The following is a 286,802-nucleotide window of genomic DNA, read 5'->3' as shown; positions in this document are numbered from 1 at the left end:
AGCGGAGCTATAAATAAATACCACCCAGCAGTTGCATACAGCAAGCCCTATTTTATTATTTTCCATTCATAATACAAAACATGAGAAATGACTGCCTTTTAGAGGAGAGAGCCTGAGTAACAGCAGCAGTTTGGTGGGCACACTGCTCTGTCATCCTCCAGCATCTGGGGGCAAAGAAATCCTGCACCTGATTTTCTGTCAGTTATACAGACCTCTAGTTCTGATGCTTATTTGCCCATCCAGTTGGCTGGGACATATGTTTCAGTTTGTAATATACTTCCTACTGCCCAAGGCAGAACGTCCTTTCCTCTTCCAAATGTGGTGAAAACCCTCCACGAAGACTTGCTTTGTTCAGTGGGAAATGGATTGTGTAGCCAAAATGCAAACTGTTATGGTTGCCATGGTATCTTCATATCTTATGAAACAGAGGTCCCTTCCAATGTTGGGTAAGCAGTTTTGGTTAAAAATAATAATAATAAAAAAAAAAAAAGAAAAAAAAAAAAAGAAAAAAGAAAAAAATAAAAGAGGGGGTGGGGGGAGAAACAATTTAAGAAATATTCCAGTTTTAGATATTAAAGATGTCAAGGGAGAACTGGAGCCCTTCGCAGAAATAGTTTACACTGTCATTTTATTTACTTATTTAGAATTTGGAGGTTTCATCAAAGAAAAAAATCATGAGAACTATTAAACCCCAAGCTATAGAGATTCCAACACAAAAGTAATTTTCAGCTGGCTTTATGAGTGACCCTGAGCTCTGCAGCAGTGAGTCACTGGGGAAACAAGTGCATTAGAGGAGGGATGTGGGAGAGGGAAGGGACTGGTAGTGCCCAGCCCAGGTGGGACTGGTGTCTGGGAGCCAAGGGTGGTGGTGCTGAGGGAGGGTGAGCAGACTCAGATCCTCGGGGAACAGTGGGGACACCAGCACTGCCTGCCAGAGTGTGGCCCTAGGGGAAGAAAGGGCAGCTGTGTGCTGTGCATCCCTGTAGGTGCTGGCTGCTCCATGGGACTGCAGAGCCCTGCAAGGAAAAAGCATGTTTTCTTCTCTGACTGTCAGCTTGTGGCTCAGGGACTTGGGAAATGTTCTCACTGCTGTTACATGAACACTTCCAATTAAGAGGGTTTTGTTTTCACCCAGCTGCTAGCTTTGCAAAGCATTTTAGGAAAAAATATCTGCTATTCCTGTATAATTCACCAAAGCCTAGTTTTCATCAAATACAGTATACAATAAACTTGCAGGAACAGTCCATGCTCTTGGTTTCTCATGATTTGTTGGAAAAAAATTCAAGGCATTTAATAAGACTTTTCTTTCTTTGTTTAGTTTACAAAAGCCTATGCATCCCTAAAGATGATTCCCAGCAATTCCCTTGCATACAAATTTGTGTATATTCCTTTTGTGTGACACCTCCTCCAGCTCACTAACACGCTTGCTTCATTGTTTCCTCTAAGCACTAAAAAGGTGCCAGTAAAGACATGCTTTCCTAGCATCCAGCTCATGGTAAGTCCTTACAGGACTGCTGACTTCACCTTCTCATCTTGTAATGCAAACACAGAACTAATTAAAAAATTGCTGAGGAAATAAATTAGAGTAAAGGTAAAGATTTACAAAAAGAAAATCAGAGAGCATTAACTTTAACTTGTGAAGTTTTGGATGGTGGTCACACAGTTATTTCATAGAGTCATGGAATCATTAAGGTTGGAAAAGACCGCTAGCCCAACCATCAGCCCACCTCACCATGTCTGCTAACCACATCCCTCAGTGCCACATCTTGAACACCACCAGGGAACACTGACCCCATCACCTCCCTGGGCAGCTCCAGTGCATCACCACTCTCTCCGAGAAGACATTTTTCCTAATGTCCAATCTCAACCTACCCTGATCTGTTAAATATTTGCATGGAGCTCTCTTGCTAGCTTTTTGTGGGAAAGGATTATTATTATTATTTTTACAGACAGCCAGGTAAACTGTAAAGTGGGTATGAACAAAACCAGGAGACTTTAGAAAACCCAAGAAAATAGGGTTATAGTAAAACACCTTGAAGACTCAGTGACAGCAATTTAACCATCTCAATGACCCCCTATTCACAGACTAGATGTGGGCTGAAGGTTCTCAGTTTCATTTTCCATTTTTTATTTTTTCTGTTTTTCAGAATTCATGGGTATCTCTCCCCTGACTCATTGCTCTGGGTTAAAAGTCATGAACTTAGGTTTAGGCAGGAAGAGAATTTCTCTCCTAAGTACTGACTCTCCTCTTTTAAGCTCTCTTCACCACAGCAGTGCCATGCATCCCATATTTCAGGCACTGGTGGAGGCCCAGACATTATTTTTTTCTCCAGACTGCATTTAAACTTAAAAACAGTAAGTGAAGCAGTAGCAAATTTGGGGCCTTCCGTATTTTCGAAGGCAGACAGGGAGGACATGTTTGGAAAGCTCTTCTCAGCTATGGGCCCAAGGACCCAACAGTGCTCCGGGCAGCACTTATATGTTCTTGGATCTCTTTGATATACCCAAGACACATTAAGCTAAGTTCTGCCCTAGAGCAAGATGCTTGTGGGTGTCACCTCTGGAAATACTTGTCAGGTGGGTGTCTCTCACTCTTGCTGCTGAAAGCGATGTGTCCTTCCTCCTTTGAAAGCTGGGGCAAGGATAGGTGTAATCTTCTGTCTGTGGATGCCAATTTAATTCAGACAGGAAAAAAATCTGGAGCAGGACTAAGCTGAGCGCTTTTACCAGTAGCAGCTTTATGTGTAACAAGAGTATGACTGACAAGTGCACAGGTATTAAGAGCAAAACTGCAAGACATTTTTCTCTTCTACTACAGTCTGGTGACATGCAGCGGCACTCATATTTTATTGCTGATGATATTCAGAAGACTAGACATAGGCCAGGGTGTTCAGCAATCTGGATGTGTTGCCTGATTTTGCTACTGGTCACCGTGTATCCCTGAATTCATCTTTTTGTTGTTGTTGTTTTCTTCTTCACCTTCCATCCAGTCCATGTATTTGTTACAGAAATAGGTAAGTGCATACTGAGTGGTAGATCTTATTCCCTATTCAGCCTACCATATGCTATTACAATTCCAGTGTTGGCTTCCACTTTTCAACTACAGAGTACTGCAATATTTATCCTCAGCTGTAGGAGGTAAGGTATTTCATTTTCTTTTCCCTCGCAAACCTGCATATTGCAGGTGCAGCATGTTTTCTTAATCATTAAAAATCACCGGACATTTGGTGCATATTGCTTAAGAATAAGTACTGCACCTGGCCAGTTCATTTTTTTTTAAATGAAGATTTGGATTAAATAACATATTAGGAACAAAAGACCTTCTCATTCTGTATCTCTTTTAAAAAACTGATTATCTCCCTTGATATTACATTTTAAGAATTTAAAAGCAAAACTGCTCAGTCTGGAGGACCATGGCTTTGTGTTTGATCTCAGACCATGCATTATTGATTTCTGGTATGTGAAAAATATCTAAAATGTCTGTGATAAAAATGCAAAGAATAAAAATGCTTTCACTGCTTTTGAAATTAAAATCAATTTTATGTGTGCTATGTTGCAGGGAGTTGAAATTTGTTAAGTAGGTTAAGTAGTGGGAGGAATATTACAGAAAAATGATTGCTTTTCATTGTAAAATAAATTAGTAAAAATACAGTATCATTAGTATAGAAACAAAATAAGTTTTGCAATTAAATACCAACATACACTAATTCAGTTTTACTCTAAGGGCTGAGAAAAAGCAAAGTATGACCCTCAACAACAATGTCCTGTAATCTCCTTGTAATAACTCTTGCTTTAGTTGAAGGAACATGGGTTGCATCTCAGATAATAGTGACAATAATCTCAGGCTTTAATTCCCAATCAGAGTGTCATTTTACAGCCTTACTCCCACCTCAATGATGGCAGTATCAGGCCAGGTATTGGGCCAAGACCAAGCTGCTGTTCAGTGGCTGGAAAGGAACCTGTCCCATCAGCATAACAGGCAGCTGCTCCATGAACAGTATCTGCCTACACGTGGGATGCATAACCACTGCCAATACTGCTCTGTGAGCAATATCTGTGTCATGGTTTTCTGCTTATAAAGGCCCAGGTTCTTGGGAGGGCAGTGCTTCTCCCCAGTGTGTATGTGGATATATGGGGCCTGCAGAGATTCGTACTGTCTGTTCTTACTCTGGTAAGGTTTGCATTTCTAAAAGGAGCTGGGATCCTGTTTTCTGGCTTGTTTGTTTCCTTGGGAGCAACCCTGTTCTTCTTTTTCCCATTAGCAGTTTTGGTTGTTTTTCCTATTGCACAATGTAGGATACTGCCCCTCCATTCCAGACCTTTCTAAATGGAGTTGTCAATTCCTAGGGGAACCAATCTTCTCACTATCTGAACAATGCTACAGGCAACTTCATACCACACAGAAGTTCCTATTTCCCTCCTCCTCTTCATCTTTCTCCTCCTCCTCCTCCTCCCCACTTTCAAAGTGCCATTTCATGCACATTCGTGTTCAAATTTCTCCTTATTTTCATTACGTAATGGAGACAAAACAACTCTCACCCTCTTCAGTTTGCAGTTTCATACACCAGTAAGACTGGTAGTGACTGGGTAGCTTTGATTTACCTTCAGTTACAGGCAGTCTGCTCCCAAGGCCAAACTGAAGCAGACACTGACCTGGAACTTCTTTAATTTGCTGCCTTGTTCCCAGGTTCTGCTGCCAGATCTGCTGCAGCTGACCTTCCTCTGAAGAGCATCCTTACCCTTGGCACTAAAAAAGCCATTATTATACTGCTTGTAGGGATTTTTTATATTAGTCTGCTGGAAAATACCTAATAGAAAAGATTCAATTAGCAGTGGGTAAACACTTACTCCCTTGCCTCTGTGATGATCACCTCTTCCTCCCATCTCAGTACAATTACTGTAAGATAAATACAGAACTGGATGTGATCTGGTTATTTTTTCCCCATTGTTTTCCTTCTATAAAGAGAGTAAAACATGTACCTTTTGTGCAGAGATGCTGCTCCAACTTCTGAGCTTTCTTGGTCATATTCAAGAGTCCTTGCAATATACAAGCAGATCTGAGGATAGCCCTATTCTTCCTAGGGATGCTGAATGATTTGATCAGATTTCTACTACACCTGGTTCCTGAAATGAAACATTATTACTCTTCCTTTGGTATTTTTCTTACTTGAAAATTACTTTCTTTTCTTTTTTTTTTTTTTTTTCTTTTTTTTTTTTTCTTTTTTTTTTTTCCCCAGAAATAAATTCAACCCTTCTCCTTCTTGCCTGATCCCACCAGTACAAGGTAGTCTTACCAGATCCGTAGTAATAGTAGGTACAGAAGTTTTGTTGCATTTGGCCAATGAACAAGGGGGCTGTTTTGCACAGCATGATTTTGTGGTGGTTACTCTTCCCACAGGGAGGGTGAGAGCTGTATCTGTATTTATTTTATGAGATGCTTTGAGAAGGATGCTTCAACTGCTGCCTGCCAGCACATGCTCAGGAAACATCAGCATTGAAGATCCTAGCTGTTGGGAGTAGAGTGGCTTCTCCTTGCTCCCTTGGGAGATCAGAGAATTTTCCCATAGTTCCTGACTTGGTTCTTTAGACTTGCTGTTCCATAAACTGATCTTTTTCCCTCTGCCTCAGTCTGTACCCAGTCCTCTTTTGTGTGCATCCCTTGCATCAGTTTTGCATCATTTCCTTTGACAGAAGGTTTAGGTCTTCAATTCAGACTACTTCAATTTCAAGATGTATTTGAGAGGCACTCCTTCCTGTCCTCCCTGAATCCTTCAGCAAGGCAAGGAACCTGAGAGCCAACAGTCACATTATGCTAGTGTGGTCTGAAGATTAGCCAAACCAGTCACTGCAGCTGGTAGGAACTCACACAGGTTTTTTCCCACTTGACAGCATCTGTGATCATGCAAGCTTTGCTATGGCTTCAAGGTGAGAGTGATTTTCCTCTGACAAAGCAAGTTACTAGAGAACATTTTCAATGATCAGCTTCAATATTCAGCTGTTTCCACTGTACAGCTGTCCAGAAAAAAACAAACACAAAACAAAACAAAAAAAAAAACCCAAAAACCACACAACCTCCTTACCCCCCCACAAAAATAAACAGAAGAGCAATAAAAAATCATTATGCCTGCAGTTTTGCACTCCTGTGTGTATAATTAACTATGCAGCATCCTGTCAGTTTTTTGGGTTTTTGGTGGTTTTTTTTTTTTTTTTTTTTTTTTGTTGCCAGAAGCAGCTAAGAGAAAGAAGCCATTGGACTGCAAAAGTAAGATAAAGAAAATCAAAGGATTTATACTAACAGGTAACAAGTTTTTCATGAAACTCTATTTTCCTTTGGCTTAAAGCAAGTTATCTTTACTCAGCTTTGGGAGTTTGTGACTGTGTAAAATAACAAGATCATACATAGATTAGCATAATAGCAATCGCAACAATAGTGTTTTTTAATAGATCATTTAGTAGTGCTTTGATGTTTTTAACAATCTCTAATGGTGCAGCATTAGAAATGATTCCCTAAGTGCTCAGAACCAAGGCCTAAAAAAGAAAAGAAAAGTGGCTGTCATTATAGAAAAGGCACCTATTGATCCCTGTCACAGAACTGGGATGCTATCTCACCCTCTGATTCTGAATAAATAATGGACTTTGACATAATGCAGCTCTGGACAGGTTAGAAATAGCAGCTGGCCCATAAGAAAATCTGAGATACAGCCGAGCCACTCAGCTAAAATAAAGTGGAGAACTGCAATGGTGGGGTCACCTTATAATTCTCTTTCCACCACAGCATCTGACTAGAATGATGCTTGTTTTAAAACTGACCTGAGAGATTCCTGCTGAAGAGGTTCTTGTAACAGCAAAAAAAGGGATGTGAGATGGCGTGTAAGTTCCCAAAGAAGCTGGGCACTGCAGGTTACACCCAAGGCCCTGGGTCTGTCTTTACCATAGTGTGACGCCAGTGGCAGGACATGGCCTCACTCTTGGTTCTGTTCTCCACTCAGTGTCCCAACCTGAGGTGGCTGTTGGTCCAGGCCTCAAAGCCTTGCATGGAGTTGTCCACAGGAGCCATCTGCAGGCAGCATGCTGCTCCTGTCTGTGGGTGGTGTGAGGTCCCATGGCTTCTGGTGAGCACGGGTCACATCAGCACAGCATGCAGTCAAGGTAATTAGACTTCACTAAAAAGATCTCTTTAGGGCCAAGGGATTACTGACAATGCAAGATCTGTGCCTGCTTCTGCAGCTGACTAGGTCTAAGCAGGCCAGCTGTCATGGTGTGGTACCCCCTTGCGGGGCACACTGCGAGGGCTGAGTAACCCCTGGAAAGGTGGTTTGTGTGGTGATGAGTGTCACCTACTAGGCAGGCTTTAACACAGCTTCAGAGGGTTAAATACCACAGCCTGCTTTTTCAAGTCACCACCAGTATTTTCATTTTATTCTCACCCATGTTCAAGATCTGGGTGCTCTCATGGTCTCACCTAAAAGCCTTTTGGCCCTTCACTATGAGCTGTGCTGACTGGTGTTTTTTCCCTGACATGGGCTGATTGGTCCAGTTTGTCAGTAATTGAATCTGATGGGGCCTGGCAATTCATGCTCTTCTCTTTGGAAGCCAAATTATTAATTTTTCTTATTAGAATTAGATCATGGAGAGAAGAGACTCTGAAACTATCATACAAGGCAACAAGCCCTTTCCTGAAGGCACTCAGACATGATCCAGGTTCTGGTCTGAACCACCTCTCACTACTTTAGTCTGGCTTCACCAATTGCATTTCCATCCCAGGATGCAGCCACTGCCAATGCAGAGTCTGCAGGAGCTATGCTGAGGAATTAATCACAGTTGGCTTGTTCCAGAACCAGGAATACTGTACATGCAGAGATGGTAAGGTACAGAAATGAGGAATTAGTAGAACCCAGCTGCTAGAAATGGGATCTTGGGAGCGTGAGGTTTAGAAATGAGTCAGTCTGGCAATCTGCAAGAAAAGCAGAAATACATGGTTATGATTTTTAATTACTTACTGCTTTTTAATTACTTAATGCTCTCTCAAAGATGTGGCAGTGTCCTTTCATTATGTACTTGGGCACTAACTTTCATGGATGGTTTCCGCAGTCCTTACAGAACTGAGAGGGAGCTCAGAATCAACTGAGAATTCAGATGAGTTACATCAAACCAGTCATAAGGCTCAATGCGGTATCCTCTGAGAACACGAATTTTCTATACTAGGAAGTTTAAAATCTAGATTTAAAAATTATGCATACATATTTCATACCAGTTTCATCACCAAAATGTGTCTCCACAGGAGCAATCAAAGCCTTGGGAGATATATCTGTAAGTCAATGTTGGGAATCATTTAAAGAAAAAAACTCCAAATGCGGTATTTATATCTTCACAGACTATCTTTAGGTGCCATTTGTCATGTTCTTGCACAGTGTCTCCCAAACCTCCTCTTTCTGAAACATCAATATTCCACACCTCGTTTTCAAACTTTGGGAAAACACTTAAAGCTCCTAAAATCATTTTCATTCATTTCATGGAGCAATAATATCAATGCCAGTAAAACTGAGCCATCTTGTGCTTCCTCAAAAACGCTTTTAGTACAGCTCTTTCGTATCAGCAGCAAAGAGCTTGCAAACAGTAGGTTACCAGTCTTACTGTTTTATATGAGATGAGCAGAGGGTTGCACCACACTCAGGTTTTGCTACATGAATAATGTCACAGTATCTCTGTGGGGCGGCTGAGTGAGGACTAAGCAAGAAAGGGTAACAGAGAGTCTGAAAAAAATTATAGGGCTGATTCTGAATCTGGGGATGGAGACACAGAGGGGAAATCTAAAGAAGGTGCTACAGCTATGTATGTAGCTTCTTCTGAAAGAAATACTTCCTGTTTATTTCCATGGAAACTGCAACAGATACAAAGAGCACAGTATCTGTATTTGGTAAATTCTCAGCTGAAAAACACTATTTTTCAATGTAGTTATGATCAATAGTTCTGTATTTTTATTAGTGACAAAAAAAAAAAGAGCCTGCGTGCCACACTCCCAAAAATCTGCACCAGAAACCAGAAGTCAGATTCCTACTGTGAGTGCAGTAGGACAGTCCAGCCAAGACTGGCACATACTCCATGGTCTTCAAACTGGTATGGGGTCTGGTGTTATCAAGCTGCAAGAGAAAGGTTGTCTTCTCTGACCTGACGTTGGATGTTGAACAGCTTATCCAGCATTTGTTGTAGTGGTCAGATGTAATGGTTTGCCCAGGTTCTGGAATGATCATCCTTTTTCTAATGCAAAAGACAGTGCACAGCATGGTACCCACTGAGGGCTGTGTCTTGAACGTTTTCTTTGATGAAGAACTCATGTCACCACTCCATGAACTGCTGTTTTGACTCTGTCCCATAGTGGTGACACCATCTCTCTTCACTGGTAATGACGTGATCCAGGAAACTGTCACCTTCAGCTGCATATTGGTTCAATACATCCTGGCAAACTTGTGTATGGTGTTCTTTCTGTTCCTGTGTCAGGATTTGTGGGACCCACTTTGTGCAAACTCTGCAGTATTCCAATGTTGCCACCATTGTTTTCAATGCACTGAAACTGGTATTCTGCTCCACACAAACTTCCCTGGTTGCAGTCCTCTGATCTGTGCAGGTGAGCTGGCTGAAACACTCTTCATTTTGTGATGTGATAGCCATGCATGGACATCTGGAATGTAGCTTGTCTTTCACATCACTGTTGCCACTACTGAAACACACTACCCGCCACACTACGATGCTCACTTCCACTGGTTAGTCTGCATAAACATTCAGCAAATGTGAATGTCAATGGGTGCCTTTTTGTTGTTGTTGTTGTTGTTTTGCACGGACTAATTCAATGACACACCTTTGCTTCTTATGTACTTCCGTGTCAGACGCCATTCTATTAGACTGTCTCTCTGCTACCATCTCTCATACAGCAGTAACATGTAATAGGATTCTGATAGTAAGGTTCACTCTCTACTGCCATACAACAAACATCTACCTCTGTCAGTGTGTGCTGAAATAAGAAGTATTACTTTCAGAGCAGCCCTTGTAAGTGTCAAGGGAGACTGTGGCTTTTTGTGAGAAAAACAAAGAAAAGCACATGCAATAACTCTGAGAGGGAAGCTTGTTCTTTCTAGTGAGAATGAGAGGAAAGGATAAAGCAAATTCAAGAACCATCCAGCTCTGGAGATCTGCAAGAGGGAGGGAAGAGGTTGTGATTGTAAGGTGAACTAAATAAAAGGTGTTTTTGGGCACAGAAAGCTGTGAATACAGGATGGTTTATGTAAGTCTTTCTAAACATCAGCAATAGAGGGCTACAGATGAAGATAAAATAAAAGATATCAAATGGATGGGGGTGGAGGCACTGGAGGGGTAGACAGACAGCTCTGCAAGTGAGTTGTTGAAGGCCAGGGTGAGATTTCATATCTATCTGGACCGAGTCATTTTGAAGGAAATAAAGCCAATATGTTCCTACATGAGAGTGGTAAATTTGATAACACAGGAGAGATAAAAGTATTCCAGTAATTTCTATCTTTTGTGCTAGGAAAAAACAGCATGAGGTGCTTACTACCCTGTTGGAAACCAAAGATAAATCCACTGTGATTTTCAATCAGCGTTCTAAGTAATTTGCTCCTATGTTCCTTAAAGAAAGAAGGAAGGAACTCCTCCTCCCTTAATGAATAAGAAGGTCTTTTATTGATAGTATTGAAAAATTCTTTTAAAATGCTACTAACACGGAGAAAATATAAAAAAGACTGGAATGTGGCTACTTGCAAGTAAAAAAAAATGACCCCATAATTATGGACATGATGACCTAACATCAGTTCTGAGCAAAAAATAAAATGAACAAAAAAACCCCAACCCAAACCAAACCAACAACAACAACAACAAAACACACAACAGTATTCCATTCATAAAGAAACAAGGGGCAGGAATATTATTAATGTCAGTCAATGTAGCTTTAGGTAAATTAGGACTTGTCAAACAGAACTGATTTCATTAGTTGAGACTGTAAGGCTCATGAAATGATGAAGGCAGTTGCAAACACAGATTCTTTGTAATGATTTTGTTTTTGTATCACTCTGATACAGAAACACATACTATTGACAATGCCATATGTAGTCAGTAAAGACTGGCTAGCTGAGACCAGTAAAGTTATCATAAATAAGGATCTACTAGTCTAGCTATAGAATGTGTCCTGTAGCTTTCTCAAGATATGGAACTAAAAACTTGATGAAAAACCTATTTACTACATCTGCTGCTATGGCTGCTGAAGTAGGGGCAAAAACTACTATGCAAATAGAGCAATCCAGGTTATACAGTAAGACAATCAGAGACAAATGGGTTGGTACTGCTGACTGCAAGCTATGCATGCATATATGGACATAACAGTGGCCTGTCCTAAGGTGTATGGGATTACACCTGCAAATAGTTTCGGAATCAGAGTAGATAAAACAGCTGAAATAGGAGGATGCTGTTGATGCTGCAGCAGGCAGATTTAAGCCTTTTCATGGAAATATACACAGGAATGAGAGCAGAAATGTGACACTGAAAATTCAATACAGAAATACAGCATTTGTCCATGACCACAGAAAATGCATCAGAAAGGAGATACTAATGTGGGAGACAAGTGTATAGGGAAGGACAAACAAAATCTGCCTTGAAATGGAGAAAATGTACCTTTCCTTTGTGACTGTGTTTTCAAATGTTGTTTGAATTAGCTGCAGGTGAGAATTTTAGGAAGGCTGAGCTCTGCTGAGTTGCTTTTTACAGGCCCTCATTCAGAAAGTGTCCTTACTTCTTTATACAATCGTTCCTTCCCCCCAGAAAAAAAATCATCAAATCTTAATTGAAGTCCTTTTCACTCTGACGGCTGATTTCCAAAATGAACTTAGAGCTGAACTGCTTCACTTTCAGCATTAATTCAGATGATCATGCTTGATAGTCGTTGCACAGGCAAGCTTGGAAATCATTTAAGAGATCTGATCTGTTCCCACCCCGCAAGTGACAAGATTACAGCACAGGTATCAGAAGGGTGATTTGGTGTAGAACAGAAAGACACAGGGAGCTAACAGATAGAAGTCAGATCAGAATTTAAAGCTAGAAAAGATGTGTGTTTTTAACCAAGGTAGAACAAAGCTGAGGAAAAAAAGGCTCTGTCTCTGTGATGCATTTGAGCAAAGATGGGATGCCTCTCTGGAAGATGTGGCAAGAGTCTGGGGGGCTCAGTATGATGTTTAAGTGTGAAATACTAATATGTAAGAGATCCTGATACAGCATCAGACAGCGTTTGGTGTTTAATATAGTAGCTAAAGATATTATTGACCAGTCAAGCTTATGGGAAGCAGGAACGGTAGAAGATCTAATCAGAGGTGACACTGAAAGAGGTGGCATAAAGGACAAAGGCACACTCTTCCTTACATTTGGCTGTTACTTTTACTCAGCCAAACCTTGATTTATGACTTGATCATGGCTCAGAGATTCACCATATAGTTTGGTTGTATTAACCTGCTAGGAGGGCTTCACTTCTACCTCATGTGCCACTTACTTGCTCATGTCTGTACCTTATAAATAACAGCAGGACTGCAGGAAGCCTTATCTTAAATATCACAAGAAATTTCCCAGTCCTCATCCTCCCACAGTATCTTTCACACTGCACTAGTCTAAGGCCTGCTAGTTTATGCACAAGTCTGGTAAAGCATGCATGAATATTTTCTGGGTATTACACTGCCTCTCCAACACCTGCTCTGCTTTTTCAAGTGGACAGTGTACTTCCATTTGGCATTCAACTGTCTCCTGTTACAAAAGGGATATTAGGTATATGTTTCAAAATGTCCTTTTCTATTTTTTCCCTGCAGTTCTGAGTAAGGACCTTTTAGTGGGTTCACAAATAAAGAACTAGCCTTAAATTGTCAGGAGTAATTCCCTCTGCTAACTAAATGTAATGCCGAGTAACTCTCTTTATTTTATTTTTTCCTCTTGTTATTCCTTTTGCTTTTGTCCCTTAGGTACTGGTGACTCAGAACTGAAGCTTATAAAATATGAAGAAGAACATGCAAAGTCTCTCAGAGAATAAACAGTATTATTTCCTGACAAAGCTGCACACTGACAATTATTGAGCAACAGCATGAAATGCAGAGGATATAGAAACCCTAAAAATGGAACTGACGCGCTTGTGAGACTCCCACACAAACTATGAGCACAAGAGATTCACAGGTAGTACTCAGTTAAACTCTCCTCACCCTTGCTGCTCACCAATTACATTTCCAAAGGAAGGGAAATTGATGTGTTTTTTGTTGGTTTTTGGTTTTTGTTTGCTTTTTTTTGTTTGGTTGGTTTTTTTGACAGAGGTTAATGAAATCAATCGGAGCTTCTTGACACTAGCAGCCTATTGCTTGTGCAAGCAGGGTACACACGATTTAACCCTTCAGTCCCAGACTTTCCAATATGCTTATCTTCCATGTAGTGCACATAGCAGAAGAGTTTATGTACTCAAATGGGCTCACTGTCTAGCAATTGACATCTCGCAGATTTCTCTTTCCTGGTGGTGCCTGGGACTCTCTCAAGCTCTGAAAAATCTCCCTGTGTTCCCAGGCTGATCCCTTCTTCATCTTGCTCTCTTTCCCTGCCCTTCTTTCCCTGAATGTTTATGGGACTTTCCCCTTTCTTTAAATCCTTAGCTGGCATAGATTTGGGCTTTCATTTTGTTTTCTCTCTGGCTTTTTTACTTTGAATCTGTAGCTTTGTATTATGCATCTTCCTGCAGGTAAACATTTTGGTTCCAATATCTGTGTCATCAAAATGTATTGTCAAAGGAAACATGACCAAAACAGAATTCCAGGCATGTCCCTCCAAAATGCTGACCTGTCCCCTGACGCTGGGGACAACAGATGCTTGGTGTCTCTAACACAGAGGAGTCACAGGAAAGTGTTAAACAAAAGACCCCAAATTCGAGGCTTCAAATATCAAAGAAGACAAGTGTGGTATCTCAATAATTGAAGAATTATTTTAAACCAAAGAATATGGATTTGGTCATCCTTGACCATTGTGAGGCTCCCTATCTCCACATATGTATCTGCTCTTTCCTTTGTCCTCAACAGTTTTTGCCTTAACCTCTTGACACAGCAGGAAATATCTGCTCTCCTGCTCTGTTTCCACTTGAATTTTATTCATCATACCTATCTACTGCATGAACTCCCCTTGCCATATCTTCCAGTCTGCTATCACCTAGTCCCAGACCTATTTTCCATGTCTCCAAGCAGACTTCTTATACTCTTGGGAAGTGTAATCTCCTATGGCTTTTCTTTTTTTTTCCCCCCCCTGCAGCTTTCCTCTCTCGTATCAACAAAAAATACTGCCACTGAATCAATTAGCCCCTCTTGCCATCCTAATGAAGTGCACCCTCACTTTAAGCTCTCCTGCAAGGTCCCACTTCTTGAGAGATGCAAAACTTTTATCCCTACAAACAGACCCCTTCCTTGATGACAACACTCTGATTTTCGTTTTGCACCCCAGTGCAGGACTGCCTCACTGCCCTCAGTTCTGGTAGGCATGCTGCTTCTGTTTGACTAACTTCTCTGCCTCTCATTTCTAATGCTTTCACTCCCTTTTAATCACTGCACAGCTGCCCATTTTGTTGTCTGCTGCTTTCCTTCTCTGATCCCAGCTCTCTGGACTCTCCAATGAGGCTGGTGGCAAGACACAAGGCATTGATTCCCACTCCTAATGTGCATGCAGGAGTTAACTTAGCTCAGTTAACAGCAGATCAGACCTCTGTGTGCAGCAGAGAAAGTAATTATTGTCCTGTACTCAGCACTGATGAGGTCTCCCTTTAGGAAAATCAGAAACAAGCTGGAGTGTCCAGGGAAGGAAAAAAGAGCAATTAAAGGTTAGAAAGTCTGCAATCAGGAAATTTTGAAAGCGCACCATTTCCTAAGAGGGAGAAAATGAAGGAATGAGATAATGACTCCTTAACATGTCTTCTGCTGCACTAAAATGCTTCTGGAGAGCTGGGTGAGCAGTTGTCCAAGAGGGAGAGCAGCCACCTCATGTTGCCTTGTGGTCCTGCCTGTGCCTGTGGCAGTGAAGAGGGCTGACAGCTGCCCTCAGCCTATGGACACCAGCATCCACCTGGAGGTTTCTGGGGGCACAACAGGTCAAGTCTTAGTGGAGCTGTGCTTTTGTCCTCTCAACCATGAGCAACTACCAAAAGAAAAAATAATAGGTGCAGCCTCCATCCCTGGGCAATCTGTAACTGAGCCCCACAGAGCAGCAGTACCTTTCAGTCATGCTGTGGGACTGCCTATGGGCAAGGGCTGCTGTCTGACTCTGTTTGACTCTTTCTGGATCCTGTTGTGTAAAGCAGCAGAGCTTTTGGACTTACATCCACATGCAAATTAATGAGCGCACATCACCTCTCAGTTTATTTGGAGAAAACCTGCTATTTGAAACAGTGCCTGTTTCACAATTAGAGCAGAGCTCTAGTGTTTTGTTCTCTGAAAGCAGAGACTGTTCTGGCAGGGCTGACACTGTCCCTGTATAATGAAGGCGCCCTGACCCCACGCCCACTCTTCAACTCAGCCTGCTCTTTTTAATTTCCCCAAACAAATTTTGGTGCCTGTATGCCTCCTTTAAAAGATCCAGACCTGCTCACCATGCTCCCAGGCCGAGGAGAGCACAAGACCTGCCCTTCACAGGTGCAGGAAGAGCCTGCCTTGGCTTGTTAATAGGTCACTGGGATGCATGGCAAGGTTAGAACGCTGGGGACCAGCCTGACCCAGGAGACCTGCCTTTGAAGACTTTCTGGTTTTAATTGGATGCGGTTATGACCCTTCAGAAATCAAGCACTGCCTGTAGCCCAACTGTCTGTTACAGCTTTTCTGCTGAGACTGTTCCAGCTCTCTGCCACTGCTCCTTTGAGCACAAGTATGTGCAGCTCTGGAAGATGCTGTGTGTGCAATTTGCTTACCCACCAATTCCTCTGCAGCTGTGGAAAACTCAGAAACTTCCTCCAGCCTGCTGTAACATCAGCAAGACAGAGTCCTGCCTGGCTCTGCTTACGCATTTCGACAACTTCAGAGCCCTAAGCACTTTCTGCTGTGTGCAGAGTAAATGATGCTGTCATGCGTCACTTTATGCCACACACTGAAGCTAAGCTCTGCTACTAGACTCCTCCTGAGGGGAAGAAGCACTGAAGTCTGAGACAGAGACGGAGGGAAAACTCTGCCCTTCTGCTGTGCTCACACTCAGCAAGATCGGAAGGGCTGTGGGTGATCATGGTGCTGCTGGAGCACTGCCCCATGCTAGTCATATACAGTTGTTTGGTTGCACTCTGCCTCACTTAAATCACTGCTGCAAAGGAAAGTAACAGAAAGCAGATTGGCCTCTAGGCTACCAGCCTTCCTGCTAAAATTATCCTCACCTCTATTTTTCAGCAGAAGGGACGGTGAAGCCAAACTTGTGCATAAATGAAGATTTGCTGCATCTAGGCTCAGGTTGCCTGATTCCTCCCAGCCAAGGGGTCCAGACTTTTATCCTCTACCTATTCCTGTGCAGAATGTAGTATGGAGGGATTCATGAAGTTACTTTTCCTCTTCTTATGAATTCTACTGCAGCTTTGATGTTGCTTGTTTGATAAAAACCTCCTTTGTAGATAGCAAACAGAAAGCATATCTTAGAACCCAGGCAACCTCTGTGGGAAAAGGCTGGTAAATGTTTCCGTACAATTTCATATGTTCTCATGATATATAATTAAAAGGAAGGGAAAGAAAACAGCAGGCACTTTACTTTGCTCATAAGAGAGACGGGTAAAAGGATCAGCATTCAAAACTGCCTCTAAGAAGTAATGGCTGTTGCTAGTATGAATATGGTAAACTATAATTAAAGTATTTGGGGAATTGAAATAGATTTTGAGAACAATGGCTTGTATTTTTATATTAAGTAAGAATATAGCCTCTTTATAATTAAAAGTAAGCACTTAACTGCTGTTATTCTAACTACAGAAGCTATTGTTTGTTTAGAAGTGAAGAAAAGAAGAAGAAGCTGAGATCTGTGTACAATGAAAGACAAAAAGACAAATTTGAGAGAGAGTATTTGCCAATAAGCAAGATGTTGAGTGATGCACAATTATAAACAATCCCAGCTCTCCTTTTGTGTGGAAAAGGAACTGTTAATATGATGATTTTTTTTTTTTTGTGCATGTCAGTGAAAATGGGGAAAAGGATGTGTGCCTTTTTCCCTAGGAGGACATATTATGAGTTCTCAGCTGCACTGGGAGTAGGTAGTGGGATCTCCTGGGACTAATCACTCAAAAGCCGCTATGTTTGCACATATGGTTCTGCAGCTCAGAAGATATTTCTCACCATTGGTAACCATCCTCCATGTTTATTAGCAAGATACGGGAAAACTGGAGAGTGTTAGGATTCCTCTACCAAGAAGCAGAGTTCTTCTATAGCAACCACAGCTGCAGTTGCAGCCCTAAGAGTGACGCCACATTCTCTCACCTCCCCAGTGGCTGTGCTGCAGAGTGGTACTCAGAGTTAGGAATTTAGGCTGAAACATGTCCTTTACTACCTTCCAGTTGCTGGGAGAACCAAGTGCACTGGGAGAATTCTGCTTACTCATCCTCTGCTTTTGTCTGATAAGGCAGCAAAACAGGTAAGAAATGCCATCAGCTACACATGTGGGCACATTGAGGCACTGTCCTTAGTACTGCAATTAAAGTCTGAGAGGTGAAAGTGAATTTTGAGAGCAATAGTTCTGAGGAGGCAGTTGTCATTCTAACTAAATAGCTGTATGATGGCTCTGCTCTTCATGCTGAATGACTGCATAATGACATTCTGAAAGTCCTGAAAGGTGTGGGATGCAACTGGCTCCTTCTGGCACATTTTTCATGGGAGGTCCACCTGTCACTCTTGGTGTGGTGAGTGAATAGATTGTCTATTCTAGACATCTAGACAATGTCGCATACACACAGGATATAAGCATCTAGCATAAAGCCTTGTCATCAATGAAGGCTGAATGCAGGTTGGGCAGAAGGTCAGGAGGATGTATGCTGTGGTTCTAGAAAGGGTATGGATAAGTGTATGGGTAATTCCAAAGGAGGAAACCAAAGTCTGATGACTTAACAACACTGTCTTACAGTGATGGGACTACACAGATTTCTGAAGTGGGTGGAATTCCTCTTGCTGCTCTTCTTCCTCTGCCTTCTCTTTCAGTTCCTCCAGCTGTTCATCCTCCTCATCCGTGCCTTACATCCAACAATTAGTTCATTTTCAGCAGTTGGAACATTTTCACTAATGCCAAGATACTCTGAAATACAAGTCTAGTTGCAATTTGTCTTGGTCAGGAACTTTTCCATGCTTCACAAAACAGTAGACTGAGCTGTGCTGACCACTGAAGGTCACAGTCTTTGTGGCAAATCTGGCCTTTTTATAATAGATCCTTTACTATGGCAGACTGAAGAAGAGCTCACACTCTTGCTTTCCACTGAATGCGTGTGAGGGCCCCAGGAAAGGTTAGCAAAGCAAGTGAGTTAGCTTTGGCTTTCCCAGTCTGACTGTAGGACTCTTGAAAACATCCTACCCTACAAGCAGGAGATCCCAGAGTTCACACAGGTGGAAAAGAAGGCAGGTATCTGCTCTCACATTGGATAGAGGGCAGTGGCTAATGGTTGTAGCCTACCCTTGTTGAGAGTATGGCATACATTTCTTATCATGCATTTCTGATAAGTTGGTTTGGAAGGCCAGGTGGATCCAACAGAGTACGCTTTGCTTTGATGTACGATTTCAGCAGCTGGATTGTGATTGTTCATGGCTGGTGTTAAAGTTTAGAAATATTTTTAATTATCTGTTCAGTGACAATGAATGACTGCAGCAGAGGGCTCCATTATCAGACTTAAGTATTTCAGTGCTTTCTTCTGAATTATAAAGTACTGAATATTCAAATATGCTACTTTTTAACAAATAATAATTTTAATCATATTGCAAAAGACACATCACCTAGCTTCTAAATGCTGAACAAGTTGGTTCACTAGAATTCCCTTTTTTCTGCCCATTCTACCCAGTGTCCCACAGCCTATCACTCGCCTCACACCCTCATCCTCCCTTCTCTTTGCCTCTGCTATGCTTCAATGAAGCAAAACTCTCACAAATCTAAATCTAAAAACAGGTGAAAACTTCACACAGCTCACTGTCTTCATCACTTCCTTTTTCTTGGTCAAGGACTTGTGCGTAAGGATAAATAAGGAAATCAGTGGGGAAGTGGATGTGAACAAGACTCCCCAAATCTATTTACTTTGTGCAGGTGAAGAAGCTGTAGCTAAGTTCTTGATGAAGCCAGGTAGTTTGTCTGATATTTGGCTGTTGCCTTTTCTGCTTGGAGCAGAACTTATCCTGTCAAGGCGAGGATGATGTCTCTGTTTAGCTGTGGCAGTGGGGTAGCCCAAGCTGAGGCTTCCAGCCCCAAAGGCAGAGTTGGAGGTGACAGACGCTCTCTGTCACACAACACTGGGCTTCACAAAAGCAGTAGAGTCTTGGAAACAAATATTTTTTCTCTTTCTTCTGTGACTCTACCCATCTCTTAGGTTGCACACTAAAGTTTGCAAGACAGAACAATGGGAGAGAAGTGATTTCTGCAGCTTAAGGAAAAATGGGCTCTCAAGACAACAAACCTTTGGAGACTCAGTTCCAAGCTGCTGGCATGGAGAGAGATCAAAGGTCATTCATGTCATTCAGCAAATTACAGCATGACTGGGTGGTTTGGAGGATGTGCAGATAGTTGCATGATGGAAAGCTTTCTTCCCATTTTTTTCCCTGTTTGATTCCTACCACTTGCATTTTCCAGATTGTCAGAGAAAAAATGCTCATGAGGACAGCAGTGGTGCAACAAGAACAAGAAGGGCAAAGCTAAAGGAATCTGATGATATTTTTTTTCCATGCTGGCAATGGTTCTTGATATATATAGAACATTATATCTCAAAAACCTTTATTTTCCATGCAGACTGAACTACTGAAAACAGGTCCCTGTGTGCCTGGATTCTGTCAGTCTTGCTGGTTTTTTTCAGGTTTGTGTTACTTTACAAGCACTTGGAATGATCTTCTTGGGTGTAATATAGAGTGGTGTTTTGCTAGGAAAACAAACCATGGGCATGCTGTGTCTTTTGCCAAACATTCCAGCTCTAACCTTGTTGAAGCACAGTTGCATCAGCTGGCTTCAGAGCTGGACTGTATTTTAGGCTAGTGATCTCCTTCAAGACTGGGAGGAAATGTGCCTGGTGCCACTGCAGTCTCATCAGTTAATGACCTCAGCCCGCAGTGGTGATTATACTTGCATAAGTGGAATTACTACACCTTTCCCACTTTGTAGTGAAAGTTTCTGAAATCTCTGAAGATATACAAATGGCTGGGGTGTTCAGACAGCCTTCATAAGACTCTCACTGGCTGTCTCATTCCTTTTCTTCTGCTTCTCCTGGGAAGTTTTCAATTTGCACAAGCAGCAGCTTAAAGAGAAAAACTGCTGCTGGTTGCTTCTCACCTTCATCCTCAATGGAAAATTTGTGCTGTTCCACTTCATAATTTCCAGAAGATAATTTTTTTCTGTGAGTTCTATTGCCTGGAATTGGTCCAGAGGTAAAAACAGTACTCTTCCTCCTGAACCATTTTCACATTACAGTCCCTCACCTCCCCAAAGTGCCGCTAAGCTTCATGAAGGTCCATGTTTAGCAACAGACAGTACAAGCCTGTTGATGTTAGCTGCCACTGCACAGAGATCCCTTGAGGAAAGCATCATCATTTTTACTCTGTGAGTTTTGATACAACAAACACCTCCTGTGCTTAATTTATCTCTTCTGTGAACACCACAGATGTGGACACACCATGCAGGAGGAGGCCATGAGTGTTAAGAAGCTTGTGTTTACAACTTGTTTCATAAGAATTACTAATGTTCCAGCTCATTTGGATAAGATAAACATAGAACTGAATTTGCAATGGGAATTTTAACCTCTGCAGTGTGATTTTCAAGGAGTTCCGTCTTCAGTAACAGATGTTTTGTGTTTCCATCTTTATTGTGAAGTGTCCATGCTTTGCTCTGAGATAAAAAAGCTACATCTTCCACTCCCCATAACAGCTGCTGCAATGATTACTTCAAGGAGCTTCTGCTCGCTTTTAAACATTGTGTGTGTGTGTTTTTTCTTTTAATCTTCTCCTGGAAGACACGATCTTATATTATCATGCTGTATTTGCAGAATGGCTAAAATGCTTTTAGAGCTGAAGATGTGTATGTCCTTTTCTCACTTTTGTCAGAAATGCTTTCTTACTTTTTCTTTATCTTAGGACAGAGACAGTCAGTAACTCTGAAAAGGAGTGAAGAAATAATTCAGACATGGATCAGGTTCAGCATTTGTGCTGTTTCTTTTGGAAAGAATGCTGGAATTTGTCATTAGAGCACTTCTGAGTAGCAGATTTTTGCTAACTGCCAGGTAAATTTTTAATGGCGTTTGAATGAAAATTATCTTTTTGAAATAAATAGCTGTAGTGTAGAAAGAATCTGTAAGGTAACTTTCAGAGTTTTTGTCTTTCACTTTGTCTTAGTCTGCATTCTGATGAACAAGGTACTTTGGGTAAAAATAAAAAGATTAAAAAAAAAAAATTGTTTCACAAGCACAGCAGGACCCACTTCAAATCCCTCATTTCTGTCATCCATTGAGTGGTTTCTGACTTTTGCTTGAATCACTCAGACTCTTTTTGCATGGGCATATGTCAAAGCAGTGTTTCCAGGACAACGTGTACCTCAGACCTAACTTCACTTGGGCTACTGTGGCCTCTGCTGTTCCTCATGTAGTTGCATGTTTGTGATGAGACATCCAAGCATGGGTTTTTCACCATGGATCCCTGAGAAGGATGTGTGATGTCAGAGGGCTACTCTTGTAGTACTGCCAGAGGTACTTGCTGACATATTGAACTTCTGTCCAGAGATGTGATCATCCATCTCTTACCTAGCCCCAAACTCCACTGAGTGTTGAGATAGCCATCCAAGCTGAATCTGTAACCAAAGGCTCAACAGTGCAGGTTGCATACTCTGAACTGTTCTTGGTTTTCAGGTTACAGACTTTACAGTGTCTTGAGTTAGATTAAGGGGTCACATGAATGAGAAATTCTCTGTCAAGACTGTTGTTATCTGAAGCAGTTTAGTAAAAAATGCTGCCTTAGTGTTACTTCTTCCCTCTTTGAATGGCTAGGCAGGTGTATATTATCTAGCATTCCCAGCAAATCCATCACCAAAGCAAGTACTCAGGGCATCTCCTTGTCATAATCAGATTGCGGGGTAATTTGTGAGATGACAATTGTACAATTGTTTTTCCAGCATTACAGTTTTAAATGAAGCAGTCATGAAAGTCAATTGCATGGTTCCAGTGTCAGTAGCTGCTAAAGCATATGAAAGTCTTGGGAAACCCAGAACAGCTGTTTAAACAGTATCTATTTTCACCTATTTAGCTAAGATATCACAAACATGTTCCCTGAATGATGAGCACTCAAGTACTCTTTAAATGGCCACAGAATACAAGATAATGCTATTTCATGTTGACCTTACCTTAGTTTTTCAGTGTACAACAGAAACACAAACCATGCTTGTCTCACTGAAAATTAAACAACATAGTTATCCACACACAGTTCATATGAGACTGCATTTCATTCTTAGATGGTGTACAGGATTGCATGAATATGACTGCAATAAGTGTGTGTAACCTCAGGAGAGATGTCTGCTTTGTGAGCTAATGCAATGCCAAAGCCAGATCTTGGCACTAACAGCCCTTGGTTGTCTGTATGCTAGCAGCTTGTCATATTTAATGTAACTGAAATCTACCGACTCCTTTCACTGACCTGAAGTGATCTGACAACACTGTTGGTGTCTTTACATCTTCTACCTACCTGTTGTGGTGGAGAGAGATGAGAGAAAGACATGTGTACTGGGGCCCATTGGTTAATGACTTAATGGAACGATGTTCCTCTGGGGATAGAATAGAAGAGCTGAAAACATTTCTGTCAGTTATATGGATGGTGGGATAAAGTGCACTTTTTGTGTTTTATGGGTGGCCACAAATTGAAGATGACATCACTTCACTGATACGTGCACTTGAGAGCGGAATTACCATTCAGATAGACCTTCCTAATCTGGAGAAATGAGCTGGAAGGACCTGAAGAAATTCAATAAATATGAATGCAAAGGCCTACCCATGGGGTGGAATAACCACAACCTAACTGTATAGAAAGCACCTTTGTAAAAAGGTGCAAGTGGTGAGCAGCAAGCTGAGAATGAATCAGCAGTATGATGCCCTTTCAGCAATTAGGGATAACCACATATTGGGCTACATTAGGAAAAATGTAGTCACCAAATGGAAGAAAGCAATTATTTGGCTCTGCCCAGGAGGTTTGAAGTCTTATTTTGATTTTTGTGTACAATCTGTGCCTCTTTAGTGGAGTGAATATTGAGAAACTGCACTGAATCCTGCAAAATCTAGGGATATGTTGAAGGCAGTGGTGGGGAACATGAGGACTTTCAGGAAAAATTGTGTTTCTCTAGCCTGAAAGACAAAACATGTATTAGGTATCTAATTTCTGTCTTGCAGGATGACAGAAGAGAAATAGACAGGCTCTACTCAGAGGTGAGACTGAAGAAGCAGGAGGCAATGGGCATATGCTGATGAATTGTGAAAAAAACTTCTTCACCTCAGTGCTCTGTGGCCTGAGACAAGAATTAGAAGCAAGGTGGCCAGTCCATGCATGGAGCTTTACAAAACTTGTCTGGAAAAAGTACCCAGCAGTCTGACCAGGTGATGAAGAGGGCCTTGCTTTACCATGGTGTTAGACCTCCACGAGTTCCTTCCAACATAAATTATTTTGTGATTCTATGAGAATTTGAGATGTAAAATTTCTCAAATTCCAGCATGCTCATGTTACTGTACTGCAGGTATATGGTTTCTCCTGAGGGCTCAGGCATATGGTATTTTTCTTCTAACCAGCTCATGTCTCCTGTGATGGCACACCTGGTGTTAGAATTTACCTTTGTGTAGCATCAGCAAGTCTGAGGTGGAAAAAGGGAGCTGACCACAGTGGCCAACATCACTTATTGTAGATTATTATTCTATGATGGAGAACAAATCACGAGCTTATGTATGGCTCAAGGCAGCCCACAGAGACATGACAGTTAGACATTAGTTTTTAATGGGGTTGCAACTGTGCTTAATGTGTAGAACCTTGAAACCTTTTTTTCTGTTTTAAACAAAATTTTGTGGAAACATTTTGATTATTTTCTAAAAGTCTACCTAGTATTATGTAACAGATACATGTTCATTCAGTTCGTTCTCTGAGTCAAACTGAGTGTAGATGTACCACTGAACCTAGGGAAACTTCAATGTGGATAAGAGCCATTGAATAGACATAGGATGTTAACTCAGCCCCTGAACTGCCGCAGTGCTGTTTCAAGCTTCCAGTCAGCATAAAAGAAGCAAGTTGACCTCTTTCTTCATAAAAGTATGGATTCTCTCATTTCCTGAGCAGTCACTACTGACTTGTCAGTATCTGCATATGCAGTTGTCTTGTTATTACAGAAATAGTGTCTGAAATGATGTAATGCAAACCACCTTCTAAACCACTGATAATTATTTGAGCTTCTCATTATCTTTAGTTTTTACAGATATTTACTGAATGTGTCACATTGCTACAGGAAAATGTTGCAGCCCTTCTCAGAGAGGAAAGGATGAAGAAAGAAAGCTGTGCTAGTAATTTTTAGCAACACTTTTTTTTTTTTTTTTTTGCCCCTTGATTCATCATGGATATATATTTTCTTAATTAGGATTTGCTATTTGCGATTGCTTGCTATATTTCTGGGCTATTTTCTGTTATTTCAAGTATTTGATTTTAAGGATTAGGTGTATCCTGGTTAACATAGAGTGGTCACAAGCCAAACAGCACATACTTCTGTTCTACTTTATTCTCAGAATCAGAAACATAGAACAAACACTAGCCATTCACACTGAAGTGTGTACGTTTTTCAATATTCACATAGATCTGGCTCACTCCTTTTATGTTCGTGCCAATAAAATGTTTGTTTAAAATATGCAGAGAAAACAAGCCTGCAGGACATATAAATACAGTCCAAGTTAATTTGTATTGAAGCTATTTGCTTGCTCTCTATTGGAAATATTGGTGTCCCGGTAAAGTGAGATGAAGGTTTGATATTAAACATTATTTGCTGTGCTATTATATGTTGTGCAAACTTTGATTCAGCTGAAGGTCTTTCATGCTGATGAGAATCATTGGAGGAGTATATGAGAAGAGAATGAGTTTCATTCTGGAATTCTCAACAGAAGCGACAAATTATGAACTGCTTATATTTTGGAAAGAGGTTGAAAGAAAGCTTTCCACACATTATACTGTAATACCACTGTAATTTCATTGGATACAACTTGTGGTCAATTGATGACTTTAATATTATTGAGAAGGGAGCTTTAGTGAAGAGCGATTTCTGTTGCTAAGACAACCATTTCACGACACTGCAGTAGGGCAGAAAAAATGAACTATTATTAAATGATGCAACAAAATTAATGATCTAGAAGTAATATTGTGCCAGATTCTCAGCCAACACAGAATGAAGCCATTTTCCTCAGTAACCTAGCCTGATTTGTACAAGATGAAGATCTAGCATATATTTCCTAAAAGGAGAAAGCTGCTGATCTTTGAAGTGCACTGCCGTTGTGCACAGAGACCCACAGGTTTTTGCTGCTGTTGGTTGAGTCACAGCTCACCACTTGGAATCAAATTCATTCTTTTACCAGCTCATGAGAGAAGAATGGAGGAGACTTCCAGCAGGCTTCAGTTCCCTAGATACCAACTGGCAGTGGCTATCTGCGCTTTTGCTCTCCTTATCTCCCTTCATGATGCTAGAGCTCATCTGCTACATGGACTCTCTAATGTCACTGCAATGTCACAGTAGGGCTTATTATCCCAACAGTAGGGTAACAGTGGTCCTAGAGACAGTACTGACATGGTTCTATTTCACCACCACTAGCATAAATCAACCATATAAATGTGGTTATAGTCCAGATAATGAAACCCATTTGCATGGTTAAGGATTGTCTCTGAGTATCATTCCTATTTGCATCTCAGGGTCACAACAGCAAGCTTCCATATGACACTCACATGAGTTTATCTCCCTTTTCTTCTCTGGTGATTTCAAGTTCTTTTCTATCCTCCCGAAGTGGACAGATATATTCTCTTTCCATAGAAACAGTAACACATTACTATTATTGTTATTGTTATTATTGTTCTTGTTGTTGTTACTAACTGCTGATTTAGAATGGAATAGGACAGAATGAAATGGATAGGATAGGATAGGATAGGATAGGATAGGATAGGATAGGATAGGATAGGATAGGATAGGATAGGATAGGATAGGATAGGATAGGATAGGGTGGGATAGGATAGGATGGGATAGGGTAGAACAGAACAGAACAGAATAGAATAGAATAGAATAGAATAGAATAGAATAGAATAGAATAGAATAGAATAGAATAGAATAGAATAGAATAGAATAGAATAGAATAGAATAGAATAGAATCTGTTTTTATACATGAGAACTCTGCTAAATATCCACTTGGACTAAAGTTTTCCACACTGGGTTTGTCTTAGACCAATTAGTTTATTTAAAAAAAACATTATTTAGACTCAGGCTTTCATATGTGCAAGTGATACCTAAAACATGTGCCATACGTCTCTAAATCCAATAGATACCAGTTGTATTTTAATTGCTGCACTTTATTTACTTATTTGCTAATACATGTAGATCCAGGGTGTAAATTTATGGAGAGGTATGCCTCTCAATACTGTTGTGAAATCTGTTTGGTGATTTAAGTTCTCAAAGAGATTACCATGGTGTTGAAGTAAGGCTGCTCAGCATATTCCACTGTGAGCACCTGTTGTAATTGGTTTATAATGTTGTTGCTTTCCTGATGGAAGAACAATGAGAACCTAGTTGTACATTTTTCCATGCTTGTTTATCTTCTTCAGACTGGGTGTTTTTAAATGTTATTTAGTTTTGGAACAAGCACTTCAACGTGAGCCAACTTTGTGCCCTTGCCATAATGAAGGCTAATGGAATCCTGGGTTGCATTAGGCTCGGTGTTGCCAGCAGGTCAAGAGAGGTAATTCTCACCATTTGAATATCAGCAGTGTGTTTGGATCAAGGCTCTCTAGAGCAAGAAAAACATGAAGCTGCTGGAGAGGATCCAAAGGAGTACCACAAGCATAAAGAAGGGACTAGAGAACCTCTCTTATGAGGAAAGGCTAACAGAGCTTGGACAGTTCATGCTCGAGGAGGCTCGAGGGGAATGAGATCAACAGTGTCTACAAATACTCAAAGAGGACAGCCAGGTGTTTTTCAGTGGTGCCCAGTAAGAGTACAAGAGGGAATGAGCACAAACAGGAACACAGGATATTCTCTCTGAACACCAGGAAGCACTTCTTTACTGTGTGGGACCCAGAGTGCTGCTGCAGTTTGCTCAGAAAAGTGGTGCAGTTTCCTTGGAGACAGCCAAAAGGAACCAGGACATGTGCCTGGAGAGCCTGATCTGGGCGTCCTAGCTGGAGCAGGGATTGGAGCAGGTGACCTTCAATGATCCCTTCCAAGATCAGCTATTCTGTGATTCTTCAATTATTTGAGGTAAAATATGACAAGAAAGGAAACTGGAAACATTTTAATTTTTTTTCTTTCTTTGAACAAAACAAAACAAAACAAACAACTTTATCTCCATTGTTTCTTGGTTCTGCTTCTTTAACTTAGATAAGAAACTTGTCATTCAGGAACATGTTTTGATAGGAAAAAATACATTTGTTTTAATGATGAAAGTCTACCCAGAATTGTGAGTGTTTTTTGTTTTCTTATTCCTTTTGTTTTCACGTGTACGTCAAGTTGTTCTTAATGAACTGGAAAAGTGGTTTGAATCAGAAAGATGAAATTCATTAATGTGAGAGAAATCAAATGCAAAAAAATACAGCGGAAGAATAAGAATTCACATAAAAGTGCTGCAGAAAAAGATTAGGAGATATCACGGCCTCAGACTGAGTTCACTACAAAATGTTGTTCTGAAAATTCCATATTTTATTTTTGAATTTATGAACAGGAGTAAAGTCTAAGGACAAGAGACAGTTCTCTATCTCTGCTTAATACTGGTAAGGCTGTATTTAAGAAGATTCAGAGGAACTGGAGTGAGCAAGAGAATGAAAAAAGACTTAGAAAACATGAGCTCTGAAAGAAAGACCGAAGGACTTAGATTTAATACAGAAAACAGAGTGTTTGATCAGGGCTTGGTAAACGTTCCAAAGTGTGACAAGTTTGTTTTGGAGAGGATGATCATCAGTTGTCCTTTGTATCCAAACAGAGTGGGACAAAAAGCAGCTGATTTAATCTGTAGGGAGAGAAATATAGGTTAGGTGCTGAAAACTGTTTCACATATTTTGCCCTTATTAAACACTGTACTTGAAGCGGTCATTAAATGGGTCTCCTGAGAAGGTGATAGATAATAGCCCACTGTTGTTCTGTAGGAACAAAGTGGGGGAGTATCTGGAGTATCTGTTGGTGGTAATTTTGATGTTGCTGGTTCTGCCATGGGGCTGTTTTATATGAGATTACTTAAGAACACCACAACCATCTGCAGGCTGTCCTGGATGGTACTTGAAATAGAGAGATGGCCATTTGACCTTTTCCTAAGGCCTATGTCATGGCACCTTCTATGCAAACAAAAATTCCTTGCTGCAGTTACTGTTTGCATTTAAAATCTGTTTACCCAGTTCATTTTAAGCTATAACAAAAGAATAAAAGAAGTTGTGTTATAGGTAGAAAGCAGATGGGAAGAAGGTATTCATTTATGAATCAAGCAAAAGAGCAAATAAAAGAAAAGTGATTTCCAGCCTGGCTGAGACCGTACTTACACAAAAAACAATCCAATCGCTTCTTCAGAGACAAGACATATTCTGAGACACAGCTTGGCAAGTTTGGTGAGATCTATGGACAGCAAAGCATGAGTGCAGAGATCCTAGCAGTAGAAAAGCAGGAGTTTTGATTGGTTACTTGTCCTCATTCCTTTAAGTAAGATATATTTTTTTTTTCCTGAATATTTTTAAATCTTCCTCTATCATACTTCAAAACTCAGTCTTTCTTCTCAGTCTCTCCTACTAAATTCCTTGTTCACCTCTACTGTCAGCTACTCTAGGATCCGCCTACCCAAACCCACCCAATTGTTAGTCATCTCCCCACCCCACCATCTGCAGTCTATGCCATTCATGGCATCAAATCCCTGCTTATCATGCTTCAGTTACACATACCTTCCTTTCAAGGCATGGCTTATTTAAGTGCTGTGCTTCTGCACATTTCTCCTACTTAGCTCCATCTTCAAAGTTACAAGTTACAGTTAATAAAATTATGTGGGGGACTAGAGGCATATTGGAAAAAAACAACAACAAACCAAACCAAACAAAAACAAACAAGGAAAGAATAGTGAGAAAATAAGGACAGGGTGTTTCACTAACAATTTCTGGATAATGCTTGAGATGGTCTGTTGTTGCAGTGCAGTACAAATTTCATTTTCATTCTGAGATCCAGGTATACATGTAAGGTGACAGCTGCACAATCCTTCTGTTAATAACTTTTGAAATGTATTAGTTGTTATCTACTATCCTCATATGAAAGCTGATGACCTGTTCAGGACATTATCTAAATAAGACATCCCAGATTATGTTTGCATTTTGAGAGACAAATTTCAGCAGTGAACTCAGAGACCCAAAGGTTTCTGGATGCAGAGACTATGGGGCATGTTGAGCCCAATGTAATTGGAAAGTGAACTCACTGGGAAATGCAATGATGGCTACACGTGCTAGCAGTGTGAAAGCAGACAGTGGTATTTCAAGGGCAAGTGAAAGGAATAGGATAAGGAAAGCACGGCAGTAACATCTTAAAAGATGCAGCAAGTGAATAGTCCAGGCTAGGCAATGGCTTTTTGAGAACTGTAAGGACTGCAATTGTAGAATACAGAAGAGGCGACCAGGGCAGAACTATCCAGTTGTGTGATAGGGTGGGAGAACCAAAATGCAGCAGTTACCTACTTCACTGCATACCTGCAGCAAGAGGCAGGGGGGTACAGCTGCAGTCAGGCAATGGGTCAAGTGGATCTACACATGGTAGGTCCTCATCACTCCAGTAGCTGCAAGTGAGAAGCTTAAATTAAATATTTTATGTGGAGTGCATGATTGGTTTATCTGGAGAGCAGAACAAAAGACCAAGAGACTTCCATCTCGCCCATTTTCTGCAAGGGAACTTATCCTGAGCAGTATGTCCCACTCATGAGTGCTTGCTGAGCACCAGAAGCTTTCCAGGATGTCTTCCCTGACTGGCTGAGAACAAAAACACGCAGAGGCAGCTCAGGTAGGGCTCACTGGGTCCCCGATGCCAGCCGAATCATGGGGATATCGCTGACCATTTGCAAGGGTAAGGCCTTGGAGTTCAGAGAGATGTCGGTTTAAAGATGTTTGGAGTTTCTTTTCTTCTGCTGGCTGTGGGAGGGAGAGTGAGCAAGAGAGAGCTTATTTTAAACCTGAACTAAGTGATTTTTAGCGACTTCTTTGAGGAAAGAAAAGACACATTCTGCAGTCTTCCTGAGTAATTTAAAGTGACAGAATCCAGTGAGAGACAGCAATGTTTTATTAGGAATAAAGCCCTGAAAAATATCTCACAGTCATAACCCTGAGACAGAAATAGAGGTGCAAAAATTCTGTAGTGTTTTGAGTGGCTTGGTAATATCAGTACATTCAGTCCTGCCTTTTCAAAAATATGCCAGCCATCAACGAAGAAAGGAGTGTGTCGGGTGAGAAGCATGGTTCAATCAGGCGTGGAAAAGCTTTCTCTGAAATTTCTCCTACAGCAAAATCTCCTCTGCATCTCAGCTTGGAAGGGGTTAGAGAAAGCAAAGAGCTCTCCTGTGCTTTCCTGCAGTAATATCCAAATCAGAACTCATTTTCCAAACAATTTGTGCATGTATTGCAAACAACATTTGAAAGAGATGCCGCCCATAGGAAAACAGCAAGACATTTTACAAGGGCGGGTGGTGAAACAGAGCAGTCTGTAATCTGAGAAGAACTCAGATGTAGTTTAGAAACAAGTGCCAGGTAATAAGTAATGATACAGTACAAGAAAAGTCAGGCATGGGAGCCTTGATGTTGGAGAATGATTCAGCCCGACCAAGTAATGCTGCTGTATCTGCTACAGTGTGAGGGATGCCAAAAAGGCACTTCAGCTGTTGCTTCCCAGAAAAGCAACAAACTTCCCATATATGCCGTAAGGAAAGAAGACTGGTTAGACCATTTCCTACTGTTTTCTCTAGAAATGGGGGTTGAAGTGCTTTACAGTTGGGGGTCTGGGTGGTAAATAGCAATAACGCAGCTAGGCAAGATGTGAAGTATGAACTGTGCTAACTGCTGTTCATGCTAATAGCATCAGCTTTTCCTGTAAACAAGAATTTTGTCAAGAAAAAGCATCTCAGAGGTAACAGCTTGTACCCAGCACAATGGGGACCTTAGAATTACTGCCTGTCATACTGACTTGGGTTGACCATACCACCATCCAGCCTATTCACTCTTGGGTCCCTGCTGAGGTTTTGTTTCTGCTGTGTTTCTAAGTTACATGAAGCATGTCACTTGTCCTGATTCAGTGATGACCTTAATGAGTCTTTTTCTTTTTCATTGGTAGGGGCTAAAAGTAGACGTGAGCCAATAGTGTCCTCACAGTTGTGTGCAGTCAACTAAAGCTCATACGTTTGTATTGTACCTGTAGGACAGCAGTGATTACATGAAAGATATCTGATGTCAGTTTAACAAAGATTACATGTTGCATCTTTTATCCCCTCCATCCTCCCTCTACTTAACAGATCACTGCATAATTAGGAAGTGCATGCTGCTTCATGAAAATCTTTATCAAGCTAAGATTTTCTTCTATAAACTTTATTTTGGGAAAGTTTTCTCTACTTTTAGACTCTGCTGGAAGCAGTTGGGTTTGGCTTACGCTCTGCAGTGTGGAGGCATCAACTTCATCTCTGGTCCAGACATGTTTTGCAGATGTGTGAGTACACGAATCTATTTGAGGACAACCAATCTAGCCAAGAAGCAGAATGGATTGGCAAATGTGAAGCATCAAACTAAGACATGCCTGTTGTTTTCTGCCTCATGTTTCTCCATGTAGCTCTTCATTGTGCTGCAAAAACTCAGTCCTGCTACATTCCCTGAAATAGGAATAGTTTCATAGCAGCCTCTGTGATTTGGATATTTGTTTTCTAAGGCTCCTCTGGAAGAATAGGATGAAAGGATGCAACCTTACAAATCTTTCTTCATTCCAAATCTGCCATTTTCTGTAACTCTGTGTTAGACAGAGCCTAGCCATACGGCTGCTCTTCTTCCCTCTTACCCTGAAGGGGATCATCTATTTTCAGCTGTGTGGAAGAGATACCCACAGGCAAAACGGCAACAGCTGCAAGCCTGGGGAGCATAAGGTATTGTGGTGACTGTAGAAAAGTGGGGGAGTGCAAGTAATGCTGCTGGGAAGAGGCATGTTCTGAAGGACCAGAAGGAAGTGAAAAAGGTTGGATTTGGAAGTAGGACTGAGTGCATCAAGGCAAGCCATGGTCCAGCTGTGCTCAGAAAATCCTGCTCAGAGAGGTAGGACTGAGGAGTGTTATTCACATCCTAATAAGATAAGTGTGATCCGAAGAATGATGTGAAAACTCGTCCAGTTGCCCAGATTTCCAGAAAGGAGCATAGTTCTGCTGTAAAGCACTCCTGGAGGCACAGCAATAGGGCATGCCTTCCTCAGGAGCTGTACATGCCTCAGTAGTGGGAATCCAGGCAAGGTGGGATGCCTTGATGGATGCGAGAGGGCTGCTGCCTCACAGCAGTGGGAGGGGAATGGCAAGAAACAGTATAAAGTCCTTTGTTCTGTTTGGAAAATCTTAATTCCCAGATTTGAAGCAATCATTTTAATATTCAGACAAATAGAAATTTTGTACTTAGAAAGCGTAGACATAGAAGATTAAAATTACCCACAGACTATAATTATAACTCTTGCCCTCTGTTCAGATTAATATGCTTCCAATGGGTAGAAAAGTGGCACCTGTTGTAAAAACATTGTTCTAATCTTACGTGCAAAGAGCTGCACAGCTCACAGAAGTCTTGGCAGACAAAAGTGAGTAGACAGAATCTATGGACAGATATTTCTTATGCTGAGGATTGGTGTTAATTCTCTTCTTTTTCAATTGGAGGGGAACTTGAAGCTGTGGTGTAAATGGGAAGGACATGGCAAGAGGAGAAGAAGGCGGCTTCCTTTTCCTCCTGCATAGTAAGGCAGGTGGAAGGTAAGGCAAATCCATGTCCAACCAGCCATGTAGAACTGCAGCTACTTGCATGAGCATTTGCAGCTGACTTTGCAGCTAGAAGAATTATTACACACATTGGCAGAGGCATGGGTAGTTCAGAAGGTAGGCTGAGGACCTGAGAACTGTGATTTGTCTTTTCTTCTTTCCACCTTCAATTCTACAGTGAAGAGGATGATTTCACAGCATTTTTTTAACTAGTGGGTGTGGGTCTGGGGAGCTAGAAATAGCAAGGTCGTAACAAAGGTGATTTTGGTGAAGGAAGTGTTTCTGGATTCTTGTAGGTGTGGGATTTATGAATATTTTTTTCTTTGTCTTACAGGCAAACATCATCCCATGTCTGGACCACAGCACCTTGCATGCTCCCACAGGATAGCCTGTATTTCTTTCTGTATTTTGGGGAGGATTTGCTGTCCCCCACCAGGGGTGATGAAGCAGGCATGATTCTTCTTCTTGTTGAGTGGACCTCAGTAAAATCACCCTGCAGGCTCCGTGAAAGCAAATGAAGCAGCACTCATCTAGGTACTTCTGCAGCTCAGCCTCCTCACAGCATCCAAGGTCTTCTGTGATAAACAGCCAAATCAGAAAGATGAGATTTCAACATAGGCTCTCACGCAGGGAAGAACATGGGTCATATGAATCTTTCACTAGAGCAAGTTCCATTATCTTTGCTCAGTCAGGATGAAGGAGAAAGTGAAACTCTGACATTGCCAGTGTTATGCAGATTGTGTTCTCATAGATTTTTCTTTTGAGAGTGGATTGACTTGCCAAACCTCTGAAGTGACATGTGATTTGGAGATAAATTTCCATATGCTGTTTAAACCTCGCTACTATCACAGTTCACTTGTCATTTGTACAAAGAATGTACATTAACTGGAAATTTCACCAATGTGTAGAGTTACTACCCTCTAGAGATTACCTCCCTGCAGATCTTTCTTCACAGTCAACTTTAACTCTGTTGCAGTGACAGATATAACAGCTAACCTGGAGGCTACTTAATGGGATTTTTGAAGTTCTCGATATTTCTGATACATTTATGTTATAAAAACAAAATGCTTTGTCTGGGCAATAGCTCCTGGTGCCTTTGAGCCTGAGTGCTCACCTTCACATCGTTCTTGTTAACACTCTCATTTCACCTTTCTCAGCTGTTCGGTAAAAGCATTTACTATGTCTTGACCTAATTTGATCTTGATTTTACGTTAAGGTTGATTTGGATAATGCAGGATTCCTTTTGCTTAAGTTTGACTGGATGTTCTAACAATAATAATACTGAATGGCAAAATGAATATTTTCTTGGATGGGTTCTTGGTAATATTGTATGTCTCCTAGAAAAGAAGGGACAGTTGTTTTGCCTGAAGCAATAGAGATCATCACAGAAAGATTCACTTGAACAACCTGAAAGTCCTGGATGTATTTCAAGGGTCATTGTTTTTATGATCATGGGCTTGCTGGCACTTCCTGGATTTATGTCTATTAATGTATTGGACTTGGTATTTTTCTGGTTTGCTTTTATGACTGACAGAGTGAGACAGGTGTGCTGTGTGGTCTGCCAAAAGGAAAGAAAATCAATATTTCAGCATTTAATTATGATTGTTTACTTAAAGCTACTTTTGACCCCCTGTGCCCTGGCTTTCCTCTCTAGAAGTACAAGCATAGGTTTTTAACGTACAAATACAGATTTCCCCTGAAAGATTATACTTCTAACAAGCAGTTTGATTGTTGCGCTTGCTTTTATTTTTCTCCCTCAGCAAATGTTTAGCACCAATATTGTCTCATTTCTGTCCCAGTATTTCTAATTAGATTGTGATTTCTCTTGTGAAGAAGCTACTTTGTGCATACAGTGCTAAAGTCTTGGGTATTAGGAAGAGGTGGGAGTATGTGACACTATTTAGTTTTGAGGCTGTAGCTGGTATAATAATAATAACAATAATATGGACAGTTACCAGAATTTCACAACCACTGAATGACAGCTTCCCACCTTGAGTCCCTAAATGCAATTTAAAAAAAGCTAGATCTGATTCTCTTGCAGACACAGAACAATTAGAAAGTAATATTAATGCCAGGACCTTTCATTTTGCTAGTTTGAGACTCTAAAGGCATTTTGAGCTCTCCATGTAAATGGCTCAATTATTTCCTGCCGTGTATTTATGGCCAGGTGATTATTAGCAGTGAATTTTATTTATCTTGATTACATGCACGGAAGAAGCCTTGTTCACGTGATTGTTGTGGGGATAAGAAACAGACACCTGAGTACTCTCAGGTAGTCAATTTAATCACAAAAAGTCTTTGCACTGAAGAGTAAGGGCATTTCTCACCAAATGACTGTGTGGAAAGAGTTGGCAGAGGAGCTTTTCAGAAGATAGTTGATCTGAAATAGACACCAAGGCTAGTGGCAGTCCTAATACCAATGTCCTACCTGCAGTTACACCAACCGTGTCAGAACCATTCCTAATCTGCTGACTGGAAAACAAGAGGAAAGCTGGTGTAGAGGAGTGCCCTAGAAAGCAAGTTCCCTGGGAAGGACCTTCACAGGTTATGGTGAAGAGTAAAGGACATAAAGCAGGTACACAACTTTCCAGGGTTTAATCAGGCTCTGTGTACTGCTATGCCTACATGGGAGTAAGATCTCATGTCTTCCAGGCTACAGACATCCCACCAGACTGCCGGTCTTTGTTTCATTGCATCTTGTCCTGACTGTCTGTTCCCTTATGTAGTCAACAGTATTATTTCCAAGCCTTTTTACGCAAGGATGTTTTGAATAAAAGATAATGTGGTGGTAATGTACCCACAAAGATGGTAACTGGATGGGCTTTGACATCTCAAAGGACATGGTTGCATGCATCCATTTGCTCGGTGAGGTAAAGCATGGAGTAATGCTCTGTACTGTGCACTACTTGATAGGATATCTCTGTCTTTTATGCCAGAAGGAAGTGGGAGGTGAGGATGTCTGCAGAAGGCAAGCTGAGGAGAAACAATAACCAGAAATCCTCAATGGTAGTCGCTGAGAAAAGAAAGGTGTCTGTGTGGTTTAACTTGCAAAAATATACGTGGGCAGAAGTGCTGGTGATAGCGAGCAAAGAAAAGGGGATGGGCAATGGCAAATGAAGAAGGCCACAATGAAGATGCTCAGAGGAAAAGGCAGAAATAAATGAAAAGCTGAAGTCACATGTGGATTGTGGGAAAATCTGTAGCTGATTTTCATGATAGGGATCTCTATTGTCTTGCAGTGATGGTGTTGCACTGGCGGTCATGTCACAGAAAGTGGGAGGGTTGTGTGGGACTGGTTGAGTGAGAGCAATACTGTGGGACTGCTGCATTTCTCTAAGAGATGGCTAATCAGAAGAGGGCAAAAAAAGCTGGTTTGCTCGAGGGAGAAACCTTGGAAGACTGCAGAGAATGATAAAATGATATGTGTGCCTTGATGTTGCAGTGTGAGGGATGCCTCCATCTGCCAAGGCACCTGCTGCAACAGGGCTAGCTTGAAAGGCATGCAGGTAGCTGTCAGTCTCCCAGTGGAAGTTGCTTTCCATGGTCTGGCAGCCTGGGACTCTGGGATGGGTTGTGTTGAGAGGTAACAAGCCTGTCTGTACAGGATAGGTGCATATTTGACCCACCTGATACCACACAATGCAAAACCACCCTTACTGTCTCAGATTTCCCTCAGGATTCTGGTGCTGGACTGTCTAAGCTTGGGAGCTAAAGTTCATATTTCTGACCATGATCTTCATAATGAAAAGGATCTGAGAGACACTGTCATATGTGACTTGTTTTGGGGTTGGATTTGTTTTTTTCTTCACTTTTTTATTTTTTATTTTTTCTTCATAGTGATATGGACCACAAAAGTAAAATTAAGGCAGGGAGAAGCTTCCAGTAAGTCATTACTGTGCAGTCATTACCCTTTTTTTCACCCATGCAACGACTGTTTCCATGGAGACTGGAGCAAACCAGTGCTAGGAGAGTGCTATCTGCTGGTTCCTGTTTCCACAGAAACACGAACACTGGATTACCAGAAATGAAGTTACTATTGCCCAGCCAGGCTAACCAAGCAGCACTGCTCAGAAACAAGTTTTCTCCCAGTTTTGTGCTCAGGTGGTCAGTTACGACAAGTCTCAGAGTCGCAGAGATCATGACTCTTGCATGGATGCGGTGTGCTAAACCCAGAACACTGCAAGCAAATTTGAAGGCTGTGGTGTGGGATCACCAAACCCAAGACACCACATGCTGCAAGCAAGAAAACATCAGTGGTGCAATGTGACTAGTAATTAATGTTGCAAGGAACAAGTGGTGATTTCTGTGCGATCAGACCCTGCCCTATATTTGCAGTTCGGGGTCACTCCTGGTAGGCTGTGAGAGCAAGTGTAATTGCCTTCTCTGCATGCCTAACATATGTGTGCTGTTGGTAAGGCCAGCCAATCTAAATACTTCAGGGCTTTCCCCCCCTATATGCTTTCTGTAGAACCTAGAGTAGGTAGGGGGTAAGCTGTTCAGTATTGCTGCTGTAAGTGCTTTTTGAAGGCTAAGCAAATCACCTGCTTAGATGGTTGGTGTTTGCCACAGTTAAAAACCTCTCCCTGTACCTGGTATAACTTCTCAGCTTGTCTTGCTTCTTGACAGAAAAATAGCTTGAATTTAGGAAACAGTCAGTTGGCTGATGTGGACTTCAAGCTGGACAACTTTGGGAATAAAATGTCGTGCACAGTGTTTTCAGGGGCAGTCAGAGACAGTGTTCATTTAGATGCAAATAAATAAATAAAATAAATAAATAAATAAATAAATAAATTGTTTGGCTTAATTTCTTATCAATCTTTGTACAAATTGTTTTATGTCTAATGGGTAGCTAAGTAGTAACATTAGTCCCCTACGTAGCTATAAATAGAGAAGACTTCCTGTGCCTCTTTTCAGAAGGTTCTGTACGCTGACATTTGTTGATTCTATCTAGAAGACACACGTTTTTGGTTGCAATTACTCTGCTCTTCAGACAAATGCTAAGAATAATGATCCTGGCACAGCAGATTGCTGGAGGAAAACCTGAGAAACAATATCCTCTCCACCTAACACTGCCTTCCAACAAGATATTCAGCTTGATCCAATTGTATTTCTTCAGGAATATTAATAATAATAAAAGATTCATTTTGGATTTGGACATATGTTTTTAATGTGCAGGATCGTTGTTAGTGGTCTTTAAGTTCATTTTGAGATAGAACTTATCTTTCAAGACTGATCCTTACCTTCAAAACTCCACTTAATATCACAATCAGATCAGGTATTTTGCAATTCATTCCAGAGATGAAGGCCAGATGAAACATCCAGCCCAATCTGCTGCAAGTAGAGATGATATGCTTTCACCTGTTACTGCTGTATTAGAACCATAACCTTGTGGAACAAGCATCCCTCCACCCAAAGAAAAATACATTTTCTGAATTAGAAAGTATAGGAATCTATTACTTTCAGTAATGTCTTGTCCTAATGGTTAATGATCCTTGCTTTTACAAATTGATATCTGTTTCTAATTTGTCTGGCACTAACTCCCAGCCAGTGAGCCTACGTTTGTCTTCCCTACCCATATTAAAAATACCTCTAAAAACTTGTTATTTTCTGTGTCAATCTGCTTATACTCTGTAATCAAGACATTATATCTCTTAGCTTTAATTTTGTTTTTTTGTGATAAACAGCTCAAGTTCCTTGAATCTCTTATACTGTAAGGCTGCTTTCAAACCTCAGTTTCTTGTCTCATGACAGTGTTTATTTTTAGCACCCCTTTAAAAGTATAGGCCAATATATTTTTAACAACCCTTTGAAAATATAGGGATGTGAACAATTCACAGGATTCTGATATTTAACTCATCAGAGCTAGGATGACCTCGCTCTTTCATGTAGCTGGAGACTCAATTACTTGTTTAATATCACACTGCTCTGGGGGCTTATATGTAATTTTGTCTATGGTGAGTCCTAAAACTTTTTTGGCTCTTTCCACATGCAGTACCACTGATGTGGCTTATGATCTTCCAACTTGTTGGTGTTACCCGTCTACATCAGAAATTATCTTATGCTTTCTGAGGCACAGACCTAAATTTTGCTAGTCAAATCTCAGTCCTATGCCTGATTTTGTGAGGTATTTTGGATATCTGGATGTGAAAGACATCTACAGAAGTGCTGTGATACTGAGTCTGTATGACCAGGTGCTCTTACCTGGCTACAATTACTTGGTTTCCCAGGATCAGTGCAAGGCCTGGAGCAAATCCTAGTGTTCATAATACATGTGCTCTGTGCTGAACAGTAGTGCAACTGTAACACAGACCATTGGAAATGGTCTTCATACTGGAGATAAAGTATGAAGAGGCCTTCCTTGGAACCACTACTCACTTATTTGCCTTCCCATGTTTTACTCCATGCAGCCTTCATCTTCTGCTGAGAACATTTGTTTCTTTAGAAGATATTCATTTTCAGTGGGTGTATTCTATTTTTTGACACATCCATTTCATATCATTAGAATATCACCCTGTTGTGCTGGGGTGTATTTCTTTTTTTTTCTCTTTCTCTCTTTCTCTCTCTCTTTCTCTATCTCTTTCTTTCTTTCTTTCTTTCTTTCTTTCTTTCTTTCTTTCTTTCTTTCTTTCTTTCTTTCTTTCTTTCTTTCTTTCTTTCTTTCTTTCTTTCTTTCTTTCTTTTTTCTTTCTTTCTTTCTTTCTTTTTTCTTTCTTTTTTCTTTCTCTCTCTTTCCCTTCCTTCCTTCCTTCCTTCCTTCCTTCCTTCCTTCCTTCCTTCCTTCCTTCCTTCCTTCCTTCCTTCCTTCCTTCCTTCCTTCCTTCCTTCCTTCCTTCCTTCCTTCCTTCCTTCCTTCCTTCCTTCCTTCCTTCCTTCCTTCCTTCCTTCCTTCCTTCCTTCCTTCCTTCCTTCCTTCCTTCCTTCCTTCCTTCCTTCCTTCCTTCCTTCCTTCCTTCCTTCCTTCCTTCCTTCCTTCCTTCCTTCCTTCCTTCCTTCCTTCCTTCCTTCCTTCCTTCCTTCCTTCCTTCCTTCCCTCCCTCCCTCCCTCCCTCCCTCTCCCTCCTTCCCTCCCTCCTTCCCTCCCTCCCTCCCTCTCTCCCTCCTTCCCTCCCTCCTTCCCTCCCTCCCTCCTTCCCTCCCTTCTTCCCTACATAACTTCCTCCATAATTCCCTCCATAACTCCATCCCTCCCTTATTTCTTCCTTCTCTCCCTCCTATTCTTTCTTTCTCTCTCTCTTTCTTTCTCTCTTTCTCTCTCTCTTTCTCTCTCTCTCTCTCTCTCTCTCTCTCTCTCTCTCTCTTTATTCTTTCTTTCTCTCTTTCTTTCTCTCTTACCTTTCCCTCCCCCCTTTTCTTCCCTTAACAAAGAGAATCCTTCAGCTCCAGTAGTCAGGCAAATAATTACAAATAAGGCTGAATAGGTTATTGCAAATCCATGACCAGGTTGCTGACAGCATTGCAGAGTGCTTTTGATCCCTTGGCAGGGAGGTATGTGGTGCCTGGGCAGTGCCATGGGCCAGAGAACAGAGCAAGAGCCCAGAGGAAGCCAGGGCCCAAGCTCAGCAAGCTTACGCTTGATGAAGCCTTGACTAATTGGAAAGGAGCCTGTCTGGAATGGGCAAAAACAGGCATCAGGTGAAACAGCAGTGCATGACAGCCTTTAATTTAATCTCCTGCTCATGGGATGGTAGATTTCTGTTTGTCTCAGCAAGGGAGATAGACGAGACACAGTGAGCTGAGTGCAGCGTTTGTCATCCCAGGCCTTCACTTCAGCCTACATTAGACCAGGGCTTCTTTGCAGGCTGCACTGGTGGATACAGAGCTGACTTCAGGGCTGCAGGCAATCTGTCAGGAGGGCATGGTTCAGCACCATCCCACCCTCATGGCAGTTTAGTATGCAGGATGGCAAACATTGTGTGCTAAGACATGAGTAGCATCCTCAGCTACTGACCCCAAAGCATCTTCCAGCCATGAGCAAACCTGGTGCAGTGCTGGTCCTTAGGTCTTGTTTTTATATGAGACATGTTCTAGATACATTGCCAAGCAGCACAGTGTCTCTGGAGTTTGCAGCAAATTCATGGCAGTCAACCCATTAGGTTTACAGAAGAGGATTTACAGTTATTGTGAAACTTCCCGGGAGATGCTGTTATATATAGGCTTAAGTTCTTCTCAGTGTAGATGCAGGGTACAGCCCTCAAAGGAACATTTTTATTCTTAAATTTTTGATGTAGCAGCTTCTCTGAAATATATCAGCACTTTTCGTGGTTCTAATTTTCTCTGCTTTTTTTCTGTGCTTAGCATCAATTCTGGGGAATCAGGCTCCGCTGTTTTGGTTTCTGACTTTTGAGAATTATCCTTATTGTGTGAGGCATATGCTAGTATTCTGACAGGAATAAAATGAGTTATACAATATTACACAAACTCTTTATCTTTGATTTCTTTTCCTTTTCTAACTCATCTTGCCAAACTTTGACATGGGCTGCCTTGCAGCAGAAAGGCTCCCGCTGCAATTACTAAATGATATTTAATAGTAATTGCTTGAGTTACTTCATGCGCTTGCGAGCAAGTCAATACTTTCCTGTTTCCTAGCAAAAATACATATTGATTATACAGACTGGCAAACAAGAGACAAGTTCAGAGGCTAAAAGCTTTTGAGAATGGATTTTTTTCAAGATGCCAGATATTGATCAATGCCTGCTAAACATGTATCAATAGATGTATCAATAAAATGGGTTTGTTCTTCTGTAACAATGCAGAAAATAAAGATGTAATAGTTTAAGCCAAGGTCATATTAAAGAGACTATATTATCACTTTTACCTTTTTACTGAATACATGCACAGGACAGGCATATTTCCAATGCTGATGAAATCACATAATTTACTTGTGGCTACCACGAGGGACACTGTGACATAGAACAAGGGAAGAAAATTAATTTCATGACAGGTCAACTGCCAATAAAGAAGCTGGTAGGAAGTGAAGATCGTTATTTTTTTTGTGAAAGACACCTCAAGGACTGATCAACTACAAAAGCAGATGAACTTTCTTTTCACACTCACGTCGTCTACTTACAGGAACAGAATGCTGCTTCTCCACCTTGGCTTTCTGAAGGAGCCTGCTGGTCTTAAGTGAGCCAGTCTCTGGGTGCCCATCTTGGACATAATTTATGCATCCATTTCACCCAGGAACTGCTGAGTCCCAGAAGAAGCAGTGAGACTATCCAAACCTAGAGCAAGATCTGGCCATGGCTGGTTGGCAGAGCACAGACAGCACCATGCAAGCTCCTTACAGTGGAACATCCAAGGTGGTATCACCAGGCTGAGAAAGGTCCCTGTAGGGAGAATGGGGCCAAAGGGCTGCCTGAAGGCAGAGCTACAGCCTCTCAGAGGCAGCCTGTTTGCTGGTGTCTGCCTTCCTGCCTGGGGAAGCAGACCAGCAGATCTCAGGGGTTCTCCATCTTCACATGCTTTTGTGGCAGACAGATGACTTTCTCAGCTGGAGCTTTCAGCTTCCAGGAGATGCTGTGTGCTGCAGACTGAGAGTGGGGATGCTGGTTGGGAAAGCTGCTGTAGTGTCGTGTTGGGGGTTAAACTAGATGGCTGTCATCTGGCCTTGCGTACTACAAAGAATTCTTCATTGCCTGGTACCAGTTTCATTGTGAACAGCTCTTTTGAAAATATTGTGGTAGCTAAATATAAGAGTAGGGTGTTGAGGCTTCTATTTTAGATTTAATTTTGTTCCTTAATAACAATGCGCAGTAGATTTGCTAAACATAGCACTCTCCAGGCTAAATTGTACTTGCTCAGCCTGATGTACAAAATCTTAAATGCATCTAAATAACGCCCATCTGGCACAGTTCAGACTGTAGTTTTCTGTACCACTTTTGCGCATGGTACAGATGTGGCAGACAAATCCAACAAATCTGGGGGCAAGCGTCAGATGTAAATTAGGAACAATTAGCAATAAGAATGGAAAAATCCTCCCTAAAATGAAAATTCTGTTCAGGGAGCATACCTATGAAAGTCCCACTGCTCGCCTGAGGAAGGTTTACGGCTGATTAAGTTTTAAGCCTGTGAAAATCCATTCATTAGAGATGATGTAGTTTTGAAAATACACCTGATTCTCAGGCTTATGTACCTGTGCATTTGCAGATATAGGCTTGGTGCTTTGCTACCAGAGCCTGTGTTTCCACAGCTGGTTTCAGTTCCAGGCTGCTGACTGGCTGCAGGGCAAAAGGATGAGTATTAACAGAGATTCTAGGCTCTAAAGTGGGCACACTGAGAGAAATGGCAGGACATCTGGTGGGGCTTGGAGAATGGATTCAGAAGGTACCCCTTCCTGCATCACGTAGGCAAATAAACCTGAGTTGGGCACAAGACAAAGCTTGGGTCAGCCTGTTCCAGTGCACCTATCAGCAAGCAGGAGCAGGCTCTTACCTGAAGGCTGGCAGAAGCCACAGGCCATACAATTGCACTGTCCTGCTGCAGCAAGAGCCCTGCAGCCTCTGCCTCTGCAAATGGCAGAAGTTTGTAGTCAGCCACTGATGGGCTCCTACAGCTTTCCTGTAACATCCTAACTGCTCAGAGAAAACTGCTAATTCAAAGGCTATTGATTTTAGCAACACAGGAAAAGCCATACTCTGGAGTATGCATTTCCTTGGAAACTGCATTTCCTTGGGTAGATCCCAGGCATTGTGACACCTATATTTTCAGGAGCTTGATGTCACTTGGAGGTTTTCATTTTCTCCTTCCGAATTTGATCTTCTGTGCCTGTGCAGCACTGTGAAGGGTGGTCTTGTGCCTCCTGAGGGGGATTTGTTACCACCAGCCATCACAGTGGTTAGCTCTCAAAGAGGGCTAATTCCATCTATGTGAGAATGGAAGAAGTGTAAATAGGAGTCATTTTCAAAGGACTGGAAAAACAACCTTGGCACCTGGTATACCCTGTGTCCCAGCTCTATGAGCTTCTAGAGGAGTTACATGTGGATATTGGCGCAACATGTAGGATTCATAAAACAATAACGCTCCTACATGTGTGTTTCAGCTATTCTGGCCCATTACAGATATAAAAAAATTTGTTCCCCCTAATCTCATCTTGATGCCTTTTCCTTTTCCTGTGGTTGCAGTTTTGTACATGGTAAAATTCATTTTTTTATTATTATTATTTTTGTGTGCGTGATTTTGGGCAAAGACTTTCTGCAAGAATTAGTGATATGGGTGTCTCTGTTTTCTCGTCTCAGGATGAACTGGTAACAGACCTCATTGGTTATCTCGGTTCATTCTACAAAAGCAGATATCACTGTCAACCCCAGCATCAGAAAAAGCTTCTAGTTTTGAGAAGTCTGCCTAACATATCTCACCTCCACTTTTGGCACCTGTGGCCTTGACACAGACTTCGGGTCCTTGTCATTTTTGGTGTAGTTGTGGTGTCCTCACAGGGACACTTTCAGGAGCCTGCAAGATCCTCTCATCTCAGTTGCTGATTTCCGTGCCTTCTTCATGCTCTCCTGTGGCTTAGCTCTGGATTTGCTACTTTCTATGCTACTTCGTTTGACAGTTTGTACAGACTTCTCAATACTTTGCTCAGACATTATCGCTTTTAGCACTGTGTGGCTTCCAAGACCTGGCATATGTCCATTGCTTTTTTGCAAGCACGGATCCTTCTCCCTTAATAACCTCTCTCCCAGCCTTTTGTCAGTCACATGGAACACAATTTTGTCTCTAAGCATATCATTTTCAGTAATCTCAGACTCTTGCTACCGCTCATCCCATCTCAGTTTGGCTGTGCACTTGTCAATCCCATTTGTTCCAACATGATGAGGACAAAATTGGTCCTGCTCAAATACCACACTCATTCTAGGGCTACAGTGTTTCCTAAATATTTTTAAAATGTCCAGTAAAATGCATTTTGTCTTCTAACTGCTGTACTGTTCGTTTTGACAGGCTTCAAATTCTTTCTCACCCACAGTGTGGGGGAAAAAAACCAACAAAGAGCAGACTTGGAATTGTCTTCTACTTTACCTCATTCATAGGTGAAAGTAATGTTCCACTCTCTCCAGTTCTCTGCTGCCTGGTAGTAGCTGCAGATGACTGCCCAAGTCAGGCTAGGATGTATCACCTTGACTTTGGGGAAATGGCCTCAGTAGGGGAAATGGCCTCAAGTTGCACGATGGCAAGTTTAGGTTGGATATTAGGAAGAACTTCTTTACGGAAGGGGTAGTTAGGTACTGGAATAGGCTCCCCAGGGTGGTGGTTGAATCGCCATCCCTGGTTGTGTTTAAGAGCCGTTTGGATGTGGTACTCAGAGATATGATATAGTGTAGAGTTTTTAGAGTTAGGGTTCTGGTTAAGCTGCGGTTGGACTTGATGATCTTCAAGGTCTTTTCCAACCTGGGTAATTCTATGATTCTATGATTTGGGGTGGTTTTCTGCCTCGTGCACTCTCTCCCTCCATCTTCATTTTAGACTAAATGTTGGAAAACATGGTATATCATACAAATATTGTTAGCATGATAGTAATATTCTGATAAAAAGTGGGTCTGTTACTGTGCTAAGCTTTTGCTAATGGTTCTTCAGACCGGGGCTGAAATCTCATATCCTGCTTTTTGATAAGGTCATTATGCCCCCTTCCTTCTCCACCTCCCACTTACTATTTTCCTGCTAACCAGGAAGAAGCAAAGTGCCTGTGCTGTCCCTGCTGTGCATTTCCATGCAAGGGGAAGCCACGCATGAGGCTCCCACCCCAGCTCCATGGGGCAGCAGCAAGCTAGAGAAGAAGTTGTAGGTAGTGGGGTGAATCTTCTGCTATTTCTCCTGTGGAGCAGGGACAGGGTGTAAGGCTGGTCATGTACCAGTGGTGCATGAGCAGATGGGCTATGTTGGATGGGACTTTGAACAACCTCGTCTAGAGAAAGGTGTCCCTCCCTATCGCATGGGGTTGCTGCTTGATCTCAAAAGCCCCTTCCAACTCAAACCATTCCATGATTCTATGATTCTGTGAAGACACTACTCACAATCACAAAGGAAAGCAAGGGTGCTCCAGGGACCATTTCCAATCATAGGCATCATGATGTGACTAGAGGGAACATCCAGTGAGAGGGACTATTTCCTTTGCAGGCAGAAGGCAGGGACAGTGTGTAGACAAGGAGGAGCAGCAGAGCCCTGCACTTTTGTTAATTCTCCAGGCAATCCTGCAGTGAGACCTGAGAGATAGGAACACTGCATCCAGAGTTTCTGCTCAGAATACAAAAAGCAGAAGCAGCAGAACTAAAAAATGAAGACTGCAAATGCCTTCACACAGACAAGAAGGCAAATATTACCTTTAGTCACACTGAATCGCAGAGTCATAGAGTCATTATGGCTGGAAATGATCACTAAGATCATCCAGTCCAACTGTCAGTCATGTGGGCTGGGAGGAACCTCAGGAGATCACAAAGTCCTGGCAAGAGAATATGGCTGTGGCACACAGCTCAGTGTGCATGCTTGGCTGGTAGCAAACCACAGGGCCTGTTCTGCCAACTTCTGCATCATTCACATAGATTCCCTGCTGACCTCTCAGACATGAGGAAAATAGCCATGGCTTTTTAATACTAATAGAGTCCTTATTCCATGCTGACTCTGGCTGTATTTTCAGGAAATTCAGTTAAGCTAAACAGGTGAAGAATAAATCTCCTGGGTAGCAGAAATGCACATGCAGCACCCAGCAGCTTTGCAGCTACAGCATGAAGCCATAGCAGCTGTATTCACTGCCTCACTGGTTCAGTGCTTGAGCCCAGCTTGGAGCAACTGTGCTGTCCCTGCGGACCTGTTTTTAATACATGAGCTTCCCACACAAAGGGGTCTGACACTGGCTACACACTCGTGAGGAAGGAAAGCAAGGTCATGCTCTAGTGCAGTCATATCCATTCCACAGCCTGTGGGCTGCATGCTGTGGTAGCACATGTGCCTGGAGGAGTCACTATTTTGAATACATTGTGAATTTGCACTAAATCTATTACTTGACCTATGCTCTTTTTTCTGTCTCCTAGCACCTTTCTGAATGACATATCATGTGCATTGACCAGACTTTATGGAAGTTATCTGCAGAAGGAGAAGTGGTTATTAGAAGCTCAGGGTAGATGATGGGAGAACACATTTCAAGTGATTTAAAACTCAGAGAAAGGCTTGTGGGTGGGATTCCCAATAATGACATATTATTTAATAGTGATCTTAGTGATTATTTCTGAAAATGAAAAGTAATGCACGGCCTGCAAATACAGGTCTTCTCTCTTATTTTTCTGCTATGGACTCAGTAGCCTTGTGAATATCCTATACATATCTGCTTTTCATTTTCTATTGATCTTAGGCATAACTAATACCTTACCTCACTGACGAACTACTGAAGGAAAAAATAAAGAAGGAAAAGCAAATTAAATGGAGCTATCCTTAAACAGAGCATTTAAATATAACTCAGGGTGAAAACATTACAGAACTGAAGAGTCATAAGATGGCTTAGAATCTACACAGGGAGCAGATGATTGCTGTTCAGACCCCTGTGGAAGCCATAACTCATGGTAATGTAGACTGGTGGTTGTATAGTATAACAGCAAAGACTTGGGCTCAGAGGTGGCCCTTAACCGGACATTGTTGCCTAATTTTCTCTTTATGAGCTGGATTCTCAGTTCCCTTTCTACAAATCAGCATTAACCAAGATCCCAGACAAACTCTGTCACACCTGAGATCTCTATTGCCCTTTCCCCTCCCCATGCATCTTCTGTTTTTGTGAGGAGGTTAGTTCTGGGGGAGGGTCGCGTGGGGACATATTATACAACCTTGCTTTGCATATGTGTTGCTAGTGGTTACCTTCTGAAGTCTTGGATCATGATACCCGTTCCAAGTCCCCTGACACCTGTACACTTGAAGTGGAAGAAGACTTTATAGTATTATCAGATTACTCATAGAGCACATTTAGAATGCATGTAGACTAGTTATTTAAAGGGTAGCTTCAACTGTCTGGATAGGTCGGAAGAGCTTGATTCTCCAGAGCCCTTCATGCAGAAAGAATAGCAGCTGCTACCTTTAGGTGTTCCCAGGAGCAGACTACAGAATTCTCCTGTGTCTTGCTGATGCTTCTTGAAAGAACCAGCAAATGCCAGCATTTTGTCTCAGATTACGTGGGTGAAATTCTGACAAGCTTTAGCGGTGATCTAAGTGGTCCTTCAGAAGTGACTCAATAAGATAAGGCAAGCAGTCATCTCTGAGGACACTGATGATAGCTATTATCCTGGATGCAGGAAGAAGAGGCTGCTGGGAAAGATGGCAGATGTGAAAGTGAGACCTGTCAAGTCTTTAAACATACCTTTTGCATATCCTTTCATGTTTGTGAGTGATAGAAACCTGAAGAAGACCTTTGCAGTCCAGGTGGTCTCCTATTTGTTATATTTGGCTATGGGATACTTCCTAAGAAATTGTGGGAGGATCTACCAGTACTATTCTAGCATGCCTATAAGGTGACCAGAATGTCTGCTGTCCATCTCAGATAAGGTTACAGAAAATGTTCTGAGCCTTGCTGCTTACAATGGAATCCCAGAATCAATATACTTAGTGAGACTATTTCTAGAGACATATGAATCTGTCCCAAAACCTGAAGTTTTCCATGGATTCATGCTGCTAACCATAAAGTCCATCAGGGTAATTTGCATAAATTTTCCATGAAATCTTTCCATACAAATTGCAAATCAGGTTGCTGAATCATCTACCAAACTGTTGTGCCAGCTTGTGTTTTTCTGGGGGCCAAATGAAAAGTGCCTTTATATACAGAGCAAAAAATGTTGTATAAGTCTAAAACTCAAGTCTTAGAGTCTAGTGAAATCATAATTATTCCCCTATTTATTATGAATTTAACTCTTATACGTCAGATTATATACGGTTAACTTTTTTCCAGCTCATATCTGATTTTACCACTGATGTTGACTTTTATGAACTGACTGCATGTTCTTTGCTCTCTTTATTATGCCCAAAGCTGGTTTTAGCCATCTCCAAGGGTTGGATTCATTCATTGATCACTGATAGACACTGGTGATTTTTTTGTAGTACTAGTATATATACCTCTGGTATCTTTGATTATATTTTCAAATTCTTTGCTGCTTTTCCACATCTATACAACTCTGTGCTGCATGTTGATTCTATGATGGTCACACAGAATAGCTACTTTCTATTGCTCTCTCTCTTTCAAAGACAGCAATAAACTTTGGGGTCCTGCCCCCCATTCTGGCAGCTACCATTTGTGTTTAACAGCTTTTTCAGTTATCAATATAGTTCCAGAAGGCCTCATTAAAAGAAACAACATAGTTATTCCTTTCATAACAGGAATCTGTTTCCTTTACTCACTTCTAGCAGCACTGTGTGAAGCCTCTTTAATACCCCTGTTTTTTCAGTCTCCTTCAGAAATGACTTTTCATGACTTTTCATGACATTTTAAACTCTTTTGGTTCTCTCACATTTGATTTTTTTTTTTTTCCTAAATTAATAGTTCTGTTCTAGATGCTGAAAAATACACTGACATTCTAAGTTACTTCATTTTAAACAGATAAACTGTTCTAGTTGGCTTCGCTTCATTTTTCCCTTTCTTTCTCAAATAATCCTCAGGAAACAGTCTCATCTTTTCTCATGAAAGTAATGATGCTGCTATTTCACAAGTGTTTCCATTCAGGTTACCAGATTACTAGACATACACTCATACAAAGGGGTACTTGGGGTACTTTTTGTCTCCTCAATATAAATGTTACTTTTCTACTGCAATAATACTTTTTTTTTTTTTTTTTTTTTTAATGGAAAGAAAGGTTGCACATTTTATAAGGCTTGGCATTTTTATTCTGATATTTAAGTCAGCTCCAGCAGCTGGGAAAGAGCTAGGATAGAGCCAGCAGCAATGCAGAATAGTTTTCTTGAAGATGGAAGGGAACAGCAGATGGTCAATATCTGGGAGGGAAGAGAGAATAGACTAGGTTGGGACACAATGGACATTGTCAGATAAAGAAAACAGTGCAAAAAGCACACTGGTTGGTTACAGAATATAAATTATTGTAGGTTTGCTTAACTGGATGAACCAGTGCTCCTCCTCAGAGCACCATGTCAGAAACTACTGTAGCTTTCTGCGGAACCATTTTGGGATCTTGCTTCCTTAAGCTGCCATTTGCCAAAACATCCCAGTTCCAGTTTCCTCATTAGACACAGGACATTCATCTGTGTTGGTGGGAAACTATGGCTTACTAGCAAATGCATTTTAACACACTTTTGTTGTTTTTTTGTTTAAAAAGACATTATCTCCATTTTTACAGCTACCTATGTAGCTACAGCTCAGGAGGAACCTTGATTGGCATTTTGTTAGCCTCAACATTGTATTAAATGAGTATGCTGTTCAGATCTCTTTTCTTGGCTGAAAACTACAGGTACTGCAGCACCTGAGCTCAGGCTGACCACAGGAGTTGTTTGGCAAGTTGTGTTCCACATGTGTTATGTGAATTCTCTCACCCATGGGACTGGCAGATGCACTTTTCCTGCTTCAGGTTACTTGAGCTCTTTTGATACTTCTCTTGCAGTCATGGTAGGGTGAATGAAAATGTAGAAGGAGCTCATGGCTGCAAAGGAAGACACTCTGGCCACTGACTCTTTGAGGTCTGAGTGCACATCTACATTGACATATGCTGTACCTGAGCACAAGACAATATGCAGGCACATTTATTTTCCAAAGGAAGCTATTAAAATAAGTATAGACTTAGGCCAGACACTGCACTTGGTGGCACTCTATAAATAGTTTATCCCTTTTGATGTTTAAAGAGACCAAACAAGGAGCTGTTAAATGTCCTTGATTTCTCTGCTTTTAAGTAAGAGTACATATGGTCGCACATCAGCCATTCACAAAGCTTTGATTAATGTGACGTCTAAGCTGGTAAGCATCAAAGGAAAATGCTGTGTTTTATATCACTCCTTCCTCAGACAGCAGAATTCAGCAGTGCCTTGAAGGCTGTGCTGTCCCTTTGGTAAAGCGGAATTTCTTGTCTTTCATTTTCCATTGATTGAGAAATGCCATCTGTTTGACATGCAGTGAAGCAAAATGAATCATATGTAAATCCAGGAGACCGGGTCACCAAGACCCAGGCTGGACCTTGCTCTTATTAAGAGAAATCTCCACAGAAAAAAAATTGTTTTCATCCTAATGAACTTTTTGGTAAGACTCAGGAGCTGTTGTACTATGGTATAAGTCAGTACCATTTACAGTCTCTGTAAGAGCAAATTCTTCCTCTGGATAACAATTTCAAGGTCGGCAGAAGAACCGATTGCTGCTGAGAAAAGGATAATTTATCATTTTAACCTGCAATAAAGTATTAAGCAGGTGAATCTGCAGTAACTTTAACTTTGTCCCCTGATGCATATGCATTATGATTTAGTCTATAATGATGCTAACAGTATTATTCAAATGATACAAGATAATACCATACATTCTGTAGATGTATTCTGGTCACTGAGTGTAGTTATCTTTTGATTTAGCTCTGATCCTTTCTCCAAGTTATCTTTAGCCCCTGCCCTGCTTACTGTAATTACTTGGCTCTGGATCTTTTTTTCTAAGACACAGCACCACACCGAAGGGCACAATGCTCTGCCATCCCCAGGGGAGACAGGGGAGGGCTCCTACTCTTTTTCCTGGTCTGAAGCTGATAGAGACGGGGTTTGGCTGGACTACATTGCTTCTCCTTGTCATTATCCCCTGCAGTGGATATGCCCAAATGCCACCAGATGGATATTTTGTGATCACTGTATTTTCCCCTTCATTTCCCTTTGCCCTCTCCCTGGGATGGCCTTTGAGGTCAGGGTGTCCATGGGCTGCATTGGTGCCAGGGGAGTTGCATGTGGATGCAGGTTGGATTGATGGTTAATTACTGTGCAAACCCTCGGACTAGCAACAGCTCCTGGCAGAGAGGAGGCTGTAAGGCTGCAGAGCTTTCTCCACTGAGAGGCAGTGCCCCCAGGAGCCATCTCCCAATCTCTGCCCTTCATCTGCTAATTCCATGAACAGTAGGAAATAATTAGCTTCTGAGTGGCATGGGCAGCTAATTTACTGCTCTCCACATCTGGGTACGCACAAGGGCTTGCACGTGCCCCAGCTCCTTTGAGCACAGTGTTAGTCAGAATTAGCTCTCTTTCTCTGCTCTTTTTCTAATGCCAGCCTCATTTGAGACAAAATCTTTGTGTGCTGCAGTCACAGTGCTTTAGCAGCTCTGGCAATAATAGTGACGTGCTGTTACTAAACTCACTCCTGCTCAGCATGGCCAAAGGGTTAGCTTTTGAGAATATGAGAAGGTTCATGCATTCCATTTTGTTTATTCAAGTGACATCTCTGAGTGCTAGCATATCACCATAAATGCTCTTAGCAGTAACTGCATTTTCCACCATGGTCTTACGTAGTCACAAATAAGACTTGAAAAAGATCTTCAATTAGAAAAGCTGGGTGCATATGATGACCTCAGATTAAAGCCGGTATCCACTACTCTATTACAAATTTTCCCTTTTCTTAAGCCCTCCAAGTGCTGCTGGGAGTCCCATGGCACTGGGGCTGCCCCCTAGATGTAGGCTGTGTTTTTTGGCAGGTGTGTGGCTCTTGCCCTGTTGGGATTACAGTGCCTCAGTGGGGTACCTCACCCTCCTTCCCCTGAGAGCAGGCTCCTCACAAGACACCCCTGCTGTCTTGATGTCTCACTGCATGTACTCTGCAGGTCACACTTCCTTGTGACACTCCAGACATCTCTGGGAATGGAACATAAGCACCTATTCAGCTGAGAGGCTGCTATGTTTTCCTAAGACAATTATTTAAAGAAATAACATGGCCATAATTACCATTTTTCAGGAGCACTACAGAAGAGAGATTCTCTGCTTGCCTTCCCTCTCTCTTCCACTCTCCCTGAAGGTTTCAAGCTCCTTCCTGTTAGCACTCAGCAGTACAAGATACAACTACTCCAGCTGTGTCAGCCCTCTGCTGTTTTTCTAACTCTTCTGGTATCCTTGGGGAAAATGCTTTACGCAGCTTGGTGCATTTCTTTCATGGGGGTGTATAATTCTGTGTTTGCTGCAGGGACTACAAGCTGACGTCTGAGAATACCATTAGTTTCATTCAGAGTAACCCATTCAATGATCCAAGGTCAGAACAACTTCTATGCATGCCTCTTTAGGAGCAGTACAGCCAATAGTGCAATCTAGAACAGATGGTCACACTATAATCTGATACAGATATCTTCAGTTTTGGAAACCTTTACCAGTGTGTGCCACTTTGCTTTAGCCTAAATAGCATTTCTGCTGCTGAGACATGCTTTGGTAACTGCTAACACAAGTTGCTTGAACGTTGTGATAAGGTGAATGAGCTCATCTGAAAATGAGTTGTGCCACTAATAGTTTAGATGGAATAAGAGCCGGAAGGAGTCACTGTGCATTTTTTAGGGCTTTGCAGAAGCTAGGATTTCCTCTGTGTTGGTGTGAGTGCTATTTCAGACAGAGCGTATTTCACAAGTATTCAACCTTTTGGCTTGCTTGGGCCATGCTTAATGAATAGCAGTTATTTTGGGCCACATACACACAGGTAGCACTGAAAGTAATGCCTCCTGTTTATATCCATGGAAACTGCAACTGATACAAAGAGTAGAATAACATTGTTTTATAGATGAAATTCTCATCTACAGATCACTGTTTTTCAACACAGTCACCACTATTAGCTGTGCATTTTCACCAGCCATGAGCAAGAACCTGCATACTGTGCATACCTTTGATTCATCCACACTCCTGTATCAGTCGTCACTTTGTCATACTGCCCCTCTGCTGCCATCTGATGCACAGCAAAAAAAAAAAAAAGTAATGGGATATCGATGGGAGGGTCTACTCTCCGCTGTCATGCTACTACTACCTGCCTCTGACTTTGTGGGCCAATATAACAAAAAAAAAGAGGCATTACTTTTGGAGCAACCTCTGTAAAATAATCAACATCATTAATATATAAGTGACAAAACTCATTTTAATGTTTAATTTTTTTCTTACAACGTTTAAAAAAAATAAAAGAGAGGAACAAAAACATAGAAATAATGGGATATGTGGCCTTGTTTTGGTGAACCTAATGCCTCAGTCGATGGAAGTTGTTGAAATTCTATGTGGACTCTGAAAAGTGTTTGTCAAAGATTTTTGGTGAAATTTCACTCATCCTGCACTTTGATCCTTGACAGTTGTTCACAAATGTCCTGTACTGCCAGAAAGCAATGACATGAGTAAGGTGTGGTTGTGAAGTGATGGATCTCTCTCTGGTAAGAGATGAATTATGAGAGTATGCTAAAGAGACACGGCCAGATTTTTGAGTTAAATATCTGATTGCAACTCCATGCATTTGTATGAAAATTTGCAGGTAATGCATGAACTGAAAATGGTGTTGCAAACATGTATTGACAACTTTTTTCAGCAGTCCTGAAACCTGTTCTCAGATCTCTTGATCAGAATGGAACTTTTCACTGCTTGAAGGACTGTGTTTAGGCATTGTATCAAAATATACACACTTATTTGCTTTCTCTTGAGTCAGCACTGTGCAGCACTGCCTTCCCCACACCCTTTTTTCAGTCAACACAGCACACCAATGGTTTGATTGTTGCTGGCTGATGGGCATGTGATGGGTGAAGAGCCACTGCCTTTCTAACTCAGGGCTGGGGATGGCTGCATTGCCAGCTGTGCAGAGCTGTGGGTAGGACTGGATTGTTACTCTGCAAATGTTGCTTTTCTCTGCAGATGATCTCAGCAGGCAGCTTGGTTGGCTCTTCCAGTGGTGATTTCATTACTCTATGGTATGCTGTTTAAAAACCCAAGGGGGAAAAAATTAACTGCATTACATTATAACTATTATTAAATGAAAACAGAAACAAACAAACTAAACCAAAATGCTTAAAGATTTTCTTTAGCCACAGTTGTGCAAATTGGGCTTGTGCACATTGCCTTCTTGGCTGTTGTTTGACTTCTTAAGGTCCTGAGCTTTGGATTATCTTCTGCACTAGGTATGGTTTCCTTGCAGTGTCTCACAATGAGCAATTCTAAAGAAAGTCAAGACGCAAGGAAACAGTGCTATCCTTGGATTTGTCATAATTGCAGTGGCAATGTACCATCAGGCATGGGTTTTACATAGGAATGTGTAATAAGACGTATGTGGTCATATGAATCTTGCTGCGTCCAGCTGCACTTCAGGGCTTACAAAAAGTTAAGAAAATTAAGGGAAAATCACATCACAATAGTTATACTCTGAGATAGCCCACAAACTTGCAGACACAATCTATCTGTTAACCTAGGTTTCTGTGCTACCAGAAAGGGAAAACAGAACTGATATGCTGATATATCCAGTTCTGATTTATAATAAGCCAGTATAGCCTAAAAATGTGAAAGCTTATTGTTACTGAAATTATGATACTATTTGCTGTTCTCCTTAAAAAGCATGCATAGGTGGCATTATGGCAGATAATACCTATCCTGCCTACTGTCATTGGTTTGCCAACTGTCAAGACTTCATCTTAGTATCTGCCTTGAATTTTTATTCCGTATTCTTCTTACAGCGCAACATGTGGATCTTCTTGCTTAGCACATATTCTTCCTTGACCTCTCTGTAGTAGTTATTTATCACTGGATGAGTGGGTGTGTAAAATACAAAACATCTTATTGTAAGTTCTGTTGGTATTGCTACAAGTCATGGTTGTGATTTTTGCAAGCCCAGATTCTGAAAGCAGAGCTACATCTTAAGTCAAATTTTATGTTTACAAACTGTGACTGCAAATGCCTTTCACATTCCTGATTCATCTGGATCAGAATCACCGTATTTATTTATATTTCAGCTGAAGCTAAGTCACTAGTGTCCAGGAGATATATATGGTGCTGTGGTATTGCAAATCAGAAGCTTGGGCATCCCTTTGCATATGAAAGGCGGAGAACTGAAGCAAATGGTACACATAGGGCCCCATTCCTCTGTTCTTTCTCACACAGAACTTTTAATTGATGCCTAGGGAAGAGAAGCACAGCTCAAATGTATGATGATGGCATAGGTTTCCATCTTCCAGTGATTTACATTTCTAGGACTTTTCAACCATACGCTTGTGTCCACCTGTTCAAGTCATGACAGACCTCTAGGAGTCTGATCTTCAGCACAGACATGAGTAAGGGAAAGGCCAGGCAACACACTGGTAACAGAGAAAGTTCAGTGGGGGTCCAGCCCTCAATATTAGGAAAAGTCCTGGGGACGTGCTCTCTTTCAGGTGAGAGCTGTCTTCATCTCTTTATGGCCAGATCTGTAAAACACTGCTGGAATCTCTTCATAAACAGAACTTTTTTGTTTCTCCCTATCTGGACGTGCTGTTGAGAGGGCAAATGGAGAGAATTAATGGGCCTATCTTGCAGTAATGTTTAAGGAAATGTGCTTATTTTTTTAAAGAAGAATGAAAACACAGAATTGCTATATAACATGGACCAATTTGCTTTTCTTTTGTTGAGATCATTTTTTTCCACACTGAGAAAAAATCTTGCAGAAATACTGAAATATCACCATGCATTAGGATGGGGCATTGGATGACAAAAAGAACGATTCTAGCTCTGAATGTGTCCATTCTAATGTCCATGACGCATGCAGTGAGAGCATTAGTGGTTGTGATTGTTATTCCGGTCATCTAGTCCTCCAAGTCTGTGGAGCAAATGTGATGGCCGAGACTTTTATGATGAAATCCTGAAAAAATATTGTTTCCTTCTGAACCCAAGTAAAAACAAAAATTTCCCTCCTTGTGCAGTGTTCCCCCTAACGTACCTTTCCTTCATTCCTTAATAATCTTACCTTTCAACAGAGGCACTGTGAGAGTGCAGAAGGCCTGACTGGTTCTCAGTGACCTATCAGATGTCCCTGGAGGACAGCAGACCTTCTTGCATGGAATAACTCTCCCTAGAAAAGGGGTGCCTTGCAAGACTTTTCTTCAGAAAAGCTGTGGATCTCCTGGTTCTTCCACTTTCAGCACTACCTGCTGTCTTCTTCTTCTAAGTGCAAGAAATGAAATGTTTCTGGCCAGGCTGAAGACCCTTTTCAGTACATGAATGAGGCAGTATTTTGGAGGGTTGACTGGGCTTTTAGTAGCATCTCCTTTTAAATGGGGTGCAGGGTGGAGATGGGAAGGTATTGTGCAGACATTAGTGTAGACTAATAGTATTTCTGCTGACACACCACTGCCAGCTCTCCCCTTCCCCCTGTCCCAAACTATTTTCAAGGATAATGAGTGGGCTCTAACATTTCTAAAAACACAACCGTGATTGCAGCAGAGGAGTATGTTTTCTGGGTACATTGCCACCCACAGGAAATGGAAAGGTTTTTTTGTTGCTGTTTTTTTAAATTATCTTTTTATTTTTTGAAACTTGATTAGAATCATGGTGTAACTCAGTGAGGGAAACTGGAACAAGTCTCATGTTTACATGTGCTGTGTAATTCATGGAGGTATACAATACACCGAAATCCCCAGACATATATATGTGTCTAAGTTATTTCTGTAAATGCCTGTCTTGTTTTCAACACTTTCACAATCACATAATTACCTCTTCCTGAAGCCTGGCTCCCTGTTCTCTGCCATCAAGATTCAAACTCAAAAATACACTAACAGGAAATAAAGATCAGCAGTAGCTTTGAATCTATCGAGATCTGTAGAACAGCCTCAGAGAAAACAACACTCACCTCACTTCAGCCACCTGAGCCAGGAAGAAATTGCATATTCTTGAAGTTCTTCAAAGCAACAGACTCTTGCCTGCACAGACTATGGCTCAAACAGGTCACATTTCAGGGCAGAAGATGATCTGCAGTGTGCGCAATGTGACTTCCTACACCCACAGCTTTCAACAACTCTGGTACCTTGTGCAACAGGGGCACTGTAAACCAAAGAGAAAGAGCAAAAGCTTTAGTTCTGACAAAACACTCAGAGACTAATCCCACAGAGTGCTGCACACACACAGTGGCATCCAACCCTAGACATTACTTTGGAGTTGCCCTGTCTCCTATTCCATGAATGCTCCTGAGTAACCTCCTAGCTCTTAACAACTCAACTGGTGAAGAAAATTTTCCAGGCTTAGCACAGTCTATACTTAATTCTACTTAACACTGATGCCAGGACACTGTTTGTCACATGGTTTTGTGCAGGCCTTTCCACACAGCCACCTTCTTTTCTGCTTGGGGGAGAAGGCAGCAATCTCCTTGTTGCCTCACAGCTCTGACTCTACTTCTAAGCTCTACCTCCTACCTCAAGGTAGGAGGTGAATCTATGGGAAAGCATAGCTTTCTGATGTCTGTATGGGAGGAGGAGAGCATCTGCTTCTTTTGATCATGTTGTAAGAGAAAGTGCAAAAAGTCCCTTCTCTGGTTGGAGGCTGAGGAGCTATCTGAGGCACAAAATTATATGTCTGGGTTAAATATTCTTAAGAATAGCACCACCTTCGTCACTATGCACCTCTATAATAGCCCTTGGACTCTTTATTCGAGGAGTCTAGTGCAGAAAGCCTCTGTGATGCTTTTGCAGTAGACAAGGAAAAAAAAAAAAACAACAAACAGAAATCTTGAGGAAGGTCTTTTGAAAGAATATGAGGGCATGTAAAAAGAGTACATAATCCCATAAGACTAAACACATATTTGCTCTTCCTTGCAGTGCTGTTGCTTTTCCATTCCCCCAGTGTTCCATTTCCCCATCCACCAGCATATTAATATGGAAGTGAAACACTGGTACTGCCAACCTTGAGTAATGAGTATTTCAAAGATCACGAGTTTTGTGCCAAAAATACAGGAGTTCAGCTTTAAAATAATGAGATTTTTAGAAAATCAATATGTCTTGTGTTTCTTTGATTTGCTTTTTCTGGTATTTGACTCAGTAGTAACCTCACAGCTTGAAGTTTCTCTTCCTGGAAAATAGAATGTATCTTTCCTTCCATGAACCCAGTAGCTGAGACTAGAAAGAGAAAACCAGTATATGCCAAATACTAGATAAACTTGTTTGTCTTGTCAACATTGGAATACTGATAAGATCAATGCATCTATAAGGGCACTAGTAGAGTAGTAGTGAGCATAGTAGTAAATCATGCTCCTAATGTAAAGAAAATACAAATGGACCTGTTATGGCCTTGGAATTTGGTAAGATATACAAATACTTAGCAGAATTCAATTTATTTGCAAGTCTAAACAGAAGAGCTCTGGCTCCCTCTGTTATAGGTCCTTTGTAAAATACAATACACTTCACCACTATTCTTCACGTGCGAGGAGTGAGAGCAGGGTTTGGTATGTGTGAGTGTTATAGAGGTACATATATTTCTCAGCACTTCAGTTCCAGGATGCTTTTGACAGCATGGGAAGACTGGAAGAGACAGTGCTTTCATTGATGATGGAGTACAGTTTCAGACGCCTGCAATAGAAAGCACTGAAGATAAAAGTTTTCAAAATATGCACTTAACTACCTACACACACAGACTAATGACCTAATAATCACTTCCTTGACCTAGTGAATCTGTGGGAGGTCCTGGAATACATTGGCCTTTGAGTGCCTTCCCTTTTCCTGATGTTGCACTGTGGTGTATAGGCAGAGACAAGGGACCTGGCATTCCCATCTTATCCAGTCCCAGCTGCAAGACAGTCTTTCTCTGGCTGTGGCCTAAGAATGCCACTGGTGAGAGAAGGGAGAGCATTGCTTCCTGGCGTGAATGCAACCTTGGTCATGCATGCATCTGAGCCTCAGCACAATCTGTCTCTCTTCCCTAGTAAAGAACCAGTGTTCACTCTTCTCCATTTTCCTTCCTCAGGGTAAAAAAGAATAAAATTTGTTATATATAAAAAGATGCAGGATGTTTTTTGCCATGTTCCTGTCCCATCTGCACTGATGCCTCTGCTGCATCTTGTTGCATCTTGAACATGCTACTTTTATTTAGATTTGGCAGAGGACCAGTATTGTGTAGAACAGTAAATACAGAACAAATCCTGAAAATCCATGAGGGAGAGGAGACATAGTCCTGGTTAATGTGCCAAGCAAAGGAAAGATTAGTGCTTTGTGGCTGGCCTTTGCTTTGTGCTGGAGAATCTCTGCTGTAAACACTTTGGATAGGAGTGAAGATGTGCTCATTCCCTTGAGGCTAAAAACACTTGTGTTAAACAAATTATCCATATATTTTGAGGACTGTTTAAAATTCACTTTTCACATCTAGATAGGTGAGCAACTTTTGTTGTCAGTCATTAAACCAAAAATGCAAAAACTGGTGCTGTAATGAACTCCTTCCTGGGAAGAAATTTTTGAATCTATCTGGCACCAAGTTTATCTATCTCCAAAATAATTGTGCTTGGAATGGTGTAACACCTTCAAAACTAATATGCTAATAAATCCTGGGAGCTAAAGCCAGGTGAGATTGACTGGATAAAGAAGGAGAAAGTCTGATCCCATTTTTGAATTCCTGGCAACGTGTGTATTTGCAGTTCAGAAATCAGAGAAACACAGAATCACAAATAGTAGGGGTTGGAAGGGACCTCTGGACATCACCCCTGCTATAACATGTTCTCTACAGCAGGTTGCACAGAAAAAGTCCAGGTGAGTTTTGAATATCTCCAGAGAAGGAAACTCCACAACCTCTCTGGGCAGCCTGTTCCAGTGCTCCGTCATTCTCACAGTTAAATTCTTCCCAGTGTTAGTGTGTTCAGTTTCTGCCTATTGCCCCTTGTTCTATTGCTGCACGCCACTGTAAAGAGTCCACCTGCATCAACTTGACTCCTGCAATTTAGATATTTTAAATACTGATAAGATTCCCTCTCAGTTTTCTCTTTGCCAGGCTGAACAGTCTCATTTCTCCTGGGCCCTCATCATCTTTCTGGCCCCCTGCTGGACTCTTTCTAGAAGACCTCTGTTTTTTTGAACTGGAGGACCCAGAACTGAACATGGTGGTATAAACATGGACTCACCAAGGCAGAGGAGAGGAGGAGAATCACCTCCCCGACCTGCTGGCCATGCTCTTTTTAATGTACCCCAGGTTACCATTGGCTTTTTGGCCACCAGGGCACATTCCCAGCTCTCTCTCTCTCTCACACACACACACACAAAATAAAAATAAAAATAAAATAAAATAATAATAATAATAATAATAATAATAATAATAATAATAATAAAACAGCTGTGGACTTCATGATAGTATCTCATGGGAGAATAATTCAAATTTCATGCCTTGAACACATGTGGCCTAGCTTTCAGTTCTTCCTGTTGCAACTTGGATTTTAAAGATACCCCATGGAATTCCCTAACTGTCCTATTATGAATTATGGTCAAGAGCATCTAAGATAAAAGCTCAATTGCATAAAGCATTGCTGATACCTGTAATAAGAGCCAGTCCCCTTTCCTGAGGATTTACAACCTAATTAATCAGGCAGATGCTGAGAGGAGAATGCAGAGGCAAAGCTTTGAAATACCATTTTTGAGTAGCAGGAAGAAACGTAAAGAATTTCCTTTTCTCACCATTTGAGATTTTGGAGACCTTGTTTTATTGGAAAAACAGGGCACCTCACAGTCAGAAATGATTGAGGGGCATCCACTTAACAGTCTCCTATCCGTTGACATTCAGTGGGAGTTTCTCCACGAAGGAGATAACTCTCGGTGCTCTTCGCTATGGGACCTGTCCAGGGTGCTAACCTTCTGCCTCTCTCTTCTCGTGTCACCACACAACCTCGAAAGTAGCCCCCGGAGGCCATCCTTCTCAGTTAAATTTCACCTTCCTAGTGCCGTATATTTTGACTGGAAGCTTTTCAGAGAAGGTATCATTCATTTTTTATCGTGGGAAAGTGTATTTTATCATTTGTCTTGTATGTAAAATGTCTGTGCTGCTTCAGCTCAAACTTTCATTAAAAATTTACCATGTTGAGTACAGAAAATGTAAGCTACTTGGCACTTTTGCTCAGGAGCTCTTGCCAGCCAAAGCCGGATAATACCAGTGATGTGGAGGTGAGGTCTCTGTAAGCAGCACTCCCTTGCCCAGTCTGAAACAGCTTAACATTTTGAGGCAAGGTCTCTCTCCCTCATTATGAAAATCAGTCCTTTTCCACCTTATTTACATACATGAAGAATTGTACATGTCCCTCCTTCCTGACTACTAGGAAGGATGTTTTAGCATGCTTATTGAACTGTTAAACAGATAACTATTTTTCAGAGTGATTTTGTTTGCTTGTAAGCATGATTAGGAGGTGCTGCTTTCCATTCTTTAATAAAGTGTGTTAAATAAAAAATAATAAAATACAGAAACAAGATTAAGTTAGTACAGTAGTGGGTAACCTCTGGGACTGCAATCAGTAAAGAAGGTATTAATATGGAGAAAAGTTTGTTAGTATCAGCAGAAAGCCAGAGACACCCTTTTCTTTAAACAAATAGGTGGCTAGTGAAGGTATGTATTTTTTTTCAGAAGCTAGATATTTTTCCTATCACAGGCAGTTGAACTGCCTGTATGTTTCTGAGCCATCTGTCTGTATGGGATGTCTGTGAATTGCATTATGAATCCTACTTCCAGAAGCAGAAATAAGAATAAAGGATTTGTTTACTCATCAGTATTTCCATGAAGGATAGGTTAAAATATTCTAAGTAGCACAGCCGTGTTGCCAGCTGTTACTATCTTATATGAAGGTGAACACAGCTAATATATATACTGAACTGGCACATATAACAGATACTTTTAATCCTACGATATGGATTTGAGTCATGTATCTGAGGCTCTGGTGCTTGGCACTCATCAGCAATCTACTCATCTGCCTTCCATTCGTTAGCTGTTGACTGTCACTTTTGTAGCTGCCCTCAGCGTTGTGAAGGGCTCAGGTGATGGAAGCTGCTCTGTGGTGAGAGGTGACACGTTCACATTTTGTTCTGTGCTTCTTGAGTGGGAGCTGCAGAACCTGACAGACAACTCATAAAATCAACTCCACGAGATAGTCCTGAATCTTGGTCAATACTCTGCGCAAAGTACATCTCATGTCCCTTTCATTCCCATAGCTGGAATGTTTTTTTCTTCTTTTCTGTTATTTTTTCTCTTCTTCCAAATATGATACAAAAATTGTGAAGATATAATTGATCATCACCATATATACCAGGCACTCATAAGAATCACAGAATCACCAAGGTTGGAAAAGACCTAAAAGATCATCCAGTCCACCATTCACCTATTACCAATAGCTCCCACTAAACCATGTCCCTCAACACAACATCCAGTTGTTCCTTGAACACCCCCCTGGTCAGTGACTCCACCACCTCCCTGGGCAGTCCATTCCAGTGAATGACCACCCTTTCTGAGAAGTAACATTTCCTAATGTCCAGCCTGAATCTCCCCTGCTGCAGCTTGAAACCATTCCATTCCCTCTAGTCCTAGAGAGTGTGATGTGACTATGCATAAGGTTAGAAAATAAAGTGCGCCTGCAAATCTCAGATGTTGGCCCTCAGCAAGTATTTTGAAAATAGAAATTGCGGATTTCTCTGATTCAATGCTGGATAAATAAAAAATATTTTATATGGCATAATTTGTTTCATTTGGAGACATACCAACCATACCACAGAAAGTCAGAAAGTGTTTTTTGTTAGTTGTTTACATTTAAGGATGTTCCTTTTAATGCCCTAATCTGACACTGCCTTCTTGAAAGAAGGTCAACTGAACTTCTGGATTTAGGCTGTCAACTCCATAATGTATCCAGAATGTGGTTGTAGGAATATTCCTCTCTGCTATGATCAGAGTAAAGGATTCCTGTGGCTGGAGACGTTGAACAGTAGCACTTATTTATTTACAGTCTGACTATTTGTCATTTTGGTCAAACTAAAGCTCTTGAATGGTAACAAGAAAACTTTTTCTGACAATCCAGATCATTTGAGATCAGGTCTTCTACTATTTAATGAAAAGATGTCATATCCACGTGACAGTAAGGATGTAAAGTCACACTGCCAAACAAACATATTTTCAGGTTGTATTTTGTGACAGAAAGTTTCTTGTTTTACTCCTGTATCTGGAGTGAGATGATACCATGCTACCACATATATTGGCTAGCACATATAGTTTGGATTGTCTTGGAACACTACAGATCTGGTGCTGGGGTTTGGGAGGTATGTTCTGTGTGTTCCACCTGGAAACAGAAGTATTTCACCTATAATTGAGAAAAAGTTCTGTTCTTGTTTTCTCAATTGTCCATGCACATTAAGTACACAGTTAGAGCTGTCACTGTTCAAAGGAGCTTTCTGGCATGTTGATTTTGTATGCTGAACTCTTGTTTGGAGAAAGAGCATTTACCTCTCAAAGGATGGAGTCCAGTGCTCTGAGGGACATCACTGGAGATGTCAGTCTTTCAAAAGCCACATTTTGTCCATGAGTAACCTAGCTCTAGATGTAGGACCTTTCCAGTGCTTCCTCTGATATTTCTGCAGTTCTGCTATACTAGCTTATGTGTGAAACACAAGTGTTTTATGTATTATGGTGTAGTTTTATGAAATACAGAATTGCTTTGATATTGCTTCTGTTGACCATGTGTTTTTGTTGGGATGAAGGCTTTTGTATGGCCTCAAGATGTCATAAAACGTTAGCCCCTCTCTGAACTGCAAGAAAATATATTTACAGAAACAAACTTAGCACTGGCCACTCCTTTAGGTGGTGTGAACTGGCTTCTGTCTGTATCTGTAATAGTCTGTGCTTATTCAAAAAATGATTACTGGGCAAAAAAACTTATATGTTTACCCTAAGCATGTCAGGGATCACTACATAGCGCTTGAAGATCAGGTGGTCTAAATTGATCTCAATCAGATGAAGTCATCAGGAAAACATACAGACAAACTGCTAAGGATCTAGCCTCCCTTCTGCTCTGGATTTTTGTCCAAGGTAGAAAATCAGCCAGAGAGCCAACAAAGCACAACAAATGCTAATTTGTTATTAGATATTAATTAGTATTATATATGATACAACACAGATGCAGCTTTGGAGATCACATGCTTACATTTCTACCATTAAAAGCAATAGTTCTGGTAAATTACAAGGAAGGGAACAAGTTATTTTGTATTTCCACATTCACATAACAAACAAAAAAATAGTAATTGCAGTGACTATCACTTCTGTACTTAGTTGCAAATTACACTTTGAGTTAGATGGATTATTTCAGCAAACAAGTGCATTGCACTCTTTCTTTGTAAGCTTAGATTATTTATATTCACCTTATTTTACAGAAAGAACTTCTTTCTGCTAGGAAACGCAATAAAACCTATTGATTAACTGGGCTCACTTATCAGATACATATGTGGTTGACAAGAGGCACTTAGTATTTCCTGAGCAGAAAAGAGAGTTCAGCATTTTCTTGCAGCTTCTATTAGTCTCTGCATTAAACATTCATGTCATTTTCTTTTCTTTCCCTTACTTGTCTAATAAATATACCATTAGGCCCATTAACCGCCAAGAGTTAAGTTGTTTAAGTGCAATAAGATATGCCCAGCAAATCGTTGGCTCCTGAAGTATTGGTTTTCTGTCTAGATATCTTGTATTTTCACAGTCCCTTGAAACTCCAAATCCAATCATCTCTGCAGCAGAAGAAAGGTAATTGAAACATTAGGCACAGCTTCATCCCCACAGGAATGAACAATCAAAAGCCAGGCATGCTTACCCTGGCATTCTACAAAGGTGCATATATTCTGCTATAGGGGAAAAAAAAAAAAAAAAAAAAAAAAAAGCCTAAAAACAACAAGAAAACTTTACTGTTAGAATCAGAAACTTGCTTCATCTAGAGCTCTTAATGTTGCTGGGGTAGTAGGAAGGGAAAACATGCTTTTTTTATGTTAGTTGCTCAAACACTGTGTAATAAAATAACATGAATTATCTGGCAGATAGATAGAAGGCTTGTGGGAGTTTTGAAATCCACAGCTCAGAGATGGTCCTGACTTAGGGAAACGTGAAAAGGTCAGTCCTCACCTTAGTTTATCATTGCTCCTGAAAAACTTTTTTTTTTTTTTCAGTTCATGCTTAGTCTGTGCAAAGCACTTTGTGGTCTTGAAGAAGGATAGTCCCCACAGCAAGGTGCAGGTGAACATGCCAACACACATCAGAAATAGAGGACACGAGGTGATTTACAAAAATGTTACTTTGAGTCATTGTAAGAAATACAGCTGCTTTTTAGGAGGACTTTGAAGAGGAGAGCAGAGGTTTGCAGGTAAACCTAGGCAAGAGAAGTTCTGATTTGCCTTAAAAGAAGATAGGTACTCGTATGGAGAATGCCAGTGGGCTCTGGAGCTGGCACCAGTGAGAAAAGGATGAGATGCTAAGTAGGGAGGTAGCAAAATGAGTGTATGCACAGAGGTGATTGCTTTCATCATGAGCCAGAAGATAAGGGGAGTGGGCAGGACAGCTTCTTGGTATGGAACTGTTGTGAGCTCCTCACTGGAAATCAGAATTCCCTGCAGAACTAATTGCTGGATGAAAGAATATGAGTTTCAATAATAGATTTCTGTCTGGAAACCTTTCTACTTTCGTTTCTGGGTGCCTTTTCTGTCAAGTAAACTTCAAATCTGGTCTCAGAATTGTCAAAGATTACGGGCAGCTGTCAGTATCTCACAGGTCTTTAAGGAACAGCTTAGGAGATGGATTTCAGCCTCATCTCACATTTGGATTAACAGACAAATGGCAGGTGTGCTGCCTTTTCAGGCAGCTGCTTTTTGTCTAGGTCTTTCCAGGCTGTCACTCTGGGACATTGTATTTATAAACTCATCTCTAGTATGCAGCTCAGCAGTTTATAAGTAGAGACTGTGTCCTTTCTCCAGCACTGTTGTGCCTGTGCAGTGTTGTGTGTAGAGCACACCCATTTCCCTGGGCTCTGTGCATCTGTGTTTCTACATCCCACTTTCTGCTCTGAAGAGCATCTGCCTTGTAAGTAGCATGTACCTCAGCAGAGCATTACAAACCAGAGCGTGTGTTTTTTCTGTTGACCGTGAAGAAAAATTTGCCATCCTTTGGATTTGAGAAGGCCTGTTTCTCATGTATTGTGGATGCTGACAGTTTCAACTGCTCTGTTGCCCACAGAACACCTGGGACATTCTCTGGCAGACTGGTCATGTTTTTAGAATGGGGAGAAAAATCTCATTGCTTCTCCATCGATGTGCTGCTGTTTGTAGAATGAGCACTGTCCTTAGGTAAAGACTAACTGAACTGAAATCCTTCCCAAGGCCCTTTGAGTTTGAGCCATTTTACTCAAATTAGAAGGTCCCTATTTCTTTGCAGAGCAGAACCAGAAATATCCTTACTAAGGCTTTCATTCTCCAGTCTCTCTGAGAATTGCAATTGCATAGATTGGTAGTATTCCTCGGCAATGAAAGGGCTTGACTTACTCCTCCCATTCTCCATGTAGAAAGACTTTCTCCTTAAGGGGCAAATTACCCTTCAGACATGGGTCAGTTGTTGAATGAAGTCGGCAGGAGCCCATTCAGCTTCAGAGAGCTGTAGGATCCATGGTTACCTGAATATGCCAGTTGAATAGCAGTGAGTGGGAAGCCTTTGCTACCTGTGCTGGCTGGGGCCCAGCAAAGTGAGCCAGCTTCCACAACATACCTGCTTTTCTACCCTGAACCCAAGATGCTGTTGGAAAGCTGTGCTGGGCTGTCCATGTCAGAGTGTGCTAGGCATATTTTGTCTGATCTGTCCCTTCTGCAAATATGCGGTGATGCAGTTGAGCTTGAAGCCACATGTGACAGACCTGGATGGGTGTGAGTGGTGCAGTCAGGTGCATCTGGGATAAAGCCATTCCCAAAAGCCTGTGAGGAACAGTGGGCCCCAGGCATCTTTCTGCTTCCTGCAGTTTGTCAAATCCTTTGTCAGATGTGTTGTGCAGACAGCATTTCAGGGAAAATCCCTGTGTATGATTAAAGATTTATAACATCCCTAGTCTGCTGTCACTAAATGCTGCAAAGCACTTTTTTAATTAAGATTTTTCATCAGTTATAGATAATAGGCAACAAGTAAACACTTAGGAATGATTTAGTTCTTACTGCAGAATGCTGGAAAACAATCCATCTACATTTCTATGAACTAGTTAATGCATGTGGAAACTACAGGGATCTTTAGCCAGAAGATCTCAATTACCAGGTTCTGCTGACCTGCAAAGCTAAGCTGAAGATCAGCATGTACAAAAATTTGTTCCATGGGCAAAACTGGGTAGATGTGGCAAACTACTGCTCTGCACAAGTCAGGCTGACGCAGCAGAGGCAGCCTATCTGAGTGATAGGTGGATCTCCTGGAGCATGCAGTATCATTTAGGCTGCATATTCTGAACTGCTTTCCATGCAAGTGGAGCAGAGGACTGGTCAGTGTGGAGCACAGCATATCTCCTACTCACTCCCCACTGCTGTTCCTATCTCTGTTTGAGAAGGGCTGAGGGACAGGTTGCCATAGGAACTGTGAGAAGGAAGGGAGAACACACACCTGAAACCCCACTGCTTCATTTTGGTAATGCAGGACTGTAGTTGGGGTGCAAAACACAGGAAATACGTCACCATCACTCCCAGGGCACAGGAAAGCAGGGTAAGTGCTGCAAGCTGTGATGTGCCTGAGCTGAGCAGCCTCAGATGGTTGGATGCAGAGCTTTAGCAGTAATTGGCTGCTACAAGCTGTCAAATACAACCTTGATGAGGGGATAGTGACCACCCTCATCAAGTCTGCTGATGACACGAAGTTGGGAGGACTGGATGACATGCCTGAGGGCTGTGCTGCCATTCAGTGAGACCTGGACAGGCTGGAGAGCTGGGCAGTAAGAAACTGGATGAGGTTTAACAAAAGCAAGTGTAGAGTCTTGCACCTGGGTAGAAATAATTGCATGCACCAGTACAGTCTGGGGGAAGACCTGCTGGAGAGGAGCTCTGCAGAGAGGGACCTGGGCGTCCTGGTGGATGATAGATTGACCATGAGCCAGCAGTGTGCCCTTGTAGCCAAAAAGGCCAGTGGCATTCTGGGGTGCATTAAAAAGCAGGTCGAGGGAGGTGATCCTCCCCCTCTACTCTGCCCTGGTGAGGCCTCATCTGGAATACTGTGTCCAGTTCTGGGCTTCCCAGTACAAAAAAGACAGAGATCTCTTGGAAAGAGTCCAGTGGAGAGCCACTAAGATGGTGAAGGGCCTGGAGCATCTCCCCTATGAGGAGAGACTTAGGGAACCGGGTCTGTTTAGCCTTGAGAAAAGAAGGCTGAGAAGGGACATGATCCAGGTTTATAAATACCTGAGGTGTGGGAGCCATCCATAGTGGTGAGGCTGGTCTCTTTTCAGTAGTGTGTGGGGACAGGATTAGGGGTAATGCGATGAAACTACAGCATAGGAAGTTCCACACGAATGTGCGGAAGAACTTCTTTACAGTGAGGGTGACGGAGCACTGGAACAGGCTGCCCAGGGGCGTGGTGGAGTCTCCTTCTCTGGAGATATTCAAGACCCGCCTGGACGCCTACCTGTGTGACGTGGTGTAGGGAGCCTGCTTTGGCAGGGGGGTTGGACTTGACGATCACTAGAGGTCCCTTCCAACCCCTACAATTCTGTGATTCTGAGATTCTATGAAATAATCTGGAATATTTGGTTTGATCTGCCCACAGCAGCTTTTGCCTGGACAGGAGAATCTGCTTCTTTTGGGCATGCAAAATCAAGGGATGTGCAATGAAGTGCATAACCCAAGTAGGCAGGCTGTTCAATCTCCATGCACTTCTTGCCTCTGTCTTCCTAGATGGGTTGCCCATCTTTGCTTCCCTCTGCTTTCTCTTTACAGCCATGGGGAGGCTCACTCTTTCCATTCCCATTGCCACTCATCACCAACAAACAAGCTTTTGCCTCCTGTACCTCTGGGGCCCAGGCTGCCAGCACAGACCAGTGGAGCATATTAACCCAATGCAGAAAACATACCTTGAAGTGATTTACTTTTATGGAACGTGTGACATTCAGATGCTACTACCTCATGCCTTCTGACTTAGGCCCCCACTGCTGCTGATCTTGAAGTCCCAGAGTCTCAGGCTGCCCTTCAGAACACAAAATGGCAAAAGGCAATTTATTGTTGTTCATAAACTGAAGAAGATGTTTGGTATTACAGTTTCTGTTTATTAAAAACCTGCTATTAAAAGACCCCTGCTGATGTGAAGTGCTTTCAGTAAGGTTAAGATGGTCCAGCAGCTCCCAGCAGCTTTCAAGAGGGAGGAATGTACGGTATCCAAAGGCAATAGCTGTGATAAGCTGAGGGAAACCAGCAGTTTTCAGAAAGGAATGAAGACTTCTGTGAATTCCACACAATAGTCTGTACAGAAAAGTACTTGTAAAGAACAGGTGATGCTGCTCTCTTAAACAAGAATTTGCAAGAGAACTATTTAAATTGCTCTCTCTGTTGAAAAGCAATAGTATTTTTCAGGGCTGACCCTGAATTCTTAACAAATTGCCTTGGATGCCTAATAAATTGTTGACGAAGGTGGATATGTGTAATTTTTTTACTCACCACTTTCTACTGGTCTTCTATGGCTGTGAAACAAAGTTGTGAGTGTACCACAAACTTAGCATTTACTTTTCATATTCAAAGAGCAGAACAGAACTTCTCTGGCTCGCTGTCTCTGAGCAACAGAAAAATGCAGTGGTTTTAAACTCCTATCTCCACTCCACTTGTTTTCTGTAACCTGTTTCAGCGGAATGCAGCTCTCTGAAGGACACAAAGAAATCTGTAATGAGCTAGAGTTGAAAAAAACAGTAGAGTTTGGGAAGCAGATAACTGGGAGAGATATTTTACTATGAATAGAAGATGATGGGTAGTTTTGTTTTGTTTTGTTCCTGTTAAAGGCCATGTTTCTTTTGGTCCAATCAAAGACCATAAATGTACACTGGAGCATAAAACAGGCCTGGTAAAATCATGGGATCTATTCCCATGCTTTCTGCAAATGTCCACACATTGCTCTAAACTGTTGCTGAAAGGAAAAAACTTGTGCAAGTGAGAAATAAGTTACGTCCTTGGTCCCTCTTCTCTTTTCCTGGTAGGCTGCTGTGTTTAATGCTTCATTAACAGTCCTTGTCTTACTAAGGACTCTTTATGGAGAAAGGAAAGTATTTAATTGCTTGAGGTGAATTAGTTTAAAGATATAGTTCCCTGGGAACTATACTATGCTGGGAATTCCAGTCCTTGACCCTGGTAATCCTCTGGGTTTCAGGTAAGCCTTTCCTTTAGCCTGGCTGCTGGTGCCAGCCCAGGACCTTGGCCCATTTATTTCCCCAGTACTTTTTCACTCATCCTACATACTGACATGGGGATATTAGACATAGTAGAGAATTGGAGACAGATGCAGGATCTTCTGGTCAGATGACTGGCAAACACCATCATGCTGTCAAAGTGGCCGCTTCAGTACTTCTGCCCTACTCTTATGCCGTGGCAGTACAGACTGTGTATGACATAAAATAAATAAAATAAAATTGGCATCCTTTACTTCACTCCAGGCATGAAGGTTAGGAGCTGTGCAGCTTGTCCTGGATGCATGCCTAGATTTGGAGCTCATCATTATGTGATGAGACATTTCTGCTCAGCATGTAGCCTGATGTAGAAGGATTTCTGTTTGGGAGCCTATGTAGTCAAGATGTCTCAAGGGGAAAGGTATTCAAGAGCACTTGTCTGTACTGGGTGATTAATGTTTCAGAAAATTAAGCGAATCTTCAGTTTCCTCCCAAATATGCAATGCAACACCTTTTCTAAGAGTATTCTGGAATAGTTTTTGAGATTGCAGAAAATGGATTTTGCATGTAGCATATTTTTGAAAATCATATTCCACCTGCACGGATATATATACTTGAGGCCACAGCACACATCTGTAACAGTAAGAGCCTTCAGTTAACAGAACCCCACAAAAAGGATGCATTGCTCAGAAGGGAAGAAACAGAAAGCACTCCAGTTAAGTGGCAAAGAGTAGGAATATATTCGCACAAAAAAAAAAAAAATTGTTTAAGAAATGGAAATATAACTCTTGTAATGCTAATGGTGTGGAAACTAATCTTCTCCTTATATCTTACCTGCCAGAGAGGAAGCAGGATAAAAGGAAATTTGAAGAGCAAGTAGCCAAGGATACCGAGGGCAATAATAAATTATTTGAAGTACATAAAAAATATGAAGCTTGCAAGACAATCAGTGATTTTACTAGACCATTAGAGTGTGAAATGGTCAGTCACATTGCAGGGAGGCTAAATGGTATTTTTGCCTCAGTCTTACAGGCAAAAGTAATTGGAGAATACATATTCTGAGTTTATTTTTTTCTCCAGCTACTATCTACTGAAGATGAGCTGTCGTGGCAAAGGTCTCAAAAACCCAAGACATTCATTAGAAACAAATTACTAAATTGAGATAATTGAGGCAGGAATTGAAGTGTTGGAAGGAAGGAAGGAAGGAAGGAAGGAAGGAAGGAAGGAAGGAAGGAAGGAAGGAAGGAAGGAAGGAAGGAAGGAAGGAAGGAAGGAAGGAAGGAAGGAAGGAAGGAAGGAAGGAAGGAAGGAAGGAAGGAAGGAAGGAAGGAAGGAAGGAAGGAAGGAAGGAAGGAAGGAAGGAAGGAAGGAAGGAAGGAAGGAAGGAAGGAAGGAAGGAAGGAAGGAAGGAAGGAAGGAAGGAAGGAAGGAAGGAAGGAAGGAAGGAAGGAAGGAAAGAAAGAAAGAAAGAAAGAAAGAAAGAAAGAAAGAAAGAAAGAAAGAAAGAAAGAAAGAAAGAAAGAAAGAAAGAAAGAAAGAAAGAAAGAAAGAAAGAAAGAAAGAAAGAAAGAAAGAAAGAAAGAAAGAAAGAAAGAAAGAAAGAAAGAAAGAAAGAAAGAAAGAAAGAAAGAAGAAAAAAGAAAATAGGCTGTAGTCCACCTATTGTTGCAGCAGAACCAGAAGATGCTGGAAAAGAAAGGAGGTGTAAAATCAGAGCAGGCAAAGAAGAAGGGTTTCTATACTCATTTTGCAAGGGAAGTTGAAGCAGAGAGAGGAAGCAGCTTGTCTTTATGGGAACCAGTGGCAGGCTGGAGATGCAGAGAGAAGCCTGCTGATCCCCCATCACCACACAGTTCTGCTCCTCTTGGGCTCTGAGCCTGCTTGTCCCCTGCACTCCCAGCCCACCACCACCCTTCTGTGCTGGGGCCTCCAGTCCCCTTCTCTCCGAGGGTATTCCTCCAATACTCAGAGTATGTCTCTCAAAATAATAATAATAGAAATAATAATAATAATAATAATAATAATATAATAATAAGTTATTATTATAAATAATATATATATTATATATATATTATTATATATATAAATAATAATATATATAATAAGTTATAATAATGTTATTATATAATAATAATAATAATAATAATATTGTTGTTGTTGTTGTTGTTATTATTATTATTATTATTATTATTATTATTATTATTATTATTATTATTATTATTACCATGTCACTTACCCAAATACCCCTGAAAATCCCCACAAATCCTAACAAATCAGAATTCAAAGTTTGAAACATGAAAATAGCAGTGGACTGAATTTTCAAATGCCTAACCAATTCTAACATAAATTAGCCTGGGGAGTCCTTTGACATTTGAGGCTTCAAATTTACGGGGGATAATTAAATTGTTGGAGGTAAGGGGCCTTTTTGCTTGTTACCTTTTTCATGCTTTACTGCCTCATAAATCATACTTCCACATATAACATCTTGTCTTATTGAGCCATTAACAAAAGCAGGGCATTTTCTATTTCAAAACACAGCAGTGATTAACAGTGCATATACTTGTTAAAAAGGATGCCCAGCATCAAACAGCAAGAGCTGCACTGAATACCAGGAGGAAGGTGAGAGAAAACACTGAAGACAGAATTAGAAAGCATTAGATGTGTGTTTGAGAGCTGGGCAGGAAAGGGCCCGTGGGGCTCTTTGGAGGACCTAACACAGCAGAGGGGAAGGGACAAGCAAGAGTGGTATTTGACTCGGAAATCCTGATGGCTTTGATCAGAGCTGTTAGAGGACTGGAGGTTAAGGACAAGGGTCTTCTTACATAGTAGAAAGTGGCTGAAAAGTAGGAAACAAAGAGCAGGCAGGAGCGGCCAGTTTTCAGAGCAAAAAGCAGCTGGTATCCAGTTGCTCAAAGGAGAAGTTCCTCAGCATATTTAATAATGAGCCAAATGAGGGGGGAATGACTAGGCTGCAAATTTGCTGATGGTACAGAATGCGTTGGATGAGTGAGGCTGAGCAGCACTATGAGTGACTTCAGACAGCCCTGAGCAAAACTGGTCTTTGGGCAATCCAGTAGCAGAAGAAATTGGATTTGGAGAAAGGTAATGTAAATTGGCAGTGCACAGTGAAAAGGATATTTGAAGCAACCTGAATGTGTTGAAGGGTTCTGATTAGTTATGAACACTTCTAGGGAGAGAAGGGAAGAGAAAATAGTTTTCACTGTGGGGAGTCCATTTTGCAGAAAGAAAGGAACAAATGAATGATTTGTTAGGTGGGTCAGAAGTAAAATAATAAGCAATCTGGAAATCTGGACACAAAACCCATGGGCAGGCATATCTTCATCTTGAAGCCTTTATTGACATCTAGTCACTTAGTCTTCCTGAAGTCATAAAAAGGAGACATGAAGGCAAGGAAGCTGGCAGATGTGACAGACACAGGAAGAAGGAGAAACAGGACTCCCTTCTACAAGAGATTTTGACGGCTGTAAGATAACCTGCTCCTCTCCCTGTGATGGAGATATAATTAATGAAACAGAAGTACAGAGTGAAACAGTGGGAAAGGGGAGCACCAGAAAAATCTGCTGCTCAAGCTGTATCTTCTGTGATCTTTGGCCAGTAGGGCTTAACCTCTGGACCCATTTTATCTGATGTGGAGAAGGCAGCAATGACTGCTATGCTGGGTGCTGCTGATCACCTGCACTGAGACTGAGCACACATTGGCAGAGCCTCAGGGCAGATCTCACTCTCTGCCAAGGCCTTGTCTGTGTCTATCAGCCTTCAGCAGCCCTGCTTCTTTGCATTGGCTTTTCAGAGGGCCTTTGTGGCACAAAAAACAATTCAAGCAAGTAGCTGCTTCTCCACCAGCAGGCTGGCATCTACTTAGAAAAGTCTGGTTTCTTCTATCAGACATAGAGACCCCATTTGGAGACCCACTTTGCAAAATCGCTTGTCTCTGCCTGACCCAGATAGACTGGATCATTAAAATTGTGCAGTCTGGGCCCTGGGGTCACTCGTTGCATTTTCTAGCCTGGGCATTTCACAGTTCTGAACAAGACAAGCACGCAATTTTCTCCTCATCGGCACCTTTCTGTATCTTCTAATTAAATAGCGCTCTCATAGCTGTGTTGTGACTAAGACACCCTCATTAGGCCATGCAGAGTGGACAGCAGAGGTGTTCAGATAGGCATGGATGGTCTAAGATGGTTAGAGGGCACTTGAAGGAGCTCCTGAAGGCATTGTTTGTAGTGACAGGAGTCCAAGCAGCTTCAGATCACATAAAGCAGGAAACTGGCTCCTTGCTTCACCCCTTGCACTTTGACTCAGAGCTTTTCTGGTTCAGCCCACGGACTGGGCACACTGTGGGTTCCCTCCTCCACTGAATACAGTCTATCCTAATGAAGTTGATGTGGCTTCAAGTGAGTGTCACCTGTCAGAGCTACAGGAAAGTGTAAAGATCTCAGCTGTTTTGTGTTTCTCAGATGTATACAACCCTAATTACATTCAATTCACTTGTTAAATGTCCTAAAAATATTTCGAGTGTATCAGTATGGTCCCTAGGCCAACAACAAGTCAGCGGAGGTGTTTTGTGGACACTACCCTGCTTGCATGTCGTAGTGACTAAGCGGATGAGTGATCTGCTTTTCTTCTTGCTCCATTCATCCATGAAAAGCTGAGTCCTCTGAGGGGATGTGACAGACTGACACAGGATTTATCCTGTGGAAATGTTGTCTGGGGTTGTCTTGACTTTGTCACTGCAGATGAGAATGTGGATGGCAGCCCGGGGGCTTGTCTTGGTGATGTGGTATGTCCACAGTCTGCAGTCAGTGCAATGTCAGGCTGGATTTCCACAGTTCTGGTTGCTGCTTTTTAAATTCTGCTGCTTCTCCTCTGACAATTCCTCCCAGCCAAAGCTAACAACTGTATGAAATGAGTGGCTCTCCAGGAAGATGTGGTGTGGGGCAGCAGGAGAAGGGATGAGGCTTGTAACAGCAAACAGACAATGGCAGGTCCGCTGTGCACCATTTCCTTGCATGAGGTGTGATGCTCACTGAATGTAGGTTTGTTAACAGAATTTGTAACTGATGGCATACCTTTACTGTAATGGTAAAAGTACCTTCTCTTTTGGGGCTACATCCCTCCGATGAACCCCAAGCAAAGGCAGAGGCTCTTCACTCTCCAGGAAAGCATTGTTGTGTAAAAGCCCAGCCTGGAAGAACACTCCCTTGTACTGAGGAAGCTGGAGTTGTGGTCTGCACCAAGAATGTAACATGTTCTGCAGGTCATCTTCCAATGCTCAGCTAAGTGATTTGATCCCAGATAATTCCCTGCACTCAGAGCTGAAAAAAAGGGAAATGGTGGTTGTTTCTGCTGGGTCATGCAAGGAAACTTCTCAGCACTTCATACATTTAGTGAAATCTGAGGTCTGATTCTTGTAGAAGAAAGTAGTAAACATCACATCTACTAAATACTTCTGTGACTGAAGGCAGAGAGTTACCAGTGGGTAGTATGATTCACTGCTACCCTCACTGCTTGATGTATCAGACAAAAATAAAGAGCTTCAAAATAATATATCCTAACCTATGAAAAATATACTTAAAAATCAATACTAAAATATGTCTGTTCTGAGCAAATTTCACCTAAAAAAAGAGTAGGGCAGTAGTTTCTATTCTAAAGTGGAATAGAATAGTATGCTTCCGTTTTCTTCAGCAGTGCAGGAAGCAGCTATACTTTTCTCTAAGCAGGAAAAGCCAGCCATGTAAAACATGCGAGAAAAAGAATGCTCATCTTTACATCAAGCATGCCCTGGAGGTTCTTCACTACTACTTCACTGCAGTAACACTTTCTTGTCTTTGTGGCTGCTTGATGCAAGAGCCATGACCTCATTCTGGCTCAGTATACATTCTGGGGGAAGACATAAAGTAAGACAGCACGATGCCAGACATCCTGACCCAACTGTGGTGGGGACACTTGTAGCATAAATCAGATGAGGACTCTGCAACAGTTTCAGTTTTTCAGTTTGATGTTCATGTTTTTATTCTACTGGTAGAGGGGACTAAGTGTCCTACCTGCAAAGATCAGACTGAACATCAGTGGATTCATAGAAAGGGTATAAATAGATACCATTTTCTGCAGATTGTCTTTAGGACAGATTTCCCAGAAGGCTGAGGTATACTACTGTCCTGGCCTTGTGCTTTATACAAAATAGATGTTGTGGGCAGAGAGCAAATCCCTCTGCTCAGCTGTGAGACTCTTGCTTTCTGCCTGTGGTTTAGGGCTTGCTTTCCTGCTCCTGGAGGCCCTCCCCTCCTCCTCACTTCCTCTACTGACCTTGGCCCTGTCCTACTAGTGGATGTTTTCCTCTTTAATGTAAGACCTAACATTTCTTTCTAAGATGTTGCAGATGTAGGATGTTTCAAACAGTCTAGCAGTCTGATTGAAGCTATGCTTGCTAACCTGGCTGACCTCTGCTCCTATTTAGTGTCTCAGCTTGTACACCTGTGCATTTAACCTGGGATAAGGTCCAGAGTAAATGCTTTTGACAGGTTCTGCTCTTCTCCCTCCCTTCCTCTGCTGCTGTCACTTGAAACAACTGCTTCTCCCTTGCCTCCTCCACACATACCTGCCGTTTTGGGTCTGCTCCCAGTCTCTGCAGTGAGGTATGAGCTTCTGACTGGAGCTCTGAGGTCCATTGGCATGCATCAGTGGCACTAACATTTGGAATCTCTTTGACTTCTCTGAGATAGTGGCAACAAATGATGGGGAGCTTGAAAGTGCTGGCAGAGTCCTCTTCAGAAAGCATCTGTCTGCCAGTTATGATCATGGTGGTTACCTCACTGGGAAAAGGCATCTCTGTCTCAGGCTCCTGGGAGCCATTTGAGAGCATGGATTGAATGCAATGGATTTGCTTTTTATCAGCCTCAGTGAGCCTTTAGACATGTTTTCAGAACTAACCCATAGGCTCAACTCTTTGTAAGATGTGCATACTCTAAGTCCATTGCTTTCCAGACATCCGGGCTGAACTATTCTTAGGATGACCCAGCTCCTTTTTAAAGCTCACCAGGATGCAGGCTTGAGCTGTGCCTTCAGCTCTGTTATTGATCTTTACTTCATCAACAGCCCACCTGTGGACGTGAGCTGCATCCGTACATCCTGCCACTGCCCTTTGTCTGTGGTAAACAGCTCTTTGCTTGGAATTGTAACTTGCTGTCTTTCAGTAACTGCTGCTTTTCTTAAGGCCTTTGATTTGGGCACACTTCTTCATGGCCACATAACTCAAAGCCCACAGGACCACAGGTGGAATAAAAAGGATGAAAGGCTATGGGGAGGTAAAGAAGGAGTGATGGTTTTGATATTCATCAGCAGACAGGTGATGGTACAGCATCTGTCAGCATGTCCCCTCTTCTCCTTGCTGGCTGTAGGAGGTAGGTGGCTGGCTGCAACTATCCAGGCACTATGGCAGTAGGACAGGCAGAGAACTTCATCTTGATGCACGCTGTTGTACACATGGTCAGAATTTTCTGCCATGTGGCTGTACCACCGTTCTGTATCCCAGTCTAGACATCACTTCTGTAGCTTCTGGGAAAGGCAAACACCAAAGAGATGTAAATTTGCTCTAGACTACCCCTTGGTCTGTCCCTACTTTTCAGTGTACATTTTGGGTCAACAATTCACTTATTTATCCTCTCTTACCACTTTCCTTAAACTAATTAAATGCAAGCTGTTCTTTTGATGGTGCTACAGAAAGTGCATAGCAAATGAGTTGCACCGTTGAAAAATAAGCCATTATCAGCACAGGTTGCAGCACAGCAAAATGCCTTAAAACTATAGCAGAGAACATTTTAGTAAGTATTAAAACTAGATAGTTATCATAGCACTGACAGGCAATTATAATGCTGATCTCTGCTCTGGCTGGCAGCAACTGTCTCCAGACTATGGCATGGTTTTTGACTTCATTGAGGAGGTCACAGGAGGGCAAATAAAAGCTTTTCACTGCCACCAGCAAATGACTGACTATCCCAGAATGGCAGCGCTGAAGGTACAGAAGTCAGTCACCATGGGAGAAAATCCTCTGGTGGTTGAAAAACTGCATCTCTAACACATTAAATAACCAAATAAATAAATAAATAAATAAATAAAAATGCAAAATCAGATGAGCTAGGATTTCTTTATGTTTGTACACAGGTTACTAATCAAGTGGATGTAGAGCTTTTGTTTAATCTCTGAGGGTGAGTCGCTTGTAAGTGAAGCTCTGTTCCTCCTGGGAAGAAAACTGAAGAAATTGCTGGGAGAATGATACATTCAGCGTAGGAAGGCTGCTTCTCAGCTGATTGAGGATTTTCTGTGCTTCATTTTCCCTTCCTGCCTGCAGAGCTATTTTGAGTTACAGAGTTCAAGTGCAGATAAACACTGTTTTGGAAGCTTAAAACAAGGAATCGTTTGTCCTCCACTAAAGGCTGTCAGCTGCCTAGTTCATTTGTTTCCTCTAGTTTATTTCCCATTTAATATAACAGCCTGTATAACAGCACGGTGTGGAGGATGTGCTCTGCTGTTACAGCTGCTCGCTTTGTTCAGGTATGAGCTCAGAAGGATTCCCTGTGTGCCCCAGCTGATGGAGGTCACAGCTCTGCTCCCAGGAGATCCCTGGCAGTGTTTTACAATGCAGGTACAACACGAAGCTACACAGTAACCTCACGCTTTTCTTGCTTGCAGTGCAAACTGTGTTAAACAAACAAACAAACCTGTCTCACAAGTCTGTGCAGAGTTTCCGTTTTGATCCTGGGACTTAGTTCATGCTGGAAGCTTGTTGTTCTTTCAAGGAATATCAGTATTGCAGACAGGATGACCTTGACGGCCTGCTGGAGTGAGCAGGAAGGGTGGAGAGAGAGCACGCTGTCAATGCTGTGGCACCCTGAAGGATTTAACATTTATATGGAGGCAGGAGAAGTAAATATGCCTCCTTGGGATCACACACATAAGGCTTAAACTTGTTATGTATGTGTAAGCCCATACAATAATACTTCCTAAAAAATAACATCAGTCCAGATGTACATCTTCTATACAATAGTGTTTCAGCACTGAATCATTAACAGCAAATTATACCTCAGTTGTGCTAATCTGATGATCAAACTATATTATTTTAACTGCCATAACCGCAAAGTTAATCCCTTGTCTGAAAAATGTGATTGCTCCATACATAATCACCAGCATTAACTATTCGAGTTTTGAGCTGTAAGGAGCTGTTACGCCAACAAGGAACACAGTACAATCACACTGTCAGATTTTTCAAGGATGACTTCCTCCAAAATCAGGAATCAAAAACTCGGGGATGGTTTCCTCCAGGCTCAAAGATCTCAAGACTTACTAACAGGAAAACAAAGATAGCAGGAAGCTTCTATGAAGGAGCAAGTAAATGGTTGTACATAGAATGTGGAAGGAGGAACAAGCGATCCAAAACACCATCTGAGCATGCAGGAACAGAGAGAGGACTGCCAAAGCTCATATGAAGCTGAATCTGGCAAGGGAGGTGAAAGGCTATAGGAAAAACTTTCAAGTGCAGAAGCAGCTAAGAGGCATCTAGGAAATGTCTGGACACACTGATCAGTTCTAAGTTGGAGTGGGGACATGGTCTTAAAGGACATGAAGAAGACTGAGTTATCAAGCAACCTCTTTATCTTGGTCGTGTCTGGTTTTTGTGATGTCATTCTGCATATAGACCCATTCTGCAGTAGCCACATTGCCTCACCCCTGGTGGCAACACAAAGTTGATAGTACACAAGTTCTCTCTGTACTTCTTGCATAAAACCCTGTCTTGGTAGCTTTTTACACATTTGGAAGCTTTGAAAGTAATTTTCTGTGTTTTTATTTATGCAGCAATGAGAGCAAAAGAAAGCCTTGTAAAAAGTTGAGCTGCATTTTGTATGCTGTGTTTATAACTTAAGGTGATTTCTTCTGGTTATTAGAGCCAGCTTCTTGCTGTAGCTGAATGTTCAATGCAAGGTCATTATATGGGAAATGGATGTTTTTGTTTCTTAGCTGTACGGTGTTGTTCTCATAAGAAATGCTCAAGAGAAAGGTGTCACAATTCTAATTTTAGAGAGATATACAAATAATACAGTCACATTTACATCACTGCTCCCTCCTCGTAAGTCGCTTCATTTTTAAAAGGAGCTATGGAAGGTTGATGGGTGGGGGGGGGGTTCTGTCTGCATTGTTGTCTTTAAGCAGTTTTCTGTGTTGCCCCCTCTTTCATCTGTAACTGGTTCAATTATACAACGTAACCTTAATTATCTGAATGTAAAATATATCTCAGATTCTCATGACTCAGTAAACATGAACTTGATGAGTCTGCAAACACAACAACACAAGGCTCAAATAGTTTTGGAAGCTGCAGTGCTTAAGGTTTTTTTAATGTATTGTTCTTTTTTCTATTTCAGGATTTGTTTGTGCTTCTCAGCAGCTTTGGGGCTCCAAGATGGGAGAAAGGAGAGAGAGAAGTAAGAATAGGAGGGAGAGAAGGAAGAAATAAGGGAGGGATGGAGTTATGGAGGGAGTTATGGAGGGAAGGAGGGAGTTATGGAGGGAAGGAGGGAGGGAGGGAAGGAAGGAAGGAAGGAAGGAAGGAAGGAAGGAAGGAAGGAAGGAAGGAAGGAAGGAAGGAAGGAAGGAAGGAAGGAAGGAAGGAAGGAAGGAAGGAAGGAAGGAAGGAAGGAAGGAAGGAAGGAAGGAAGGAAGGAAGGAAGGAAGGAAGGAAGGAAGGAAGGAAGGAAGGAAGGAAGGAAGGAAGGAAGGAAGGAAGGAAGGAAGGAAGGAAGGAAGGAAGGAAGGAAGGAAGGAAGGAAGGAAGGAAGGAAGGAAGGAAGGAAGGAAGGAAGGAAGGAAGGAAGGAAGGAGTACTGAATATTTGTGGGTAAGCTCCACTTATCATTCACTTATCACTTGCTTTCAGATGGTAACTATACATTTATGTGTAAGCTATACATATGATGTGTTAGATTTCCAAAAATGATCATACACAATCGATCATATTGTTTCTGAGAAATTCTTTGTGTATTTCTCTTCCCTTCTAATGCTTACATATTAGGTGTCATGAGTTTCCTGGTGGTTCTACACCCTGCTTTCTATAGTCTTTCTCACTTGTCCTTTGGTAAGATCTTCCTTCAAGCATGCACACTGTAAAGTTGGCAGGGATTACTTGGTTTTATTCTTTTTTCAGTCTCACAGTTCTTGACTACGTTGTTTCTGTTTGCTTCTTCCTCACATCCACATTTACATCCCAGGTGTACCACCTGCAGCTGAAGCAGTGCTACTAAGATTGCCATATAAAGTTTGCTATTTGCAAATACTGGATTAGTGGTTATGGCAAAAAGGAAAAGAGAAAGGGAGAAAAAGTGCCATTTTAGAACCTTCTGCTGAAATCATCTGCATAGGCAAGAAGAAAAAGCAATTTTCAGCCCAGAAGACTTATACAGGTTCAGTGGTGTCCCATGTAGATAAGTTTATGCTGGAGTCAGGATGTGTTTGCTCTAGGAATAAACAAAACTTCCTTTGTCTTGCTGGCTCAGAGAAAACCCATCCCAAAGGATGCATTTTATGAGCAGGAGGTGTGAGTGCAAGCCATCCCAATGTTTTTGAGGACATCAAACACATACACCAAATCTTTCTATTGTTATTGATGCTTCATGAAGTAAGTAAGACACTACCATAAGCTCTTCATAGATATGTAGAAGTATTAAAACAGAAATTTCATGCTTTTATTTTTTATTTTTTATTTTTACCAGTCAGAGTGCTGTAGGAAACCTGGTACTGCCCACTGGCACTGCCCTTGAATGCCAGGCAAATGGTGTTACCCTCATCAAAGACACGTCTCAGATGAGCACAGATGCAGTTTTCTATTTAGTACATGGTACCTTTTGTTCTGCTGTTCTTGCCTATAGAGATATTATTGCTTCTATGACTTAAAAACAGTCTCCACTTTGAAAATTGTGGGTGTGTGTGTTATATTGCCTTTGATTCTCTTTTCTGCAGGGCTCTTTTATTCTCTCCTTAGTATCTCAGATTTGTCCTAGTACAACATTTCTCCCAGAGGCTGGATAGATTATTCTTACTGTCTGAAGAAGCATTTGGCTGCTGGGAAACATAAACAAATACCCCTTCAGAATGTCACATATATTGTACTTCTGTTTCAAAGTAGAACATTAATTTTCGTCTTTCATTTTTGATGAGAAAGTGTCAGTAATTGCTTCTGAGTATGGGATCTTAGAGTACATTTGATGCACTCTATTGATTACACCTTACTACAATGAGGTACAATCAGAAATAGACAGGATCATCCTGTATTTGATAAGAAATACATTAACAAGGGTCTCTTTCATACTATATTAACCAGTTACTATATCTCTCCTCTATTTTATTTCCTTCTCTTCTGCTCTTCCTTCCTCTTTCAAAACCTGTCAAGAAATATGAGCTAGTACAGTCCCTGAAAGCAACAATCATGCTGCCCTGTGTTTATGTCTAGATTTATGTCAAACTACCAGGAAATGCAATCATTGGAGAGACTTGAAAACTCTCATTTTAGGTAGACCGTAAATAATACAAATTATGAAGACAAAATCCTATATAGTTTTCTGATAATACCTGTTGCTTTCTTTCCAGGTAGCCTTTCAGACTCCATTACGTCCTGACTTTTACAAAACCTGCTCTGTGACTGTAAAGCAGATGTGCCTGTTGTTCGAATTACCTTGTGGCCATTTAGTTCAGCAATACATGAACATTTCACCTAACACAAAACTACAAGAACCTGGGAAGAAAACTTAACTCTCAGTTGCAGGGTAGAAAAAAGTAGTTATTTACTCTTTTTTGTTTGTTTGTTTGTCTTTGCTGTGAGTGATGGCTTCAAGCACTTTCTGATAAATCAGTTTACCTTCTTACTGTGCAGGAAAGTATACTGGTGATTGCCAGAAATGCTATTAGATGCTAAGCATGTTCTTCCCAGTGTGAGATACAAATATGCTCCTGTAGTTGTATCTTTTTAGTGAGCAAGATGGCTGTAAACACCAAAAATGCTCCCAGGAGTCTGGCATCTGTGGGGTGATCAGCCTGCAAGGCACCTGCACCATAACTGTCTTTGTCAGTGCTGTATATCTCCAGGCATCTTTTCTTGCAACTGGGAAATGCCCTCAGTAGGGGTGCAGTGGATTTTTTGTGGTGCCTTTTGTCCCAGGTGAGGCAGTAGATAACAGGCTGCAGCAGTTCTGGATGCTGGAGTTTATTTAAAAGCCACAGAGCATGGTAAGCCACCTAACTGGTGGTCCTGTCTCACGCCTCTGTATTAATTGGATGACTCACAATATGTTGCTTTTCTTCAGTCCTGCTATCGCCAAATTTATATTCATTCTCTCCTGGTTGCAGCTAGCTTCTGTCTGAGAGTTCAGAAGATCAATTATACTCTTTCATTTTCTCCTTCTCCCCCAACACATACACTCAATTTTGTGCTGCTTGCAAGGACTTTCTATTTAATTTTGCTTGTTGGTCTTTTATCCCATGAGTCCATGCTGTCAGCCATTCATTTTTCACCACCATGCTGTGCCTATCTCACACACAGCTTCTGCACCAATGCCTTATGCACCTCTTGGTACTTGATTTGCTTGTGAAAGGGTGCTGTGGGCCTCTGCCACTATCAGCATGCAACTAGTGCCATCCTGACACCTCACTAGGCACTACTGTCTTGCTTCTGTCAAATGCTGTCTACCCTGCCCACTTCTGGGAAATGTTAATGAGGTAGAATTACAGCTAATATGGGGATGAGCAGTGCAACACAGCAAGAACCACAAGAATGTGGTACCATGCAGCTCAGTAGGGTTTTTCTGTCAAGAGACAGTGTGTGAATGAAGGTGATGCTTTTCATTTCCTCATACTGCCATCATTTGTCATAACACTATACCCTGGAGAGAGATGCAGATGAGCAGTGAACACACGAACAATTGCCAAGTGCTCAAAAGTTCCTGGGGGCTGAACCAAAGCCAAATACTCTCTTATATCATAGAACTGGATGACTGGTTGGAGGCTGAGTAATCTACCTAGATCACCCCATGAAACAGGTCAGGATCAAATTTAATTGCATTTGTGCTGACAAAAGTGAGTATTTAAATGTATGCATAATCTGTTCTTATCTCTACATCATCCCTACTGGTTTTCTAGTGTTCAATACACATTTCCCTGCCGTGACATTACAGCTGTGATTTTTTGTTTTACCCACTATGGACATGAAGAATTTTTCTTCCTTTTTTGAAGCAGACTCTTAAACCTTTATGTGATCTGTAGGGTCTTTCTGTTCCACTGCCTGAAGCTGGTGGGCTGCCCTCCATTCATGCTGTGGAAGATGGTAAGAATAACAGTGACATTCATAAAACTTTACCAGTATCAAGACTTTTATGTCCTATGCCATTTGTGTTTTACTATATATTTAGAGAACTAAGTAAGATACTCACTGCACTATTTGAGCTTGCATTTGGGATAAACATTAATATTAAAACTGCACTGTCATTATTCTTGAAGGCAACGTGTCTATGCAACTCCTTTCAGGCTGTTTAATACCTCTGTAAGAATTGATGAGTATAGCTCTGAATGAACCACTATAGCACAATAATTCCACATCTCTGTCACTCTGGACAATGGGCTTGGTTTTTTGGAGGAGGAAACCAGTTTGCCACAGGTTATGCATTTTCTTTCTTCCCATAGCAGTCCTTTGTGTATGCAGAGCAAAGATTAGCCTTCTAAACTTTGAAACTGAAATTAACTATTTCCTGTTTAGCACAAGCCACAGTGATTAATTTTGGTGTAAGTTACCGAAGTGTTGCAGCTACATGTTTCTCAGCATCAGCCTCAGCATGGAGACATCTTCAAAGAGTGCTTTCCTAGGATTTAGATTTACCCTCTTCTCAACAGTATCCCCTGGAGGTCCACAAAAAAGGCATAGTGTACAGGAGTGTTGGACGAGCTGTATTCACTTACAGACGCTGGACTTATCATTTCTTTTTATAATCCTCAGTCCGAATACTCCATCTTCCAGTTGGCCTAAGAATAATTAGTGGAAGAGTTTACGTACTTCACCTTCTTTTATTTCAAAAATTGAGATTAAATATCAAAGTGACATTCAAGCTCAAAGATGGGGTTTCCGCCTTTTCTGAAGACTAATAATAAGAACTTAATTACTGATTTGGAAGAAAGGAAGAAAGAGCAAGGTGTTTCTGACAGTTAAAGAAGTTAATTACCATAATAACATCACTGCAGTGTGTCTACTTCAGCACTGTAACGGCTCTACTTTTACTTTAGGTGGTCTTGTTGTAAAGATCATTTTATCTCTAGCCATGAGCCATTGAGCACTACAGGATAGGTGCTATTCTTTGTTAGCTGTTCACATATATTTTCCCTGCAGAGCATAAAGGAGAACTTGAATGCCATGGATGTGTCATCCAGTAACTAATTTTCCATGTGCTTGGAAATCATCTCAAGATTTGTTAGAATTCCAACTGTATGGCTCTTCCTGGCCTAAAGAGAACATTTTCATTGCCTCAATTTGTGTTAGACAGTCTAAACTGAAATAAATTGGGAAAAAGTGAAATCAGCACCCCTTCACACAGCAGCATTTGTCTCCCATTGTGATACTCTTCAAAGGCTAGAACAGGTGGAGGTGGTGGTAGAAAGAGAAGTCTCTGCCTTCAAGGCAGAGAATAAGTGCATGGCAATGTGGCACGTTTATCATAGCTAAGGCAGCCCCAAGGGTGGGTTCTCCTTTTTTCAATACTTTGCTCTTACACTCCTATACAAAGGAAGAAGGATTGTATGCACATACCTAAAATAAAGAACAACTAGGTCTTGAGCACAGATTTAAAGAAAACTTGCTACCATGCAGCTCAAGATAGATATTTCTACAAGAACTACATTTTTCTATAGTAGTAACTCCCCTGGGAGCAATAAAAGAACTGTGAGTGTTGTATGTACATAGCAGAGGTGTCATTGTTCTTCCTCCTCAGCTTTGGTGCAGCTTCAGTCGGTTATATCTTTGAGGATAGGCCTCTGCTCATCAGGATAGATGAAAAATTTTATAGAGTCTACAGAAGAAGAACCTGGGAGATAAATGATGCAGAAAATGAGCCACAAGGGATTCAGGATTCTTAATTTCGGGAAAAAAAAAAAAAAAAAGGAAAAAAAAAAAAAAGATGTGCACTGGACCACTTCTGTGGTGGTTTTTAAAAGAGGGTTGGACTAACACATAATACATTTCAATCACTACTCCCTGGGAAACATATGTGTTACCTCTAGATGGATATTCCAGCCTTAGGTTTCTTTCAGCAACAGAGACACTTTGGATGCTCCATCCTTGCAGAGTCTATGTGTGAGTACATCATCTGGGTTAACTTTTAAATGTGATTCCCACTGTGCTACATCAGTGCCAGTCTCTTCCTGACTCTTGAAGGACAAATACAGAATGACAAAGGCCAACCTTCATGTTTCCCAGTGTATCCTAATTTCTGGGAAATTTTTCTCAGTTTTAGTGAAATCACAATTTAAAGATTAGATTTGGCACTATCCTAGTCAACACCTCTCTCCTCTGTATCTGTTTTCCTACAGATGCAATATACCTGCTGCAATAGATAGCTTGTCCCAACTGCTTGTGCAGCCAGTGCTTTGGTTTCTGTAACTGTGGACATTATCTGTGCCATAGAGAGCAAGTACAGTGCCATGAATCCCTACCACCAGTATGGCTCAGAGCAGAGATTTCTATGCAGAGGAGATATCTGTAGACAAGCAATAAAGAAACCACTGTTCATTTTCTCAGAGGCGTGTGTAGATGCTTTTTGTCATTAAGCAAATCACCTCTTTCCAGTATCTCTTCCCTTTTCCTTTCTGAAAAGGATGCAAAAAGGGAAGATCCAGGAGACAGCACTCTAAATGCTGGGAGACTACAGTGTGAAATGCATGCCTTTTCCAGTGATCTTCTTTGGGACTTTCATCTCAAAGCCTCCCCAGGACAGCCTCAAAAGATGGATTATGTGAGAAGTTTTGATATATAACTGAAATTGTAACTGAAAAGTAGGACCTGGTCCTTCACACATTCACAGCTGTGCAAATCTACAGGAATTCTGGGGAAGTCAGGGCATTTACTTCTATTTAAATGCTGCGGGAATTAATTAAGAATCATACTACCACATCTGAGTATTTCTGCATCTGCAAAGGAGCAGTGTTTCACTTAGAGGTGTTTGTGGCTCTAGGAGATCTTGAACAAAACTGCAGAATCAGGACAAGGAAACTGTGAAACCTACAATAAGCCTTCAGAATGAGAGAAAAGCCCAACATCCAGTGCTACAACTGTCATTTTCAAATGTCTTGTAAAAGTGCCACTCATGTTTAGAACAGGAAGACTTGACAGACTGTATATCACATTCCTATTTTGATACATATATACAATGTCATTTCTGAGCACACACTGATGTGTAGAAAAGGGAGAACCTTTTGCATTTTCGTATCAGATTTGTCCAAATTGCTGGGATTTTTTTATTCCCTCATATTTTATGAAAAAAAGTATTTGTGGTTTCTTTGACAGTAAGTGAATGTCATCCATCTTTTTGTTGTTTTCGCTTTCTTTCAGTATAATTTCATGTATATGCATTTCAGGTTCTGCTTCTCTGCTGAAAAGGCAGGTAAGAATGACAGTTTATACTGTAAATAGAGATGGACTGCATTAATCCCTTGTGTGGATGTAGTGCTTCAGAAATGGATGTAAGTGTGCTTAACTTCTACTAAGTTCTACTAGTAGTGAATATTAAAGATATTTCTGAATTCAGACTGTATTGCCTGTTACTACCATCAGTGATAAGTGTGGATTTTGAAAGAATGACAGAGAGGAAGATAAAACGCTTCTGAAATATTTTATGTGGGATTAAAATTTTGTATACTGCAGCTAGAATTGGTTTATTGGAAAGGGAATCCATTTAGTTTGCCTCCAAAAACAAAGCAGTACATGGAGACTGCAGCAAAAGGCAACACCTGGGAAAGAGAGAGGAAAAAAAAAAAAAAAGGAATAAATGTTTCAAAAAAAATTTCCTGCCAACTCTTTTGTGATATTTTTTTAAAGAATTTGAAGTATTATCATATTAAACTTTCCCCAGCCTTTCACCCAAACTGATTGTGTATTATATCTAAACAAGAAAACAGTGTAGAGCTTTGTAAGAGCCAGCAGTGATTCGCTGAAGCAAGAGAAAGTTCATCTCTCAGTTCAAGGCATGTGGAAGGGGGAGGTCAGGGACTTTGTTGTTTCTCAGTGGTTTTGTATTCAGTTGTAGCAAGCTCTCAGTGGTCCTGGAAAGAGCAGAATCTCAAACAACACTTCTAAAGCAGTGTAAAATCACAGAATCACAGAATAGTTTGGGTTGAGAGAGATCATCTGCTCCAACCCCTGCTCCACAGCAGGCTGTCCAGGCCCACGTCCATGCAGCTTTGGAAGACCTCCAGGATGGAGAATCCACAGCTTCTCTGGGAAACCTGTGCAGATCCTGAGCCAACCTCACAGTACAGAAATGCTTCCTGAAGTTCAGAGGGAACCTCGTGTGTTCCAGTTTGTGCCCATTGCTCCTTGCCCTGCCCCTGGGCACAACAGGGAAGAGCCTGATTCTGTCCTCTTTGCATCATCCCTTTGGCTATTTATACACACTGATCCAGGCTCATTTTCATATTCTTTCCCAGGGCTATCTCAATAGATCCTGTTCTTCCTTATACTGTAGAATCCAAAACTGTACAAAGCGCTCCAGTTATGGCCTCATTAATGCTGAGGAGAGAGAAAGAATCAAGAAGAGCATGTTGCTGACGTTTAACTTCCCAGCAAATCTACTTTCCAGCTGGGTGGGCCCCAGCATGTACTGATGGTTGATACAGTTCCTCAGCAGCAGGATTTGGCACATGCCCTTGCTGAACTCCAAGTTTTCTCAGCCTGCCTATTTCTCCAGTCTGTCAAGGTTCTTCTAGGTGGCAACAATCTGCTGATGCAATGTCTCAGGTCCTGGTACATGTCCCAGAAAAGAAGAAGAACCACATACCCCAGAGGACTTTGTGTTCAGAGATAGAACACCTGGCAAAGTCACGAGACATCTCTCTCTTCCCTTCTGCTCTCGCCTATTGCATGTGTCTTCTCAGCATTAGGGTAAGGCCTTCAGTTTTCAGACGCTCTCATTTAATTTGATTTATTAGTTTCAATTCTTATGTTGCATTACAGTGTGTTATCTTGGATTCCAATATCTTATTGCATAAATAAGTTTGTTTCTCCTCATATTGCTGCCACTGTTTTGTTTTTGGGCCCATCACTCTACCACCTTCCACTTATTTCTTTTTTTTCCCTTTTCCTTGGGTGTAGATTCGTGGATCCCTCTGCCCTGCTAGTTACAGAACCAGACCGAACCAGACCGTAAACAGATGACACACTGAGGGTTACTAGCATTCCAACTACTTACTCCACTCATCACAACCATCTATGCCCAGCTGTTCACCCAGCTTTCAGTGCATCTCAGTGCACCGACTGCTCATCCCAATTATTTTCATGAGAATTTCAGCACATAAGGACATCAAGAGGTGTACTGAGTGAGTGCTGTGTGTTCCCCCAAGTCACGGTGAGCAATACTACTGTACATATATTTGCAGCCAGTGTGCAAACACTCACACCTATAAAAGGAGGTGCATTTGTTGTTACTAAAGCATTTATTGAGAGATTCTGATCAGCAGCACGATTTTTTTTGCACTTAAAGAGTAAACCCTAGCATGAGTTAAATAATAGATGTTAATAAACGACAAAAATGAAATCTTTCCATTTCAATCAACAATCACAACAGGCACATCTCCATTTTCACAGCAATAACAGGCTTTCATGTTGATATGAGTGGTTTGCCTCAAAGAGCTGATTGCATATTTTAAGAACTGGGAGGTCAGACCTGCAGAGAGCAAGAGAATGTAACACTTGAGACAGAAACAGCATTTCTTGAGAAGGAAGACCTTCTGGTTTGAACTCAAATTCCCTGTTGAAGGGAATCTAAATGATTGTGGCAACTTGCTTTTCATCTGAAAATTTTTATATATATACATATATAGAAAAGAAAATTCCTGGAATTTCATTGAGCTGATTGGAATTGGCTGGGATGCAGGAGCCTGCAGTCTAGTCACAAAACAGCTCCTACACAAAGAACAATTTTCCAGTCAAAATGTATGCAGCAGAAGCCCCACATATTAAGGGAAAAAAAAAAAAAAATGTTTCCAGCTGGTTGCTTATTCTTGAAAGCAGGGAGGAAATCCACAAATTTCTTAAAGATTATTTATATCAAGAGTCTTTTAAACTCTAAGACATATTGCAGTTCTCTTTCTCAGATGGAAACCGCACTGCACTATACACTTCACTTGTAAGAGAGAGGCTGGAATATATCTATAGATATAATGTAGAAATTTAACAAAGAAGACAGATTCAAGATAGCTGGATACACCTGATTGTTTACTGCATAGAGAATAGGGTTAAACACATTAATCTGGTCTGTTAGGTCACTGAGGTCTGTTAGGTCACGCCCTTGCTTTCTAAACTCCTTATAGCACAAAGGTATGGAGTGTAGGTGTGGCTGAATCCACTCCTAGACCCAGTCCCAGATATGTTGAATAGTTTATATCTGAGCGATTATATGTGCACCATCAATCTAATTAATAACCTCAGCAATGCTAGCAAAACTGAAAACTGTTGGCCACTTACTGAGGATCTGTATTGGCAAGGCATCTTGATGACAAGTTGTAAGGCTTAAGAGATATGTTTATTCAAGGAGAGACCCTGCCTGTAACCAGATGCCAAGCAGGAAAGCCCATGAAGCTCTTGGGCTGCTCACTGTTTAGGAAGTTAGATTATCAACTCATAGTATTTAGCTCCTGCTCAGCTGGACGCTTGTTGAACCAAGAGTTTGCTATTGATTCTTTGAACACCCAGTTTCTGACAGTATTTTAGTTGGTATCTGTCTTGTTGATTACTTGATTGTTATTAGGCCAAGCAAGGTCATGGTACCTCTCTGTGAGCAAGGCCTTGGGCATAATGGCCACACTGAGGAAGGAAGTTGCAGATGTTGGGGCTGAGCACACTGTCACGACTTCGTACTGTTTTTGCATTCACACATACCCCGTTACTGCTGTTGAATAATGTAAGTACTGTAGGAAACAGGAATATGGTTGATGTAGTCATAGGGGTTATAACTTGCTTTTTTTCTCTGTCATCGCTTTGTTAAATGACTGAAACTATTTCACATGCTACTTTGTTGCCTACGGTGCCATTTATTTGTATCACATGCTACAGAGGGGTTTGACAAATATCCTGTATTCATCACAGATTATCCCTGCCAGCTGACTGACCTTCACTGATACAGAAGTCAGAAAGGAGCTTGCTTTCATTTTAAGCATGTTTATGGACTCCAGTTTGTCCTTAGAACAAGCAGTATCAATTCAGCTGGTTCAACTGAATTGCCAGTTGTCATCAAACCTTCACCAGAAATGCAAAGTGTCATTGCCAGGTCATGCAATTTCTTGTCTTTTATAAAATATTTCCATACGGCAGTTTGATAACTAACACTGGGGTCCTCTCGAATTTAAATTCTTTAAGAAACCTTTAAGGAACTAACTCTACCTGCTCTTCCAAGACTTGAAGGCTTTTTTCAACACAAAAAATGGAGTCAGCTGTTTTGATATATAACATTTAGGAATATTTAATCTTAATTGAGAATTTTCAAATAGAAAGTTTGAGATAAAGGCCCATAAACTTGTCTCTCTGCTTGGCACTGCATCCTCTTCCCAGGGCTTGTTAGACATCGCACAGTATTCCTCACACACCTGTCACTTTATTTTCTTTATTTCACCTCAGCAACACCATAATATTTAACTTATCCGTCATCACATGGGGAGCTCTAAAGTCATACTGGTGATGCAATGCATGATGGCAGGAGAATATGCTTTATTTATTTATGATTCCTGGTCTGTACACTCTTGGATTTTGGAGGGTTGCATCCTAATTTTTTCCATACATTGATGTCCTTTGCTAAAGGAATATCTGGGAGAATTTTTAATAGAGTGATGCATACTAATGCAGTTAATATGAATTAAGGTGCAATAGTAAATTGTCTGTAAACCTAAATAAACCAACTTACTTATAAGTGCAAGTGGCTTATCAGAAGTGTGTCAGTTTGTGTTGCAAATAGAAAAATCGCTGGAACTTTGATATTTGGAGGAACAAAAGTTATTCATTTACATTACCACGTTTAGCAAATAATTTCAGGAGAAATTAAAGGCCTATACAGTCCCAGAGCAATTTCTTAAACTTACTGCACTGCTTCCAGAAAGGAACATGGCAGGGCCATTGCATTGTGACTGTTGTGGATTATCTGCCTCGCTTAGAATTCATCTTAGCTAGTTATGTTAAGATTGGGTATATGTTTAATGTCCCTGTGCTCCCTCTGCTCTATCACAGTCATTATCTGGAACAACTACAGATGTAAATTATATAACTACCACCTTTCTGATAAAATTACATAGAATTTATCTGTATTGGCAATGCTCACTACTAGTAATGATATCTTCATGCTGCTCTTCATCCAAACATTTTGAATTATGTTATCTGTGCTGCAGAAAAATTAATCACATAGAAATATGTTTTTATGCGTACGAATTTATCTATACAAAGAAAAATGAATGTTCTGTATAGAATGCCTTGAAAAGAAAATATTAAAAATGCTTTAGAAAGATAAAAACTTCATATTTTAGAAAAGTGATGGATGATATGCATTTCAAAGCGTTCTGTCTTCATTATTTCACTATCTTCCATGCTCTCAGATGTATAGCTATCCCTGGAACAACACTAAATAACCCAGAGAGCCATTTTGAAGGTTCTGTAGAAGATTCTGATATTCAGGTTTTCACTGCAGGAAGCTTTGTCCAATTTGAGGACTTTTTATAGTGTTTGTAATGTGTTTCTGAGGAAAATTTGTCTGAATATTAACTAGGAAGCTGCTTTGCTCTGTACTGTTTGGTAGAACAATGTTAGAGTATGTCTACTCCTAGGCAACTCAAGTCAACAGAGTAAGGTCAGCTTCTGAAGAGCTGACTGGTAGCCAGAGCCTGCTCAAGGTGCCCTGGAGATATTCTTCTCCAGCTACAACTCAAATATAAGCTGATATTCCCCGACTCAGGTTTTTGAGCCATGATTTGTGTATCTGAAATGATTGATTGGAGATTATGTTGATCAAGCAAAACTTGTTCATATCTGAAAGCTGTAGTTTTTAGAAACCTCGTGCTACTGACACTGGATCAAGAACAGTAGTGGATATTTGTCCTTCCCTCTAGCAGGGAAAATGCAGAAGACATTGTACTCTTCAGCCACAAAGGGTTTCTGAATTTACATCTCCTTTACTGAGACGTGCTGGGGCAGAATGGGAACTGTCAGATTAACAACGTCACTGCACAGACAATACAGTTCAGTGAAAATGAAACAGCCCATATACAAACAGAGAGTATATTTTTTTAAAAGGCTCTTTATGAAGACTAGAAATGACATAAAAAAAACATCTTAGAGATCTCCTGAGGCATTTGACTAGAAGAAAAGTTTCAAAGAGAGTTATAATATCCTGCTATTACAAATATGGATACAGAGTGAAACGGACTTTGTACAAAGCTTTCTTTCTACTCCCGTGAAGAGTCTGGAACCAACTCAGTTACCTTCAAGTAAGAATATTAGCATATGATGTAGGCAACTAACTGGAAAATGAATTATTGCTATGGAAAGGCTTATTCTAAACAATGGAATACAGTGGAGTGGAGTGGAGTGGAGTGGAGTGGAGTGGAGTGGAGTGGAGTGGAGTGGAGTGGAGTGGAGTGGAGTGGAGTAGTTCAGTTAGAAGTAACATTTAAAGTACATTACATTCAACTGTCTTTTCATTTTAAAGTTAATTAAAAGTTAAAGAATATTAATGAGGATGATATCCAGATGTCTCTTGAGCACTGACATTATTTGGGGTATCAGCCACCTGGCTAGGAAGCCTGTTTCAGTGTTTGACCACTCTCACTGCAAATAATTTTTTCTTAATGTCCAGCATTCTTGTTGATGAAAAGCTGGTAACAAGCCAGCACTGTGTGCTTACAGCCTGAAAGGTCACCTGCATCCTGGGCTGCATCCAGGTATGAGACCTCCAGCACAAGAAACATATGGAACTATTGGAGCAGGTCCAGAGGAGGGCCACAAAGATGACCAGAGGGCTAGAGAACCTCCCTTATAAAGAAAGGCTGATGGAATTGGGCTTGCTCAGTCTGGAGAAGAGAACATTCTGGGAGATCATATTTGCAGCTTGTCATTACTTATAGGGAGTTTGTAAACAAGATGAAAATCATCTTTTTACATGCTCCAATAGTGATAGTCCAAGGGGGAATAGTTATAAACTAAAAGGGGGGTGGTTTAGATTAGATGCTTGGAGGAAATTCTTTACTCAGAGGGTGCTGAGGCACTGGCACAGGCAGCTCACAGAAGCTCTGTCTCTCAGTTTGAGTGGAAGGACTAAATCCAGAACCGTACATGAAGACCCACCTCAGGTGATGGAAGCAGAAAGCATGGAGACTAACCCTAATTTAATCCTTGAAGCCAGCTACATTTAAGATCTGCTCTCACAATAACATTCCTGGGGACACTGGATATTTATTTTAAATGTTATGAGCATTGCTGAAGCCAGTGAGATGAAATCCCTGAGATAGAATTTCTTGACTGTGCTAAGAACACATCATAGAGTAATATGTAATGGTTTTACTACTTAAATATCTCTTTCATTTCTCTTCTCAATCAGTGGTGACATTCACCGTGGATCCTCAGAAATCCCTTCTCAGTCCAAACTGCAGAAAGGCTGGTTAAACTGATGAGACAGAAGTGTTTTGTGATGGTCTTTGCAGCAGATTTGAGATAGCATCAGTTTTAATTCAGATCTTCTTCTGCTCTCATTAGCTGTGACATTTTATGGTGAGATTTTATATTAGCAGATGTATTATTTCTTAAATTTTTCTATCTGCCTATCCTTAGACAATCATTTGTTTACATCCACAGCAGGGAGATAGACTGGGCAGAGGAAGTAAACTGCCCAACAAGACTCACTACAAGCAGGGTAGTGAGGTCTCTTGTGCTTTGAAAAGCTCCTTTCTTGTTTTAAATATACCGAAAAACATCCCACATTTCTGAGAGGGTGTCCTCAACTGCTATAAGCCAGTCCCTTTCCCCTCTGGTCATCTGAGCAGCAGCAGAGTAGCAATGTGCTAAACCCTATCTGAACCCTGGTCCAGGTTGGTTGTTACGTCTGTAGACCAGATCTTCTGTTAGTGCTTAGACAGCGCTGCTGGAGTAAGAGGAGCTGGGTCAACTTGTATCACACATATCTTGGAGAGACATCAGAAGCCATGGGGCTTTTAACACATAGGAAACACTCCCACCAACTTTCAGCCCCTCTCCTTACTGTTGAATTTATGTACCTTAAAGAGCTGTTAGTCCTGAAGCTTGTAACAGGTCCAGCAGCCCACTCTTTGCACCAGTTCCTGGGAAGCGCACACAGAATTTGGTAGGTTTTTTAACTTCCATCAGCCTTATCTCATCCTGCTGCCACTGAAGCCATCTGGAAGATTGTCCTCGCACATGGTGAGTCTGGACTGCCTGCACTGAAGTGAGGAAGGTCTACTAACTGCATGTGGAAACCAAGAGACTAATGTCTCCATTCAGCACATGCTATTTTTAGGGTCAGAAATCATCCACTTTTCTCTCATTTTCTCTTCTCTCAGTCTTTGTTTTTCTTCTTGATACAAGGTGCGATCAATATTTAATTTCTCTCCTTGTTATACTCCCCACTGCAGCTCTGTCTTTGTTGCCATTGTTCCCATCTCCTGGTCAAAAATCAGGGGATATTTTGCAAAAGGCACTTCTGATGCCCACTCTCCCATTTTCCCTTTTCTTTCCTTTCAGGTTTTGAACATCTCCGTCTCTCCCTGAGCAGCCCCCTGTCAGCACCTCAGTGAGCTGGGCCATTCTCCTCATGGCAAAGCACAGAAAATGAATCATGGGGATGAGAATTGGAGTAACAAAAGCACTGCCAAGAGTTCATTTTAATTGCAAACATGGACTGATGAAACAAATAGCACTTCCCATTTGAGGCAGTGTTGGGTGGAAGCATTTGTTTGACACAAGCCAGCTGCTATCTACATGTTGGGCTAATCTTCTGTGCTGCAGAAGAACCACGGTTTATAAGAACTGCACAGCACAGTGACAGAAGGGCAGCCTGCCGAAGCCTGTGTGTTTCCAGGGTGCTTTCTGTGTGTCAGGATCTGTTTTCTGCTCTGCAGAAGTACCCTGCTACCTAAAGCTGGTGCTACCTAAAGATTCTCTTTTTACCCCACAAGTAATGGAAGTGAGGAGTGGAACTTTTTTTTGCCCACTCACTTCTGATTTCGTTGACCCTTGATAGGTGGTTTCACTAGCCATGCTCTGCAATTAGGCCTTCATAAACACCTGTGCTTATAAAAGCACGTCCCCTGCCTCACTCCCACCAGGCACAAGCTGTTTGCATATGGGGATTTCAGACATACCACCTCATCATGTTTTTCCAGGACTTATATCTGACTAAACTGAGCTGTGGGAACATTAATAGTTTCCTTTGCAGAAGCTTGCAAGGGTTCTGTTAATCTCCTTGTAGGCTTTTATCAGCCTTTTTGAATCAACATGAAGATTTAACAATGCTGTCAGTCCTGATATATCTGAAGTTTCTTTATTTAATGAGGAAAAATTTATGATAGCAATAGGGAGTAATGGAAGTGAATTCAAAATACTAAATGATGTTTTGGTCTCGGGGAAGTGAAAACCAGAAGACACAGTGATTTCCACCAGCTAGAATGCTTGTTTCATCATATGCCTCCTTGCAACAGGCTGAGCCAAAGGCTCAGAACAACAAGTTCAGGAAATTTAGAAAATAAATGAAAAAAGAAAGAAGTGAAAAGAAAAATGAAAAACATAATTAGTGAGAAAATGTTTCAGAATAATCATTGTGATACATTGGGAAGGAGCTGAAGACGAGACAGTGGTATTATCTACCAAGCAATGCAAATAGGTGTGAACCAGAGTAGTGGGGAGAGTATGTTACGTGATCTGCTCTCACAGACCCACAGACTTTGCCAGATGCCTTCCTAGTTTCTTCCCCATCTTCCTTGGACTGCCAGCGTGGATCTCACCTCCTCTTCGTGCACTGCAAATGTAAAGAAAGATGTGGAGACACAATTCTATCTTCCCCTTGGTATCTGCAATCTGTCCAAGAAGAAAAGGAAGGAAATTGTGACTGTGCAGCATGGCAGATGGTCAGTCCACTAGCAACTTCTCAAAGACATGGTTCAAACAGAGGAGACAGAAACACACGTTCCCTTGTCACCTTTCTTAGTTGTAAATTTCTTTTTGCTTCTGTTCTTCATAACTTCAGCATCATCTTTACTCTTCAACTCTTACCCTTCCTACAGATCCAACCTTTTCACTCATCTCATGCTTGCCAGCCACTCACTTCTGCATGGTAAAGGGCTTGCTTGCTACTTTGCTTCTTCCTGAATTTGTTACATCAATTTATAAGCGGTTTAGGAAACAGCATAAAAGACATTATTAGCAAAGAGAATTTGAGGTTCTTGAGGCTGAAAAAAATAAGACAAAATGAAAATAATTATATAAACAATAACAATCAAATTCCAGGCTGCACATGCTGTATTGGAGCTCACACAGAACTGCTCATGGAGGATGGGACCTGTGGTACCCCTTGCTACAGGATATTGTGGGACCTTGTTGTGAGTCTGATTACTCATGGCTTTTGTTTTCAAAGCAATGCAGAGCAGTTAGAAAGAAATCCTGCACTCATTCAGTTGGAGGGAGATGTTGAAACACTCAAGTCACAGTTTTGGTTTTTTTTTTCACTTTTATTTTGTAGACCTCTCCTTTTCCAACAGAAATGAACATTTCTTGAAATTTCATGTTTCAGCCAATATCACAGAATCACTGAATGTTAGGAATTGGAAGGCACCTCAAAAGATTGTCTAGTCCAATGCTCATGCTGGAGCAGGAGCACCTAGGTTAGGTCACACATAGCTATTTTTAATCTCCTGATGATATAAACACTCAGGGGTTACTCTAAATTTAAAACAACACAGAGAGCTTTTACAGAGTAGCTTGCTGGGAGTTGGTTCATTGCTTCTAAAGAAATGGCTGAGATCGCTCTTCTAAGATTTGAGTCATCTCCAAGTTTCACTCACATGCAGTATTTCTTCTCCACTGGATTACTTTTACTGGAACTTAGCATTCAGAAAAGTATGTCTGAACTGTGTTTTCAAGATTCAGTCACTCATTACTAGATAACTGCAGTAATCACTCATCTGTCAGGTTGGAGCCAGCGATGTCGTGTCTGTAAATGGTTTTCAAAAGCACTCATTCCAACACTGTTTACTTAGGTGAGAGCTGGAGAAACTTTTATTTATACTCTGATGCATGTTCCTTTATTTTTTCCATTACAGATCAAGGATCTGACCACTCATTTTCACCGACAAACTGACCATGGGTTCCTTGTGTGTTAAGATAATCTTTTGCTTCAGAAATGCATAATTGGAGGACGCTGAGAAAAGCCTTGGTTTGATGTGTTCATTGAAAGCTCTTTCATTCATTCTAGACCATTACATCAAGGAAACCTCAGGAAAAAGAAGCAGTTTTTTCCAAGAGACATAGAATTGAGGACTTGTTTGTATCATCTTCCCATAACAAGGCAGTAACATGACTGTATCATCTTTTGAATATCTTCAACTATTTCTTAAGTTCCAAAACTTGCATCAGGTCAGGTTTTGTGACTACATACTTTTCCTTACTACTGTTGTTATGCATTTTATGGCAGGGATTGAGACACTTCCAGCAACTGTGGGAGGTTTTGCAGCCTTAGTAATTTGACTGACTTGTTCTGAAAGATATGTTTTAGCATTCGGAGCAACAAAAGAGCAGTAACTCTTCTAGTTGTTATATTTCTGACTTATAAGTCAAACTACAAAAGTTTACTCTTTGAAGTAAACACTGATTGATTTAGAATGGCAAGAAAGACTGGCTGCTTTTGCCCATTTATTTATTATACCTTCAAAACAAACGACACAATGAGATGACTGATGACCGGGTCCCAGTGAACTTTTCTGGGTGCCACATGTGTTGTGCCTTTGTGTGTTCCTTTGAATTGGTGCAAAACAGGTGTAAGGGCATTCTTTTGATTCTGGAACATTAAATTCACTTTTTGTACTTTTTTGTTGTTAGTTCTTTTTTGTTTTTTTCTTTTTGTGTGTGTGTTTTGTATTTTTTTTTCCCCCAGCATAAATTGCTGAAGCTTGTCATCAGTTAACCCGAGACACTTCACAGCTCATAATTTGGGCTTTGTGCTTCTGATCTTAGAGATCCTTTGTTAAGCACTAGAAACACAGGAAAAAAAAATAGTGTTTTTTTATTTATATATATTTTTTTCATTTGTTCTGCTTTGGTTTTTAAGAAAGGGTGGATGTGGCATATAATATTGGAATTACTATAGAGAAAGGGTTAAGCAAAGCAGTGGTCCAGCCAGGAATGATAGAAGCTGCTAGACCACCAGAGGCAGTGGCCAGAAAAGTGTTGAATGCCTTCAGATGTCCAAGCCTAATTACTTTTCCCCTTTCTGTCTGGAAAGTGGGAAGATGGCGCTGTCATTTTAAGTGGGATGGCAGCCATGGTAAGGGAAGAAGATGCTGCTACCTCATCCATCCCGACCTTCTCTGTAATGTCAGCATTTGAACAATTTTACCTCTACAAGGGGGCACTTTGAAGAGCAGAGGATTTCACATGTTCGAGATGTTCTGTGATTCTTCATTGATCAGTAAGGTTTCTCTTAAAATAGTTATGAGGTCTCTTAGGTATTTTGCACAGAAAGCCTGTGGATATACATGGGATCTCCTGCAGTCTGTGGGGCATTGCATCAGCAAATTTGTAGTCCCTGCTGATCTTTCATGTGCCTTCAGAGAACTTCAAGTCATGAAGCTTTAAAGCTGGACATCTTGAGTGAATTTCATGGTAGTTAGTGTCTGTCATAAGAGCCCTGCCAGTGTCAGTGAGACACTGTATTAATTTGAAGTGCATGGGAGTCTGAGGGGCCTGAACATACTTGTATTCTGTTCCTCTTTACATAATGGCCTTCCCAGACTTCCATTCTTCCTGCTACGGTGCATTAATAGACTGCTACTTGTCTTTTCATCCAGTAGCATACAATCATAGCAGAACTGTGTCCCACACTGTCAACCAATTGTTCAGTTGCATCCTCCTTTTCTTCCTTCTGGTGAAGCTTCTTTTCTGGAGAGGTGTTACGTGAGGGATGGTAAGTTGCAAAATGAAGGAGAATGCTACCTTTCTTATTTGATCTTTTCCCTTGTACAGAGAGATGAGTGTTCATGTGCACACTTCTAAGGAAGACAGTTCTGTGCCAGAGCAGTGGTGGATCTGTGAAGGAAAATCACAGGCTTTCATTTTTCACAGCCTTCTGCTTGACCCAGAAGGATCAGCAGGTCTTTGGGTCAGGGAGCATCTACTCAGGAAAAGGTAGTGAAGTTAGTGCTAAGAGTGCAGCATTTCCACATTAAATATAATACAACTCAGGCAGCTGAGATACAGGTAGCTCTGCATCAGCAAAGCCATGGGTGAGATCTGTGATTCTGCTAGAAATGTAGAATAGGTTATGTCTCCGGAGATATACACAGGCTATAACTAAAATTTCTACCTCTTCACTATTTAACATTTTCATAACTTTTTAATGTTTTCCTTTGCTATTATATGCACTACTTGAAGAGACAGACAGCTTAGCCCTGCAAATTTGCTTCAAATGTGACCAGGCTCTGAGCAACCTGATCTAGCTCTGGATGTCCCTGTTCATTGCAAGGAAGTTGAGGTAAATGACCTTTAAGGGCCCTTTCCAACCCAAACAATTCTAATAGGAGTTCTACTGTGAAAATTTTATTCTACAGAATAGTAATCAGGCACTGGAAAAGGGTCCCCAGGGAGATGGTTGAGTCACCATCTCTGGAGGTGTTCAAGAAACATTTAGATGTGGTACTGAATTACACTGTTTAGTGGGAAAATATTGATGATAGATAGGTGGTTGGACCGGATGATCATGATGGTGTTTTCCAACATTGGTCATTCTATGATTCATAGGGAACTTGTGCTCCAAAATCCATTAGGATTTAGGAAAAGAGACTGCAGGCAGCCATAGATAACTGAGTCAGAACAGTTTAGGTGCTCTGCTCCTTGCAGTGCCCATGCAATGAATGGATTCTCTGTGTCTAACTTGAGCTTTGTCCCTGGAGGAGCAGTGAGAAGGTCCTTGCATCTCTGCAGATTCATTGTTAATCAGTTGAGACTTCTTATCCCTAGAGTTTGTCTCTTGAGGGAACATCAGTTTAGGCACTCTATCATCCTGCCACTGAAATCACAGAGTATTTTACCCTTGGGACCAGTAGGAGGAGAATTAGGCCAATACTGAGCTCTGTTGAGAATCCCACTCTTTAATGAGGAGAAAAATAGGATGTTGATGACTGTGTTCTAAAGCCTCTTCAGAGAAGATAGAATTTAAAGTGCACTGAAAAGAACAGTGATGCACTTGCCTGCCTGACCTGACATTTCAGCCTCAGATGATGGGTTTTCCTCTGAAAATGATACTTCTAATTACCTATGAAATGCTGTACCTCATCTAGTGAATGTTAACACAACAGAGCAGGAACTATAGAAGAGCTGGTAACCTGTAGTAACTGCACTCAGCTATTGTGAATTTCTCCTTGTGTTGCAGCATGATAACAGAAAAAAAATAAATAAATAAAAAGGCATATTTTCTGATTAACATGGAGACAGAGAAATTGCCCTATTTATTTACTTATTTAATTATTATTTTACTTTGTGACAGTGGTTAAACAAGCAGCCATCTCCCACAGCAACAGAAAACAAGTTCAAAAGAGCAGATGTTTAAATTACACTCAAGTGAGGCACATGCTATGTATTAATTGAGAGAACACCTGTCTGGGTGAAAACATTCAGCTTGCTTTCTGCAGGAAGTTAGGATTAACTATCATACAAGTTGAAAAACGACATGCAGTTGCTGGAGCAGGTCCAGAGGAGGACCACAGAAATGATCAGAATGCTGGAGCACCTCTACTGCTGGGACAGGTTGAGAGATGGGGCTTTTCAGCCTGGAGAAGGCTCCAGGAGGATCTTATAGTGGCCTTCCAGTACCTGAAAGGATCCTACAGGAAAGAGGGGGAGAAACTTTTTATAAGGTAGCAAAAGAACTAGGGGAGTTGACTTTAAATTGGAAGAAGGCAGATTTAGCCTAGATATTAGGAACAAATAATTATTTACTGTGAGAGTGCTGAGGCACTGACGCAGGTTGCCCAGTGATGCTGTGAATGCCCTCTCCATGGAGGCATTCAAGACGAGGCTTTGATGGGGCTCTGAGCAGTCTTTACATAGGCTCTGTTGAACACTTCTTTTTTCCTATGTAGAACAACTAGTTGTCTTGTTTCAGTTACACCATAATTAATTTTATTTATTATTCTTGGTTTGTACAATTCAGTTATCTTAAATTCTGCTGTGTCTCCCTTCAGCTTCATGCCATTAGGAAGACAAAGAAAGATTTTAACATCATTCGTTAAGATTTTGTCAGGATGGTCCTGAACCTAAGGTGAGGAGCAAAGCACCTTTTTATGAGAATAGTGGTGCAACAGCCACAAGGAAGCCCACAGATATCTTCCCAGACCAAGGCAGGCAAATTTGTGTTTTGGTTTTAAAGGAAGTCATAGAGCATGACAGAAGTCTCTGTGTGTACAAAGTCAAGAGTCCCCTCTGGGGAGGGAAGAGGTAACCCTGCCTTTGGGGTAACGTTAATGAGAGATTAGCTCTGAAAGCAAAAAGTATCAAGTCATTAAGCAGCGAGATCATACTACATCTTTTGCATTTTTCATTATTTTTTATATATATATATTTTAATTTTTTTTTCCTGCTGCCATGAGGGCTATCTGGAGCATTGGGCATCTGGTGGTGGGACCATACTCACCCGAGATGTGATTTTTATTTCCAACACTCGAGGGCACTGTTGGCTTAGTTTTATGACAGTCGTGGTCCCACCGCCAGCAAGCCCCGCTCTTGATCACACACATGGGATCCTCGGCCTCCGTTGGGGTATGCATCTTCTGGTGCTCCTGCTCAGGCCCAAACTCGGTCTTGATCCCCTGAAGTGGCATGGGAACTTTTCCCAAGCTATGGCGTCCATGACTCACAGTGTAGAATAAGGGCTTGACAAGTGCTATTGCAAAACGAGTCCAATTTCAGCATTTTCCAGTTAATATGAGCACCTGGAACATTTGAATGAGGATTTCAGAACAAAGCTTAAGCACTTTTTATTTTCATAGAATCTTAGTGTGTTTTGAGTTGGAAGCTACACACTACATGTACAGTTGGATCAAGGGCTCAGAGCCCCATCCAGCCTGACCTTAAGTATTTGCAGGGACAGATCATCCTCCACCTCTCTGGGCAACCGGTTCCAGTGCCTCACCACCCTCACTGTGCCTTACATCCAATCTAAATCTCTCTTAGATAGAAACCCTTGTCCTATCACAATAGATCCTGCTAAAGGGTCTGTCCCCTTCTTTCTCATGGACTCTCTTTAGGTACTGAAAAGATGATGTCTGATGCTTTGATATTTCTTAACTTGATGTCCTATAAGCATTGCAGCATCTGAAGGGATCCTACAGGAAAGCTGGGGAAGGACTTTTTATAGGGGCAGGTAGTGACAGGATGGGGGGAAATGGCTTGAAACTGGAAGAAAGTAGATTTAGATTAGATATTAAGAAGAAATTCTTTGCTGTGAAAGTGGTGAGACACTGTAACAGGTTGCACACAGAAGCTGTGGATGTCCTGTCTCTGGAGGCATTGAAGGCCAAGCTGGATGGGGTTTTGAGCAATTTAGTCTAGAGGGAGGTTTCCCTGCCTATAGCGGGGCGTTGGAATGAGATGAACTTAAAGGTCCCTTCTAACCCAAACCGTTCTATAATTCTATTAAATGCCCTTATTCTGGTTCCCCTTCACTATGATTGGAAATACCTCATTTTCCAAGTGTTGATCTTGACACTAACTGAAAAAAAAAAAAAAGAAAAGGAAAAAGAAAGGAAAAAAAACCCTGTTTTTAAAAAATTATATTTATTTATTTATTTTGGTAAATCAATCAGTTCGTTATCCTTGGCCATTTCTATAACAAGACAGTGATAACACCAGGCAATAGCCATGGGATGAGGAATATGTTAGCCTTGTAACAGCAAGTAAAACTGAAGAATGGATCTAAAATCAAAAGTTTTCTTTTTTTCTTTTCTTTTTCTTTTTTTTTAATAGATATACATAAATAATAAATCTCTCTCTATATATACATATAAATAAATAATCATTATTTTCTCTTCAAACCTTTTGTGTTATATAGCCAACACGCTATTTATGACCCCTAACAGCAAAGAAGCACAGTCCATTTTGATGTCCTACATATCCAAAGTATTTTGATTTTACCTCTCCTCTCTGTTCTATAATATCGAAGGAGACCTGTATGGAAGCTTCCTGACCTCCTAGTGGGGTGCATCTCTAATCACTTCCATTTTATGAATGAGAACAGAACTCAGTTTGGACTTGCTGGTATTTTTGAAGGAATAGGAAGCTGAAGCTGCCTTGCCTGCTGCCTGGCTCAGCAAATTAGCCCTCTTCTGAACATTCATCTCTTTCTGCATCCCACTCTGTGCAATTATATCACTCCTCCTGCAGAGCACAAACACATTTTAAACAACTTAATTGGACTTTTTACTGATAATGTGATGCTTATTTTCAGACCATGGACTAAGATGGGCAGCATTTTCTTCACTGAAACTCTAGCATTTTCCTTACCCTTCTGAAGTCTTTGTGCAGATTTTCCCTCTGCCAGGAACTTGGAGGAGTTTGAGACACTTCCCGTGGAGCCAAGCACATATGAATGGAAAGGGAGAGGAGAACAGTAACACAAAGGGGGATGCGAGGGCTCTGATCAAGCTGCCGTGCAGAAATACTTGTCCAGTGTCCCTCACCTAAAAGTGAATTGGTCTGGTAGGCAGCAGCACCAATCAGGCAAGAGCAGGCATCCCAGCTCTCAAAAACGTCTCACAAACATCAAGAAGTTCAACTCAGACGTGTTTTGTGATACCTTTTCTATCGCACAGTTTGCAGTGTCAGTTGAAAGCTAAAGATGACAGCAATGTTGGGCTGAACAGGTATAACTAACAGGTATAATATAACAGAGGTATAATTGGACATGAAATGAGAACTGGCTTTGATGCAAAAGGGTTTCTCAGATGAGAGTTTCTCCATTTGGGAGTGCTGCTAAGAAAGGTTGCTTGAGTGTTGAGTGAATGCACATACATTTACACTAACCTCTGCCTATGCAGAGAGGTACATACATACGTATACTTATGCTACAAGTATATATGATTGCATGAAAAGATAGGTGAAACAGTTGTGATAATACTAGAGCAAATTTGGTTACATGAAAACCAGAACATTTCACTGAAGCTTTCCTCCCTGCTTTCCTTTAGCAGACAAGTAGTCAGTACCTTGGAGTCTGACTCTCTCTGTGCCAAAACATGTTTAATATTTGTCCAGTTTTATTTAATATTTTTATTGTTTACCCAAATAGTGGGATCAAGTGCATTCTCAGTAAGATTTCAGGGGACAACAAATTAGGTGGAATTGTTGATCTTCTTAAGGGTAGGAAGTCTTTGCAGAAGGATCTGGATGAGCTAGATTCATGGGTCGAGTTCACTCTCATGACATTCAACAAAGGTAAACAGTGGTATAGACTCAGGGACACATCTGAACCATTCACAGATGGCTAAACATGAGCCAGCCATGTGCCTGGGTGGCCAAAAGGGCCATCTGCATCCTGGTTTGTATAAGAAATAGTGTGGCCAGAAGGACTAGGGGAGGAATCCTTGTTCTGTATTTGGCACTGGTGAGACTTCACCTACAGTAATGTGTTCAGTTTTGGGCCCCTCTCTGCAAGAAGGATGTTAAGTTCCTGGAAACTTTACAGAGAAAAGCAATGAAGCTGGTCAAGGGACTAGAAAACAAGATGTATGGGGAGTGGCTGGGGGAACTGCGGTTGTTTAGTCTGTAGAAAAGCAGGTTTAATGGAGATATTATTGCTCTCCACAACCAAGTGAAAGGAGGAGGGTGTCAGCATATTTTCTCAGGTAACAAGTGATAAGACTTGAATAAATGGTCTCAAGTTGCATCAGAGTACTGTTAGATTGGGCATTAGTTAGAATTTCTTCACAAAAAATGTGGTTATACATTGGAACAGCCCAGAGAAGTGGTGGAGACCCCATCCCTGGAAGTGTTTAGGAGACAAGTAGGTGATACTAAGAGACATGGTCTAGTGATGGGATTCTGTGTGTCGATTTGATGGCTGGAATTGGTGATCTTGAAGGTCTTTTTCAACCTAGATGATTCTAATCATAGAACCATAGAATGGCCTGGGTTGAAAAGGACCACAATGATCATCTCATTTCAACACCTCTGCTATGTGAAGAGTAACCAACCACCAGACTAGGCTGCCCAGAGCCACATCCAGCCTGGCCTTGAATGTCTCAAGGGATGGGGCATCCACAGCCTCCTTGGGCAACCTGTTCCAGTGTGTCACCATGCTCTGGGTGAAAAAAATTCCTCCTAATCTCTAACCTAAACCTCCCCTATCTCAGTTTAAAACCATTCCTCCTCGTCCTTTCACTATCCACCCTTGTAAACAGCCATTCTCCCTCCTGTTCATACACTTCTTTCAAATAGTGGAAGACCACAATGAAGTCACCCTGTAGCCTACTCTTCTCCAGGCTAAACAAGCTCAGTTCCCTCAGTCTTTCTTCATGGGAGAGGTGCTCCAGCCCTCTGATCATCTTAGTGGTCCTCCTCTGGACCTGTTCCAAGAGCTCCACATCCTTCTTGTACTGGGGGTCCCAGGCCTGGATGCAGTGCTGCAGATGGGGCCTCACAAGAGCTGAGTAGAGGGGGACAATCACCTCCCTCTCCCTGCTGGCCACCCCTCTTTTAATGCAGCCCAGAACACAGCTGGCCTTCCAGGCTGCAGACTCACACTACTGGCTCATGTGCAGCTTCTTGTTCACCAGGACCTCCAAGGCCTTCCCTGCAGGGCTGCTCTCAAGGTGGTCTTCCCCCAGTTTCTATAAATACCTGGGATTGGCCCAGCCCAAGTGCAGCACCCTGCATTTATAGCGATTCTGTGATTCTATGATCCTATAAAAAGTAAGTCTTAAGCAGGAAGTTTTATGGCACCAGGCTCCGTAAGAGTCAGAAAATCATCTTTTTTTTTAATGCTATAGGGCAAACATCTCCAACCCTGTGTCAATGAGCTGCATGAAGCCCAGGATAGTCCATCCCACATCCGCCTCCTGCTCCAGGCCATCGTGGTGGCAGCTCTGCCCCAGCAGGCCCCAGGCATGTACCCATCACTCACAACAACTGAACATCATTGTGTGTGATCAGCACTGTATGGTCTGAAACCAGGACAGGGGGAGGGCACTGTGACTCAGTTGATGGCAAATAACTGCATTTTGATGCAGTGTCTAAACACAGTCCTGTGAACAGTGAAAAATATGCAGCTGTTCTTTCCATTTTGATAAAGGGATTTGAGAATAAGTTTCAAGATTGCAAAAAAAAAAAAAAAAAAAAAAAAAATCAATGAATTTTTTGCATACTTGCAACTCCATTTTCAGTTGACATAAATAAGTTTCATGCAAATTTTCAAATGGAATGTACTGAGTTGCAATTAGATATTCAGTTCAAGGAAAAATCTGATCATGTTTCTCTACCAGACTTTTATCAGTCTCATCTGACCAGAGTAAAATATCTGTCACTTCATGATCACACTTTACTCATGTCATTGTTTTTTGGTCAGTATGCACATTAGTGAACAACTGTTTTCAAGGATGAAGTACAGGGGGAGTAAGATTTCATCAAAAAACTCTGATGGACACCTTGAGAGATCACTGAGAATTCGTACCTCTTCCCTTGAACCAGACTGATGCATTAGTTTCACAAAAACAAGATTAAATATCCCACTAGTTTTATGATTGTTTGCTTTTTTTTTTCCCCCTTTTTCTAAAAATCTTTTATCTTTTAACAAAAAATGTTAAAGGATGACTGCTTTTGGATCTCAGGATCCCTCTCTGCTCCAAGAGGCCAAACAGCTTAGTGTAGGGCTAGGATAGAAGACAATGGTGAGAGGATTGGATAATGGATATAGAAGGATTTGAAGTCCATATACTCTGGTCAGTGTTCAGGGATTAGCCTTTCAAGGTGAGGAAGTAGACTTATTTGGTTTGGTGCTCTGCACAGGGTTTCTGATCAGTGTTTATGGCACGTACTCACTTTGTGGTTTGGCTATGTTTAGGGCTAGGGGAAGGGGAAGGGGAAGAATAAGGCAGAAGGACTACAGGATTAGGCTTTAGCGTCAAAGCAAGATTTGAGGTTAGGGTATTGTAATTAGGAAGCTGACTTTCTGTCAGGGAAAAAGATTGCATTTATAGGTAGCATTGCAAGGTAAAGTTGCTGGTTACAAAAATTCAGTGTGTCACACTGACTTCACAGAATAACAAAATAGTTGAGGTTGGAAGGGACTACTTGGAGTTGTCTAGCCCAACCCCTGTGCTTCAACAGCCACCTAGAACATGTCCAAGGATCACATCCAGGTGAGTTTTGAGTATCTGCGGAGATAGAGACACCACCACCTCTCTGTGCAACCTGTTCCAGTGCCTTGTCACACCAGGATGAAAGTATTTTGTCGTGTGGAGACAGAACTTCCTGCATTTCAGTTCGAACTCATTGTCCCTTATCCTGTTGCCAGGCACTATTGAAAACAGCCCAGCTGTTGCTCTTTGCTGGACTCTCTCTAGAAATTCCCTGTCTGCCTTGATCTGGGAAGCTCAGAACTGGGCACAATACTCTAGACATGGACTCACTGGGGTAATGCAGGTGGGGGGCAGGAGGAGATCATGTATTTGATGCCACCCCATCCAATTTGGTATAATTGGCAAGAAAGTAAACAGTTTCTTGTAAATCTGAACAAAGACAGGAAAGCAGCACTCATGGAGTTGGGAATAGCAGGAAACATTTCCATTTGGACCAGGCTGATGGCAGCAAATGTCTCTGTATGGTAGTATGTTTCTGTTAAGTCAATAGTACACCTGAAGATTACAATGGTTGGACACTCTGAGCTGGGCTCCTGTTGGAAAGCTCTAATAGAGCCCCTCATGAACCCTTATTAACTGTAGCCAATGAATGCATTGCCCTGCAGGTTTTTTTCTATAACTCCCAGGATAATTTTCTCCATAATTTTACTGTCTAATCTCAGAGTTGAAAACCACGTGTGCAAAATACCTGAAGAGATGATGCCAAGTGGATGGAGGCAGACTCTTTTCAGTGGTGCCCAGAGACACAAATAGGGGTAGTGGGCACAAACTGCAACACAGAAGATTCTGTCTAAACAGTAGGAAGAACTTCTGTATTGTGTTGATGGCAGAGCACTGGCATGAGCTGTCCCTAGAGGTGGTAAAGCCTCCTCCCTGGTGATCTTCAAAACACACCTGGACATGTTACTGGGCAGCTTGCTCTAACTGCCCCTGACTGAGTAGGGGTTGAACCAGATGACCTCCAGATGTCCTTTCCATCTACAACTGTGATTCTCTAAGATTGAGTGTGACTGAAATCAGTGTTTTCTTTTGGAAATATTTACTTTTTGAAACTGGCATATTTATTTAGTGGAAAAATTCTACCTGAAAAGTTCGGGTCGTTCTAATATGAGTGTGTCAACAAATGTAGCACATATGCATTGGTCTGGAGTTCATGCTACATGTCATCCTAGGAAAGTACAGCACAGAAGCCATTCCTGATATATGATACTACATATATATATATGTGTATATATATATATATATATATATTATTGAAGCTAATCTACCATCCTTAAAATAGAGAAAGAAAAAATATCATTCCCAATGTCTTTCTAAAGATATCTTTAGCAAAAAAAAATTAAATATTTATAGGCATGTGGGAGCACCAGTATTGTCCTTGTTCGAAATGGCTTTGAAAGAAGTTATTTGAGATGACAAATTTAAAAGTTGGTGTGTGTGATATGACAGGGCTCAGGAAAATGACATAACCAAATGAGGCAAAGCACATTTGAAATTATTGAAAGGATCTACTACAGCATGTAATGGAGCTGTCAAGCAGACTAGGTCTCTCATTTGCTTGTTACTGTTGCCTCAATGCACTTTGGTATGACAGGGCTGTGCTTTCTCAAAGGTGACAGGCTGTTGCGTCCTGACTGCACTGGACCCTGTGATAAAAATCCTTCATGCAAGGCAATGAATAGCTGAATAATGATACAGAAAATCTGAATCTTGCTTAACTTGAAAAACAGTCTTATAGGGATGTGACAGCTCAAATGATCCTGGAAACCTAAGTAAATGTATAGCAAAAAGATTGTAGAGAAGAGTCTTGGTTCAAATATGGAGTTCGTTCCTTTCTAAAACAAGTTTGTTTGTTGTTGTTGTTGTTGTTGTTGTTTGTTTGTTTTAACATCCTGTTGAGATACTTTCAGCTGATGGGGGCTGTAGGAATGGCTCAGACCATGCTGTGGAGAATGTGAGCTCTTCAGTTATCAAGCACCATTCATGACAGTGCTTCTCCTCAAGACCACCTGTGACAAACTTACAAAGGCTGCGGAAGCAGAGGCCATGGAAAAAACAGAGGATCAGGTCAGACCAGCTGTAAACGTGGTAAAGTGAGTAGCAAGGCTAGTACCCAAAGAAAAGAGCTACATCAGGCAAGCTACTCATAGCGTGCATACTTCATTGGTTTGGCAGAGCTCAAGGTCTATGTGGCACCTAATGGAGCACTATCCATCAGGATTATTTAAGTGCATGGAAGCAATGAGAGCTCTTGTAACAACGCTGTTTCTCACTGTCGACAGATCTAGCCATAGTGTATGCTTTCCTACACTGTAAACCAGTTGGATACCATGGGGATTAGCATAGTTTAAATGCCAAGACAGATTACAGCAAAACAGACAGTTTGGAAAGGTCTGGACCATGGCCAGGCGAAGCAGTGCTGGGGATCTGCTGGTTCTCTCCATGCCAGTTGGTGCCACAGAAGAATTGTTGTACTTCACCTTTTCAATGATCTTTAACACCAGCGTACTGGTAGTGCTTGCTGGGACAGGGCATCTCCACCGCATCACACTGGGCAGAGCCGCTTTCCCATGATCCAGCACATGGTGGAGCACTCTGCCTTGCCCCTGCAGAATCCATATGGCAGAGGATGCCATTTCGAACAAGGGCCAGGCAGCCACTTAATTTTTCATTCCATTAAGTATTCATGCTTTATTCTCCTGCCTTGCTGTTGTTGTTCCTAAACATGACAGACAATAATCAGAAAACAAAAGCATTTAAGTTCTCTTCTGGCAAAGCAGCGCATTCACAACCAACATCAAAGGTGGGGTTTAGTGATCATTAGTGCAATACCATGTTTCAACATGATCAAAGCAATCAGTGCCCAGGCACAATAGAGAAGATGGAGCTCTGATTCAGCCGCTCCATAAAAGGCAACAATAAAGAGATCTGGGGAGAGGGTGAGAGCGTGGTAAATATAGGAGGGCATACAGCTGAGATATCCTTCTACATCAAAACTAATTTTCATTTCATATCCAATTATAACTCTTATCTGTTCAGACCAACATTGCTGTCATCTTTAGCTTTCAATTGGCATTGCAAATTGTGGAATAGAAAAAGCTACCACAAAGCATGTCTCAGTTGAAATTCTTCCTGACATTTGTGACTGCAGATAGATAACTTTTTGAGAGCTGGGATACATGCTCTTGCCTGATTGGTGCTGCCTACCAGACTGATTCACTTTTAGGTGAGGGACTCTAGCTATCACTTAGTCAATAACAACAGGCCTTTTGCTTGATCCAGTATAGGGTAGAAAGCTCTGAATGTAGGGATGCTGTATTTAGTGCAGCTGTGTGTCAATAGCCAGAAAAATTAATGTGGTGGCAGACATGCATAGTGGTGACGTTCTTAAGGCCACCACAATGGACTGATGATTATTTTTTTCTCACTGACTTCCACAGCCCAGGCTTTGAAACTGCTAAAGGAAAACCACAGAATAATAGAATGGCTTAGGTTGGGAGGGGCCTTAAGATTGCCTGGTTCTAATACTGCAGCCATGGACTGTCACATCTTCCACCAGATGAGGCTGTCCAGGGCCCCTTCTGACCTGGCCTTGAACTCATGCAGGGATGGGGCATCCACGGCTTCTCTGGGCAGCTGTGCCAGGGCCTCACCACTCAGAATAAAGAATTTATTTTTAAAATCTAGTCTAAATATCCCTTCTTCCAGTTTAAATCTATCTCCCCTTGCACTATTCCTATCAAACTGTGAAAACCTAAGTCACCCTCCTGTTCATGAGCCCCCTTTAAGCATTGGAAGGATGCACTGAAGTCTCCCCAAAACCTTCTCTTTTCCCTGTGTGTACACATATCTGAGATTGCCTCAACTGACATACAGCACACATGGAGTCTCATTAGGTTCACATGGGCCCACTTCTCAAGTTTGTTCCAGTCCCTTTGCATGGCAGCCCTTCTTCCTGTTGCATCAACAGCATCACTCAGCTTGGTACTATCAGCAAACTTGCTGAGGGCACACTCAATCCCACTGTCTGCATCATTGATAAAGATGCTGAAGAACACCAGTCTCAAGATAGAACCTTCGTGGCCACCATCCATGTCCAGCTTCCATCCAGACACTGAATAATTGACCACAGCCTCTGGCTGTGACCATTCAAACAATTCTTTATCAGGATAATCTCTTCTTCATATCTTTTAGAGATTAGGGTGTGATGTGGGAATGTGCCAAAAACCTTTCAGAAGTACAGGCAGATTACATCAGTTGTCCTTCTGTTGTTGCTAAAGTGGCACCTCTGAAACACCCATCTGTGTCTTAATATACTTCAAACACGCAGAATCTTCTGTGTGCCAGGGATACCATCCCAGTGACTGCTTGCTGCAATTGCATAACCATGCTCTATGCTCCGCATTCAGATTCAAGGATACTTGAATTCAGGCAAGTTTGCTGATGCCACCAAGCTGAGTGGTGCAGTCAGCGCAGTGGAACAGAGGGCATTCAGTGAAGCCTTGACATGCTTGAGAAGTGGACACGTGAGAACATACATAATGAGTTTCAACAAGGCCAAGTGTAAGTTGTTGTGCTTAGGTTGAGGCAATCCCAGATATGTGTAAGTTGAGGGAGCTGGGCTTGTTCAGTCTGGAGAAAAGAAGGCTCTGGAAAGACCTCATTGATGCCTTCCAGTACATGAAGAGAACTTACAAGCAGGAAGGGAACCAAATATTTATGTGGTCTAATACATATAGAACAAATGGGAACAGTTTTAAAACAAAAGAGAAGAGATTTAGGTTATGTATTTGGAGGAAATTAGTTACTCCAAGGGTGCTGAGGCCCTGGCACAGCTGCCCAGAGAAGCTGTGATGCCCCATCCCTGGAAGCGCTCAAGGCCATATTGGATGGGGACTTGGGCAAGCCAGAGCTGGTGGTGGGCAGCCCTGCCCACAGCAGAGGGTTGGAACAAGGTTATCTTAAGGTCCCTTCAAACCTAAGCCATTCTATGATTGTATGATCAGTGATACTGACTCAGGTCAAGATGAGCAGGAAACTATCAGAGTCTGCATTTTGGAGCTTGGAGAGATGGGAGTTTGGGGCCGTGTTTTTTGTATTTTATTTATTTTGTTTAAATTAACCTAGATTTCTGAAAGTCTACTACACAAATACATAGTCCCAAACTGCAATTGAATCAGTTTGTCTTCTCTCACATAAGTTAAAGTACCTGAGTTTCCAAAGTCTTTCTCTGGAGGACAGATTTTCTACACTGACTGACTTGTGAAAAAGATGTTACAGAGTGTGTGTTACAAGGAGAAAACAAACAAAAGATCAGACATCGTAAAAAGGAACATATTGTCAGGTCACAAACGTTGTACAGAATCAGCAAAGCATCAAGGAATATTGGCATTTTGTGTAGACAGTTGTCTTGGTTTCAGCTGGGACAGAGTTGATTTTTCCTTCATAGTGGCTGATACGATGCCATGTTTTGACTTTAGGGGAAAAATGACATTGATAACACACCAACATTTTAGTTGAGCAGTGCTGTACAACCAAGGACATTTCTGTGTCCTTTCTGTCCTTCAGTGCACAAGGAATTGGGAGGAGAAAGAACCAGGACAGCTGACACAAACTGGCCAAAGGGATGTTCCATACCACATGGCATCATGCAAAAAAAGGTTGAAAAGCAGTGGGGATTTAGCCAGGCAGGCAACCCTTGTTTGGGTACTGGCTGGTCATTATTGACAGATGATGAGCAATTGCTTGTGCAACACTTGGTTTGTGAATACACACACACACATATATAAAATTATCATTACTATTATTTCTCTCTCTTCCTTTTATGTATTAATCTTAATTAATCTAGTCTTAATTAATCTAGTCTTAATCTCAATCCACGAGTTCTACTTCTTTTTTTTTTTTTTTCCCAATTCTCTCCCCTGTCTCAGTGAGAGGTAGAGGGGAGTGAATGAATGATTGTGATGCTGAGCTACCTGCTGGGTTAAACCACAACAGCAGCAATTTAAACATGAATTTGTCAACTGCTAAGAGAAAAAGAAATGGAATTTACTATTTGAATTGTGTCTTGGAAAAAGGGAGTCATGGGAAGTCACAAAGGATAAAGAGCAATTAATTAACAGGCCAAGTATGTTGAGTACTGGAAGAAAATTATTTAGCTTAAAAGAATGGGATGGGTAATTAAGCTTGAGGCAGAGAGCTGCTTGTTTGTGTTGGCAGTGAGTATAAAACTGGTGCTGCTTTGTTCACACCCACAAAGCTTTGCCAGTGTACACAGTAGAGCAACGCAGCTCTTAATCTGAATCACGAAACAGCTTCAGCTGGATAGCTTTCACATTTTGCTTTATAAATACCTACTCCATCTTCTGGATGAGAGGAGCATAAGCTGTTCTACCTACTGGAACCTTTTCAAATTCATCTACTTTCTACTTCAGAAGTAAAGAGGGTTTCCTTTACAAAAGCTCTGAAGCTATGATAGTATAGTCACCTGTGTGTTCTTAGCATGTAATCAAGCATCCCTCTAATCCCCGGAGAGAGCTGGGTGTGTATTCTTAGCATGTAATCAAGCATCCTTCTAATCCCTGGAGAGAGCTGGGTGCATAGCTGCTGGATCACCAGAGGCTGGCACATGAAGCAGAGGGCATAAGCCAGCAAGTAGAAAATGGTAATCAGACTTACAATCTGACCAAAAAGATTCCTGGGCAATTTTTGCTGCTCTGGTTTTCAACTGTAAGTTCCCTGTTCCAATAATCTTGGTCCTTTCTTTAGGAAAATGGTTCTATGTACAGGAGGATCAATGATCAGCGAATCGATGTCCAGGTAGAGGCCAGGTGTCCCCCACAGGACATCTTGGGACTGGTGCTCTTCAACATCTTTATCAATGAAATCGATGGCGGAGTGCACACTCAGCAATTTTGCACATGACACTAAGCTGAATGTTGTTGTTGACACAATGGAAGGAAGGGATGCCATTCAGTGAGTCCTCAATAGACTAGAAAGTTGGGCTTGGGTGAATCTGATAAGGTTCAACACAGCAAAGTGCAAGGTTCTGCACTTGGGCTGGAGAAATCACAGGTTTATATACAGACTGGAAGGAGCAGTTCTGGTGAGTAGCCCTGCAGACAAGGACCTGGGAGTTCTGGTGGATGAAAAACTTAACATGAACCAGCAGTGTGCACTTGTAGCTCAGAAGGCCAATGGTGTCCTGGGCTCCATCAGAAGAAGAGTGGCCAGCAGGTTGAGGGAAGTGATCCTCCCTCTCTACTCTGCCCTTATGAGGACCCATCTGGTGTCCTGTGTACAGGTCTGGTGCCCCCAGTATAAGAAAGACAGGAAGGTGTTGGAGGGGGTTCACAGGAGGGCCACAAAGACAAGCAGAAGGTTGGAGCACCTGCCCTGTGAAGACAGGATGAGAGAACTGGGCTTGTTCAGCCTGGATAAGAGAAGGCTGTGGGGAGACCTAATTGCAGCCTTTCAGTACCTAAAGGGAGCCTACTAACAGGAAAGGAGTCAACTCTTTACAAGGGGAGATAATGGCAGGATGAGGGGAAATGGTTTTAAGTTGAGAGTGGGAAGATTTAGGGTGGATATCAAAGGGAAGTTCTTTATCAGGAGAGTATTGAAGTGCTGCAAAAGGCTGCCCAGGGAGACTCTGGATGCCCTATCCCTGGAGGTGTTCAAGGCCAGGTTGGATGGGGCCCTTGGCAGCCTGGTCTAATATTAGATATGGAGGTTGGTGGCCCTGCATGCAGCAGAGTGATTGGAGGTGATCCTTGAGGTCCCTTCCAACCCAAGCCATTCTATATTTCTATGGTTCTATGATCCTATGATTCTATAATTCTTTGAAAAAGGCAAATGCCCATTTGTGACTTCTGACCTAACAGGCAGGGCATCCACCTGAGTGGCCTGACTTCCACTGAGTAGTCAGTGACAACGCTGAAAAAGGAAATGTCATGAGTTTTGACCACATTTTCAGATAACACGGGTGACATGTTCCAAAACCAATGTCAATCCAGTCCCAGGGCTAATGGCACCTGTGCACACCCGGACCAAGCTTAGCTGTATTCTTTTTCTTCCTGAAGCTGCTGCTGAGCATAGTAAGACCCATGCCAATGAACTCTGGCACTAACAGCTGGAGGAAGGGTCAAAGCTCCAGGGTGTGCAATTTCTGTGGGCTTAGCTTAAGGGAGTTGGGAAGATCAGGTGCAGTGACCATTCAGAAAACATTCTGCTCACGTTATTCCCCAGAACTGTCTCTTCTGCTTTGATCTCCTTTGAAGTAAATGTATTGTTAGTATTTTTCAGTGTCATCTCAGGTAGCCCTTTCACATTTGTAGCGAGGCAGGATTGATTTCTGTGCAAAACAGTAATACATCCCAACCTGGATCAGTCACTCTGCCTTTTCTGCCCAGATGTGCGTCCAGGCAAAGGGAATTAAAGGAGTCTTCTTGCTGCAGATAGGGAGGAGTGGGGGAGAACACAGTTGCTGAGAGTGGCTTCAGTTCCTTCCCAGCTGTGGTAGATGAGCCTGAGTGGACTAGACAATTGTCAGGTAACAGTGAAGTTGTACAATTCTTAAGAATGAGCCATTTCTCATTTTCCAAGAGGTTACAGTTCACCTGGTACCGTTTTCTTGGTCCACCTTCAAATGCAGAGTTGCTGCATGCTTTGATCCATGCCTAGAGGAAAAATAGGGTATTTCAGAACCCATTGACCACTTGTGCTAACATCTGAAGAGATGCAGTAGGCATTGGGCAGCTCACCCTTTGCAAAGGATGTGTATACCAGGCAAACCATCTGGAATGGTTCTGCTACTTTTTTAAAGGAGTAACCTCTTCAGGATTTAATCCCTCCACTGCCCACAGGGGCTGAACCCCTCTCCTAAGGGTGCTTCCAAGGGCAGACCTAGCACTGTGACTAGAGTCTAAGCACAGTGCAGGAAAAGGCAGGTCCTGTGCCTCCTCCTGCTCTTCCACGTGCCTTTCATTTCTTTGGCAGATACATGGACCCTAATGCCCAGGTGCTAGATGAGGCATCTGTAAAACACTGTTCAAGGAGCCTTTTTCCATCATCCCCAAGGAAAACTTGCAAACCTGTGGTAACAGAGACAACATGAGAGGAGTCACTGAATACAATAGTGATGGAGGGTTTGCAGAATTGCCATTTTACTGGGAGCAGAGAAGGAGACACAGCTGGTTCCATCAAAGAACTCTACTCTTTGCTCCTCAGAAGTGCCTGACAGAGCAGAACCTGCTGCACACAATAAAGGTGATCATTGCACCTAGGCTTGCAGTTGTGATAGAAGGCATCCATACTGCATTATACAGCATTTTTGGCCTGTCCAACCCCTGGTTGAAGCCTCATGCTGAGGTGCTTGCATTATGATCTTCCTCTCATCACTTGGACTTCACTCTTTTGTGTCTCACTAGCCTCCTCTGTCTCTCTTCAGTGTTATTCCTGAATGGCTGACCTCTTCCTTGAGCTCTAACAGTTTCATATTTGATTTATGGAGTAACTCAAGAGATGCATCACTAAACACAGTGAATGCAGCTAATGACTACAAGGTCTAATATCCCTCTCAGCCTGCTAATTACAGCTCCCCAGTACCAAAGGGGCAAGGAGAAACATGGCACTGGCAGCCATTACACGAGCATTGCACATACTATCAAACACAGGACATGGGGGTAGGCCCTATTGTGGCATATACACTATCTCTGGCTGGAAGGTGGAGAGAAAACTACAGATAAGTATGAGTGCACTGCTCAGAGGGGCTCTGTGCCAGTCAGGCATTCAGAAGGGAGATGTGAACTACCAGCAGCAGTCCTGTTGGAGAGCACTTTCCCCACAGAAGAAGCAGTCACCAGCTGGGAATTCCTGGGAGGCAGATGCACCACAGTGGGAGGATGACATCACCAACTGCAATTGTGCATTATCTGTCAGAGTTGTGGTTTATTTGAAATCTGTTTCCAACTGACCTGACAAATTCATTTCCAAGACAACAACAGATGGCATCAGACAGATGGCTCGGTAATTTCAAAGACTCCCCAGAGAAAGGAAGTGTCTCTATAAGCCTGCACTGTGTTGGCATTAGAAAGAATGAGATCTTAACATCTGCAATCGCTGTGTGTTGGAAGAACATGGCATAGACTGGACACTTGCAGTTGTTCTCATGGTCTGTCTGGCATAGATTCGTGATTCTCAGACTTTCACCCTATCTCAAAATCACATTTTGAGCCAATGTTAAATGACTTGCTTTGTGACTGTAGATGTTTCTTCTGCATCATCTTCCTCAAATCATGTTCTCATGTACTGTACATCCATTGGGGAGAGTCAGGAGATGGTGGGAAATCCAATAGTGTATATTTTGTTTGGGGTGACATGGAGAGAATAAGTCATGTGTGTGGATAAGTTCCTCATTTTTCCCATTCAGGGTAAATCACACTTCAGGCCAATGAAATTACACATGATTATGAAGTTTGTGTAACTGAAAGGAGTATCATACTGGTTGTCCTTGTTCAAGGAATGCCACTCTCCCCATAACATTGTGGCTGTACTTCAAGGGCAGCTGGCTATTCTGAACTTTCTAATCTTCCTCACTAATCATGGAAAGCTTAGCAACTAATTGCTGCTGGAATTATAGAGAAAGTGTAGATTCATCTGGTTTTAATGAAGCTGAGTTCAGACCATGAATTTGATTAATGTTTCAGAGGTAGAAAGGATGTTGGGCGCTATCTTGAAAGTACTTTGCAGTCAGAGGGAAAGGTATGGTATGAAAGTAAAAACAAACAGTATGTGAGAAGATCCTCATGAAGATCCAGGCAAAAAGAGTGGAAAATGAAAAAGGACACAGAAAAGAAAGCAAAAAGCACAACATGTCCTGCTGGAAGGTGTGGATGACAAGAGGAAAGAACCCCTCTTTAGGATGAATAAGGATATACTCTGAACAAAATAAGGGATAAGCTGAAGAGCAAAAAAATCAGAATACCCATTGAAACAAGCCACTACAGGCCTCCCATATTGTAGAAGGGGTTTACATCCGCCTTTTGAGATGCACAGTTCTGGGAAAACTGGTACTTCCTGCCACCACAGAGAGGATAAACATACATAGAAGGCAGCAGATGATGGCAGCATCTTGGCTTTTATCCAAGTGTTCTTACTGGCATCAGCCAATTCTGCCTAGTTACGTCTCATCCTTTCCCTTCAGAGCTCAGCAGTAAGAGTAATCCTGCTTGCTGACATATCTAATGAACACAGCACAGGATGTGTCCTAAGAACAAGCAGGACTGGGGGCTGTTGGATGCCATAATACCCCATTAGCAATGGGCTGGGATTGGGTACACTGGTGGCCAACTAAGGTTTTGACACTGGGCTAGAAGTGGGCTTTCACTGGGAGGAAGGGTGGAACCTACACAGTGGATTCTGCCTCACTTGTTGAAGGAAGGACCTATAAGAAGAGGTATTAATGTCTGCAGGAGTTGTCACAGACAAATGGAAGTGGTACCAAAATTTAACTAGAGTTAAATCTAAGCCAAGAAGGAAAAACAACTGAAAAGAACTGTTTGTGGACTAGGAGGATGACAGTGGGAAAATGGTGCAGTATGACTTCCTGGGAAATGAACTCTGCATAAACTGCAGCCTCAGCTCTGGCAAATGTTCAGATGCCATCATGCAAACAGTGAAATTAGACAGTTAACCACTGGATAAGTTGAAATGACGTGGAAAAAAAAAAAATCTAGATATCTTGTAAATATTCAATAAAACAAAATTTAGGTTGTAAATGCAAAAAACACTTCTGCCATCAGAAACAAAGAAGGGGAACCTGGTAACTGATTCAGAGACATTGCCAAAAATGATGCAGCTGAAGCCAAGTTATTTTTCCAAAGTAAGCTATAGACTTGTCCGCTGGAAATGAGATTTTCTGCCAGCAGTTTACCTCCAGCCAGGAGTCTTCCTTCAGCTCTCAGGGGGCAAATGCTAGTCTCGGCAGGCACCCAGCTGTGAGGGTAATTGAGCAGCGCAACAGAGCAGGTTTGGGACTCACCAGCAGTCAAAGGCTTTAAAATGAGATTAGATAGCTCTTTAAAAATCAACTGTAGTCCAGAGTCAAAGGAAAATGCTATTGCTGGATGAATTTTCTCTAGGAGTTTAACAGGCAAGGGTGATGCAGCAAACACACTGTCACTGCTGCCTTGTGTTTTTTGGCAAGTTTTGACCATGTTGTTGGGGTCTGGTGACTGTCACAACTGGGAAAAGGAACAATTCCATGCTATGTGTCACTCGTCACCTCCCATTAAAGCTTCCTTAGACAAAGCTTTGAAGTTTCCAGGTGCCGGACCGAAAATCAGACAAGAGTTGGTCTTGATAAGACATTCCTCTATATTTACAGAGGTATCAGTGGTCCTGCACACCATCACGAGCACATCCCATTAGGGAAAAGGCAATTAACTCTCTCTCTTCTTTCCTGGCTGGTGAAAGTGAGTGACTGACAGAATGCTTCATGCATATAACATGAGCTTGACCTCACATTCAAGAGTTTGCCTTTTATTTCTAATTAGTTAGGAAATGTTCATGGGAAACACAATCACATTAGAAAGAGTGTATCAGAAAGAGAATCATCATGGCAGGTTAAACTTTCAGATGAAGTTAGGCCCAACAAATTCTAAAAAATATTCCTGATGGGCATGTTCCAGTGTGGGAACAGAGGCTCTGAACTAGGTTTTCTGTCATGAGAATAGCCAGTGCATGTTTGTTTTGATTTGTACTGTCAAGAATATTTGGTACAACCATTTCTAACTCCAGGTTTGCTTCGGAAGAGGAGAGCTGAGTCTAGACTACTGTATTTTTTGGGAGGCACTGGATACGGAATGTGCACATCAACACATGCACGGGCTTTGATGCATCATGCATGCCAATCTCTGACCTCTGTGGAGTAAAATGGCACTGAAGTAAGCTTCGGAGAGACTGTCTGCAATGCCCACAGTCACACAGAACTCATGTATAGCTGGAAATGGTGCCCAGATCACCTGGGACACCACATCTCAACAATACCTGCCTTCCTGCTGCCTTTAGTCTGTCTTTTCTCTCCTTAAACACTAGTCCTTGTTCCTATTTTCTCTGCAGTTAATTAGAAGAAAAGTATGTATCCATGTTGAGGAAAAAAAGAAAATCTTCCTTCTGTGTGTTTAAGATATCTGTAAATCTCCTAAACAAATTGTTGCAAGGTCTATACTGAAGTTTTAAATCCTTATGGAAAATAATTATTACAGCTTTGATGTATGTATGTCTGTGTGTCTGTTTACACAACAACTCCTCAGCAAAGCTGGATACTCTTAGCCCTGGGCAGACGCTGGACTTTCAGGCAGCGAGTGACAAAGTGCTGGTGCCTTGTTGGCATCACACATTTCTCTAGTACCTTGCAGGTGAGGAACCTTTGCTATGGAGAATGCTGCCTTGCATTGTCCAGGCCATACTCTCATCATCATCCCAGAGGTAGTGGCAATGCCATTGAGAAAGGGGACATGGTGCCCTTCAGGAGGGAGCCTGCAAGGAGTGGGTCTGAGCAGCATGGGACAGAGCCCTTCCTGTGCAACCATCCCTGGGGTACAAGGAGGAAGGTTGGCCTTACTTGCTGTTATCATATCTATGGATATACTCCTTTAAAAGCTAGTATGTCTTCACTCTTCTGAGGGTATGGTATTTATGTGCTGATACTTACTTGCTGAGCTCTTGTGTCTGGCTCCAGTGAGGCCAGAGCTGGTGTCTTCTAGGGCTGCTAAGCTCTTGTCCTGCAGCTCAGTTGCAATTTCTGTTGCATTAACCACAAAAAAATAAAGATAATAATAATTAAAAATTCAGTGAAAGAGGTGGTGCTGTCTATTGGGAAATGGTATTATTACTTTTTGATCCACAGGTAGGACCGGGGAGCAGAAAAGCAGTCAGATTACATGGAAACTGAATGAGAAATGCACACTAGCAGAGTCTCCCTTCTGAACATCTTCACAGCAATGTGTCCATAGACAGGAGACCAGAAAGCTTCCCATCGGTACCATTACAAATAAGGGAGTGCTGCATTCATCTTAGAAATTTGTGTGGCTCTGCTGTGGTATCTACCACCACCAGATGTTTATAGAAGACTACATGGAAGGGGCAGTAAGAAATGATTCAGTCTTTCAGACTTGGAGTAAATATTTTGGACCTGGAAATATTCATCCTGCTGCAGCAAAATGGATATTAAATGCCCTGCAGCTGTGACAGACAGGTGCAGGACGTTTAGAAGCGATGATAGTAGGGGAAAGCATTGAGCTTGCAAATCAGCTTTTAGAGAGAATTTCTGCTGAGTTTTTACCCAAGATATTTTTCAAAAAACTGAACAGAGCACTCTCGTAAAACATGGTATACTCTTGTCACCATAATCAGCCTCAGAGCCTAAAGTATCTGAAGAGCAAGGAGCTCTGGAGCCTCAGGTGACACCTTTTGGAGACCTACCCCAAATATCCAAACATCATTATGGGTATTTGTGGTGCCATAGTTCTGGTTATGAATCAGCTTGATTTGGAATGCTTGGCAGGCCACTGTGTCCTGTTGAGCAGCAACTTCTCTTCCGCATTTATATACATTCACATACAATCTTAATTCCATAAAACACATAAACAGAGTTTATAGATGCTTTACAAGCCATTGCCTCTGGACTAATTCTGCCTCCATTTAATTCAGTGGGAGTTTCATCTTTGTAATCTGTGTGAGAATTAAAATGAATGCCTTAGAAACACTCATTCTGAACTATAACTTTTTTCTTTGTAATGTTTGGAGTTCCACTCCATGCCTGCATGAATTTCTAGTAGCTTTTGTCTAACAAGAAAGAAATAAACAAATTCATAATATTTTAAAAACCTAGATTTTTTTTTAGATAAGCCCTGTTTCACTCAGTTTGGTTTGGACAGATGAGTTCATCAGGGCTATTTAAATTCTTAAATACACCCTGCAGAACAGATGTGGGACACTTGCAGAACCAAATGTAGTTTGGATGCTGGGTGAAAGGCTAATTATGGTAGAGAGGGCTGGAGGGACACTCCAGACACTAAGCTACCTGAATGAAATGCAGACCTTCACGTTAATGAAGGCCTTAAGAGCTGTTTTTCCCAAGATCTCAGAATGGCTTCAGTTTGAAGTGACCTCAAATCCCACTCAGTTCCAACCCCTTGCCACATGCAGGGCTGCCCCCCACCAGCTTGGCTGCCCATGGCCCCATCCAACCTGGCCTTGAGCAGCTCCAGGGATGGGCACAACAACTTCTCTGAGCAGCTGTGCCAGAACCTCACCACCCTCTGAGTGAAAAAAATATTCCTCCTGACATCTAATCTGAATCTCCTCTTTCTAGTTTAAAACCATTCCCTCTTGTCTTGTCAGTACCAGATTGTGTAAAAAGCTGGTCTCCTTCCTCTTTGTAAGCCCCTTTAGGTTCTGGAAAGCATCAATGAGGTCTCCCTGGAGACTTCTTTAGGCTGAGCAACTCCATCTCCCTCAGCCTTTCTTCACAGCAGAGGTGCTCCAGGCATCATCTTCATGGCCCTCCTGTGGTCCCATTCCAACAACTCCATGTCGTTCTTGTGCTGGGGGCACCAGGCCTGGAACAGTACTGCAGATGGGGCCACACGAGGGCAGAGCAGAGAGGGATGTTTTCCTCTCCCTCCATGCTGCCACCCCTCTGCTGATGCAGCCCAAGATACCACTGGCCTTCCAGGCTGCCACCACATACTGTTGGCTTGTGTCCAGTTTTTCATCTACATCCAAGTTCTTCTCCATAGGGCTACTCTCAAATTCTTCTTCTCCCAGTCTGTACACATACCTGAGATTGCCCCAGCCCAAGTGTAACACTTGCATTTGGCCTTGTTGAATCTTACTATGTTCACATGGGTCCACTTCTCAAGTTTTTCCAGGTCCCTTCAGATGACATCTGTTAGTTCCAACAGAAGAATTATGATTATGTTTGTCTGTTCTCTAGACACCAACAGCACCACTCAGCTTGGTGTCATCAGCCAACTTGCTGAGGGCACACTCAGTCCCACTGTCTGTGTCACTGACAAAATGCTGAAGAGCATCTGTTCCAGAACGGGCCCTTGAGGGACAACAGTTAGCACAAGCCTCCAACTGGGCATAGACCTGTTGATGACAACCTTCCAGCTGCAACTTTCCCATTAATTATTTGTCCATCTAATTGCTCAGTCTTCAAATCCATTCCTCTCTAATTTAGAGAAAAGGCTGTGGTGCGGGACCACATCAAAGGCCTTGCACAAATCCAGGTAGATGACATCATGTACTATGCTGTGAGCTAGGACAGTTGGGCTTCTCTAGATATTCAGCGTCTTGTTGACAGAGGAAATAGGAGTTGTATTTCCTCATCAGTGGACCTTTGGGTGAAGATGGACCTTTCACTCTTCTCATCTTCCTCCTCTCCGTTCTGTGGGCTTTTACAGTCTTCTTATTTTTTTGTCAGTCCTTCACACCCTTAGATGTGTCTGCAGTAGGTCTCCCGTGTGATGGGAAAAAGAAAAAACTACATTGAATTCTCTTTATTCCTGGTCTTGTTTCTTTTATCCTCTTGGAGAAGAACATCACACATTCAACAGCAATGAAAAGTATTCCGTCTCCTGTGTCTGGTCTGTAAGTCTTTCAGCCTTGTAATGTTTTTTTATGTATAGGTGGGAGAAGAAGCCTTTTGAAATTTCTTAACTCAAATTCTCAGCCTAAAAAAAGTGCTGTTCCTGGAAGGAGCCAAAAGCATCTGACAGAAAACTGCCTTTGGATCTTCTTTGCTGCTATGTGATGTGAATGGCTGTTTAATAGGAGAAAGGCAATACTGTCTTGATCCCCATGCTGCCAAATCTTTCTGAGGACTTTTGGGATTTTAATATCTCAGACTAAGACTGCCTTACCTCAAAAATACTATGACTTTTAGCTCTCCACTTCTGAAATGCACCAACGCATACTCCCATATGCATAAAACTCTTTAATATTCTTCCTGTTCTTAATCCTTGACTTTGAGAGGATTTAAATGCCTGTTTGAAGGGAAAAAAATATCTTGATTTGGAGAAGAAATGTAACATTCCCAGCATTGGGAAGCAAAAGTTACCGCTTCTCTGAAAACCATGCACAAATGAAGTGGGGACAGGGGTGTGAGGAAGGCAAGGGGATGAGAAGGCTGGAGAAGGCAAGTGGGGACCTGATACTTAAAATGATTTCCTGCAGAATTGGGACGTCAGTCTTTCATGAGGCCTCTTTGAATAGAATCTTAAGTGAAAACATGTCTGAATAATTTGTGCTCTTTCTTTCAAGAGGATAAAGAAACTCAGAAAAAGACAGCTGTTTCTGCCAAAAGTGGTTCGTTTTCAGATTATGAAGCCTGATCTCATTCTTGTTTATGTTGCTTTCACGTTCATCAGAATACTTATGCTGGCTCTGATGTTGCCCTTGATTTGTATCATTGTCAAGCATTTTACCAAAGAGAGATTGAGAGGACTTAGGGGAGAAGAGAGGGTGTGAGCCCAGTGTTGAGAGACATGAATGTCTGCACAGGGTTCAGAATTTGAAGCTTAAAGAAACATAAAGCATATGTCATACCCCCAGCTCTGTGAGCCAGTGACCTCAGAAACTTCAGTTTGTACACCTTCACTCTTTGTTTGCTTAAAGAGAAGGGAAAAGTTTGTCACGGTACATTAACATGAAGGCCGTGTGTACAAGTGGTTCCAGGGAGATTTATAACCATGGAGTTTTCTTTTCAAATAGCCCTTGAAATAGTGCTTTGGGAGGGGAGAAGTCAAACGTTCCTCTAACACCAGATGGAAAGCAAGCAGATGACTTTTTTTTTTTTCCTTTCTCTCTTTGTGCTTCAAGGAGAGTGGGATTGGATTTTTCTGAGCTGGCTCAAAGAAGCAGTGGTGATATTACAGGCACTGGTTCATTTCTGTGCATCCCTGGATGATCTGCTGGGGGCAGAGGGAGTATTGCTTCCTTCTCTTCTGTGATTTAGATGTTTCTGATGGGGGAATGTATCAGCTCAGAATAATGTGGCAGGATGTATTAAGAGCAATGGAGATATTTGTGCTGATTTAAAGTGCCTTATTGCTAAGAACTTAATTTGGCCCAGCAGAAACTAAATTTTGCACACACAGTGTAGCCCTGCCAGTGTGGCATGCAACAGATCTTTTTAGTAGCTGCCTGGGTTTCAGTGTGTGCTCACTATGCCCTTGCGCCCTAACTCTTGTGAACAATTAACTCTGTGTCTCTCTCATCCATAACTGACCTTATGTTCTTGCTAGCTGCTGGTGCTGCCAGCTTTGAGGGAACAGCATCTCACCTCTAATAAGCCCACCTGAGATGCACATTTTGATGCTGTTTTCATGAAGGGTTTTGTTGGGTTGAATTAGCTGAAAGCGTCCTCTGTAGAGAATGAGATCTGTTCTGCCACAGATGGGGAGCATCAGGAGCTGCTCATACACACATGGGGCAGACTTTTTGCCACCAGGCCCTCATTGTCTGGAGACACATGGAGTATCAAGTGAAGACTTGATGAAAAGTGTAATACACACCACCATTGGAAACAGAGCAAGTAACTGGAAACTGAATTGGTAGAGGGAGGGAAGGTGTCCTTCCCCTTTGTAGAAACAGAAATACTACTCAGCAAGCTTGTGTAAAGCTATGATGAACTAGGAATGTTCCCATTCTGGTCTTATAAATTATGCTGTGATGTCTGGTACCCCTGCGCAGTAAGGGTCTACGTGTTATAAAGGAAAGTGGGGAGATGCCAGCCTAAGGCTTTGCCTGCCACTCCTTCTCTATCTGACATATTTTGTGGAGCCCAGCACCATTCTCCTGTTCCTCAGAAAGCCATGTTCCAGAGCACATATGGGGCTCTGGGGTTGGTTTTGTGACAGGACTGAGTGAGCTGGATGCCAGGAAAATTGGAATTCATGATGACAGCATCACAGGACCAATTTGTAAGTAATGGCAAATAAGCTATGTCTCAAGCACAATAGCTTATTGTCTCCTTTGGCTGTGAAGATCCCTAAATATAGATCTCCATGTGAAGCCATGCTTCCTCCACCAACTGCTTGAAGGTCCCTCTGTGTACCAAGCCCTCTGCTGTCTGTGCTATTGGTCCTCCTTGCCTGCCAGTGTCACTGGGGACAAGAGTAAGACGGACAAAGCTGTGAGGATTTAGTAACACCCTCTTGTAAGTGCAAAATTACTTCAAAGATCTCCATTCCCTTCACTGGAGGTGAGAGCTGCATGGCCTTTCACTACGTGCCTGACTGAGCAATATGTAGATGCTGCCAGTATGCTGATAGCACCATAAAGGGCCCATGTTCCTGACATGTCCCACACTTCTTCCCTGCAGCAGCTACCCACCGCCTGCAGCAGCTTCTGGGACAGTTTCCTTGTGCACAGTCTGTGCTCAAAACAGAGCTGTCCTTGTTCCCTGGCCCTCTCCTTGTGGGGTATGACAGCCTAGGTTGTTCACATAGGTCTGAACCTATTGGGGGAGTCCTGAGGAACCTTGTCATGTCAAACTGCAGTACTGTACAGTCAGGCTCCTGACTGCTTCACAAAACTGCTGGGGCACTCATGAAGGTTTCAGTATGTCAAAACCACTGCTGGCTACTCTGGTTTGCAGTGAGCAAGGGCTAAAGCAAGGCAAAGACAAGTGTCTTTCCATATTTTTCAGATCAGATAGCTAAGGAGTGTCCATCAAGAGCTTGTTTCTTTTCAGTGATGACATTTCCAGGCTGTAGGCTGATTCATGCCATCAGCCTTTTCACTACCAGATCCAAAAATCTGTGAAAAAAAAAACAAAACTTTTTAGTATACAACATACACATGCACTGGGCATTTTCATCTCCTCTGAGATCACAGGGAACCAGGTAGACTAAGACAACTCCTCCTACACAAGCTGTTCTCTTTTTTTTATTTATTTTTTTGAAAGACTTTTGATTTCATTCTGTACCTCCAAAGCTAACAAGAGAAGGAGAAATTACTGCACAAGAGATAAACCATTGCATGAGTAAAGCATCGTCTTCCTGTTCCAAGAATGTGTGATAGTTACTTGCAATAGCAGTTCTTACACATGCGGTACTGGCATCTGCAGTCTGCTCTTTTGGAATACTCTCCCTGTGGTCAGCAGGTGAGTTCTGTTGTGATCAAGTAATGAAATACTATTGAGAAGTCCAGAGAAAAAGAGATCAATTGACATGTTCACTCTATATAATTAAGAAGATTACCCAACTATTCTTTAAAATCATTTATCATCTACATGGTAGTGTGAATCAGGTTGTGAAGGACTGAAGACTTGCTTCACTTCAGTAAACTGTTGGTAACCTTTGTCTGTATCCAGTTGTGTCAGGGATGGCAGTTTTGGCTTTGGAAGGGAGCTGCCTGATGTGAACATACTGCATGTCTGAAGGAGAAGATGAATCCCTTCTCTGAGTGCTACACTGGCTGTTTTGGTGGGGACCAATGCTACCTGGTTTTGACCCTTGCAAGCAGGGAAGGGCATGAGCTGAATTTACAGCTTTCTGCATTTGCTAATTGAGTGCTGTGGGTGCCAAGGAAGCTATCGAACTGCCACTCCTAGTGGAACTGGTATAGGAGGCATGCTGCTTAAGGCTCCCAAAAACATCACCATCCCTACTGCTGCTGGGGATTGCTGTTCCTTGCCACAGGCAAATAGTTCTGACAGCTGTGATCACAAAGAAGAAAGTGAAAACTGAACGCATCAAGCTTTCATACCCAAATGACATAAACTGAATTTTAACTCTATTCTATCTGATATTTTGGGTCCCATCCTATGATTTTTAAGGAACCGGAAAAATTGATTGTTACCCCATGACAACAAGGACCCAGCCCACTACAGAGATCCCATCCCAGGGAGAGTGACACAGACACAGATGCTATGAGTCAGCTCTCAATGTGTTGCATGGATTACACTGGTTATCCTGCACATGTGCGCCTATACACCCGTCGTGAAAGCCCATGTGCCCATGCCACTATCCTCTCCACTTGCCCTGCTTGGCACGAGGTCCTGTGTCAGTAAGCACGTGTTATGATGGGGTGACCGAATCCTTGCTTTGCAGCTCAGCACGTCAGGATGTACTTCCTCTTTTTGCATGAACAAGCTACTTGTATAAGCATGGTTTCCATAATTGATGCAGATATTTTCAACACAAAACTGATGTATTTAGTGCATTCAGCATTACTGCCAGGCTGGTGACGTGTGTCACCCTAGCTGCAGCCCCATGAGTCCACTGCTCCTTGGGCATGCTCCCCAGTGAGCTGATTCTCCCCACTGTACAAAGAAGCCAGCTTAGCATCTGTGACTTTGATTTCAAACACAGCCCTCAGTGATGGCAGTAGTAAAAGGTGCCTTCTGAAAAGCTAAAACAAAGCTTTCTGTGCTTCAGAAATGGCTTCAGGGACTTTCATTTCAAAGGAGCAACATCCACAATGTAGCCAACTGCAAAACCCAAGCATGCTTGCTGAGTCCCACTTTGCTTTCCATTGGAGACTGCTGCTGTGGCTGACAAAAAGGAATACATTTGTTTGCAGTGGATGGAGGAATTTCTTTCTGTTTGCAACATCTGTGAATGATCAGCATCAGGGTTCTCTCAGATTGCTGGATAGCTAACAATCCAAGCTGAAACATCTGTGCGTCAGATACGCATCACTGATGAGCCATCTGCAAAACACATCAGATCGGAGTTGACTGACTTGCATTTGACTGGGCTGGGTAACCGACTAGTTGAAGAGAAATGACATAGCAGAGTTGACAGTTATTCCCCCTTGTCCCCCTAGTCATACATTTTTGTTACTCTGTTCATGTTTTTGCAGTTGTTTTTTCTCACATGGTACAGTTATGGTGTTGAATATGGATAGGAAAGCCAAAGCCAACACTTAAAAATGGTGGGAACACAGCTGTTCCTAGCAAAAATAACTGTGTCTGCAATTACCATTACCAGGAGTGTAAACTAAATGTCACAAGATCCTCCAGAAACTGGTTTTAAATCTCAGTGGGAATACGGAGTATGTATTTTATATGTGTACAGACTGGTAGAAGGACTCCTTTGGAACAGCCCTGCAGATAAGGACTTGGGGTTCCTGATGGACTTGGAGGTTTAGGTGGATGAAAAGACAGACATGAGCCAGCAGTGCACACTCACAGTATGGAAGGCTGACAACAGTATCCTGGGCTGAATCAAAAGGGGGGTAGCAGTAGGGAGAGGAAGAAGAATGTCCCCCTCTACTCAGTCCTTGTGAGGCCCCACCAGCAATACTGCATACAGGCCTGGAGCCCCCAGCACAAGACATGGAGTTGTTGGACTGGGACCAGAGGAGGGCCTTTAAGATGATGAGAGGCCTGGAGCACCTGTTCTGTGAAGACAGGTTGAGGATGCTGGGCTTGTTCAGCCTGGAGGAGTCTCCAGGGAGACTTCCTTACAGCCATCCAATGATTAAGGGGAGCTTATAAACAAGAGGGGAGACTAAATTTTTCATAGTCTGATGGTGATAGTAATGAAGAGGGAATGGTTTTAAACTAGAAGAGGGGAGATTTTGGTTGGATATTAGAATAATTTTTTTTTACTTAGAGGACAATGAGGCCCTGGCTGTGCAGGTTGAAGGGACAGGTTGGATGGGGCCCTGGGCAGCCTGATCTGGTGGGTGACAGACCTGCCCATGGCAGGGGTTGGAACTGGATGGACTTTGAGGTCCCTTTCAACCCATGCTATTCTGTGATTCAATGATTTTGGCATGCTTCTCTACTAGTTATTAGAAAAGTTTGGGGTTTCTCTTTTTATTTTTTGTTTGGCATTTAGATCACATTGAATCAAACACAGCTGTAGTACTAGAATTAGTTGTTTGAGGTTAAATTCCTATGTTCTGTCTCTCTAATCCCTGGTCATGCATATGCAGATCATCACCACTCTCTGTGCTTCCTTCTTCCCAGTTGCATGGAACACTGGCATGCACTGTTTGCTACAGCCTTTGTTCGTAAAACTCTTGTGCTTCTGGCTGCTCATGTAGTGACCTCTAAAAATGTAGGAACTCACAATGACAGTAAGATGATGCAATGTATAAGGTAATAAACTGTGGCTCAAGAATTTATGTGGTCTAGATGGAGGCCTGTAACTAGCAGTGTACCCCAGGTGTTGGTACTGGGCCCAGACTTGTTCAACATCTTCATTAATGACCTGAACAAAGAGATAGAGTGCTCCCTCAGCAAGTTTCCTTGATGATTCAAAGCTGGGACTAGTGGCTGACACACCTGAAGGCCATGCTGCCATTCAACAAGATTTCAGCTTCAACAGGCTGAAGAGTGGGGCAGAGAGGAACATAATGAGGTTCAGAAAGAGCAAGTGTAGAGTCTTGAACCTGGAGATGAATAACAACATGCATCAGCACAGGTTATGGGCTGACATGCTGGAAAGAAGCTCTGCAGAGAAGGACCTGGGTGTGCTGGTGGACAAAAGGCTGGTCAAGAGCAATCAGTGTGCTCTTGCAGCCAAGGAAACCAATGGTATCCTGTGGTACATTGCAAATAATGCGGCCAGCAGCAATTGATCCTCCCCCTCCCCCTTGACTCTGTCCCAGTGAGGTAATATCTGGAGTACTGTGTCTAGTTCTGGGTTCCTCAGTTCAAAAAGGATAGAGATCTCCTAGAAGGAGTCCAGCAGAGGGTAACAAACATCATAAAGTGCCTGGGGCATCTCCCCTATGAGGAAAGGCTAAGAAACCTGGGACTGTTCAGCCTGGAAGAGAGGGAGGATTCTCATCACAGTTTATAAATATCTACAGTGCAAGAATCAAGTGGATGAGGGCAGACTCTTTTCAGTGGCATGCAGCAATAGAACAAGGGACAATGGGCAGAAATCAGAACATGCAAAGTTCCACACTAACATGAGGAATAATTTATTTACTGTAAGAGTAACAGAGCACTGGAACAGGCTGCCCAGGGACGTTGTGGAGTCTCCTTACCTGAAGATACTCAAGATTCATCTGGATACTTTCCTGTGTGACCTACTGCAGGGAATCTGCTTTAGCAGGTGGTTGGGCTGAACAATCTCCAGAGGTCCCTTCAAACTCCTGTGGTTCTGTGGTTCTTCAGTCACAGTAATCACTGTATCCTTCAGTAGAATCATAAAGCCATAACATATCCCAGCTTGGAAGGAGAATCGGACAAGAAGAATAAATTCTAGTTCCTAGCTTCATACAGGAACACCCAAAAGTCAAACCCTATGTCTGATAGTGTCTGCTCCTTGTACTCCATCAGCTTGGGGCCATGACCACTGCCCTTCCTCTGTCCTTCTAGAAATTATAGAAGGATTTGGCTATGTTCAATTCAGTGGGTCTAGCAACACCTAACAGGACTAAAAAACATTTGCGTCACTCATTTAGCACTGTGTTGCTTCTGTATCACCTTGGGAAGCAATAACTAGGCATTGTTGTGAGGTCTTCAGGCAGATGTCATCAACCAGTCATAGTACAGACAGCATGCAGTAAGTTGGAAAGTGACAGCTTGATACAGACATCATTTGGACTGTAACTGCTGTTGATCTTCTGTATCTGAAAATCCAGCAAGCAGATCCTCTGCCGAGATCATGCCACGCTCTTGTCCCCTGTGCTGCTCTGAGAACAATGAGAATGGAATGTTCCTGTGTAGGCAGAATTGGTAAGGCCCCAATACTTCTGAGTTGAAGAGAGATGAAGGCTTGCTTTAACAGCTTGGTAGAACTCTGTGGCTATTATAGTTGAGAGAAGGGATCTGCCACACAGTTTAAAATCAGAGCCATCACCCCTTTAATGATCTTCTTTCTGATACTCAAGGGTAGCTTGTTAGCACAGTACTTCAAACTTCCCAGTATGATTGTGATGTCTGGGTAAGTGCTTTGCAGACTGCCTTTGATTCCTGGTAAGAGCAGAGCAATCATTCAGCAGCTGGCTTACCCAGCACATGAATACTCTTTTCTGTACGCATCCCCTGTGAAAGCTAAGAAATGTCTGCATGGGAGAGGAATTTTTTTAATCTAAAGCTGTGATTCAGGTAAATGTGCATAAGATGCTTAGTGGTATGTTAGCTAGAAGAAGTGTCCTTTTGGAGAAAAGATATTTCTGCTTAAAGAAACAAGACACTGGAAAAAGTGCATAGATCTCATCCATGTGCACTAACAAAAGGGAGGATGTAAAGAGGAATCAGGCTTTTTTTAATGGTCGCAGCCAAGAGGCAGTGGGGACAAACTGGAATACAAGATGGTTCCCTCTGAACATCAGAATTTATCTACTCTGCAGTCGATGGAGTGCTGACGCATGTTGACCAGAGAGGAAAAGTCTCTGTCTTTGGAAATCTTCAAAATGCATCTGAACGTGGTCCTGGTCAGCCTGCACTGAATGTCACTGCTTGATCTGAGGTGGGACAAGGTGACCTACAGAGGTCCTTCCCAGTCTCAACCATGGGTGACATGTTACAGTGTGTGAAGGGCTCACTTCAGACATGTATGATGTGGAGCATCACAGAATATTGAATAACATTAAGAAACCACATTTAGCAGACAGTAGAATGAAGTACTGGAAAAGTGAAACTGCTGACTTGGAGTCACCTAGATTGGCTTCACAAACCATTGTACTAGGTGGTACCACTTAGTGCATGAGGTGGTCTTGCAGTGCTGACCTTGGGAATAAAGAGGAAATGTATTTCAGCATTTTCTCACAGGAAAACAAAAAATAAAACAAACAAACAAACAAACAAAAAAACAAAAAACCCCACAAGTAACCAACCACAACCACCATCAACAACAAAAAGCCCTGTAAGATACCTCCCTTTTCCTTCTCCTTATGCCTGGAGACAGGTGTGATTGCTGGAAGTATGCCCAGCAATTAGATATCAGATCTAATATATCACCTATGAGTAGAAGAAGAACACAAGCTGAAATGTCCCCAAGCAATCAAAAGTATTAGCAGTCTTTTACAATCTTTTATACTTGAAACTCAAGCAGAGATTTGGTTTGTTCTTTCAGAACTAGGTAATTCTGTGACATAAACAACATGCAAAGCCAGCAAGAACTTTTCCTTTCCACAAAGGAAATGTGCTCCAGATGCTTGCACAGCTGCTGGTAGCAAACAGCAGTGCAGTGGTCTGGATGGATTTTAAAATGATACCTCTAACTAACCTAAAGAATAATGGCATAGAGTTCAGTTAACACGTAGTTGGATATAAAAAAATAAAAAAATGAAGATTACAACAGGATATCATAGATCTTGATTTTGTGAGTCACTTGATTTTGGAGGAATTTTTTGATGCTAACCCCTGCAAACAGCCCTTTTTACTGGATGATTCATTCTCTACATGTGCTGATAGGGATAGTTTTCCTATGCCTCTCTGGACAATGCCCTCACTGCTTTAAGCACATAGCCCAGGAAGCAAAAAACACTATTATTACTGGGATGGTTTGCTAATTGTAGAAAATGGACTTGGTTCTGTGAGAGCTTTTGGGATCTTCGCTGCCACCACCAATGTATTCTCATGCACTGACAAGAACAGTGCAAAATGTCTGAAGATGTGGAGTTTCTGAAGCTGTCTCAAAGACCTCAGAGAACCTGCTACAGGAGATACGAATGCCATTTCTGAGTGGTCTTCTTCCTTTTGCAGACATGGAGTCAGTCTGGGATTCTGAGGCCACTGTGCATAACCAGTTGCACAGCAAAGCCCTGCATGAGATCTTATATTCTCACTGTTTGTAGTTAAACATGTCTCTAAAAAAAAAACCCCATACCTCAAAGTTAGCAGAGGCTTTATGGCTATAATAAATGTTTAGATGCATAAAAGCAGCATTGTGACTGGCTGAAGAAATGCCCTCTTACCACTGAGATGGCCACTGTGGCATGGATGTTCTGTGTCCCCTCTGGTTCCTGTGGGACTGACCTCTGTTGTTCTCATCTGTGTCAGTCATGTTGTAGAGCTGCAGCTATGGTGGAGGTGCAGCCATTTATAGATGTGTGAAATTTGTTGTCATTTTAGAGAGCACTGCAAAATGATGGGAAGACAATGGAAGACTCAGATATATGAAGCAGAGAGTCTCTGGCCCAACTTTTAACAGACAAAAATTAATCTTGCGCAAGCGTGAGCCGCTGGGTTACTTTGTACACAGTGCAGACAAAAAGACAATGCCAGAAGATGATTCCTCTCAGCTTAAGATTTCTGCCTGAAACCAGAAGGTTTTTTTCTCAGTCCTTGTCTTTACTGAAGGAAATGGGTGTACCAGCTTTAGTGAAAGCTGTGTGAGCTGCAAGGGACCTGTTCCTTCCACTTCATGGCTAGGTTGGCTTGAAGTGTGGCTTAGGTCAGGGGTGAGATTTTTCTTGTACAGGTGAAAGTTTCAGGCAGTCTGTGGGGTAAAAATTAGTGGTCTTACTTTGATGAGAGTGCAAGTTCTGAAGTCGATGAAGCATGGTAAAAGGTTCAGCAGTAAACTCCAGTTCAGAGAAAGCGACCATGCAGGGTGAAAGGAGCTCTGCACAATATCTCAGCTGAATGAAGGAGCATTCAAGGCATCCAGAAAGGCACAACCCTTGTTTTGGAGAAGTCATAAAAGAGAGGGAGGTGGTAGGTAGAGCATCTGTAGAGCTTTGAAGGCAGCAGTTTGCATCAAATCCCTCGTGAAAAACTCAGTAAAACTGGACACATGCTTTCCACTACTTCAGTGAGCAGCGTGCCATGAACAGCTGAGAAAGCATAGTTGCCATTAGATTTCCAATACCATAAGCCTTTCTTCTTGCAGGGCAGTGTAGTGATGGGCCTTTAACAGTAGGAACTAATTCAGCTGACAGAAGAGGAGTAATACAACCAGAATATTGAATAAGATGTGGGAATTTTTGTATGAAAGAACCAAAGGGTGTTCAGGTCACACTAAACTGATTTCTGGATTTACTCCTGATTTAGTAAATAATAAGTAAATCAAAAACAGCCTTTTAAAAATAAGTTGCATTTGTGACTTTGCGTAATGACTTTAAAAGGACAATGTAAGCTAAGCTGGCCTGCCTAGGGGAAAGATTTCAGTACAGAAATGGATCAGGCTGTAATTCAACAGTGTTGATTACAGGTGCACTATTTGCAGGAGAGATGATCTCTTCCATCTCATCCGGTGATGCAGCTAGATTTAAAAAGCAAACGTTCAGGTGCAAAGACTTTTGAGCTGGTTATCTGGGTAACATGACTTGTTTACTGAAGCACAATGTGAAACTAGAGCAGAAATTTTCTGTATATTCCTTACTATTGGTTGTAAATGGAACATTCCGTCTTTTGATAATATCTCAGTGAGTTTACTGTAGAAGCAGCTATTTATTGTATATAAAGACACAAATCTTGGATCCGGTCCTAAATCTCCAGGGAAACACTACCATCCTCTCTCCCCCCAGTTCTGAGGGCACGTTGTCTCCATGGCACCTAACACAAGCAAGTCTGAGTCCAAAATTTCTTTTCTGCTTTCTCTAATAGCATTTGAGACAGTGGCAGTTGCCATAAATATACCAGCATTTCTTGATTGCAGTGTGTCCTGGTTTTAGCTGGACAGAATCAATTTTCTTCATAGTGTCAGGTATGATGCTAACTTTTGGTTTTAGGAGAAAAACAGTGTTCATAGCACACAGATGTTTTAGTTGTTGCTGAGCAGTGCTGCACAGAGCAAGGGATATTTCAGTTTCTGAGCTTCTTGTACTGCCCTGCCAGTGAAGGGATTGAGGGCAGGAGCTGGGAGAGGACATAACCAGGCCAGCTGACCCAAACTGGCCAAAGGGATAATCCATACCATATGACATCATGAAAAAAGAGCTTGAAAAGGAGTGGGGATTTGGCTGAGCTGACAGCTGTGTCTTGGAGACTGGCTGGGCATTGGTAGACAGATGATGAACAAATCCTTGTGCACCACTTGATTTGTATTTATTTATTTATTTATTGGTATATAGTTTTCATTACTATTATTTCTCTTTCTTCCTTTTATGTATTAATAAATAGTCTTAATCTCAACCCATGAGTTTTATTTCCTTTTTTTTTTTTTTCCCCAATTATTTCCCCCATCCCATGGAAGTAAGCCTAGAGCTGTGTGGTGCTTAGCTGCTTTCAGGGTTAAACCCAATACTAGGTCAGTAACAGTAAACCCTTGCAGTCACCTCATCCTTACTCAGCTTGGCTCCATGACCCTGAACATCAAAAAAGAGCACACATAGCAGATGCAGGATTAGAAGCAGAATGGGTGCTTCAGTGCACTGCCGTGTGGACACAGATATGCAACCTGACACCTATATATGTCACAGTGTGTGAGGACGAATGAATTTCAACCCTTCTGGAGAATAAAGCATGCTCTGGGTGTCTTATGATTAGCAAACAAGGTGCCAGCCCATGTTAAGTTTTCATCCCTACCTTGCAAAGTTCCATACAGAGGGGCAGAGAGGGCAGACTCATTAATACTGTGGAGTCCAGCACAGAGCTGGCCTATGGGTAGGGACTGAGCTGTAAGGAGGGTGCACTAAAGCCACGAGAACTTGACCTGTACATAGGGCAAGAAGTCACAAAATATAACTGTGTCCCCTGGAGCTATGGAGAGAATCTCAGTAAGCAGAGCGTAAACCATCCTATTTCCCTCTCTGGGATTTTGCCAAGGATTAACAGCATTGTTTAGGAAAGGTACTCCGGTACCTTTCATACCTGCACTGCTGCCATCTCACACAAAAGCTGGGGAAGAAAAATTCTGAGCAAGTATGTTGAATCAACACGGGCCTGAGCTCTGCAGGAAACACAGATAGTCAGCCCTCTCAGCTCCATTGAGAGGAGATGTTTAATTTATGGGCACCCAGGGCCACATGCATGTGGAAGTGCAATCTCCTCCCTACGTTTAGGGTTACAGCCTGTGGGCCATTTTCAGACATAGCCGGGAGCTTACTGTGCCAATGCAGGAAGAGCAGATGGTGAGGAAGTGTTGCCCTTTCACAGCTATGGTTACAGACATGCTAGCTGTGTGATGAGTTTCCTTGCAGGCTGTTTTTTAATAGGGAACTTCCTTGCAGGACGCTAGGATGCTTTTCTTTTTTTCTTTTTTTTTTTTAGCACAGGCTGGGAACTGCTACCTCTCAAATCAGCATGTATGTTTCTGACATAACCACTTCAGATATAAATCCATCATGGGAGATGCCAGGGACTAAGTCACCCTCCTTCTATCTGGAAAGACCTAGAAATCAGCATCAAAAACAGAGCAGTGGCATCTTCCCATATCTCACCCTGAGGCACCATACTCACCCTCCATGGCCCTACTGTCAAGCCGCCTAAATGTACGGTGCTTTTTAAGAAGCGATTTTCTTAATTGGAGATGTTGACTAATCTATGAAAAGCTGAAGGATGAAATTACATAGTAAAGGAAGCCTTTTCAGTATAAAACTGATGCTCCCATATCCACTATCACTTAGACAGTTTGCAGCTAAGCCATGCCTTTGAGCAGCCAATTTAGTGGGCTTCACACAACCAGCATAAGACCAGAAGTGATTTTGCAGTAAGTCCTGACATGCCTGAGTTGTATTCTGGCAAGATGCTTGGGGAAAGAAGTCCTTATTAGCAAAGTGTCTTAGGGGCATGATAAGTGCAAACAGGCAGAAAGCTTCTCCTCTGAAGGCTCAGTTCAGGAAAGCAGGTATCTCATGATGCAAAAAGTAGTGGCAATGAAAAGACTGGAAACAGAGCTGGGGCAGCAAGACTGCAGAATGCACATCAGTTTGGGGGTGAGTTTATGAGCCATGTTCTTGAACCACAGGTTTTGTGAGAGATAGGAAAGCTTTTGTGCCCTAGTCCTAAAGTGCAAGATGGTCATTTTAGTATGAATCCCTTTTCCTCATGAAGAACTGCAATTCTACAAGAGCACATTTCATAGAATCTTAGAATCACAGAAGAGTTTGGGTTGGAAGGGACCCAACTCCCTGCCATAGACAGGGCTGCCACCCAGCACATCAGGCTGCAGAGCTACATCATCCCAAGTCTCTTTTTGCTGCAGGTGACTATAGGCATAAGAGAGAGAAGACTGGAGTAAGTACCAAATGCTCTTTAAAAGCTACCTTTGTATCTTCTGCTGATTTGGCTTCCATAGACATATGTGTTTAGGATGCAATCCAGTGCAGTCTGAGTCAGGAAGGTATCTCTGACTCTTTGTATGCAGTTTCATGAAAACACATGAAATAAGCCTGTGGGTGGGCTCCTGTCACCGATAAAAGCAAATATTCAGTGACACTGGGAGAATGAGGCTGTGTTTGGCAGCTATCTCAATTTCTCAATGCAGAGACAAGGAGGTCTGAAATTCAGGGAAGACCTCTTTTGGACCTTCTTGTATTATTCATCTATTTGACAACTGTTTGTATTATTCATATATTTGACAAGTGTTTCTGCCTGGCTGTAGGGAGAGGCTAGATGAGATCCACAGGCCATCCTGCTTTCCTGTGTCAAAAGGCAGCTTTTCTACCCATAATCTCACTAGGAAGTGTGAAAGCCTACGTGCTGCTGCTACTTTCTTGTTCCTGACAACTCATTAGCTTGAAAGACACCAAGGTGATTTAAAAACTTGTGTCACCATGGTAGTCATTGGAGAGATAACTGGAACTCCATTTGAGCACACCTTCAACATAGGATTAAGAGATCAATAAAGTTATGGACAGAGCTGCCAGTGGAGAGAGTGCAAATTCAGATCCATACTAGCTAAGCATGTTGCACAGCAGACCCTGAAGAACTTGTCACCCTTCCTGACAAGGGTCGGGTACTCTTTTAGATCCTCAAGAAAAAAAAACTACAAACAGGTGCTATGACTGAAGGGCAATTATTACCACCCTCACTCTGCAATGATACTTCAGCACATAAATTCAGAATTAAAAATTACATGCCCTGTATGTATGTCAAGACAGAGTTGTTCTGTTTCTTAGAGAAAGTAGAAAGTGTATTAATCTGTTCATTGTTTTTGTATTTGGTTGGTTGCTTTTTTTTTTTTCTTTTTTTTCTTTTTTTTTATTTACTGATGAGAAACTGAAGTTCCCAGATGGCTGAAACTAACTCAAGTTCTGACTTTTAAAAATTTACCAAAGAAAATAAAGCTGGATTTAAAATTTAATTTCAGCTCTGCTGCATTGATGGGCTGTCATAAATAAATATCTTCACAATTGCATAGAGGAAAATCACTGACAGGCTCATATCCAGCTATATGATCTCCCAAGGAAGAGCAAGGCTAACCCCAAACCACATGAAACATTTTCACTATACTGTTTCTTTTATCTTCCTGGGACATTTTGCAGTATGTGAAGAAAACTATGTAATTCCTTGCAGGATCTGAGCTTTCTCTGCCCTGAAGCAGGTATCGCGATTTATTGTGCTTGACTATATAGCAAATAACCCAAGAGGATCACTGGTAGTTTCTCAGAAGTCAGGCCTGACTGAATTTGCTCATACAGAGGAATTCACTGACGGTACAAATTGGCTGACCTCACCACCACCACTGCAAGAAAAATCCCAGCCCCAGTGAAGCTGGTAACAAATTCCTGTTAACTCCAGCTGGCAACTGGCCACGAGTGATGATCTCCAGTGGTCAGTATTGCGGCCAGCCCAGTTTAATATCTTCATTGATGATCTGAACTAGGGAATTGAGTGCACCCTCAGGAAGTTTGAAGACAACACCAAGATGGGAGGAAGTGTTTACCTGCCTGACGTAGGAAGGCTCTACAGAAGGATCTGGATAGGTGGGATTGCTGGGCTGAGGTTGACTGCATGAGTTTCAATGTGATCAAGTGCCATATTTTGCACTTTAATCACAATAACCCCATGCAATGCAACAGGCTTGGGGTAGACTGGCTGGGAAGCAGTGTGGTAGAAAAGTACATAGAGGTGGTAGTTGATAGCTGGTTGAATATAAACCATGTGAACAATGCTCCCAGGTAGCCAAGGAGGCCAATGGCATTCTGGCTTGTACCAGTTATAGCGTACCAGAAGGATAAGGGAGGCAATCCTTCCTCTGTACTCAGCACTGCTGAAGCTGCACCTCAAGTACTGTGTTCAGTGCCCCTCACTACAAGGAAGACTTTGAGGTCCTGGTGCATGTTCAGAGAAGGGCAACAAAGCTGTTAGGGGTCTGGAGCACAGGCTATATGAGGAACAGCTGAGGGAGCTGGGATTGTTCAGTCTGGAGAAGAGAAGGCTCAGGGGTGACCTTATTGTTCTCTACAAGTCCCTGAAGGGTGGTCATGGTGAGGTGGAGGTTGGCCTCTTCTCCCAGTTAACAGTAGCGGGCTAAGAGGGAATGGCCTCAAGTTGCACCAGGGGAGGTTCAGGTTGGATAGCAGGAAGAATTTCTTGGAAATAGAACAAGGCAGTGGCAAAGGCTGTCCAGGGAGTTGATGGAGCCACCGTCCCTGGATGGGATGTGTGAATATGTGGATGTCTCACTGAGAGATGTGGTTAGTGGGCATGGTGGGGATAGGCTGATGGTGGGACTTCGTGATCTTAGAGAACTTTTCCATTCTTACAGATTCCATGATTCATGTGGTTTCTCTTGTGCTAAAAGCTTCACTTCCATCACGTTCTCTGAGTCTGTTTTTGGCTTATTAAGCGTGGGGAGATATTCACTACATATTTATCTGTTTATAAAAAAAAAAAAAGGGCACACTGCACAATGCTACGATTACATTTTATATCTAATTAGAGCCTTGCCTACACTATGTCTTCCTTTCTGACAGCTATGCTAACATTTTTCAGAGCCAATTAGAAAATGAGGACAAAATAAGTGTTTTCACTCAGATAATTTCTTCCTTCTTTGCAGAAATCTTTAATTACAGTAATAAAAAAGTAAGATAGCTTTTTTCCCCAAGACATCCTGGGGAAAAAAAAAAAATCATGCTAATTTAGCAGACAAGCTGAATTCAACACGTTTCTACTCATTTTAGATTTTCTTCAGTTATTCTGCAGGCAGCTTCTCCTCATATTTCCTGGAAGACATAGGACATCTATCTACGTAAATAGAACATTTTGCACACTATGGATCTCCCCTGGGAGGATCAGACTTCCTTGTGCTTTCTGGATGGATGGCTATGTACACACCATTGAGATCCACCTGGAGTTTCCAGGGCTGACTGCTCCTGCATCTCCCTTCTGACCCAGGAAAGGGCTTGAGAAAGGGGAAAGATCTGACAGAGCACAGCACCCATCCTTTCCATTGCCAAATCAGTTGTTTTTCAGCTAGAAGGGCTGATGGCCATGCACAGAGCTGTGTTTCCCAAGGAGAGAGCAAAATCACCCTTCGGGGACAGCATTTCCCTTTCCAGCCAAACAAAGCCAGTTCTAGAACCTCTCTCTCTTCTGGGTGCAATTTCATAATACAGCCATGGTGCAAGCACCAAACCATCAGTTGATTGGGTAATTCAACAAAAAAATGGGACATTCCTTCTGGTGATGGGAAATCAGTCAAGTTCACTCATACCACTTGAGCTTTACCACGGAGGTGTGCTCTGCTTCAGCTTCCCTGACTGCCTTATGATGACAGTGTGATTCTGTCACCCCTTTGAAGTGCTCCTTAAACCCAGTATTTTCTATTTGCATTAAATATGGCTTCTCTATTTACTAGATTTCACTACATTATGCTTTTTTTTAATATATTTTTGGTTTTTCCTCCCAATGTTATGACTTAATATCTGAATAATTCAGTACATTCATTCTATTCTGTTAACACCATATAGTCATCTTTTAAACTCTTCCTTATTCTCATTTTCTAAATAGATAATTTTGTGATTGCATGCTTATAAAAATACTTTCAAATTAGGGAAAGGGGTTTGCAAACTGTCCTTTAACTCTTTCTAGCCTGGCCTTAACTGACCCTCTGCTGTATCTCTGAAGGGCTGAGGCCTATTGCTGTTCAGCATGTACTTTCTCTTCACCTCCTGTCAGTGCCCACGAAATTTATTTTTGTTCAGCTTGCTCTCTCCATTCAAATTGACCTTTCTTTTATTAAGATGTGTTTAGAGAAAAGAACTCTGCTCTCTACTCTTTATTTTTGGCTTCTGGCTGATTATGCCTGATCACTATGTGTAACCACTTAACTTTGTAATGTATTCTTCATATTTCCCTTCCACCTGACATAACACTTTCATACAGTAACATACTACAATGTTCACTAGCCCATTTTTTTCTCTGGGCGTAAATGGGGATCTGTGTTTCTGAATTTCTGATGTGGACATCAATACTTGTAAACGAATTTTCAAATGCAGATAAAGTAGGCTACTTTTTCCTCAATTCAACAAAGAAAGATCCTTTGCCTCCTCTATTATCTGCTTTATGATATCTGTTCATAGTTTAAATTGTGAGAAATCCTAACTTTATCTTTCATGGTGATTAAAATGTATGCTGAATCCAAACTCACTCTAACCCTGCTAGTCAGGCTGTGAATCATAGCTGACCAGCCTGTTAGAAGGGTTTGAATATACTGTGCCCCAAAATCTGTGCAGATCTCTTTTGTAGCTTCTTTTGCTCAAGACTGGATGTGTTTGGCTGCACTAAGTGGCTTTCTTTCATATTGCTAGTTAATATTAGATACCAAAAGCACACATATAAGCTCTAGAGGCCCTTCAGAAGTGCCCGTTTTGTATCCATGCTGTGCTGCACATGCACGAGGATGCAAGAGCTCTGGGCCGTCCTCTACAGACTTGTCAGCAGGACATACTCTAGGAGCCTCTCACCTCTTATGTCTCAGCTATCTGCATACAGCTGCTCCTATGGCCTGGGAAACTGATTCCAGTGAAACATCAATGGTGTTATGAAACAGACAAAAATGTGCTAATTTTGAGTACAGCCCAATTCACTACTTGGCCCCGAGGTCATAAGGCCCTGATTCAGGGGAATGCTTTGGTTTACCTCTTCTGTGCAAAGTACAGAAGCTTGTCCTTAACATTAAGCACACACTGAAATCATTTTGCAAGGGATGGGGTAAACCTAGAAAAGCTATGAACAGAACATTATTAAATAAAAATACTAATTTTATCTCTTAGATCTCTGCTAGAAGGTCTGGGATGTGGCTTTCTACTGAAACATACCACTGAAACTATAAATTACCTTGAAACATTCTCTCTGTCCTTCTTCTGCTATTTTCCATCAGCAGTTCACCACAACTAAAGCACTTCCCACCAATTCAGAAATACAGCTAAGTACCATTTTAATCTGCATTGTCTGTATGCACATGAGCTGTGTATTTTAGAAAGTGTTTCTACTTACTTTCCACCTTAGAACTGAAAGAAACTGAAAATAGTCACACAGAAGGTACCTAATCAGCCTGGCAGCACATCTCCTGTGCCATGGAAGACTTATTTTCTACAGTTCAATCTGAGCACTCTTAAGAATGAATGCTATTTGGCTTCAAAGTCAGCAGGGCTTACAACCAAACATGGGTGCACTTACTGCATTGTAGGGCAGAAATATATTGTCAATGTGTTTTACACCTGTCTGCTAAGGGTGATACTTGTTTGGAAAACTGCTTTACTGGAGGGCAACTCACTTTGATGCCTGGATATTCTGAGAAGACGATGGAGAAAGATGTCACATCCTTAGCTCTTGCTCTGATAGACATAGGAATTTCTGGCAGGCTGACAGATGGCAGGTAGCAGTCTCCCTCCCTGTAAAAACTGAATAATAAAACAGTTGAGATTACAGCTACCATATATTGCATAAATGCCATATTCTTTGCCAGATAATGCTTTTTTTTTTTTGTCCTAAATGGTCAGCATGACCTAAGGAAAGAAGATGTATTTAATATATAATTGGTATCGTTCTCCTCTTCCGAGTTCAAAACACAGTAATGAACATAAAAGGCAAAAACAATGAAAGATTTTGGCTCTTGTTGCCTTCTCCTGGGGGACACTGCTTTGTACTGTGAGACCAGTCTGTCCAAATGAAGGCAGAGAGGAATCTTTGCTCTCTAGGAGTTGGTGGGAAGTTTGTCATTTATAATGAACTCTAGATCAGAGATTTGGATCTCTGGGATTGAAAAAGATGTGCTTAAAATTAAAATTAAAGCTGAAGGTACAGAGACTGCTTGAGTCTGCACACAGCCCAATACAGTTAGCCAGCAATCTGCCCACTGCCTGGCCTGTGGTATTTAATTAAAACAACTGTGAGTGATGCAGGAGGGAAAGTTCCACGCAGCATCTCAGTGGCAGTGGAGGGAGAAGCCCTGAGCATGCTAAAGCTATGTTACTTAGTAATTATACTAAAATGATTAGAAAGATGCTACCATAAATAAATTGAAAAGAAAGTTCACTAGTATAATTCACTTGTAACAAAAACTAAACAAATAATAACAATCCTGGCAGGTGTCAGCTTTGATTATCAGCTTTATTATGTACTTTCTGGAGGATTAGATATCAGTCTCCACAGAAAATACTGGTGAATTCCACAAGTAGAGATGGTGAGATGCCCTTCTACACGTTTTTTTGTCTTTAACAGACCATACCCTTGTGCAAAACGCACTGTCCACAGTTTCGTTGGACAAACTGGACGATGACACAGCCATGCAGAAACAAGTCAACGGCTCCCGCGAGCTACAGCCGGTCCGAAGTCGGAAAGGCAATAAACAGGCTTCGGAAGGATCGCAACTTCCATTTCTCACTTCTTAAAGGGCGGCAGGCAGGAGGCAGAAGGCAGGCAGGGCAGGGCCGGGGGCACGGCGGATCCTCCGGGCGGGGCGAGGAGGGCGGGGGCGCAACCGTCCCAGTCCCCGGGGCCGGGCCAAGGCTGGAGCCGGGTAACGCAGCGATGTGGACGGCGGGGAGCGGGACTGAGCGATCTCCAACACCCCCACCCCACCGCCACCGCATCGCCCGCCCCCGGTGCGGCGGGCCCCGCGCCCTCCCCTTCCTCCCCCCGCGACCCCCCGCCCGGCCCGGGACCCTTTAAGAGGAAGGGGGAGCAACTAGAGGGTTTGGCCAGGGGATGGGGCTGCTCCCGCGAGGGCTTTGCGACTGAGCCGCCTGGGTAAAAGAAGTTTAAAAACAAAAAACAAAACAACAAAAAAAAACGCGAGGAGAAAAACAGAAGAGTCGGGTATTTATAAAGAGAAAAGGAAGGGGGAAAAAAAGGGGAGTAGGAGGGGAGAGGAAACAGGAGGAGAAAGAAGGGGGGGGGAAAAAAAAAAGAAAGAAAGTAAAAAAAAAAAAAGGAACGCCGTCCCCAAATTGTTCCGACTGCGGGACCAAGCAGGGATGGTGCACCCCGGCTGGGTCTGCCTGCTGCACAGCCTCCTCCTGCTGGCCAGAGCGCGGCAAAGCCGCGGCCCCGCCGGCGCCTGCCCGCTCCAAGGAAAGGTAAGCGGCGGGGGACGGGGGTCTCCTTCCCCCAGGGGCAGCCCGGGGCTGGTGGCGGATCACCTGGGGACGGGCAGCGAGGGACAGCTGCGCCCCAGGGTGCTGCGCCCGCGAGGCCAAGCACCGCTGGGATTTGGCAGAGGGTGCGATGGGGGCTGCGGGCGGCTGCACCTGAATCCGCTCCGTGCGAGGAGCCGCCCCCGCGCCCACGGCAGAAGGAAGGTCCGGGAGGAGCCTGCTCCTCGCATGGACGGGCCGGTTGGCTTCCTGCTCTATCCGGAGCGTGGTGGGGCAGGTTCAGAGCAGAGTGACAGCGCCCTTTCAGCAGAAATGCGGTTACAGGTTTGTGGGATGTTTTTGTGCTCTCACTCCGTCAGCCTGAGTGCTGTGAGCAGCGTGGGCTGCCCAGCCCAGGGGGGAGAGAAGTGCAGCCGAGGGCTGCCTGCTGCAGGTGATGCTTAGGACGATGTGAAGTTGGTGGGTAGAGTGTCACGTCTTTTTAGAAGCAGGGAAAAAGCAGTTATTGGTGAAGTTTCTGAGGTAAAAGCACACAAAATAAGAAAAGTTGTCCTGAGCTTACTGTGTGTTATTAGGTCTGACAGAACATCCCTGCTCTCTGTAGGCCTTGGATGTGGAAGCGGCCTGTCACCAGAGGTGAGGGTGGTGTGTATTGCACCAGTTGCTGTAGAATCCATTGAGTGGGAAGGGTCTCAAAGGCTGACTGGTCCAATTCCTCTGCAGTGAGCAAGGACGCCTACAGTTGGATCGGGTGCAAAGAGCCTTGTCCAGCCTGACCTCGAGTGTCTCCAGGGATGGGGCATCCACCACCTCTCTATATCTCCCCTCTTTAAGTTTGAAACTATTTCCCCTTGTCCTGTCACAACAGACCCTGCTAAAGAGTCTGTCCCCTTCCTTCTTATAGCCCCCCTTTAGATACTGAAAGGCTGCTACTGGGTCTTCCAAGAGCCTTCTCTTTTCTGGGCTGAGCAGCCACAGCTCTCTCATCCTGTCCTTGCAGAGTAGGTGTTCCATCCCTTGGATCACTTTATGTTCTGGCTGAGGCAAGGTGAACCCCTCCACCATGACCACAAAGGGAGCCAGGAGCCCTTGAAAGGAAGACCGGCGGTGCTACATGAGGGAGGTAACACAGCCTTGCTATAAGATGGGAGCAGCGAGAATGCTTGGTACCAACATCCAGGCCTGGAATGCCCCATGGCCTGCTCTTTCTTTCTCCATGCACCTGAACCAAGGCCTCCAGGCCTTGCTGCCTCCGGCTGATGGTACTAGGCCCCACTGCCACTAAGCTGAGGCATCTCCTGTAACCTAGGGTTTAGGACACTGCCAGTGGGATGATTCCATCTGCCTACATAGCTGCCCTGCCCATGGCACTGAGTTGGAACTGGGTGGGCCTTAAGATCCTTTCCAACCCACACCATTCTGTGATTCTATGATTTAGTCCTGTAGGACTTAGGAGAGTTAGTGGCAAAACTGAAGGTGAAGTGCTCCATATTACAGTTAAAGCTGCAGTCAGTAACAAGTCTCATCATTCTTCATAGTAAAATAGAGAGATTAAAACAATTGAGAATGTTGGAGTCTTGTAGTACTTTCTTTTTGCTTAATGTCGGAGATGTACTAGTGAAAACTGGTAAATTTCAGGCCAGAATCCACAGCAGCATGCCGGTGGTTGGGAGCTGGTTACTTCATGATGTGTTGCTCCTCTTAGGAGCACAGCCAATTTAAATGGCTGTTCATCTCTCTGAGAGCTGCTCTGAAAGTAATGCCTCCTGATTTATGGTGTCAGCCCACGCCTTCAGAGGTGGATGTTAGTGGTATGGCAATAGAGGTTGAACTTTCCCACCAGTATGCCATTACACGTTGTGGCCATGTGACAGATGGCAGCAGTAGAGCAGTCAGACAGAATGGTGTCTGATGTCGAAGTGCAGATGAAGCAAGAAGTGTGGCACTGAATTTCCTCCATATGGAAAAAAGAGCACTCACTGACATTCCCTAGCACTCCCTGAACATTTCTGGAGACCAGACAGTGAATGAAGGTGAGGTGGTGGTGGTGCTTTTCAGCAGTTGCAGTGGCTGCAGAGGGTCACCTCTGCTAGTGCAGATGTTTATGAGCATGGCATGCAGGCTCTTGTTCATCCCTAGTTAAAATGCACAGCTAGTGGTGATGACTGTACTGAAAATCAGTGTTTTGCAGCTGAGAATTTGCTCTAACGAGTAGCAGTAGTATGCTCTTTGTTACAGTTTCAGTGGAAATAAGTAGAGTCATTACTTTCGGAGTCAGCTATGAATTTACTTCAATAGAGTAAGTACTATTTGCTGCAAATGCTTGGGTTTTTAGTTAAAAATTATTTTTTTCTTTAATTTTTTAATTTTTCACTACTGTCAAATGGAGACTAAACTGTGTTCCTTTAATAGCTGTAATAGTAGCCAACGCAGTGTTTATCCGTGGGTGAGTTCTGCTTACGGTCTTAGCTGAGTTTTGGTGTCAGTAATTTAAATGGGAAAAAACTTAAAAGAACTTAAAAATGTGCCTTACATTTCTTTATGTATTATTGTTGCTGCATGGAGTCACTTTGAATGGCGAGTAAAGGCACAATCTTTGCCTCAGTTAGGTGTAAATGAATATGACAAGACACAAGACCGGAGTAGATGAGGATGGAGAAAGCCATATAGGGAGGGCTGCAGGGCTGCCTGCTTGGTTAAAACACTAAATGCCACATGCTCTGGCTTTTGTAGCAGGAAACAGTTAAGAGCATTTTTTGGATTGAGAAACAGTGCAGTTCTGGGCTGCTTTTTGGAAGATTTAGCTGTTGGGGTGAGCGTGAGAGTTTGGTGTTCTGGAGGACTCTGAAGCAGCAGAAGGCAGCTGCCTGCACAGCAAGTGATGCAGTTTGTTCTGAAAAACTTTAGTTAGCATAAACAAGGATCAGAAGGTAGAAGGAAGCAGTAGTAATGCAACTTGCTCAGTCGTGTGGGCAGACCTGTGTCAGGCTTCCTTGTGTCAGAAGTTTGCATACAGTTCCTCACTCCTCAGACTGCAGCTGGCCTTCCCTTCAGATCCTCTGTTTCCTGGATCTCCACAACCTGTTTCTCTTAAAACTTCCATTTTTAAAATTCCCATCACGCTATTGCTCCTTTTCTGGATGCTCAGAGTACTGTCACTAGAGGCATTCTTTGTTTCTCATGTTTTTCTTTGTGTTATTTCCTAGACGTTTACTGTTATTTTATTCTTGACAGTCAGGATGTCATTTACCCCACTTTGAGGTCGTTTGTCAGAAGAAAGATAACAGATCCTGTTTGGCACTTCTCTTCCAGAAGAATTATTGTTGCCTTACCCGAAGGGATTTTGTATTAGCATTTGTATACCTGAAGACTACTTTCCTTGGTAGTCCTAGAAACACTGCTGGAAAAGCGAGCTACTGAAGGTTGTTAAAATGAGCTGCTTTCTCTGAAAGCAGGAGAAAGAAACTTATTGGAAAGGTAAAGAAAATACCTGTCAGTCAGAGCCTGTGTTCTGCTGAGGCAGATAGCAGGAGGTAATTGGAGTTTCTGAGTCTGCCAGTGGACAAACAGCTTCCTGTTTCAGGAAGGATGCTGGGACGTGGGGCTGGCATGCTTGGGGTTCAGCTGTCACTCCTTAACACTTCACTTTAATCTCTCATTCCTCCAGCATTTTGTTCTTTCTCAAGTCCTTTCTGAGCTGCTGAGGAAAGCACTTCATGTGTGCTGCACTTTCCCTGGTTTTCTGCAATGCCTGATGCTAATGTCCTTTCATTTTGTGGAACCATGATCTGTTCTTAGGTGCGCCCCATTGCAGCTCAGAGTGGGTGCTTGTATAGTCATGGTGAGGTACGGCAGCTTTCCCTTTTGCATGGCAGGGTGTGAATTCCATAGGTCTATGTGTCCATAGGTCCAGTTTTAGCTTGAGCACTTCCTTTTCCTTTCAACCCACCTTTCCACCACCACCTCATAGTTCCTGTTGTGCTTCCAGTTGTAAGAACTGAGGTGGCTGAAGAAAAACTTTTTTTTTTCTTTGCCTGTGTGTATGTGTGTTCAAAATGAACGTTTTGCTGGGCTGGAACCCTGAATCTGTTCACAGTTTGGTCTTGTTCCCCTGGGAAGATGCTCATCATGGCTGAACATCCAGAAATAATTGGATGTGGGGCTCCCCAGCAGAGATTAAAATCAATCCTAGTGGAGATATGTTGCGGCAGAGGGCATGTGCTGTGGCTTATTTGACATTGCCTGAAATCTCAGTGGAGCAGCAAATCAACAGGCCACACGTGGGACTGCTGTTCTCCTCCTCAGGCTGCCATCCAGTTCTCCCCTTGCTCCTTGTTTTTGCCATAGTGAATAAAGTATTCTGTGCCACCTGTAAAATCTGGGAGTGGAAACAGATACACACATGGTGGTCTGTATGTGAACCTGCCTATTTTCCTGTTATGCTTATGTAAGTGAAATTCCTGGAGCTGCCAAACCCATCTCTCTCTGCAGTGTCCAGGACACCACTTTCAACATTTTATGCTCCTTTCTGAAGTAAGAGCTGTATGAGAACATCCTGCTACAAACCACTTGTAGTGCCTTTATCTCTTGCATGCTCTCAGGGAAATGAGAGAGAGAGACTGCCAGTCATGGCATATGCTGCGATCCTGACCAAGCCTTGGCACTGCTCCTGCACTATCTCACAGCCACCTAGCACATACCTTAAGAGTTCCCAGCTGCACAAAATTGAAAATAGAGCTGTCTTTTAGCCTTTGCACAAGCTCTGGGTAGTGCTTGTGAGCCTTCACTCTGAGATGAAGGCCTGTCACCCTGGGACAGGCTGCTGTGGAGGTATGTGCAAAGTGGCCGGCCACTCTGTTGAGTAAGCTCTTGCTCACTATGAGTGATAAGTTTTACAAGGTTTCACTCTGCTTTCTTTTAATGCCTGTGCTGTAGACTCTAAAGTGAGACCTGTTTTCTCTGCTCCTGATGGCCTATGTGGTCTGTCATTGGTACTGCTGGTAGCTGGTGGCATTGCTCAGCTTGCAGTGTGTGACTGCAAAAGCTGTGGTAATTTGCAGAGCAAAAGACATGAAAGTGCAATGCCAAACACCTTTCTAGCTGGGCTGTATACAGTGATCTGGAGCAGAAATGATGCTGCCAGATACTCTTTTTCTGGGCTTGAGCTAGCTGGCACTAAGCAGGAGCTGGACTGAAAAGGTCAGAGCACTGGTGGCCATTTGTTCCTTGTGATGCCTCTTGCTGCATGTACATGATCAGACTTGTGTGAAGTTGTGTTGACCACTAAGCCTTATTCCTGTCGTAGGTGCGTCTTCTGCCTTCTTGCGTGCTTGTAGGTAAAAAACAGCACTGCTGGTCATTCCTTCCTGCTGGCTGCTGACTACTTGTTTTTCTCACAGCAGAGATGTGTCCTTCCGTTCTCCCTCCTGGTGAAAGGCAGGAGTGAATCCAGTCTGGTTTCTCTTTTTGCTTTCTTGTATGTATTTATTTTTCATCTACTTTCTGGGTTTATATTGGGTTCATACTCTTCCCCATATTCTCCTCCCCTCTTAGTGCTGTGTATCATTCATTCTTTTCCTCCTGTGGTCTCCAGGAGAGTTTTTATGGCCTGTAACTTAGGAAAGTGTTCTGAGATCGTCTGGATGCCGAGATGTTGCCCCTTATCCAAATTCAGGTCTCTGAGGTATCGAGACCTTTGATGTGCCACAGAAGTGTCTGAAGACTGCTTGGTGTTTACTTGATTTGTCAGAGTGCTGGCAAGCCATACTATCAGCAGCACTTAGCTGACGTGCTGCCTGATCCATGGCTTAGGCCTGATGTAAAGTTGTGGAAGAAGGTTGTCTGGGATCAGCCATCGCAGAACAGTCTTTTAAGATCACCCCTTCTGACCCTTGTTATAGAAAGTTATAGGCAATGTGTTTCCAATAAATTCCTCCAAGCAGCCTGTTCTGCATTTGGCAAGTATCTTAGGTCAGCACACATGCAACACGTAGCCTTGGAGCTGAGGTTAGAGTTGTATGCTGGCTAAAGGCTGACTAGATGTTTGAGGGCGTCTGGAAACCTGTCCTTCTTCTTAAATATGCAAAGGCAATATACCTCTTGTGGTCTGCTCTGGGAGATACAAACTGTTTGTGTCCATTACTCCAGAAGGGACCACTGTACCTGTGATGGAGTCATGTCTGCTAATGGTGTAAAGTGACTTCTGGGATCCAACCAGGCCCCTTTTTCCCTATCTGATCTCCTGTCCTGGGGAACACCCCACACTCTGGTGTTTCTGTGTAAAGCACATCTTGCAGTAGAACAAACATAGTCTCATTCTGACTTACTGATAGCTGGGAGGTTTGGGGAGACTCTTCTAAAAGTCAGATCTAAAGAAAAGGGTTTTTCTGTTGCTTGGGACCACAGGCTGAATTTGGCCTGCGGAGTTTCTTCCTTTGTTTTTCTAAGATATTGAATGTGTTTTTCTCCTCTGTAAGAAAAAAAGATAATTGTGCTCAGGAGCCTTGTCTACATGTCTGTCTGCCATGTGCCACATCCTTGTAAAACTCTATTCCTAACTGCTTCAGCAAAAATTTCTGCCATGTAGTAGTTGTTGTTATTCATTTGTTCTTGTTCAGGATGGAAAGTTCTGTAAAGGTGCCCTCTGATTGTGTGTCATGGCTGCTTCCTTAAGGGGAGGGTCTTTGCTGTGCTGACATAAGAGGTGCCAAGGTGAAGGTGACTGACAGCCTGCTGTCCCCCACCATTTCAGCAAAGCAACAGCAACTTTTGACTTGATGAAAGATGGAAGTTGGATAAACATTTTGCAGAAGCATGGCCTGCTTGGGTTGTGCTGTTTCTACTTCTGACAGATACTGGGAAGATGAACTAGGATGGTGTTTCTTTTAAGAATCGATGATGTTGCCTCTTAGGAAAAAAACAAGGCCACTCTTATAATGCTTCTAATTAATGAAAAGTGAATTTTGACCTCATGGCCTAAAAAGAAGGATACTGAAGGAGGACTTGTTGTGTGAGCATAGCCTCTTTAGTTAATGTACATGGTGGCAAGCTGCAGAGCCAGGTGACCTGCTGGGTTGGTATACTGTTTCTCTTTAGCCTTGTACTCAGTGCCTGGTGTGAGTGTTTGCACGTGCTCAGCTATGTCTCCCTCTTCCCTCGCAGAGTGATCTGAACTCCTTCCTGTGGACCATAAAGAGAGATCCCCCGTCTTACTTCTTCGGCACCATCCATGTCCCATACACCCGTGTCTGGGATTTTATCCCAGAGAACTCCAAGAAGGCCTTTCAGCAGAGTCATGTCGTGTACTTTGAGCTGGACCTCACCGACCCCTACACCATCTCTGCTCTCACCAGCTGCCAGCTGCTGCCACAGGGGGAGAACCTTCAGGATGTGCTGCCCCGTGACATTTATCGTCGGCTAAAGCAGCACCTGGAATATGTCAAGCTCATGATGCCATCTTGGATGACACCAGACCAGCGGGGCAAGGGGCTGTATGCAGACTACCTCTTCAATGCCATTGCTGGCAACTGGGAGCGGAAGAGGCCGGTGTGGGTGATGCTGATGGTGAACTCTCTGACGGAGGTAGACATCAAGTCTCGAGGAGTGCCTGTCCTGGATCTGTACCTGGCCCAGGAAGCAGAGCGGCTTAGGAAGCAAACAGGTGCTGTAGAGAAGGTGGAGGAGCAGTGCCACCCACTGAACGGACTTAACTTCTCCCAGGTGAGACAGAGGCTTGCAGGCTGGCATAGGGCACTTGGCTGGATGCTGGGGCGGACATGTAGAAAACAGGAGCATGGGAATTGGCCTGGAGTGTGTGCTCTCCATGTGTTGTATCTGGTCACTTGCACTTGCTGCCTGAACCCCTTGTCTCGCTGTATACCTGTGGGAGAATCTGCTTAGCTGTAGGAGTTCAGGCCACCTCCTAAATTTGTTTAACCTGGCCTGAGGAGATTCCTCTTCCCTGGAAAGCCTTGGATAGGTACCATCCTAAGTGACACTGGACCCTGGGATACCTGCTCTCTGACCCTGCCAGGCATGTTCATGGTAGGCACCTGGGGCAGGCTGGGACTTCGTGTCTACACTTGCTTTTGAAATAGCTAGGTAAGGAGAAAGGTGTACTTGCCTGGGGGAAGGAGGGGCATTGTGAGTGAAGCTGGGAGGTACTACTGTTTGAAAAAGTAACTCAGCTGACCGCTCAGTACCCTGAGGGGATCATCTTCTGTATTACAATGATTTTATTTATTTATTTATTTTCCTTCCTTTGAAGCCCAGTGAGGGTCAGCAAACTCCCCATTACCTCCCTTCCTCTTTTGGGAGTTTCATGGATTAGTGAAGGCTTTTCCGTCCTTTTGGGCCAGCTGGAATTTAGTACAGGTGTATGTGCAATGTTGCACCAGCAACCTCAGGTCACTTGTGAGGTCTTCAGTCTGAACTAGCTGTGCCAGGCACAGTCTGCATGGCAGCCCTCATCCTGACTGGTGGGACCACAGGCATCCAGAAGGTGGTTCTTTGAGATGGGAGAAGCTGAAATCGGGATGCGGTCCAACAAGGTTTGCAGTTTGGGGTCAATTATCTGCAACCCCATCTAGTCTTCTCTTGTTCCAGAGGGACAAGTGCAGAGGGCAGTGGTACATCACTTGCACAATTCTTGGCTGCAAATGTGTCACCTTCACTTCCATCATTTGGAGCTGGGCAGCTTCATGCTTGCATTCAGCCGTGCTTAGCGGTGCACTGAGTTCTTGCGCTCTTGCTGCCTACTGTCAGCTGAGGCAGCCTCATCTTCTCCACCTCCTGTCTGGCTGAGGCTTTATTAACATTGCTGCCTGTGTTTTTCTTCTGCTGACAGTGCCCCTGTGGTTTAACATGATAGGAGGGGGGGCTGCATGCTTTCTGCTCTGCCTTACAAGGCGGTGACAGGGAGTCTGAAAAACATAGGTTGCAAATCATGTCCTGGTTAAGCCTACGCAACTGTTGACATTTACTTTGGGCTTTCATGCAGCTTTTTTCAGAGTGGCTGTTGGTGTGCTATTTTCCAAGCAGAAAAATATCAGCTGGGAAGTCATGTGGGGTGGGGACACAGAGCTGCGTCACCCAGAGTTGCTCAACCTTGCAACATTTACTGTGCATCTTGTGAGACCTCAGAGCCCATCTGAGGGGACCAGGGTAGCCAGAACTGCAGAGGAAACATAGCCCTTGTGAAAATTGCAGACTGTGATTACCCCATGGTAACTGGGGATGTGTATGCAAGATGCTGCTCCTCCCATGCCTGCTGTTAGAGCACAGCAGCACGTTTGCAGGGAGAATGAGCAGGTCTGGAGCAGCTAATGCACTGTGTATTCACTTCCTTCTTCTGCCCACTGCCAGCTTTCCCATACAAGTAATATTCAGGAGAAAGAGAACCGCAGTCTATTGTTTTTTATGTTTGTAAGCAAATGCCATGATTGTTTCACAACCTGACTTGTGAACTGCTATGGTTGGCAATTCTGTAAATTTTTAAGAGCTTTTTTTCTCAGTTTGTTCAGGCAGTTGAGTTAATTATGTGTTTAATGTAAATCAAATGAAGACTTTGAAATAGGCTCTTTGAAAATGATTTCCTTTGTTTTTGTGCCACTATCTGGGAACCCCTGGTATCAGGACCACTACTGTCTGCCTTTCAAGTAAGCAGCAGGCACGCAGAGATGACGTATAAAACTCTTTTGAGGAAAAAGCTCTTTTTGAGCTCTCCATCCCCCAACAGAAGAAACTGAGCAGAGGAGGGGGGGGGGGGGGGGGGTGACTGGCGTGACTGAGCAAGGATCTGCAGCTTAAACTAAGGGAAAAGAGGGAAATGTATAGGAAGTGGAAGCAGGGTTGTATAGCCTGGGAAGGATATAGGGATATTGTCTGCATGTGTAGAAATAAGATTAAGAAAGCCAAGGCACAGGTAGAGCTGAACTTGGTGAGGGTTGTGAAAAATAACAAGGGGATCTTCAGGTATGAAAGCAGGAGGGGACAGATCAAGGAGAGTGTACCCCCCTGATAAATTAGAATGGAGAGCTGGCTCCATCAGACATGGAAGCAGCTGAAGTGCTCAATAAGTGCTTTGCCTTGGTCTTCACTGGTGCTCAGGCTCCTCCCCATGTCTGCCAGGACCCTGAACAGAGGTCCTGGCAGAACACCACACCTAGAAGGTGTGGGTGTGAGGAGCAAATTCTGTCCCACTGTAACAGTGGAAAAAGTCCGAGACCTCCTCATGAAACTGAATGTGTACAACTCCATAGGGCCAGACGATATCCATCCTAGGGTTCTGAGATAGATGACTGATGTGGTTGCTGAGCTCCATCATATTTGAAAAATCATGGCTGCCTAGTGAAGTCCCTGGTGACTGAAAAAAGGGAGATATTGCTCCCATTTTTAAGGAAGGGAGAAAGGGAGACCTGGGGAACTGCAGGCTGGTGAGCCTCACCTCTGTGCCTGGGAAGGTCATGTAGCAGATCCTCCTACAAGCTATGTTAAGGCACATAAGAGATAAAAAGCTGATTCAAGACAGCCAGCATGGATTCACCAAGGGCAGATCATGCCTGGCCTGTCTGGTGGCCTTCTATGATGGAGTGATGTCTTCAGTGGATGTGGGCAGGGCAGTGAATGTCATCTTCCTGAACTTGTGCAAGGCCTTCAACATGGTCACGCACCACGTCCTTCTGTCTAAATTGGAGAGGTGTGGATTTGAAAGATGGACTGTTTGATGGATTAAGACTGGTTGGCTGGATCCAGCTGAAGGGTTGTGATCAGTGGTTCTGTGTCAAGGTGGAGGCTGGTCACAAGCGGTGTCCTTCAGGGGTCGGTCTCTTCAACATCTTCATCAGTGACACAGATGATGGCATTGAGTGCACCCTCAGCAAGTCTGCAGATGACCCCAAGCTGAGCAATGAAGTTGATACATTGGAAGGAAGGGAAGCCATCCAGGCTGGAGAAGTGGGCCTAATGAGGTTCAACAAGGCCAAGTGCAAGGTGCTGCACTTGGATCAGGACAATCCCAGGTATTTTTACAAACTGGGGGAAGATCTAGAGAGCAGCCCTATGAAGAAGGACTTGGGGGTTCTGGTAGATAAGAAGCTAGAAACGAACCAGCAGTGTGCGCTTGCAGCCTGGAAGGCCAGCTGTGTTCTGGGCTGCCCTAAAAAAGGGGTGGCCAGCAGGGAGAGGGAGGTGATTGTCCCCCTCTACTCAGCTCTTGTGAGGCCCCAGCTGCAGTACTGCGTCCAGACCTGAAGCACACAGTGCAAGAATCCCTTTATTCACAAGGTTTGCTTTTTTTCCACTTGTGGTGTGCACTGACAAATTACTGTGTTACCTGGTGATGAGAATTCTGTAGGCAGTTATTGTCATTGTTATTAGTTAGGTCTCTTTTTCTGTCTGTGCGCCGGACATGACCTCATTGGTATGAGTATGTAATTGCAGGTAAAGGTCTGGAGCAGCTGATCATTTATTAGCTCCCCAGGGTTGTGTAGGGTGCAAGGTGTAGACACTTCGAAGGTAGATACTTCCCTTTCTCCCTCTGTGGAAAGAGTTAAACACTCCCTGTCGTGGGGCTTTTTGTCTGTATTTTTCCCATTTACTCTTTTTTTTTTTTTTTTCCTATGACTTATTTTACCTGCCTGATCTCTTTGTTCTTGCTCAACTTATCTACCCACATAGCTAAGTGGTAGAAGTATTACTTCTATGTGGTGCACCATGTTGTATACACAACTCATGCAGTCTTTTACTGCCTTCTTGATCCCTCTCTTTTGTTCCAAGATCCAGGCAACTTTTGGAAATATGGAAGTATCTCTCTCTGTGCTGGGGCCTTCATGTTAGTTTTCCTTTTTCATGCTGACCTAATATTGTTTGTTACTGACTTTTCTTCCTTCCATGCCACCTTCTTTCATGGGTAGTGCCTTCTTCATTGCAATACCCTATAAGGATGCAAGATTAATTCCCAGTGGTATCAGAGCTTCTAGCAGCTAAAACCTTTGCAGCTAAATGCAATCCCTCATATTCTGACTGGAATCAGTTCCTCAGATCTCACAACCATTTCTTTAAAGCTATGCACATGCTTTTTTGTTGGATGATGTTTGCTTCAACCTAAGGCTGTGGAGCTTTGCTTTTGGCTCTGGCTAGTAGTGCTGTGAATATCAGTTTGTTGTTGGCTCAGAAAATGAGCCTTGGCCTATGCAGTGCCATGCCCTTGGAACTGTGCTTTGGCACACTCTAGTGGTGCCAGGCTGTTTCTCATAGAATAGATGGAGCTTGAACCCAAGAATTTGTTGTGTCTGCAGTTTGTGTAGGACAGAGGCTAAAGCATGTAAACTCTGTCCAACCATCACAACTTTCTAACCAAGGCCTTTGCCAGTCTGGCTTTTGCAAGACCACGGAGTAGCTTGGAAATGACTTTGAACACCACCTAGTTTGAACCCCTCTACCTTGGGCAGAGTTGTCACTTGCTAGATTAGGCTGACCAGGGCCCCATCCAACCTGACCTTTAACACCGCCAAGGATGGAGCAAGGCTGGGGCGCTTTGTGTCAAAGAACCTAACTTTTAACAGTTCTTAATAAGAGAACTGTTTTTACCTCAGTGCTGTCCTGTGTTTGCTCTGGTCCTTCCTGAGCATCAGGTTACATCTCCAAAAAGTGCTTGGTTTGCTGTTTGGCAGTGGGGCGCAGGAAGCCAGTAAGGACTGCTCTTGAAATGATGGCTTGAAAACGGGCCTTAGCTTTAAAAAGCAACCACAACAGCAAAAAACCCAAATAAATGAGATAGAAATTGGAGAGAAGTTTATCTTTTGATTTCAAACAACAGGCTTGTTTGCTACACTGAGTTAATAGGTTACCATGTCTATCGTTAATGTGAAGGACTAAGGATGTCAGCTCTAATTCTGGTTTGAAGCACTGTTAGTTTCATTTCATCTGTGAACTTAGCAAGGATGCATGCCATTCCATCATTGAGGATGTTAATGAAGGTGTTGAACAGGGCTGGACCCAGAACTGACCCCTCAGGAATATTGCTACTTAGTAGCCTTCAACCAGACTTTGTGCCACTGATCACCACCTTCAAGACCTGTCTACTAAGCGTATTTTCAATCATCCTCACTGTCTGATCATCCAGCCATTCTGCATGTTCTCTACAAGGATTTTACAAAACACAGTACTGTAGGCTATACTAAAGTCCAGGTAGACAATATCCTCTACTCTTCCCTTATATAGTGAGTCAGTTATTTCATTGTAGAAAATTATCAAGTTGGTCAAATATGACTTCCCTTTGGCGAATCCATGCTGACTGCTGCTAATCTTCTGGCTTTTCATGAGCTTGGAAACTGTTTCCAGGATTAGTTTCTGTATCACTTGCTCAAGAATCAAAATGAGACTGGCTGGCCTGTAGTTCCATGGGTTCTCCCTCTTGAAGACAGGAGTGACATGTGCTCCAGCTTTTGGTTACTTCTCCAAGTTGCAATAATTGATCAAGAGTTTTTGCAAGTGGACTCTCAGTGATATCTGCTACCTTCCACTGCACTCATAGATATGGACAACACCAAGGACCATGGGCATATGTCCCGTTTTAAATATTCTCTAACTTTCTACCAAGGTTACATATTCCATGCTGCAGCCTTTCCCTCTTGCCCCTGGGACCCAGGGTTCCTAAAGACTGGTTTTGATCCGATATTCTGAACCAAAGAAGGCATTTGGTACCTCAGCTTTTTCCCGTCCTTTGTAAGGCAGATCTCCCATACTGTACAGCAGCAGACGCATGTTTTTTCTTATTCTCTTTTTGTCACCAAAGCTACTTATTGAAACTCTTCTTCTTGTTCTTGACATCTCTGGCCAAATTCATTCCTGGCCAGGTAAAGCTCTCTTTATTTCTCCCAAGTAAACATCCTTCTGTACACTTCTTTTTTGTTTGAATTTGGTTGGGAGCTAATTATTAATTGATGCAGACCTCCAGGAATTTGTGCATGACTTCCTACTTACTAGGATGGACCTTTCTTGAGCTTGAAGGAGGTGATCCTTGACTGTTAACCAGCTTCCTTGGGCCCTTCTTCCTTCCAGGGCCTTATTCTGTGCCATTCTTCCAAACTGATCTTTTAGGAGGCCAAAGGATGCTCTCCTGAGGTCCAGGCTTGTGAGCTTGCTTTTTGCTTTTCTGTTTGCATTCAGGAGCCTGAAATTTGTTATTTCCTGGTCACTGCTGCTGCTGAGGCTGCCTTTGAACTCTGCATTTCCACTAGTCCGCAACACCAGCAAGCTCCTTATTGTTGGGAAATGTGCAGTCTGCCCTGGGCCTCTGCTTATTTGCTTTTCTTTTATCTGGAAGAGAAAGTTATGATTAATGACTTGAAGAACCTTCTGGTTTGCTTCTGTCCTAAGGTACTGCCCCTCAAACAGGTAAGAGGTTCTTATGGGTAGCCCATGAGAACTGGAGCTTGCGAATGTGAGACTGCTTTGACCTGTCCAAAGAAAGCCTCAACTGTTCAACCTACTTGGTCAGGTGGCCTGTATCAAACACCCATTGCAGTGTCATCTAACTGTCAGCACTTTAATTTTAGCCTGTAAAATCTCAGTCAGCTCCTCTTCCATCCCCAGGTGGAGCTTCAAAGACTCCAGCTGTACTCTCACATGAAGGGCAACATCCCCCCTTGTCTCCCCAGCCTGTCTTTCCTGTAGAGTCTGTATCATAGAATCACTTTAGTTGGAAGGGACGCTTTAACGGTTGTCTAGTCCAGCTCCCCTGCAGTGAACAGGGGCACCTACAGACAGCTGCATCCAGCCAGCCTGACCTTGAGTGTCTCCAAGGACAAGGCATCTGTTACCTCTTGGGCAACCTGTTTCTGTGCCTCACCACTCTTATTGTAAAAAGCATTCCTTATATCCAGTCTAAATATAACCTCCCTTACTTTGAAACCATTTTTCCTTGTCCTGTCACAGCAGATCCTGCTAAAGAATCTGTCCCTCCTTCCTCACAGCCCCAGTTTAGATATTGAGAGGCCGCTATAGGGTCTCCCCAGAGCCTTCTCTTCTCCAGGCTCCTTCCATTACAACACTTCAGTTCTGGAAGACATCCCAACTCCTTGATCGTTCCCCAGCAAGACACATTTTCTGTGTATTAACTGTTCTCTCAGCTCTTTCCAGGCTTTCCATGGTTGAGCAGCATCTGTCTAATATCGGTGGTTGTCATGTGCGTGCAGTGGTAACGCTCTTATTCTCATCTTTGCTTCTTTATGCATCTTATTTTTTTTCTGTGGCTCTTCCAGGCATAGTGGTTTTCTGAGTTTATGCTTGCATGACTCAACGTCCTTTTTACTCTGACTGGGAATGAGAGTATTACTCATGTTATCGTGTTCCTGCCCCTGTTCTGCTCCCTTGCCAAGATGAACTGCAAGCTAGTAAATGATCTGTTCTAGCAAGAGATCTGGATTAAACAGTACCCCTGTTCTGTTCTACTAATTATTTTGCTCACCCGCCTTTGCTTTATTTGCAAAATCAACTACTTACGGTTGGGTTTTTGTTTGTTTGTTTTGGTAGTTGGTTTTTTTTTTTTTTTTTTCCTTTTACCCTCTAGGACATTGATACATGTATTGAATACTTGGAGGACAAAGGACTTTCTCTGCAAAGCTCATCAGTAGATGACACAGTTGCTTGTCATCTGCTGTAGCATTTTCAGGACTCCTGTCTACCATTTTGGTTTTCCTCTGGTGATTGCTTGCTTTTGGATTTCTCTAAATTCCTACTGCTATACAGTTTATTCAGAGGTCTGTTTATTTATTGCATTTATTAAGTAAACTTGTAAGCACATAAAAAAATACGTGAAAGTTTTGGAATTTTGGTTTCCATATATCCTTGCTGACTCCAAACTTTCTCTAATCCTATAATTATTTCATATAGTCTTTGTGGAAGCTTTTATTATCCATATCATTAGAAAAGTTGATTGCAAGTAGGATGAGGAAGCTGAATGACAATTTTCAGATGCCTGTTGCTTTGTCTGGCCTAATACAGAAAGGAAACAGTAGGAATAACTTTTGTTTTCAACAGCAGGAAAGATTGGATCCTTCAGTGAAACTGTTTGTCAGCAGGCAAGTTAGATGCACATTCACTCAGTATGTTGCTCATTTCCAGCATATCTGAATGAGGGATGCTTGGAGACAGAGGTGTGAGCAGTTTCAAAGGAAGTAGACAGATCCCCGAAGGAACAGTCACACAAGGGTGTCTCACACATACCCCAAATGCTTCCTCATGATGTTCCTCTGCTGCTGACAACTTGAGGTGAGGGCAGGAACAACCACTCAGTAAGTACATTGCTGTTATTGGAGGTAGGCATGTGCGCCTCGGAGCACAGGAAAGTCATTCACAAAATGTACCTAAGGTATTTTTCTTCCCAGAGAGGAGACAGTGGTGAGTAGCTGAAGTGATGGGTCTGGCCCCCCTAGATATGCTGAATAATGTACATGTTGCTGGTGCATGTGTAGCCCCCAGGCACTGCCAGGCAGGCCTAGTGCTGTGCCTGCAGCAGGACCTTGTTGGGAGTGCTGGCCACAGGCTGCCTACACTCTTCTGCTGGTTGGTGCCCCCTGTCCTCCTGGTCCTCTTGATCAGTTTCATAAGAGAAATGCCACTGCAGGTCAGGCTTTGTACTGTCTTTTCCCTTTAACTCTGGTCATGTTGTACCTTTGAAAAGCAGCAGCTTGTCTTTCCAGGCAACTGGACAAGGTTCTGCTTCTAGATGGTACAATGGCCTTTTTCCTTCAGAGCTTGACTCCTACATGTGCAGTGTTCCTGGTCCAGTCCTTTCAGGCTGTCCTCATAGTGAAGCAGCAGTGTGAACTTGGCTGCAGCCTGCTTTATGTAATGTCCAGCGTAGATTTTCAGAGACTGAACAACAGTGGAGCCACTTTGGTGTGAATTTTCAAAATGTGATCTCTGCATAATGGATCGAGGTGGTGGAAGCACAAGCTAATGCTGAACTGTATAAAGCTGGTACTGAGGCACAACAGCTTCCAAGCTCCACTGGCTCACTGGGAGCTGGAGGCAAGCTGTTGACATGAGCATCAGCTGATCCAAGTTTGGCACTGTCCTTGCCAAAGAGCACGAGTGCTTTTAAATCCACATTTCTCTCCTTTTAATTAGGATTAACTTTCTTGAGCATACGGTGTACAAATGTGAGCTGACAAGCACTTGGGGAGTAGCTGACTGAAAGATCTGAAACCACTGAGTAGCTTTGGAGGGATTCGTACAACTTAAGAGTAATCCTGTCAATTAGAACCAAATGTGTAGCACTGTTTAGGTCTGCGGTTTTCTATGGTCACAGTCCTGTCACGTAACTGTGTAAGGGAAGATGTGGCTAGTCTTGTACTTTTCTTTCTTTCGTTACCTTGCTTTGACAACATTTGATTGCTAGCTTTTGCCTGCACTCAAATGAATCCTTGGCAAAAAAAGTTTCAGGCTAGACTTCCATGAAGCATCTGGTAAGTGTGCCACAAGAATGTTCTAGCAAAGAACATGTTGGATTTGTTGTTTTGTTGTTGTTGTTGTCTTTTAATGTTTTTTGGTTTTTTTTTTCCCATGTGTTTTTGTGTTGACTTATTTTGCTTTCTGTGAAAAGTTTTTTCCAGAGGGGCTTCATCACTAGTGGTCTTACTGCTATGAATGTGACTGTCATCTTGATTAATCAAATGCTTAATTTCTCTTTAAGTTACTTGTCACTTATCACTGTCTCTTATTCACTCCCTCATCTCTCCACAAAGCAATACATAAGCACAAATTATCTGGATTCTGTTTCTGCACTTTGCTGCAAATAAATCAGTGCTAGAAGGTGCTAGCACTCATTGTGTGTACATTCCTGTCTGACTAAGATAAAAGCTGAGGTGCTGGCTGCTCTTGTTGGATATGTCTTTTGGTGAGCTGTTGTCCCCTGAAGGAGTTATGACAAATGCTTGATGCTTGCAGTAGCTGTTGCAGGAGACCCTGCTGAGATGCATGGCTTGTGAGGAGAACACTTTTTAAAAATGGCTTTTGCTAGGTTTCTGGGATGTTGTAGGGGGTGACCCATCCTGTCCAAGGAGCAATGTGCTCTGCCTAGCTGAGAATGGAGCCTGCTCCAAGCATGTGATTGCTCATGCTTGAAGGAAGGCAGCATGGAATTGCATTCCTGCTGCTTTTCTGGCGGGCACCTTGTGGCATTTTGAAGAGCTTACTGCAAACTCAGAGGAAATGTTTGGGCTGCTTAAGGAAACCAACTGTATAAATAACATGAGAAACTCTGAACCAGCAGGAGGGCTGTGGCCCTGTGGAGTTGTGCTATTGTATGCATCCCAGTGCAGAGTGTTGAGGACCTTAATATTAATACTGCAGCCTTGGATTCCTTTGATGCAGTGTAGGTAGAATTTTCAATTGGGGACATGGCTTTTGTTGAGGATGCTGGATTAGCTACTTGAACATTTTCACTGCTGCAAAAGCCTGAACTTCTACCTGGATGTTGTCTTAAGCATCACCATCTTTCATCAGACCATTCAGCCCTGGCTCTCTGCATGCCTAAAGATAGAGGGTGGAAGCCAAGCCTTGTTACTACGTTAGACTTCCTTTCTACTTGCTTTTCAGGGGAGAGCTGCATTCATTACCCAGATGCTCCCCAACATGGTATCTTTTGGTATTTCTTACCCCTCTACTTTGCAGCCAGAAGGACACATGATTTATCTCAGTTAGTGGTAAATAAGGCTAAAGCAGCTAGCACTCTACAATTGTACAGGGTTAGTGAAAAGCTGACTGTCACAGGTCCTTTGCATTATGCCCTGGAGCTGTTGGAAGACTGCATGCTGTGGCTGCTGGCACAGTTGAGCAGAGATGTCTCAGCAGGGAAGACCTGTCCATAGCCAGCACTGCACAGACAGGTTTGCTGATGAAGGCCTAAGATCTGTTTTGAAGCTCTTAACCTTATTCAGGCCCAACTAACCCATTCTGCTGGGAATCTACAGCAGTATAACCATTTGTATGTACCAGTTAAACATGCCAAATTCACCTGTAGCTCTTTGAGAGAGTGACTAGAGTCTTGTTGCTATTGATAGATCTGGTAAAATTATATTTTAGGATATTTAAAGCTAAGATTCCATCACCCCAAAGGTTGCAGACTTCCTGAGGTGAGGTGTGTGTGTAAATTCCCTCCTGAGGGAATAGTGGGTATCTGTTGGACGAGTGGTGGTGTGCCTTGGTGACAACCTCACTAAGATATTTAAACATCTCTGTTCTTCCCAGTTTGGTTTCTTGCTCCCAGTCTCTCAGCCATTTGCGCTCAGTAACAGTTTCAGTGTTTGAACAAATCACACTGGGAACCACATTTCCAGTTTCCCACATGCCTTCAGATAGGCTGGACTCTGCAAAGCACAGGGATGGAAGGAGTGGTTGGGAGGTACTGGTGCGAGAGTTACCACTAAAAAATAAACATACACTGCAACCTAAAGCCATGCTTCTGGGCAGTTCCTGCCACGCAGCCAGCATACAGTAATGTGTTAGGCTAGGGTAATTTGATCACAGATTTCAGTCCTGTGTGAATTTATAAGGCCTGTTTATTAAGATTAATGGGCTATTGTTACAGATGGAGTCTGATGGGATGAGCTGCATGTTTGGAATGTGTAAAAATAAAGCGACAGCCATGCTTTCTAGGAAGGCCAAAATTGAGAACGAGGAGAGGATTGCGCTGTGTATCTTTATTTGCTGTGAAGCTGTTGGCAAGTTAAATGACGAAGACCTGGAGAGCTCGGTGTTGTAGCTAATGAACACTGCTGTAGGGGGTGGGTATACTTGTTAGCAGTACTGTGCACAGCTTGGGTGAGCAGCTTCTTAAAAATCTGCTGGAGAAAAGTTATTCCTCCATTTTTCTGTTTCCAGCAGGTTTTTACAGTGCTGGGAGAAACTTGTGAGTTATGCAATTTTAGACCTCATCCAGGTTAATAAAAATAGATTAATCACTGAACTGATGAAATATTTGCTCGTGGCTGAACTTAATTTGGTATGTGAAAAGGGAATACAGAGTCCCAACCAGTAATGTGTATCATTGGTGCTTTAAAGGGGCCCAATTTCCCCAAGCTGAAAATAATTACAGGCCAAATAAAGTGGGAGGAAAAACTTAAGCATAAAAATGTGAATGATAATTGGGAGTTATTCAAGAATCCTATATTAAATCCCTGAGAAACCACAATTCTGCATTTGCAGAGATGGTTTCTTTAGTTAAAAAAAGCAGTTTGGGTTAACAGAGGAGATAAAAGCAGCAATAAAAATCCCAAAATACAATGAATGGAAAAACAGAGGAAGCTACGTGGACAAGTAATCTACAAGGAAATGCAGACAATTGATGAGAGAACTGAAGGGTACCAATGAAGAGCTTTTTGGGCAGCAGGTTTGGAACAATAAGAAGGGATTCTTTCAATGTGTCAGGGATTTGTGAAGTCTAGCAGTGGTACAGGCTCCATATTGAACAGTTGAGAAACTGTTGCTCATGAAATAGAAGGGGCAGAAATACCCAGTAACTATTTCTTGGTGTTTGGAAAGAAGATGACTGTATTCATGGCATAAGGGAATATTTTCTGCTCCAGTAAGAAATTATTGCCAGCAATTAGGAAAAATGTTAAATGTCAGTATTTTTAAGTGTACAAAACGTTAACAATGGTTAACTTACAGTCCAAAATATTTAGATGGTAAGCTAAGGATCTCCTCCAATCATTAATGTAGACACTTGAAAAACTAAAGGGAAATAGAAGAAAGCTCCTCTGTCAGCATTATTCTGGGACAATGAGTGGATAGTTTGTCAGGCCAACCCAACCAGTCTTCTCAAAGGACAAGAAGGCTGGCAGGCACTGGAGCTGGTGGAGAGCTGTAAGAAGGCAGCAGGATGACAGCCGGTTTCACTTGTAAGGAAAATGGCCCCTGTCAGACACACATGATCTCGTTTTTTTGATACGAGTTTTGGTGCTTTGTTTATTGATACAACCATATGTCAGTCTGAAGAATTCTGACTTTTGTGTAGGAGCACATTTTATACAAAATCAAAGTGGCTTATTGCAAGATGGCCATGAGGAAGGGGCAGTTGTCATAGAATAGCTACAGATGGAAAGCCTTCCTCCCCCAGGAAGAAGGGAAATTGAAAATTGCTTGCAAAGAAATAGTGAGGGTGCTTGTTTGGGGCCCTGCAGTGGCTTTGTGAATGGTGTAAATAGCAAATAATTGTTTGTACAGAGATGCAGTTAGTGCAGGAGATGGAGGACAGATCAGTTACAGGAGCAGAGTTGATCCACCCAGAAAACTGGACTCTTCTAATGCTGCCAGATGCAAGGTCTTGCATCTGGGAGCAAGGCGTGGTGGTTGTGGTAGCATGGCTGGGGGCTGTATCTGAAACGCAACTCCAGTGTAGGGGGCTTGGAAAATAAGGAACCAACGTATGAACTGAGTACAGGGCTGCAGCCAGGAGGAAGAATGCAGTCCTTGAAGGAATGAATGATGTGAGCAGAGGAGAAATGTGCTATGGAGCCAAATCCTGGTGTCAGTGCTTCTGGGAGCATTGAAAGTGGAGCAGGATCAGAAAAGAACTGCAAAATCAGTTTGGGATCTGAAGCAAGCTAGTAGAAAAGGAGAACAGAGAAAACTTGATCTGTGAAGTTTGTTGTAAAGAAAACAAGAAGTCAGTTTGTGAGCATGTTCAGTTCTCTGTCTGAGGGGTCAGGGACAGTGCAGCAAAAGACCCAACCCCGGTAGCCTAGTTGCTGAGGATGCATACCATCAGGCTGGAAAAGATCATTGATTTTCTGGGGGGAGGTAATTCACTGGTTGAACAAATTTCCTCAGACCCTGGTGGAATTGCTGTCATTCCAGGCTTCAAATCGCCACTGAATAGCTCTCTGTAAAGTAATCTTTTGCTCAAAGAGAAAAGATTGCTAGGTGGAGTTTAAGGGCTGCTGATTCATACATGGAATCAATGTACATTTCGTTCAGTCTTATAAAATACTAATTTTGGGCATTTAGACATCTGAAATTAAGGTTAGACAGGCATTTTCAAGCAGCTTATAGATTCTTGAGTGTTTTTTGTTTTTGTTTTGTCAATTTCTGTCTTTCAGGCTAGAGCTTTGTAAGTTTGTTTTCGGTTTTTTTGTTTCTTTGTTTGTTTTTTGTTTTTTGGTTGTTTTTTTTTTTGTGTTGACCTGAAACCATCCTTTGTTTCTCTTTGGGCAATGACAAGTAAGAAAATAAATTATTAAAGAAGAAATGCACTGTGATTTGAGGATGGGGCTGTTATAGCAAGGTGCCATTGCGTAAAGTTGCATGCTTTGTGCTGCACAACCTCTGCACAGTAGCTGGGATTTCAGCAAGATTGGAACTACATGTTGGGCCCCTTGCTAGAATGATGCTGAGGCCCTGGAGTATGCCCAGAGAGGGGCAGTGAAGCTACGAGGGAGCACAAGACTTATGGGGAGCAGCTGAAGGAAGAGGGATTGTTCAGTATGGAGAAGAGGAGGCCTAGGGCAGACCTTATCACTCTTTACGACGACCTGAAAGGAGATTGTGCTGATGGGGGTCAGCCTCTTCTCCTGGCTAATAGAAACGGAGAGTTGCAGCACTTCTGCACAGTAGCATTGTAATGACTTCTCTGGGAGTGATGCAGTTTCCTTTGCCTAAAATTTGTTTATTACTTTAGGCTAGTCCTGTTTGGCATTAAGAACTTACATTGCCAGGCCAAGTTCTTCAGTCTGTGCTGAATCCTGGCCAGGAGGCCAAAGCAAGAGTTGGAGCTCATTCCTGCTATCAGAAAACTGCTTGCAAAACATCACTGAGCCTCTGCTGTAGACAGCTTCCTGGCTAGATGGGGACATCCTCCATGCTCACCTGGCCAAGCATACTGGCTTGCTCTGGCAGCCTTCAGGCAAGTAGTATTTCAGGGCTGTCATGGTGTTTGGAAGACTTGCCTCATAGTCTGGGGCTGAGGGAGTGTAATGCTCTCCACGGTGTCTTGAAGTTGTGAGCTTGCTGAGTGCAGTCGCAGTCCTCAACAGACAGTCCATGATTATTACTGCATCTGCTTACCTTGCTGAAAGTGAATGTTTGTCCACATTTGGAGGAAGTGGACAAATGGCTATATTGTGATGGATCAGCAACATGCCTGCCAAGTCAGAATTTCGAGTAGGAAAGGCTAGCAAAAGCAATCCTGCAGTTCCTAAGCAGTCCTCAAAGAGGCCTGTGTAACCAGAAATGAAGGTAAGTTGCCTCAGAGCGACTAAAGATTTTTCAGGGAAGCTATCATAGGCTCTGGAGGCATTTTCCTTTTCTTTCACTGTGACAAGGCATGGTGAAACCTAGAGTCCAGCAAAGAGCTTCCAGTGCAAACTGAGCATACGGGTGAAAATTGTCTGGGGTGGAGAAGATGGACCATGAAAACCAGAAGGGTACTGTTATTCTTGCATTGTATTAATGGATTTTGTGAAAATTCATCTGCTGTTTCTTGAGACAGACGCTCAAGACTGTGAGTCAAGAAGGGATCACTAAGGACACCAGTGGATTTCTGCTTTAAAGAATAGGAGCCTGGTGGAGTCCTAGAAATAAATTTTGATGTTAGTTCTCCTTATATGAGCATTAGGCCCTTACGCTTTTAAGGACAGTGGACTCACTCTGGAAAACAGCTGGTGTATGGTGAGCTTATAGCTGCTCCTCTTTGAAGATGGTGGGTTTTTCCCTCTCACCTTGTTCTCCCTGCACTCCAACGATGTGTCCCAGACAGGTGAAGTACCACTTCCTATATCTGGCAAAGTTCTATTTACAGAGTACTGGTGCTACAGTCACGTACTGATGCCTTAGTCACACAGACTCATTTCCAGATAAGCATTTGCTTGGGTCAAGTCATCTGCATTGATTCACTGGTTTAATTATGTGTTTTCCACTCTCCCTAGTCTTCATGTGGGTACCTATGCCTGAATTTTGGATGGGGGCTGAGTAGCTATTAAATGGGCCAGTCAGCTTCATTAATCCCAGCTTGTTAGAAGACTGACGAAGTGACCCTTCTCTTTCCTGCTCTTTCAGTCATCTTTCCTCTGCTTTCCCTAAAACTTCACTAGTATTTCAGTACATTTGGTCATGAGCCTTAGACCTAGATTTAAGAAAAATACTCTACAGTTGCACTTTTCCACGGTTTATTTCCCCCCTCCTTCTCTCCTTTCTATCCTGTTCTAATATAAATGTAGTCTGGGGCACACTTTGCTACTGATGCAGAAGCTAAATGCTCTTTTGCAGTGCCAGCCCCTGAGGCATGCTTGCTGCCTGCACAGGACAGCAGGAGAGGGGAGGGGATAAGGTTTTGTGTTACTCCTGGTCTCTGCCTCATGCTGTTATCCTCTTCCAATACCAGTGCTGCATGATCCTACTTTCTTGTTACTTTCCTGTCTCTTCTCTGAACTCCATGGACATCAGGAAATTCATTCCTGTTCCCCATCAAAGTGAGAAGACTTTCATTTCTTCCTTCTTTCCCCAGATACCAAACTCATGCCCTTTTTGGAGTAAGCACAAGGGGGCAGAGCTAGAATTGAATTTTAACTGCATTTCTGCCTGGCTCTTTTATCCAGTTTAATACTGTCCTTGGTCAGAGTTTCCATTTTTCCTTTTTTTTTTTTCTTTTTTTTCTTTCTTTCATCTGTTCTTTTTTTTTTTTTTTTTTTTTCTTTTTTTCTACTTAGCTTGTTCAGGCACTTTTATTCCCAAAGCAGTTAGAAAAGTGTGATGTGAACCAGTAGCAAGGCACCTTGGCCTCCACCAAGGTTAATATTTATTAACAAGGACAACCATAAAGCAAATATCCCTGGACCACCACATGACTCTTCAGCTGGATCTGCAGACGGTGCAGCCAGAGCTTTTGGGAGGCACTCAAGCAGGTGAACAGAGGGTATGACTTGGGTTTCCACCCCTAGTGCAGAAAATCTCCTTCCTCTCTCTGAGAAACAGAGAACAGAGCATGTTCAGTGGGCTCAGCAGGGAATGTGCTGTACACGGACCATGCTTTTCTGGCAGAGGGTTAAAGAACTTTCCAGCCTCAACAGTGGTGAGAGCTGTGCAGGCATCTCTAACTTCCTCCTTGTGGAGGGAGCACAGATGTAGCTTGTTCCAAGGTTGGAAAGAAGGCAGTTGCTGCGTCTTAGCAGTGTTCCCTATCCAGCTGAGGTTCTGTGCTCTCCTACTTTTCTTAAGGATTTCCACAGTGAACCAGAGGTTGTCTGTTTAACTTTTTGTCTTGAGGATACTGCAAAACTTGGATTCTTGGTATTAGTCTGGAGCCTGTCTTAAGGCTTTTGATAAAAGCCACTCTCCTTCCATCTTGTGCCGCCCATGCCAGGCAGAAGTGCAGTTTTGCTGAATTAAGATAAACACTGGTTTTGAAGCTGGGATCTCACACCTGTTTGAGCAGTATCCTCTTTGGCCACACTGCTTCCGCTTGCAAATGTCCGCCTCTACGCTGCCAGAGTGTGTGTGCTTCAGTGCTGCTTCCCTAGAAACAAGCCAATTTATCACCCAGGGTGATAGTCACAGGTCATGCAATGGAAACCTGGAGACCCACCAATGTATGAGTCTTTACCTTAGGTATTGCAGTCATCCCCTAGATAACTTACTCTGTTTCTAATTGCATGTGCTCTGGCCAAGATGTTTTCCTCCATCTATTTCTGTCCCTAAAGAAGAGTAATAGCAGATTAGTTAGCTGATAACAACCTCCTTATCTGAGCTGCAGAAGGTTCCAGCAGAGGCTTTTATTGATGGCTTGTCATAGCTGAAAGTTAAAGCCGCTGGGAAGGCCTTTTTCTGCTGCAGCTGTGCTGCATCTGCTTTTAACGGGGACAGAAACTACTTGCTTCATAGTGATTTGGGTAGAAACAGTAAACCTGTATTTCTGGTATGATTTCTAATACGAGGTACTGGGAAAATTGTTGTCCAGGCTTACAGGAATTAAAGTCATGAAAAATCTTTAAGTTTCAGATAGTATTGCCTGAAGCTAATCCATTTGTCAACCTTAGCTGATCTCATTTTTAGTGACATGCCATCTTATTTATTGAGGATCAGCACAGCTGCAGTAGGGATAAGCCGTGTCCCATCATGAGTCAAAAGAGCAAAGAGGTTGTGGGGGAAGGCTGCAAAACTGCAGACTGTGAGAAATGGTTGTGAGATGGTTTGTGCCATAGTGGAGAAGGCAAGAGTCAGATCTCTCAAGGACTGCTAAGCCTCAAAGTAAATGAATGTGTGTGCAGACACTGTAGTGAAAGAGACCAGCTCCTAGGTCTGGTACCACCACTTTCTCCTCTAGTTCTCCAGTCTGAAGGCTTTGCCAGTTGCGTGCTTGTCATGTTCTTTGGAGGTCTGGTTGCTCTTAAGTGTTTACCCTTCATGCACATCTGCTCATTCTATTTTTGCCTGATTTTCAAGAGGCGTAAAGCCTTGCAAAATTTGGCCCCAAGACTTTCTGAGATGGCTGGTCTTGTTACTAAGAGGCATAGGGAAATGCTGCAGAGGCAGGGATGTGCTGTGCATCGTCTGGCAAATGCAGTGACAAGTATGGAAAGCAGTGCATAAAACCAGACTTGAAGATAGAGGGTACAACTTATAAGATCAGATTTTGTGTACATGTCCCTTTTGGGTTGGTCCGCATCTTTTGAGGGTCCCTATGGTGACGATCACAATTTGTCATAGTGAGACGCTTAGGGTGTTAAGTGGCTTAGCTGGCCACTGTGCTTATCTGTTGCCAGGCAAAGCTTTTTAGGCTGAGTGTCTCATGAGCAGGGTGTGCTCCTGTGTAGCAGTGCAGTTGTGGTGATGAGAGGCAGGGATGACACATACTGCAGGGGCAACCCATGATGGTGTGTGTTTTGAGTGCCAGCTTACAGTGCTTTACAGCAAGCTGTCAGGAGAGCTGTGCCAAAGATTGCCTAGTGTTGTGTCAATAATGTTTAGCAGTGTGTCCTTTGACAGCGGAGAATCCTCTTACTGTGTGGTTGGTAAACGCTTTCCTCAATGTTTTGCTCTCTCATTTTGTGCCTGGAAGAACCCGTCAGGCTGCTCTGATTTGCAGCCTACTGTTCTGTAGACTCTACTGAGTTTAATGTGCTGTGTTTACATTCCACCTAATCTGTCATGGCAGGAGAGGTTCCTGCTCCATTCCGCAGATCAGTTCCCTTTGCCTGACTTGGATTGTTTACTGCTACGAAGTGTACAGTCTGACTCTTATTCAGTTGCATTTTTTCCGATGAGATGGAGAGAGCAGTGAAAGCTGAAATTCTTGGAAATAGTGAACATGGCCATTCTCGATGTTCCAGTTCAGAATAACTTTTCCATGACAGCTTTATGTTCACAGTTTTACAGTAAAAACTAGTAGTCGTGGTTCTAGCTAGATTTCACCCACTGGGTACCTGGGGAATGAGCACAAGAAACGCATTGTGAATAAATTGTCTTCCACTTGCACAATCTCCTGATTTCTGCTTGTAAGCAGCTTAGGGATTTACTGAAATAGAATTTGTTACTGCTGGGATATTGTCAGAACAGCTATAATGCATTCACTAGCTTGGCTAGCACAGAAAAGATGCTGACAAAGTAGGTAGAGAGATGAAAGAATAGTGTTGGCTTTGTTTCACTGCCTTGTAATAGAGTTAGAAGAAGCTAACCTACATTAACAGTGGAGGAAGAGAGAACCTTTTTGGAGCCACCTATCAAAATCATTCCAGGTTTCTTAGCCAGAGGAGAATGACTGAGACTGTAGGCAGAAGATAGTACGTGAGCCTAGCAGACAGCTATGGGATGAGTTGTACTGCATGGAAGTCTGTCGCTTACAACTTTGAAACCTTTGCTGGTTTTTCAATTCTAAATGCAAGTTTGTTCCTGATAAGCTTCTGCAGTCAGCCAGCCCTACTGCTGCTCTTCTGAAGAGCTACCCTTAAATGGCTCACAGACTGATGGAGGCTTCAGTGGTAACAGAGACAGCATGGGGGATAATATATCTGGGAGGAAGGAAAACAGAAGAGAATGAGAGGAGGAGCCAGATGAGCTCTATCAATACTCTACTGTTAAAAATGGGCAATCGTCTCTTGTGTAGGAGCGCTGGGTGCATTTAATTGTTGTCCATGTTGATCTTGCAAACTTGAAGTTTGTAAACTTCGTTGTAAGAGGGAGACCAGCCTAGAAAAAGGGCTGGTTACAATCTGCAGCAGTTTTCACTCGGTCATCTTCCTTCTAGTGCGATGTTTGTGGGTGTTTGTCTGGACCTGCTGTTAGATAGTTTGGCTGCTCAAATAGTTCAAAGCATATGAAGCAGGTCAGCTGAATTAAATAAGTGTTGGCCTCTTTACCAGGCAGCTGGGGCTCAGTGTGATTGCACAAGAGCAGCCAATAGGCTTTGAAGTTCCAGCAGCAGGAGAGCTGGTAGCACAGCTGGGCATCCAGCTGAGGCCTGGCTAGCATCTTGTCCTGCCTTGCATGGGAAGGAGAACTGAATGAAATGCAATCCCATATAGGAGTGAATTGCAGTGTAACAAATGCTGTCAAATAATGAAGTCATTGTAGCATGTTCAGAGGAACAGCATGCTGAAGTGTCCAGTTTAAGTGTCCATATATAATTTAGTCTGTCTTTGGCAGTGAAGTATGTTTTGCAAGTGCCCCAGTGATGCAAAATACAACTTGCTGTGAAAAGTTTACAGCAGTATGCTTTTGTAGGGCTGAGCCGCATGAATAGGGAGGGTTCAGATGCTCCACACACATACTCCAGGTGTCAGGGCACTGTATGGCATGGGGTTCTCTCCCTTACCTGTCTCTGTGTTTCTGTTTACTCAGAAGAATACATTCTGATAAATAATAGAGGTCTGCCACCTGATAATAATGAAAGGAGGCTGAGCAAAAAGGACCTGAAAGAGGATGTCAAACAGAGCTTGCAAGACAAGGAATAGAGCAGAGACAGGATTCAGTAATGTGAAGGAGGGACTGCAGATGCTTGCTTGCTAGTGGAGGCTGAAAGCAAGCTGATGTAAGCAGTTCCCATGGACTGGAGGGGAAGCAGATGCTGAAGTGCTAGTTGCTTAGGGCGACAAAGTGGTGTGGTGTCCTCCACGTCACATTTAGCCCTGTTTTCTGGGGCCAGCTATGTGACTGCAGTGTAATTCCTCAGCAGCAGTTTTGTAATGGTCTTTGATATAGTTTGTTCTAAGCATCTAACTTAGTCTCTTTTCCAACAAAAGTTCTTTAAAAGAACAAACAAACAAAAACTTGGTGAATCCTCTGTTTGGAAGAGAAATGTTATAGGATTTTGTTGTTGTTTTTCTCTTCCCAGTCCTAAGACATTCTTTTCCTTTAAAGGATACCATGGCACTCATGATGTGAGAGAGAAAGAGCCCAATGTAACCAGATCTAAACCTTATATCGGGAAGATCTGGCTTTAATTCCCAGCCCTGCTGTGGCATTCCTGCCATTACTTGAATCAGCAAAGTGTCAGGATTAACAGTGCTCTGTAGGAGCTGTTTTGGAGGTACTGCAATGGAAACACCAATACAGTAGACAGTATAGCAAATGGATCGCAGGAAGAGGACAAGGGACAGCAAGCTTCTGCTGCTAGCTATTCAAACTGGTGCCATGTCCACATGCTGTTGTCACAAGTTCAGCTTTTTCTGAGGGATCTGCAGTCACTGACCCTTTCCTAGCTTGAGAATCCATTTTCTTGAGCAATTACTGTTTCAGTCGTGCTTTAGAAATGTGGAAGTGGAGTTGGTCCTGCAAAAGAAGCTGAGGATGTGTGTGAGGTAGCCTGAAAGCTGTAAGTGAAGACGGAGTTAGTTGCCCAGAAACTTAGGATTTTTCACATGCATTGGAGCTACTGTGAACAAAAGAGATGTCAAATGTTTTACTTCAGAAGCTAGGAATGCCTGTTTGGACTGGAGAAAAGTGTGTGTGTGTGAGGGGGGAACATTAATCAGGATTATGAAAGAAATACAGATATATGATTATATATATTTATCATATATATATCACATATATATATATACAGATATGTAGATATGTATGATGTGATATATATACATGATATATAGAGAGATATGTAGATATATGTGTATATATATGTGATACATATATAGATATATGTACAGATATGTAGATGGTTACAAAATTGATTCTGTAAGCAACAACCAAATAATGGACATGGAGAAAATAAGTATTAGAACAGAATTGGTTTTCATATTTTCCCTGCTGTTCTGTTAAGATGTGTGTTAACCTCAGGTAATACGACTCTTGTGATAGTTTCCAGTAGGGGTTAAACAAAAAAAAACACACACAAAAAAAAAAACAAAGACAAAAACATACCTTGTAAATGATTTAGTGAAGTTGCATTTTGTTGATTTATGTTCGTTTAGCAAAGGATTTGTTAGGATTGACAGTGGCCCTGAACACTGCAGAGATGAGGCTGTAGCATGTATTGTATTTTGTCCCTTAATTCTTCTTGGAATAGGGTTTAAATTGATACTTTGGACAAGATTACCTTCTTAAACATTTTTTTACCAGAATGCTGCAACAGAGTGATTACCTACGTACTTATTTTGGTGGAATGATATAGATGATAGCATGTGCTTTCTCCATTTTCTGGGCTCTAATCGTGGTAAATTAAATGATTTTGGACACTAGAATAGTATTTCAGAGACTATCACCAATGGATGTGTTGAAAGATAACAGGAAGACATATAACAAACATTAAATGGTTTTCTGGCAGATGCTTTCACATGGCCTGAATCTACTGTTCCTGAGTGCGTTGTCTCCCATAGTCAAATGTATGATGCTACATCACAGTAATTTTTTCACCACAGTAACTGTCACCAACAGCCTGTTTGTGTCTACAGGGAGGGGTGCCCAGTAACTGCCGATGCAGAGCTGAAAAGAGGATTATTTGGCAACATGATGGATACCATCTGGCAAGTCATAAAACCATTAAGTCTGGAAAACATCTCTCAGATCACCAAGTCCAACCATCATCCCACTCCCACCATGCCCACTAACCACATCCCTCTGTGCCCCATCCACACAGTTCTTGAACACTTCCAGGGGTAGTGACTCCACCACCAACCTGGGCAGCCCATGCCTTTGCCTTGCCTCTTTTTATGAGAAGAAATTCTTCCTAATGTCCAGCACGAACCTTTCACTGTACTGCTTTAAGGACATTTCCTCTCATCCTACCACTGTTAAGTGGGAAAAGAGGTTGACCCCCACTTCACCACAACCTTGTTTCAGGGAGCTTCAGAGAACAGTAAGTTCTCCCTTGAGTCTTCTCTTATCCAGTCTGAGCAGTCCCACTTCCTTCAGCCTCTCCTCATCAGACTTGCACTCCTGACCTGTACTCTGAAACATCTGGATATTTTCCTATAGGCTTCATGTAGCATGAAAGCAGAATGTACCCTTTGTTTCTAGATGTGGTACTTTATCAGATAACAAAATACACGTTGGCTGAAGCAGATTTTGGAAAGTGCAAGGAGATTTAGAAGAACATATCCTGTTAAACCTAGGGAGTTTGGGCTCCTAACTCGTCTGCCAGCGTATAGAATCTTTTGGTCATTTGGGCTGACTGGAGTAGGCCGAATTATTCTTAATACTGGATTTAGAAGCAGTATAGAGTGTCCCTGTACTTTTCCATGACACAGTTCATAAGATGATGTCAGTACCTCTTCACAGATACTTTGCCTGTGCTGTGAGAGCCCCATCATCAATATCACTGCAGAAGGAGCTGTGAACAAGTGATTTTTCCAGCAGTTAGTGGACTGAGTGCGTGTGCTCAAGTTTCTAGGGGTGAGGAGTGCTGCTTGTCGATTTGACTTTGCTGTCAGCTGTGTTGCTGTATTACAGGGATGCAAAGGAAAGATGTTGGTAAGCTTCTGGGCCTGAGGCGAAGGTGAAGGTTGAATCTTGTTTTCTTGTGCCTTGCTGAACGTCCTTTCATTCAGTAATGAAAAGATATGGAAGAGAGAGCACAGTGCACACAGACAGATGCAATGTGATTGCGGGGATTGTTGGTTCCTTGAAAAAATGAGCTTAGTATAAGACGGAAGAATGTTACTTTTGGGGCATGCAGTTCAAATCTTCTCTTGGGATGCAGCATTATATTTACAGAAAGTAAAAGGGAGGGAGCCTGAAATGGGGAAGATGAGCCATATTCTTGAGTTCTGCAGCTTAAATGGTTCTTCAGTGTATTCCCTACCAGTGTGGGTCCAGTAGCTAGCGTTTATTCTCTCTCTGCTGGATTTCTTTTTCCACGGGAATTCTGAAGGTTACAAAATGATCTCTCTGTGTTGAAATGAGTGAATGGCTGTAATTGCAATGTTATTGAAGCAGGAGACCTAGAAGTACTCTGGCTTAGCTGAAAATCGCTTTGTTGGCTGCAGAGTGACTTTCTTTAAATTATTGTGCCATTGTATTTCTTCGTAACAGTTGGTTTTTGTTTCAGGTATAGGGATTTGAATTGGGCCTTGGAAGGGTACAGGCTCTTAAACATAGACTACTTATATACAGAAGCCTAAACTTAGACTTTGGATCAGAAAATTCTATGCTTTTCAGAAAGCCAGCTAGATATGTCTTGTGCTGACTTACAGGCTAGTTCTGTAATTCTAATAGGTTTGATTTCACTCTGCCTTAGGCATTTCCCAGGTCATCCATCTGCGTGCTGTCCTGGCTGGCATTAAAAGATCCAGCTGCTGTATGCACATTTCTTCTGGGCTTTCAAGTCACTAGATGTGTAAGGCAGTTTGGAAGGATAAGAGTTTTCTTCCCTGTGGATTACTTTTGTCAGTGTTGTGAAAGCAAAATGAAACATATATTCTACACTGAAAGAAGATGTCTGGATGTTTGTGGAAGTCACAAGCAATTCTTGGAGAATTTGGGGTTTGTGTGAATGCCCTGGTACAGAATCCTTTTATGTCTGCTTTTGTCTTCCATAATCCTGTGAACTTTTACAATTCAGGGCTGATGCCATTCCAGTCAAGAGAAACATGCATGTGTGATAAGACTATGTATGTTGCAACTTCGCAGCAAATCCCATTTCCAGACAAGAGTTAAACCTGGCATTTGCTTCTGCTCTGCAGTCCTTCCTGCCTTCTCAACAGCAGCCTCTCCTCCTGCATCCTGCTGGTTGCTGTTGGCAGTGTCGAGCCTCAGGCCAACAAGCTTTTTGCATGTGGGAGCTGGCTCTGTGCAATGAGCAGACAAACTGCTTGTTATTGTTAATCCCTCTGCTCTTTAACTTGCTGCCCAGGCTCCATACCATGAGACAGTGCTAATATCCAGGCTCTGTGTGGTTTTCGTCATACTTTCCAACAGTCTCCAGGTAAAGCTCTCAGGCAGCCCATGGTCACGTGTGGTAGACACCCATGCCGCCACACTTTCTAGTAACCCTTTATGGTTTCTAGAAATGTGTCAGATCTGTCAAAGATATAGCAGCAAGTTGAGTGACCTGTGAGTACTGTGGAAAAAATGGTTTCTGTTATGTAGCTAAATTAATAGCTGGTTGAACAATGTCATCTGGTAGGCTGGTTTATACGTATGCTAACTTGATCTTTTTTAATAATTTAGTAAAATCAAAATGAATAATTTGGAGGTCATGTTAACTGCCTGCAGCTGCCAGTTGTTAAAGTTTCTAACTGAGCTGATCTGCAGACATCTTTGGGGGTTACACAGCTTCTGGAACATGGGAGTCTTTTACTTGCCAGGTGTCACCATACAGGGAGGATGCTAACCACAATTATGTGGATAATCTCCAAGTTGAAACGATTCTGCCATGCAACAAACAGAAGCCTTTCTGATCTTATGGGTGTACTGAGTGTAACCAAATTACAAGAAGTATAGTTTTCCATAGACTGACTTCTGAGAAATTACTCTTTGGGAAGATTATTATTTTGTACACTGTCTTTCTACAATAGATGGCTCTAAGCTGCTTTTTGTGCTTTTTGTACTGTGTTCTGTAGTCAATTTCAGTTTTGTATTGCAGCAGCACCGGGGACTTTTAAAATGGGGAGTCACAAAAGTACAAAAAAAGACTGCAGAATGAAGCATCCTTCCAATCAATATGACTGTTAGCATTATCTCAGTGCTCAATTTTCAGCTGCTGGAGAAACTGAAAGTTCTGGTATCACCTGAAACAACTAAGTTCTGGGCAAAGTAGCTAGGCGTAGAGTATAAGGAATGTTCCAGACATAGCTGGGAACACAAGGCAACAAAGGTACAAAATTCTCCAGTGTTGTGAGCAATACAGTTGGTTCCGTTAAAGTAGGAAATGCCAATCTGAGACACCCTGCTTGTTTTCACCTGTAATTTCTAATACAGTTTATAAAATCAGAGGTTTCCTGCTGTTTGCCTTGTGTGGCTTGACACACTTACTACCTATATTTTAATAACTTTACTGTATGAAATGATCAAGCCATTTTTAGAGTGTCCTTTCCTGAAGGATACAGCCTGAGGCAGATGATAAACAGATGACTGTTTAGGTGTCAGAGGCTGAAAAACCATCATGCTTGCCTTGCTGCACAGAGCTGTACGGTGTTAGTGGGCCAATGTAGTGCATCCCTGATGTGCCGGCTGCTAGGGCAGGAGGCAGCCAGGAGCACTACCCTAGTAGTCATAGGAAGCTGCTGGAGTGTCTTTACGAGGGCTGCAAGGTATGTCTGGGAGTGTGGTGACCAAGGACCCACTAAGTTTTGCATAACTAGTCCTCAGTATTTGCATATGAAAGTCTTGGAAACTGTTTTCTGCATAAGCATCATGTTGTTGGCTCATACGTTTTTCTGACACTGTGCCACCCTCAGATTCTGTCTGATAGTATGGCTGCTTTCTGAATAACTTCTTACTTCTGTTTCTGTGCAGGTTTTTTTATCTTCCTAGATGATCATTGCATCCATAGTTATTGTGAAACACTCATTATTTTATTTATTGATTCATCTATTAAGAAAAAAAATCCCGAGGACCTGTTTGACTTTCCAATTATGAACAAGTAGGAAAATAAATAAATAAATAATAAAGCTCCTTTACTGAGAGAAACAAGAGTTTGCAGTTAACTTAGAGTTCCTTAACCTGTTACAGGATAGAATGATGTCACATAGAAATTCCTTGTCTTGGGAAGACACAGTGAGTTAGCCTGGTTGAGCAGGTTTCCTGTTTCTGAGCGCAAGAAGTCCTTTGTTTTTAGTTTCCTCTTTGATTTGAAAGCTCAGGAGATGTGATGAATTTATTATATTTGTCAGAAACATTGCAAATCATTATAGTGATGCCATTATGTAGTACATCCACTAAGCTTTTACTGGATAGGAAATATTTATTTAATAGTTCTAGGAGGGATCAAGAATAAAATGTAACATGGAAGCATTATGATGTCTTAGCTCATGCAGTTGTATTTGTTCATGCAGTGATCTCATACAGAGTGTTTCAGTTACAGGAGCACAGTGGGACCACTGCCTCCCCAACTTGTGGTTAATAGCACAGAGTGGTTTACGAGTTCTGGCTGAAATCTGTGTTTGATTCCTGTCACTGTGTGGGAAAAAAAACAGCAACAAGCATCTAATCTAAATGGATTGTACCAGTGTGGTTGGGATCTTTGTATATCATGTTCACAGCACATTAGTGTAAAGGATAGTAGCTTTAAATACCAGCAGCCCAGGGATGAAATTCTTGGTAGCTCCTGGTGAGATGGTGCATCTGTCCAGTCACTCTGGGCTGTTTGCAGTTTGATTTTTCTACCCATTAGAACAGATGCTTACTGCAAAGCCTTTTTTTTTTCTGAGTTGGCTGTAGCGTGGGTGACCCCTTTGAAAGACATTCAGTTCTCAGTTAAGGGTTTACTGAAGAGAAAAGGTCTGAGGAGGAAGGCGCTCATGAGAAAAGCAGAGGTTTTATCTTCTGTTAGCAGTCAGAATTTAAACAATTATGAGAATACTTTACAAAAGCACACATGGGATTTCCCTTCTTCTGCTCCCTGTCCTCTCCCTACTGCCTGTAGCCATAGAAAGGTTTCAGAGGACTTTCTGGGTTCAACCAGAACAGGTACTGCTGCACCTCCTGCTTTGCTGCTGGTGTTTCCTTCCATGTAAAGGAACTTCACTGTACATATTTGTGCTCACACACATCCAGCGCCTTTTACCCATCTTGCTGAACACAAAATTTGCTTCTGGGGTAAAAATATGCACTCTGATGGCTGTGATTAAAAAAAGAAACTGAACAGGTGGAAGCAAAATGTGGTTTAAAATGGATCTTCTGAGGGCCAGATTTTTGAGAACTTTCCACCAGCATGTCTGCAGTGGCATAAAGTCCTTTTGTAGTGAAGAGATGATTACTGCAGTATTGCAGCTGAAGGAAAGAAATCTTAAAACCAGATTGTGGTGGTAGGAAGGAAAAGGAAAAAAAGAGAATCTAATGAAATCATAGAGTAGAAATACCTGAGGACGGTGAACAGGCTGAAGTAAACAAATGTTGCAGTTTAAGAAAGTGCAGTTTTGGATAATGAGGATGCAAATAGAACTAGTATTGCTATAGCCAGTTACTGGTGGAGAGAACCAGCAGAACTAGCAGGCACACATAAAAGGCTTTTATGTGAATGGGCATAGCACGTTGTGGACTGCTAACCAGCATATTTGAAAATTCACAAAGGACATATAAAATCCAAGAAAAGTGGAGTGGCAAGTGTAGGAACAGCTTTTAACAGGGTAAAAAGATGCCCTAGGAAGCTGCTAAGCTGACAATTTGAATTAAAACAATTCTGAAAAGAAACAAAAGGTTAAACAAGTCAGCTTGTTTGTCAACCAGTGTTTTCCAACTATTTTAAATTGAAATTGGTGATGGAAATTGCTGGACATCTTTTACAGTGCTGTTGCAAAGATTCCATCAGCAAAGAAAAATTATGCAGGGTGTTAAGTGTTAACTATTTTTACTTTCTGATTTCTTGGATCTTGTTTAGGTAATGGCTTTTAAAATGTGTAGTTATTTCATTGACCATCATTAGGTATCCTTGGATGGCTAGTCCCTCGCCACAACTTAAGTGATCACATATCTGCACCAAACATAGCCTTGATGCAGTGTGTTGAGGGATGGCCCAGTGGCTGTTGAGCAGTAGTCATTCAAGATAAGAGATTGTGCTGAGAGAACTGTGACAGCCTCTGGAGCAGAATTTGGTGATTGCTGAGAAAACTGAACTCACAGAGCTGAATTAATTGGACCTTAAGCAAAATTGTCCATATGTTCCCGTCTGAATGTAAAATAAACATATGAATAACATTTTTAAGGGTCTCCACAGAAGAGTGCCATTGCCTCAGCAGAGGTTAGATATCCCTTGTAGGCAGACTTAGAAGGCAATTGTTTTGAACTGGATTTATGTTTATTTGATTATTACAGTAAGATAACTTGGCAGAAGTTCAGTGTCCCAGAGGCTGAATGGCTTGTCAGTTTCCATAGCCAAGGACAACAAATGAGGGAGTAGTTTGCTGGGGTATGCAGCCTTCAGGTTTTATTGAACTCTACTTGAAATATTAAGAGACCTGCATGCAGCTGAATGTACTAGTTGTGGGCTTGGTGTGTGGCTCAGGTTCACATCTCTGAACTAATAGTGTTGCTATTTTTACATTTGTAAACTCACACTTTCCTGGCATGCATGTTAGACAAGCTGGATGCTTATCTGGTAGAAGTGCTATCCTCTTCATATGAGAGATCTCCAGGAATTTCCTCCTCCTGGAAGGAGTTGTACAATGGAATTGTACTGGAGGCTGCTAGGTATCAGGGTTCTGAGTTTCGTGCCAGGTGTTCATGTTGACCAGACAGGGGACATACCAAGGGAGTCACTGGTCTCCTTTGGATCTGGGCAGAGCACTGGCACTGTTATGAGAATCTGATATATCATCGCTGCAGCTTAAATTTGAATTTGATACTGAAACACAGATACTGATTGCCATTGAGTCTGGGAGGTATGAACAGTTATAAAAAGCAAATGTGGTGGCAGTTAGCATACAAAGTCAAGTACTGAACATGTGGCAGTCAGGAATGAGCCTTACCCTTCTGCTCTGAGCAGTGTTGACCTGAGTGATTGCTGTTGGTGGGCTTGGAGACCTGACCAAGACAGTCATCAACTTCATAAGTGAGGGCTGTTTGAGCAGTCATGCAACCACATTAAATACTGTCAGGTCACATCTAAATCAGCAGAGGAAAAGTCTTGAGAGCCTTCTCATTGGTGGAAGATGGGGATTTAAGCAGAGCTCAGTGTTGCACTGTTGGGTGAGGGGTTTTAGCCAGTGTATCAGAACCAGCTCAGTTTACTGGTATATTTCAAAATCCTGCTTTTGAGTGCAAGGTGGAAGATACAAACTACAAAGGGAGATGCTACCAGGGGTGTTGCACTTAAATTGCAGTGCTGATCAGTTGGAAGGTGGTATTCTGTAATGAACAGGGATGCCTACAGATGGATCAGGTGCTCAGTGCATCATCCAGCCTGACCTTGAGTGTCTCCAGGGAAAGGGCATCCACCACCTCTCTGGGCAACCTGTGCCAGTGCCTCACTACCAATATCATAAGAAACTTAATTCTTATATCCAATCAAAGCCACCCCACTTTGAGTCTGAAACCATTTCCCCTTGTCCTGTTACAATAGACCCTGTAAGAGTTTGTCCTCTTCCTTCTTAGAGCCTCCCTTTAGGTACTGAAAGGCTGCTACTGGGTCTTCCCACAGCCTTCTCTTCTCCAGGCTGAACAGCCCCAGCTCTCTCAGCCTGTCCTCATAGGAAAGCTGTCCCATACCTTGGATCATGTCTGCAACCTTCTACTGGATACAACCTTCTACACTCCAGCAGGTCTATGTCTGTCCTATACTGAGGACTCCACATCTGCATGCAGTACTACATGTGAGGTCTCACCTGTGCAGAGTAGAGTACCAGGATCACATCCCTTGTCCTGCTGGCCACACGGCTTTTGATGACTGTGAGTTCACATTGCTGGCATATGTCTAGCTCGCTTCCCCCAGTACCCTCAGGTCCTTTTCAGTAGGGCTGTGCTCTATCCTTACATCTCCCACTTTGATCTGTGGATAGCTTCTCTTCTGTGTAGAGCACAGTTCAAAGTTCAATACCTTCTGAATGTTTACATCTAGCAAAAGAATTGATAAGTCTGAATAGCACCTGGAAAATCAGTAGGGAGATCCAGATTTTGTTTTATTTAGCGGGACAACCTTATATATCAGCATTGACTGTGACATAAAAAATGCTACTTTTCTTGAGTGGCTGAATAATATATTTTTGTCTGCATTTTGAGCAATTTCACTTCCAATTAAAACATGAAGTATTTCTCTGCTTGTTAGGTTTATTTCAGCAAGTGTTTACTGGCAAGATTGAACATTCTGAAATAGTCTATTTAAAGACATGTTATTGCATTTGTTACAGAGAAATAATGAACATGAATTTTTTGTAAATTTGCAGTGGAACTTTTGTCACTGTGCTCTGCAGAGCTTATCAAGGTATGAAAAACTGTCATTTTAGCTGATCTGTCCAAACAAAGCCAGGTGTTAAAGGCAGAGAGGAAGGATTAGTCACTTGAGTTTGCTGTATAACTTTGAATTATGAAATTAACTGTGGAACTGGTTAGGTTCTTTCTCATAAATTGATAACTTATTTGATACCTTAAATTATGAATAACTTATTTGATAACTTAAATTATGAATAATTTGCTTCCTGTTTCTGGGTAGATCTAAAGTGAAGGCCAGACCCACATGTTTAAATGGAGACATAATGATACCTGTAATTTGTTTGTGTTCCCACAACCCTTTGCCAGTCTCCGCTGGCCTCACAGAGATCACAACGTTGTCAATGTACTAAAGTTTAAGGCCTTCTGATACTTCTGGGGATACTTAAATGTCGATCTTGCATTAATTCCAAATTGCTCAGCAGGTTTTGAAGGTTTGACCCTATTTCAGGGTTTGGCATATATATAGACTTCATAATGCTTTTCAGACAGACAGTGATAGTGATTTCACTTTTTTTTTTTTTTTTTCCCTAGTCTCTGACAAACAGATATTCTTCTATGTAAAGTTCTCTAATGAATGTTTGATGTAGATTTAGTATTTGACACCAAAATATGTTTAGAAACTAACTAACTATGACGTATTTTGAACAGAAAATCTCTGATGTCCTGCTAGGTCTGTCGGTGTTTAGTTGTATTTAATCATCAGTGTTGAAAAACCCAAAATTTGTTAACACTCAGAGCAACTTGTGTCTAGTATTGGTTTCGGATGAGCACTATTAGGAAAATGTCTGTGAAGGGTCCTGCACCAGTGGGGTTCTTGTAGACATTTCTTCCAAACTGAAATGTCAGTAAATCTGGAAGAATTATGGAAGAGGTATTGCTGACATTCCCCTTTCAGTTCCCTGCACATTTCTTAGGAGGCAAAACCGAAACAGAACAAAACAATGCAAGGTTGAGCTGAAGTATAAAAAAGCAAGCCAGTGCCCTTGGGAAAATGGCAGTTATTGGAAAGGATAGGGAGACTGGGGCTAGGAATGCTTTGAAGGGTGAGCGAGCAGCAATCTGAATAGGGAAGCCAGATAGAGTGGATGAGCACAACAAGCCAGCACACCAGTGCATTGTGTGATCCTGGTATCCGAAGTCTCTGAGATGAAATGGATTGAGCTATCAAGCAGGGACTGGCGCTAATCCATTGAAGTCCCCATTAATACCACTTCACTATAATGAATTTGCAGACAGTGTTGCTTCCCTCCCAGTGTGCATCACAGTGTAGCAAATATCAAATGTCTTGTTCTTAGTAGGCAGCTTCATCTCAATAACCGTTTCTACTTGGAAAGATTACAGATAAAAACTAATCAGAAATATCAACAGTGGAGTGTTTTTTTCTAGGATAATAAAGTGGGGAAATTGGTGTATGTGCATAATAAGAGATTGTTTCTTCTGTTTCGTGGATTTTGATGCAAGTTTCTCATTACCAAATTTGTTTTCTTTGTATATGAATTTGGGATTAACAGTTTAATCCTTTCTTGTTTATGGTTACAGGCCTTCGGGGGCATTTGTTTTCCAAAAACTGGAAATTAATCTCTGGGGAGTTACTGGGAAATACCTGGTTGTTCTGAAAGTGCAGCTTCCCTGTGTATATCCAGCTTGGAGAGAAGCTGCTATAATTTTGTTGCCTTGCTTACCTGCTTATTGTTTTCTTTCTGTCATAGTGTTATCACATAGTCTCCAAACAAGTGCTGTTGTATAACATTGTTTGCATATTATTTCCAAGACCGGATTTGGATTATGATGTTTTTGTACACCATCATGTATTTAAGATCCTCTGAACTTTGTATAATTATCAGTGCACTGTCTATTTTTGATTTGATGTGGAAGTTATGGACCTTTAACTGACATTTTTCTTACATTTTTCCATGCATAGAATGGTGGTCGATTTGGTACTCATTGCACTGTTAACTTTTCTACATACCTTCAGTGAAAACATTGCTCTCCCTAGCCCAGAAAAATGATCAAAGTCTTCTCTTCCAAGGTCAAAGTACGACATGCTCATGAGATAAATCTTGCTGGACTTTGTTCTTGTATTACCAGCATGTTTCATCACACCCCAAAGCCATCCTCCTTATCATAGGCCATTTTAATTTTAACATACTTTTGTCATCTTGATGTCTCTGTGAAATGATGGGCTCTTGGCAGATGTCTCTTCTTTTCTCAGAGATCATCAAGCAAATGCTTATCCAGGACACTTACCCTGACAGTGAGTGTGTTCGACCATGTGCTAGAACTGATGTAGGGAACATGACCTGCTCTGTCCTTTCACAAATTTATTTGACTATCTAAGATTTGAAAGAGTGAAATAAGTCTAGTTTAGCTCATTGTTGGGACTGCTGTCTATCTTATACACTGAGGTGATTAAGAAGTCTCTGTACAGCTATTTTAAAAGGTGTGAGTTCAGAGATACCCCATGGCTTTCCTTCAGGACAAAATATGCAAATAATCTATCTGTGATGCTTCTTGTTCCAGTCCATTCCTAGTGAGAATGCTGGTAGATGCCTGTTACGAAGCTACTGCGTTCCAGTTTGAGCTGTCATTGTTTCAGCTTCGTAAGTTAGTGGACTGCAGTTATTTTTAGTAATTTAACTCAGCTTTATAAAATGTGTTTAGCACGGGAAGGAAAACAGTCAAGCTGTTATGCAGCTGATAAACCTTGGGGCTAAAAGAGGAAATAATCATCCTTTCTTTTGGCTCTGTATACATTCTTCTTTTCAAGATGATCCACTCAGGAAAACATCATGACAGAGTTGGTGGAATATAAATTCCCATTCTGCCTTGGGATACACTCATTTTTTTCATGTGAGTTACTCTAAGGAGCATAGTTTAGAACTGGTTCAGGTCTGTGTGGAATTTTTGTCAACAGTTCTTCTTGGAAAGCTTTTGTACTGAGAACCTTCAGTCTCTAATCTGCCTGAAGCCAGATGGGGACAGTTTCAGTAATTCTTGTTTGAGCTTCTTCTGGGCATCTACCTCTAATATAAACTGTGTCTTTCAGCCGTGCGCCTTGAAAAGGTCACACTGCACTGCAGTTCTTCATTTGGAAGCCAAATGCTTCTCTTGAAGGTGCTCTTGAGTTGCTTTTGACATAAACACTGGTTTGAAGATCTTACTCTGTTTGGAACGGCAGCCACAGTCCCCAAACCTAATTGTTCTGTTGAGTGGAAAAAATGTTTTATCAATGCTGAGTGTTTTATAAAGAACACGCATTTCCCAGCTGGCAGAACTTCAAGAAAATCCAAAATATCTCGTTGCATGGTTACCAGAAGGCATACGATTAATGCCTGGGCTTGTTCCTCACATTCTAAGCGTAGATTGTTTACTTTGTTAGCTTTATAGTCTTGATTTCCTCATGTACATATGAATTGCAGAAGCAATTTACATCTGCTTAACAGAAACAGGGAAAAGCACTCAAGCCACTGTAAAATTTCTTTTCTAAATTATTCTGTTGTTACCTCTAGAAAAGATGCACAAAAAAACAATAATAGCAGTTTCAGACTAAAGTGTGCTGCATTTCTAAGACACGTTATTGTTCTAGCAAACTTTCAAATGGTTGTCAGGTTTGTTGCTGTTCTTATCTGCATGTGATCAGAGCTAGAGGAGAGAAGTGATAAAATAATCCATGCAGGAGGGGAAATGCAATAATTTTTCTTTCAATTAGCAGCACTCCAAAGATCACCTGTGGTTGAGTGGAAGAAAACTGGAGGCCAAATCCTAATCTGCAATATCAGATTTATTAGATTACCTGGATTGTGGTGTAGGTTGATTATTTGTTGCTTTGTCTGTTTGCTTTAGTAGGATTTATTTATTTATTTATTTATTTATTTATTTCCCCTCAGATAGGGTAGGAAGTTCTGTCTCGTGCTTTAATTAAGGCCAGAGAAATGAATGTAAACTTATAGAGGGGCAATACATTGGTTGATCTTCAGTGAAGTTTGTTTTGTTGGCTGCACCATATTTGTTTTGTTTCCACCATGGATGCCATGGAAAAGAAGGAAGAATTGAACCGAAGCAGTACCTACTTTAGTAGAAGGGTTATCTTAGAAGTAATAATAATAGTATTTGCAGGTGCCAGATATTCATTTGTAGCTAGTCTTAGCACAAGAAACATCGGTTTCAGATTTTCCATTTTGCAACTCTGTTATTCTAACACAATGTTGAAAAGGCTGTACTACTGTACTGTAAAATGTTTATGAGAAAGTAGACTTAGTGCTGTGATCCGGGAGCTTGAACATGAAAGTACCATAAGAGAAATATGAATTGGCAACATTTTATTTATTTAGTTAGTTAGTTAGTTTAATTGTTCCCAGGGCTGATGTAGACCTGAGTTTAGGAGATATGTAGCAACACTGACCCAGAATGGACTAGATATTGCTAGCTGCAGAAGTGCTAAGTAGAAGACATGCAGGAATTTGAAGTGTGGAAACCTGGAAAATCCATTTTTTTGCTTTCAGTTGGGCACTGGACTGCATAGAAGGTCTGATGCCTATTTCTGATGGATAAGATAAAAATGTATTTGATGAAGATATGATTTATAAAGTTTTTTTACAACAATCTTTGCAAACATTTACAGAATTACTTACAAATATAATAATAACGATGAAAGTTTTATTCGTTCTTTAGAAACATGCAAATATGCATAATCAGTTCATTTCCAGCACAGAGTGAAGAACTTGGGAGGAGAACTGGATGAACTTGATGAAATCTTGGGACACTCCTGCAGTGCAAGGAGGAACTCCAGCAAGCACCTGGATGAAGAGTTCTTGGGGAGGTGGGGCAACAGCAGCCCCTGTGGGCTCACAGCCATGTTATTAGTTCTGTAGAGCAAGTAATGGAGGTGTTCAACTGTGAACTGCAAACTGACCTGTTGGACAGCAGCAGTCTTTTCCACTGTTTGTCTCATTCCACATTCGGCACATTGTGTGGTGTTAATTTCTCCCACAATCAGTAGAAACATAAAAGCCTTAAAACTGTGCAAATGACTCATACAAAAGGCTGTGAATTAATGCAGTCTGTTGCAGTTCAGATTGGTGTTGCTTTCAGCAGCAATGCAAACAGTGTTCCTCTGATTCAGCGTCATCTACCGCTCTTCTGCATCAGGAAGAGAATGATAAATTCATTTGGTGCTCCAGTGGTGCCTGGCAAATTATTGGAAGCCCCTTGTTCCTGTAGCTCCTAGTTGGAGAGTGATTGATTTATATATTATACTTTCAGGTAATAATCAAATACGTTCAGAGATTCTTTTTGTTCAGTTCTGATAAGATGTTCTGCAAGATCCTGGCACCAGGAGCTGACAGTGTGAATTTGTTGCCAATAGACCGAAGACCAAGTTATTCAATGGCATTAATTCTGCCACCAACTGAGTTGTCTAACTTGAAGCAAACTGAGTATCTGAGAGCCTTGGGTGATGGTGTTAGAAAAGAGGAGCTCCTTCTCCTTGCTGTGCTGTCTTTTGTGTACAAGTACCATACATGAAATCAAGTCTGTGTGAAACTTGAAGCTCAGTTAATACAGAGTAGTTTCTGTTTCCGCATGTTTTCAGTGACTTGAAGTGCTCATCTTTTTTTTCTTTAGGTGAGCTCTCAGTTCGTTTCTCTTTTCTGATCACCTGAATCCAATGTTTCTCATAAAAACAGACTTGATTTGGGAAGATATTCCTTTTTATCTCCACAAAATATTTTTGCAGAGGTGACAAGATCCACCTCATCTGGTGCAATAACCCTGAAAGTGACTTAGATGCTTCTGAAGGCTACAGGTAACAGAATAGATCTTCCCTTCATATTCTTAGTCCCTGCCAAAATTGAACTTCGCAGGGCTCCTCATGACACGTGTCTTGAGGTTTCCAGAGTCTGAGGCACAGGCACCAGACATCTAAGAATCTGCATCTCACTGGAGCTAGGAATCTCACTTTCAGCACTCAGCCTGCTGGACCATTAACATAACAAAGGAGGATTATTGACTTTCATAGTCACGGTGCCTTTGATTTGAAGCTGTCTTTGATTTGGGGCAGTAGGGTTCACTGGCCCAGAGGAGCAGTGATTTCCTCCAGGTGAAGAGCAAGGAGAGAAACATGTTTTTGAGAAGAAGGAGGAAAGAGAAAGAACTAGTTGAAGAGAGTGAATGGAAGCTGTAATAGATGCAGTTAGTCACTAGGAAGTACCCAAAAGCAGCCCATGATTCCATAAGACAATTAAAAACAAATTGTCTGGGTGAGCGATCGGAGGGCAAGGAAGATGCTCCCCAGACTATAATTCAAGGGGCTGAATGGCCTCAAAAACTGAGAGCAGAGAGGAATGAAAAAACAGAAGATGAGGCAAATGATGGAACAGATGTGAACGCTTTTGTTGGCAAGACTTGGAGGCTAGCGGGATGGCGATAGGCTAATTTGAGGCGCATAATGCCAGGATCCTTTCATATGCAGAGCAGCACTTTGATCCAGTGTGGATGAAAGTGCTGAAGAGTGGAGAGGATGGCAGGGGGTCTTTTGTCTTTGACAAAAAAGGCATCTGCTGGGCTCTAACCTCCTTTTTTCCTACCCCCTTAGCCTAGTAGGCCACTCCAACAATGCTAGCAAAGGGGACAAGTGTCTCCTGACAGCTGAAGAAATCTCCAGGAGGAGAATGAGGCTTGCTGCAAGATGTATACCAGAGAGCTTAATCGATTTTTTCCACAGTACAAAAAGGGAGAGGGCTGGGGGAAGACAGAGAGATCACAGTGGAAATGGGAGGTGGGAGGAGAAAAAAATCCCTTTATAATAAACTTGTTACTTTTGTTCTCCAAATACATCTTTTCAGGAGATGCTTTGATGCCAGTATGAATACACTTAATGGAGCAGGGTATAGTAATGTTGCAGGGGGGATGGGGGAGGGGAGTGTGAATTAAGGAAGAGTAGGCTTGCAGGGAGGAAAAATGTTGGGTGATTTCTGCAGATTCCAAAACAGGGAAGATTTTTTAATTAATAGAGCACAGTGCAAGAGACTGTTGGAAGACAGACACATACTTTGTGTAACAGGAATTCAGCACAGCACAACTTTTGGTTTCAATTTCTAAGCAAAGCTGAAAAGAATTTCTTCAACCTTTTCTTCTTTTCCTGTTGCTATCTTGACTTCTTGGACTGATTAGAAATGAAGGAATTCCAGAACTAAACTGAGATTCAGGAAGACAGGTTGCATTTGTGCCAAGTAAATACAGTAGTTGCAGATTAGCTGCTGATTTGATCCCTGCTTCTCCATCTCATGCTCTGTTGACTGTCTTTCAGCTTTTTACCTCTGGTAAACAAAACTAGGATCCAGTCCCAAAAGTCTGGTGACTGTGGTCTTCATTAAGTTTTGCTTTGTACCTAGTCTTATGTTTTCTTTCAGAAATAATGGCAGATAAGAGCTATCAACATCTGAGCAAGACCCACCTTAGCAAATTAAATCCTTTAAGAACAGAAGGTTTAAAGATCTTCTTTCCTTTGAGATCCTGACAGTGTTTATCCACTACTGTTTACCAGAGATAACCTCCCTGGGGCATGGCTTTAAGCAACACCTGGTGCTGCTAACAACTCTCTCTTTACCCTCTTTCTGCCTGGGAGTCACTCTTCCTCCAGGAAGACACATGTGACACGAAATGAAGAGAAGCTATGACATTCCTTTGAGAGGCTCTGCATACACTGATGTTGAGTTGTAATCCCGCGTAGTTGTTCAGTGGGTGATCCCCCTTCAGCAGATGCCATTGTCCAATTCAGACCAGCGGATGAGAATATTTTTGGCAAAGGCATCTCCTAAAGAGGCAAGGCATTCTCCCAGGCAACAAACAGGACCCGAGGAAATGGCCGCAAGTTGTAGCAGAAGGGGTTTAGACTAGGCATAAGAAAGAACTTTTACTCTCAGAGAGTGGTCAGGCACTGGAATGGCTGCCCAGGGAGGTGGTGGAGTTGCCATCCCTGGCAGTGTTCAGGAGGCATCTGGATGAGGAGCTACAAGATATGGTTTAGTGGTTTGTTGTAGCTATGGCAATGGGAGGGCGATTGGACTGGATGATCTCGTAGGTCCTTTCCAACCTTGTGATTCTATGATTCTGACCTCCAGCTATGCAAAGCCTGATGAAGCAAGTTACTGTAGCTCATTAGGGAAGAGTAATCATCAAGGCAATTGATGCTTTTTTGATTCATGACCATTTGTCATATCTTGACTTTTCTGCATCCCAGTTTTCAAGCTGCGATTAAGAATGGTGTTGTGGGATGCTGCTGCTGCTGCCAGCAAAGGAGCTGAGATGATTCTGTCGCATGTCAAGGTGAAAGTCCCCTCACCATGAGATGGTGGTTGTTTGACTTCACTCCCAGGTGCACAGTGATGGGATGCCAGACAAAAGCCAAAGGAGTAAAGATATATCTTATGGGGAAATATGACCTGGCAGTCCCCACGCCAAGGAAGAGCAGCACCAGGCAAGCTGACTAGGAGTGCTGTGGGGTCTAGGGCAACCTGCTGTGTCCCCCATGCAGTTATGATAAGGGCTGTGTGCAGGAATCTGCCAGTGATCTTGGACACTTCATTTGTTCTCTGATGTGAAACATGAAACACCTCATTAGGAAAAGACTTCCCTGTCTGGGCAAGCAAGTTGTTCAGCTGCTATAATCTTAAGATTTCTATGTGTCCAGTATGAAGTTTTCCATCTGCACACCAGAAAAAAGTACCCTTACCGTAGTCCAGAGATCCGTCAAAGGTTTTTGTCATACTAGCAGTAAGGTCTGCAAATTTAAGTTGTGGGAGTGAGTTGTTGCTATTCCTGTGCAAATGTGTGCAGTAATCCTTCATACCTGCAGGTAGTCATTCCAGTTTTAAACTGCACCCTTAAGGCAGATCTGTTCAGCCATCTGCAGTTTACTGTGTGCATGTTTTTTATTGCTGGTGAGTGGGCATGAGGGAGAAAGGTGCCTGTGTGAAATGACCGGCTTGCTACCTTCCAGGCCAGATGGATGAGACTGTGCAGAGGAGAGACTGAGTCTGTGTCCCCTAAAACATGAAGTGAGGCTGTAGGGAAGGGGTGTGCAGGAAGCAGAGAGTAGCCTGCAGACAGTCAGCCCAGAGAAAGCAAAAGCAGGAGCGCAGTCTGTGAGAGTACAGCAGAGAGGAAGGTTTGCTTTTTTTCATGTCTTATCCAGCGGGTTAGTGTTTTCTCCAAAGAAGATGACTATCCTCTGCTGGTTTGCATTTGGATTAAAAAACAAACTGTAAAGATTGTAAAGCCTCCCTGATGTGCATTGAGGAAGAGCTACCTGAGCAGCGCAGGAACCCTTTACAAATCTTACTGCCACTCTGTGGACAGGAACCATCGGGTAACTGAAAGGGTGCAGAGTCTAGTAAGGACCATATTGCTTGAATGGTAAATTATCCCAATGGTTGCTTCTATAGTAATCCAAGTAACCTACATAATAAGCCATCCTCATGGAAATGTTTTTGGCTGTACTGGTTGTACATAGGAGCTTTTCCTCACGTGACCTCACAGTCTTGGCTGTAGAAGCCTTACATTTTCAGCATAGATTTGGCTCCTGTCTCAGTGAATCTCATCTGGTCATTAGCATCCATTAGAGCTTCTCTGCGTGGGAACTGAAGCCAAACAAATGGAAAACAGTGACTTCAGAGTATAATAAACTCCAGCCTCCATGAAAACTTACATACTGAAATGAAGTTATTTCCATTTGTTTTTGTTTAATTTACTTCCAAATAAAGCAAATGTCCTTTGCAGTATCACCAGTGGTTAGTTGTTGTGACTTTCCTTAGCGTCCACTTTAAGATAGTATTTTAATGAGGTGCAGTTTGCACCGGCAGAATGAGTTCTCACCCTTTTTAAAAATGCGAGATGGGAGTGAACATTTCTGTTCATGAGAACTCTTCTGGAATTAACATTAAATTTTGTTTTACATATTTGGCACAATACATGGTCATTTGGAGCCATGAGGGCGTGTTTAGCTTCAGTGTGGACAGTGTGATTTCAAGTTCTGTATACTTCTCTGACTTGCACTAGGAAGGAAGAAATGGTGCCCATTCATTCCTACATCTACCCTGTCTGTCCTTGAAACCCAAGGCTTTGTTCACACAATCTGAGTATGCAAAGAGTGTGTTCACTTATGTGTGAACTTCGGGTTGGCACATACCTCCAGTTCCATATTGCTTTGGATGGTGTTTGAAGCCAGTCTCCAGGAAGGGTGAATTCCACAGAGTCATCATCACACTGAACAGTATTACCTGAGCCTGGAAAATAACCCACCCAAGAATAATTCTGAAATGCATTTGAAAACCTCATCAGACATCCCTCAGCTGACTTGCTCTAGAAATAAGTGATTATAAGCTAGTAGGTTACATGAAAGCTTGTTGCTTTCTTCTGCCTTTCAAGCACTGATGATCTGTGGGAGTGCTTGTGGCAAGAGGCATCGGCGTGGCAGCACTCTGGGCCAGGCCCTGAGGCCACCACTAAGTGGCACTGGCACAACAACATCTGGAGATGACTCCTGTCATACCCTAAGGGTAGGACACCACTCTGGTGGTTGTTCTGGTGCTTGTCCTGCTTGAGGCATAGGGAGTGAGAGCATTCATTTTCCTGGAATGCAGCGAGGCGAGGAGAGAGCATCACCCAGGGGCTGCTGTTCCCAGGCTGCACCTGTGGGGAAGGTGGTGGCCTATGGTGCTACCAGCCACCCTGATGGTTCCTGGAATGGAGGGTTGGGAGGATGTACCAAGTGACAAGGTGAAAAGTTCTTTTTGGACAAGGAAGAAGGGATGAACATGAGCAAGCTGTGCTTATCAGAGGTGTAAGGATAGGAGCCACTTAGGCCTAGGGCTCTGTATAGGCAGCTCTGTCTAGGGTTGCAAGAGTGCCTCTTCTTCTAAGGACTGGAAAAATAAAGAAGGCCCTCCCACCCCATTCTACACTTTTCTATCTTTTTTTTTTATCTGCCTGTAATGACACTACATGGAATTATGTGCTATTTTCCTATGCTTAGGTCTGCAGGACCTGATGTGCAAATACCTGGACGAGGCCTGGGTTGGTGGAATGTAGATTAGGGTTCTTAGAGTGGGAGCAGTTTTTGGCGAGATCTTAAGAGGTCAGCTGCGTGTCTGTGACCACCTCAAGGAGCCAGACAAGAACTCACAAGGAACTCTGTCTTTTCCTCCCTCTCCCCTCCCCCAGGTGATCTTTGCTTTGAATCAGACTCTCTTGCAGCAGGAGAGCCTCCGAGCAGGCAGTTTCCAGATCCCCTATACGACAGAAGATCTTATCAAGCATTACAACTGTGGAGACCTCAGCTCCATCATCTTCAACCATGACACTTCTCAAGTGAGTCCTGCCACCACAGCCCTTGTACTTCGCACAAGTCCCAGTAGTGCTAACTCCTATCTCACGCTTGTCCCCCCAGAGGCAGGGGCTAAAGACACCTGACTGGCTCTCTAGTGTGTCTGCTTCCTGCATCTCCTCCTCCAGGAGCCTGCACTAGCTCACCGCCATCTTAACGCACACAAGCAGCGAAGGCACACCTGGCTTTCCCTTGTGGATGAATGTCGTGTTTGCTTTAGCATCAAAGCTCTATGAGTTAATCCTTTATTTTCCTAGGTATCCTTTGGGATTGTGCTAACTTGTGTAGGAACAAATGTAGCACCTGCAGAGAGCAGAAGCAGACTCTTTTGTGCAAACAGTGATAGAGAATTGATCTCTTGACTTTGACACTTGCATAAGGCTGGGCATGTTGCAAGCTTTTCAAATTTCCCTGTGAGTATGATTACATATTACAGACAAGGCCCAAAGAAGATAAATAGAATGAAACAAAGATAGATCTAGACTGAATGTCAAGGAAAAGAAAACTTCAGAGGCCTCACAGACTTCATTTATGGAAACGGTTTCCCAAGCAGCACAGTGGAATGCAATGCTCTGATCTCTAAACTACAAGAAATTGCCCAGCAGGGACCAATTTGGCCTGTTGGGGCTGTTAGATTAGCTAGGCTCAGTCTGAGACATCAGGCCTTTATTCATGTGTGTGAGGTACTGCCTGGCAATTCATGCACTTCAGGAAAAACGTTGCTCCAGCCTAGCAGTGCTGACAAGTGTCTGTTGGTATCTGAGCTCTCCCCGCTGAGTATCTGTTTTCCTATGGGTTTTTGATATGTAATAGTGCAGTGCTACAGAGCTGGAAATACCGTCATACTAACCCTTGTTTCTCTGGCACAGCGCTTTGCACGTGTGTTTTACCTTCCTGTCCTGTACACCCTTCAACCTGCCAGTGCTGGCAGCCTGGTCATTAATAATGCTTAACACTTCACAGTGCATTTCATTCATAAATTTGAAAGGGCTTCTCAAAGGAGGCTAGCACTGTAGCAACATATAGATGCTACATCACTATTCTGCTGGAGTGTCTCGGACTGCAGACAGCTGGCTTTGCCTTGAGGGTCTTGGAGAGATCAGCTCTTGCCAAGACATGCATGTCTCTGAAGAATCAAATGCCCTTTACTTATAGAAGAGGTCTCCCCACAGGGCAGTTGATTTGAATAGTAATAGCCTGAAATTCCATCAGCTTACCCTTCTAATGAGAACTCTGTCATCTGTATATGACCCTGTGCTTGACCAGTAGATTTCCTGTTGTGGATTAAACACCCTTTTGCAGCAGGTGGTGATAGACTATGAGTCAGAGCCTCTGTAGGTGCTGCGTCTTTTCAAAGGAAAGTACCTGGCTTATAGTGGCTCTTTTTCTCCAGCAACTCTCTCTTGCAGACCCTTTTCTTAGTCTCTGTAATTGCAATGTCCAAAGCTACTTATGGAAGGTTCCACAATGGCTGCAACTCAGAACCTGCAATTCTCTCCACTTGCAAGAGTTTGCAGCTACAGCTGTCCTGGGAGCCCCAGGAGATGGATGCAGCATTTGAAAAGATACCTTGAGGACAGGAAAACTAGAGCTGGTTAAACTGTCTTTTCTGACAAAATCTGGACCTCCTTCCTGTGGTAAATTTTGGGATCTTTATGTTAACTACTTAAGAGTGCGCATGTATTTTTTGACAGCCCCAAGGGTCTGAAGCCAGTCAGTCTCCCAGAAGAGTGTAATTATAATTGTGTCATACCCATGGTAATTTCAGGAAGAATTATGTAGCTAAAGATAGCCAGGGGCAAATACTTTCTTCAGCCAAACTATCAGGACTTGTGATCAATGTTGTGGAAAACTAAGAATATTTATTCAGTTTGCATAAAATAATGATAGTAGTCTGGCTGGCTTATGAAATGATGTGTTGAGAGAAATGGCACTATGCATCACTATAAGTCTGTAGAGTCATTATTTTGCTCTCTTTGAGTTTTGCTGTATAGGTTGTGTGTTGAAAATCAAGGCCATTGCTACATTCAGTGATAGAGCAAAATCCTGTGTGTGCTGGCTGTCTGAAATAAATGACCCTTTTTTGAGGACTTCTTGTTTCTTCCTGTCTTAGGTCCCTAATTTCATTAATGCTACACTGCCAGCCCATGAACGTATTACTGCCCAAGAGATAGACAGCTACTTTCGTCAGGAGCTCATCTACAAGCGAAACGAGCGGATGGGAAGGAGGGTGAAGGACCTGCTGGAAGAATACCCTGACAAGAGCTTCTTTTTTGCATTTGGAGCTGGTATGTGATTGAGGTGATCTTCAACCTGATCTCATTCTTTCCATGTCCACTAGAAGCACAAGTGTTTGCCTCAGCTTAGAGAAGGATCAGTAACTTTTCTGTGGTAGACACAAGATGCAGCTCTGTTCTGAGAGTTTATTAGTACTAGGAAAGCTTTCTCCAGTATGCAAAGTGCTTGTACTGTGCATTGATTACAAAATTTATTGCATATTGTTTTTCTTTTTTTCTTATATGCAATCATTGATACTGAAACAACTGTAGTGCTTACACGAAAGCTCTTACACATAGACTCTTGCCAAGCAAGGTAGAATATCAGAAGTACAGAGAGCTGAAGTGAAGGGCAGTAAGAGGTTACACCAGTGATTGAATAAACCTTTCAAGAGCCCATCCAAAAAAAAAATGTGCCAAAGGGCATGAAACTAAGAGACCCTACAAGTAGGAGAGAGGCATGCTTTCTCTTTCTGCTGCAGAAAATTACCTCTTTCACTGTACTTTCACGGCTACAAGGGAATTTTGTCTCTCAGCTTTTCTCACCCAGGGAAAAAGTACTCCATCCAATTCTTAGCAGCCAGCAGGAATCCATAGGCAAATGCAGTGGACTATCCAACTTGGTAATGTTAACACCCGTGGTTTAGACTAGCAATGTATGAAGAGTGTACACAGGATTGGTTTGCTATGACTGTCTTCCATTTTCCTAGATCCAATAAAGTGAAAAAGTGATGATCCATGTAGGTTCTGATTCTAGACAGTTACTGCATTTTGTCTTCTATTAACCATATGGTCCTTGGAAGACAGAGAGGACTGAAAGTGTTATCTGGATTCATGTGATGTTTCTTGGTCTCAGTAGCTACTGTTTCGGTTAGGATGAAAGATCCAGACATGGTAAGGAAAACATTTACTTAAAGAATGTAAAAACATTTGTATTTGAAGTCTGTGAGAATGTCCTCACTTGCAGCAGGGCGTTGTGATTACAAACTTTACAAGGGTCCTGTGTGTCCAGCCAGGGAAGTAATGGATGATGGCTTATAGCATCTGTAAAGGCATGTGTGAAGATTATAATGTAGTAGGCGCAGCTTATGTAGATCTTGGACTCTAAGTTAAGATTAGGGCTTTGCTTTGTAGTCCAGTAGCTAATGTGGTTTTAATGCTGGTTCCTACTGATCTGAAATTCCTCATTAGCATGTACATCTGTCCCGAGTGTCACCTGCATCAGCTGAAAGTAGCCAGTCCTCTGATTGCCTATTCTAGTAAAGCTGAGTTAAGATTCACTCAGCATTCTTTTGCTGCATTACTACCTGGAGCCTTGGGCCTGTGTGAGTATGATCAGTTGCTTATGTTCACATGGCTTGCTTTCCAGCTGCCTGGCATGCTTTTCCAGCATACTTCTGGATCCAGGTAGGGTCACCGTCTTACCTGGGGACTCCAGATCCAGTTTGAAGCTGTCTGTAATGACATTCTGTCTTCACTACTAGACTGGCCTCCATCCTCATCTACTCTTTTAAATGAATCTGCCTAAAAGGCAGTGCCAACCTCCCCCTGCCCCTTTTTCATGGGGTAGTTAAACAACTAATATGCACAGATACATGTGAGCAGGAGGTCTGTTGCAGGAATGCACTTCTAACAGGATAGTTCCTCATTATCTCCTTGTTTGTTTGCATCGAGACTTCTTCATTTGTTCTGTATTAACTGCCAAAATTAGCTAAGTAATATGACAGAATATAATGCAGGAAACAAATCAATTTCTGTACAGTTCTGAGATTTTATGAGCCCAGCTTGCAAATTTGAGAGCAGGCTTTTGTTTTCCAGCAGGTTAGTATAGTTTTTGCTTATCCAGAGTGCTGTGTGATAGGTGATTCTACAGAAGATTTATTTTGATGCCAGCAAATAATGAAATAAATTGTGCCAAGTTTTGAGCATTGCTTGAGTATTGTGCTTATGTTCAATTGCTGGAAAAGGGCTCCAAGAAAATGGTAGCACAGGACACAAATTAGAATGAGTGGCAGCAGAACACAGAAGAGAAAAGAGTAAGACTGTAGGAGTAATTGTTGCATTGTGTTTTTCCCTCTTACGGCCATCAGTGGAAAAAATATCTCCCAGCAGTGACTGATAAATTGCAGGACAAGATTGTGCTAAATAGTAGTAGGATTTCAAAGGGTTTCAGGGTAAACCAGATTTTTCAACAGCACACTTTGTCTTTAAATGGTCTATGCTTTTTGCAAGCAAAGTTCATTTTTTTCCGTTAGCCAAACATCACTGAAAAAACATTTTATCATCAATTGTATCCAGGCAGGGTCGTGTTTTTTGGATGGCTGAGGTATTACAAATACCTCCTATTGTTGTATGAAACACTCTTGGCATTTTTATTATAAATGAGGGAAAATCAGACAGGGCTGAGTCCTTACTTTATATTCCAGGTGGGTTAATGCATGTAAGGGATGTGTAATGCATTTTGAAAGAAAAGCTGATGCATCCTTTCAGGTCCTCATCTATCTGCATAACTATAGATGTTGATTTCTTACATGGAATTATATGTGGTAAATTGCACTGCAGTAGGTTTCCTTTTTAGCCCAATCTATTTTATGTTCTTACTGGATTTCAATAGGTAATACACACTCCACCTATGTTCTGTTTAAAACACTTCACAGTCAGGGTACACTTACTGGAACCGTTTTTGTTTGGAAGTAATCTAATTTTACACAAAAGCATAGAATAAAAAATAATAGATTATGCTGAAACAGTCCAAAAAACTTTGCTTTTGGCCATAGTGGAAACATGCGAAGTCTCAAGTCCATTGCTGGGAATTACAAAGATATATGTAGAGAGGATTATGGTAATTCCCATGACGTTCCACTAGGTTCAATAAGGATTTCGTCTTAATTGTGGACAGGCCTTTTTATACTTAAACAACTCTTAGAGGTAACAAGCCACACTTACTTACTTTCTTGTCCATAGAACTTGGGGATAAAGCCACCTATAATTTTAACAAGCAGTCTTTTTTCTGTGTTTGTTTTTAATTTCTGTGAACTTTATGTGGAGCATTCAAGATTTGAATGCTAAACCAAAGTGACTGCTGGCATTTTTTAATCCATAAACAGTCAGGTCTATAGCAGTGTAGGTTTATGGTTTATCCAGAGATGCAAACTGACATAGGTAGGGCTACATAGTTCCCATGTACTGCAGAGTTGTAGCACTTGTACAGATCAATTACAAGGATGCTGCCTGCTTACTAAACCCTCAGAACAGCATAATAGTTGAGACTGGCAGGTCATCTGGTCCCACTCTCCAGAGCAGGGTCATTTACAGCAGATTGCCTGTGTATGATCAGATTCTGAGCATCTCCGGAAATGGAGACTCCACAACATTTCTGGGCAATTTATTCTAGTATTTAACCACTTACATAGTAAAGTAGCTTTTTCTTATGCTTAAACGCAATTTTCTGTGTATCCTCTTGTGTACACTGCCTCTTGTCCTTTTATGTGCATCACTGAGATAATTCTTCCTGTTTCATCACAGTGGAGGTCTGCTGCCTCCCAGGGGCCCAGGTTAAAGATGTAAGGAAGAAACTTCCTTCCCTAGTTCTGCCCTCAGATTACTATCCCCTGTTGTTGTTTCAGGTAGGCAGGGATGAAATTGGAAGAACTTCCCTAAGGACTTCAGAGCCTTGGGCTGACTGGCCAGGGGTTTGGGAGCACAATTCGTGTTCTCCTCTATCCCTCCAGTTATAGGGAGTGATGAGGGACTGAATATGATGGGCCAACAAATTAATACTTGGCTCCGAGCTTGGTTTGCCTAGCAGGGGTTTGGGTTTTTTGACCTCAGGTCAATTTACATGAGACCAGGCCTGCTGGCAACCAGTGGGAATAGCTTATCTTACTGGTGAAAAGGGGGTTCATTGAGAGACCTTTAAACTAGGTATGAAGTGGTGGTGAAACAGGTCACTAGAAAGAAGCCTGTTTGTGACATGGCAGTGCTTGTGGCAGGGGTGTGTGCTAGTAATATCCCACAGTCTTGTGTCTTGGTGAAGGAGGAGGATGATACACCTTTTTGTAGGAAGAACACAAGAGTTGATGTAAGGTTGATTACTACAGAAACACCTGAGTATGGTCAAGAGGGCATTAGGGCTTCTCCCAGTCAAAAGGAGGCCCAGCTCCAGGAGAAGAACGTGATTGTATGGAAATTAATGATGGTGATGATAGGGTTGAGAGCTTATGGGTCAAAATAAAAGTGAAGGCTAGTCAGACTGATGTTGTCATGGGAGTCTGCTATAATCCAACCAACCAGAATGAGGAGGTGGATAAGACACTTTATAGACAGTTTGTTGAGGTCTCAGGGTCTCTTCCCCTTGTTCTCATGGGAGACTTCAACTTCCCAGACATCTACTGGATTTATAATGCAGCAGAAAGGGAACAGTCCCAGGGTTTCCTAGAGTGTGTGGGAGATGATAACTTCCTGACACAGCTGGTGAGGGAGCCCACAAGGGGCAGCAAAATCCTGGAGCTGCTGTTTGTTAAGAGACAGTCTTCTGGGGAATGTAAATGTTGGAGGTCGTCTGGGACAAACTGATCACAAAATGATAGATTATGATAGGACTGGGTTATGATAGAACATGATGGGATAATATCCTCCTGAACCTTCTGCTCTGCAGGTTGAACAGTCTCAGCTCTTTTAGCCTCTTTTAGCATGATAGAGTAGAACAGAACAGAACAGTACAGAATGGAAAAGAACAGTTGGAAGGGACATCACATTCGAAGCCCATCCGATTCCACTGCCTGACAATTTCAGGGTAAACTAAAAGCATACTAATGAGGGTATTGCCTAAATTCCTCTTGGGCACTGACAGTCTTGGAGCATCAATCAACCCTTCTAGGAGACCTGTTCCATTGTTTTTGACTGCCTTCACAGTAAAGAAAATTTTCCTAATGTCTACTCTAAATTTCCCTTGGTGCAACTTCGCTCTTTGTTATTAAGTAACAACATGAAGAGAGTGATGCCTCACTTTAAATTTCCCCTCAGGAATTTGTAGAGAACCATGGGGTCCCCTTTCAGTCTTCTCCCTGCTAGACAAACCAAGTGTCCTTAGCTTTTCCTCATAGGATGCTGTAATTGTTCATTGTCCTTGTGGCCCTTTACTGGACTTGCTTTGCTATCTCATCTCTTGCACTATGGAGCCTAGAACTGAACACAGGACCCAGATGTGTGTCTCTCTCTTGCTGAGGAGTGTGGGGGGGGGGGGATAACTTTTCTCAACCTGCTGGTGTTGCTGCTCCTAATGCAGTTCAAGAGGCCATTGTCCTTCTTAGCCACAAAGGACAAATAGCTAGCTCAAGGTCAGTTAGATGTCTTTACGGGACTTGGCTTGCTGAACTTCCTAAACCAAACTGTGTGTCCTTAATACACTTGGAAAGTATCTGCAGGATAATTTGCTCTGTCATACTCCCCAGGAAGAGGGGTGAGAAGCTTACCATAGTGCAGCTCCTTTTTGCCCTTTCTGAATACAAAAGTGACATTTGCTTTCTTCCTGTTCTCAGGGATCCAGTCTATAGGGACCTTCCCCAGTTATCACAGTCTTTTAGAGATAATCAAAAGTGGCCTAGCAGTGACACTGACAAGCTCCCACAGCTCCTGCATGTGCAACCTATCAGGACTTGTGCATGCCCAGTTTGTTTGAGTATTTCCTAACCACATTATTATCATCCCTCCGTGTTTAACCTTCCTTGTGCAGGGCTTTCCCTCTGGTCACCTGAGATTCCTGTGGTCTGATTTTACCAGTAAAGATGGTGAATGTGGCACTGAGTATCTTGGCCTTTTCCATGCCCTTTGTTACCAGGTCTCTTGACCTTTTCAAGTGCCATTTAAGCAGTCTATGTTTTACTGCTGAGGTGCTTTTAGAATCATTTCTTGTTTCTGTTCTGGCCCAGCTCTAGGTGGGCTGCACTTTCTTCTGCGTAGTCACTAAAAGTGCATAGTCACTTTTATTCCAGGATGAGAGTGGCTTGTTTTCTTTAGCTTACTTACGTTTTCTCCTGAAAATAAGAGAAAATACTGTGTTTTTGTTTTTTTTTTTCCTTTTTATGCAGAAGAAAGGATTTTATTATTATTATTACTATTCTCTGTGTGTGTGTGTGTGTGTGTGCAGGAGAAAACATTCTTAGTGGCATAAACACTGATTTTTGAGGCCTCAGGTTAAGTCAGTGTTTCTAGAAGCTGAGTTTAAATTCCTTTAGTTTCTCCATCCTCTTTGAGCAGCTTTGAAACTCCAGAAGTGCCATCTCATGTGTAAGCAATATAGAGGGATCTAAGCTGTCTTAGATCCCTGCTGATGAAATGACTGACTTTGCTGATACATGCTCCTGAAAAATTGCATCATTTTGTGTCTTTAAAGTATACTGGATGCCAGCAAACCACCATTAATGCTAAGAAAAAAAGGGATGATGATGAATAGTTTTTCAACTACAACTTCTTCTAATTGTCGTAGGAAATAATATGTGGTTTTATTTAGTGTTATCCAGTTTTGTACAGGTTCAAACATCCAGGGACTAGCCTTTTTTTTCCTGTCTCTTTTTTTCCTCAAGATCACCAGAAGAGTCATTACAAGCAAGCTGATTAACCAATGTCTGAATTAGCAATCCAGCAAGTTGTTTCAGACCTTTGTTGTCTTCCTCTTATAATTTGAGTCAACTGATACTCTAAACTGAAGTTAACTCTCAGGTAGTTAACATGGAATCCAACAAGAAGAAACTGAATCAGAGAATAAAACCGTAGCATATCCTGTGTTGGATGGGAAATGAGAGGGCAATCAGGCCCAACTTCTGAATCTAGATGGGAGAATTCAAGAATTAAACCATATATATGAAGCTTTGCCCAAACTCCTTGGGGAGCCTGTTAAAGTGCATCACAGTCAAGGACTTCTCCTTAAAATTCAGTATGAGCTTTCAGTATGGTCACTAGAAAGAAGAGATCCCTGCCTCCCTTTCAACTCCTATTCATGAAGAAGTTGCAGGCAGCCCAGATGTCACCCCTGAGTCATCTTGAAGGATTTGTGCATCGTTGTATTAGAGCAGTTGCCTCTGGACAAGGAAAACAGAGAACATGTGATCACATATCAAAGTCTACCAGATGGCTTCCAACAACTTGCCTAGGTTTTGAGGCAGTCCTTGCGGTTTGGGGTGACTACTCAATTATGAGTCAACCTTCAGAGCCAAGAGCACTGAACAGATGGGCATACGTGTTGCTTTTTCTTTTGTTTTTCACATTGTAAAAACTCAATACGGGTGAAAAAGAGAACGACACGTCTTCCCCAGGATGAATTGTAATTGTGCTGAGTCGCTGTACTGAATGTTGTTTAAGGTGATGTCATTTCCATGTAGAGCTGTTTCCTGTTATTTGTCTTCTGTCTTGCTTTTTTTTTGTATGGGAAATTATGCAAGAGGAGGTGTATTTGTGGTCTCCGGTAAAAATGGTTCTCTGAATGGAGAAAAGACCTGTTACCAGAATTTACAAAATAACCAACAGTGCTAATCCCAGGATGTCTCTGTCCAGTGAAGCAGTTGTTTATACCTGAAAAATCAGGGTAAATGGCATGTCAGTTGCCCCTTGAAATTCAGTGGGAGTTCAGAAACCAGCATGGAAACTTTAGCCTGGCATCAGCAGATTTGTAACTGGAGGTTAGGGTATGCATAGAAGACATGAATGTATACACGCCTTGTGTAAAGGACTTGAAATGTGTAATGAAGAAACTCAGAGAATTCCAATGAAGCTGAACCTTGGTAGATCCTGGAAGAGAACAAAAGTGGGGGTAGGAGCAGGTAGCTGAAATAGTGATAAAGCAGATTAAATGAGCTGTTTCAGATCACCTTGCTTCTCCCTGGGCACAAAGGCCTTGCTTATTGCCCGCTTTTTTCTGTCTTTGGAATGCAGCATCATTTAGGCTCTCTGGCTGAGCGGAAAGGCCGAGTCCCTGAAGGTGTGCCTGCACCTCTGTAATCTGAGAATGCCAGATACAAGCCTGAAGCTTTGAGACTGTTTTCCTTAGTAGCTTCTTTGAGCCTGCAGAATGCTAATGACAGGGTTTATTAGAACAACAACCCCAAAGGGCATAGATAGTTTGTGGAGACAGATCCACATCCAAAGCTCCAGGGTTCACATACAGGGCATTTATCCTGACATCTCTGACACAAGGGAAGCTTTGCATTTTTGCAAACCTCTGCTTGAACATATGAGAGGAACTGTCAAAATCAACCAGGTGAAACAGCTGTGTGTTGTTTCTGCTCATGTACTGACAGTTCTGTGACCATCAGCTTCTTCTCTGTGCTGGAATTTACCCATTGCTACCTTTACTGGGTAGCAACAATAGGGTGTCTTTCATCTTGTAATGTGTTTTTAAGCATGTGGAATTTCAAGCCCTTAATACCTGTTCTGGGATAAAGGAATCCCTTGTGTGGAACAGGAGCAGGTCCGATAGCAAAGGTGACTGGGAGTGGTGTAGCTCAGCATACCATATATATAGCATATATATATACCATATATATAGCATAGCACTAGTATTTGCTTCCTTTACTGTGTAAGGTAATGGTACCTGTTAATAAAATCAGCCACGTAAGTCACCTTACCTACTTAAGATGGGGCTTCTGTAGCAGAAAACTCATAGTAAAAGCCTTTATAGATGGAGACTTCAAGGCTAAGGCTACCTGAACAGAAGCTATTTCTCGTAATTCTGTTTTTACAAAATGTGCCATGTGATGGTGAAATTTTTTTCCTTATGTTAACTTTGGTTAAAATTCAACCTTATAATCAGTGGAAAATGCTTTTTGCCAGCTTAAATTCTGGTAGACATTAGGAGGCTCGATCTTACCAAACGTACTCAGGTCATATGTTTAAGAGACCTGGTTTTTGACAGGAAATTTTTGTCTGGTAGTTAATTGTCTTAATTATGGAATCACAGATTAGCATATTGTTACCTTGCACTAAGAAAAATTAGCTTCAGATTCCCTCATGAAACTAACTTTTAGGTGTTATTTTTCTTCCAGTGTTCTCATATTGTTCAAGGTCTTTATCATCAACTGTTTCGTATGTATGTGATTCTGTTACAAACAGATGTGGAAAATTAGTCCTACTAATTGCATATATGTGAACTAATTTGGAATGTATATCGTGTTTTAAAAGAAAACAAGGTTTTTTTTTTTTTTATAATTTCTTCCTGGATGGATGTAGATTTGAGGTTGCTTTCTTCATATTCAGTTTCTCCATTTCTCCATATCTTGTGAAACATTTTTCCCAGCTGAGTTCCCCTCTCACTGTCCTGCCCACAAGATTATCCCATTTAGATTGAGAGTAGTGAAGCACAATTGATGAAGATGTTATACTAAAAAAGGGTTGTGAATTAAATAATGTTTTTTTGAAAGCAGTTTCTGGCCTTAAATGAGCAAAACCTCAAGTTTAACGTTTGTGGAACAATATTTCAGCTTACAGACAGTGACAAGGAGGGATATGTTTGAGAGTATGTATTCTCAGCAAGATGGGGGGCATGGATGAGCTGCTTGCATTGGGTTTGACCTACACATATGCATGATACACATATGTATGATGCAGCATACAAGTTGGGACACTTTAAGCTGACTTACAACACTGTTTGGACCATGGCCACACTTTGAATTTTCTTCAGTTCCTTTTCCTGACACCATTACATGCTTTTGATGCTTTGGTTTGTGTTCCTATACCTGAACTTTTAATTACTTGGAAAGTAAAGATAGAAGGAAGAAGTGTGTGTTGTTTGTGGGCTTGTACATTGGAGAGACAACTATCCATTTTTAAATTACTCAATATTCTGCAGCCCAGCTTTTCCTTAAAAGATATACACATGTGTATGTATGAGGCAAAGTGGTGAAATTTCCCCCTGGATTTCTGAGCACCAGGGATAAGTGTTTATCTTTTCTGCTTCTTCTAGGATAGTTTGAATGGGATGCATTAAAAAGAATATGGCCAGACAATCAAGGGAGGCGCTCTGTTATGCCCATTTAGGATATTGTGTCCAGTTCTGGACTCCCCAATTCAAGAAAGACAGGGAGCTTCTAGAGAGATTACAACAGAGAGCCTCAAATATGGTGAGGGGTCTGGAGCATCCCCCATATGAGGAAAGTCTGAGAGGCCTGGGGCTGTTCAGTCTGGAGAAGGCTGAGAATGAATCTTAGCAAAGCTTATAAATAACTAACAGGTGAGTATAAGAGGATGGGCCCAGGCTTTTTGATGATGCTTGGTGACAGAATGGGGGCCAGTGGGCACACATTAGAACACAGGATCTTTCATCTGAACACTAGTAAGAACTTTGCTGTGAGGGTGGCAGAGCTCTAGAACAGGCTGCACAGAAATGTTGTAGTCTCCTTCCCTGAAGATTTTCAAAATCTGCCTGGACACTCTCTTGTGTGACCTACTAAGGAACCACCTTCAGCAGGGTGTTGGACTAGATGACCTCTAGAAGTCTCTTCCAACCCCTACAGTTCTATGATTCTGTGGGTTGGTCCTTTTTCAAACACGAATCTTATGGGAAGTGGCTGAGGAAACCAGGATTGTTCAGCCTGGAGAGGAGGCTCAGGGAATACTTCATCACTCTCTAGTTCTCCTCCATCTCTGCCTAGTGGATAACAGCATTCTTTTCCACGACATAAAGCCACTTACAATTTTGCATAGAATCTTTCAGAAACTTAAGTTTGGTGATAACATGGGTACACAAAGCTGAGGACTCTCTCATTTTGCTGCTGTAGTATGACTGCTTTAGACACAGTATAATCTCTGTCAGTGAAACCTCTGCTTGATTGGTGTTTTCCTTTGCCCACTAAGTCCAGCGGGAGCTAAGCCAGGTCATTTGGTGATACGTTTGAAAAATGGACTTTGCTTCTCATGGAAAGAGCATGAGCTATCCTTCGGCCATGTGCTAGAAGGTTAATATTAATAAAAATGTGGGAAGCATTCTTTCATTTCTGCAGATTTTTATTTTGTTTCACCTGATTCAGATCTTGTCAGAAAACAACAGACCATTGAGTGGGATAAAGAAAATCTGCCTGTAATGGTTCTTGCCTGGGAACACCATTCTGTTATCAGGACCCTGCCTGTTTGACCAAGGGAGTACTTCCTGCCTACTCAGTTGTGCACTAAGAGCTATGTTCAGAGGGAACTCATTTTAGCTTTGTAATATGTCCACTTCTGAAAGAGTAGGCGAAGAATACAGCAATGAGAGGCTCATAGGGAGGGATGAGCAAGCTGCTGTCCTTTGTGACTCACAGTCAAGTGATAATTTTTACTGAAGTTTCTCTTTTTTTTTCTTTTTTTTTTTTAATTCATGTATAGCATAGTCAGCAGCCTCATATCATGATTTTTCCTCAGGCCGGTAACTTTAATCTAACCACCTACAGGTGTCTTGTTCCGAGGCATGTTAATCAAACTTATGCCACTCTTGGAAGCAGTCTGGAAAGCAGATAGCAGATGATCCTTCCCACAGGCGTTTCTAGGAAGCTTATTCTAAAATATTTTAAGTTGCTCTGAAATAATTGTAAGAGCTGTACGTCTAAAATGGTATTGAACATATTTGTTTCAGTGATCCATGTAGTCTCTGGCACCATCTGAGAAATCCCAGCCTATCTTTATCAGATTCTGCTTTAGCATGCTACAATGGCTAGAATTTGTCCCATTTTGTGGTTGCATTGTTATGATCTTGTGCTGTAGCTGTTCCCATCACTTCTTGAAGAGCAGCAGTTCAGATCAGGTTTCCTAACAAGCATGCCTGATGAATTATTGTCTTGGGGTACTGGTGTATCTTGAGTTCCTGGCCTGAATGTGGTGCAGTTTGGAATTACTAATTTTCTACTAAGGAAAACACATCATAGAGAATTCTGTGTTCTTAGAGCCTTCCCTTTTGCATGACGTTAAAAGGAGGAATAGGAAATTGGTATATCATCTCAAACCAAAGCATTTGTTTGAAATTCAGAGAACAGATTTCTTCAGTTTTAAAGTATATGAAAAGTAAAAGGTCTGGAACAGAAACTGAACTTCTCTTGTGCAGGCTTTCCCTGCTCGTTTGGCTAGATTTGAAAACACCAAAGACTCGCAATTGCTAAAATCTGAGTTCAGAAGCCTCTGCTGAAATCAGTAAACCTAGCAGAGTTACCTAGATGAAAATATCCCTGTGTGCACTGGTAGTAAAAGCTGCAAGTAAGAGACATACATTTCATAGTAATCTTTGACAAAAGCAATTGCTTGTGTTTTGCAAGATCACGTATTGCCTTGGAGAGAGTTCAAGAGTGTTCAGTACATGTTTAAGTATGTGGACCACTCTGCTAGCACACGTCGGTCTTACAGCATGGCTGTTTTGGCATATTGCTTGTTGTGATCCCTGCAGGCCATCTCCTTTCAGTGCAGATTAAAGGCAGGGGTCTCACTCTGTAGTAGAGTGCATGGCTGAGCTGATGCACACAACAGCTTCTTCGTTTTGCTTTGAGCCTGAAAACAGAAGAATAGAGATTCGTGGCTCCCCACCCCCCTGCCTGACTAAATTGACCTCTCAGAGGCATCTCTTCACCTAGTGGTGTGAGGATAATGCAGGGCTGTATACAGAAAGAAAAGAGTAGGCCTTCTGTTGGGACAGGGCCTGGGGCTTTTCTTTAGAGAGGCATTCAAGTGTGTTAGGCTAAAACAGAAAACAGGTGAAAGAGGCCTACTCTTTGTCATATGGCTTTGGGCTAATTCTCCCTTACATTCTAGCTGCTTGATGGGAGGGTCAGTTTCTCTCATCTTTCTTCCAGTTGCTTTTGGTGATCAGATCTCTCACATACCACCAGGCTCTTGTTACGTCAGAGCCCAGAAGAGGGGTGAAAGTGCTACCTGAGATCAGAGGGGTCCTGTACCTGAAACCTTCAACCTTCTGTCATGTTTTGATTTTACACCAAACGCAGGTTGAGCCTGTAAGTCCTCTTGTCCCCAGGCCAGATCAGTCTAATGGAGCATGCATAACCCATCTTTTTGATGGAAAAACACTGACTTCTCACAATCCTTTAATGTGCCCAACCTGAGCTGTTCCTGATCGGTCATGTCTTCTGAACTATTTCGTATCACATACCTATGTGTACTTATATGCATGTGTGTTTTACATGATTTATTCATTTGGTCTGTTACACAATTTTAGTGTACCCTTTTTCTTTATTGTGTAGACATAACTTACTGCACTGCAAAGGCTCCATGTGAAAGCTCGCACATAAGTGTGATGTAAAAGAATTTTTCGAACTGCGTCAGATTTAAAAGATGAAGACTGCTTCAGGAGATCACCTGAGCATGTTCATGGATGGAAATTGGATTCATCCATATGCTGTAGCCATCTCTTGTTACCAGTCTAAATTCCTACGCAGGGCAACAGGACCTGAAGATTGCGGGGAGGTAGTGAATTTGATGGTGTGATGTGAGCAGATGTTTTGTTGCTTTTTTTTGAAATGTGTGGGACCCCAGGTGCTTAAACTGGCTTGAGGATAGTTATTTATTGCTAGAGACTGTCATGCAGATTGCTTTGTGTCTTGTCTCCCTTCTCCTGAAGGACTTGCATTAGGAAAATAAGAATTCAGAGCCTTGGCACTTCCTTTCACCACAGCAGAGGGGGCTCAGGTTGTTTAATGCTACCTGACTGAAACTGGTGCCTAGTCTGAGCTTACTTTTTGCATTGCTTCGGTCCTCACCAGTAGAGAAGCACTTTTCAGTGTGCAAGTTACCCCATTCCACTCTCGCAAGGGGATTAATTGTGCTTTGGAAGTGCCAGTTTCTCTGAAGCTTGAAGCCATGGGAGTCTGGAGAATGGTGAATGAATCATCTCCCCCTTTTCTGTTGCTTGTATCTCTCCTCTGTGTTAAAGGTGAGAGATGACAACTAGATTGGTGTCTTATGAACCTAATGTTGAACTTCCAGTGTCTACTTTTACGTGTTTACATGCTTAATTGCAATCACTAACGTTTCCCACATCAGGTCTCTTCACTGGTACAATGAAATTCTTGCTTTCCACATAGTAACAGTACACAAGGCTGAAAGATTAGCACACAACAGGCACCAGCAGTGTTAAAGTTTGTCCACATCAAAGTCAAGCTTTGCTTTTTCTGAAAAGTTCAGACTGAGGAGTTTCAGGAAAATGTAGTTATTGGGTGAGAAAGTATGGTGCAAATTATGTGCATGTTGCACTGCTACATTAAAAAGTTTCATTTGAGCTAGATCTGTTGGATTACTTGGGCTCTTGGAGAAGCTTTGTTTTAATAAAAACTTGTGCTCAAGCGATGCCATCCAAATATCATGCTTTAAGTTGATACTTCACATGCCTTTTGCTGTTGTGTCATGAGAAACTGGAATTTTGTGCTTCTGTTCATCCAACCTGTTTTGCTCTAAAAAATCACAAATTCCCTGGGGTAAGTGTCACCACTGCACTTTGCTTCCTACCTCTATGCATGTCCTGTCTGTTGGAATCACTCTGATTGTTTAATTCGTATGTATTTATGAAGAATATTAGCAGAAAGTGGTTTGTTTTTTGGTGTTTTTTTTGGAAGTACCACTATTAGTACTGTTTAAATCTATAAAAGCAAGAGAGTTCTTTATTAAGACATTTGCTCAAGCCTAATTTCAATTAATATAGGCTGTTAAATTGACAAATGTTTTCAAAAAGCTAGATTTATAAGGGCCTGTGCGAGGCCTCTGTTGCTTCTCGGCAGCTTTCTCTGATGAGGTGCTAGAGTGACTGTGAATGTCAGTCAGCATGCAGAGCATTCAGAGTCCTTCAGAATCCCTACACATTTGTGCAATCATTTGTTCATTATGGTGCCAAATTACTGGCTGAACAGCCTCTACATCTGGCTGAAAATGGAGTGGAGCCATAAATCACAGAGCACGGCCAGCTAAGTCCTTCCCTAACTTTTGTTAACACAGCTGAATTGGATTTTTTTTTTTTTTCCTCTAGTGGCTTATAATGAAGGAACCAAAGGAGTTGACCTGTGTCAATGGCTTTCAGAGCTGTTTTCATTTTCTGTGGTTATATGGTTCTTAATCAATTTTAATGATTCTTAATGATGTTGTCTGACATCTCATTTAGTGGTCTTAATGGTATGAAGATGCTAGAATGATGCAAATTTTGAGGCCGGATGTGAGGACAGTTTGTACCACTGACAGTGGTATAAGCATCTAATCTCTGGTTGCTGCTCCTGAACAGATCTCTCACAGCTTTATCCCTTACTGTACCAAGAAATCCACAGCAGCATGAGGATGTACTAGTCTACTCAATGAGGGACAGCTTTTCAATCACACCTGTATTTCAGAAAGCAGAATGTGGTAATTTAAATGAGCCTGGGAAGATTCAACAATCCCTTGTTAGAGGTCCTGTGTATCTGGGGTGTGAAGTAATAAAATGCTGCATGCTCTGAATGCGACACACCTTCTGTGATTAGGAAAGTATTTGCTGCCCTTCTCTCTCTTCCCCTTTGCTCCCTAAGTTCTGATTTCATTTTTCTCTTAACTACAGGTCACTTCATGGGCAACAACACAGTTATTGATGTTTTGAGGAGAGAAGGGTATGATGTAGAGCACACTCCAGCTGGACAAGCCATCAACAAGTAATGCATGCCTTTATTGTAGCTGAGCTTTTGTTGGGAGGGTGGGTTTGTAAACAATCATGAAGAGGCAGTAGCAGCTGGAACTATACTAAACAGTGAGTTGGGCTCCTTATGTCCACCCAAGCAACTTATTTTTCCATAAACAAGTTAGGAAACAGGATTTTGTTGGCTTTGGCCTGTATGGGTTTTTTTTGATAAAATAAACATTTTTTATTTTTTAATTCTAAGTTTTTAGCTCTTAAAGTAATTTCCACAGAATATGCATTCTTGGTTCAGCAGATCCGGATGCTGTCTTATACCACACAGTCTTCTGTGTTCCTTCATTCCATCTAAGTGTTCAGCTGCCTTACCTTCTAACACTTTATTTCTCTTACTCTGCTATTTTTATTCTTCCATATTACTCTCAGCCTTGAATCTGACTACCCAGGGTCCTCTTATTCTTTTACTAGTCTGTCACCATCATAAGTGATAGCTTTCACATCCTCTGCTCTTTCCTGTATTTATAAGCCAAGAATACTTGCTGTTCTGGTATGTCCTTTGGGTTATCCCCTTAGCATCTCCCCAGTCTATCAGTGGGTGCCTTTATCTATCTCCATGATCTCAGTTACTATAAAATGCCAAATAATCTCCATTCTCTGCAGAAGATTACCTATGCTTTCTGAACTACCTGCCACCAGCTTAGACTCTGCAATGCTCTTCTCCCCCATCTCCAGTCTCTTGCTAAAGAAGTGCCCTTGCATCCTTCAGAATATCTCCATTCTTCCCTAGAGTCACTGCTTAAAGACCACAGTGGAAAAAATGTTTGATCTCAATTATGGTACTGTTTCCCTTTCATCCTCTGCATCAGGCGTGCTTTCCTTCCCTCAGTGCTTGCATCTTTGTTCTTCCTTCCTCACATTTATGATAAGGGGTTTTTAGGATTAACAGTGGACTTTTTTCTTTTTTCTGGATTGTCCAGGGCCACATGCAGAGTCTTGAGCTCTGCCAGAGGCTCCGGTAAGATGTAGTGCAAAATAATACAAATATTCTTCTCCTGCTGTGATTGTTTCACCTTTCTCTATTCAGCACTTCTGCTGCCTTTTTCAGACTGGGAAATTTAAATTCTGCCTGGACAGATTTTTTCTATGATTACTGACATTGTCTGCTTGTACTGAAGCATTACCTAGCCCAAACACATTCCCTTAAGTACATTCAAGCATCCCCTGGCCCTGCTGCCACCAGTAAGTAGGTAATATGACAAAGAGAAGGCCTCTGTGCTTCCACACAAGATTTAATGATCCTGTAATAGTGAAGCGATGCAGCAACTCAGTGTATCAGTGTTTATGGGAAAAAAAAAAAAAAAAAGACATTTTTGTTATCTTTTTTGTTTTTAAGAACATTCTTAGTATAGTTATTCTTAAAAATGGCTATAGCAGCTTCTTAAAACGTTAAGGAGAGCTCAATATATACTTGAGAATAAACAAAATCTTCTTATCTTTGCTAGGAGCAGGAGGAGTCTCTGTTTTGCCCCCGAAGTGTACTTATGCAACAGATACGGGGCTCTGGGACTGGCAAAAGGAGGGGATGTGAGTAACAGTCAAGACCCAAGAAGGGACAAGCTCATTAAGCTGATCCAGCCAAGCACCTGTATTCAAACCAGTACCACCAAAAAAAGGCAGTGTGTTAGTGACTGAGAGTCACTGTAGTATCTATTTCCCTCCTGTACAGTATCTCTGGAGAAAACGCTGGATATGAGCTAGCAGTGTGTGCTTGCAGCACAGAAGGCCAACAATATCCTAGGCAGCATCAACAGAGAAGTCAGCAGGGGGAGGGAGGGGATCATCTCACAGAATCACAGAATGACCCGGGTTGGAAGGGACCTCAAGGATCATGTAGTTCCAACCCCCCTGCCTGGCAGGGCCACCAAACATACACCTTTACTAGATCAGGTTGCCCAGGGCCCCGTCCAACCTGGTCTTGAACACCTCCAAGGACGGGGCATCCACAACCTCCCTGGGCAGCCTGTTCCAGGGCCTAACCACTCTCCTAGTGAAGATCTCCCTCTACTTTGCCCTCTTGAGCCCCCCCCCCCCCCCCCGCCCCAATTACTGCATCCAAGTTTGGTGCCTCCAGCACCAGAAGGATGTGGAGCTGTTGGAGAGGGCCCAGAGGAGGCCACAAAGATACTCAGAGGGCTGGAGCACCTCTCCAAAGAAAATGGGGCCAAGGGAGCTGGGCTTGTTCAGCCTGGAGAAGAGAAAGTTCTGGGGAGAACTCATTGCCTTCCAGTGTTTAAGAGAGCTTATAAACAAGATGGAGGCTGGCCTTTTCCATTGCCACACAGTTGATAGGACAAGGCGAACAGTTTTAAACTAAAACAGGTGAGATTTAGATTAGATGTTTGTAGGAAATCCTTTACTCAGAGGATGGTGAGGCCCTGGGACAGCTGTCCGGAGGAACTGTGGGTGTCTCACTCCTGGAGGTGCTTAAGGTGAGGTTGGATGGGGCACTGGGCAGTCTGAGCTGGTGAGTGACATCCCTGCCCACAGCAGTGGGTTGGAACTGAGTGGGCTTTAATGTCCCTTCCAACCCAAACCATTCCATGATTACATGATTTTATGAATCTGCTGCTCTGTAAAGAGGTAGTGTAAGGGGCAGATGGCTCTGGGAAGGAAGGCTAGATCTTCACGCATCAGGGAGGTGAGTATCAGTGTTTCTTAGGGAAACTAAGCACCTGGTTTTTCTGACCATATTGTCAGAGTTCACTGTCCAGCAGCCCCTTCTGTGCCTTCATAAGTACTCAGTTTGTCAATAATTGCATCTCAGACACTTTACTGGGGGGTACTGAACAGAAGGTCTTTGCTGTAGCCTTGACTTCAAAGCTGACCAAGTGAGCAGCTTGAAGAAAATGACACTTCGGTATTTTCTTTGAAAAAAAGTGTGCTAACATTTCTGAATGACATGGTAGTAAACTGTTTCAAGAAATAAAAGTGAGATGTGTAGGAGAAGAACATTTGACTTAGGGGAAAGACCTGAGGCAAGAGTATGTAAAAATCTATAGGGAATGATGAGAGCACTTCTGCATCTGTATGCCCGTACCAGCAGTAGCTCAAAGGGTCTCTGGAAGAATCACCTGTAGGCAGTTTTGCAGAAAAAATTGTATACATGAGTATCTGTCCTTCACGGTGCTCTGAGGCCACAGGAGTCTACATAAACAGCTGGCCATGCAGCTTGGAGATTGTCCTGGCTGTGGGTATAGCAATATTCCAGCATCTCCTGGCCACATATTCAGTAGAGGAGGATGTAGGCAATAAGGTAGTCTTATCTACGGAGGGGGGATAGTGGTGCCTACTCAGAGATTTTTGTCGACAAAAAGACAGGCACAGTGAAGAAAAATCAAAGTAAAAGGAACCATAATTAGAGGACCTTTTAAAGGGATAAATCATGTCCCTAGAGACAGCAGGATATGTGCCAGTCAGTAAAGGGAAGATGAAGGTTTGGGGATATGAGGATGTTGTGGAGGAAAGCTGAAGTATTGTGACACCTTAGAAGTGATAAAGTTATACTATGGAAATCACAAGGATTCTGAGAGGAATGAATAGACCACAAATCTTTCTGCACCAGTTTTTGTCTCATAAAGCTCACCACATGTGATTTTCCTCACAGGGAATAAGATCATACTCTCTTCATTTTCCGTCTACTTCCTCCCTGATTTTGCAGTCCACAATCTCACTTAACCTCTTTCATGATGGATCTTCTTTACCATCTCTCAAGGAGTTGTGTTCACAGTGATGAGCTAGCTTGAAAACATCAGCCATGCCAAAACATGTATATCGGACCTCTTTCTCTCCATGGCTTTGCAGGACAGAAAAGAAACACTCCATAATAATGTGAAGGCTTCACTGACTGAAGTCATGTTTGTGCACAGTGGTCTGTACTCTTTTGTTACCTTCCTGAGTTCTAGTCCAATCCAGTCTCCAACTTGGTCCTGTTAAAATAACAAAAATACTTGTGCACCTCTTATCTTTATAGTCTATAGATCAGTTAAATATTTGTGTTGTGCTCTGTGTGTTCACAGAATGAATTGAGTATGTTAGCTTGTGCAGAAACTTGTGAACATGAAAAGAGATGGAATCTCTGTTCCAAACAAGGAAGAGAACTGTGGGTGAGGAAAGCCAAGGTTGGACAGGAGACTGCATACAGGCTGCATATCTTGTAATATGGGTGGGGTGGTACTGCTTGCTTGAAGTATTATGAAACAGAGCTCAGAGTGGAGCTGTTTGTTTCTTTGAAACATCCCCTTAGCACTAAACTAGTTAGAATAGCCCTGACAACCATTTCTGGGGTCTTGACTGAGTTATCTTTTGGGCTCATAGAATCATAGAATCACTTGAGCTGGAAGGAATCTTTTAAGGCCACCTAGTCCAATTCCCCTGCAGTGTAAAAAGGACATTTGCAGCTGGATCAGATGCTCAGAGCCCCATCTAGCCTGACCTTGAATTTCTCTGGCCTCCCTGGTGAATCTGTGCCAGTGCCTCACCACCATTATTGTAAAAAACTTATTTCTTATATCCAACTTAAATCTCCCCTCTTTCAGTTTGAAACAGTCTCCCCTTGTCCTTTCAGTGTTTCCACCAGTACCCTCAGGTCCTCTTCAGCAGGGCTGTGCTCTTGTGCTCCATCCTTGTATCCTACAGCATGTACCAGTAGTGGGGTTGCCATGCCCCTCGGTACAGAAGCTGCACAAGGATTTGAGTGAATCATGAGGTTCTGCTGGTTTCACCACTCAAGCCTGTCTGGGTCTCTCTGGATTGCATCTAGTCCTTCATGTGTGACGACTGCATCCCACAGCTTGGTGTCATCTGCAGACATGCTGAGGGTGCACTTGATGCCACTGTTGATGTAATTGATGAAGATGCTGAAGAATGTTGGTCCCAGTACTGACCCCTGAGGGACAGCACTTGTCACTAATCTCCATCCAGACACTGAGCCACTGACCATGACTCTCTGGCTATGATCTTGTAACCAAGTCCTCATCCATCAAACAGTGCCCCCGTCAAATCCATATCTTTCTGATTTGGAGAGAAGGATATTATGGGATCTATGTCAAAGGCCTTGAAGTTAGCAGGGACCATGCCAAAAACTTATCAGATTTGGCATGTGAGAGAGCTGGTGTAACCCTTATAGTCTGACTACAGCATGTTTGAACAGATAATGCTGCCCACCTAAACCAGACATTCATCTGGAACCTATGCAACTAGAAAGCTAAAGACCTGACTCCTGCTTCCTCGATGTTAGCTATAAATGCATGCAAAGCTTATGTCTGCATTGGGGTAGCACTGTAATTACTCAGCCTCTTACCATCCCCCCACACATGGACCTCCATTCTTGTCTTAATCCTTAGAATACACCAGTTCACGTTCATTGATAAGCTTATCTGAATGGCAGTAGAACATTATCTCCTTTTGCAGATCATCATGGAGACAATACATGTTTATTCTAGAAGTAAGTACAACAGTATTGAGTTTAGTTGTGGTCTCATAGGTCTCAGAAATGCCCCCAACCGATGTTTTATAAATACTTTGTATTCACTACTTTGTACCACCTGGCTTAATGAAAGAGAAAATTCTATGACAGTGGCCTTGATGCTGCCATCACTAGCCTACCCTCCTTGCAGTTGCTTGCAGATTAAGTGGTCCAAAAGACTGCTTAATGATATACTGAGCCATTTCCTTCTAAGAGAATCATTTTCAAGATGCATTTCTGCAAGCAAGACCATAGTCTGTGGACTTACTTGTGGCTTGCCTTCTCTACCAATGAAAGTTGTTGATTGAGGGCCGTCTCTTGGTGTACCTTAGTTGTCCTGTCCCTGCCCTTTATCACCATCAGGACAGGAACTGCTGGAAGGAACCAACTGGAGTGTGTTCTACTGGAATTCACATTAGAAGAGCATGGTTTGACCTCATCTGACTTTCAGAGTGATCCATCTTTTGTTTCTTTGTAGATATGCAAAGTTATTCCCAACTGTTCTTTTACCCTGGGCCGCATCTTTTTCTCTGACCCAGATTACATCTTTTCCAAAGTTGATTTTTCATTAAAGACAAGTATTTTGATCAGAATATTTACTTCAGGAAGAGGAAATACAAGGCAGAAAAATGGCTGTACTTTTATATCTGGGAGAAACATTTGTTGTGTGTGTGCCTTGATGATATCTGTACCAAGAATCTGCCTCAAAGCCTTTTCAAACATTATCCATGTTCCCTCCTTCTTCCAGCGGAAAACTTCCCAAAACTTTGTTAGCCTTTGCATCGTCCTCACCAGCACATCACCCCTATGTAGTGTCCCAGGAGCTCCCAGTGCCGCTGCATACTCTGAATGAGGAGGAGGAAGAGCTCTTGCCTCACCTGCTGCTCCCTGATGGCATCGATGTGCTGGAGAAGGTAGAGAGGAAGTACAAAAAGAAGAAGAAGCAGCAGAAGAAGCAAAGACTGCGACAGTTTAATGACCTATGGGTTCGCTTTGAAGAAAGGTAGATAATGGCTGGGAAGGGAGGCGGGCTTGTCATACAGATTGGATTTTAGCTTGGACTGATGTAATTCAGTAGGCCAAGCTTCTGCAGAAGCTAGATATATTCTGAGGGTGTAGAATCTGACCCACCTCACCATGATTCCTGCTGAGACATTTACTCAAGGCTGCTTGTGCTTTTAGTGATGAAATTGCTTCTTCCTGCAGGGTTAGGTTTGTGGAAAATTAGGCATAACCTGTGGAAGCCTTTGAGCTCAAGGGTTCGTGAGCACATGGTACTTCTCTTAATCACAGATGACTGGGTCCACTGGTCCTAAATTCTTGGATCTTTACCCAAGAGCAGCTGCATATGTGGAAACTCTCATGTCTAGCATATGTGCTCCTTGCATGTGGGTAATATTTATACAGTATTTCCAGTCTCTGTGTTCTTCCAGAGCTAAAGAACGTGCAAGCCCTGAGGCATGACAGGAGATCTGGAAATGGGGATTTCAACCCAAACCATGACGAGTTTAGATGAAGAATGGAGCATGCTGTGGGGAGAATGTTTACATCTTCCTGGCAGTTTTCACCCAGAAGAGCTTTCTCACCTACAGGAATTACTGAAGCCTGCAAATAAACCTACTTTTCCCTTACAAGTTATACTTAGCTCTGCAAATGAATGTGAACATTAATGTTTACCTTATGTCAAATAACACACAGACCTGATGCTAGCTCTTCTTATATCTCTGCCATGTTCAGGTTGAAAGCATGTTATTTTTGTGGTGCTATAAATAAACAAAAATATCAAAATGATAGAGAAGAGCTGCAGTTCTTAAACTGAAGTTTCTATATTCATTTTTCTCTCTCAAAAACGTATTTCTTCCTGGTCCCTAAGGTCCTGAGTATAACCCCTATGCTGTGCTTTATCATGCCTCTTTGTCCCAGCCGTACTACTGCTTTGATAGTACATTGCTTACACAGGCTGCAAACAGGTGCAACAGCTTCTGGTTTTTTGGGTTGTTTTTTTTTCTGTTCCAAGCATCAGCTTTTGTCAAACTTTTTAAAATCAAAATCTTTTCTGTCTTTCTTAGAGCAATTTGCACTCCTCCTTCCAAACTAAGTGCACGTAGTTTGGGGGGAAAGTGAGACAATTGCACAGAGGATTTGCATGACCACTGGCAGACATAGACACACTCCAAGATATGCCAATTCAACAGATAGTTATATTGATCATGTCTGATATTGTGTTTTACTGTACATTTAATTCCATAGAGTCACGGAATCGTTTGAGTTGGAAGGAACTCTTAAAGGCCCTCTGGTCCAACTCCCCTGCAGTGTACAAGGACACCTACACTACATCAGGTGCTCAGAGCCCCATCCAGCCTGACCTTGAGTGTCTCCAGGGATGGGAGAGAGCCCACAGACTACATTTATTTCTATTAGCGTAGTTGATACCAATGATTCGCTTCTCTTGACAATCTGTTTAGCTGAAACACCAACTAATGGTTTAGAGTACTTAGCAGCTTAAGCTCCCACCCTAACTGCACGCCAGCATCTTCTGTTTTTCATATGCAGCCATTCTTGTGAAGTTCAGGATGTGGGTGCCCTGAAGTAGCCATCAGTGTCTTCAGGAGACAGAATATTGGAGAATGTGTTATTGTGACTGAATTTGAGATGTTTTAGGGGAGCATACTGGACTGCAAGTACCACAAGATATTAGTGAAGTAGAAGCAGAGATAATTATGACAGCTTAGGAAACTATGACATAAATGAGGGAGCAGAGAACGCCTGCTTTCCTTTTTGTTTGCAGTCTTTTCTATCCTCTACCAATTCAGTCATCCTTTGAGCTGAAAGCCTGCTCAGGCGCTTGGCTCTTGCTGCATCTGGCTGCCCGTGCGACCATGTGCCGAGCGGACAGCCCCACCTGGTGGCATTGAGGACACCCGGCTGCTGCTTGCACAAAATCCCTGGGTGCCTTGTCACGGCAATGCTCCCACGTTCCCGATGCATGAGCCTGTGCCATTCATAACTTCACGCCTGGAAATGTGAAAGATGCAGCTTCAGTGATCTAATGCAATTGTGCGGTGGATTTGGCTGAGTTGCTTTTGTTCATGCTCCTGTATGTATGTATCAGATAGCAGCTGTATTTCTTTGCTGTGCCACCTGCTGGCTTCTCTGCTCAGACTTCCTATGGGGATCTTTGCACACAGAAGGGCAAGGTTTTTTAAAAAGGATGGTAGTTGCCTTTGATTTCCCAGAGCATCCCTGCTTTATGCAGTTAGCCAAAATAAGGCAAGAACAGAGCACAGCAGTTAGAAACTAGATGCAGGAAATAAGGCCCTGCAGTTGTGTTCAGCAGATAGATTTGCTTTTGACTTCATCAGAGTTTGTCTTACACTTTCACACAGCACATCAGCCTTGCAGCTGTGTCATCACCCATGGCTTTAATCCATCGTCCAAAGAGAAGAACAGTTTGTGTAGACACTCCTGTGTCTCTTCTGAGCCTCAGCCTGTGCTGCAACACTGCAGGAGCTTACTCAGCTCTGAGCAGTTCATGTCAGCAGCCTGCAGGGTGAAAGTCCACACCTGCACCATATGCTGCTATAATGGGAGCACAGTACTCTATAGGCTCTCACCCAGCTCATGTTCATCACTAGCCCAGGGTCCTCAGTACCACCAGCGATACTTTGAGACACTGTGATCTTTCCCCTGCGATGTTTCTGTTTTTAGGAAATGTTTCTGGCAGGGTCTCTTTCTCTTCCTCGGGGATGCCATTTAAACCCTTTGTAATTTCTGACCTGTGGAAGGGGACAAGCAGCATAGGGGTGAGTATTGTCCAGACTAAGGTACACATAGGGAAGTATGGTAGGAGAAAATGGATTCAGCTGAAAGCAGGTGCCTTATTCCTGCAGAGCTGAGCTGAGCAATTCTGCTGCAGGGATGCTCCTCTGAAGCACAGGTGATTTTGTTCTTATTTTCTGCCTAGCTGTAAGGCAATCCGGAGGGTGTCAGGAAAGCTGTCACTTTGCCCACCTGCCTGCCCTGTGCAGGAGCAGAGATCAGGCTGCCTGGGTAAGTCTGAGCACTACTAGCATTTCAGGGCAGTCCTCACCCTCCTCAGCTTAATCCACGTTCCCTCTTTAGACTGATTCATGGTTAGTGGGGCTAAGGCTTCTGTACACATCAGCTTATGTGAAAGCGGCCCATGCCCTTGAAGAAAGGGAGAGACAGGTCTCTGCCATTATGAGGCACAATACTTAGGTGAGCATGGAGCCAGAATGAGAGACCATGCTCAGCATCTTGGGTGCCCAGAAGATGAGTAGTGGGGCACAGAGGCCAGCAATGTCCTGCTGTGTGGGCTTCAGCCAGTTCTGGGCTAAATCTGGACTGATGTTCTTCTCCACTTGCCTTGCAGTGCCACCGACCCTCCTCCCCGTATCCGAATCATCAATGGCTACATCACAGTGGAGCCCCAGCCCCGGGGCCATGGACGGTTCAGTCCTGCTCGCACAGACACCAGTGGCTCTCACCAGCTCTCCCTCTCCCTCCTACTCTCACTACTGACTTTGGCTACGCATATGATTAGGCTGCACTGAGATGCAGGGGTAGCCGAGCAGCAGGGCTCTCCCTGAAAAAGCAAAAAAGAGACTTAAACTAAAAAGTAAGAATAAAAAATGGAAGACTGTGAGCAGGACATCTCTTCTGTGGGGTGTTCTCAAACTGCCTCCTTTTCCTGAACCTGGATCATTAACACTGTTAACTGGTTTGACCTGCCCGAAACAGGAAAAGATATTTTAATGAAAGTGCTATTTATCCTTCTCTTGCAGAAGAGTGACTTCATGTTATCCCATAATGCTTTGGGGAAATGTATAATGTCGCTATAACATAGCTGTTGTTTAGCTGTATGAGCCCAAGTTACACTTTTTGCACCTTCAGTGCCTTGTGTGGGGATATATGTGCCACTAGCTTGATTGTTATTACAAAGTATTTTGGTCATATGAACACAGCTGGGTGAAAGAGGTTGGTATTTTATGTCTCTTCTGGTAATGCTTTTAATTCCTTTTAATTCCTGCTTATTAGGGCTCCAGATTATACATAAAGGTTGACAACGACAACTTCTACCATAGAATAAAAGAGTAAAGACTTGCAAACTGAATGTTTTTTGCTGTCTGTTTAGCATTGTTCTAAGATGGATACAATTTAACCTCTAGTGTGCAGACTAGAGTTAAAGGTCTCTTTAATGCTAATGTGTGTTCAAGGAAAAAATGATTGCTGGGTTTTTTTGCAGCTTCTTCTTACTATTTACTTGTGTTTTTTATATTTGCCTCCAAAACGAGAAATTTTCAGTAGGTGATTTTGCAACACTGGAATCAGTTTCCCCCTCTTTATATAAATCAATAATATATTGTTATTTTATTGTTGGATTCTTTTTATTATTTTTTTGGGGTGGGGGGAGGGAGATGGCAATTCTTTCTAATACTTCTGCAGAGCTAGACTCTGCTCCAGGAATCTTTAACAATTTTCTACTTATCATCAGTCTTTCCAAATTATTCTAGGTCCTTTGTTGTCTGCTTAGAACAAACATACTGTTGACTTGTGGTTCTAGGAACACAGCAAGTGGCGATGCATGGTTTTCTATCTCTGTACAGGACCTCCTCTTGTGATCGTGCTGATTCATGAGAAATACGTTCTCCCTCATCTTAGAAGGACTTCATAGCATGGGAAGGTCTCATGACATTTTTTGTCTCATCCGTGAGAGCACTTAGCAAATTCAGGACTTGGTGCCTTGCATGAACAGCAGATCCCTGCTCCTGTGAGACACCAAAGGATATGATTTCTTCAGACTTCTTGTCCTATGTAAATGCTTCACTACTTTTCATTGATTGTAAAAAGCACCCCTCTTCCTCATCTCTCTGCTGCACACTTCTGCTTTCCTCCAGGAGGAAATATGTTTCTAAGTGTGCTAACAGATTTTTCATCCCAAGATCTCAAATCCTGGTCCACTTCCAGGAGGACTGTATGTAAACAAAGCCTCAGTTTGGTGAGGAAAACAAAGAAAGCAGAGGCTGAGTATTGCTGTTTGCAGCAGCACTGTAGGGAAAGAAGTTTTTATGCCCTGGAGTAGAAGATAGCACTGATTCATTGTATATTCCTTATGGAAAGATGTCAGCATCTCAGAGACATTGTGCTTTTTGTAGGATGACATAGCAGCCAGGTTGGTCTCCCTCTCTGAGTGGGTTGTCTGCTGGTGTAAACTCTCATAGACTTGGTGTGTCTGGCCTTGTTTTCCTTGGGCTCAATGTGATCTGAACAGATCTGATCGGGGGGGGGGGGGGGGGAGGGTAGCTTAGTTACAGCAAGCCTGACAAACTGAGCAAATGCTTGTGTATTTATGTGTGCATCTGAGGCAGAAATGAAAAGCAATACATCAGAGTGTTCTTCTGTCTGCTAGCCCGTGCTTCAGCATTGCTTGTCCTCCTTCTGTCCCCTCTCAGATGTGGCACAGGCTTTGTGGGCTCTGCAGACATTGGAAGAAGGGACTGGAGAGCTTTCATGCCCTTTTTCAATTACTAGATAGAGGCTGCTCTTCATAAAACAGTCACAGTCTGGTATTTCTCTTTGTTTGCTCCTCCACAGTTACTCTTGAGTTTCAGTTCAAAGCTGTGTGGAACAGCCACCATCATTTTTCTTAGTCTGGCATGGGAGACGTATAACTATAAGACACTGATAAAGAACAAAGTCTGGAACTTATACCATGGATGACTCAGCTTTGGTGATGTTGCTCATTTGTGGATTGTTTCCAAGTGCCTGACTGTCAGGAAAACAGAGATGAATTGTGACAGATTGCTTGCTTACAAAAGCTGCATCCTAAGAGTCTTTCAACCCAATTTCATTCAAGGTATTTTTGAGAGTTACATGGGCTTGGCTTGATACTTGTGGACTAGCCTAGTGGTTTGTACCCTTCATATCTTCATCCATACCAATCATTGCTGATTGGTATATGGGCTGTCAAATGATAAAATCTTGAAACCTTGACTGGCATGGAGACAGAGCCTTATTCTCTTTGCATATGCTGCTCAGCTGTTTAGAGTGGCCTCTGTGGAGTGCCAGGTGTTGCTCCAGCATGTCTCTAGTACCAAAACAAGAAATGTTTGCTTGGAGCTGGAGCAGCATAAAGTTTCTAGGGCTTGCTAAAGTACCACCCTCCTCAGGGCTGTGGAGCTTGGGAAAAGCAAGCATTCCATATGCTCCCAGAAGGCTTCATGTTCCTCCAACTGTCCCGCTCATTAACTGATGCTCCAAAAGTAATGCCTCCTATTTTTATCATATCGGTCCACAATGTCAGAAGTGGATATTGGTGGTATGAGAGTAGAGATTGAACTTTCCTGACAGCATCCCATTCCATTTTGTTGTCACAGGACACGTGGCAGCAGAGGGGCAGTATGATAGAATGAAGTCTCACATGGAAGTATGGGTGAAGCAAAGGTGTGTCACTGGACTCCTCCATGCAGAAAAAAATGACACCTGTGACACTGATCAATGCTTGATGCAGACCACACAGTGGGTTTGAGTACAGTGAGGTGATGCATTTCAGCAGTGGTGACATCAACTGTGGGCCACCTCTGCTTGTGAGGTGTTTATGTGCACAGCATGCAGGCTCCTGTTCATCACTGGTGAAAAAGCACAGCTAATGATGGCAACTGTATTGCAAAATAGTGTTCTATAGCTGAGAATGCGCCCTGTCAAACACTGTTATGCTCTTTCTAGTTGTTCTAGTTTCCACGGAAATAAATAGAAGAACGACCTGTGTACCTTTGGTTGCCTTGCAGTCTCTCCCAAGTTCTGTCAGGGTTATGGTGAATAGCAGACCTGATTCAGAAAGGACTGTGAATCTGTAGCATCCTTCTTTAATGGAGGAGAACTAAGTGCCTCCCAGTTTTCTAAGCAGTATAACAAAGTGTACATTGCAATGTCTGAACATCATTTTCCATTCTCCTTCCTTTGTACTTACTAATTAGCCAGTGCACTCTGCTCTTCCCCACCTTACTGAAGCTGTTTTCATAAAACATCTCTTCAGTGCTGTGTGTGAACTGATCTCCTTTGAGGTGACTGGGTCACCATTCATTTTGAAACTGGTTCACCTTCCAGCAGCTACTTCCTCCAACTTCACAGCTTCTTCTTTGTCTGCCTGTGGCTTTTAACTCTCTGTATTTGGTTAGCAGCTAGGACCTTTCCTGAGCTAGGGATCCAGTGCTACTTTGCTTTCATATATTTTCAGAGTAAGATCTGAAAAATAAAGTTACTGAAATAAATCGTTGCTCTTCAGATAGGGCCTAGAATATTATGCACATACCTTCTAGGTGACAATAACTGTGTGAAAGGAGATGTATGAGCTGTGCAGATCATCTCCGACCCTGATATTCCTTAAGGACCTTACATAGTTTTGTTGTTGTAAAGGTGCAGTAGTGGAAAAGGACACACATTAATGCAAACAAAACAAGAAAAACGCCCCCACCTTGTGCTGTGATTCACATTTCTTTTTGTGCCAAAGCTCTCCAAAGGGTTTAATTTTATTTTTTTTTACCTTCTAGTTTTGAACCTTTAGAGAACAGCAAAAACTTTCGAAACAGACTGGGGGTGGGGAACAGGAGGAGGGGAAGTGTAAGTGTAACAGAAGGTGGATAAATAGATAGAAATGAAGAAAACTGAGCATTTTTTTTTCTTCTCTCTACATATGCTCCTTTTTTTTCCCCCTTTGCAACAGAGCTTCAGAGGAAGATACAGTGCTCCTCAGTAGGGATAAAATAAGGCAATGCTATAAAACTTCAAGAGGAGAAACTTGTTTTCAGACACTTAAGTAGTCTGATGACTGTTCTGTACACTGTAGAGTTTAAACTGTTGTTTCTCCATAAATAAGTGGTACAGTCCAACAGGTTGCAATGGCCCTTTTTGATCAGCTGCTTGAAACACTGTGACACAGCCTGTAGAAATGGTCCTGAAATCTCTTGGAAAACCAAGCCATGAACTTTGGAAGACTGATATTTCCAGTGGCTTGTTCTTTAGAAAGTTTGGATAAAGCATGTTGCTTGCCCTTACCTGGATATCACAGTGAAATAGCTGAGGCCAGTAGGCCACCTTTCTGCAGCTGTTTATGTTCTGTGTACTGGATGGTCAGTGGATCCATCATGTAAATGTTCCTGAGTCATGCTCAAGTTTATCTGTCCCTCTGAAAAGATACACACGGTACTGACAGTCAGCCCTCTGAATGACTGAAACCTCACATACTCACAGTAACCAGTGTTCAGGACTAGCATGCACGACACAGTGTACATCACATTGTCCAAGATGGTTCTGCTGATGCTGCATCTCAGTATGGCACACCGGGATGCATGGATGCAGACAGAAGGCTGCTGGTAGAACCAGACTTCTTGAGGTCTAGAGCTGATGCTACTTCTGGAATTGTGTGAGGTGGTGCAGACAGAGGGGGAAAGCAGCTCTGGCCAAGTGATTAATGGGGGAATAGTGCTCTTAACAAGGCTATTCTGAAAATGACAGAAAACATGCAGAACACATGTCTCCTCCTTCCACATTCTAGAAAACAAAACGTTAAATATTTTAAGCCTGTCATTCATTTAGTGAGCGTTGACAATACTCTCTTGTATTCAAACTAGACTGCAATGGATGTGTTTCTGCACACAGCCACATACAATGATACTATGATGACTCACCAAACACATGTGTAATACAGTTTTTGAAAACCATCCAAGGAGATTATTTATTATTTTATTTTATTTTATTTTATTTTATTTTATTTTATTTTATTTTATTTTATTTTATTTTATATTTTATTTTATTTTATTTTATTTTATTTTATTTTATTTTATTTTATTTTATTTTATTTTAATTTATTGTTGATGGCACCCCAGTGCTGTATGGATCTGGAAAATTATCATGGCTGGGGTGACATGGGAAGACTCGATCAAAGCCTCAGACACTGCTGACTGTGAAGTGACAACAATGAGCAGATGTAATATCTACGTATGGATACTGGATAATATGCTGGGTCCAGTCTTGTTCAGCACCTTCATCAGTGACCTTGACGAGGGGATAGTGGCCACCCTCATCAAGTTTGCTGATGATACAAAGTTGGGAGGATTGGCTGACACACCTGAGGGCTGTGCTGCCATTCAGTAAGAATTGGACAAGCTGGAGAGCTGGGTAGTATGAAACCGGATGAGGTTTAACAAAAGCAAGTGTAGAGTCTTGTGCCTAGGGAGAAATAACTGCATGCACCAGCACAGGTTTGGGGAAGACCTGCTGGAGAGGAGCTCTGCAGAGAGGGATCTGGGTGTCTGGTGGATGACAAGTTGGCCATGAGCCAGCAGTGTGCCCTAGTGGCCACAAATGCCAATGGCGTTCTGGGGTGCATTAAAAAGAGCGTGGCCAGCAGGTCGAAGGAGGTGATCCTCCCCCTCAACTCTGCCCTGGTAAGGCCTCATCTGGCTTATCTAGTCATCTACTCATCTACTGTGTCCAGTTCTGGGCGCCCCAGTACAAAAAAGACAGGGATCTCTTGGAAAGAGTCCAGTGGAGGGCCACAAAGACAGTGAAGGGCCCGGAGCATCTCCCCTGTGAAAAAAGGCTACGTGACCTGGATCTGTTTAGCCTCGAGAAAAGAAGGATGAGCAGGGATCTGATGCAGATCTATAAATACCTAAAGTTGTGGGGGGCAAAGCGGAGAGACCAGACATTTTTCAGCAGTGGGTGGAGTCAGGACAAGGAGAAATGGCTGGAACTGAAGCATAGGAAGATTCAAACTAATGTGCACAAGAACTTGTTTACTGTGAGGGTGACGGAGCACTGGAACTGGCTGCCCAGGGGGGTTGTGGAGTCTCCTTCTTTGAAGATACTCAAGGCCTGCCTGGATGCCCTCCTGTGCAACCTGGTGTAGGGAATCTGCTTTGGAGGGGGGTTGGACTCGATTTATGGAGGTCCCTTCCAACCCCTACGATTCTGTGATTCTGTGATCCCTGCCTCCGTGAAGCCTTGCAAAGGAAAGCAGATTTTTTTCCTTTCTTTCTCTGCCCACAGCTGCTGTATTTGAGCATATCACCACTTCCTGTAGAGTAGGACCTTGCTACCGTGATAGCATTCCTGTGTTGTTCATTGCGCACGCATTATAGTAGGAGTGGAGTGAAACCTTTTGGGTTGCAAGCAGAGGACAGTGTAAAGACATGGGTGCACTTGACTGGTGGAGATGACTGAGCTCGTGCCATGCTTAGAAGTAAAGCAGTGCCTCCGCTCTGCACATTTCCCTTTGCAGTGTGCTGTGGGAGGTCCCAAAGGAACGATAGCAGCAGCACGGGAGGCCTCCAGGCCCAGCAGAGGTCAGACCTGCCCTGTGTGCAGCGCTGACAGATGCACGGGTGGCAACACGGATAATTTTTATGGAATTTTATTGGGGAATCAACTCTTGGAAAGGGTGGATAGGAGCAGGACAAGGGGAAATGGTGTTAGGTTGAGGGAGGGAAGGTTGAGGATGGATGTCAAGGGGAAGATCTGTAGTAAGAGTGGAGATGTGCTGGAATTGGCTGCCAAGAGAGGCTGTGGATGCCTCGTCCTGGTGGTGTTCAAGGCCAGGTGGATGGGGCCCTGGGCAGCCTGGTGTAATAAATATGGAGGTTGGTGGCCCTTCCTGTGGCAGGGAGGCATGAAGACTGGTGATGTTTGAGGCCCCTTCCAACCTGGGCCATTCAGCGACTCTGTGGTCTGCTGCAGTCCGAGCCCCTGAGGGCTGCTTGTGGCCCGTGTTCCTGCCAGCTGCTGAGGCACTGTCCTAGCGCCGCCTGCGGGGTGGCCTCTTGGCAGGAGGTGCAGTGTCCTCAGCAGTGTGGGCCCTCCTCCTCTTCGGGGCTCGCCGTGGCGCCCTGCCAGAGCGCTCCCTGCTTGTGCTGGCACTGGAGGGACCTGGCACTGCCTCCCCCGGCTCTTCCTGGGCTGCTTCTTGGACTCTGTGCACCAGAGCCAGGCTAGATGGAGGCTGGCTGGGACCCTCACGAAGGGCAGAGGATGAGGGGCCAGGAAGCTCCCCTTCCGTGTTTGCTTCCCTGGTGCTCCTGGATGGCTGTAGACTGTCGTCAACAGTTCCTGTTGATGGTGTAGCTGCACCACGGACAGCTGCGGGTCTGCCCTCCTGTCCTGTGGGAGCATGGGAGGCCTCCAGGCCCAGCAGACGTTGCACCTCTGCACTGCACAACCGCACAGCTTGGACAACGAGCTGTCTCGCAAAGCTGGCGGCCTGGCTTTGCAGGGAGCTGAGCAGCCATACAGTCAGCGCTCTTTCATCCAGGCCATATAACGACAAGCCAAAGAGGGCAAGCTGGAATGCTGAAAAGGCTGCCCTGTCGTCAGCCCCAAAGAGCTGCCTCACCTCCTGGTGCACCCAAGGCATTAGGGGCCGGAGCACAGCTGGGTGCTGGCGGAAAATGGACACCCAGGTTGGCATCGCCTCTGGTTGGCTTTGGGGTGCTCTTCTGGCCCTTGGCCCATCCTGTCTGACAACATACTCCTCAAAGTTGTTGTCAGAACGCACAGAGTGCAGGATGGACGTCACCCTGCCATTGCAAAGTGGGCACTTGGGCCTAGTCTGGGCCCAGCGCCGGATGCAGCCAAAGCAGAACTGGTGCAGGCATGGCATTACATAGCTGGCATTGTCCATGCTGTCCAGGCAAATGGTGCAGCGATGATCCAGCTCAGCAGCCATGCTGTCCAGCTGCGATGGTGGAAAGTGCAGGGGATGAGGGGCTGCTCCTCACGCCGCTGCTGCAGCAGCAGGGGTCACACTAGGAAAGGAAGAGAGGCCACGGTCACTCGCTGAACCCGGCAGAGGAGGAACATGTGCCCACGTCCCTTGCCAAGTGCCCAGGTCCCTCCCTCCCAGCTGCCCAGGGTGAGGAGTCCCCTTACCGGCTCCCTTTGCTGCTGCGGCCTTCTGGGTGCCCCGGCTGCCTGAGCCAGGCAGGTCGGGGAAAAAGCTCCGGTGGCTCTGGGGACGAGCACTGAGAGCGGCTGTCAGCAGCTCCCAGAACACGAGACCAGCACCAAGGCAAGACTTGCCGCTCGCTCCAAACCTCACAGACACGCTCGGCTGGAGTGTAGGCACAAGCCAGACTGAGAGAGAGACTCTGTGTCCCGGCTACAAGCACTGAGGGCCAGGACGTCACAATCCACCCTAGTGACGTGCTGCGTGTGTCACTGCTCCTCACGTAGGCGTGATGGTGCCAGTGACATCACAATGGGCCATCATCATCTGCTGCACTCCAACCACAGCAATGGTGCTCAGGTTTTCCACAGTGTCTCCTTCCACTTTATTATCCAATATCCATATCGAAACTTGCTTGCTTTCTAGCCACTGGATTGTTAGTGGAAATGTACTGAATGCACATCTTAGAATATGAAAAGGCTTGCTTAGAAGGATGAGAGTGAGTGATACACCGTTACGATCATGTTCATCACAGAAGTAAATAAATCTTCCTGGCACAAGAACCGTGCATTGTGTTGCTAACTCATGACAGGGCCCATCTTGTTTGATATCTTTATTGATAACCTACACGAGGGGATTGAGTGTACCATCAGTGAGTTTGCAGATGACACCAAGTTGGGAGGTGGTGTTGGTATGCCCGAGGGCAGGGAGGACCTTCAGAAGGATCTAGATAAGGTGGATTGCTGGGCTGAGGTGATTGGGATGAGGTTCAACACGGCCAAGTGCTTGGTCCTGCACTTTGGCCACAATAACCCCACGCAGCGCTATAGGCTTGGGGCTCAGTGGCTGGATGACTGTGAAGAGGAAAAGGACCTGGGGGTGTTTGTTGATGCTCAGCTGAACATGAATCAACAGTGTGTCCAGGTGGCCAAGAGGGCCAATGGCACCTTGGCCTGCATTAGAAATTGTGTGGCCAACAGGAGCAGGGGAGTAATCACCCCCTGGACTCAGCACTGGTGAGGCTGCACCTCATGTACTGTGTTCAGTTTTGGGCACTCGCTACAAGAAAGACATTGAGGAATGTGTCCAAAGAAGGGCAACAAAACTGGTGAGGGGTCTGGAGCACTAATCTTATGAGGAGTGGCCGAGGGAGCTGGAATTCTTTAGTCTGGAAGAGGCTCAGGAAAGACCTCACTGCACTCTCCAACTTCCTGAAGGGAGGTTATGGTGAGGAGAGGTTTGGCTTCTTCTCTCAGACAACAAACAGGACCCGAGGAAATGGCCACAAGTTGCATCAGATGAGGTTCAGACTGGACATAAGAAGGAACTTTTTCTCTCAGAGAGTGGTCAGGCACTGGAATGGCTGCCCAGAGAGGTGGTGGAGTCGCCATCCCTGGCAGCGTTCAAGAGGCGTCTGGATGAGGAGCTATGACATATGGCATAGTGGCTTGTGGTAGCAACGGTAATGGGTGCATGGTTGGACTAGATGATCGTGTTGGTCCTATCCAACTTTGTGATTCTATAAAAAAAAATTCCTGCCTCTAAATGCTTGGTTTTGATGTTGCAGTGAAATAGTGGTAGAAGTAACAAAACACAATTCAGGTTGAACTTTGACATCATTTGCCAACATTACAAGACAAATGTAAAGAAGGATTTGTGAAGAAAATATTTTTTTCTGGAAATACAGTACAGCAGAGAGGAAGAGGTCTAAGAAGAAGACGTCACAACGGGCAATCATCATCTGCTACAGTGTTGCCCGGGTTCTCCACAGTGTCTTGGTCCATTCCATTCCCTGTATTACATCTGCTCACTGTTGGCATTTTGCAGCAGCTTGAGGCATCGACTGAGTCTTCCCACTTTGCCCCAGCTGTGACAAACATCTCCAGATCCATGCAGCACTGGGGTGCCTTCAACAAAACCCATGTCTTCCTGTGAGCACTTTGGGGTTGATAATATGGCAGCCTTTTCAGTGTTCCAGCTTGTCTTTTTTGGACTGTCCTTCTATGGCCTGGACGAGGCAGCGCTGACTGTGTGGCTGCTCAGCTCCCCATATAGGCAGGCCGTCAGCATTGTGCGACAGCTTGTTGTCTGAGCTGCGCAGCTGTGCAGCAGGGAGGTGCAACATCTGCCTGGCCCAGAGGCCACCATGCCGCCACGGGCCAGGAGAGCTGCCCTGCAGCAGCCCCATGCTGAACTGGCCCTGGCTACACAAGGCTTTCCTGCAAGCCAAGTGCTCCAGGCTCGCTGCCTCTGTAGTGTACAATGAGCCCATCTGGATGGGCAGAGTCACTCCTGTCTGCAATCCAGATGGGAGATACAGCCTGGATTAGGCCTGGTGCATGCCGGGCAGAGTAGATCATTCCCGCTGCCCCAAGGTAAGAGCCACCCACGGGCCATCTTTGACCTGGTGTGGAAGGCACCAATGTGTGCAGAGGGCAGGGCAGCAGTGCTGGCTAAGTGGGAAGAGAAGGTATGTCCATGTCCTGCTGCCTCTGAGAAAGACATGGGTTTTGTTGAAGGCACCCCAGTGCTGTATGGATCTGGAAATTTATCATGGCTGGGTTGACATGGGAAGACTCGATCAAAGCCTCAGACACTGCTGACTGTGAAGTGACAACACTGAGCAGATGTAATATCTACGTATGGATACTGGATAATATGCTGGGTCCAGTCTTGTTCAGCACCTTCATCAGTGACCTTGACGAGGGGATAGTGGCCACCCTCATCAAGTTTGCTGATGATACAAAGTTGGGAGGATTGGCTGACACACCTGAGGGTTGTGCTGCCATTCAGTGAGACCTGGATGAGCTGGAGAGCTGGGCAGGAAGAAACCGGATGGGGTTTAACAAAAGCAAGTGTAGAGTCTTGCGCCTAGGGAGCAATAACTGCATGCACCAGCACAGGTTTGGGGAAGACCTGCTGGAGAGGAGCTCTGCAGAGAGGGATCTGGGTGTCTGGTGGATGACAGGACGGCCATGAGCCAGCAGTGTGCCCTAGTGGCCACAAATGCCAATGGCGTTCTTGGGTGCATTAAAAAGAGCGTGGCCAGCAGGTCGAGGGAGGTGATCCTCCCCCTCAACTCTGCCCTGGTAAGGCCTCATCTGGCTTATCTAGTCATCTACTCATCTACTGTGTCCAGTTCTGGGCTCCCCAGTACAAAAAAGACAGGGATCTCTTGGAAAGAGTCCAGTGGAGGGCCACAAAGACAGTGAAGGGCCCGGAGCATCTCCCCTGTGAAAAAAGGCTACGTGACCTGGATCTGTTTAGCCTCGAGAAAAGAAGGATGAGCAGGGATCTGATGCAGATCTATAAATACCTAAAGTTGTGGGGGGCAAAGCGGAGAGACCAGACATTTTTCAGCAGTGGGTGGAGTCAGGACAAGGAGAAATGGCTGGAACTGAAGCATAGGAAGATTCAAACTAATGTGCACAAGAACTTGTTTACTGTGAGGGTGACGGAGCACTGGAACTGGCTGCCCAGGGGGGTTGTGGAGTCTCCTTCTTTGAAGATACTCAAGGCCTGCCTGGATGCCCTCCTGTGCAACCTGGTGTAGGGAATCTGCTTTGGAGGGGGGTTGGACTCGATTTATGGAGGTCCCTTCCAACCCCTACGATTCTGTGATTCTGTGATCCCTGCCTCCGTGAAGCCTTGCAAAGGAAAGCAGATTTTTTTCCTTTCTTTCTCTGCCCACAGCTGCTGTATTTGAGCATATCACCACTTCCTGTAGAGTAGGACCTTGCTACCGTGATAGCATTCCTGTGTTGTTCATTGCGCACGCATTATAGTAGGAGTGGAGTGAAACCTTTTGGGTTGCAAGCAGAGGACAGCGTAAAGACATGGGTGCACTTGACTGGTGGAGATGACTGAGCTCGTGCCATGCTTAGAAGTAAAGCAGTGCCTCCGCTCTGCACATTTCCCTTTGCAGTGTGCTGTGGGAGGTCCCAAAGGAACGATAGCAGCAGCACGGGAGGCCTCCAGGCCCAGCAGAGGTCAGACCTGCCCTGTGTGCGGCGCTGACAGATGCACGGGTGGCAACACGGATAATTTTTATGGAATTTTATTGGGGAATCAACTCTTGGAAAGGGTGGATAGGAGCAGGACAAGGGGAAATGGTGTTAGGTTGAGGGAGGGAAGGTTGAGGATGGATGTCAAGGGGAAGATCTGTAGTAAGAGTGGAGATGTGCTGGAATTGGCTGCCCAGAGAGGCTGTGGATGCCTCGTCCTGGTGGTGTTCAAGGCCAGGTGGATGGGGCCCTGGGCAGCCTGGTGTAATAAATATGGAGGTTGGTGGCCCTTCCTGTGGCAGGGAGGCATGAAGACTGGTGATGTTTGAGGCCCCTTCCAACCTGGGCCATTCAGCGACTCTGTGGTCTGCTGCAGTCCGAGCCCCTGAGGGCTGCTTGTGGCCCGTGTTCCTGCCAGCTGCTGAGGCACTGTCCTAGCGCCGCCTGCGGGGTGGCCTCTTGGCAGGAGGTGCAGTGTCCTCAGCAGTGTGGGCCCTCCTCCTCTTCGGGGCTCGCCGTGGCGCCCTGCCAGAGCGCTCCCTGCTTGTGCTGGCACTGGAGGGACCTGGCACTGCCTCCCCCGGCTCTTCCTGGGCTGCTTCTTGGACTCTGTGCACCAGAGCCAGGCTAGATGGAGGCTGGCTGGGACCCTCACGAAGGGCAGAGGATGAGGGGCCAGGAAGCTCCCCTTCCGTGTTTGCTTCCCTGGTGCTCCTGGATGGCTGTAGACTGTCGTCAACAGTTCCTGTTGATGGTGTAGCTGCACCACGGACAGCTGCGGGTCTGCCCTCCTGTCCTGTGGGAGCATGGGAGGCCTCCAGGCCCAGCAGACGTTGCACCTCTGCACTGCACAACCGCACAGCTTGGACAACGAGCTGTCTCGCAAAGCTGGCGGCCTGGCTTTGCAGGGAGCTGAGCAGCCATACAGTCAGCGCTCTTTCATCCAGGCCATATAACGACAAGCCAAAGAGGGCAAGCTGGAATGCTGAAAAGGCTGCCCTGTCGTCAGCCCCAAAGAGCTGCCTCACCTCCTGGTGCACCCAAGGCATTAGGGGCCGGAGCACAGCTGGGTGCTGGCGGAAAATGGACACCCAGGTTGGCATCGCCTCTGGTTGGCTTTGGGGTGCTCTTCTGGCCCTTGGCCCATCCTGTCTGACAACATACTCCTCAAAGTTGTTGTCAGAACGCACAGAGTGCAGGATGGACGTCACCCTGCCATTGCAAAGTGGGCACTTGGGCCTAGTCTGGGCCCAGCGCCGGATGCAGCCAAAGCAGAACTGGTGCAGGCATGGCATTACATAGCTGGCATTGTCCATGCTGTCCAGGCAAATGGTGCAGCGATGATCCAGCTCAGCAGCCATGCTGTCCAGCTGCGATGGTGGAAAGTGCAGGGGATGAGGGGCTGCTCCTCACGCCGCTGCTGCAGCAGCAGGGGTCACACTAGGAAAGGAAGAGAGGCCACGGTCACTCGCTGAACCCGGCAGAGGAGGAACATGTGCCCACGTCCCTTGCCAAGTGCCCAGGTCCCTCCCTCCCAGCTGCCCAGGGTGAGGAGTCCCCTTACCGGCTCCCTTTGCTGCTGCGGCCTTCTGGGTGCCCCGGCTGCCTGAGCCAGGCAGGTCGGGGAAAAAGCTCCGGTGGCTCTGGGGACGAGCACTGAGAGCGGCTGTCAGCAGCTCCCAGAACACGAGACCAGCACCAAGGCAAGACTTGCCGCTCGCTCCAAACCTCACAGACACGCTCGGCTGGAGTATAGGCACAAGCCAGACTGAGAGAGAGACTCTGTGTCCCGGCTACAAGCACTGAGGGCCAGGACGTCACAATCCACCCTAGTGACGTGCTGCGTGTGTCACTGCTCCTCACGTAGGCGTGATGGTGCCAGTGACATCACAATGGGCCATCATCATCTGCTGCACTCCAACCACAGCAATGGTGCTCAGGTTTTCCACAGTGTCTCCTTCCACTTTATTATCCAATATCCATATCGAAACTTGCTTGCTTTCTAGCCACTGGATTGTTAGTGGAAATGTACTGAATGCACATCTTAGAATATGAAAAGGCTTGCTTAGAAGGATGAGAGTGAGTGATACACCGTTACGATCATGTTCATCACAGAAGTAAATAAATCTTCCTGGCACAAGAACCGTGCATTGTGTTGCTAACTCATGACAGGGCCCATCTTGTTTGATATCTTTATTGATAACCTACACGAGGGGATTGAGTGTACCATCAGTGAGTTTGCAGATGACACCAAGTTGGGAGGTGGTGTTGGTATGCCCGAGGGCAGGGAGGACCTTCAGAAGGATCTAGATAAGGTGGATTGCTGGGCTGAGGTGATTGGGATGAGGTTCAACACGGCCAAGTGCTTGGTCCTGCACTTTGGCCACAATAACCCCACGCAGCGCTATAGGCTTGGGGCTCAGTGGCTGGATGACTGTGAAGAGGAAAAGGACCTGGGGGTGTTTGTTGATGCTCAGCTGAACATGAATCAACAGTGTGTCCAGGTGGCCAAGAGGGCCAATGGCACCTTGGCCTGCATTAGAAATTGTGTGGCCAACAGGAGCAGGGGAGTAATCACCCCCTGGACTCAGCACTGGTGAGGCTGCACCTCATGTACTGTGTTCAGTTTTGGGCACTCGCTACAAGAAAGACATTGAGGAATGTGTCCAAAGAAGGGCAACAAAACTGGTGAGGGGTCTGGAGCACTAATCTTATGAGGAGTGGCCGAGGGAGCTGGAATTCTTTAGTCTGGAAGAGGCTCAGGAAAGACCTCACTGCACTCTCCAACTTCCTGAAGGGAGGTTATGGTGAGGAGAGGTTTGGCTTCTTCTCTCAGACAACAAACAGGACCCGAGGAAATGGCCACAAGTTGCATCAGATGAGGTTTAGACTGGACATAAGAAGGAACTTTTTCTCTCAGAGAGTGGTCAGGCACTGGAATGGCTGCCCAGAGAGGTGGTGGAGTCGCCATCCCTGGCAGTGTTCAAGAGGCGTCTGGATGAGGAGCTATGACATATGGCATAGTGGCTTGTGGTAGCAACGGTAATGGGTGCATGGTTGGACTAGATGATCGTGTTGGTCCTATCCAACTTTGTGATTCTATAAAAAAAAATTCCTGCCTCTAAATGCTTGGTTTTGATGTTGCAGTGAAATAGTGGTAGAAGTAACAAAACACAATTCAGGTTGAACTTTGACATCATTTGCCAACATTACAAGACAAATGTAAAGAAGGATTTGTGAAGAAAATATTTTTTTCTGGAAATACAGTACAGCAGAGAGGAAGAGGTCTAAGAAGAAGACGTCACAACGGGCAATCATCATCTGCTACAGTGTTGCCCGGGTTCTCCACAGTGTCTCGGTCCATTCCATTCCCTGTATTACATCTGCTCACTGTTGGCATTTTGCAGCAGCTTGAGGCATCGACTGAGTCTTCCCACTTTGCCCCAGCTGTGACAAACATCTCCAGATCCATGCAGCACTGGGGTGCCTTCAACAAAACCCATGTCTTCCTGTGAGCACTTTGGGGTTGATAATATGGCAGCCTTTTCAGTGTTCCAGCTTGTCTTTTTTGGACTGTCCTTCTATGGCCTGGACGAGGCAGCGCTGACTGTGTGGCTGCTCAGCTCCCCATATAGGCAGGCCGTCAGCATTGTGCGACAGCTTGTTGTCTGAGCTGCGCAGCTGTGCAGCAGGGAGGTGCAACATCTGCCTGGCCCAGAGGCCACCATGCCGCCACGGGCCAGGAGAGCTGCCCTGCAGCAGCCCCATGCTGAACTGGCCCTGGCTACACAAGGCTTTCCTGCAAGCCAAGTGCTCCAGGCTCGCTGCCTCTGTAGTGTACAATGAGCCCATCTGGATGGGCAGAGTCACTCCTGTCTGCAATCCAGATGGGAGATACAGCCTGGATTAGGCCTGGTGCATGCCGGGCAGAGTAGATCATTCCCGCTGCCCCAAGGTAAGAGCCACCCACGGGCCATCTTTGACCTGGTGTGGAAGGCACCAATGTGTGCAGAGGGCAGGGCAGCAGTGCTGGCTAAGTGGGAAGAGAAGGTATGTCCATGTCCTGCTGCCTCTGAGAAAGACATGGGTTTTGTTGAAGGCACCCCAGTGCTGTATGGATCTGGAAATTTATCATGGCTGGGTTGACATGGGAAGACTCGATCAAAGCCTCAGACACTGCTGACTGTGAAGTGACAACACTGAGCAGATGTAATATCTACGTATGGATACTGGATAATATGCTGGGTCCAGTCTTGTTCAGCACCTTCATCAGTGACCTTGACGAGGGGATAGTGGCCACCCTCATCAAGTTTGCTGATGATACAAAGTTGGGAGGATTGGCTGACACACCTGAGGGTTGTGCTGCCATTCAGTGAGACCTGGATGAGCTGGAGAGCTGGGCAGGAAGAAACCGGATGGGGTTTAACAAAAGCAAGTGTAGAGTCTTGCGCCTAGGGAGCAATAACTGCATGCACCAGCACAGGTTTGGGGAAGACCTGCTGGAGAGGAGCTCTGCAGAGAGGGATCTGGGTGTCTGGTGGATGACAGGACGGCCATGAGCCAGCAGTGTGCCCTAGTGGCCACAAATGCCAATGGCGTTCTTGGGTGCATTAAAAAGAGCGTGGCCAGCAGGTCGAGGGAGGTGATCCTCCCCCTCAACTCTGCCCTGGTAAGGCCTCATCTGGCTTATCTAGTCATCTACTCATCTACTGTGTCCAGTTCTGGGCTCCCCAGTACAAAAAAGACAGGGATCTCTTGGAAAGAGTCCAGTGGAGGGCCACAAAGACAGTGAAGGGCCCGGAGCATCTCCCCTGTGAAAAAAGGCTACGTGACCTGGATCTGTTTAGCCTCGAGAAAAGAAGGATGAGCAGGGATCTGATGCAGATCTATAAATACCTAAAGTTGTGGGGGGCAAAGCGGAGAGACCAGACATTTTTCAGCAGTGGGTGGAGTCAGGACAAGGAGAAATGGCTGGAACTGAAGCATAGGAAGATTCAAACTAATGTGCACAAGAACTTGTTTACTGTGAGGGTGACGGAGCACTGGAACTGGCTGCCCAGGGGGGTTGTGGAGTCTCCTTCTTTGAAGATACTCAAGGCCTGCCTGGATGCCCTCCTGTGCAACCTGGTGTAGGGAATCTGCTTTGGAGGGGGGTTGGACTCGATTTATGGAGGTCCCTTCCAACCCCTACGATTCTGTGATTCTGTGATCCCTGCCTCCGTGAAGCCTTGCAAAGGAAAGCAGATTTTTTTCCTTTCTTTCTCTGCCCACAGCTGCTGTATTTGAGCATATCACCACTTCCTGTAGAGTAGGACCTTGCTACCGTGATAGCATTCCTGTGTTGTTCATTGCGCACGCATTATAGTAGGAGTGGAGTGAAACCTTTTGGGTTGCAAGCAGAGGACAGCGTAAAGACATGGGTGCACTTGACTGGTGGAGATGACTGAGCTCGTGCCATGCTTAGAAGTAAAGCAGTGCCTCCGCTCTGCACATTTCCCTTTGCAGTGTGCTGTGGGAGGTCCCAAAGGAACGATAGCAGCAGCACGGGAGGCCTCCAGGCCCAGCAGAGGTCAGACCTGCCCTGTGTGCAGCGCTGACAGATGCACGGGTGGCAACACGGATAATTTTTATGGAATTTTATTGGGGAATCAACTCTTGGAAAGGGTGGATAGGAGCAGGACAAGGGGAAATGGTGTTAGGTTGAGGGAGGGAAGGTTGAGGATGGATGTCAAGGGGAAGATCTGTAGTAAGAGTGGAGATGTGCTGGAATTGGCTGCCCAGAGAGGCTGTGGATGCCTCGTCCTGGTGGTGTTCAAGGCCAGGTGGATGGGGCCCTGGGCAGCCTGGTGTAATAAATATGGAGGTGTGTGGCCCTTCCTGTGGCAGGGAGGCATGAAGACTGGTGATGTTTGAGGCCCCTTCCAACCTGGGCCATTCAGCGACTCTGTGGTCTGCTGCAGTCCGAGCCCCTGAGGGCTGCTTGTGGCCCGTGTTCCTGCCAGCTGCTGAGGCACTGTCCTAGCGCCGCCTGCGGGGTGGCCTCTTGGCAGGAGGTGCAGTGTCCTCAGCAGTGTGGGCCCTCCTCCTCTTCGGGGCTCGCCGTGGCGCCCTGCCAGAGCGCTCCCTGCTTGTGCTGGCACTGGAGGGACCTGGCACTGCCTCCCCCGGCTCTTCCTGGGCTGCTTCTTGGACTCTGTGCACCAGAGCCAGGCTAGATGGAGGCTGGCTGGGACCCTCACGAAGGGCAGAGGATGAGGGGCCAGGAAGCTCCCCTTCCGTGTTTGCTTCCCTGGTGCTCCTGGATGGCTGTAGACTGTCGTCAACAGTTCCTGTTGATGGTGTAGCTGCACCACGGACAGCTGCGGGTCTGCCCTCCTGTCCTGTGGGAGCATGGGAGGCCTCCAGGCCCAGCAGACGTTGCACCTCTGCACTGCACAACCGCACAGCTTGGACAACGAGCTGTCTCGCAAAGCTGGCGGCCTGGCTTTGCAGGGAGCTGAGCAGCCATACAGTCAGCGCTCTTTCATCCAGGCCATATAACGACAAGCCAAAGAGGGCAAGCTGGAATGCTGAAAAGGCTGCCCTGTCGTCAGCCCCAAAGAGCTGCCTCACCTCCTGGTGCACCCAAGGCATTAGGGGCCGGAGCACAGCTGGGTGCTGGCGGAAAATGGACACCCAGGTTGGCATCGCCTCTGGTTGGCTTTGGGGTGCTCTTCTGGCCCTTGGCCCATCCTGTCTGACAACATACTCCTCAAAGTTGTTGTCAGAACGCACAGAGTGCAGGATGGACGTCACCCTGCCATTGCAAAGTGGGCACTTGGGCCTAGTCTGGGCCCAGCGCCGGATGCAGCCAAAGCAGAACTGGTGCAGGCATGGCATTACATAGCTGGCATTGTCCATGCTGTCCAGGCAAATGGTGCAGCGATGATCCAGCTCAGCAGCCATGCTGTCCAGCTGCGATGGTGGAAAGTGCAGGGGATGAGGGGCTGCTCCTCACGCCGCTGCTGCAGCAGCAGGGGTCACACTAGGAAAGGAAGAGAGGCCACGGTCACTCGCTGAACCCGGCAGAGGAGGAACATGTGCCCACGTCCCTTGCCAAGTGCCCAGGTCCCTCCCTCCCAGCTGCCCAGGGTGAGGAGTCCCCTTACCGGCTCCCTTTGCTGCTGCGGCCTTCTGGGTGCCCCGGCTGCCTGAGCCAGGCAGGTCGGGGAAAAAGCTCCGGTGGCTCTGGGGACGAGCACTGAGAGCGGCTGTCAGCAGCTCCCAGAACACGAGACCAGCACCAAGGCAAGACTTGCCGCTCGCTCCAAACCTCACAGACACGCTCGGCTGGAGTGTAGGCACAAGCCAGACTGAGAGAGAGACTCTGTGTCCCGGCTACAAGCACTGAGGGCCAGGACGTCACAATCCACCCTAGTGACGTGCTGCGTGTGTCACTGCTCCTCACGTAGGCGTGATGGTGCCAGTGACATCACAATGGGCCATCATCATCTGCTGCACTCCAACCACAGCAATGGTGCTCAGGTTTTCCACAGTGTCTCCTTCCACTTTATTATCCAATATCCATATCGAAACTTGCTTGCTTTCTAGCCACTGGATTGTTAGTGGAAATGTACTGAATGCACATCTTAGAATATGAAAAGGCTTGCTTAGAAGGATGAGAGTGAGTGATACACCGTTACGATCATGTTCATCACAGAAGTAAATAAATCTTCCTGGCACAAGAACCGTGCATTGTGTTGCTAACTCATGACAGGGCCCATCTTGTTTGATATCTTTATTGATAACCTACACGAGGGGATTGAGTGTACCATCAGTGAGTTTGCAGATGACACCAAGTTGGGAGGTGGTGTTGGTATGCCCGAGGGCAGGGAGGACCTTCAGAAGGATCTAGATAAGGTGGATTGCTGGGCTGAGGTGATTGGGATGAGGTTCAACACGGCCAAGTGCTTGGTCCTGCACTTTGGCCACAATAACCCCACGCAGCGCTATAGGCTTGGGGCTCAGTGGCTGGATGACTGTGAAGAGGAAAAGGACCTGGGGGTGTTTGTTGATGCTCAGCTGAACATGAATCAACAGTGTGTCCAGGTGGCCAAGAGGGCCAATGGCACCTTGGCCTGCATTAGAAATTGTGTGGCCAACAGGAGCAGGGGAGTAATCACCCCCTGGACTCAGCACTGGTGAGGCTGCACCTCATGTACTGTGTTCAGTTTTGGGCACTCGCTACAAGAAAGACATTGAGGAATGTGTCCAAAGAAGGGCAACAAAACTGGTGAGGGGTCTGGAGCACTAATCTTATGAGGAGTGGCCGAGGGAGCTGGAATTCTTTAGTCTGGAAGAGGCTCAGGAAAGACCTCACTGCACTCTCCAACTTCCTGAAGGGAGGTTATGGTGAGGAGAGGTTTGGCTTCTTCTCTCAGACAACAAACAGGACCCGAGGAAATGGCCACAAGTTGCATCAGATGAGGTTTAGACTGGACATAAGAAGGAACTTTTTCTCTCAGAGAGTGGTCAGGCACTGGAATGGCTGCCCAGAGAGGTGGTGGAGTCGCCATCCCTGGCAGTGTTCAAGAGGCGTCTGGATGAGGAGCTATGACATATGGCATAGTGGCTTGTGGTAGCAACGGTAATGGGTGCATGGTTGGACTAGATGATCGTGTTGGTCCTATCCAACTTTGTGATTCTATAAAAAAAAATTCCTGCCTCTAAATGCTTGGTTTTGATGTTGCAGTGAAATAGTGGTAGAAGTAACAAAACACAATTCAGGTTGAACTTTGACATCATTTGCCAACATTACAAGACAAATGTAAAGAAGGATTTGTGAAGAAAATATTTTTTTCTGGAAATACAGTACAGCAGAGAGGAAGAGGTCTAAGAAGAAGACGTCACAACGGGCAATCATCATCTGCTACAGTGTTGCCCGGGTTCTCCACAGTGTCTCGGTCCATTCCATTCCCTGTATTACATCTGCTCACTGTTGGCATTTTGCAGCAGCTTGAGGCATCGACTGAGTCTTCCCACTTTGCCCCAGCTGTGACAAACATCTCCAGATCCATGCAGCACTGGGGTGCCTTCAACAAAACCCATGTCTTCCTGTGAGCACTTTGGGGTTGATAATATGGCAGCCTTTTCAGTGTTCCAGCTTGTCTTTTTTGGACTGTCCTTCTATGGCCTGGACGAGGCAGCGCTGACTGTGTGGCTGCTCAGCTCCCCATATAGGCAGGCCGTCAGCATTGTGCGACAGCTTGTTGTCTGAGCTGCGCAGCTGTGCAGCAGGGAGGTGCAACATCTGCCTGGCCCAGAGGCCACCATGCCGCCACGGGCCAGGAGAGCTGCCCTGCAGCAGCCCCATGCTGAACTGGCCCTGGCTACACAAGGCTTTCCTGCAAGCCAAGTGCTCCAGGCTCGCTGCCTCTGTAGTGTACAATGAGCCCATCTGGATGGGCAGAGTCACTCCTGTCTGCAATCCAGATGGGAGATACAGCCTGGATTAGGCCTGGTGCATGCCGGGCAGAGTAGATCATTCCCGCTGCCCCAAGGTAAGAGCCACCCACGGGCCATCTTTGACCTGGTGTGGAAGGCACCAATGTGTGCAGAGGGCAGGGCAGCAGTGCTGGCTAAGTGGGAAGAGAAGGTATGTCCATGTCCTGCTGCCTCTGAGAAAGACATGGGTTTTGTTGAAGGCACCCCAGTGCTGTATGGATCTGGAAATTTATCATGGCTGGGTTGACATGGGAAGACTCGATCAAAGCCTCAGACACTGCTGACTGTGAAGTGACAACACTGAGCAGATGTAATATCTACGTATGGATACTGGATAATATGCTGGGTCCAGTCTTGTTCAGCACCTTCATCAGTGACCTTGACGAGGGGATAGTGGCCACCCTCATCAAGTTTGCTGATGATACAAAGTTGGGAGGATTGGCTGACACACCTGAGGGTTGTGCTGCCATTCAGTGAGACCTGGATGAGCTGGAGAGCTGGGCAGGAAGAAACCGGATGGGGTTTAACAAAAGCAAGTGTAGAGTCTTGCGCCTAGGGAGCAATAACTGCATGCACCAGCACAGGTTTGGGGAAGACCTGCTGGAGAGGAGCTCTGCAGAGAGGGATCTGGGTGTCTGGTGGATGACAGGACGGCCATGAGCCAGCAGTGTGCCCTAGTGGCCACAAATGCCAATGGCGTTCTTGGGTGCATTAAAAAGAGCGTGGCCAGCAGGTCGAGGGAGGTGATCCTCCCCCTCAACTCTGCCCTGGTAAGGCCTCATCTGGCTTATCTAGTCATCTACTCATCTACTGTGTCCAGTTCTGGGCTCCCCAGTACAAAAAAGACAGGGATCTCTTGGAAAGAGTCCAGTGGAGGGCCACAAAGACAGTGAAGGGCCCGGAGCATCTCCCCTGTGAAAAAAGGCTACGTGACCTGGATCTGTTTAGCCTCGAGAAAAGAAGGATGAGCAGGGATCTGATGCAGATCTATAAATACCTAAAGTTGTGGGGGGCAAAGCGGAGAGACCAGACATTTTTCAGCAGTGGGTGGAGTCAGGACAAGGAGAAATGGCTGGAACTGAAGCATAGGAAGATTCAAACTAATGTGCACAAGAACTTGTTTACTGTGAGGGTGACGGAGCACTGGAACTGGCTGCCCAGGGGGGTTGTGGAGTCTCCTTCTTTGAAGATACTCAAGGCCTGCCTGGATGCCCTCCTGTGCAACCTGGTGTAGGGAATCTGCTTTGGAGGGGGGTTGGACTCGATTTATGGAGGTCCCTTCCAACCCCTACGATTCTGTGATTCTGTGATCCCTGCCTCCGTGAAGCCTTGCAAAGGAAAGCAGATTTTTTTCCTTTCTTTCTCTGCCCACAGCTGCTGTATTTGAGCATATCACCACTTCCTGTAGAGTAGGACCTTGCTACCGTGATAGCATTCCTGTGTTGTTCATTGCGCACGCATTATAGTAGGAGTGGAGTGAAACCTTTTGGGTTGCAAGCAGAGGACAGCGTAAAGACATGGGTGCACTTGACTGGTGGAGATGACTGAGCTCGTGCCATGCTTAGAAGTAAAGCAGTGCCTCCGCTCTGCACATTTCCCTTTGCAGTGTGCTGTGGGAGGTCCCAAAGGAACGATAGCAGCAGCACGGGAGGCCTCCAGGCCCAGCAGAGGTCAGACCTGCCCTGTGTGCGGCGCTGACAGATGCACGGGTGGCAACACGGATAATTTTTATGGAATTTTATTGGGGAATCAACTCTTGGAAAGGGTGGATAGGAGCAGGACAAGGGGAAATGGTGTTAGGTTGAGGGAGGGAAGGTTGAGGATGGATGTCAAGGGGAAGATCTGTAGTAAGAGTGGAGATGTGCTGGAATTGGCTGCCCAGAGAGGCTGTGGATGCCTCGTCCTGGTGGTGTTCAAGGCCAGGTGGATGGGGCCCTGGGCAGCCTGGTGTAATAAATATGGAGGTGTGTGGCCCTTCCTGTGGCAGGGAGGCATGAAGACTGGTGATGTTTGAGGCCCCTTCCAACCTGGGCCATTCAGCGACTCTGTGGTCTGCTGCAGTCCGAGCCCCTGAGGGCTGCTTGTGGCCCGTGTTCTGGCCAGCTGCTGGGGCACTGTCCTAGCGCCGCCTGCGGGGTGGCCTCTTGGCAGGAGGTGCAGTGTCCTCAGCAGTGTGGGCCCTCCTCCTCTTCGGGGCTCGCCGTGGCGCCCTGCCAGAGCGCTCCCTGCTTGTGCTGGCACTGGAGGGACCTGGCACTGCCTCCCCCGGCTCTTCCTGGGCTGCTTCTTGGACTCTGTGCACCAGAGCCAGGCTAGATGGAGGCTGGCTGGGACCCTCACAAAGGGCAGAGGATGAGGGGCCAGGAAGCTCCCCTTCCGTGTTTGCTTCCCTGGTGCTCCTGGATGGCTGTAGACTGTCGTCAACAGTTCCTGTTGATGGTGTAGCTGCACCACGGACAGCTGCGGGTCTGCCCTCCTGTCCTGTGGGAGCATGGGAGGCCTCCAGGCCCAGCAGACGTTGCACCTCTGCACTGCACAACCGCACAGCTTGGACAACGAGCTGTCTCGCAAAGCTGGCGGCCTGGCTTTGCAGGGAGCTGAGCAGCCATACAGTCAGCGCTCTTTCATCCAGGCCATATAACGACAAGCCAAAGAGGGCAAGCTGGAATGCTGAAAAGGCTGCCCTGTCGTCAGCCCCAAAGAGCTGCCTCACCTCCTGGTGCACCCAAGGCATTAGGGGCCGGAGCACAGCTGGGTGCTGGCGGAAAATGGACACCCAGGTTGGCATCGCCTCTGGTTGGCTTTGGGGTGCTCTTCTGGCCCTTGGCCCATCCTGTCTGACAACATACTCCTCAAAGTTGTTGTCAGAACGCACAGAGTGCAGGATGGACGTCACCCTGCCATTGCAAAGTGGGCACTTGGGCCTAGTCTGGGCCCAGCGCCGGATGCAGCCAAAGCAGAACTGGTGCAGGCATGGCATTACATAGCTGGCATTGTCCATGCTGTCCAGGCAAATGGTGCAGCGATGATCCAGCTCAGCAGCCATGCTGTCCAGCTGCGATGGTGGAAAGTGCAGGGGATGAGGGGCTGCTCCTCACGCCGCTGCTGCAGCAGCAGGGGTCACACTAGGAAAGGAAGAGAGGCCACGGTCACTCGCTGAACCCGGCAGAGGAGGAACATGTGCCCACGTCCCTTGCCAAGTGCCCAGGTCCCTCCCTCCCAGCTGCCCAGGGTGAGGAGTCCCCTTACCGGCTCCCTTTGCTGCTGCGGCCTTCTGGGTGCCCCGGCTGCCTGAGCCAGGCAGGTCGGGGAAAAAGCTCCGGTGGCTCTGGGGACGAGCACTGAGAGCGGCTGTCAGCAGCTCCCAGAACACGAGACCAGCACCAAGGCAAGACTTGCCGCTCGCTCCAAACCTCACAGACACGCTCGGCTGGAGTGTAGGCACAAGCCAGACTGAGAGAGAGACTCTGTGTCCCGGCTACAAGCACTGAGGGCCAGGACGTCACAATCCACCCTAGTGACGTGCTGCGTGTGTCACTGCTCCTCACGTAGGCGTGATGGTGCCAGTGACATCACAATGGGCCATCATCATCTGCTGCACTCCAACCACAGCAATGGTGCTCAGGTTTTCCACAGTGTCTCCTTCCACTTTATTATCCAATATCCATATCGAAACTTGCTTGCTTTCTAGCCACTGGATTGTTAGTGGAAATGTACTGAATGCACATCTTAGAATATGAAAAGGCTTGCTTAGAAGGATGAGAGTGAGTGATACACCGTTACGATCATGTTCATCACAGAAGTAAATAAATCTTCCTGGCACAAGAACCGTGCATTGTGTTGCTAACTCATGACAGGGCCCATCTTGTTTGATATCTTTATTGATAACCTACACGAGGGGATTGAGTGTACCATCAGTGAGTTTGCAGATGACACCAAGTTGGGAGGTGGTGTTGGTATGCCCGAGGGCAGGGAGGACCTTCAGAAGGATCTAGATAAGGTGGATTGCTGGGCTGAGGTGATTGGGATGAGGTTCAACACGGCCAAGTGCTTGGTCCTGCACTTTGGCCACAATAACCCCACGCAGCGCTATAGGCTTGGGGCTCAGTGGCTGGATGACTGTGAAGAGGAAAAGGACCTGGGGGTGTTTGTTGATGCTCAGCTGAACATGAATCAACAGTGTGTCCAGGTGGCCAAGAGGGCCAATGGCACCTTGGCCTGCATTAGAAATTGTGTGGCCAACAGGAGCAGGGGAGTAATCACCCCCTGGACTCAGCACTGGTGAGGCTGCACCTCATGTACTGTGTTCAGTTTTGGGCACTCGCTACAAGAAAGACATTGAGGAATGTGTCCAAAGAAGGGCAACAAAACTGGTGAGGGGTCTGGAGCACTAATCTTATGAGGAGTGGCCGAGGGAGCTGGAATTCTTTAGTCTGGAAGAGGCTCAGGAAAGACCTCACTGCACTCTCCAACTTCCTGAAGGGAGGTTATGGTGAGGAGAGGTTTGGCTTCTTCTCTCAGACAACAAACAGGACCCGAGGAAATGGCCACAAGTTGCATCAGATGAGGTTTAGACTGGACACAAGAAGGAACTTTTTCTCTCAGAGAGTGGTCAGGCACTGGAATGGCTGCCCAGAGAGGTGGTGGAGTCGCCATCCCTGGCAGTGTTCAAGAGGCGTCTGGATGAGGAGCTATGACATATGGCATAGTGGCTTGTGGTAGCAACGGTAATGGGTGCATGGTTGGACTAGATGATCGTGTTGGTCCTATCCAACTTTGTGATTCTATGATTCTATAAAAAAAAATTCCTGCCTCTAAATGTTTGGTTTTGATGTTGCAGTGGAATAGTGGTAGAAGTAACAAAACACAATTCAGGTTGAACTTTGACATCATTTGCCAACATTACAAGACAAATGCAAAGAAGGATTTGTGAAGAAAATATTTTTTTCTGGAAATACAGTACAGCAGAGAGGAAGAGGTCTAAGAAGAAGACGTCACAACGGGCAATCATCATCTGCTACAGTGTTGCCCGGGTTCTCCACAGTGTCTCGGTCCATTCCATTCCCTGTATTACATCTGCTCACTGTTGGCATTTTGCAGCAGCTTGAGGCATCGACTGAGTCTTCCCACTTTGCCCCAGCTGTGACAAACATCTCCAGATCCATGCAGCACTGGGGTGCCTTCAACAAAACCCATGTCTTCCTGTGAGCACTTTGGGGTTGATAATATGGCAGCCTTTTCAGTGTTCCAGCTTGTCTTTTTTGGACTGTCCTTCTATGGCCTGGACGAGGCAGCGCTGACTGTGTGGCTGCTCAGCTCCCCATATAGGCAGGCCGTCAGCATTGTGCGACAGCTTGTTGTCTGAGCTGCGCAGCTGTGCAGCAGGGAGGTGCAACATCTGCCTGGCCCAGAGGCCACCATGCCGCCACGGGCCAGGAGAGCTGCCCTGCAGCAGCCCCATGCTGAACTGGCCCTGGCTACACAAGGCTTTCCTGCAAGCCAAGTGCTCCAGGCTCGCTGCCTCTGTAGTGTACAATGAGCCCATCTGGATGGGCAGAGTCACTCCTGTCTGCAATCCAGATGGGAGATACAGCCTGGATTAGGCCTGGTGCATGCCGGGCAGAGTAGATCATTCCCGCTGCCCCAAGGTAAGAGCCACCCACGGGCCATCTTTGACCTGGTGTGGAAGGCACCAATGTGTGCAGAGGGCAGGGCAGCAGTGCTGGCTAAGTGGGAAGAGAAGGTATGTCCATGTCCTGCTGCCTCTGAGAAAGACATGGGTTTTGTTGAAGGCACCCCAGTGCTGTATGGATCTGGAAATTTATCATGGCTGGGTTGACATGGGAAGACTCGATCAAAGCCTCAGACACTGCTGACTGTGAAGTGACAACACCGAGCAGATGTAATATCTACGTATGGATACTGGATAATATGCTGGGTCCAGTCTTGTTCAGCACCTTCATCAGTGACCTTGACGAGGGGATAGTGGCCACCCTCATCAAGTTTGCTGATGATACAAAGTTGGGAGGATTGGCTGACACACCTGAGGGTTGTGCTGCCATTCAGTGAGACCTGGATGAGCTGGAGAGCTGGGCAGGAAGAAACCGGATGGGGTTTAACAAAAGCAAGTGTAGAGTCTTGCGCCTAGGGAGCAATAACTGCATGCACCAGCACAGGTTTGGGGAAGACCTGCTGGAGAGGAGCTCTGCAGAGAGGGATCTGGGTGTCTGGTGGATGACAGGACGGCCATGAGCCAGCAGTGTGCCCTAGTGGCCACAAATGCCAATGGCGTTCTTGGGTGCATTAAAAAGAGCGTGGCCAGCAGGTCGAGGGAGGTGATCCTCCCCCTCAACTCTGCCCTGGTAAGGCCTCATCTGGCTTATCTAGTCATCTACTCATCTACTGTGTCCAGTTCTGGGCTCCCCAGTACAAAAAAGACAGGGATCTCTTGGAAAGAGTCCAGTGGAGGGCCACAAAGACAGTGAAGGGCCCGGAGCATCTCCCCTGTGAAAAAAGGCTACGTGACCTGGATCTGTTTAGCCTCGAGAAAAGAAGGATGAGCAGGGATCTGATGCAGATCTATAAATACCTAAAGTTGTGGGGGGCAAAGCGGAGAGACCAGACATTTTTCAGCAGTGGGTGGAGTCAGGACAAGGAGAAATGGCTGGAACTGAAGCATAGGAAGATTCAAACTAATGTGCACAAGAACTTGTTTACTGTGAGGGTGACGGAGCACTGGAACTGGCTGCCCAGGGGGGTTGTGGAGTCTCCTTCTTTGAAGATACTCAAGGCCTGCCTGGATGCCCTCCTGTGCAACCTGGTGTAGGGAATCTGCTTTGGAGGGGGGTTGGACTCGATTTATGGAGGTCCCTTCCAACCCCTACGATTCTGTGATTCTGTGATCCCTGCCTCCGTGAAGCCTTGCAAAGGAAAGCAGATTTTTTTCCTTTCTTTCTCTGCCCACAGCTGCTGTATTTGAGCATATCACCACTTCCTGTAGAGTAGGACCTTGCTACCGTGATAGCATTCCTGTGTTGTTCATTGCGCACGCATTATAGTAGGAGTGGAGTGAAACCTTTTGGGTTGCAAGCAGAGGACAGCGTAAAGACATGGGTGCACTTGACTGGTGGAGATGACTGAGCTCGTGCCATGCTTAGAAGTAAAGCAGTGCCTCCGCTCTGCACATTTCCCTTTGCAGTGTGCTGTGGGAGGTCCCAAAGGAACGATAGCAGCAGCACGGGAGGCCTCCAGGCCCAGCAGAGGTCAGACCTGCCCTGTGTGCGGCGCTGACAGATGCACGGGTGGCAACACGGATAATTTTTATGGAATTTTATTGGGGAATCAACTCTTGGAAAGGGTGGATAGGAGCAGGACAAGGGGAAATGGTGTTAGGTTGAGGGAGGGAAGGTTGAGGATGGATGTCAAGGGGAAGATCTGTAGTAAGAGTGGAGATGTGCTGGAATTGGCTGCCCAGAGAGGCTGTGGATGCCTCGTCCTGGTGGTGTTCAAGGCCAGGTGGATGGGGCCCTGGGCAGCCTGGTGTAATAAATATGGAGGTGTGTGGCCCTTCCTGTGGCAGGGAGGCATGAAGACTGGTGATGTTTGAGGCCCCTTCCAACCTGGGCCATTCAGCGACTCTGTGGTCTGCTGCAGTCCGAGCCCCTGAGGGCTGCTTGTGGCCCGTGTTCTGGCCAGCTGCTGGGGCACTGTCCTAGCGCCGCCTGCGGGGTGGCCTCTTGGCAGGAGGTGCAGTGTCCTCAGCAGTGTGGGCCCTCCTCCTCTTCGGGGCTCGCCGTGGCGCCCTGCCAGAGCGCTCCCTGCTTGTGCTGGCACTGGAGGGACCTGGCACTGCCTCCCCCGGCTCTTCCTGGGCTGCTTCTTGGACTCTGTGCACCAGAGCCAGGCTAGATGGAGGCTGGCTGGGACCCTCACAAAGGGCAGAGGATGAGGGGCCAGGAAGCTCCCCTTCCGTGTTTGCTTCCCTGGTGCTCCTGGATGGCTGTAGACTGTCGTCAACAGTTCCTGTTGATGGTGTAGCTGCACCACGGACAGCTGCGGGTCTGCCCTCCTGTCCTGTGGGAGCATGGGAGGCCTCCAGGCCCAGCAGACGTTGCACCTCTGCACTGCACAACCGCACAGCTTGGACAACGAGCTGTCTCGCAAAGCTGGCGGCCTGGCTTTGCAGGGAGCTGAGCAGCCATACAGTCAGCGCTCTTTCATCCAGGCCATATAACGACAAGCCAAAGAGGGCAAGCTGGAATGCTGAAAAGGCTGCCCTGTCGTCAGCCCCAAAGAGCTGCCTCACCTCCTGGTGCACCCAAGGCATTAGGGGCCGGAGCACAGCTGGGTGCTGGCGGAAAATGGACACCCAGGTTGGCATCGCCTCTGGTTGGCTTTGGGGTGCTCTTCTGGCCCTTGGCCCATCCTGTCTGACAACATACTCCTCAAAGTTGTTGTCAGAACGCACAGAGTGCAGGATGGACGTCACCCTGCCATTGCAAAGTGGGCACTTGGGCCTAGTCTGGGCCCAGCGCCGGATGCAGCCAAAGCAGAACTGGTGCAGGCATGGCATTACATAGCTGGCATTGTCCATGCTGTCCAGGCAAATGGTGCAGCGATGATCCAGCTCAGCAGCCATGCTGTCCAGCTGCGATGGTGGAAAGTGCAGGGGATGAGGGGCTGCTCCTCACGCCGCTGCTGCAGCAGCAGGGGTCACACTAGGAAAGGAAGAGAGGCCACGGTCACTCGCTGAACCCGGCAGAGGAGGAACATGTGCCCACGTCCCTTGCCAAGTGCCCAGGTCCCTCCCTCCCAGCTGCCCAGGGTGAGGAGTCCCCTTACCGGCTCCCTTTGCTGCTGCGGCCTTCTGGGTGCCCCGGCTGCCTGAGCCAGGCAGGTCGGGGAAAAAGCTCCGGTGGCTCTGGGGACGAGCACTGAGAGCGGCTGTCAGCAGCTCCCAGAACACGAGACCAGCACCAAGGCAAGACTTGCCGCTCGCTCCAAACCTCACAGACACGCTCGGCTGGAGTGTAGGCACAAGCCAGACTGAGAGAGAGACTCTGTGTCCCGGCTACAAGCACTGAGGGCCAGGACGTCACAATCCACCCTAGTGACGTGCTGCGTGTGTCACTGCTCCTCACGTAGGCGTGATGGTGCCAGTGACATCACAATGGGCCATCATCATCTGCTGCACTCCAACCACAGCAATGGTGCTCAGGTTTTCCACAGTGTCTCCTTCCACTTTATTATCCAATATCCATATCGAAACTTGCTTGCTTTCTAGCCACTGGATTGTTAGTGGAAATGTACTGAATGCACATCTTAGAATATGAAAAGGCTTGCTTAGAAGGATGAGAGTGAGTGATACACCGTTACGATCATGTTCATCACAGAAGTAAATAAATCTTCCTGGCACAAGAACCGTGCATTGTGTTGCTAACTCATGACAGGGCCCATCTTGTTTGATATCTTTATTGATAACCTACACGAGGGGATTGAGTGTACCATCAGTGAGTTTGCAGATGACACCAAGTTGGGAGGTGGTGTTGGTATGCCCGAGGGCAGGGAGGACCTTCAGAAGGATCTAGATAAGGTGGATTGCTGGGCTGAGGTGATTGGGATGAGGTTCAACACGGCCAAGTGCTTGGTCCTGCACTTTGGCCACAATAACCCCACGCAGCGCTATAGGCTTGGGGCTCAGTGGCTGGATGACTGTGAAGAGGAAAAGGACCTGGGGGTGTTTGTTGATGCTCAGCTGAACATGAATCAACAGTGTGTCCAGGTGGCCAAGAGGGCCAATGGCACCTTGGCCTGCATTAGAAATTGTGTGGCCAACAGGAGCAGGGGAGTAATCACCCCCTGGACTCAGCACTGGTGAGGCTGCACCTCATGTACTGTGTTCAGTTTTGGGCACTCGCTACAAGAAAGACATTGAGGAATGTGTCCAAAGAAGGGCAACAAAACTGGTGAGGGGTCTGGAGCACTAATCTTATGAGGAGTGGCCGAGGGAGCTGGAATTCTTTAGTCTGGAAGAGGCTCAGGAAAGACCTCACTGCACTCTCCAACTTCCTGAAGGGAGGTTATGGTGAGGAGAGGTTTGGCTTCTTCTCTCAGACAACAAACAGGACCCGAGGAAATGGCCACAAGTTGCATCAGATGAGGTTTAGACTGGACACAAGAAGGAACTTTTTCTCTCAGAGAGTGGTCAGGCACTGGAATGGCTGCCCAGAGAGGTGGTGGAGTCGCCATCCCTGGCAGTGTTCAAGAGGCGTCTGGATGAGGAGCTATGACATATGGCATAGTGGCTTGTGGTAGCAACGGTAATGGGTGCATGGTTGGACTAGATGATCGTGTTGGTCCTATCCAACTTTGTGATTCTATGATTCTATAAAAAAAAATTCCTGCCTCTAAATGTTTGGTTTTGATGTTGCAGTGGAATAGTGGTAGAAGTAACAAAACACAATTCAGGTTGAACTTTGACATCATTTGCCAACATTACAAGACAAATGCAAAGAAGGATTTGTGAAGAAAATATTTTTTTCTGGAAATACAGTACAGCAGAGAGGAAGAGGTCTAAGAAGAAGACGTCACAACGGGCAATCATCATCTGCTACAGTGTTGCCCGGGTTCTCCACAGTGTCTCGGTCCATTCCATTCCCTGTATTACATCTGCTCACTGTTGGCATTTTGCAGCAGCTTGAGGCATCGACTGAGTCTTCCCACTTTGCCCCAGCTGTGACAAACATCTCCAGATCCATGCAGCACTGGGGTGCCTTCAACAAAACCCATGTCTTCCTGTGAGCACTTTGGGGTTGATAATATGGCAGCCTTTTCAGTGTTCCAGCTTGTCTTTTTTGGACTGTCCTTCTATGGCCTGGACGAGGCAGCGCTGACTGTGTGGCTGCTCAGCTCCCCATATAGGCAGGCCGTCAGCATTGTGCGACAGCTTGTTGTCTGAGCTGCGCAGCTGTGCAGCAGGGAGGTGCAACATCTGCCTGGCCCAGAGGCCACCATGCCGCCACGGGCCAGGAGAGCTGCCCTGCAGCAGCCCCATGCTGAACTGGCCCTGGCTACACAAGGCTTTCCTGCAAGCCAAGTGCTCCAGGCTCGCTGCCTCTGTAGTGTACAATGAGCCCATCTGGATGGGCAGAGTCACTCCTGTCTGCAATCCAGATGGGAGATACAGCCTGGATTAGGCCTGGTGCATGCCGGGCAGAGTAGATCATTCCCGCTGCCCCAAGGTAAGAGCCACCCACGGGCCATCTTTGACCTGGTGTGGAAGGCACCAATGTGTGCAGAGGGCAGGGCAGCAGTGCTGGCTAAGTGGGAAGAGAAGGTATGTCCATGTCCTGCTGCCTCTGAGAAAGACATGGGTTTTGTTGAAGGCACCCCAGTGCTGTATGGATCTGGAAATTTATCATGGCTGGGTTGACATGGGAAGACTCGATCAAAGCCTCAGACACTGCTGACTGTGAAGTGACAACACCGAGCAGATGTAATATCTACGTATGGATACTGGATAATATGCTGGGTCCAGTCTTGTTCAGCACCTTCATCAGTGACCTTGACGAGGGGATAGTGGCCACCCTCATCAAGTTTGCTGATGATACAAAGTTGGGAGGATTGGCTGACACACCTGAGGGTTGTGCTGCCATTCAGTGAGACCTGGATGAGCTGGAGAGCTGGGCAGGAAGAAACCGGATGGGGTTTAACAAAAGCAAGTGTAGAGTCTTGCGCCTAGGGAGCAATAACTGCATGCACCAGCACAGGTTTGGGGAAGACCTGCTGGAGAGGAGCTCTGCAGAGAGGGATCTGGGTGTCTGGTGGATGACAGGACGGCCATGAGCCAGCAGTGTGCCCTAGTGGCCACAAATGCCAATGGCGTTCTTGGGTGCATTAAAAAGAGCGTGGCCAGCAGGTCGAGGGAGGTGATCCTCCCCCTCAACTCTGCCCTGGTAAGGCCTCATCTGGCTTATCTAGTCATCTACTCATCTACTGTGTCCAGTTCTGGGCTCCCCAGTACAAAAAAGACAGGGATCTCTTGGAAAGAGTCCAGTGGAGGGCCACAAAGACAGTGAAGGGCCCGGAGCATCTCCCCTGTGAAAAAAGGCTACGTGACCTGGATCTGTTTAGCCTCGAGAAAAGAAGGATGAGCAGGGATCTGATGCAGATCTATAAATACCTAAAGTTGTGGGGGGCAAAGCGGAGAGACCAGACATTTTTCAGCAGTGGGTGGAGTCAGGACAAGGAGAAATGGCTGGAACTGAAGCATAGGAAGATTCAAACTAATGTGCACAAGAACTTGTTTACTGTGAGGGTGACGGAGCACTGGAACTGGCTGCCCAGGGGGGTTGTGGAGTCTCCTTCTTTGAAGATACTCAAGGCCTGCCTGGATGCCCTCCTGTGCAACCTGGTGTAGGGAATCTGCTTTGGAGGGGGGTTGGACTCGATTTATGGAGGTCCCTTCCAACCCCTACGATTCTGTGATTCTGTGATCCCTGCCTCCGTGAAGCCTTGCAAAGGAAAGCAGATTTTTTTCCTTTCTTTCTCTGCCCACAGCTGCTGTATTTGAGCATATCACCACTTCCTGTAGAGTAGGACCTTGCTACCGTGATAGCATTCCTGTGTTGTTCATTGCGCACGCATTATAGTAGGAGTGGAGTGAAACCTTTTGGGTTGCAAGCAGAGGACAGCGTAAAGACATGGGTGCACTTGACTGGTGGAGATGACTGAGCTCGTGCCATGCTTAGAAGTAAAGCAGTGCCTCCGCTCTGCACATTTCCCTTTGCAGTGTGCTGTGGGAGGTCCCAAAGGAACGATAGCAGCAGCACGGGAGGCCTCCAGGCCCAGCAGAGGTCAGACCTGCCCTGTGTGCGGCGCTGACAGATGCACGGGTGGCAACACGGATAATTTTTATGGAATTTTATTGGGGAATCAACTCTTGGAAAGGGTGGATAGGAGCAGGACAAGGGGAAATGGTGTTAGGTTGAGGGAGGGAAGGTTGAGGATGGATGTCAAGGGGAAGATCTGTAGTAAGAGTGGAGATGTGCTGGAATTGGCTGCCCAGAGAGGCTGTGGATGCCTCGTCCTGGTGGTGTTCAAGGCCAGGTGGATGGGGCCCTGGGCAGCCTGGTGTAATAAATATGGAGGTGTGTGGCCCTTCCTGTGGCAGGGAGGCATGAAGACTGGTGATGTTTGAGGCCCCTTCCAACCTGGGCCATTCAGCGACTCTGTGGTCTGCTGCAGTCCGAGCCCCTGAGGGCTGCTTGTGGCCCGTGTTCTGGCCAGCTGCTGGGGCACTGTCCTAGCGCCGCCTGCGGGGTGGCCTCTTGGCAGGAGGTGCAGTGTCCTCAGCAGTGTGGGCCCTCCTCCTCTTCGGGGCTCGCCGTGGCGCCCTGCCAGAGCGCTCCCTGCTTGTGCTGGCACTGGAGGGACCTGGCACTGCCTCCCCCGGCTCTTCCTGGGCTGCTTCTTGGACTCTGTGCACCAGAGCCAGGCTAGATGGAGGCTGGCTGGGACCCTCACAAAGGGCAGAGGATGAGGGGCCAGGAAGCTCCCCTTCCGTGTTTGCTTCCCTGGTGCTCCTGGATGGCTGTAGACTGTCGTCAACAGTTCCTGTTGATGGTGTAGCTGCACCACGGACAGCTGCGGGTCTGCCCTCCTGTCCTGTGGGAGCATGGGAGGCCTCCAGGCCCAGCAGACGTTGCACCTCTGCACTGCACAACCGCACAGCTTGGACAACGAGCTGTCTCGCAAAGCTGGCGGCCTGGCTTTGCAGGGAGCTGAGCAGCCATACAGTCAGCGCTCTTTCATCCAGGCCATATAACGACAAGCCAAAGAGGGCAAGCTGGAATGCTGAAAAGGCTGCCCTGTCGTCAGCCCCAAAGAGCTGCCTCACCTCCTGGTGCACCCAAGGCATTAGGGGCCGGAGCACAGCTGGGTGCTGGCGGAAAATGGACACCCAGGTTGGCATCGCCTCTGGTTGGCTTTGGGGTGCTCTTCTGGCCCTTGGCCCATCCTGTCTGACAACATACTCCTCAAAGTTGTTGTCAGAACGCACAGAGTGCAGGATGGACGTCACCCTGCCATTGCAAAGTGGGCACTTGGGCCTAGTCTGGGCCCAGCGCCGGATGCAGCCAAAGCAGAACTGGTGCAGGCATGGCATTACATAGCTGGCATTGTCCATGCTGTCCAGGCAAATGGTGCAGCGATGATCCAGCTCAGCAGCCATGCTGTCCAGCTGCGATGGTGGAAAGTGCAGGGGATGAGGGGCTGCTCCTCACGCCGCTGCTGCAGCAGCAGGGGTCACACTAGGAAAGGAAGAGAGGCCACGGTCACTCGCTGAACCCGGCAGAGGAGGAACATGTGCCCACGTCCCTTGCCAAGTGCCCAGGTCCCTCCCTCCCAGCTGCCCAGGGTGAGGAGTCCCCTTACCGGCTCCCTTTGCTGCTGCGGCCTTCTGGGTGCCCCGGCTGCCTGAGCCAGGCAGGTCGGGGAAAAAGCTCCGGTGGCTCTGGGGACGAGCACTGAGAGCGGCTGTCAGCAGCTCCCAGAACACGAGACCAGCACCAAGGCAAGACTTGCCGCTCGCTCCAAACCTCACAGACACGCTCGGCTGGAGTGTAGGCACAAGCCAGACTGAGAGAGAGACTCTGTGTCCCGGCTACAAGCACTGAGGGCCAGGACGTCACAATCCACCCTAGTGACGTGCTGCGTGTGTCACTGCTCCTCACGTAGGCGTGATGGTGCCAGTGACATCACAATGGGCCATCATCATCTGCTGCACTCCAACCACAGCAATGGTGCTCAGGTTTTCCACAGTGTCTCCTTCCACTTTATTATCCAATATCCATATCGAAACTTGCTTGCTTTCTAGCCACTGGATTGTTAGTGGAAATGTACTGAATGCACATCTTAGAATATGAAAAGGCTTGCTTAGAAGGATGAGAGTGAGTGATACACCGTTACGATCATGTTCATCACAGAAGTAAATAAATCTTCCTGGCACAAGAACCGTGCATTGTGTTGCTAACTCATGACAGGGCCCATCTTGTTTGATATCTTTATTGATAACCTACACAAGGGGATTGAGTGTACCATCAGTGAGTTTGCAGATGACACCAAGTTGGGAGGTGGTGTTGGTATGCCCGAGGGCAGGGAGGACCTTCAGAAGGATCTAGATAAGGTGGATTGCTGGGCTGAGGTGATTGGGATGAGGTTCAACACGGCCAAGTGCTTGGTCCTGCACTTTGGCCACAATAACCCCACGCAGCGCTATAGGCTTGGGGCTCAGTGGCTGGATGACTGTGAAGAGGAAAAGGACCTGGGGGTGTTTGTTGATGCTCAGCTGAACATGAATCAACAGTGTGTCCAGGTGGCCAAGAGGGCCAATGGCACCTTGGCCTGCATTAGAAATTGTGTGGCCAACAGGAGCAGGGGAGTAATCACCCCCTGGACTCAGCACTGGTGAGGCTGCACCTCATGTACTGTGTTCAGTTTTGGGCACTCGCTACAAGAAAGACATTGAGGAATGTGTCCAAAGAAGGGCAACAAAACTGGTGAGGGGTCTGGAGCACTAATCTTATGAGGAGTGGCCGAGGGAGCTGGAATTCTTTAGTCTGGAAGAGGCTCAGGAAAGACCTCACTGCACTCTCCAACTTCCTGAAGGGAGGTTATGGTGAGGAGAGGTTTGGCTTCTTCTCTCAGACAACAAACAGGACCCGAGGAAATGGCCACAAGTTGCATCAGATGAGGTTCAGACTGGACATAAGAAGGAACTTTTTCTCTCAGAGAGTGGTCAGGCACTGGAATGGCTGCCCAGAGAGGTGGTGGAGTCGCCATCCCTGGCAGTGTTCAAGAGGCGTCTGGATGAGGAGCTATGACATATGGCATAGTGGCTTGTGGTAGCAACGGTAATGGGTGCATGGTTGGACTAGATGATCGTGTTGGTCCTATCCAACTTTGTGATTCTATGATTCTATAAAAAAAAATTCCTGCCTCTAAATGTTTGGTTTTGATGTTGCAGTGGAATAGTGGTAGAAGTAACAAAACACAATTCAGGTTGAACTTTGACATCATTTGCCAACATTACAAGACAAATGCAAAGAAGGATTTGTGAAGAAAATATTTTTTTCTGGAAATACAGTACAGCAGAGAGGAAGAGGTCTAAGAAGAAGACGTCACAACGGGCAATCATCATCTGCTACAGTGTTGCCCGGGTTCTCCACAGTGTCTCGATCCATTCCATTCCCTGTATTACATCTGCTCACTGTTGGCATTTTGCAGCAGCTTGAGGCATCGACTGAGTCTTCCCACTTTGCCCCAGCTGTGACAAACATCTCCAGATCCATGCAGCACTGGGGTGCCTTCAACAAAACCCATGTCTTCCTGTGAGCACTTTGGGGTTGATAATATGGCAGCCTTTTCAGTGTTCCAGCTTGTCTTTTTTGGACTGTCCTTCTATGGCCTGGACGAGGCAGCGCTGACTGTGTGGCTGCTCAGCTCCCCATATAGGCAGGCCGTCAGCATTGTGCGACAGCTTGTTGTCTGAGCTGCGCAGCTGTGCAGCAGGGAGGTGCAACATCTGCCTGGCCCAGAGGCCACCATGCCGCCACGGGCCAGGAGAGCTGCCCTGCAGCAGCCCCATGCTGAACTGGCCCTGGCTACACAAGGCTTTCCTGCAAGCCAAGTGCTCCAGGCTCGCTGCCTCTGTAGTGTACAATGAGCCCATCTGGATGGGCAGAGTCACTCCTGTCTGCAATCCAGATGGGAGATACAGCCTGGATTAGGCCTGGTGCATGCCGGGCAGAGTAGATCATTCCCGCTGCCCCAAGGTAAGAGCCACCCACGGGCCATCTTTGACCTGGTGTGGAAGGCACCAATGTGTGCAGAGGGCAGGGCAGCAGTGCTGGCTAAGTGGGAAGAGAAGGTATGTCCATGTCCTGCTGCCTCTGAGAAAGACATGGGTTTTGTTGAAGGCACCCCAGTGCTGTATGGATCTGGAAATTTATCATGGCTGGGTTGACATGGGAAGACTCGATCAAAGCCTCAGACACTGCTGACTGTGAAGTGACAACACCGAGCAGATGTAATATCTACGTATGGATACTGGATAATATGCTGGGTCCAGTCTTGTTCAGCACCTTCATCAGTGACCTTGACGAGGGGATAGTGGCCACCCTCATCAAGTTTGCTGATGATACAAAGTTGGGAGGATTGGCTGACACACCTGAGGGTTATGCTGCCATTCAGTGAGACCTGGATGAGCTGGAGAGCTGGGCAGGAAGAAACCGGATGGGGTTTAACAAAAGCAAGTGTAGAGTCTTGCGCCTAGGGAGCAATAACTGCATGCACCAGCACAGGTTTGGGGAAGACCTGCTGGAGAGGAGCTCTGCAGAGAGGGATCTGGGTGTCTGGTGGATGACAGGACGGCCATGAGCCAGCAGTGTGCCCTAGTGGCCACAAATGCCAATGGCGTTCTTGGGTGCATTAAAAAGAGCGTGGCCAGCAGGTCGAGGGAGGTGATCCTCCCCCTCAACTCTGCCCTGGTAAGGCCTCATCTGGCTTATCTAGTCATCTACTCATCTACTGTGTCCAGTTCTGGGCTCCCCAGTACAAAAAAGACAGGGATCTCTTGGAAAGAGTCCAGTGGAGGGCCACAAAGACAGTGAAGGGCCCGGAGCATCTCCCCTGTGAAAAAAGGCTACGTGACCTGGATCTGTTTAGCCTCGAGAAAAGAAGGATGAGCAGGGATCTGATGCAGATCTATAAATACCTAAAGTTGTGGGGGGCAAAGCGGAGAGACCAGACATTTTTCAGCAGTGGGTGGAGTCAGGACAAGGAGAAATGGCTGGAACTGAAGCATAGGAAGATTCAAACTAATGTGCACAAGAACTTGTTTACTGTGAGGGTGACGGAGCACTGGAACTGGCTGCCCAGGGGGGTTGTGGAGTCTCCTTCTTTGAAGATACTCAAGGCCTGCCTGGATGCCCTCCTGTGCAACCTGGTGTAGGGAATCTGCTTTGGAGGGGGGTTGGACTCGATTTATGGAGGTCCCTTCCAACCCCTACGATTCTGTGATTCTGTGATCCCTGCCTCCGTGAAGCCTTGCAAAGGAAAGCAGATTTTTTTCCTTTCTTTCTCTGCCCACAGCTGCTGTATTTGAGCATATCACCACTTCCTGTAGAGTAGGACCTTGCTACCGTGATAGCATTCCTGTGTTGTTCATTGCGCACGCATTATAGTAGGAGTGGAGTGAAACCTTTTGGGTTGCAAGCAGAGGACAGCGTAAAGACATGGGTGCACTTGACTGGTGGAGATGACTGAGCTCGTGCCATGCTTAGAAGTAAAGCAGTGCCTCCGCTCTGCACATTTCCCTTTGCAGTGTGCTGTGGGAGGTCCCAAAGGAACGATAGCAGCAGCACGGGAGGCCTCCAGGCCCAGCAGAGGTCAGACCTGCCCTGTGTGCGGCGCTGACAGATGCACGGGTGGCAACACGGATAATTTTTATGGAATTTTATTGGGGAATCAACTCTTGGAAAGGGTGGATAGGAGCAGGACAAGGGGAAATGGTGTTAGGTTGAGGGAGGGAAGGTTGAGGATGGATGTCAAGGGGAAGATCTGTAGTAAGAGTGGAGATGTGCTGGAATTGGCTGCCCAGAGAGGCTGTGGATGCCTCGTCCTGGTGGTGTTCAAGGCCAGGTGGATGGGGCCCTGGGCAGCCTGGTGTAATAAATATGGAGGTGTGTGGCCCTTCCTGTGGCAGGGAGGCATGAAGACTGGTGATGTTTGAGGCCCCTTCCAACCTGGGCCATTCAGCGACTCTGTGGTCTGCTGCAGTCCGAGCCCCTGAGGGCTGCTTGTGGCCCGTGTTCTGGCCAGCTGCTGGGGCACTGTCCTAGCGCCGCCTGCGGGGTGGCCTCTTGGCAGGAGGTGCAGTGTCCTCAGCAGTGTGGGCCCTCCTCCTCTTCGGGGCTCGCCGTGGCGCCCTGCCAGAGCGCTCCCTGCTTGTTCTGGCACTGGAGGGACCTGGCACTGCCTCCCCCGGCTCTTCCTGGGCTGCTTCTTGGACTCTGTGCACCAGAGCCAGGCTAGATGGAGGCTGGCTGGGACCCTCACGAAGGGCAGAGGATGAGGGGCCAGGAAGCTCCCCTTCCGTGTTTGCTTCCCTGGTGCTCCTGGATGGCTGTAGACTGTCGTCAACAGTTCCTGTTGATGGTGTAGCTGCACCACGGACAGCTGCGGGTCTGCCCTCCTGTCCTGTGGGAGCATGGGAGGCCTCCAGGCCCAGCAGACGTTGCACCTCTGCACTGCACAACCGCACAGCTTGGACAACGAGCTGTCTCGCAAAGCTGGCGGCCTGGCTTTGCAGGGAGCTGAGCAGCCATACAGTCAGCGCTCTTTCATCCAGGCCATATAACGACAAGCCAAAGAGGGCAAGCTGGAATGCTGAAAAGGCTGCCCTGTCGTCAGCCCCAAAGAGCTGCCTCACCTCCTGGTGCACCCAAGGCATTAGGGGCCGGAGCACAGCTGGGTGCTGGCGGAAAATGGACACCCAGGTTGGCATCGCCTCTGGTTGGCTTTGGGGTGCTCTTCTGGCCCTTGGCCCATCCTGTCTGACAACATACTCCTCAAAGTTGTTGTCAGAACGCACAGAGTGCAGGATGGACGTCACCCTGCCATTGCAAAGTGGGCACTTGGGCCTAGTCTGGGCCCAGCGCCGGATGCAGCCAAAGCAGAACTGGTGCAGGCATGGCATTACATAGCTGGCATTGTCCATGCTGTCCAGGCAAATGGTGCAGCGATGATCCAGCTCAGCAGCCATGCTGTCCAGCTGCGATGGTGGAAAGTGCAGGGGATGAGGGGCTGCTCCTCACGCCGCTGCTGCAGCAGCAGGGGTCACACTAGGAAAGGAAGAGAGGCCACGGTCACTCGCTGAACCCGGCAGAGGAGGAACATGTGCCCACGTCCCTTGCCAAGTGCCCAGGTCCCTCCCTCCCAGCTGCCCAGGGTGAGGAGTCCCCTTACCGGCTCCCTTTGCTGCTGCGGCCTTCTGGGTGCCCCGGCTGCCTGAGCCAGGCAGGTCGGGGAAAAAGCTCCGGTGGCTCTGGGGACGAGCACTGAGAGCGGCTGTCAGCAGCTCCCAGAACACGAGACCAGCACCAAGGCAAGACTTGCCGCTCGCTCCAAACCTCACAGACACGCTCGGCTGGAGTGTAGGCACAAGCCAGACTGAGAGAGAGACTCTGTGTCCCGGCTACAAGCACTGAGGGCCAGGACGTCACAATCCACCCTAGTGACGTGCTGCGTGTGTCACTGCTCCTCACGTAGGCGTGATGGTGCCAGTGACATCACAATGGGCCATCATCATCTGCTGCACTCCAACCACAGCAATGGTGCTCAGGTTTTCCACAGTGTCTCCTTCCACTTTATTATCCAATATCCATATCGAAACTTGCTTGCTTTCTAGCCACTGGATTGTTAGTGGAAATGTACTGAATGCACATCTTAGAATATGAAAAGGCTTGCTTAGAAGGATGAGAGTGAGTGATACACCGTTACGATCATGTTCATCACAGAAGTAAATAAATCTTCCTGGCACAAGAACCGTGCATTGTGTTGCTAACTCATGACAGGGCCCATCTTGTTTGATATCTTTATTGATAACCTACACGAGGGGATTGAGTGTACCATCAGTGAGTTTGCAGATGACACCAAGTTGGGAGGTGGTGTTGGTATGCCCGAGGGCAGGGAGGACCTTCAGAAGGATCTAGATAAGGTGGATTGCTGGGCTGAGGTGATTGGGATGAGGTTCAACACGGCCAAGTGCTTGGTCCTGCACTTTGGCCACAATAACCCCACGCAGCGCTATAGGCTTGGGGCTCAGTGGCTGGATGACTGTGAAGAGGAAAAGGACCTGGGGGTGTTTGTTGATGCTCAGCTGAACATGAATCAACAGTGTGTCCAGGTGGCCAAGAGGGCCAATGGCACCTTGGCCTGCATTAGAAATTGTGTGGCCAACAGGAGCAGGGGAGTAATCACCCCCTGGACTCAGCACTGGTGAGGCTGCACCTCATGTACTGTGTTCAGTTTTGGGCACTCGCTACAAGAAAGACATTGAGGAATGTGTCCAAAGAAGGGCAACAAAACTGGTGAGGGGTCTGGAGCACTAATCTTATGAGGAGTGGCCGAGGGAGCTGGAATTCTTTAGTCTGGAAGAGGCTCAGGAAAGACCTCACTGCACTCTCCAACTTCCTGAAGGGAGGTTATGGTGAGGAGAGGTTTGGCTTCTTCTCTCAGACAACAAACAGGACCCGAGGAAATGGCCACAAGTTGCATCAGATGAGGTTTAGACTGGACATAAGAAGGAACTTTTTCTCTCAGAGAGTGGTCAGGCACTGGAATGGCTGCCCAGAGAGGTGGTGGAGTCGCCATCCCTGGCAGTGTTCAAGAGGCGTCTGGATGAGGAGCTATGACATATGGCATAGTGGCTTGTGGTAGCAACGGTAATGGGTGCATGGTTGGACTAGATGATCGTGTTGGTCCTATCCAACTTTGTGATTCTATAAAAAAAAATTCCTGCCTCTAAATGCTTGGTTTTGATGTTGCAGTGAAATAGTGGTAGAAGTAACAAAACACAATTCAGGTTGAACTTTGACATCATTTGCCAACATTACAAGACAAATGTAAAGAAGGATTTGTGAAGAAAATATTTTTTTCTGGAAATACAGTACAGCAGAGAGGAAGAGGTCTAAGAAGAAGACGTCACAACGGGCAATCATCATCTGCTACAGTGTTGCCCGGGTTCTCCACAGTGTCTCGGTCCATTCCATTCCCTGTATTACATCTGCTCACTGTTGGCATTTTGCAGCAGCTTGAGGCATCGACTGAGTCTTCCCACTTTGCCCCAGCTGTGACAAACATCTCCAGATCCATGCAGCACTGGGGTGCCTTCAACAAAACCCATGTCTTCCTGTGAGCACTTTGGGGTTGATAATATGGCAGCCTTTTCAGTGTTCCAGCTTGTCTTTTTTGGACTGTCCTTCTATGGCCTGGACGAGGCAGCGCTGACTGTGTGGCTGCTCAGCTCCCCATATAGGCAGGCCGTCAGCATTGTGCGACAGCTTGTTGTCTGAGCTGCGCAGCTGTGCAGCAGGGAGGTGCAACATCTGCCTGGCCCAGAGGCCACCATGCCGCCACGGGCCAGGAGAGCTGCCCTGCAGCAGCCCCATGCTGAACTGGCCCTGGCTACACAAGGCTTTCCTGCAAGCCAAGTGCTCCAGGCTCGCTGCCTCTGTAGTGTACAATGAGCCCATCTGGATGGGCAGAGTCACTCCTGTCTGCAATCCAGATGGGAGATACAGCCTGGATTAGGCCTGGTGCATGCCGGGCAGAGTAGATCATTCCCGCTGCCCCAAGGTAAGAGCCACCCACGGGCCATCTTTGACCTGGTGTGGAAGGCACCAATGTGTGCAGAGGGCAGGGCAGCAGTGCTGGCTAAGTGGGAAGAGAAGGTATGTCCATGTCCTGCTGCCTCTGAGAAAGACATGGGTTTTGTTGAAGGCACCCCAGTGCTGTATGGATCTGGAAATTTATCATGGCTGGGTTGACATGGGAAGACTCGATCAAAGCCTCAGACACTGCTGACTGTGAAGTGACAACACTGAGCAGATGTAATATCTACGTATGGATACTGGATAATATGCTGGGTCCAGTCTTGTTCAGCACCTTCATCAGTGACCTTGACGAGGGGATAGTGGCCACCCTCATCAAGTTTGCTGATGATACAAAGTTGGGAGGATTGGCTGACACACCTGAGGGTTGTGCTGCCATTCAGTGAGACCTGGATGAGCTGGAGAGCTGGGCAGGAAGAAACCGGATGGGGTTTAACAAAAGCAAGTGTAGAGTCTTGCGCCTAGGGAGCAATAACTGCATGCACCAGCACAGGTTTGGGGAAGACCTGCTGGAGAGGAGCTCTGCAGAGAGGGATCTGGGTGTCTGGTGGATGACAGGACGGCCATGAGCCAGCAGTGTGCCCTAGTGGCCACAAATGCCAATGGCGTTCTTGGGTGCATTAAAAAGAGCGTGGCCAGCAGGTCGAGGGAGGTGATCCTCCCCCTCAACTCTGCCCTGGTAAGGCCTCATCTGGCTTATCTAGTCATCTACTCATCTACTGTGTCCAGTTCTGGGCTCCCCAGTACAAAAAAGACAGGGATCTCTTGGAAAGAGTCCAGTGGAGGGCCACAAAGACAGTGAAGGGCCCGGAGCATCTCCCCTGTGAAAAAAGGCTACGTGACCTGGATCTGTTTAGCCTCGAGAAAAGAAGGATGAGCAGGGATCTGATGCAGATCTATAAATACCTAAAGTTGTGGGGGGCAAAGCGGAGAGACCAGACATTTTTCAGCAGTGGGTGGAGTCAGGACAAGGAGAAATGGCTGGAACTGAAGCATAGGAAGATTCAAACTAATGTGCACAAGAACTTGTTTACTGTGAGGGTGACGGAGCACTGGAACTGGCTGCCCAGGGGGGTTGTGGAGTCTCCTTCTTTGAAGATACTCAAGGCCTGCCTGGATGCCCTCCTGTGCAACCTGGTGTAGGGAATCTGCTTTGGAGGGGGGTTGGACTCGATTTATGGAGGTCCCTTCCAACCCCTACGATTCTGTGATTCTGTGATCCCTGCCTCCGTGAAGCCTTGCAAAGGAAAGCAGATTTTTTTCCTTTCTTTCTCTGCCCACAGCTGCTGTATTTGAGCATATCACCACTTCCTGTAGAGTAGGACCTTGCTACCGTGATAGCATTCCTGTGTTGTTCATTGCGCACGCATTATAGTAGGAGTGGAGTGAAACCTTTTGGGTTGCAAGCAGAGGACAGCGTAAAGACATGGGTGCACTTGACTGGTGGAGATGACTGAGCTCGTGCCATGCTTAGAAGTAAAGCAGTGCCTCCGCTCTGCACATTTCCCTTTGCAGTGTGCTGTGGGAGGTCCCAAAGGAACGATAGCAGCAGCACGGGAGGCCTCCAGGCCCAGCAGAGGTCAGACCTGCCCTGTGTGCGGCGCTGACAGATGCACGGGTGGCAACACGGATAATTTTTATGGAATTTTATTGGGGAATCAACTCTTGGAAAGGGTGGATAGGAGCAGGACAAGGGGAAATGGTGTTAGGTTGAGGGAGGGAAGGTTGAGGATGGATGTCAAGGGGAAGATCTGTAGTAAGAGTGGAGATGTGCTGGAATTGGCTGCCCAGAGAGGCTGTGGATGCCTCGTCCTGGTGGTGTTCAAGGCCAGGTGGATGGGGCCCTGGGCAGCCTGGTGTAATAAATATGGAGGTGTGTGGCCCTTCCTGTGGCAGGGAGGCATGAAGACTGGTGATGTTTGAGGCCCCTTCCAACCTGGGCCATTCAGCGACTCTGTGGTCTGCTGCAGTCCGAGCCCCTGAGGGCTGCTTGTGGCCCGTGTTCTGGCCAGCTGCTGGGGCACTGTCCTAGCGCCGCCTGCGGGGTGGCCTCTTGGCAGGAGGTGCAGTGTCCTCAGCAGTGTGGGCCCTCCTCCTCTTCGGGGCTCGCCGTGGCGCCCTGCCAGAGCGCTCCCTGCTTGTGCTGGCACTGGAGGGACCTGGCACTGCCTCCCCCGGCTCTTCCTGGGCTGCTTCTTGGACTCTGTGCACCAGAGCCAGGCTAGATGGAGGCTGGCTGGGACCCTCACGAAGGGCAGAGGATGAGGGGCCAGGAAGCTCCCCTTCCGTGTTTGCTTCCCTGGTGCTCCTGGATGGCTGTAGACTGTCGTCAACAGTTCCTGTTGATGGTGTAGCTGCACCACGGACAGCTGCGGGTCTGCCCTCCTGTCCTGTGGGAGCATGGGAGGCCTCCAGGCCCAGCAGACGTTGCACCTCTGCACTGCACAACCGCACAGCTTGGACAACGAGCTGTCTCGCAAAGCTGGCGGCCTGGCTTTGCAGGGAGCTGAGCAGCCATACAGTCAGCGCTCTTTCATCCAGGCCATATAACGACAAGCCAAAGAGGGCAAGCTGGAATGCTGAAAAGGCTGCCCTGTCGTCAGCCCCAAAGAGCTGCCTCACCTCCTGGTGCACCCAAGGCATTAGGGGCCGGAGCACAGCTGGGTGCTGGCGGAAAATGGACACCCAGGTTGGCATCGCCTCTGGTTGGCTTTGGGGTGCTCTTCTGGCCCTTGGCCCATCCTGTCTGACAACATACTCCTCAAAGTTGTTGTCAGAACGCACAGAGTGCAGGATGGACGTCACCCTGCCATTGCAAAGTGGGCACTTGGGCCTAGTCTGGGCCCAGCGCCGGATGCAGCCAAAGCAGAACTGGTGCAGGCATGGCATTACATAGCTGGCATTGTCCATGCTGTCCAGGCAAATGGTGCAGCGATGATCCAGCTCAGCAGCCATGCTGTCCAGCTGCGATGGTGGAAAGTGCAGGGGATGAGGGGCTGCTCCTCACGCCGCTGCTGCAGCAGCAGGGGTCACACTAGGAAAGGAAGAGAGGCCACGGTCACTCGCTGAACCCGGCAGAGGAGGAACATGTGCCCACGTCCCTTGCCAAGTGCCCAGGTCCCTCCCTCCCAGCTGCCCAGGGTGAGGAGTCCCCTTACCGGCTCCCTTTGCTGCTGCGGCCTTCTGGGTGCCCCGGCTGCCTGAGCCAGGCAGGTCGGGGAAAAAGCTCCGGTGGCACTGGGGACGAGCACTGAGAGCGGCTGTCAGCAGCTCCCAGAACACGAGACCAGCACCAAGGCAAGACTTGCCGCTCGCTCCAAACCTCACAGACACGCTCGGCTGGAGTGTAGGCACAAGCCAGACTGAGAGAGAGACTCTGTGTCCCGGCTACAAGCACTGAGGGCCAGGACGTCACAATCCACCCTAGTGACGTGCTGCGTGTGTCACTGCTCCTCACGTAGGCGTGATGGTGCCAGTGACATCACAATGGGCCATCATCATCTGCTGCACTCCAACCACAGCAATGGTGCTCAGGTTTTCCACAGTGTCTCCTTCCACTTTATTATCCAATATCCATATCGAAACTTGCTTGCTTTCTAGCCACTGGATTGTTAGTGGAAATGTACTGAATGCACATCTTAGAATATGAAAAGGCTTGCTTAGAAGGATGAGAGTGAGTGATACACCGTTACGATCATGTTCATCACAGAAGTAAATAAATCTTCCTGGCACAAGAACCGTGCATTGTGTTGCTAACTCATGACAGGGCCCATCTTGTTTGATATCTTTATTGATAACCTACACGAGGGGATTGAGTGTACCATCAGTGAGTTTGCAGATGACACCAAGTTGGGAGGTGGTGTTGGTATGCCCGAGGGCAGGGAGGACCTTCAGAAGGATCTAGATAAGGTGGATTGCTGGGCTGAGGTGATTGGGATGAGGTTCAACACGGCCAAGTGCTTGGTCCTGCACTTTGGCCACAATAACCCCACGCAGCGCTATAGGCTTGGGGCTCAGTGGCTGGATGACTGTGAAGAGGAAAAGGACCTGGGGGTGTTTGTTGATGCTCAGCTGAACATGAATCAACAGTGTGTCCAGGTGGCCAAGAGGGCCAATGGCACCTTGGCCTGCATTAGAAATTGTGTGGCCAACAGGAGCAGGGGAGTAATCACCCCCTGGACTCAGCACTGGTGAGGCTGCACCTCATGTACTGTGTTCAGTTTTGGGCACTCGCTACAAGAAAGACATTGAGGAATGTGTCCAAAGAAGGGCAACAAAACTGGTGAGGGGTCTGGAGCACTAATCTTATGAGGAGTGGCCGAGGGAGCTGGAATTCTTTAGTCTGGAAGAGGCTCAGGAAAGACCTCACTGCACTCTCCAACTTCCTGAAGGGAGGTTATGGTGAGGAGAGGTTTGGCTTCTTCTCTCAGACAACAAACAGGACCCGAGGAAATGGCCACAAGTTGCATCAGATGAGGTTTAGACTGGACACAAGAAGGAACTTTTTCTCTCAGAGAGTGGTCAGGCACTGGAATGGCTGCCCAGAGAGGTGGTGGAGTCGCCATCCCTGGCAGTGTTCAAGAGGCGTCTGGATGAGGAGCTATGACATATGGCATAGTGGCTTGTGGTAGCAACGGTAATGGGTGCATGGTTGGACTAGATGATCGTGTTGGTCCTATCCAACTTTGTGATTCTATGATTCTATAAAAAAAAATTCCTGCCTCTAAATGTTTGGTTTTGATGTTGCAGTGGAATAGTGGTAGAAGTAACAAAACACAATTCAGGTTGAACTTTGACATCATTTGCCAACATTACAAGACAAATGCAAAGAAGGATTTGTGAAGAAAATATTTTTTTCTGGAAATACAGTACAGCAGAGAGGAAGAGGTCTAAGAAGAAGACGTCACAACGGGCAATCATCATCTGCTACAGTGTTGCCCGGGTTCTCCACAGTGTCTCGGTCCATTCCATTCCCTGTATTACATCTGCTCACTGTTGGCATTTTGCAGCAGCTTGAGGCATCGACTGAGTCTTCCCACTTTGCCCCAGCTGTGACAAACATCTCCAGATCCATGCAGCACTGGGGTGCCTTCAACAAAACCCATGTCTTCCTGTGAGCACTTTGGGGTTGATAATATGGCAGCCTTTTCAGTGTTCCAGCTTGTCTTTTTTGGACTGTCCTTCTATGGCCTGGACGAGGCAGCGCTGACTGTGTGGCTGCTCAGCTCCCCATATAGGCAGGCCGTCAGCATTGTGCGACAGCTTGTTGTCTGAGCTGCGCAGCTGTGCAGCAGGGAGGTGCAACATCTGCCTGGCCCAGAGGCCACCATGCCGCCACGGGCCAGGAGAGCTGCCCTGCAGCAGCCCCATGCTGAACTGGCCCTGGCTACACAAGGCTTTCCTGCAAGCCAAGTGCTCCAGGCTCGCTGCCTCTGTAGTGTACAATGAGCCCATCTGGATGGGCAGAGTCACTCCTGTCTGCAATCCAGATGGGAGATACAGCCTGGATTAGGCCTGGTGCATGCCGGGCAGAGTAGATCATTCCCGCTGCCCCAAGGTAAGAGCCACCCACGGGCCATCTTTGACCTGGTGTGGAAGGCACCAATGTGTGCAGAGGGCAGGGCAGCAGTGCTGGCTAAGTGGGAAGAGAAGGTATGTCCATGTCCTGCTGCCTCTGAGAAAGACATGGGTTTTGTTGAAGGCACCCCAGTGCTGTATGGATCTGGAAATTTATCATGGCTGGGTTGACATGGGAAGACTCGATCAAAGCCTCAGACACTGCTGACTGTGAAGTGACAACACCGAGCAGATGTAATATCTACGTATGGATACTGGATAATATGCTGGGTCCAGTCTTGTTCAGCACCTTCATCAGTGACCTTGACGAGGGGATAGTGGCCACCCTCATCAAGTTTGCTGATGATACAAAGTTGGGAGGATTGGCTGACACACCTGAGGGTTGTGCTGCCATTCAGTGAGACCTGGATGAGCTGGAGAGCTGGGCAGGAAGAAACCGGATGGGGTTTAACAAAAGCAAGTGTAGAGTCTTGCGCCTAGGGAGCAATAACTGCATGCACCAGCACAGGTTTGGGGAAGACCTGCTGGAGAGGAGCTCTGCAGAGAGGGATCTGGGTGTCTGGTGGATGACAGGACGGCCATGAGCCAGCAGTGTGCCCTAGTGGCCACAAATGCCAATGGCGTTCTTGGGTGCATTAAAAAGAGCGTGGCCAGCAGGTCGAGGGAGGTGATCCTCCCCCTCAACTCTGCCCTGGTAAGGCCTCATCTGGCTTATCTAGTCATCTACTCATCTACTGTGTCCAGTTCTGGGCTCCCCAGTACAAAAAAGACAGGGATCTCTTGGAAAGAGTCCAGTGGAGGGCCACAAAGACAGTGAAGGGCCCGGAGCATCTCCCCTGTGAAAAAAGGCTACGTGACCTGGATCTGTTTAGCCTCGAGAAAAGAAGGATGAGCAGGGATCTGATGCAGATCTATAAATACCTAAAGTTGTGGGGGGCAAAGCGGAGAGACCAGACATTTTTCAGCAGTGGGTGGAGTCAGGACAAGGAGAAATGGCTGGAACTGAAGCATAGGAAGATTCAAACTAATGTGCACAAGAACTTGTTTACTGTGAGGGTGACGGAGCACTGGAACTGGCTGCCCAGGGGGGTTGTGGAGTCTCCTTCTTTGAAGATACTCAAGGCCTGCCTGGATGCCCTCCTGTGCAACCTGGTGTAGGGAATCTGCTTTGGAGGGGGGTTGGACTCGATTTATGGAGGTCCCTTCCAACCCCTACGATTCTGTGATTCTGTGATCCCTGCCTCCGTGAAGCCTTGCAAAGGAAAGCAGATTTTTTTCCTTTCTTTCTCTGCCCACAGCTGCTGTATTTGAGCATATCACCACTTCCTGTAGAGTAGGACCTTGCTACCGTGATAGCATTCCTGTGTTGTTCATTGCGCACGCATTATAGTAGGAGTGGAGTGAAACCTTTTGGGTTGCAAGCAGAGGACAGCGTAAAGACATGGGTGCACTTGACTGGTGGAGATGACTGAGCTCGTGCCATGCTTAGAAGTAAAGCAGTGCCTCCGCTCTGCACATTTCCCTTTGCAGTGTGCTGTGGGAGGTCCCAAAGGAACGATAGCAGCAGCACGGGAGGCCTCCAGGCCCAGCAGAGGTCAGACCTGCCCTGTGTGCGGCGCTGACAGATGCACGGGTGGCAACACGGATAATTTTTATGGAATTTTATTGGGGAATCAACTCTTGGAAAGGGTGGATAGGAGCAGGACAAGGGGAAATGGTGTTAGGTTGAGGGAGGGAAGGTTGAGGATGGATGTCAAGGGGAAGATCTGTAGTAAGAGTGGAGATGTGCTGGAATTGGCTGCCCAGAGAGGCTGTGGATGCCTCGTCCTGGTGGTGTTCAAGGCCAGGTGGATGGGGCCCTGGGCAGCCTGGTGTAATAAATATGGAGGTGTGTGGCCCTTCCTGTGGCAGGGAGGCATGAAGACTGGTGATGTTTGAGGCCCCTTCCAACCTGGGCCATTCAGCGACTCTGTGGTCTGCTGCAGTCCGAGCCCCTGAGGGCTGCTTGTGGCCCGTGTTCTGGCCAGCTGCTGGGGCACTGTCCTAGCGCCGCCTGCGGGGTGGCCTCTTGGCAGGAGGTGCAGTGTCCTCAGCAGTGTGGGCCCTCCTCCTCTTCGGGGCTCGCCGTGGCGCCCTGCCAGAGCGCTCCCTGCTTGTGCTGGCACTGGAGGGACCTGGCACTGCCTCCCCCGGCTCTTCCTGGGCTGCTTCTTGGACTCTGTGCACCAGAGCCAGGCTAGATGGAGGCTGGCTGGGACCCTCACGAAGGGCAGAGGATGAGGGGCCAGGAAGCTCCCCTTCCGTGTTTGCTTCCCTGGTGCTCCTGGATGGCTGTAGACTGTCGTCAACAGTTCCTGTTGATGGTGTAGCTGCACCACGGACAGCTGCGGGTCTGCCCTCCTGTCCTGTGGGAGCATGGGAGGCCTCCAGGCCCAGCAGACGTTGCACCTCTGCACTGCACAACCGCACAGCTTGGACAACGAGCTGTCTCGCAAAGCTGGCGGCCTGGCTTTGCAGGGAGCTGAGCAGCCATACAGTCAGCGCTCTTTCATCCAGGCCATATAACGACAAGCCAAAGAGGGCAAGCTGGAATGCTGAAAAGGCTGCCCTGTCGTCAGCCCCAAAGAGCTGCCTCACCTCCTGGTGCACCCAAGGCATTAGGGGCCGGAGCACAGCTGGGTGCTGGCGGAAAATGGACACCCAGGTTGGCATCGCCTCTGGTTGGCTTTGGGGTGCTCTTCTGGCCCTTGGCCCATCCTGTCTGACAACATACTCCTCAAAGTTGTTGTCAGAACGCACAGAGTGCAGGATGGACGTCACCCTGCCATTGCAAAGTGGGCACTTGGGCCTAGTCTGGGCCCAGCGCCGGATGCAGCCAAAGCAGAACTGGTGCAGGCATGGCATTACATAGCTGGCATTGTCCATGCTGTCCAGGCAAATGGTGCAGCGATGATCCAGCTCAGCAGCCATGCTGTCCAGCTGCGATGGTGGAAAGTGCAGGGGATGAGGGGCTGCTCCTCACGCCGCTGCTGCAGCAGCAGGGGTCACACTAGGAAAGGAAGAGAGGCCACGGTCACTCGCTGAACCCGGCAGAGGAGGAACATGTGCCCACGTCCCTTGCCAAGTGCCCAGGTCCCTCCCTCCCAGCTGCCCAGGGTGAGGAGTCCCCTTACCGGCTCCCTTTGCTGCTGCGGCCTTCTGGGTGCCCCGGCTGCCTGAGCCAGGCAGGTCGGGGAAAAAGCTCCGGTGGCTCTGGGGACGAGCACTGAGAGCGGCTGTCAGCAGCTCCCAGAACACGAGACCAGCACCAAGGCAAGACTTGCCGCTCGCTCCAAACCTCACAGACACGCTCGGCTGGAGTGTAGGCACAAGCCAGACTGAGAGAGAGACTCTGTGTCCCGGCTACAAGCACTGAGGGCCAGGACGTCACAATCCACCCTAGTGACGTGCTGCGTGTGTCACTGCTCCTCACGTAGGCGTGATGGTGCCAGTGACATCACAATGGGCCATCATCATCTGCTGCACTCCAACCACAGCAATGGTGCTCAGGTTTTCCACAGTGTCTCCTTCCACTTTATTATCCAATATCCATATCGAAACTTGCTTGCTTTCTAGCCACTGGATTGTTAGTGGAAATGTACTGAATGCACATCTTAGAATATGAAAAGGCTTGCTTAGAAGGATGAGAGTGAGTGATACACCGTTACGATCATGTTCATCACAGAAGTAAATAAATCTTCCTGGCACAAGAACCGTGCATTGTGTTGCTAACTCATGACAGGGCCCATCTTGTTTGATATCTTTATTGATAACCTACACAAGGGGATTGAGTGTACCATCAGTGAGTTTGCAGATGACACCAAGTTGGGAGGTGGTGTTGGTATGCCCGAGGGCAGGGAGGACCTTCAGAAGGATCTAGATAAGGTGGATTGCTGGGCTGAGGTGATTGGGATGAGGTTCAACACGGCCAAGTGCTTGGTCCTGCACTTTGGCCACAATAACCCCACGCAGCGCTATAGGCTTGGGGCTCAGTGGCTGGATGACTGTGAAGAGGAAAAGGACCTGGGGGTGTTTGTTGATGCTCAGCTGAACATGAATCAACAGTGTGTCCAGGTGGCCAAGAGGGCCAATGGCACCTTGGCCTGCATTAGAAATTGTGTGGCCAACAGGAGCAGGGGAGTAATCACCCCCTGGACTCAGCACTGGTGAGGCTGCACCTCATGTACTGTGTTCAGTTTTGGGCACTCGCTACAAGAAAGACATTGAGGAATGTGTCCAAAGAAGGGCAACAAAACTGGTGAGGGGTCTGGAGCACTAATCTTATGAGGAGTGGCCGAGGGAGCTGGAATTCTTTAGTCTGGAAGAGGCTCAGGAAAGACCTCACTGCACTCTCCAACTTCCTGAAGGGAGGTTATGGTGAGGAGAGGTTTGGCTTCTTCTCTCAGACAACAAACAGGACCCGAGGAAATGGCCACAAGTTGCATCAGATGAGGTTTAGACTGGACACAAGAAGGAACTTTTTCTCTCAGAGAGTGGTCAGGCACTGGAATGGCTGCCCAGAGAGGTGGTGGAGTCGCCATCCCTGGCAGTGTTCAAGAGGCGTCTGGATGAGGAGCTATGACATATGGCATAGTGGCTTGTGGTAGCAACGGTAATGGGTGCATGGTTGGACTAGATGATCGTGTTGGTTCTATCCAACTTTGTGATTCTATGATTCTATAAAAAAAAATTCCTGCCTCTAAATGTTTGGTTTTGATGTTGCAGTGGAATAGTGGTAGAAGTAACAAAACACAATTCAGGTTGAACTTTGACATCATTTGCCAACATTACAAGACAAATGCAAAGAAGGATTTGTGAAGAAAATATTTTTTTCTGGAAATACAGTACAGCAGAGAGGAAGAGGTCTAAGAAGAAGACGTCACAACGGGCAATCATCATCTGCTACAGTGTTGCCCGGGTTCTCCACAGTGTCTCGGTCCATTCCATTCCCTGTATTACATCTGCTCACTGTTGGCATTTTGCAGCAGCTTGAGGCATCGACTGAGTCTTCCCACTTTGCCCCAGCTGTGACAAACATCTCCAGATCCATGCAGCACTGGGGTGCCTTCAACAAAACCCATGTCTTCCTGTGAGCACTTTGGGGTTGATAATATGGCAGCCTTTTCAGTGTTCCAGCTTGTCTTTTTTGGACTGTCCTTCTATGGCCTGGACGAGGCAGCGCTGACTGTGTGGCTGCTCAGCTCCCCATATAGGCAGGCCGTCAGCATTGTGCGACAGCTTGTTGTCTGAGCTGCGCAGCTGTGCAGCAGGGAGGTGCAACATCTGCCTGGCCCAGAGGCCACCATGCCGCCACGGGCCAGGAGAGCTGCCCTGCAGCAGCCCCATGCTGAACTGGCCCTGGCTACACAAGGCTTTCCTGCAAGCCAAGTGCTCCAGGCTCGCTGCCTCTGTAGTGTACAATGAGCCCATCTGGATGGGCAGAGTCACTCCTGTCTGCAATCCAGATGGGAGATACAGCCTGGATTAGGCCTGGTGCATGCCGGGCAGAGTAGATCATTCCCGCTGCCCCAAGGTAAGAGCCACCCACGGGCCATCTTTGACCTGGTGTGGAAGGCACCAATGTGTGCAGAGGGTAGGGCAGCAGTGCTGGCTAAGTGGGAAGAGAAGGTATGTCCATGTCCTGCTGCCTCTGAGAAAGACATGGGTTTTGTTGAAGGCACCCCAGTGCTGTATGGATCTGGAAATTTATCATGGCTGGGTTGACATGGGAAGACTCGATCAAAGCCTCAGACACTGCTGACTGTGAAGTGACAACACTGAGCAGATGTAATATCTACGTATGGATACTGGATAATATGCTGGGTCCAGTCTTGTTCAGCACCTTCATCAGTGACCTTGACGAGGGGATAGTGGCCACCCTCATCAAGTTTGCTGATGATACAAAGTTGGGAGGATTGGCTGACACACCTGAGGGTTGTGCTGCCATTCAGTGAGACCTGGATGAGCTGGAGAGCTGGGCAGGAAGAAACCGGATGGGGTTTAACAAAAGCAAGTGTAGAGTCTTGCGCCTAGGGAGCAATAACTGCATGCACCAGCACAGGTTTGGGGAAGACCTGCTGGAGAGGAGCTCTGCAGAGAGGGATCTGGGTGTCTGGTGGATGACAGGACGGCCATGAGCCAGCAGTGTGCCCTAGTGGCCACAAATGCCAATGGCGTTCTTGGGTGCATTAAAAAGAGCGTGGCCAGCAGGTCGAGGGAGGTGATCCTCCCCCTCAACTCTGCCCTGGTAAGGCCTCATCTGGCTTATCTAGTCATCTACTCATCTACTGTGTCCAGTTCTGGGCTCCCCAGTACAAAAAAGACAGGGATCTCTTGGAAAGAGTCCAGTGGAGGGCCACAAAGACAGTGAAGGGCCCGGAGCATCTCCCCTGTGAAAAAAGGCTACGTGACCTGGATCTGTTTAGCCTCGAGAAAAGAAGGATGAGCAGGGATCTGATGCAGATCTATAAATACCTAAAGTTGTGGGGGGCAAAGCGGAGAGACCAGACATTTTTCAGCAGTGGGTGGAGTCAGGACAAGGAGAAATGGCTGGAACTGAAGCATAGGAAGATTCAAACTAATGTGCACAAGAACTTGTTTACTGTGAGGGTGACGGAGCACTGGAACTGGCTGCCCAGGGGGGTTGTGGAGTCTCCTTCTTTGAAGATACTCAAGGCCTGCCTGGATGCCCTCCTGTGCAACCTGGTGTAGGGAATCTGCTTTGGAGGGGGGTTGGACTCGATTTATGGAGGTCCCTTCCAACCCCTACGATTCTGTGATTCTGTGATCCCTGCCTCCGTGAAGCCTTGCAAAGGAAAGCAGATTTTTTTCCTTTCTTTCTCTGCCCACAGCTGCTGTATTTGAGCATATCACCACTTCCTGTAGAGTAGGACCTTGCTACCGTGATAGCATTCCTGTGTTGTTCATTGCGCACGCATTATAGTAGGAGTGGAGTGAAACCTTTTGGGTTGCAAGCAGAGGACAGCGTAAAGACATGGGTGCACTTGACTGGTGGAGATGACTGAGCTCGTGCCATGCTTAGAAGTAAAGCAGTGCCTCCGCTCTGCACATTTCCCTTTGCAGTGTGCTGTGGGAGGTCCCAAAGGAACGATAGCAGCAGCACGGGAGGCCTCCAGGCCCAGCAGAGGTCAGACCTGCCCTGTGTGCGGCGCTGACAGATGCACGGGTGGCAACACGGATAATTTTTATGGAATTTTATTGGGGAATCAACTCTTGGAAAGGGTGGATAGGAGCAGGACAAGGGGAAATGGTGTTAGGTTGAGGGAGGGAAGGTTGAGGATGGATGTCAAGGGGAAGATCTGTAGTAAGAGTGGAGATGTGCTGGAATTGGCTGCCCAGAGAGGCTGTGGATGCCTCGTCCTGGTGGTGTTCAAGGCCAGGTGGATGGGGCCCTGGGCAGCCTGGTGTAATAAATATGGAGGTGTGTGGCCCTTCCTGTGGCAGGGAGGCATGAAGACTGGTGATGTTTGAGGCCCCTTCCAACCTGGGCCATTCAGCGACTCTGTGGTCTGCTGCAGTCCGAGCCCCTGAGGGCTGCTTGTGGCCCGTGTTCTGGCCAGCTGCTGGGGCACTGTCCTAGCGCCGCCTGCGGGGTGGCCTCTTGGCAGGAGGTGCAGTGTCCTCAGCAGTGTGGGCCCTCCTCCTCTTCGGGGCTCGCCGTGGCGCCCTGCCAGAGCGCTCCCTGCTTGTGCTGGCACTGGAGGGACCTGGCACTGCCTCCCCCGGCTCTTCCTGGGCTGCTTCTTGGACTCTGTGCACCAGAGCCAGGCTAGATGGAGGCTGGCTGGGACCCTCACGAAGGGCAGAGGATGAGGGGCCAGGAAGCTCCCCTTCCGTGTTTGCTTCCCTGGTGCTCCTGGATGGCTGTAGACTGTCGTCAACAGTTCCTGTTGATGGTGTAGCTGCACCACGGACAGCTGCAGGTCTGCCCTCCTGTCCTGTGGGAGCATGGGAGGCCTCCAGGCCCAGCAGACGTTGCACCTCTGCACTGCACAACCGCACAGCTTGGACAACGAGCTGTCTCGCAAAGCTGGCGGCCTGGCTTTGCAGGGAGCTGAGCAGCCATACAGTCAGCGCTCTTTCATCCAGGCCATATAACGACAAGCCAAAGAGGGCAAGCTGGAATGCTGAAAAGGCTGCCCTGTCGTCAGCCCCAAAGAGCTGCCTCACCTCCTGGTGCACCCAAGGCATTAGGGGCCGGAGCACAGCTGGGTGCTGGCGGAAAATGGACACCCAGGTTGGCATCGCCTCTGGTTGGCTTTGGGGTGCTCTTCTGGCCCTTGGCCCATCCTGTCTGACAACATACTCCTCAAAGTTGTTGTCAGAACGCACAGAGTGCAGGATGGACGTCACCCTGCCATTGCAAAGTGGGCACTTGGGCCTAGTCTGGGCCCAGCGCCGGATGCAGCCAAAGCAGAACTGGTGCAGGCATGGCATTACATAGCTGGCATTGTCCATGCTGTCCAGGCAAATGGTGCAGCGATGATCCAGCTCAGCAGCCATGCTGTCCAGCTGCGATGGTGGAAAGTGCAGGGGATGAGGGGCTGCTCCTCACGCCGCTGCTGCAGCAGCAGGGGTCACACTAGGAAAGGAAGAGAGGCCACGGTCACTCGCTGAACCCGGCAGAGGAGGAACATGTGCCCACGTCCCTTGCCAAGTGCCCAGGTCTCTCCCTCCCAGCTGCCCAGGGTGAGGAGTCCCCTTACCGGCTCCCTTTGCTGCTGCGGCCTTCTGGGTGCCCCGGCTGCCTGAGCCAGGCAGGTCGGGGAAAAAGCTCCGGTGGCTCTGGGGACGAGCACTGAGAGCGGCTGTCAGCAGCTCCCAGAACACGAGACCAGCACCAAGGCAAGACTTGCCGCTCGCTCCAAACCTCACAGACACGCTCGGCTGGAGTGTAGGCACAAGCCAGACTGAGAGAGAGACTCTGTGTCCCG

At 44.6% G+C, this 286,802-nt stretch overlaps 11 protein-coding genes and 1 long non-coding RNA gene across 23 annotated transcripts; 2 read left to right on the top strand and 10 right to left on the bottom strand.

The window, feature by feature from the left end:
* Positions 1-26,502: 26,502 nt before the first annotated feature.
* On the top strand, positions 26,503-38,937 carry LOC116652522 (uncharacterized). Of its 3 annotated transcripts, none has more exons than XR_014939872.1 (4): positions 26,503-27,711; positions 32,070-32,157; positions 33,350-33,442; positions 33,783-38,937. It is a non-coding gene; the product is annotated as an uncharacterized LOC116652522 (long non-coding RNA). The 3 variants fall into 3 exon arrangements; XR_004305639.2 differs by having other exon boundaries at positions 32,070-32,750; XR_004305638.2 differs by having other exon boundaries at positions 32,070-33,442.
* Positions 38,938-148,197: 109,260 nt separating this feature from the next.
* On the top strand, positions 148,198-228,722 carry TRABD2A (TraB domain containing 2A). Of its 10 annotated transcripts, none has more exons than XM_085529853.1 (7): positions 148,198-149,003; positions 156,183-156,740; positions 199,758-199,904; positions 202,034-202,208; positions 217,738-217,828; positions 219,312-219,393; positions 224,082-224,324. In XM_085529853.1, exons 1-7 carry the CDS (start codon positions 148,902-148,904, stop codon positions 224,184-224,186), a joined length of 1,260 nt encoding a protein of 419 aa, XP_085385979.1. In that variant the 5' UTR covers positions 148,198-148,901; the 3' UTR covers positions 224,187-224,324. The 10 variants fall into 10 exon arrangements, 8 of the variants coding, with proteins under 8 accessions (XP_085385979.1, XP_085385982.1, XP_015705077.2 ...); XM_015849591.3 differs by lacking the exon at positions 219,312-219,393 and adding an exon at positions 224,767-225,121 and having other exon boundaries at positions 148,199-149,003; positions 224,082-224,336; XM_015849588.3 differs by lacking the exon at positions 219,312-219,393 and adding an exon at positions 227,727-228,722 and having other exon boundaries at positions 148,200-149,003; positions 224,082-224,336.
* Positions 228,723-235,120: 6,398 nt separating this feature from the next.
* On the bottom strand, positions 235,121-236,118 carry LOC146753869 (uncharacterized). The gene has a single exon (XM_085530280.1). The coding sequence runs from the start codon at positions 236,073-236,075 to the stop codon at positions 235,149-235,151; it is 927 nt and encodes a 308-aa protein (XP_085386406.1). The 5' UTR covers positions 236,076-236,118; the 3' UTR covers positions 235,121-235,148.
* A 4,586-nt stretch (positions 236,119-240,704) lies between these two features.
* On the bottom strand, positions 240,705-241,702 carry LOC146753868 (uncharacterized). Its single transcript, XM_085528430.1, has one exon. The coding sequence runs from the start codon at positions 241,657-241,659 to the stop codon at positions 240,733-240,735; it is 927 nt and encodes a 308-aa protein (XP_085384556.1). The 5' UTR covers positions 241,660-241,702; the 3' UTR covers positions 240,705-240,732.
* A 4,586-nt stretch (positions 241,703-246,288) lies between these two features.
* Positions 246,289-247,286, bottom strand: LOC146753867 (uncharacterized). The gene has a single exon (XM_085528379.1). The coding sequence runs from the start codon at positions 247,241-247,243 to the stop codon at positions 246,317-246,319; it is 927 nt and encodes a 308-aa protein (XP_085384505.1). The 5' UTR covers positions 247,244-247,286; the 3' UTR covers positions 246,289-246,316.
* A 4,614-nt stretch (positions 247,287-251,900) lies between these two features.
* Positions 251,901-252,870, bottom strand: LOC146753866 (uncharacterized). The gene has a single exon (XM_085530057.1). It carries the CDS (start codon positions 252,825-252,827, stop codon positions 251,901-251,903), a length of 927 nt encoding a protein of 308 aa, XP_085386183.1. The 5' UTR covers positions 252,828-252,870.
* A 4,622-nt stretch (positions 252,871-257,492) lies between these two features.
* On the bottom strand, positions 257,493-258,462 carry LOC146753865 (uncharacterized). Its single transcript, XM_085530056.1, has one exon. It carries the CDS (start codon positions 258,417-258,419, stop codon positions 257,493-257,495), a length of 927 nt encoding a protein of 308 aa, XP_085386182.1. The 5' UTR covers positions 258,420-258,462.
* Positions 258,463-263,084: 4,622 nt separating this feature from the next.
* LOC146753864 (uncharacterized) lies at positions 263,085-264,054 on the bottom strand. The gene has a single exon (XM_085530055.1). The coding sequence runs from the start codon at positions 264,009-264,011 to the stop codon at positions 263,085-263,087; it is 927 nt and encodes a 308-aa protein (XP_085386181.1). The 5' UTR covers positions 264,012-264,054.
* A 4,622-nt stretch (positions 264,055-268,676) lies between these two features.
* LOC146753863 (uncharacterized) lies at positions 268,677-269,646 on the bottom strand. The gene has a single exon (XM_085530054.1). The coding sequence runs from the start codon at positions 269,601-269,603 to the stop codon at positions 268,677-268,679; it is 927 nt and encodes a 308-aa protein (XP_085386180.1). The 5' UTR covers positions 269,604-269,646.
* A 4,217-nt stretch (positions 269,647-273,863) lies between these two features.
* LOC146753862 (uncharacterized) lies at positions 273,864-275,230 on the bottom strand. The gene has a single exon (XM_085528269.1). It carries the CDS (start codon positions 275,185-275,187, stop codon positions 274,261-274,263), a length of 927 nt encoding a protein of 308 aa, XP_085384395.1. The 5' UTR covers positions 275,188-275,230; the 3' UTR covers positions 273,864-274,260.
* Positions 275,231-279,455: 4,225 nt separating this feature from the next.
* Positions 279,456-280,822, bottom strand: LOC146753861 (uncharacterized). The gene has a single exon (XM_085528611.1). The coding sequence runs from the start codon at positions 280,777-280,779 to the stop codon at positions 279,853-279,855; it is 927 nt and encodes a 308-aa protein (XP_085384737.1). The 5' UTR covers positions 280,780-280,822; the 3' UTR covers positions 279,456-279,852.
* A 4,622-nt stretch (positions 280,823-285,444) lies between these two features.
* On the bottom strand, positions 285,445-286,414 carry LOC146753860 (uncharacterized). Its single transcript, XM_085530053.1, has one exon. The coding sequence runs from the start codon at positions 286,369-286,371 to the stop codon at positions 285,445-285,447; it is 927 nt and encodes a 308-aa protein (XP_085386179.1). The 5' UTR covers positions 286,372-286,414.
* Between the last annotated feature and the right edge of the window lie 388 nt (positions 286,415-286,802).

The sequence above is a fragment of the Coturnix japonica genome, chromosome Z, assembly GCF_054131305.1.
Source record: "Coturnix japonica strain WE chromosome Z, WE-NBRP24, whole genome shotgun sequence".
NCBI classification, from domain to species: domain Eukaryota; kingdom Metazoa; phylum Chordata; class Aves; order Galliformes; family Phasianidae; genus Coturnix; species Coturnix japonica.
Note: the sequence above shows the minus strand (reverse complement) of the source record. Positions and strands in the feature narration are given on the sequence as shown.

Excerpts from the sequence above, each read along its gene's own strand:
- LOC146753864 (XM_085530055.1), bottom strand. The coding sequence starts at position 264,011 with ATGGCTGCTGAGCTGGATCATCGCTGCACCATTTGCCTGGACAGCATG.
- LOC146753869 (XM_085530280.1), bottom strand. The coding sequence starts at position 236,075 with ATGGCTGCTGAGCTGGATCATCGCTGCACCATTTGCCTGGACAGCATG.
- LOC146753867 (XM_085528379.1), bottom strand. The coding sequence starts at position 247,243 with ATGGCTGCTGAGCTGGATCATCGCTGCACCATTTGCCTGGACAGCATG.
- LOC146753862 (XM_085528269.1), bottom strand. The coding sequence starts at position 275,187 with ATGGCTGCTGAGCTGGATCATCGCTGCACCATTTGCCTGGACAGCATG.
- LOC146753865 (XM_085530056.1), bottom strand. The coding sequence starts at position 258,419 with ATGGCTGCTGAGCTGGATCATCGCTGCACCATTTGCCTGGACAGCATG.
- TRABD2A (XM_015849588.3), top strand. The coding sequence starts at position 148,902 with ATGGTGCACCCCGGCTGGGTCTGCCTGCTGCACAGCCTCCTCCTGCTG. Across the intron at positions 156,741-199,757 it reads ACGGACTTAACTTCTCCCAG|GTGATCTTTGCTTTGAATCA; the intron begins GTGAGACAGAGG and ends CCCCTCCCCCAG. Across the intron at positions 217,829-224,081 it reads GCTGGACAAGCCATCAACAA|CGGAAAACTTCCCAAAACTT; the intron begins GTAATGCATGCC and ends TCCTTCTTCCAG.
- LOC146753868 (XM_085528430.1), bottom strand. The coding sequence starts at position 241,659 with ATGGCTGCTGAGCTGGATCATCGCTGCACCATTTGCCTGGACAGCATG.
- LOC146753866 (XM_085530057.1), bottom strand. The coding sequence starts at position 252,827 with ATGGCTGCTGAGCTGGATCATCGCTGCACCATTTGCCTGGACAGCATG.
- LOC146753863 (XM_085530054.1), bottom strand. The coding sequence starts at position 269,603 with ATGGCTGCTGAGCTGGATCATCGCTGCACCATTTGCCTGGACAGCATG.
- LOC146753860 (XM_085530053.1), bottom strand. The coding sequence starts at position 286,371 with ATGGCTGCTGAGCTGGATCATCGCTGCACCATTTGCCTGGACAGCATG.
- LOC146753861 (XM_085528611.1), bottom strand. The coding sequence starts at position 280,779 with ATGGCTGCTGAGCTGGATCATCGCTGCACCATTTGCCTGGACAGCATG.